General features: G+C 42.3%; 3 protein-coding genes across 20 annotated transcripts; 2 read left to right on the top strand and 1 right to left on the bottom strand.

Annotated features, from left to right (window-relative positions):
- Positions 1-16,253: 16,253 nt before the first annotated feature.
- On the top strand, positions 16,254-46,121 carry CASD1 (CAS1 domain containing 1). 2 transcript variants are annotated; one of them, XM_035128958.2, is made up of 18 exons: positions 16,254-17,024; positions 23,353-23,449; positions 24,698-24,818; positions 26,555-26,599; positions 28,036-28,098; positions 29,464-29,508; positions 30,131-30,254; positions 31,328-31,542; positions 32,812-33,237; positions 34,083-34,172; positions 35,414-35,533; positions 36,639-36,795; positions 38,019-38,098; positions 40,325-40,426; positions 41,511-41,651; positions 42,235-42,312; positions 44,915-45,007; positions 45,843-46,121. In XM_035128958.2, the coding sequence occupies exons 1-18, from the start codon at positions 16,442-16,444 to the stop codon at positions 46,107-46,109; spliced, it is 2,847 nt and encodes a 948-aa protein (XP_034984849.2). In that variant the 5' UTR covers positions 16,254-16,441; the 3' UTR covers positions 46,110-46,121. The 2 variants fall into 2 exon arrangements, with proteins under 2 accessions (XP_034984849.2, XP_060136744.1); XM_060280761.1 differs by lacking the exon at positions 16,254-17,024 and adding an exon at positions 17,273-20,012 and having other exon boundaries at positions 20,399-23,449.
- Positions 46,122-47,597: 1,476 nt separating this feature from the next.
- SGCE (sarcoglycan epsilon) lies at positions 47,598-79,371 on the bottom strand. 7 transcript variants are annotated; one of them, XM_035128964.2, is made up of 12 exons: positions 79,222-79,349; positions 78,212-78,424; positions 67,607-67,729; positions 66,164-66,321; positions 61,545-61,617; positions 60,228-60,426; positions 57,977-58,139; positions 56,295-56,506; positions 55,391-55,417; positions 52,317-52,505; positions 52,002-52,045; positions 47,598-49,714 (listed from the first exon to the last, which is right to left on the bottom strand). In XM_035128964.2, coding segments are annotated over exons 2-12 (1,206 nt in total). In that variant the 5' UTR covers positions 78,213-78,424; positions 79,222-79,349; the 3' UTR covers positions 47,598-49,697. The 7 variants fall into 7 exon arrangements, with proteins under 7 accessions (XP_034984855.1, XP_034984856.1, XP_034984854.1 ...); XM_035128965.2 differs by having other exon boundaries at positions 78,286-78,424; XM_035128963.2 differs by lacking the exons at positions 78,212-78,424; positions 79,222-79,349 and adding exons at positions 73,734-74,923; positions 75,140-75,224.
- Positions 79,372-115,362: 35,991 nt separating this feature from the next.
- Positions 115,363-252,187, top strand: PPP1R9A (protein phosphatase 1 regulatory subunit 9A). 11 transcript variants are annotated; one of them, XM_060280759.1, is made up of 21 exons: positions 115,363-115,511; positions 118,040-119,685; positions 186,495-186,627; positions 188,161-188,281; positions 198,296-198,400; positions 207,610-207,745; positions 211,687-211,755; positions 213,170-213,325; positions 217,546-217,599; positions 220,077-220,306; positions 221,349-221,445; positions 222,832-223,003; positions 230,298-230,455; positions 230,976-231,267; positions 235,624-235,711; positions 235,813-235,890; positions 236,796-236,997; positions 241,989-242,108; positions 244,797-244,820; positions 246,863-247,045; positions 249,618-252,187. In XM_060280759.1, exons 2-21 carry the CDS (start codon positions 118,240-118,242, stop codon positions 249,828-249,830), a joined length of 4,077 nt encoding a protein of 1,358 aa, XP_060136742.1. In that variant the 5' UTR covers positions 115,363-115,511; positions 118,040-118,239; the 3' UTR covers positions 249,831-252,187. The 11 variants fall into 11 exon arrangements, with proteins under 11 accessions (XP_060136742.1, XP_034985788.2, XP_034985785.2 ...); XM_035129897.2 differs by lacking the exon at positions 115,363-115,511 and adding an exon at positions 115,523-115,938 and having other exon boundaries at positions 236,871-236,997; XM_035129894.2 differs by lacking the exon at positions 115,363-115,511 and adding an exon at positions 115,523-115,938.
- Positions 252,188-255,980: the final 3,793 nt, after the last annotated feature.

The following is a 255,980-nucleotide window of genomic DNA, read 5'->3' as shown; positions in this document are numbered from 1 at the left end:
CCGTCCTCATTCTCTTCTCCAACATCAGGTGTCCGTTCTTTTAAATCTCATTTTCATCCTCTACAATGGGCAGAAAAGGAATCATCATTTCTTAAAAACAAATTGTACCTATTTTGTATATGTGAGATGTTTAAATAAATTGTGAAAAAAAATTGAAATAAAGCATGTCCACTGTTCCAAAAGAAACCACTGGATGAGTAAAGTTCCTTGCTTAAATGCCTCAAGAGATATTTTCACATCTAATGTTTACTTGCCAACTCGTGATTCTTCCCTATTAAAGTGTAGAAAGTTAGCAAGGTTCGGATGTGCTTCTGATGTGTTTTGACTACAACCCCCTGTGTTTTGGTTTTTCTGGTTCATCTGATGGTTGAATATGCTAAAGACTACTAACTTCATTGCAATGAATAGGCCACTGCTTGCTATATACTTAACACCAATTAATACCCTTTCCAACAAACTATGCATATAAGCCAGTGTCTGTCTTGTTTTTATATATCTTTGATACACGCCGATTCTGTAAAACAAAGCATTTCCCAATCAAGTCCGTCAATCTATTTTAGAAAGGGACACAAAAACAATTTCCACTCAAGAGTCCAGTCAGGCCTCAAATTCTACTCGCAATTGCATCAGCATTCCCTCTTTTTACAAGGTGTATTATCTACTTTAGTTTTCCTTACAAACAAATCCATAAAGGCCACACAACCCTCAAAGAAGCCACAGTCCTCATCACGCAACGTGACACAAATTAAGTGCACTACAAAGCACATGCCATTGATTTCAAAGGAATTTATTTCCAACAAGAAACATTTAACATTTAACAAAGCTGTTTCAGCTCTGGGCAGGCTGCATAGTACAGAGCCCAGTTTCGCATGCCACATTTTAAGGATGACGTTGTGTCCAAAGGAAAGGTGGCCAGAATGATGATTGACCTGGAAACCAACTTTGAAAAAGCTGGGTATGTTTAGTCTTGAGAAGCGAAGGTTAGCTGTCTTCAAAGATCGAAGAACTGCCATACAGATAGAGCAGGCTTGTTTCCTGTTCCTCCAGTAGGCAGGATGAGAACCAAGGTATGGAAATGGAAGGCAATTAAAAAGGTAAAGGGACCACTGACTGTTAAGTCCAGTCGCGAACGACTCTGGGGTTGCAGCACTCATCTCGCTTTACTGGCCGAGGGAGCCGGCGTACAGCTTCCGAGTCGTGGCCAGCATGACTAAGCCGCTTCTGGTGAACCAGAGCAGCGCACGGAAACGCTGTTGTATACCCATGGATTAGGCTGTCTTGGGAGGTGATTGGCTGCCCTTCACTAGAGGTATTGAAGTAGCTTGCCGCGTCTCAGGGATGCTATAATCGCATCCTCTATTGTAGATGCTCCATCTCATGGGGGTTGACAAAGGACCTTGCAGCTCCATGAGTCTGTGATCTAAGAGCAAATCTACACATTCAGGAAAAGCCAGTGGTACACTCATCTTCTGAAGCACCGTAGGAAATAAACAGGTGTTTGCTCCTAATGTCAAAAGTGCTTTGCCCTTGGAAAGCTAGCAATGAAGGTTTTCTAACTTCCTCAACATGCTAATTTTCTATATGCAGGTAGGGGTTTTTGCTGTTGTTGATTTTAGTTAAGAAGCACTCAGACATGAAACAGTCCAGAAGGGCTGTATCACCTGCTTTTTCTGACCACAGCAATGGGTTCACTTAGCGATGTGAATGGAATTGTTTCAGAGTACGGTGGATTTCTGCTATTGTTTTTTTATCAGCCCCATCTCATGATGAGGTTTAACTGGAAGATCATCTTGTGAATGAGTCCCCCAATATGTTTCGGGGTATTGCATTAATTCTTACTCTGCAAGACAAATTCTAGGATTACCAGATGATGATGAATTCTGCTGGATTTGTTTGTAAGTTCATCCTCCATTTGGCTTTCATGTAAATTTTATTACAGGAATGACAAATCCATTGTAATCTTCATTCTTCTGACTTTGCTTTCCTGGATCTTTATAAAAAGACCATGTGCGGGATGCTGTTAATAGGCCCAGTAAATTCTGCTACAATGGCACAGTCATTGAGGAATTTTTAAAAATTCAGTGGTGTCTGACTTTAAGAAGGTGTCTCTGAACTACCGGAAAAAGAACTTCATTCATTTAGTAAACAATCTGTTCAGCAAGATAATTTTTTTGTCTAGTTCTTTAAAAGCACAAGATCATCACAGTACTGTACTGAGAGGTGCCATCATTTGACTAAAAACAGGCTGTAGTAGTAGTAGTAGTAACAACAATAACAATAATAATAGTTTTTATTATTTATATGCTACCCATCTGACTGGGCTGTCCCCAGCCACTTTGGGCAGCTCCTAACAAAATGTTAAAAACACGATAAAACATCAACCATTAAACACTTCCTTGAACAGGCCTACCTGCAGATGTCTTCTAAAAGTCAAAAAGTTGTTTATCTGTTTGAGATCTGGTGTAAAAGGACTGATACAAAAAGCATCCCACCCCCAGTAAGGTTTTGCATCTGGTCCTTGCTGAATATTAGAAATATTAAATATTACCTTTGTAGCCCACATTTCTTCCAGGAGATCTAGGTGGCATACATGGGTCTTCTTCCCTCCTTGTCCCGTTTTATCCTCACAACACGTCTGAGAAGTAGGTTAGGTGATGTACTGGCCCGAGGTCACTCAATGAGCATCAGGGCCATAGCTGCCAAGTTATCCCTTTTTTTAAGGGATTTTCCATTATGCTGAATAGGCTTCCTCGCGAGAAAAGGGAAAACTTGGCAGCTATGATCAGGGCTGAGTGGAGATTTGAATCCTGGTCTCCCAGAACTTACCTTGACATTCTAACCACTGCACCACATTGGCTCTTGACTATTAACTTTTATTATTAAGAAGAAGAAATGCATAGTAGAATACAGATTATCATAAAATACAGATTCTCAACGGAGACAGCATACAAAATAAGGGAAGAGAAAATCAGCAGCGGGTTCTCTAAAATACAAAGAATAGTGTACAAATGAAGAATCTTCTCTCTAGCCATAGTAACTATTAATCCCAGCCACCCACAGAAAATGACAGGCCCTCCCAGATTTCATCTGGGAGCTTTCCTTTCCCAACCTCTCACCCTAGCGGATCTTCAGTTTCCTGCCTCTCCCGGAGGGTGCTTCTACCATCTATCTGACACTTTCATGAGGGTCCACACCTTGGCCCCCAATAGCATCCTAAAAGAGGGGACACCTCTACCCCCTGAGGTGAGTCACTGCCTGCGGCACACCTGTCCATATCTGAGGATAGCTCTGAGGCAGATAGGGACCCTTGTCCCAATCTGGAGCAGTTTGCTGTACACACAAGCAGACCGATCTAGAGCAAAGTTATCCACAATGGAACATGGTTTTAAAGGCCACTTCATAAAGAAAAATGAGGTGCCTTTCTGGTCACATCCTTTATTAATGGGAAATGCAGCATGAAGGATTGGAAAAGACAAAATGTGCTCAAAATATTTTTGTGTTGATTGAAAGTCTACAGTGCTATTTTAAAGTCACTGCACTTTCTTGGGCAAGTGTCGGTGAATCTCCCATTTTGAAAAAATTAAAAGCCACTTACAGCCATCAAAGGGCTGCAGTTTTGTGTCATTAATCAAAATAGAAGGCATCGTCCAATGAATATCTGCCTGTCACAAAGCTAGTTAAAGGCACAGAAGCACAGACAATGTGGTCTTTGGAGCGAATTCCTACCACCTAGCAATTCTGTACAAATATCAATTCATTTTAACACTTACACCCTATCCTCGTAAAACTATGTTTCATTTCATTTATTATTTTTTGTTTGAACTCAAATTATTACCATAATTACAAAGAAAGAAACCAAAGTTTAAGAGCACTTGTCTAGGCAGAAATAAGGCCAACTTCAGTGGGGCTCTCTCCCAGCTAAGGATGTGGGAGACGTTTTATTCAGTTTGCATTTAAAGTTGAATTGATTAAATTTGCACTTTCTGAAACAAAATGAGAACCAAAGCAGAACCTTTCGAAATTTGCAGTTATCCATACTTTGTGATGATGCTATCCAAGCAATGTTTGCAAAAATGCATATATTAGGGGGAAATGAGCATAAAAATGAATACATTTGTGAAAATGACACACAGAAATTAATTATATTATGAGAAATTGCTTGCAAAAAGTGCATGTGAGTCAAAACATGCACATGAAACTGCTGAAGAATTTTCATGAGATTTTTAAGGAGGGGTTGCAAATTGTTTCAGAAATGTGGAGAACCAAATTTAAAATGGGAAACTGAGAGACCTGAAATTGACAGATTCTCCCATCCCTCCCGCCAGCTAAGTGCTTATAGGATTGCAGCCTAAATCAGTCTTGTTTTCAATGCACGGCTATAGACTGCCACCTGTTGTCTTGCAAAGGAAGTGTTGGAATACATGGGATTTTTTGCACCATCAGCTATTACAGGACTTGAAGCTCCAGGGGGTGGGGCAGGGAGCTCAGAGGGCCACCCTCCTCTCTGTTGTCACAACTAGCCATTCTTAAACTTCTTTAGACCATTTAAAGTTGCAATACTGCAATTTACACCAGGGTGCTGCTAGTTCCACTGAACCCTGTGGGATTGGATCACAAGCTTCTTCCGTCACGTTTTTCTCTCAACAACACAATTTAGGTAATACCATATCCTGGTTTACAGCAACAACAAACATGCAAAGATAAATTCAGCAATAGGTGCCACATTCTCCCTGATTTTTATGAAAATGTTTACCAAATGCAGACCGGGCATTCAAATCTTTGAAAACTTTTCCGTAGCTGTCCTAATGTTGCAGGTTAAAATGTTCCATTTTAAAAATAAAATAAAATAAAAATCCTTCTCTTGTCCAAGGGGTGGCAGCCTTAACACACATGTTGGATTAGAGAGCAGGATTATTTAATTCACGGACATGCTGAGGTATGCACAAATTATTCTATTTATTTATTTATTGTAGATGTAATCAAGTAAATGTTAGTTTTAATAATGTATTTTGGCAGCATCCTAGACATTATTATACATTTAGAAACATATTAGAGAGAGGCATGTCTTCCAGCAAGCAAGGTCTGTGCATATGTAACTTCTGGCTCGGCTCTACCGGAAATAAAACTTGCAAAAATTTGAATTGGAACAAATAATAAATTCTGAAGAGTTACAGTTCTATTGAACAACAACACATAGATCAAAATGCCTAAGTAATATATTTAAAACAAGAACAATGCACCCAATAGCCCCCAAGAAAATATGTAATTCTTGCTTACAAACTTTGTAGCTAGCCAGTCCAAAGCTTCTTGCAGCTCACTGAAGGCACTTCAGAGCTACTTCTATGTAGATAGGATTTATCTCAAAGCTTCTGGGGAAACAGTAGCAGTAGCAGTAGTAGCAGCAGCAGCTGGCAAACATATAATTTGCAGCTTGAAGGATATAATCTTGCAATATGCAACTAAAATATAAACACTGCCTTGAGGCATATGCTGCAGACATGGTATCTTCATAAATTATTACTCATGTTAAGCTTTGTTTTGGAAAAATCCTTGATAGTTTTGGATGTACAGTATGCACACTCTTAAAATTATATTTTTTGGGGGGGGGGCTAACAGATGGACAACAAACATGGATTCTGTGAGCATTTCTACTTGCTTAAGAGACTAGAAGGCTAGAGGGACAGGCACACACACACACACCCCTTGTCCATGGTCTGATTATCTCACTGCCCTTTCCATTTTGAATGAATTGTTTGTAATCGTCATACCTATTCAGACATATGGACTGTATACTGTATATTAATCTATATGTCTACATTAAGTTTCCCTTTCTTTCTATTGGCAAATAAACTTTTTTTTAAAAAAAAAGCCCAAATAAAATAGTACGGTACTGTAGAGAAAATTATTCCACAACCACTTGCTAGTTAAATGTGCCAATACGTTCCATTTAGTTTTCTTTAACAAGGCGATAAGCACTGACTCCTCCCCGCCCTGTGCTCTTTTCTTCATACTGTAGTCTTCACTGAGGGACTCCTGACCCCTTGTCAGGAATAACTCAACCAGGCTGCTTTCAGATTGGCACCTGATACTTACCTCTCACCCCCTTTAAGTGCTTCGTTGATGATGCAATTGGAATGTGCTGTCAACATCAAAGAGGGCATTTCCGCCTATTAAAAATCTGGAACATGCCACAATACGGGAGTTTCCTTGGCACTGAATTTTGACATCTTTTTGGCATCAGGTGTAGATGTTTTCATTCTCCTAGAGATTTCAGGAAACACACCGATTATATTTGCAGCTATTTTAACTAGGAGTTTGGTGATCATCTTGTGTTTTGCAAGGGAGATGGTATTTTAGTGTTCTATTTATGATGATCATGTGCTATTTTTAGTTTGCCAGTATTGATTTTAATTACATATATTTTTTTAATTGTGCTATATAAATTTTTCTACTGAGTCCCTTGGAGACCTTTTTTTAAAAAAGGATAGTAATAATCCATTGACACCAATGGACATTCCTGATGTGCTGATTTAGCTCTAATTTTGACCCTTCTCCTTGTCTCACCCACTCCCAGATTGCTGTTGAACAGATGACTGGCTTTTGTGATGGTGCCAGCAAACACCCCTACCATTTTTTGCTACTTGTGTTCCCCACTGTTGTTCCAAACCACAGCAATGGTGAAAAGAATCTTAAAAATGAGAACACCTAGCAACATGACCCAGGTGTGCCCTGCTGTGGGTCAACAGGTGTGGCATTGAAGATCACTGACCCCAGATAAATGGCTCCTCCAAATGATCTGTTGATTGAGCATTCATCCTAATATACTTGCACAAAACCTACAGAGGTTAGGTGGATTGTGAGTGACCAGACCAATTGGTTACCAGACCAATTACATCATGTTGGGTTTTTTCAAGAATGTTTTAGCTATGGTTTATATATTTTAAAATGTATTGCAGCATTGGTGCTGTTTCATTGGTCTGAAAACCACTTTGGAACTAGGGTTGTGGTAAAAAGTAGTACAGTGGTACCTTGGGTTACAAACACCTCAGATTACAAACACTTTGGGTTACAGACTCCACTAACCCGGAAGTAGTACCTCAGGTTGAGAACTTTACCTCAGCAGCAGAACAAGCGGGTTTTAGACCGGCAGGTCCACGTTACATCACTGCCTAATGCTACAACACCTTATAGAAAAAATATAAGGACACGGAGCAATGGATTCAAACTACAAGAAAGGATATTCCACCTAAACCAGGGGTCAGCAAACTTTTTCAGCCGGGGGCCAGTCCACTGTCCCTCAGACCTTGTGGCGGGCCGGACTATATTTTGACAAAATATGTGAATGAATTCCTATGCCCCACAAATAACCCAGAGATGCATTTTAAATAAAAGGACACATTCTACTCATGTAAAAACACCAGACAGGCCCCACAAATAACCCAGAGATGTATTTTAAATAAAAAGACACATTCTACTCATGTAAAAACATGCTGATTCCTGGACCGTCCGCGGGCCGGACTGAGAAGGCGATTGGGCCGCATCCGGCCCCCGGGCCTTAGTTTGGGGACCCCTGACCTAAACGTTAGGAAGAACTTCCTGACAGTAAGAGCTGTTCGACAGTGGAATTTGATGCCAAGAAGTGTGGTGGAGTCTCCTTCTTTGGAGGTCTTTAAGTGGAGGCTTGACAGCCATCTGTTAGGAATGCTTTGATGGTGTTTCCTGCTTAGCAGGGGGTTGGACTGGATGGCCATAGAATCTGTGATTCTATGATTCTTTAACTCAGGAGGGCAGGCTCACTATATGCAGCCTTTGTTGATCTAAAAGCAGCCGTTGACTCAATCCCCAGAACCAGACTCTGGGACAAGCTTTGGGCCACTACCATCGATAGAAGGCTACTATATGCATGTATATATTTCAATTTTAACTCATGAGCTATTGCTGCAATCTACTCTAATTGTATATTTTATCTTTATGAATGCGGTCACTATTCTGTAATGGGAGCTGGTCTTTGACTGTTATAAATTATTATTAACTTTACCTCAGGATGAGAACAGAAATAGCACACTGGTGGCACGGTGGTACCTCAGGTTAAGAACGGTTTCAGGTTAAGAACGGACCTCCGGAATGAACGAACTTCGTAACCAGAGGTACCACTGTGTATAAATATCACAACTAACTATGCATTGTCTAGAAGCAAGCGTAATTTGTTCATGGCAGTTACTCACAGAAGCAGGCTTTCAATGCACTTGGTCAGGCAGATAGGAAGACACTTATTCACACACGATTTAACTTACAGAATTCAGAACCAGAAGAGAGCAGTGATGGCCACTAGTTAAACAGCTTTCTTAAAATACTTGGGAAAATGAAAGACCTGCTGAAGGCTATTAGCCATGCTAGCTAATAGGTGGAACGTCAGTGTGTTGTAGTGATTAGAGTGTCAGACTAGGCCCTGCAAGATCATGGTTCCACTCCACTATGAAATTCACTGGGTGACCAGTCAGTGTCTCTCTGTCCAATCCACCTCATAGGATTATTATGGGGATTAAATGATGGGGAGAGAACCATGTATGCCACCTTGAGCTCTTTGGAGAAAAAAGGTGGCAAATAAAGGCAATAAGTAAGTACAGTAAGCAAGTAAATGATAATTAAATGAAATTTCTGTGTTCGGGGGGCAATTCAGCTGATGCACATTCAACATGTCTGCCTCCTCAGAAGAAACAAATGGAAATCAATTGAATCTAACTGGAAAAGCAGTGACTTCAGGTGCCCCCATTAGAGAGCTCCCATGCCAGTTATTCCCAAACTGGATCAGATGTGAGTGATTTCATTAGAAAAATGCTTTTCAAACTGTTCACAAAACAGCTTGCGAGAGCCTGTCTACCTCAACTAGAACAGCAAACATTCTCATTATATGGTTTACATCACTTGTTAAAGACACACCTCTTTACCCTGGCTTTTGACATTTGCAGTTCATGTGATTCTGTAGGCAGTATATTCTTTGGTTTGTTTTACATTGTTTTATTGTATGTTAATGTTTAATGTTGCAACTTCCCTGGGACATTATGGTGAAAGGGGGATTAAAAGTCTCTTACAGTATATAAATAAAATAATGTCATCACTAGGGATGTGAAAGAAATTAAAATCAGTTCGCATTTAAAGGCAAACTTACCTAAATTGCACTTTCCAAACCAACATGGGGATCAAAATGCAACAGTTCTTTCAAATTTTCACTTCTCTGAATTTTGCAATGCAGTTCTCCAACCAAGTAATGTGTGCAAAAATGCATTGTATTAAGGAAAATTGCTTTGTAAAAATGTATATACAAAATAACTCTGCCTGATTGCACCAGTTCAATGCAATGGCAACTGGGAGGAAATTACCCTGCCTGTTCTTCTTTCCAGTCTTGCGTGGCTGGAACTCTTTGCCTGAACACCTATGTGGAGCCACCTCTTTCTCTCTTTTTCCAAGCCGCATAGCTGCCAAGTTTTCCCTTTTCTCGCGAGGAAGCCTATTCAGCATAATGGAATTTCCCTTAAAAAAGGGGATAACTTGGCAGCTATGCCAAGCCGCAGCTCAAAATCATTTCTCTAAAGCCTCTATCTTAGGGCCCCTGCTAGACTGGCATTCTGTGCTGGCTGCATTCTGCAACATGTTCTTGCCACAATAATTGTGAATGAGTGGTTGGTTTTTAATGCTTTATTTGCTGTTCAGTAGTGCTTCTTCCCTGATGTTAACATTATTACAGTCTGGGCAGACTATAGTGCAACATAAATAAACCAGAGCATTTGTGGTATTCAAATTTAGAAGAAAGTCACAGGATTAACACTGACTGGAAATGAAGCCATGTGGCTACCCTCCCGGAACTGTTGCGAGGACAAGTATTACTGAAAGCAGGATCGCATATGACCACTCTGAGAGCATCAAGGGCACAAAGGATCGTGAACGCACAATAATCTTACACAGCCTGATCTCATTTTTGTTTGTTGATGTTTAGTCATTTAGTCCTGTCCAACTCTTCATGACCCCATGGACCATAGCACGCCAGGCACTCCTGTCTTCCACTGCCTCCCACAGTTTGGTCAGACTCATGTTGGTGGCTTCGAGAACACTATCCAACCATCTCGTCCTCTGTCGTCCTCTGTTGTCCCCTTCTCCTTGTGCCATCAATCTTCCCCAACATCAGGGTCTTTTCCAAGGCGTCTTCTCTTCTCACGAGGTAGCCAAAGTATTGGAGCCTCAGTTCACGATCTGTCTTCCAGTGAGCACTCAGGGCTTATTTCCTTCAGAATGGATAGGTTTGATCTTCTTGCAGTCCATGGGACTCTCAAGAGTCTCCTCCAGCACCATAATTCAAAAGCATCAATTCTTCAGCGATCAGCCTTCTTTATGGTCTAGCTCTCACTTCCATACATCACTACTGAGAAAAAAACCATAGCTTTAACTATACAGACCTTTGTCGGCAAGGTGATGTATCTGCTTTTTAAGATGCTGTCTAGGTTTGTCATTGCTTTTCTCCCAAGAAGCAGGCGTCTTTTAATTTCGTGACTGCTGTCACCATCTGCAGTGATCATGGAGCCCAAGAAAGTAAAATCTTTCACTGCCTCCATTTCTTCCCCTTCTATTTGCCAGGAGGTGATAGGGCCATTTTTGTTTACTCAGAGGTGAAAGCAGTCAGGCTTCCTCTTGAATAAGAGTGCATTGTTTTACCAACAACTGAAACGAAGTCCAAGACTGCAATCTTACACACTAGGGAAATACACACCCCTCGCCCCAGCATTTTTTCCTCCCAACATATCACCAATTTTATTAGTAACTACAAAAATTAAGAAAAAATAGACATAGTACTGTGTTGAACAAAAAATTGTAAACCTCCTGTGACCAGCTCCCTGATGTGTCCTCCCTGATGAAGACACAAATCATCCCCTACCAAAGGATGTAGCAATAATAACCACAGCATGCTAATGCATGCATATATATGTTCATAGGAATAATTCTACCCCTTCCTTTTAAGGTGTTGCTTTCCTATTGCAACCTGCAATCTAAAAAAGCTACATGCAGACCAGAACTGCCAGGTTCAGATCTCACCTATATGGCTTGTCCAAAGTATCCACATTCACTGAGAGTATAGATAGTCCTCAGCAGAACTATAGTCTAGATATGCCATGCCTGAGTTGTCCATCAGCACATCAAGGCAACCAGTTTTCAGCTTTCTCCAGCTGAAATCAGCCAATCCTTTGTTTTAGCAAAGTTGGAAAATACTAAGAGAACATAAATTCCCATGGTTCTTTGTTTGTGTTGTTAAAAGAATTCAAAGGCCACATCAATAAACATTACATCTACAATCCTTATACTGTAAACATTTTTACATGGGATTCGTTAAGGCAGATGAAGCAATAACAATGGACAAAGGAAGTTCTCATGTCACCAGGGTATTTTTGAGAGCTATGAATTCTGGCTAAAAACAGCCTCCACAACATCTAGGAAATTATTTCCCTGGGAACCTTCCAGCACATATGGGAAATAAATTCAAATAATGTGTTGTGCTAATGTTTACATTTGTTAGTAGAGCATTGTCAATGATTAAAGGATGGCTGATATTCTGCAAACAAATGCAATGAAACCAGCAAGGGTTTTGCAAGGCTGTCCTGTCTCATTAACCTTTTAGTTATTTGTGTGCCATTAAGCAAATAGAGATGATACAGTCAAGTCTGTGCACTTAAATTTCAAAATGACTCCTGAGTAAGCAGTCAGAGATCTCGGAGACTGAGATCAAGTGAGAGCTCCTCTTGTTGATCAGTAATTGGCAAAGGAGCATGAAAGAGAGAGTAGGAATAAATGGACATTTTTTTCTAGTGGAGGGTTGTAGAAAGTAGACCTCTGCTTCTTAATTTGTTCATAAATGATCTAGAGTTAGGGGTTAGCAGTGAGGTAGCCAAGTTTGCTGATGATACCAAATTGTTTAGGTTGGTTTCAAACAAAAGGAGACTGTGAGGAGTTCCAAAAGGATCTCTCCAAACTGATTTCATGTATATGCTAATAGTGTCTGAACTGATGGCAAGTGACCAGGCAAGAGGCTTTTAAGGCACAGTGCATAGCTCAACAAAGATCTCAACCCAGTGGGCAGCAGCCGTGAAGAAGGCAAATCCCAAGTTAAGGATCATTAGCCTAGGGATCGAAGATGAAACTGCCAGTATCATAACGCCATTATGCAAAGGTATGGGGAGTCCACACGAGCTTTCCTGTGTACAGGTTGTCATCACCTCACCTCAAAAAAAGATACTGCAGCAGATCTGGAAAAGGTTCAGAAGACAATCAAGTGTCTCAAGCAGCTCCCCATGACAATAGGATTACAGCATTTGGGGCTTTTTTAGTTTAGAAAAAAAGGCATGGTGTGGAGCAAACGAATACAATGAAGATATGTAGGCAGGTGACAATTTCTGTTCCTAGCCCTAAAACAAAATATAATAAAAAAACTCCAAGTTGTTAGTTTGACCAGTGGTTTAGGAAATGTAACTAAGCACACAGGGTTGTCATTGATTCTTTCAACAGGTGAGTGGGGCTAAAACTGAGGCGGACCTTCGAAAAGATGATGCAGCAATGACTATGGCAGAGAACTGAAGAAATCTTACATGTAGGGCAGGGTCCCCCTTCATGGATCAATGCCTTGTCGTGGCGAAGGGGCTTGAATAACTCAGAGAAGCTATGAGCTATGCCATGCAGGGCCACCCAAGATGGACAGGTCATAGTGGAGAGTTTTGACTAAACGTGATCCACCTGGAGAAGGAACTGGCAAGCCACTCCAGTATCCCTGCCAAGAAAACTCCATGGACAAAGACAACAGGCATATAAAAGTTATGACGCTGGAAGATGAGCCCCTCAGGTCGGAAGGCGTCCAACATGCTACTGAGGAAGAGCGGAGGACAAGTACAAGTAGATTCAGAGCTGATGAAGCGGCTGGGCCAAAGCCGAAAGGACGCTCAGTTGCGGATATGCCTGGAAGCGAAAGGAAAGTCCGATGCTGTAAAGAAAAATATTGCATAGGAACCTGGAATGTAAGAACCATGAATAGAGGTAAGCTGGATGTGGTCAAAAATGAGATGACAAGAATAAATATCGACATCCTGGGCATCAGTGAACTAAAATGGAAGGGAATGGGTGAATTCAGTTCGGGTGACTATCATATCTACTACTGTGGGCAAGAATCCTGTAGAAGAAATGGAGTGGCCCTCATAGTCAACAAAAGAGTGGCAAAAGCTGTAATGGGATGCAATCTCAAAAATGACAGAATGATCTCGATACGAATCCAAGGCAGACCTTTTAACATCACAGTAATCCAAGTTTATGCACCAACTACCGGTGCTGAAGAAATTGAAATTGACCAATTCTATGAAGACCTACAACACCTTCTAGAAATGACACCAAAGAAGGATGTTCTTCTCATTACAGGGGATTGGAATGCTAAAGTAGGGAATCAAGAGATAAAAGGAACAACTGGCAAGTTTGGCCTTGGAGTTCAAAATGAAGCAGGGCAAAGGCTAATAGAGTTCTGTCAGGAGAACAAGCTGGTCATCACAAACACTCTCTTCCAACAACACAAGAGACGACTCTACACATGGATATCACCAAATGGGCAGCATCGAAATCAGATTGATTATATTCTCTGCAGCCAAAGATGGAGAAGCTCTATACAGTCAGCAAAAACAAGACCTGGAGCTGACTGTAACTCAGATCATCAGCTTCTTATAGCAAAATTCCAGCTTAAACTGAAGAAAGTAGGAAAAACCACTGGGCCAGTAAGATACAATCTGAATCAAATCCCTTATGAATACACAGTGGAAGTGAGGAACAGGTTTAAGGATTTAGATTTGGTGGACAGAGTGCCTGAAGAACTATGGATGGAGGCTCGTAACATTATACAGGAGGCAGCAACGAAAACCATCCCAAGGAAAAGGAAATGCAAGAAGGCAAAATGGCTGTCCAACGAGGCCTTACAAATAGCGGAGGAGAGGAGGCAAGCAAAATGCAAGGGAGATAGGGAAAGATACAGGAAACTGAATGCAGATTTCCAAAAAACAGCAAGGAGAGACAAGAGGGTCTTCTTAAATGAGCAATGCAAAGAAATAGAGGAAAACAATAGAATGGGGAAAACCAGAGATCTGTTCAAGAAAATTGGAGATATGAAAGGAACATTTCGTACAAAGATTACCATAATCAAGGACAAAAGTGGTAAGGACCTAACAGAAGCAGAAGACATCAAGAAGAGGTGGCAAGAATACACAGAGGAATTATACCAGAAAGATATGGAGGTCTCGTACACCCCAGGTAGTGTGGTTGCTGACCTTGAGCCAGACATCTTGCAGAGTGAAGTCAAATGGGCCTTAGAAAGCACTGCTAATAACAAGGCCAGTGGAAGTGATGATATTCCAGCTGAACTATTTAAAATTTTAAAAGATGATGCTGTTAAGGTGCTACACCCAATATGCCAGCAAGTTTGGAAAACTCAGCAATGGCCAGAGGATTGGAGAAGATCAGTCTACATCCCAATTCCAAAGAAGGGCAGTGCCAAAGAATGCTCCAACTACCGCACAATTGCGCTCATTTCACACGCTAGCAAGGTTATGCTTAAAATTCTACAAGGCAGGCTTAGACAGTATGTGGACCGAGAACTCCCAGAAGTGCAAGCTGGATTTCGAAAGGGCAGAGGAACCAGAGACCAAATAGCAAACATGCGCTGGATTATGGAGAAAGCTAGAGAGTTCCAGAAAAACGTCTACTTCTGCTTCATTGACTATGCAAAAGCCTTTGACTGTGTTGACCACAGCAAACTATGGCAAGTTCTTAAAGAAATGGGAGTGCCTGATCACCTCATCTGTCTCCTGAGAAATCTCTATGTGGGACAAGAAGCTACAGTTAGAACTGGATATGGAATAACTGATTGGTTCAAAATTGGGAAAGGAGTACGACAAGGTTGTGTATTGTCTCCCTGCTTATTTAACTTATATGCAGAATTCATCATGCGAAAGGCTGGACTAGATGAATCCCAAGCAGGAATTAAGATTGCCGGAAGAAATATCAACAACCTCAGATATGCAGATGACACAACCTTGATGGCAGAAAGTGAGGAGGAATTAAAGAACCTTTTAATGAGGGTGAAAGAGGAGAGCGCAAAATATGGTCTGAAGCTCAACATCAAAAAAACCAAGATCATGGCCACTGGTCCCATCACCTCCTGGCAAATAGAAGGGGAAGAAATGGAGGCAGTGAGAGATTTTACTTTCTTGGGCTCCTTGATCACTGCAGATGGTGACAGCAGTCACGAAATTAAAAGACGCCTGCTTCTTGGGAGAAAAGCAATGACAAACCTAGACAGCATCTTAAAAAGCAGAGACATCACCTTGCCGACAAAGGTCCGTATAGTTAAAGCTATGGTTTTCCCAGTAGTGATGTATGGAAGTGAGAGCTGGACCATAAAGAAGGCTGATCGCCGAAGAATTGATGCTTTTGAATTATGGTGCTGGAGGAGACTCTTGAGAGTCCCATGGACTGCTAGAAGATCAAACCTATCCATTCTTAAGGAAATCAGCCCTGAGTGCTCCCTGGAAGGACAGATCGTGAAGCTGAGGCTCCAATACTTTGGCCACCTCATGAGAAGAGAAGAATCCTTGGAAAAGACCCTGATGTTGGGAAAGATTGAGGGCACTAGGAGAAGGGGACGACAGAGGACAAGATGGTTGGACAGTGTTCTCGAAGCTACGAACATGAGTTTGACCAAACTATGGGAGGCAGTGCAAGACAGGAGTGCCTGGCGTGCTATGGTCCATGGGGTCACGAAGAGTCGGACACGACTAAACGACTAAACAACAACAACAAGGGCAGGGTCACTAAAAGGAAATTCTGTAACCACGCCAGAAGTTGCAATTCAAGTAAAGTCACGGCACTGCCCTCACCCCTCTGCAAACACTCGGGGATTTACAACCCTGAGTAAGATGTGCTGACTGACAGCCTCCCACTTGGGTGACTTTTAAAGTAAGTCCAATTTCTGGAGGGTGGGCCGTGCTACCAAGGCTGGATAGTCAACGGGGCTCCCGTTGCCTCCGGCACTACCTGTCCCGAGGGGGCCCAAGCGGGAAAGGGCTATCCTGCTGCCCTGCCCGTGGACTTCCCATCTCTGCCTGGGCCCGAAGAGACTTTGATCCCCACGCCCACGGGAGCGGCGCCCCCTTGCTTTTGCCAAGCCAGCAGAGCAGGTTAGGCAGGTGGAGGAGGAAACGACTGCCCCAATGTAGAATGCGAACACCCGAGCGCGCCGAGTCGGGTGGGGTGTTGAGGGCAAGAAGTCCGCTTATTTCGCCAAATTTCGCTTCCCCCCTCTCCCCGCCGCCCTTTCGCGCCTTGTTCGCGTGAGAAAGAGAGAGGCGCGAGGGCTCGCCCGCTCCCCTCCATGTCTGCGGCAGAGGAGGGGCCAGCAGGCGCCGGGGCGCCGCCGCGAGGGGCGGTAGCGGACCAGCCGCCGCAGCGCGAGGGGGGCGCGGATGGCCGTTGGGGGCAACGGCAGCAGCTGCAGCCACCGCCGCTTCAGGAACCGGATGGGAAAGCGGGCGCTCCCCTGGCTGCTGAGGTGAAGCGGCGGCGCCCGGACGAGGAGGAAGGGGAGGGGGCCGCGCTTCTGCCGCCGCCGCCGCCGCTCTTGAGCGAAGCGGAGGAAGACGACGCCGACGACCCGCCCACCTCCGCGGGGCTCTCCTCCCCGAGCTTCTCTCCCCTGCGCTGGTGGCGGCGGCAGAAGCGGCGGCTCTTCCTCTCCCCTCCGCCGGCCCCGCTGGGGACCCAGCGCTGCTGCCCGTGTGCCGCCGCCCGCTCCTTCGCGCACTGTTGTCATGGAGGAGCCAAGATGGCGGCCCTGGCCTACACCTTGGGCAAGCGCGAGATCAACCACTACTTCAGCGTGAGGAGCGCCAAGGCGCTGGCGCTGGGCGCCGTCCTGCTGCTCGCCGCCTGCCACGCCGCCTCGCGCCGGTACCGAGGTGAGGAAGGGGCGGCGGGGAGGAGGAGGGCGTGTGTGGAGGGACGAGATGAGATAGGTAGCGGATAGGTTGGCCGTGGTTATTGGGGATCCGCTGGGAGCAGAAATGTGGCCCCTCTCTTCCTCCTCCTCCTCCTCCTCCACCGCCACAGTTCAGGGGGGAGCCGCCTCCTTGGAAGGGCCTTCCTTTGGCATCGGGCGAAAGCCGCCACTACAGGTGTCCCTGGGAGGCAGGTACGTCTCTCCCCCCCCCCAATTTCCTCCAAGCAGTTGCAAAGCAAGCGCTTAGCTGGCAGAGGAAGGGTAACTGACACCTGCCAAACTTTGCCACGGCGTGAGCATCCTGTCTCGCCACGCCTTGGCAGCTCCAGCTTGCGTTTGCAAAGAAACAATAAAACCGCTGCAAGCGCCTTAAGGGCAGACGAGAAGCCGGTTCGTGCAGATTTCTGCAGGAAGCAGCTGTCCAAATTAAACAATCCAGGCTTGTTTGACTTTGGGCACAACATTGTTTACTTTGTTTATTAAATGTGTGTGCTGCCCTTCACCCAAATATCACAGGGTGGTCCACGACATAAAAATGCAAAATGAAGACAGAAAATGCCCTTATAACCAGGGACAGGCTATTGGTCCGTCCAGCTGGGTGTTGCAAACTCTGGCAGTGGCTCTCTTAAGGTCTCAAGCGGATGCCCATTTTCCCATCACCTGCTCTCTGCTTCTGGAGATGCCAGGGCTTGAATCTGGAGCTTTCTGGCAGGCAGAACATATGCTCTCTCACTGAGCTGCGATCCCTCCCTTCAGAAGGGCTAAATAAATTATTACCCAAGCAGGAAGTTGTAGCGGTTTCAGGGTTGCTGTTTAACTAAATTCTTAGCCTGAGGTCTTTGCAGCTAATTAGGGGTGTGCAGTATAAACAAAGAAAATGTGTGGGAGTCAGGAGTGTAAATCATGCAAACTGGCAGCTTTGCAAGAAGCTGCTGACATGCAAGGTAGGAGAAGGTGGTGTGCTTGAGATATGTTGAAAGAGTGTGGCTTTGAGATCTGACCTAAATTAAAAGATACAGACCTCTCCCTGCTAGGACCCCTTCTTTTTTGTACTGCCCTCATTTGACACTAAATAGAAATGTACTATATGCTTGCTTTCAAGAACAGTAGTGGTAGCAGAGGTGAAGACCAGGACAAAGCAGGGCCCCCTACAGAAGTCCTGGGGGAAGCAATGCTCCCCTTGTCCACTCCAGCATCTGAATTGAGTCTCCAATACACCTTTATTTTGTTTGCTACAAAGGAGATAGGTTAGTTGAGTAGTGACTTGACAAAGGCCACCCAGTGAGCTTCGAACATTTGAGTGGGCTATTTGAACCTGGGTTACTAACATCCAGAAACTAAACTGGGGCCAAAATTATACCCACTGCCCTAAAAAGCTTTCAGATGTTTTTATTCAGAGTGACTGGAAGTAAGAGTATTTTGAATTCCTCAAGGCTTTTGTGTGAGTAGGTGGTCATCACTTCATGCAATGTATGGTGTCCTGTGGTTTGTGGGGATCGGTGCACCGTATGTTTATATTATTATTCCTATATAAACCATTTTTTGGCCCAAAGGTCTCCTCAAACAGTAAACATCATACTAAAATAAAATCTACAATAGAGTAAAATGGCATAAATCAATAAGACAGAAAAATCTTAACACATAAGAGCCTTCCAAGCTGGAGGATTAAAAGAGTGCTCTTACAATACCCAAACTTTGAAATAAAGTTCCATATAGAAGCACTTGTGGCTGCATAATTTTAAAAAATTCTTACTTATATGGGGTTCTTGTAGCTTCACACAAGTTGTTTTGTTCGTCAGCATGAAGTTGAGTACTCTATACTAGGAATTCTCCCAGGGTCTGTGAGAGGGAAATACTACTCTCCAGGATTGCTGAAGATCATTGATGTGGGTGTTATAGGTGACAACAAGTGAAATTTGCCACTTGTAAGTCTCACCTGTACAACATTATTTCTGGGTACCAGCTTGGCCTTGTTGGTCTGCTTTTTCACTTCATTCACTTCAGGCATTGAGTAGGTGTTGTATAAGAAATGTCTGACTGCAAATACTTAAATTGTAAGTTTCTGTCTAACAGATCAGAACAGATGCAGTTGCTTTTGTAGTGCTTTCTTGTATACAGTGGATTTTGTGGTGTGGTCTGGGTAGAAGCTAGAAGTGTGTAGACATGTGCAGTGGTCAGTAGGTTTCTGATATAAGGCACTGCTAATGCGTCAATTACATAGTAGTGCCCAGAAAGTGAACCTGTTTTCATGGACTGGTCTAGCTAAGGTTGATGGTGGAGTGAGAGTTGTTGAATCCAAATAGAGCTTCTCAAGCCCTTTATGGTGCACAGGACTAGTCATAAGAGCTATCCACAAATGTACCGTGGGTTTGCTTCACAAAATCATGAGACTGTAAAAAGAATTGCTGATGTTATTTTATCAGTTACCTTTAACACCGGAAACTACATTTTCTGAAAATAAAAATTAATTTCTTGGTAATCTAAAAAATCTATTTAGCCTCACATTTTTTTCCTTGTGAGACAATTACGGTAATTAATTTTCAATTTAAGAAAAAGCTTTTTATCTCCAAAAAGGCACAAGATTCCTGCATTGCAGGGGGTTGGACTATGGTCCCTTCCAGCTGTACAATTCTCTGATTCTATGCTTCTATAAAGTATTCCAAAAGTGCAACATTCTGCAACTTTATCAAAAAGGGATAAGGAAGCTTGTTATTGTTGGCATCCATCTGTCTCAGGAGACAATGGAAGAGTGTGCCATTGGGGTAAAGTTAAACCATTGAGGAGTTAAAAGTGCCTGTTGTAGCTGTAGATGAAGCTGGTGGAGATGAAGGCATTTGGTTTCGCTGGTGTAGATGCACTATGGTGTTTCTTATCTCCATGCTCCTCCCAGCAGTCATTCCTCCTCTGGTCATTGATTTGGATACACAACCTATCTGTCTGTCTCCAGGTTGTTGTTGTTTAGTCGTTTAGTCGTGTCCGACTCTTCGTGACCCCATGGACCATAGCACGCCAGGCACTCCTGTCTTGCACTGCCTCCCGCAGTTTGGTCAAACTCATGTTCGTAGCTTCGAGAACACTGTCCAACCATCTCGTCCTCTGTCGTCCCCTTCTCCTAGTGCCCTCCATCTTTCCCAACATCAGGGTCTTTTCCAAGGATTCTTCTCTTCTCATGAGGTGGCCAAAGTATTGGAGCCTCAGCTTCACGATCTGTCCTTCCAGGGAGCACTCAGGGCTGATTTCCTTAAGAATGGATAGGTTTGATCTTCTAGCAGTCCATGGGACTCTCAAGAGTCTCCTCCAGCACCATAATTCAAAACCAGGTACTGTCTCCAGGTACTGCAGTCATTTGCAAGGCATTCCCAACATGGCAGGGTTAATGTTGTCAGCCTTCATGTCACGTTTGCAGACATCTTTATAACACAGAGTTGGTTTGTCAACAGGCCTGCTGCCTGATGCCAGCTCCCTATAGAGCACATCCTTGGGGACCCTGCCATCTTCCATTCTATGTACATTACCAAGCCAGTGTAGACGTCACTGAGACGGAAGTGCAAACATGTTAGGAATGTGGACTTGGAAGAGCACATATTTGTTTGATACTCTGTCCTGCCATGTGGTAGACCTTCATCTTGGTATTGGTTGTTAGCATCACATCCTCCCATTCACTTTTGGAGAGGTGCACCATTGCTGTGGCTCCCTTACCAGTACACTTGTCCAGCATAAGTGGAAAGCTTGCAGGTTGTGGTGGAGCCCAGATAGACAAAATCGTCTTAACAGCTGAAGTGTGTGATCACCAGTGCTGATGCATGGAGTGCTGGCAATGTCCTGACCCAAGATGTTGGTCTTTGTAAGGCTGAAGGTTAGGCCACACTCCACTTAGGCAAAACAGTTTATGAGTCTCTGTAGAGCTTCCTTGGAGTGCACTGTCAAAGCTGCATCATCTGCAAACAACATCCAAACACAAATTCTTTTTCCAGTAGAATCTTGTATTTTATTGAGGTTCATGTTGTTCCAAGACTGAGAATCAGATTGATAACCAGATAAAAAGTGTCATTTGAAAACTGGCAACAACTGCAGAGATATACTTCTGAGAGTGAGTGATACTTCCTTGTGTGAGTATGCAGAAATTGTTGAATGCAGAATCCCAGATGTTTTTCTGATGACAAGTAGCTCCAGAAGAAGTCCTAGCTTCTTAATTTCTATAAGCTCCCTAAAGGTTTTTTTTTGTATTTTAAAATAAATTTGTAATTTAGAATATAGTTGTTTGCTTTAGGAATACTACGGTAGCATATTAGGCACTTAAATTTAAGGAATGATAACATTATTTAATGGCCATGTTACATGCATCTATTCACCATTCTTTAATCATTATATTTGAATATATTCTTGAATAGATAGTGTTTTAAGCAGGAACCAACTTAATTATTTTTATGTAATCATAGTGTGGGTTATTGGTCACAATATATAATTTTTACATTAGTCAGCACTTGTGCGGTAATTTTTTTTTCATAATGTATTAATCTAAGATGAGAATCATTATTGTAGGACACCAGTTCAAGGAACTGTGCTTCATATCTGGGCAATTTTTAAAAAAATGTTTAGTTTAAATTTCTACTATGGAAAGAATGATAAGACATTCAGCGTTATTGTAGTTCTCCCATAGGCTTCAATTGGCCAGTGATAAGAGGATATTGGACTAGACCAGCCTTTGGTCTAATCCAGCAGTGCTCTTATTACATTATTACTTTTTTACACAAATCTATTTTCTTTCTAAACACTATAAACTGAAACTACGCTATTTAAGAATTTAAGGTAGCATGAACAAGGAGGGAGAGATGGGAGTACTTGGAGGAAGGTGTAAATATCTATAATTCTAAAAAGCAAATGTAGCCTTGTGTAAGCAGAGGCTGTCTTCTTCAGTGTTGGAGGATGTTTCACATAGGTAGATGGAAATGCTCTTCATATGATCCCATATCCTTCTGGACCAGAACCTAGCAGGCCATCTTTTGGTCCTTGCTGTACAAGTCTGGTCATAATCAAGCCTCTTTACTAGATAACAGCTGTTACCCAAGTTAATCCCACACCAGATGTCTTCTCTTACCCACACTATTAATTGTCAGTTTGGTTAGAAGCTGGCCAAGTGCAGGGCAAACAACAAAATTGTTGTGAGTGATTGTGTTTCACACAGTTGCTAGGCAAATGTCCTTTGTTTATTTTGTAGAGAGAGCATTTCTTCAAACCTCATACCACTGGGCAAAGTAGGGGTGATACAGCTTTCTGCTTCTGTTAGGATTTTCTCAACGTTTCCTTATTGGCTTTGTTGCACCTACATTAAAGTGTAATAGTTTCTTGTCATTGCAATTTTGTTGTCAGAGCAGTGCAATCCAGTAATCAAACTGTAAAACAAATGTCTTTTTAGAGTGTAATGATCATGTGTTTAATTTTTGGAAATGCACAGTTTTGATCACACAAGTGACAAAGCTACATGTACTGCACTGGTTTGGAAGTGAGCAGAGAGTTCATTGGCTTCATTCCTCATTTATCTTACATGGATCTTTAATGATGTAATTTTTAATCCTGGCCTTTGGGGGTTAATTATGATGGTTAAATTGAACATTGTTTTTTAAAGCTGCCAGTTGTATGTGTGTGAACTAAGCAGAACAAATGAAACTAGGATCCTTCATTTTAAAGTACATATTGGCAAAAACATTTGATGTCCTTACTACTATATAGTAAAGGTACCCCTGACTGTTAGGTCCAGTCGCGGACGACTCTGGGGTTGCGGCGCTCATCTCGCTGTATAGGCTGAGGGAGCTGGCATTTGTCCGCAGACAGTTTTTGGGTCATGTGGCCAGCATGACTAAGCCACTTCTGGTGAACCAGAGCAGTGCACGAAAACGCCATTTACCTTCCCGCCAGAGTGGTACCTTTTTATCTACTTGCACTTTGACGTACTTTTGAACTGCTTGGTTGGCAGGAGCTGGGACCAAACAACGGGAGCTCACCCCATCACAGGGATTCAAACCGCCAACCTTCTGATCGGCAAGAGCCCTAGGCTCAGTGGTATAGACCACAGCGCCACCCGCGTCCTATATAGTAGTATGTTATTGAAGGAATGATAATGGGGGTGTTGGGCTCATACTCAGTTGAGCATTTTTACATCGAAGCCCAGATGTTTGTAACTTTTCTGACTGGCAATAAAATGCCTGTCTTTACCATGTGGGTTGTGAACACAGCTATTGACCAAAAGATGATGAATGATAATACATTCTGTGTTTTATTTTTTTAAGGTGATGATAGTTGTGAGCACCTTCTCTCTAGTGGAAGATTTCTTGGGGAGAAAGTATGGCAGCCTCACGGCTGCATGATGCACAAATATAAGCAGAGGTAAGGGATTCTACTTTTAAATTTTCCCTTAAAGAATAAAATATCATAAGTGTGCACTTAAATGTAAAGTGTTAGTTTATGGGATTATTACACTTTTAGATCTACACTGTGAATATCATATGGCACATAATGTATTTGTGCTGCTCATGTGAGTTTCCCCTATCCCTGTTAGTGGTTTCACTTTATTAGCAGAAATGAAATAAATAGTAATGATTGTTAGTCTGTATCTTGCTTACTATGAAGAAATTTATCACATAACCGTATCAGTTTGCCTATAAATTGCAAACCGGTGCTTAAAGCAGCCATTTAGGCAAATCCCGGCCACCTCATTCTCTAGTTCACCCTTCCGAGCCCAGTGCCCTCCAAAGATCTTGAACTACATCTCCCATCAGCCGCAGCCAGCATGGCCATGCAAGCTGGAGCTGTTGGAAACTGTAGTCCAAAATACCTGGAAGGCACCAGATTGGGGAAGGGTGCATCTAATAATTTCTCCATCGGCCTTGGTGCATAAAGTAATGCACCATTAAGGTGCCTGTCAGTGAGCAAGTTTGTGTACCTTGATTGCTGTAAGGCTATAAAAGAAAATGTGAAGGAAATAAAGCCCCTATTCCCCCACCTCCACCAGAGTTGATCTCAAACCATTTTAGTACAGTGGTAGCTAAAGAGGAGTTCTCACATTATCTAAAGCCTTTTGCAGTCACCCCAGGGAATAAATTTACCAGAGAGAAAGGTGCATCAGTGGGTCCTGCCCTCTTCAGAGCAACCTTACTTTTTGCATTTGATTTCTTTAAAAATGTGCTTACTTGAGAGCATAAGATGAGTATGTTGGATCGGGTTAATGGCTCATCTAGTCCAGCATCCTATTCTCGCAGTGGCTGACCAGATGTCTGTGGGAAGCCTGCAAGCTGGACATAAGCTCAGCAGCACTCTGCCCACTTGCAATTCCCAGTTACTGGTTGAGTTGGAGGCCCAGCACAGTCTTACAGTGTTGCAATTCTCTTTTCTAAGTTAATAGAATGTAAAAATGGCAAGACAGTATAACATAACAATTTACTGTATAAAATGTATAACAAGATATGTAGTGTTTTATAAGAAAAATGAAAATTTGTTCCCACAAATTTGAATTGTCAAGGATGTGGGATATAAGTTGGTGCTCAGAATATTCTACAGTGCAGCTTTTGGGGGGGGGTGAATTACTTTTGTTCTGTTATACTTGAAGAAAATCAATATTAATGTTTGTTTTTACAGTGAAGCAAAAACCTGCCTCGTAGACAAACATATTGCATTTATAGGTGATTCTAGGATTCGTCAGCTGTTCTATTCATTTGTGAAACTCCTGAACCCTCAAATTAAGGAGGATGGAGTCAAGGTATGGTTTTTATATTTTACTTTTATCACAGTTATTACTAGAAAACTACAGTCATTGTAATACCTTAGTTGTAAAGGTATTTCTGTTGAAAATGTATTGATCCAGTTTAGACCTCACATTCCTGGTCCACCAAATCAGGTTGGGTTGGGTTAGGAAAACACAGTATGCCCATGTGTTCCTCCACCACTTTCTCCCTCCCCTTACATGCCTAGCTTTACAATACTTTTTTATTTATTGCATTTGTACAATGCCTTATTGCCAAGGTAGTTTTTGATTTAAAATGTTAATACAAATAAATATTGCAAAATATTTTTAGGCTGCCTACAGGAGCTGGTGGCATAGCTCCTTGACCTAGGCTTTTCTTGTTTTCTACTCTGCCTTCCCTCAAGGCAGGCCTTCACACACAGGGCTTAAGGAGTCCCAGGGAAAGTGGGGGTTAGGTTGCCCCAGCAGTTCTCTCAGGCCATTGATGGTCTCTTCAGGAGCAGGTGGTTATACATAGGATGTCAATACCAGGAAATTCAGGTTTGAGCACTGGGTACACAACAGGATTGCAAATTACACTTTGTTCCTGGTTTCCAGTTCTGATTTGTGAAGAGTGTTCAAGCCACAGTTTCTCAGTATGGGCATCCTGTCTCATTATGCTGAAGTTGACCACAAAGTATTGTATCAAGCTGGACGAGGGGAGTCTGAATGGGAGGAGGCAGCAGATGGTGGGGGCACCCTAGTTTTTAGATCAGGCATGTGTTGTCTGAACCAGGCTAATGAATGTGGGAACTTCAGAAAGAGAGCTAATTAAGCAGTTTCAGAGAAAAGAACCAAAACTGCAGGTGAACCCAGAAGTAATGAGGGAAAGAAGGAGGGAGGGTTGAGCTTTTGGTCAGTGCTGCACTTCAGATATAGATAAAGATAAAGGAGGAGGACTATTTTAGAAGAATGAAGTCAGGAACTCAAGGAGAGAGAGAGAGAGAGAGAGAGAGAGAGAGAGAGAGAGAGAGAGAGAGAGAGAGAGGAGAGAGAGAGAGAGAGAGAAGGCAGTCTGAGATATCATTTTAGTCTGAACTCCAGGCAAAGAGAAAGTCCTCATGGTGTCCTCCAGGACTGTTAGTAGAGGGCGACTTGGAAAGATTGGTTGGGGGGGGTGGCCTAGTCTCCACTAAGGACTAGCCCTTGAAAATAAGAGCATGTCAGTGTTAGCACCTATTTTACCTAAATGGCACTGTACTTACTGCAGAATAATTGAAGTGTGCCTGAAAAGCCCCCAAATTATACATTTGCTTTTGTGTGTTTATTTCCCCCCCTTTAAATAGCAGTCACAGAGCTTGTACTGTAATCAGGTTTTGGACCATTAGAAATATAGGCCTACGCTGGAGTCCTGGATGAAAATCTGTTGTCTTCTGCTGGTCCTCATAGCTGCTGTTCTTGTCAAGAGGGAAGCTGCCAATGGCACCATCTTTTCTGATGCAGCTTTGAAGCAGGGTGGGGGTGAGGGAGGTTTTTTGGGACTGTGTGGTGAGAGGATAGGATTAAAAACGTCTCTTGCTGCATCATAGTCCCAAACCTGTTTCCTGCTCCCTCTCTCCCTTATCTCCTTCTTCTTTTCAGGCAACTGCTATTTATAGTTAAAAAGCAAAACAAACCAGGCAACATCAAATTAAGAATTTAGCAAAACATGAATACAGTCATGGATTTCTGGAAACTGGTGTAATTTTTTTGCGTGTTTCTTACTTTGACAGCATGGAAACATTCCTTTTGAAGACAAATCTTCTTCACTTAAAGTGGTAAGCATATCCAGTCGCTTCTAAACTAGAATGAAGAAAGGAAGTTGACATATGTATTTATTTTATTTATATTTATTTATAATATTTATATACCACCCTTTCACAAAACACCAGGGTGAAGTATAGCAACATAAAAAACCTTTAGAAATAAATATTTACTCAAGTAGTACTTTCATATTTTGTTTGTTGTTAAATTTATATCCCAACCTTCCTCCTAAAGAAGCCTTTCATATTTTGTTTGTTGTTAAATTTATATCCCAACCTTCCTCCTAAAGAAGCCTTTCATATTTTGTTTGTTGTTAAATTTATATCCCAACCTTCCTCCTAAAGAAGCCTTTCATATTTTGTTAGTTGTTAAATTTATATCCCAACCTTCCTCCTAAAGAAGCCCTAGGCAGCAAACAAGTGATAAAACAAAGCCAAAATCTTTAACAAAATTTCAGTGCAGATGCAGACTTAGAAATATCTCCACTTGAAGGGCTTGTTGAAGGAGTCTTCAGTAGGTGCCGAAATGGCAACAGAGATGACCCCTGTCTGATACTAATTGGGAAATAATTAAGATGGTGGGTACCAAAACACTAAAAGCAATGCCTACATTGTACAGAACAGACTTCCTGACAAGATGGTATTTGCAAGAGGCCTTCCTTTGGTCAGTTGAATCATAGATTTGAAAGGGACCTCAAGGTCCTTGTCCCATGCTGCATTGAACTTTATATTCCAAAACGTGAACTAACCCTGTACCTAACTGGCAGCCAATGCAATTCTTTCAACACTGGGGTAATCTGTAAGTGATACGCTGCCTCAGTAGTTGAGCTGCCACAGTTTGCACCGGCTGCAGCACACACAACCACAGGAAGATTTTGCTTTGGGCTGGTTTTCCTTGGCTGTCTTGCCCTAGGTGTTAGGAGGATTGTGAGGACAAATACTTGAATATCTGAAGGAACTAAGTGCTGCAGAATATAACAAAAATCATTTCAAAGATACTCCTACTGCTGAAAACAATCCAGTTTCCTCTTTGAGCAGTTAGTCAAGTCTCCTTCCCACTACGTCCTCTAAGTAACAGCAGCAGTGTTTTCTACAAAAAGTGCATAAATTATTAAAAGAAGATATGTGTATACATGTGTCCGAAAAACCTGATTGGCCCAGGTTTTCCAAACATGAGCACAGGATCTTAGTGTACATCATAGCTGCCAAGTTATCCCTTTTTTACAGGGATTTTCCCTTATGCTGAATAGGCTTCCTCGCGAGAAAAGCGAAAACTTGGCAGCTATGGTGTACATGCATATTTTTACTTAACAGATGTTATACATTTGTGGTAGAAAATGCAGATGGAAAGCTGCTGATTCTGTCAATAGTTATGACATTTAGTGCTGACCTTAACTGACTGTTTCTGGAGAGTAAACCACTTACTAATAAACTCATCCATTTCCCCTCAGGAATTTCTGTGGTATCCGGAAGTCAATGGCTCTATGAAGCAGCTTATCAAATCTTGGACTGAAGTGAGTTGTATTATTGAACGTCCTTTATGACATGACAGTGGTTTTCAGCTAGTGTGCCGTGGCACCCTGGGGTGCCTTGAACGATGGTCAGGGGTGCTGCGGGCATCCCTGGCCTCTGTCCCTCTTTCCTTCCCTCCCTCTTCTGATGCCTCTGCCTCCCCAAGGCTTGTGAGGCTGTTTGTTGCAGCAGCCCTGGCTACAAGCTCCCCAGGTGAATGGTGCCTCTGGAGCTGGCCAGGGGGTGCTGGTTGCCAGGAGCTGAGGCAGTCTTGGACTAAGCAAGCAAGTGGGTGAGGGAGCCCAGCCAGCCAGCCAGTCCTCTATTCCCTTGCTGCTGGGAATGAACAAGCAAGTCCCAGGCTCCTGTGGGGCAGTGTGAGGAAGCACCTCTCTTTGGGGCAGGAGGGGGGCAGCTGCTGCCCAGAGGACTCCCAAGGAGAGGGGAGAGGAGGCTGAGGGAACACTCCACAAGGGAGGCTGTTCAAAAGGGGGTGAGGGGCTGCCAGCTCTGCAGGCAAGGGGTGACATAACTGGGCTAGCCCCACTGGCGTGCCACAAAAAGAATGTAGTTGGTCAAGGGAGCTGTGGACTCAAAAAGGTTGAAAACCTTTGCTTTATGGCAATATATTTCAACAATCCCAGGGGTGGGGTGGGAGTACGTTAGGCAGTTCTGGTTCTGAAATTAATTTCAATATAGTATAAATTAAGCTGCTAGTTATCCCTCAGCTGTGCATGTTTTTTTTAATATGCACTGGCACTCTGAAGTGTATCTTTATTTATTTAAAATGCCCATTATTCTTTAAAAGAGCCAACTCAGGCAGCGATGACTTCCACGAATAGGGCTAGTGAGAAATAAGGAGATAAAAAAAGGTTTGTTTTTTAACCTGAAAGTGGGGAGGACAGCATGCATGTAGCCTTTCTTTTTATAGGAAAGAACTGATTGGCTCACTTTGCAAAGGGGTTTATAATCTGCTTTCCTTGGTGAAAATTGCAGAGGTTTAGGATGTTGCATTGTTAAAACAAAACAATTACAAAGTAATTTTGTACAGTGTAGTTAACTACACTAACTACAGTGTAGTTAAGTGGATATTTAATTTAAGTGACGTTCTATATTTTGCTAAGTAGAAAACAGTTCCACAATTCCCTTCATCAGCAGTGCTTCTATATTGTCATAACTTAATTGCTTCCAAATCAACTGCAGCATATTTTGTACATTGAATAAAGCTTGTGGAGGTATTTCTTTTTAAAATGAGCTTTAAATGTGGACTAATGTGGTTAAATAATTTTTGCAGTACAGTACATTTGATTATTCATGTCCTTTATGAAGACACTGAAAAGACTAACCTCCCTTTTACTGTTCCATAGGGTTCTTCTCCAAAGCCTCACATAGTTGTAGCAGGAGCTGCTGTGGTAAGCTGTTCATCTAATATGTCACTGTAATGGCCAAATGAAAATTAAAACAGTAATCTTCTAATTCAGAACTTTAAAATCCCATATGATCTTCTTTCTCTGTATTTTTCATTAACTAACCTTTCACACTTCTGTCTTATAACTCACAGCCTAAGCTTCCCTGTGCATCCCCATCTCTATCTCTCTCCCTGTCTTTCTGGTTCTAGAGCAATATTTAATTTTATAGACAGATACTTCTGGCAAAGAACACCTTCTTTGGTCTTACTTTCTTATGGAAGGAAAATTTATAGGGAGACTGATGTGTGCTGTGGGTATCATTTAATATTTGAAACTGCTGAAGGAGCAATAGATAATTTTTGACTGTTTTAATAGTATGTTTTGTCAATTTTAGGTAGTTGTCTTTTTAAATATAAATTTGCATCAAAGTCATTTAGCAACAGCAGTTCGCAATATCCAATGCTTCTTGCCCAAGAGTATAGAGTTCAGAATTTTCTTGTGTTTATCTACTTCAGCTATCCTGTTTTTGAAACATCAGCTAAGATCTGTGAATGATATTGAACCATTTTGATTATATCATCCACAAATACGTATGCTAACTGATTCCCTTTTAATACTCTTTTAGTGGTCTATCAGTATTCACAATGGCAGCAATGAAGCCCTCACACAGTATAAAATCAATATCACATCAGTTGCCCCTCTTCTGGAAAAACTGGCAAAGAGCAGTGATGTCTACTGGGTCTTACAAGGTAAAATAATGACAGCTGTTGTGGCTTGGGGTGAAACAAATTCATTAGCTAAGCATTTTTGTATTTAATATTTGCAATTCCAGCCTGAATATCAGTATCCACACTAGATTTATTCCATGATGTATTCCAAGAACAGTTGCTGCTGTTTGTCCCACATTGTGAATGGCATAACTGGTAAATCCATTTCTCAGTTTGTGGGAAAACACATTCCTTATTATCTGCACAGTATCTGCACAGAGCATTGGCCACTTTTGGGGGGGAAATGGTTGATTAGGCTGTAACAGGTCAACTGACTGGAAAGACTAGAAGCTAAAATTTTGAGTGGCAGCCCGGACTGTCGATTTGCTCATGAGTAGATACCTTTTAATGCCACTGGAATAGATAGGAATAGGATGCTTGTTTCATTATTAGATCAGCAAATTGAGACTAGACAGCTGGTTTGTCCTCCTTGCAAGAAATACTGTGGTACTGTCATGCCCTAACTCAGGGACAGAGAACCTTCATTTCGCTCAGCAGCCCATTTTGGCCAAGCCACATCCACCTGCCCCACACCTGACATAAGGTGTGGGGAAGTAATGGCGGGCCTAGGCCAAGAGGGGCTTTGCAGCAATGCACAGTGCCTCCCAAATGCCTGGCCACCAGGTTGTTGGGTATTTTTAAAGCACGGCACAAACTCTTCTGCAAGACCTGGGCTCAGCATTTCCCAAGCAACAAGCACAAAATTTCTAAAGCTCCTTGTGCAGCATTTCCCAACTGCTCACCAAGGGGCCTCAAATGCCTTTGTTTTTAAAAGGAGCATTTTTTTTCTTTCCAAAGGAAACAGTATTCAAAGTGCTTCGCTTAGTAACTTAAATGCAAACTGCTTTCTTTGCAGAATGAAAAATGTTCCAATTTTAGGAGTGTATTTCCCTCTGCACAGACTTAAAAAGGGCTCCCTCTAAGGGTCTAACTGGAGAGACATGTTAGGCTTTTTTAGTGGATCATTTAGCAGATGAGAATAGTATATCATCTAGAGCTTGAGTATTGATTGATTGATTGATTTTTTTAAAATCCCCATTTTCTTTTGACATCAGATCCAGTTTATGAAGATTTGTTGAGTGAAAGCAGGAAAATGATCACTAATGAGAAAATAGATGCCTACAATGAAGCAGCAATCAGTATCCTGAACAGCAGCTCAAAAAACTCAAAAGCTAAAGTAAAAATTTTCAGTGTATCTAGGCTGATAGCAGAAGAAACTATAAGTCAGTCCTCAGATGGTATACACCTTTCTGAATCGAGCAGAGAAATAGTAAGTAGCAGTAATCTGCATTGCAGGGGGTTGGCCTAGATGACTCTCATGCTCCCTTCCAGCTCTACAATTGTTTGATTCTATTATTCTTTTTTTTAGAAAACAGCCTTTAAGATTTAGAATGCCAAAAGACTGACAATTGTAGGAAATTTTCTTAATTTTTATTAGATTTATTAGACACTACTTTGTTGCTACTGCATTTTTAGCAGTTGTAAGTTTTTAATGGGTTTTTAATATTGTATTGTAAATTGTTGTAGCCCTCCCTGGGACCTTAGGGGGAAGGGTGGGTAATAAATTAAAATAATAATGAGAATTCTCTTCAAGTATTGTTTACAGAATTATTTTCAAACTATTTAATAAAGAATACTTTACACAGTGTAGATAATTGTATACTGCTTTGTATTAAGGATGTGATGCTTAGAGAAATCAGAATTGCTGATTGCCTACAGGGCTGTTGTATACATAACTCCTAACCATAGTTTAGCACTGTTTTCCCCCCTCATATGTGGCTAGGATAAGGATTTGGTTTCATAAAGTCCTGGATACTGCTGTAAAACAAACTTGGGGGAGTTTCAGAACAACCCTACATCAACCACAGATTACAAAGTGGCCAAAATTCTAAGAAACAGAAAATAGCAAAGTTCTCCAACCACACAGGAATATGAGTGTGCATGTAGTGCTAATCCATGGTTTAATGTTGTATGTGAACACAACGGATATATGGAAAGTTTTTTGAATGCTGAAAGGGGAGTACTATATTAATACTAAGTTATATTCTATTAAAAAAACAAAAATAAAGCATCTTTGTGAAAAACAGGAAGTGTAATTTCAGAATCAGCACACTGCATTCCTCTAAAAGGAATTTGGGGGTGGAAGTAGGTCAAACACAGATTAGAAAAATATACAGTCAGCAGTCGTTGCTAGCAGTGTTGTCACCCTGAATACGAAGGGTAAAAAAAAACCTAATGTTTGTGAGGTTGAGGGTGGGATCTTCCACTTTTTTTGGTATTGTTTTAGGTTAAAGTAGTGAGATCCAACCATGGATCTCCCAACATCTCATTTAATTTGGTGATAGAAAAAGTTTGTCTCTTGATGCCCATAGTTTGGACTTGCTCAGTGAAACCAATTAAAAACAGTATTTTGTTTTATGTTTTTTTTAAAAAAAGAAAACAACATCCTGCCATTCATTTACTTAGATCGGTGTGAGTAGTACAATGTGTTCAATTCCATATCCTAATGGCTGGAATTATGTTTTTTTTTCCTGGACAGAATGCAATGATTCTGATAAACATCCACTGCAACAAGGTTATAAAGCCCATTGATGGTTCGTGCTGCCAGCCTCAGCCTCCTGTCACTTTGATACAAAAACTAGCCTTTTGTTTTTTTGCTTCCTCCATAATTGGATATTTAATTCTTGTTCTCATACGTCGTAACAATCACCAGAAGAATAAGCAATGCACAGATATGGAGAGTGGAGAAGAGAAGAAACCTGCCAGCAACACTTCAGCCGTTTCTACTCTAGAGACAGCTTTGCAGTGTTTATGCAGACTTGGTTTGATAATGGGTTACTTCTACCTGTGCGACAGAGCAAATCTGTTCATGAAAGAAAACAAGTTTTACACTCACTCATCCTTCTTCATACCAATCATCTATATCCTAGTGTTGGGGGTGTTTTACACGGAAAATACTAAAGAGGTAAGCCTGTTTTATTTTTGTTTGAATTTCTGAAAGATCACAGGCTCTTTGCCTGACTGGGATGTGTCCTTGAACTCTGGCAATGTTCCTGTCTTTTCTTTTTGTAAAAAGTATTTTTATTGAGTTTACAATTTTAAACAGGTTACAATAACAATGAAGGCAATGCCAAAAAAAAAAAAGGCTAATGCTTCTTGTTTGCCTGGATGACGGACAGTGAGAGGTGCATGTAGAAACTAGTTACGGTACAAAGGTAACATTTTTCTTCAGTTGTCTGCCCTCTTCTGGCCTGTCCAGCGCTGGCATGTGTCTCTTGGAAGATTGCCCACAAAGAAATGTGGTCCTTGGGCAGAAGAAGGATTCCCAACCCTGTTGTAAATAGATTCAAATAAAGCCATCACTTCCAGAAAAATGCCGTGCATAAACAACAGATGAGCAGTTGTGGATGTTTCGATAACATTTATTCAAGAGTCCATGGCCTTGAGCCAGAGTGGCCAAATGTAAATTCAGCGAGGCTTCTCTTTCCCTGCTCCCAATAGGGACCTCTGTCCCTTGAGTTTCAAAACCGTCTTTCAGGCAGTGTACAATGTTAGTGTTAGATGGGGAGCAAAAGCACTCAGCCGTTGTCGTGCTGTTTGCACAGAGTTCTGGATCAGTCATGTGGATTGTAGCCCACTCCTAGTAGTGCAAAATACATAAAACATAATTGGAGAATAATAGTTATTGCACTTCCCTTTACATAGTAGTTTTAGACACACCCACCCCATAATAGTGTTTCAGTTTCCTTGTTTTGTAGTGCTCTACTTGCACTTGTTAGGATAGCAATGCTCTCTTTTTATTTTGCACAGACTAAGGTGTTAAATAGGGAACAAACAGATGAATGGAAAGGCTGGATGCAGCTTGTCATCTTGATCTATCATATCTCTGGAGCAAGCACTGTAAGTTTGTTTTGCAGTTTTAACAATTTTTGCACGAGGAGTAGCCTTGTGTGATTTACTACTGAAGCAAAATTTGAATACTTAAATGAAGTCTTTCTTCTCTGTTTTAATTCCATATTGGGGTGATTAAGGTCTGTTTTGAAAGATGTACTTTTCCAAAAAAAAGTGACAATTTAATTTCCTCGTTTCACCTGTGGTGCAAAGTGCTGTACTGTGCATGAAAGTGTTTTAATTGGTGAGGATGCCACTGACATATGATGCCGTCTTTAGTAGGCTTACTAAATTTTAACCCAGCAGTTCTCAAAATGGACCTTGAGCATGGTACCCATCTTCAGGCAGGTGGATATTTCCTCTCAGAACTATCCACAATGGATTTGAATTATCCTAGCAGAAGAACCTTATTGGTGTGTGTGTATGGAGGGGTAACTTCACCCCCTCCCCATTGTCTGATCATCCCAACCTGATCGGGAAATGGTTGCTGTTTTGTTTTAATGATGCTTCTGGATGATTTTAGGAAAAGTCAGATGTCCTATTCTGTTCTAATTTCACTTTTGGATTATTGCTCCAACCCTAGCTGGGATGGCTAGCCCATGGGCCACATGAAACTCCCCTGAACCCCCCCCCCCACCAAATTATTTCTTACTGCTCCTATGGGTCCCCCCACTGTAATACTATGATGGCAGAAGGCTTTCCATGACTGCCAAGGCCCCACAAAATGTCTACATTAAAAAAATAAATATTTTACTAATTACCATTGTAGGTCATCTGCTGTGATTTGGTTATACCAAAAGATTTTTGTGAGTTCCAGCCCCCCTCCCACCATGTGTCCTTTTCATTTTCACCCACTTTTACTCAGGGCACATCCAGCTTTGACATGTGTTCCTCACCACCACCTAAGGTTGACTATGGATCATTGTGACCCTCAGCTCCCAAAAGGTTAATCACCAAAGCCTTGAATTCAGTTCCAACCTGTACACAAGCATCTTTGTATAGGGAAGCCTGCCTGTTCAGCTGTGGAAAAGACAGTTGGTTAATGCTGGGTTGAGCACTAACCAGAGTGTGGAATAAGTTTAGAAGGCAGTGAGACATAGTGTGCTTTAAAGTTCTGTAAATGAGATAGTATTCAAAAGCAAAAATAAAGTGAGGGGGGAAACTTATCTCATTTTGCACACTTTAATGTGGGATTTAATCTTTGAAAGTTACCTAGCTTTTAAAAATTCAATTTACATTTTTATTAATAGTTTCTGCCAGTGTACATGCACATCCGTGTATTGGTTGCTGCATATCTATTCCAAACGGGCTACGGGCATTTCTCATACTTCTGGATTAAAGGAGATTTTGGCATTTACAGAGTGTGTCAGGTAAGAAGTGAATTAAGTTTTTATGTGTATAAAAATAATTCTGAGTGACCGCTAAAAATGTAACCCAGTACTTTGCCCGCTGCCACTGACACTTACCAATGTTGGCTCATTTCCTATTCAGTAGGAGACAAGACTTCAAAAAAGTCATTGAGGCTGACAAAAGCTCACCCCTTCCTCTCTGGATCCCAATTGCCTTATCTCAGTGTTTCCCAAACATGGGTCTCCAGCTGTTTTTGGACTACAGTTTCCATAATCCCTGACCTAGTCCTTCTAGCTAGGAATGATGGGAGTTATAGTCCAAAAACAGCTGGAGATTCAAGTTTGCGAAACCCTGCCTTTGTTTAAGCCTAAATCTCCCAAAGTCTGCCACCAGAGTATGATTTTGTTTTCTTTCAGCACTAATTGCCTAAGATTTTTCCCTCCTTAGCAACTGGAGACCTCTTTGCACTTAGAGATTGGGTGTGAGGGTTAGCCCAGGAGAGGGCCTTCTCTGTGGTGGCCCCTAAGCTGTAAAACTCCCTCTGCACAGAGGTGCATCTCGCATCCATTATATAGCTTCCAGAGAACGCTGCATATGTACCTTTTTGCCCTGGCTTTTGACATTTGAAGTGTATGTTTTTAGGACCCACCTTTTTGGTATTAAACTGTCTTTAATACTGTGTTTTACTGTTATGACCCACCCTGGGACTTTAGGATGAAGGGCAGGTAATTAAAAATAATAATCTGTAAGAAATGGTTACTTCACAGATTGATACCCAGTAACAATAGTTATATAGGCAAGAATTTGCTTTGTGTTGTGTTAGGTTTTTTAATTTGACGCTGTTCTATGCATACAGAGCAGCTGGATAGAGCAAGTCTGTAGTAGGCTCGCTGGCTTCTCTTAAACAGTTTTCATTTTATGTTTTGAAAAGCCTGATCAGCAAAATTGTTAAGTAAGCTTACTGTAGTAAAAATAATTGAATATATGAAAGCTTTGTGGTACTCTGTCACTTGAGATGCAAATGTTACCTTGTTGAAGTTGTTTACACTAAAATATACATGAAAAAAATCACTTGCCATTCCTTACATTTAATAATAAAATACTTCCCCTTTTCTCCAATAACAGGTTTTATTTCGACTGAACTTTTTGGTTGTGGTGTTGTGCATAGTGATGGATCGGTCTTACCAGTTCTACTACTTTGTTCCTCTAGTCACTGTCTGGTTTATGATCATATATGTTACATTAGCTCTATGGCCTCAAATAGTCCAGAAGAAAGCCAATGGTAAATATGATTCACTTTTGTATTAAAATAACTTAAGCACTTTGTTTTGCATTCAGTTATATTCAACTTTAAATAGCATTGTGATTTTTTAATACATGGCATTCTCAATAGCAAAATCAAACTACACTTTTTTAAAGCAAAAATACTCTATCTGCCTAAATTGCTGGCCCAAATAACATAACAGAAGGTAGTCAAAGGTTATCATTGTTAATGTGGCCATTTGTGGGAAGGGAGGGTTGAAGATGGGGGAATGGTCAGGGAAAGGAGGCAGGCCTAGCCTACTTACTTACATTGAAGGGTGAACCCAGCCTAGGTAATTATTATCATCTTGGGATCCCAATATTGGGTTAACAGAAAACAGTAAAACGATTTAAGAGAAAACACTATAACTACTGTATTTAGAAAATTAACTTGCACTTTTATTAAAACAATTAATCAAAAGATGTATAAAAATATATCTGTTTGGACACACCATTATATAGTTTGTAGTAGGTCCCTGAATACCTCAGATTTTTTTTTTATTGTATGCTTGGTTCACCTCTTGGCTTGAGAGCTTAATGCTGAATGATGGCCTGCAAAGAGCCATAATTCAAGGTAATGTGTGGCCTACTTTCTTATTGAGCAGAGAGAATTCTACACCGGAAGGGTCCATGGAGGGAAATAACACTACCTTTCACATACTTTTCTCAGCCATAGTTTCCCTGATCTGGTGCTTCTCTTTTCTCTTCCTAACTCAAAAGGGCTTGTTTATTACTGGTCAGGTTTCACTTCCTGAAAATGTCCACACCTTGACACCATATAGGCAATCAGAGTTGGCTGTGTAATATCACTGGGGGCAAATGAAACCCTCGCCCTGGATGTGGGGAGGGCTGTGAAGCTGCCCCTACTGCCATGACTGTCTGGTTAGTGCCGCACTGGTTAGTGTTTCATTGCCCCCCCCGGTGCTGCCCAGTCGGACATTTGCTGCAGTCTGCTTTAACAAGACATGACTAGCTGGGGTGGAATGTGGTTTAGGAAGGGCATCCTATTGAAGTAATGTACTGTGGGTGGATATCATGTTTCCATTTTGCAGTACTTTCTGAAGAATTTCTATCTGAATGTTCATTCCCACCTACACACAGCTGTCCCTCTTGTGTATAATGCAAAAGCTGCAACAATAAAAAAAAATGCAATAAAAAAACCTTACTACCTAACATTAGTCTTGTTTTTGCTCTTGTCCACAGGCAATTGCTTCTGGCATTTTGGTTTACTGCTGAAACTAGTTTCCCTGTTCATCTGTATATATTTTCTAGCATATTCTCAGGTTTGTATTACTTGTATATTTTGGTACAAGTTAAATATTTGGCTTCTAAGGCATGTTAGAAAGCAAACATTTAAGCTGTGTTCAAAAGCAAAGCACTTGCAGCTATGGGACAGTCACAGCAACCAGCCTGTTGCTTCCGTAAGGAACAGGTTATGGTATCTGAGAGCAAAGGACACGCTTTTAGCTCTTTTGTAAATCCATTAAGTGTTTCCACAGAAATGGGTGTTGGAATGCTTGGGTTCATTCAGAGGTCTGAGGGTGGAGCATCTGCTTTCACAAAGCACATCAGCCTGTGCTTGCATCCAAAACTGGCTGTTTTGTTTTGAGGAGAGAGTATCCCCCCCCTTTGCTTAAACCTTGGTAGACTTGGCTGCTAAAACCCAGGTCCCAACATTTTTCTAGTGATGTGGAGGAGAGGCATATCAAAAATGTTTGGGCATTAAATGTTTGGGCATTTGTAAGAAAAGGAGCAGTTAAAAGAACAAGATTCTTTCTGCTGCATTTTGTTGATATTAAAATATGAATATATTATAAATGAAAACCAGATCATGTTTGCTTTCTGATATTTGACCATAAAAATAAATAAAAACATCTAGCTGCAGAATGATTGGATTTTATATTCAGGAAAACTGTGTCCCTGTCTCCGTCTAGTGAACCACTCTGAAGCTTTTAGAATAGGAAATTCTGCAGCCCAGATGAGCAGCAGCCTGATAAAAGACTGCTGGTTTGAAGTTTCTGTTATTAATCTCCCAACCCCACTCTCCTGATTGATGGGATTCCAGGTTTGTTTACCAGGCTGTGCTCAGGGTGAGGAACTGCATGAGAAGCATGTGCTTCCATATTCAGCTGTGCATTAAAAAAAACCCTCATAACTGAATATATTTAGCATATATTTTTGGGTACGGAATGCTTTCATTTTCCCAATGCTGCCTGCTCTTCAGGGCTAAAATGCAACTCAGCTGTGACTTCTGCATAAGATTTATGGCGTATGTGGCCTTATTCTGAGCATTTGAATGGCACTTGACTAAGAGAGAGAATACTGTTCACAAAGCACTTGCAACTCTTCAATTCCTAGTTCCTTTGGAAATAATTATTCACACCCTTACAATTAGGCATGTATTTCAAAACATCTCTCTCTTCTCTCTCTCTCTCTCTCTCTCTCTCTCTCTCTCTCTCTCTCTCTCTCTCTCTCTCTCTCTCTCTCTCTCTCTCTCTCTCTCTCTGTCTCTCTCTGTCTCTCTCTCTCTCTCTCTCTCTGTGTGTGTGTGTGTGTGTGTGTGTGAGAGAGAGAGAGAGAGAGAGAGAGAGAGTTTAAATGTATTTTCTTTTCAGAAACTTAAAGGCCATGTTTATTTGTTTTTCCCATTTAGACTTGCAGGGCATCCAGCCATTTTTTTAAAAAAAATAGGGGAGTTGAAAGCTTTCCTTTGACGAAAGCTGATTAAAACAGATTTTTAACTTTAAGAAAAGTTTATTAAACATTGCAAAGTTGTTTACTATTTTTATTCAGGGAACATGGATGCATCCTTTTTGTTTCTTTTTAAAATAAGCATTTTTTTCCAGCAATTTTACTGTCACAAAAAATGAAATGAAAATGCGTGTTTGAAAACCATTCTCTTCAGCAGCAAAATACTAAACTAAATTACACATCAGGCCAACTTTCAGCTCTCCTGGAGGAATTGCTTGATAGGTTTCTGACTGTCCTCTTTTTTGCCTGTTAGTTGTGTTTTCCTCATTTTTGTTGTTTTCTCAGCCTGAACACAGAAAACATCTGATAAGTAATCCACACTAATGTATATCATGGATATATGTCTGATTACAGCCAAGAAACAGAATGTTTCTTTTTCCAAATTGTTGACTGTAGATAGTGTCCGTAATTATACCTTACATCATTGCAATCTGTGGCCCTGATCCATAAATCCTTGTACACAACACCAGAATGCACAAGGCAGTCTCTTTCTTTGCCAGTCTCGAGATGCGGAACATTATAATGTGAAAGAATGGGTATTTTCACATACCTGGATAGGGGGACAAATCCTAATAGGCTGGTTGTGATTTTAGGATGCTGGACTTAAATGTACAGTGAAATGATCAAGTGTTTTATTCTAATCCTATGAAGGTCCCTGAGCATCCCCATTTACCTGCTGTTAGAAATAGAATGTTTGTGTTATATGGCCCATTGATGTGACTGAACAGTTATATTCTTTTCATGTCTGTTTATTACAGGGTGCATTTGAGAAGATTTTTTCTATTTGGCCATTGTCCAAGGGCTTTGAACTAAATGGGAGCATCTATGAATGGTGGTTTAGGTGGAAATTAGATAGATACGTATGTACAGTTTATTTTTATTTTTTAATGTTCATTGTGTGCTTTGCCTTTGTCAATTATGGCTGCCAGTCTTATGTGAGTGAAAGCAAATTATGATCTCACTCTGCAAATCATGGAATTGTAGAGTTGGAAGGGAACCTGAGGGTCATCTAGTCCAACCCCCTGCAATGCAGGACTCTGAACTAAAGGAAATATTAAATTAAAGAAGGAAAAAGTTTAGTAAATTGCTCTGGTTATTTCACTAGCTGCCCCTGTTTGTGAAAATGTATGCACCAAACCTCAAGGAACGCAAATTAGTGGCTGTAAGCCAGTGATAGGGGGACCTGTGGCCTCCAGATGTTGCCAGACTACAACTCCAACAAACCCTGATTGCTGGCTGAGGCTGATAGGAGTTGGAATCAGATAAGCTCAGGAGGCTCTACACAGGTTCCCCAGAGCTGCTGTAAATGCTTGGTCTGTAGTTTTATATATTAGACAGTTGCTCAGTAATACATGATTAGACTGAGCACATTGGGCACTTTTGCCTGACCCAGAGAGACTAACTTCATCCCGTTGCGCCTTAAGAGTCTGGCATTGGTTCTTTAAATTCAGGCATTGTTGGTGAATGTGCCCATTACGTGTGCCCATTACGTGTGGGTACCTGCAGGTGGCGATGTGGGTTAAACCAGAGCCTAGGGCTTGCCGATCAGAAGGTTGGCGGTTCAAATCTCCGTGACGGAGTGAGCTCTCGTTGTTCGGTCCCTGCTCCTGGCCAACCTAGCAGTTCGAAAGCACGTCATAGTGCAAGTAGATAAATAGGTACTGCTCTGGCAGGAAGGTAAACAGCATTTCCGTGCGCTGCTCTGGTTTGCCAGAAGCGGCTTAGTCATGCTGGCCACATGACCCGGAAAAACTGTCTGCGGAGCGGACAAACGCCAGCTCCCTCGGCCTGTAAAGTGAGATGAGCGCCGCAACCCCAGAGTCGTCCGTGACTGGACCCAATGGTCAGGGGTCCCTTTACCTTTACCTTACCTGCACTGTACTGTCTTCTTAACTGCGCCTTTGCTAAATCCTTCAACTGAGCAGTTCTTCCTTTCTCTTGCAGGTCGTTTTTCATGGGATGTTGTTTGCTTTTATTTATCTAACATTTCAAAAACAGCAAGTCCTCTCAGAAGGAAAGGGGGAGCCACTCTTTCCAAGCAAAGTTTCAAATGTTTTATTATTTATTTCAGTTGTTTCTTTTTTGGTAAGTTTCTGAGATACCTTACTCAGCTACTGTCTTTCTTAATTCCTGAATAGTTGCTTGAAGTGCGGTCAGTCTTATTGAAAATTAGTAGCAACCCTTAGGCATGCCATAAGAAGCCAAGGTTATTGGTCTGCTGACATTCTTTTTAAGAGTTTTGCCCAACTATACTGAATAAAGTAGAGAACTTCTGGAAAAAAGGCATCAGGGGTATTTCAACACAGAAGAAAACAATCTCTAAGGCTCCAAATCTGTGCAGGTTTACTCAGGAATAAACACCATTTTATTTGGCTTACTTCCTGGTATACTTACATAGGATTGCAGTCAAAGTGTAATTTGTAGGGCCAATACTGCTGTTCCACTGAATAAACTAATTTCATTTCTAGCACTGCAAAATAATTGTGTTCTTTGATGTATCCTCCATATCTGTAGTTTTAATTCTATCAGTATTTAATTGTTTTTAACTATTCCCCCCTATGTTTTTAGTTATTCTTATTTTTATCTGTAGCCATCTTGAGTCCTAGTCAGGGGGAAAGGTGGGGTATTAATTAATTAATGTATAATAATATATATGTTTATATTTTAGACGTACTCTATATGGGCCAGCAGTTGTAAAAATAAAACTGAGTGCAATGAAATGCATCCTTCGGTTTCAGTTGTGCAGGTAATTGTGTTCCCTTTGTTGCTTGCAATTACAGTCTTTGATTATAAACACTCACACAGGATGTAAAAGTGCTAAGGCTTACAAAACTACTGAGAAATCTGGCCTTCACAAGTAATGGCGGAGCAGAGTCAAACAATGTGCAGCAATCTAAGGTGTTTTGTGCACCTTAGATTGCTGCACATAGTTCAATTGTGTGGGGTAGTTCCCTCTTGCCCACCTGTGTGGTTGATCATAAACATGTTCAAACAAAACAAAGTAAGAGTATTTGAACATAATGGCACTACTGTGATAGCAATAGGTCTGCAATTTACTGTGTTTCTCATATTTTAAGACGTGCCTATAAAATAAGCCATGGCACGATTTTCTGGAGGCAATAAAATATAAGGCATCCCCCCAAAATAAGACATGCTGGGGTACCATAGTGTTAGTGGTGGGAGCAGGCCTGCATGGCGCTTCTGCAGCGCACACCTCGCCGAGCGCTGCTGTCTCTCCCGGGTCCCGCTCAGTCGGGACTCTGCGCAGTGCACGCTGCTGTCTTTGCTGGGTCCCGCTGAGTCGGAGCTCGGCGCAGCGCGCGCTGCTGTCTTTGCCGGGTCCAGCGGGAGGCCCCGCCATCCCCACGCGGCGCAGCGTCCCTGCGGGTGCTGCCTCAGGAGCAGTGAAGCCACAGCGACCCTCCCGCCCTGCAGGCACCCCGACGCTCCCAGCACAGCCATGGCGCGGCGACCCGGAACTGGTCCCGCAAGCGCTTCCGGGTCGCCGCGCCTCGGGTTTCTAAGGAAACGCAACCCGGAAGCGGAGTTTGACCAATCCGTTCTAGGCTCCGATGGGGCAGCAGCCTCTATGCTTGTGCCATAGAGAGAGCGCCGGCTTGAAGCTCTGGTGCTGGTTTGTTGGCTCTGCTTTTGAGTCCGCCCGCACCCAGCACTGCGGAGCTTGGTTTGCGTGCAAAAAGCAACAGCGCCGAAGGAGATGCGAAGGTGGGAGCCTGGGAGGGGGAGAAAGCCACCCCGAAATAGGCACCCCGTTCTGGTTTAGCGCTGCCCTGTGAGTTTTAAAAGTAGTGGCTGGGCAAAGCCCCTCCAGCTGCTGCTGTTTTTAATGTCTTGAGTGGGCCACGTGTATGGAGATCCCGGGCTGCCCAGGTGACAGTACCGCCCTCGCGGCCTTGCCTTGCTGATGTCACAGCGCCGAGTCCCGACCCAGCGGGAGCCGACAAGGGCAGCAAAACTCTCTGAAAGCTTAATACCGGTAAAAAATTAAAAAGCTTAACAAAAAAATAAGACATCCCCTGAAAATAAGCCTCGGGGTGTTTTTTTGGAGAAAAAATAAATATAAGACATGTCTTAAAATGTGAGAAACACGGCATTTATTTTAGAGCATTTTATTCTACTCTTCAACCATACATGCACTTAATTAAAACAAGTCCCTTTTGTGCAGACTGGCAATCTCAAAATACATGATAAAATGATTAGAGTTGGGCCGAGGACTGCAGGTCCCTACGGACAGGGTTCGGGCAACATGGCAGCCAGGTGCGAAAACCCACACATCTAGCAATCTCTCTCTTTCGGGAGGCTGGCATTCCCCTATCAAGTGACCAGACTGTTCCCTCGTTACAGAAGAGCCTCACGGACAGAACTTCATTCTCCCCCCCCCCCAATAGAAGTGTGTTGCATCCAGTTACTTAGACTGAAGAAATCTGGCCTGAAATTCTTTGTCCCAGAGCTTACAATAGGAAACATTGACAAGAGGACTTGTGTCCACTTGAGCTCCAGCTGAGCTCCCTTCATTGGCCTTCTCCCACCTTGTGCTCAGTTTCCTAGCCAAGCTAGAGTGTGATGCCGTAGTGCGGAGATGGGGAGCCTTTGGCCTTCCAGAGATTGTTGACTACATCTCCCATCATCCCTGGCCATTGGCCATGTCATCTGGGGCTGATGGGACACAGTATTTATTAGTTTTCTCATATATATGGCAGAGTGCTCAGTGAGGCCTGGTTCAGATGTAATGCTAAAATATAGGCTAGAATTGCATAAACTGGCAAGACAGGTTTTGCTTACTGGCTTGTGTTGATGAACCATAGTTTGAGCCAATCACAGTTTGACTCCGTTGGGATGCAACAACAAACTGGTTAGTTTAAACCAGGAAGTAGCTGCTTCCCGTTTCCTCACAGCTTTGCTGGATGGAGAGCAGGAAGTGCTTGAGCCCAAGCCTCACACAGGCTCATTATCATATACTCAGCTATGGCGTTAGCTGGGACATTAGTTGTTTGATAGCTAATACATTTCTTTGCAAAGGCCACACTATCTGTTTTCCAGTGGAAGCAACTGTACAAGGCTAGAATCTTTATTCCACCCCCAACCCCCAATCTTCACATTGCAGAATTGATTACTCCTCACAGAACGCAATGTTCTGCACCACACAGTTTGAAAGCCAGTAGGTTTTGCATTTTAGGAAATGTATAAAATACATTCAATAGATGTGCTATTAATCCAATCTTAGGTTGTCTGTTCATAACCATTGAGTTTAGAAGGATTTATTTCCAACTAAGTAAACAGGATTGCATCCTAAGACATCTTTTTACACAGCTTCTTTTGTCTTTCAGATTTTAGCTTTTATCCTTATCAGGAATATACCTGGCTATGCACGTTCTGTATATAGTTCATTTTTCGCTTGGTTTGGCAGAATTTCCCTTGAGGCAAGTAGTATAATTTTATTGTAATTTAAAGGCTCAAACACTTAAGTCTGTTTACAATAAAACTTTATTGATTTGTTATCTGGCATTATGTACAATCGAGAATTGGGTGGCCGTACTATAGTTATTAAGTGGGATAGATATAGAGGCACAAAAAAGTTCCTATAATATACTGCTTCATTTTTTAACAAAGCAGTTTTGAATTTGTCCAACTATGGGCATCTGGAATTTGGTGCTGTCAGTCTTAAATCCATCTCAGCTACCACCTGAAATACCAGCAATGTAACCAACCTAATACCAAGTGATGAAAGACCTGCACAGCAACACAGCTGGCTTACAACTCAGGAAGTTTGAGTTCTGTGCATGGTTTCTGGTTGACACTGAGGCAGAGAAGGACTCTTGAGTTAACAGTTGTGTGTCAAGCAGATATTCAACAGGTTAAACATTTTCTAGTATGGGTGTAGAATTAAAGTGGGGGTGGGGTGAACTTTGCCTGTTGACCTTCTGGGTGGTAGATATTATTACCCGTTTTCGGCCCCTACTTAATTTTGGGGCCATACCTGCAAGAGAGGACACAAATTTGCCTATGACACAAAGTATATGCAAACTTTTGGGACTTTTGTGCCCTCTTTTGCAAGTGGGGCAGAGCGCCACCCAGGAAATCATGTCTGCATAAGACTTTAGCCTGTATTAAAGTCTTTGTTGCTCTTGTGACACAAACATGTCAGATATCATATGATTTATAGCATATTTGCCTAATGTCCCAAATCAACTTTGGGGTTAAAGCTTATTGTCATGATAAATGCAATTCTAACTTCATTTTTTTCTCCCTTTCCAGCTCTTCATCTGTCAGTATCATATCTGGCTGGCAGCAGATACCAAGGGGATCTTGGTTCTAATTCCTGGCAATCCCATGCTCAACATTATTGTCAGCACTTTTATATTTGTGTGTGTGGCGCATGAAATTTCCCTGATCACAAACGATCTTGCACAGATGGTTGTTCCGAAAGATAATGCAATTCTGCTGAAAAGGTTGCTCTGTGTGGGTGGATTTTTTTCTGGACTTCTCTTCCTATCAGCATTTCAAGAACAATCAAGGCATTAGAGTTCAATAAATCTGAAAAGCTTCGCTTCAAGCTTACATTGTGTTTGCCTGAGCCCAAAACTAAAGAAATAAAAATCAACTGGAATTACACAAACCAACCACAACTTCTCTGTGTCTGGGCAACGAAGGAAAGGTATCAAAATGAAGGCAACTGAACATATACATGGAGGAAATGTCACCCCTTTGCACGGGGATATCCACCCACTAAAGGAAAAAGAAACAGAAACACTGTATACTACTGCGTGTGAAAAAAGACATATTTTCTACTTGAGCGTTTTTCCAGTTTACATCTCTCTCGAGAATTAAAAAATGGAGTGTGATTTGCTCCAGAGGCATTTAGAGACTATTGCGTCAATTTTACGTTGAGACATTATCAAATTGTTAATAATTACTAGCATATCGTAACTGATGTATTTGTATGTTTCAAAGAACTCCTTTTATTGCAAGAAGTAAAACACCCTGATCCTGGAGCCTTAAAGGCAGTTAAATTCCTGTCAGTTTACTTAAGGAAGCCAGTTTATTATCTGTGGACAGCACCGTGTTAAATGGGTTAACAGCTGTAGCCTTTTCTTTAAAGAATTCAGCATCAATGTGTGGTTAGGTTTTTCTTACTATTTTTGGAGTTTCTGAAAGTAAGAGGTTAGTAACTTGTTTTTGATTAATGCAGTGGTAGCCAATTTGACACCCACCCCCCACCATTTTGTGAGCAGCTCCCATTATCTGTGACCACTGGCCATGCTGGCTGGGGCTGATGGGGAATTGCAGTCCATAACATTGGCTACCCCTGGATTACTGGTTTTCTATGGCTACTACCGGTACATATCTAGGAAAACCTTCAAGCACTGGAGGAAGGTCATATTAATATATAATCTTATCCATGTTTACAAAGTGTATAGCATAGCATTTCAATGATCCATTTTCATTCATTTTCCTGCCCCTCTCCTATCACATTCTCCTTTTGTCTCCTGTCATAGGATTTTACTCACACCCTGTAAAAAAAAATGAGGCAGCTAGGATATTATTCAACTGTGCCCCTTCTCCAGCTGCAAGTAAACTGCATAGGGATTGGAAGTGTTTAAATCACACACACTTCAGTGAAGAGGTCAGGTACCTAGCTATGAGTATTATGATCCTGGTGTTTGTGTGTGTGTGTTTTCATTTTGGTAGGAAGAGGTTATTATCTTGCATTAGCGTACATGAGAAGAGGGGAGAAAAAATGCCTGCAACCCATATATAGGCTCTCAAATATATTTTACTCGTGACTATTTTAAAAGGGCTGCAGCCAGACAGCGTGTTAAAATCAGCAGTTTTCCTATTCTTAATGGGATTAAACAAGCTTTCCATTCTAAAATGTTAATTTTCTGTTCTGGCCTTTAGGATTACATCATTTCTAATGTTCTCAATTTAGCCTAGTTAAGCGTGCTGTGCAGATGTGGAAACTCCAGCAGTTCAGGTTGAAGGAACAGATTGCAGCATAATGGAGCTGAATTAATTTTATCCATTTGAATTCATGATTCTAGCCATATTTTGGGGAGCCTCAAGCTACATTAAAGTAGTAACAGGACAAGTACAAATCCTAGACACCATCCTAATATCTATATATCATGTAGGGGTTATGATTCAAATTTCGTGCTAAGCTTCCTTTTCAGAAGCTGTCCCTGGAGTATCTCAAATTGCTGTTTGAGCAGTGGCTAATTTCAACAGGCAGTTTGGGGGTTCTTGTAGGGAAATAGTGAGCATCTACCAGTGATATCTTCATCCTTTATAAAGTTATTGTGCCCAGGCCCCATTGATAGGGGTTTTAAATAGCATTTTTGGATTGCTGAGGGAAGGTAACTTTTGCAGAGAGACTTTGGCTAAAAGAAATATAGGTGCACACCTGAGAGTGGGGCACTTGATCCTTTTGAGTCTTGGCCTCAGTGGTTGTCTCTGCTATGCTTGTATGCTGCATATGATTTTAGGGCTTGAAGGAATGAAGACAGTATTGTTTTCGATGCATACACACAATTCTAGGTAATGATGAAACAGTATGGCTTTTTCATTTATGGGCTGTGTTTCTGATGTATACTTTTGACAGGGGCAACTTTGGAATCCCGTTACAGAAAGTCAAAATGAAATATAATTACCGGGGGCGGGGGGGAATTCCACTAAATAAATGATGGATCTCAAATGGATTTCATTTAATGCTCAAGTTGAACTGTCTTCCTTGCACTGTTAACAAACTACAGTGTGCAAGCTCCATACACAGTTGCCAGTTTATTCACAATTGTGTAAAACTGTTCTTCGCCACTGATTGTTGCTTTTGATTTTTCGTTTTTCACTTCAGTTTAGCTAAGCCCTATAGTGAAGGTTGGCAAGCCCATGGGCTGCATGTACAATTGACACTTGTAACATTTAAGGAGTGAGATGACTTTACTTAGGGGTGGGAACTTTGTTATGTTTATAAACCAAGTATTGTAGATATTTTATTTATCTGTTGTACAGATTTGGTTAAAGATTATTTTTTAGGTTTGAAATATTGCACTTGTTTGCTATTACTGTATGTGGATAAAATATATTTTCTTTTAAAGTTATGTGAAAAATATGAAGTAATTTAAGCATTAAATAAGTGTGCTGTGGGTGCCTATTTTTGTACTGGAAGGAGCATCAATTAAGCAGAAGTGTGTATGTGTGGTATTTTTTCCTAAGGATTTGAATTCTGTATTCTAATTTGTGAGAATACTGAAACAATACAAACAGGGTTATGCAGAAAATTGCAGATGAACTGTTAGGGGACGATCTTTAAGGATTGCAGTAACCAAAGGTTTCTGCCAGTAATTCACTTTTTGCCTGCCAAATTCTGAATGGCAGTGTAGCTACAGATTCCAGAATTGCTTACTCAGCAGACTATATTCTGATAGCACTTGGAGTGCTCATTTTTTCCAGTTATTACCATAGGTTGAAATAAGTAAACTAACCACATAAGCATATAAAGGACTATTTTAGCATTATGTCAAGGTCACATTGTCTATTAATTTCAAAGACTATTTAGCATGCTTCTGGCATGATTTAAAATAAATGTAGCTACCTAACCCAGTAGTTCTCAACACAATAATAGTGTGTATTGCACCAAGATTATTCTTTTTCCTAAGAATTATTCAAAAATTACTCATGAGACTAACTAGAGACACGAAGATCCAGAAGAAGAAAAAACGCAGAAAAAAGGTAAGGAAATCTCCCACACACACACACCCCAAAATTTCCCTGTGGCCTTCATATCTCTTAAGTAACATTTCTCTCCTTTGCATGGTATATACCGCTTTAAAATCCATGTAAGAAAGAGCCAATAGTTTAATATTTGTTTATTTTAAATATAACAAATATAAAAGTTACCATTTTATAAATTTGTTGAAAGTGTCCAAAGTACAAAAAAATACAGTAAATTTAGTAATATGGAAATGATTACCATCTGACACTGGAATATTTAACACTGGGCATGCATACGCCATCAGAAAAACTCAAGCATCACTGAAGCAGATAAGGAAATAAAAGATGATATTGGCTGTTTTATTTAATTACAAATTAATCGCCTCTGTAAGTTTTCTTTCCTCAGGTATACCATTTACCTGTGAATGACAATTCACAAAAAGGTGTTAGAAAGATCAATAGTCAACATAGTTTTAATTTTACAGTTAGAGAATTTCAAGTCAGCTTCATTCACATTTAAATAGGAATCCTTACACAAGAACTTCATAGATCACTTTCATCTGTTATGTAAGTTTTAGGGTGCCTAATCTTTTGGGAGACTTACCACCCAAATAAAATCTATAATCAACATGTACAGTTCACAGCAAAATGTGCTCCATTCTTATTTGTTTTTTCAACAATGAGAAAGTAGAATACTATATGTAATACTTGCCTCTAATCTTTGGAACGTTGTCATACGAAATTCTCCTTTAGTCCCCGAAAGCAGTAATAAAAAACAAAACTTTTGAAAACAAGCCCTCTCAAAGTGGATTCCTGTACAGGTCACCCAAACACCTTGAGGAATGTGTTCATATTTTTCCTGTTGCAGCAAAAACTACAAGGGGCCTTGTGGTATCTGAAAGACTAACAAATACTATGCAGCACAAGGCGCTGAGACCAAGAGGCCATCAGATGCATGAATGGTTAGCTCAAGTTGTTAGCTGCAGATTGCCTTTGATGCATTGACTCAAGTCCACAAATACCTATGCTATAATAAATTCATTAGTCTTTGTTTCCCCAAAACTCACTGCCGACTTTGAATGATTCTCTGATTAACCTTGATTTTGCTGTTTTATTTTATGGTTATGCAAACCACCAAGAATTTTCTAGATTTCGGCATAACACAGCTTTATACCAGCGTTTCTCAACCGCTGTTCCGTGGCACACTAGTGTGCCGCGGCGAGAAGGGTGATTTGCTGCCTTGTCACGTGCCTAGTCACGTGCCGCGGCGAGAAGGCGGCCGCCATTAGGGGGCGCTGGGTGCTGACCCGCCGTAAAGGAAGCCGGCCGGGGGACTTCCGGGTTGCTGCGGACCGCTCCAGACGCTTTCTGACGAAGCTCCGGGGAGCACTACTCTTTGCGGGGTGAAAACGGGCGGTTTTGAGGCTTCAAACCCCCGTATGAGGACGCCCTGCCTAAAGAGGGGTTGCAGGGCGTTGGAGGGGTTCCCGCAACGGACTGCGAGGTCCAGAAGAGGATCACAGACGCCGGCTACAGCTCTCTCCCTCCCGCACTGAGAAAGCCTGGCCGCTGAAGCGCACAAGCAGCAAAACCTCCGAAATAAGAAAGAAACGCGACCTGCATAAATGGCTGGTGCAACTCTACCCTACTGCAACTCTTCAGAATTAAAGAGACTATGTGTATCTGTAGAAGTGCAAAGAGATTTTTTAAAAAAGAGAGATACTTGAAAGACATTCAGAAAGATACTTTTTTTAAAGAGGCGCTTAAAAGAAACATTCCAAACAGACAGAGAGGGCAGAAGGGAGCCTTGCTTGCCTTGGAAAGAGATTGCAAACAGCGGAGGAGTTTTAAGAAATAAAAATAAAGAGGGGGTCATCTCTGATGTATTTAGATAACTGCAATATAGGCACAGAGTTAAATTTTTTAACTTTTTTAATGGTGGTGTGCCTCGTGATTTTTTTCATGGAACAAGTGTGCCTTTGCCCAAAAAAGGTTGAAAAACACTGCTTTATACACTAAGAACTAAAACCCTGTTCAGTCATTCAGAGAACCCATGAGGGCGAAAAGGGGTTGGGAATATGTATGCTATCTCAAACTTTAATTGGTTTTATTTTATATGTGACAGAAGAAACACTCACTTTCATCCCAGGCAGCTCACTTGAGTTGAGCAACTTAGGAGCAACTAAGGAATAATTGGGCTGCGCAAGGAATAATTAGACCCATACATAGCACTAAACCTCACCAGTGTGGAGCACATTTCCCAAGGGAAAAAACGAGAAAAGGGGGGATTCAGGCAGGACAGGATTATCCTAACGAACTCTGGTTTGGGGAGAGCCAGGAGAACCCAAAACAGCATGGGGGGGCAAGGCAAGGGGGGGTGTTCTGTCTGGCAAGCTGATACCCATTGATAGGTTTGCCATTCATTTCCATGGAAGTGATATTGATTGAAGATTCCAGTTCACTCTTTTCTGTTTCCACTATTGCATCTCACAGATGCCGTCTAAATTTTGTTAATTCTTACTCTTACAGCCTATGCAATACAAAGCTTTCTCACACCCTGCTCCTCATCCCCCCCCTGCTATTAACTTTGGGAAACCTGGCCCACGCAAAATGCGGAAGGGAACAAGAACGCTGCAATGAATCTGTGAGCACTTGTTGATAACTAGGTCATATTCTGCCTTTTCAAGAAATAATTATAAGAGTCACCTTCCGTTTGCTGCTGCGGAATCTGAGTCTGATGTGGCAGGTTCCTACAAATAAAATAATAGTAATAGTAATAATAATACAACCTCTTTAAAACATATATATGCTCTTTTGAACTCTAAACAGTAAAAGCCTCCAAGACTTCTGCTTTGGGAAAAGGTTGTTACTGGGGTGTGTAACCAGAGCTTTGCTATTTAAACGCAAGAGCCAAATTGTCCTGTAGAATGAGATGGCAACAGCACCACCACCATGGAAGAAATCAGCAGAAGCACCACAAAACTCAAACTCACAGTCTTAGGCACAAAGAGGGATACTTACTGCTGTGTTTGCATCAGTGGCATGCTAGTGTTGTCATAGCTGTCGGGGTGAACGGGTGGCACAATCTCCCCAGTGACTGGGTGAAACACAGGCAGCGTTGAGAGAGGCCAAGCTATCTCTCTGTTTTTGGACATCTCCCGAAGTTCTTTGGTGGATTTCTGAATGGCACTGTGGTGGACCAGCTGGATGCTAGATCAAAAGGAAACAACATTTGCCCCCCATATTTAATAGAATCGCTAGTGTTGTGGAAATAAAGAGTACAAACATAATACAGACATTTAAAGCCACTTGATAGATTACCACAACGTCGGTGTAAAAGACAAGGTTTATAAATAGCATATACTGGATTTTTTTTTAAAAAAAAATGGAAATTATTTTTAGAGGGGTTAGGTGACACAGCACTGGGAGGTTATATCCAGTCTACCCAGGTTTTCCCTCTGTTTCAACTGGAATATCTGGGCACAAGCTAGATACATAACTGCAATTAATGTGCCTAATTTCTTCTTCTGAGTAACAGCTGGGGGAGGGGGGAGACCAGAACCACGCCTGTGATCCAAAGACGTGGTTAACCCATTTTACCACCATCATGGTCCCAATAACACCCCTCTCACACACACACATCTGCTTTAAGAGCCTCCTGCATCAAGCCAGTGGTCCTTTTAGATGCCTGCAAGAAACCCTCAAGAAGAGCAGCCTCCACTCCTGTGGTTTCTAGCAACTGCTTTGACCTCCAGGTGGGAAGCCTCCATTGGTATCTATGCCAGCTTCTCTCCTGGGAAGAACAGCAACTTCAAGGAGGGGGCGCCAATTTTCATTGGGACCATGGAGAAAGCAACTGAATGTTATTTAGTAGCAAATAAGGTACAACAGCAAATTATGGCAAGTTCTTAAAGAAATGGGAGTGCCTGATCATCTCATCTGTCTCCTGAGAAATCTCTATGTGGGACAAGAAGCTACAGTTAGAACTGGATATGGAATAACTGATTGGTTCAAAATTGGGAAAGGAGTATGACAAGGTTGTATATTGTCTCCCTGCTTATTTAACTTATATGCAGAATTCATCATGCGAAAGGCTGGACTGGATGAATCCCAAGACGGAATTAAGATTGCCGGAAGAAATATCAACAACCTCAGATATGCTGATGACACAACCTTGATGGCAGAAAGTGAGGAGAAATTAAAGAACCTTTTAATGAGGTGAAAGAGAGCGCAAAATATGGTCTGAAGCTCAACATCAAAAAAAATAAGATCATGGCCACTGGTCCCATCACCTCCTGGCAAATAGAAGGGGAAGAAATGGAGGCAGTGAGAGCTTTTACTTTTTGGGTTCCATGATCACTGCAGATGGTGACAGCAGTCACGAAATTAAAAGACGCCTGCTTCTTGGGATAAAAGCAATGACAAACCTAGACAGCATCTTAAAAAGCAGAGACATCACCTTGCCAACAAAGGTCCGTATAGTTAAAGCTATGGTTTTCCCAGTAGTGATGTATGGAAGTGAGAGCTGGACCATATAGAAGGCTGATCGCCAAAGAATTGATGCTTTTGAATTTTGGTGCTGGAGGAGACTCTTGAGAGTCCCATGGACTGCAAGAAGATCAAACCTATCCATTCTGAAGGAAATCAGCCCTGAGTGCTCACTGGAAGGACAGATCGTGAAGCTGAGGCTCCAATACTTTGGCCACCTCATGAGAAGAGAAGACACCCTGGAAAAGACCCTGATGTTGGGAAAGATTGAGGCCACATGGAGAAGGGGACGACAGAGGACGAGATGGTTGGACAGTGTTCTCGAAGCCACCAACATGAGTCTGGCCAAACTGCGGGAGGCAGTGGAAGACAGGAGTGCCTGGCGTGCTCTGGTCCATGGGGTCACGAAGAGTCAGACACAACTAAACGACTAAACAACAACAAAGGTACAAGGTGTGTTTGATTCAACAGGCATTCAACATTATGTCTTCTTTGGCCTTGGCTGCATTGGGATAAGCATAGGTTGCCCACTGGCCTTGCATTGACCTATGCCCTCAACCAGAGGGTTCTCAACCCACGAATATTAAGCCCCTTTGACACAAGGTGTCACTGGCTTTGATTATGATCCTGGTGCTAAAGGTTGGGGGGGTTTATGAAGTGATCCACTGAGAGTCCAGCCCACAGGCCTCATTAGGCCCAGCATGGGTCCCACAAATCACGTCCTGACAGCTGATCAGCACCAGGCTTGGTGGGGTGGGTGGAGGGCAGGAGGGCGATTTGGCCTCAAGCTCAGATTCTTGCCCTGTGTATTTTGTTTGTACCTTATTTTGGTTTTGGGTGTTGTCATTTTAATTTTTATTAGAGCTAGGGATCTCAAAAGCGGGAAGTGGCCTGGGACTCTCTGGACCTCTGAGAAGGCCTGTTTAGCTCCGAGAGGGCACCTCCTTAGGATCACGGTTGCAGTAGTGGAGCTCGCCTTCTCTGTCTGCAAGAAGCAGTTTGGCTTCAAGCCACTTCCTGCAAACAGATTTCAAAGAGGTTTCAGGGAGCCGCCAATCAGCTGCTGGTTGGTTACAGCAAGTGCATCTTCAAAGGTTGCTCCAACCTCTGATCAGCTGTTAGGTGATTGACAAGTGGGTGGTCCCGCCCACCTGTCAACACTGGACGACTCCTGTTCTAAAGTATGATGAGCTTTTCAGCGTTCTGTTCCATGTAACCAAGTGCAGATGTTAATGCTTTTCATTTGGTATGTTTTAGAGCTTGGCTTCTTGTGGTTCGCTAACAATTATTAATAGAAACCCAACTTTAAAAAGCAGTTTTATGGAGTATATGTTTTTTGTTACCTTATAGAAGTTGACAGTAATATCACAAACCTCAAAACTTGAATATTAATATTCTGATTCTGGCCTCTTTTATTATGAGCTTTTAAACCCTTTTTATTTTGACCTACTCAGTTTCTCAGGAGTCTACATTTTTCAAAGCAGCCACCACAAAGATGAAGAACAAGTTAAGGAGAATGAGGATGGTATACATGTATGAAGCATGAGAAGCTACCGGGAAATGAAAATTAAGTGATGGGAGAAAATAACAGGAAAGAAGACACTTACTCTGGTGTTTGCATGTTTCTCTTTTCCCTAAAAATAAAACAAAAGTTATGAATTAAATAATAGCATTGATATTTGGAACATTAAATCTAACTGCCGATGGAAATAAGTCATGGTATGGAAATGCTGGTCCTGTTGCAATGGATCATGATCTCAAGGAGATGCAGAGCTAAACATGCAACTGGAGTTGCCTTTGGAGATTTGTTTCTGCAGCTCTTAATAGCCGAAGAGGCAAGCTGCATTTTGGAGGGTTGCGTCTTCAGCAGTGAGAGGAGCAATGGCAAACATTCAAAGAAAGAGTTGGCTGCACATCAAGCTCCTGTTTCTGCACATTCGTTTGGATCATGACCATTTGGGACAACTTGGAAGCATTTGCCACAGGGTTTATGAGAAGGCATGGATGAAGAAAGCACATAAAGAGATGGGATAGATGAAAGACATGTACACAGAGAAGTGAATATGCACGTTAAAAGGACAGGTGCTGAACTAAAATGTTCCCAGAACAGGTGCATGTAAAATGGAAGAAATTGTGTTGCTTGCTGCTTTTATTTTTTTCAAAAAATGCTTTTGGCTTTTATAATCCTAAATTCAGTTCACAATCTTAATAAGGTTTATTTTAATTGTTAGACACTACGTTTACTTTTAATTAGCTGCAAATTACTGTCAGGTTAAATAGATTTGTAAATGGGTTGCTCAGTTTTTGAATTTTTAAAAATAAATAAATTTAAAATTTCTAATTCCAAAGTTAACAAGTAGCTGTAATTTGATTTTATTGCATGTTTTAGAAAAGGCTAAAAACGGACTGTGTTTTTATGAACTGAATCAAGTTCATCTACTATTCTTTTTGTCGTGTACCTTTTAAACTCACACAATTATAAAATACTTATTAATGTTTCAAAGTACTCACACGCCTTCCCTTCGGCAGCACATAATATAAGCAAGTATTAGAAAAAGCACCAGGGCTATTGCGGAGGGCACTGCCAATGTAATGAGGAAGTCTGAATAATAGTCTCGGCTTTTCAGGCTTTCAGAAGGCGGCTTATACTCGCCACCATCTGGTAAGATCCCTTCTCCACGGACCACTTCTTGATAGGTGGAAACGTGCTGTGTTTTGTCAACCTGATACCAAACAGACAAAATATATTTTAGACCTTGGGAGAAAAAATGGGGATCATAAACCAGCAGAGGTTAAGCAACAGCCCTCCAGAATCATAAATTGTTATTTTTTTAAGGAAAATTTCTACCACATATTGTCTGTATAGAAATCTGGTTGTAAAAATCAAGACACTTTTTTTCACTTTCTGTTCAAAGGACATCATGCATTAGCTAGAGAACCCTGCCTGAGAACTGAGATCTTCTACAGAGACCCTTCTTGCTGGACCTTCAGGAATTCATAAGAGGACAAGTCATTAGACGGCCTTCTCTGTAGTTTCTCCCACAGGAGATTTGTATGGTTTTGTTTAAGACACCAGTTTAAAAAAACAATAATCAGGGCATTGAGCCCTTCTTGGCATTTTGGCAGCAACGAGTCATGTGTTGTTTTTTTACTGTACTCCATTCTGGTCTCCTTAGGTAGAAAAGCCAGGATATACCGTATATAGTTTTAAGTAAACAATCAAGCAGTCATTGATCGACAGGAGATGACACAAAACCACTGCTAGAGGTTTACTTAGCATTGAATGGTTGCTTTACTGCTGGGATGGGGAACTCCTAAGAATATCTGGAGGGCCACAACTCTGCTAGTCCTTGACCATTAGCCCTGTAGTTGGGCTGATGGGAGTTGGAGTCCCAACAATATATGAAATACTTGCATATTTACTGGGGAATAAATCCAATTGAAATCAATGGGACTGTGAACACTTAGGATACTGTGCTTTGAGGAAAGTATCTCCTTGAGCAAGGCTTACAGAGGAAGTGATATAGTTTGAAGAGTTACTAACTAGTTATACCTTAACTCTAATTCTTCAGCAATGGCATAGTTCTTTCATAGTATAAGGCAGCTTTCTATCATAGAATCGTAGAGCTGGAAGGAACCCTGAGAATCATCTAGTCCAACCCCCTGCAATGCAAGAATATGCAGCTGTCCCACATGAGGATTGAACTTGCGACCTTGGCATTATCAGCACCAACCATGCTCTAACCAACTCAACCATGTTCCTAAGTCAGACAGTTGATCCATTTAGTTCACTGTTGTCTGTACTGACAGTTCATATCCCCCCAATGGGTACTCTTAAACAGGGATGGCGAAGTTGTGACCCTCTAAATGTTGTTGGACTACAACTTTCATCATCCTGATTCACTGGCCATCCTGGCTGCGGCTGATGGGAGTTGGACTCCCACAACATCTTGAGGGTACCAGGTTCGCTGTCTCTGGTTTAACAACCTAGATTTTCTTCAGGTGCTGGGCACCATTTAGTTGCAGGGGCAAATGGACTTCTCTGGGGGGGGGGCATTCCAGAGCATCAGCTCATGTCCATCCCATGAACCTCAGAAGGTTAAAAAGAAATCTACAGAATCTGCCCTCCAGAAGATTATTTTAAAGACAAATTGGCTGTGTGTGTTCTGCAATACTGCCAACCAGCAACTCACCAAGGAGATTTTACACCAGTCTATTTGAAATTGGGCACGGAACTTTTTATCACAAGTTATTACAGGCTCCATTTCTTGACTGCATCTCAGCTGATTTTGCGGGTTTTCAACTTCCCGTAAGCAGGAGGAGAATGTAGCATCTGCACCAACCATAACATAGACACTGCAAAGAAATGTTGACAGCTTTAGGATGGTCACAGATAAATTTTCAATCAATGGATTGGATCCAAACGTCTGTGAATGGAAAGAGCTCCTCACTGTTTCCACTTAGCTCTCTGTTGCACAGCTCATTTGCAGATTATGCACAGTTCAAAAGCAGACAACATGAAAGCTGGCAGCAAACTACAGCATGTGCTTTATGATTCTCTGAATGCGTCACCAAAGAACTGGACCCAGGACCAAAATTATCCAGGATAACCTGGGGTCCTAAATCACTGCCCTCTCAAATCACCATGTCCACAAATGAAATATGGGAAATAAATCTGTATGTATTTAGATTCAGTGAACCCAAACAGGACTTCAAAATCAGATGTAGCAAGGGCTGCTTCAATACAGAGACATTACACCTTGTAAAAGGGAGCCTTTTGCAAAGGCAATAAGCAATGGGCAAAACCCTTAATAAGCTTAACCAGGCAAGATCAACAAGCAAACCCTTGCTTAGCAAAACGTCCAAGGATCCTGTTTATATCCTCATGGTTGAATAAAATTTGACCACCAGAGGGCACTGAGTCCCCCCCCCCTTTTCTGAGAAACCACAGAACTAGCCGAGTCTCAGTCAGATTGCATGTGAGCAACTTTGCCTGCAGAGCGCACCAAGCAAAGCAAACTGGACAACTGCAGTGCTCCTCAACACAGGGAAGGGGATAAGGCTGAAAAGGTATCTTTGTTACTCAGAAAAGCTCTCTGGATGGCACTGAGAGGATGCAATGGTAGCAAATTCCCCACTGCCATGGCAGAGTCAAAGAAGCACTAAGCTGTGCCTAGTTGGATTCTGTCTGAAGCACTTCTAGTGCACTGACCATTTCCTAGCCACTTTCATCAGCCTCAACTCTACATTAAGCCACAGTGTGGTGTAGCTGCACCCTTCACAAACCATGCACTTGGGAGCAATGGCAGGCTGGGATATTGGACCCAATCACACAGGTTAACATTTAAGTGTGTAGTTCTGTACTGTATTTAGGTACCAAAAAACACACACCAAAAATCCCAAAGCTCCAAGTAAAGGCTAGGACTGGGTGGGTTCAAGCACAACCTGGCTTTGCAGCAGCATGAGTAGAAAGGATCTAATTTTATCACAAGCTGAACATGAGCCAGCTGTGTTATGTGGCTGCTTAAAAATCAAATGGAATCTTCAACTACCTTACCAGAAGCACCGTGTCTAAATTCTGAGACTTAATAATCCCACTTCATTCTGTGCTAACCAGGCCAGTACTGGGTCTGGATGAAGGTGGCACCGTGGTCTAAACCACTGAGCCTCTTGGGCTTGCTGATAGGAAGGTCGGCAGTTCGAATCTCCACGACGGTGTGAGTTCCCATTGCTCTGTCCCAGCTCCTGCCAACCTAGCAGTTCAAAAGCATGCCAGTGCAAGTAGATAAATAGGTACTGCTGTGGTGGGAAGCTCTGGCTTCTGTCATGGTGTTACGTTGCACCAGATGTGGCCACATGACATGGAAAGCTATCTGCAGAAAAACGCCAGCTCCCTCGACCTGAAGTGAGATGAGTGCCACACCTCATAGTCCCCTTGACTGGACTTAACCGTCCAGGGGTCCTTTACCTTTTACCTTTACTGAATCTGAAAACTGAGTCCTATGAGCAATGACTCATAGGACTAGAATCAATGGGTGGAAATGGCAAGAAAGCAGATTTTATTTCGGCTGAATTCAGAAAGGACTTTGCTCAGTTTTCCTAGCATTTTCTTACCTGATAAAAGCCTATTGTGGAAAACCAGCAGAACGTAGCAGAAGTGTAGCGCTCATTTCCATATTATTTGGTGTTTTTTATAAAAAAAAGTGTGCAAGCCCATTACCCAGAGGTGATGCCCCCACAGCCACCATTTTGTATTATGCCACAAACCCACGCAGCAGTCATTTTGTGACTTGCATGAATGGCACTTGCTCAAAATTCCAAATACGTTCACTAGCCCAGAAAGATTGGCAACCCCTGCTTTAAGGCTCTTTACTGCTTTTGTTGCAAGTTGTACATTCTAAAATATCTGGAATGCTAGCAGAAATATAATGAAAACTTGCTTACCCTTCTTTCATGTCATTAATAGGAAGTGGGACTCTGCCTCCCCTATCAAGAGCTGAGGTGATGTTTATGGCATTCAGTTTCTCCGGCTGCCAAACATTTTTCACCGCTCCAAGGAAGTCTCCAAGAACCTCACTTGCCAACATTTCCTCTACATTCATATTCTTAATGAAGAACTCTGCTTGATATTGTAAAGGAAAATCTAATTGCAAAGAGAACATTAATTATGCCTTATTATTTGTCTTCTCACAAAATTACAAAGAAGGGAGAATAATGAATCAGAAATACAGCACTGTCATTTTCTAAATATAACCGACTATGGAGCAATCCAAGATTGCTTAGATTTATAAATCTAAGGCTTGCAAAGCAACTTCCACAAATGCTCAAGAGGCATCCAGTCTCTTAACCACAGTTACAAGACTGGTGGTTGCATGATCTCTGTACTGAACCACTGGCTTGCATTTGGCTGCTTGAAGGATGGGGGAGAAGCTCAACTCGGTCCGCATTTAAAAGAGCACCTACTTAATCACACTTGCTGAAATGACACACACACAAAAAAACACAGCCATCCTTTGAAATTCACACTTCTCCGAAACTTGCAATGCAGTTATCCAGACAAGGGATGTGTACACAACTGCACGTACTAGGGGAAAGTGTGCATAAAAATAGCATACAAAATTGCATTATATGGGGAAAATTGCTTTTCAAAAATGGGTATTATGGGGGGGATGTCCTAATACACTGATGAATTTTCCTAAGGACTTTTACAAATAAATAGATCACAAGCTGATGTGGGAAAGTGAAGAACTGAACTTAGGAATGAAAAAATGAGAAATGGAAATTAGAGGATTTGCCCATCCCAAGGCTGATCATGTCAGCACCTAAGACTCATGTAGCTTCTTGTTCCCCTTCCTTATGCACTCCGATTCTCTCCCTCGTTTCCTGGTTTGCACAAACCACAGTTTGCCTACAAACTGAGATCAGAAATTCGCATCACACTATGGGTTTTTTCTCACTTGAGGCAAACCATGGTGATGATCACTCTAAGAAAAGTGAGGGATTGAACTAGGAATGAGCACTTAAGTCTTGGCATAAATGGCTCACAACGTGTGAACTGAGCTACTATGCCATTCCGATATCTAAAATGGAATGAAGGAGAGTTCTTTAACAGAGGTGGCTTGGAAATAACAAAATACAATACAATTAACTAAATACAGGATAGCTTAGCATACCTCTTTCCTATCCTTTCGCCATTTATTTATTCTAAAAGAATCTCCTAATAGTGTAATATTATGTATCAGTGCAATCTAAAATGCTTACCTTCTGATGCCATTATATTAATAATCAAATTATGTCTGGCCGTTTCAAAGGTGCGCCTGTTATAAGCAGTGATCTAAGAAAGAAGAAACATAAACCAGAAACTTGTTACTATATTTCCAAAAACTATTATCAGTTGAGCACGAAAAACTTGCATCTAGCTTGACAATTATATATACCGGTATATGCTGTGATGAGCCTCATGAGAAGAGAAGACTCCTTGGAAAAGACCCTGATGTTGGGAAAGATTAATGGCACTAGGAGAAGGGGACGACAGAGGACAAGATGGTTGGACAGTGTTCTCGAAGCTACCAACATGAGTTTGACCAAACTGCGGGAGGCAGTGGAAGACAGGAGTGCCTGACGTGCTATGGTCCATGGGGTCACGAAGAGTCGAACATGACTAAACGACTAAACAACAACAACAATATGCTGTGAAAAGCCAGCGTTAGACGCGGAGAAATCTGGGCAGTGGTTGGGCCCTTCAAGCTTTTTGTGGAAGGACAAAAGGGAGAAGGGAAAACACATTATACCTCAAAAAAAAGGAGAGCATACGTTGTGTGAGAGCCAGCCAAATAACAGCAAGTGGACAAAGGAGGTAACCAGCCACATCAAAACCAGTGAAAAGGCTCATAGGCCCACCTGTAAAATCAATCAGATGAGCAGCTATGAAAGACAGGGACTTCCGAGTGAAAGCGCCTTGGTTATGTTATCTCCTCCCAAGTGATTTGCATAAGGCCTCATCAGCACAAGCTTTAAAATGGGCTCCAAAAAAACCCCACTTATTTTTGGCAACTTCTTAATGAGTTTCTATTGTTGATAACTTGAATGTTTCTAATTGCTTTTAGTTACATTTATAACACTGTATTGCTGGCCTGTGGGTTGTTTTAGGATGCTACGTTATGTTATTCCTTTTATTGAAACATGGACACTGTGTTCCTGGGATCATCCCTAGGAATGGGTGACATTTGTACTTTCATTCCCATGGAGCCAATTTTTCATTGGTCTCAGAAATCCATAGAAACGTCACTAAAGATGTAACCCTATCCCCACTTCCCTGGGCGTAAGCCCCACCTAACTCTATAGGACTTAACTTCTGTTGTTGTTGTTTAGTCATTTAGTTGTGTCCGACTCTTTGTAACCCCATGGACCATAGCACGCCAGGCACTCCTGTCTTCCACTGCCTCCCGCAGTTTGGTCAGACTCATGTTGGTGGCTTCGAGAACACTGCCCAACCATCTTGTCCTCTGTCGTCCTTGAGCCTTCCATCTTTCCCAACATCAGGGTCTTTTCCAGGGAGCCTTCTCTTCTCATGAGGTAGCCTCTGAGAAGGGCTGATTTCCTTCAGAATGGATAGGTTTGATCTTCTTGCAGTCCATGGGACACTCAAGAGGCTCTTCCAACACCATAATTCAAAAGCATCAATTCTTCGGTGATCAGCCTTCTTTATGGTACAGCTCTCACTTCCATACATCACTACTTAACTTCTAGAATGGGACATATCTAGGTTCATGCTGTAAATTTCCAGCTACCCTTGTGTTTACAAACTGCTAGCATGAATCAGATGTACGGTACACCTACACGTACTGTAGATCCTCTCCATTGCTTTCAACTTGATATGCACACGGGTACGGATGCTGTTTATTCTTTTCAATGGGTTACACATACAATTACATATCCGAATGCAGCTGCTGTCCCTTGTTCTCAATATGAGAACATATTTTACATACAGGGCCACATTTCTATAGCTCTGTCCAACCTTGTGCAAAAGTTTGCAATTCCAGGTGCCAAGCACACACTCCTGCCAATAAAAGGTGAACTCTGCAGCCTTATTTTGGCATTCTTAGCTCCTTTGGTCAAAAACACAGAAGGTGCAAGGACATGCAAAGGAGCTCCACCCTGGCATCATCATGTGCTCTTCTCCAAAGTCCTTGTGTACAGAGCAAATATTCTACAGGGAGATGGCTTTCATATGCATAGTTGTTCCAAGGGAACCTTCTTGTGTACAATTATATGCAGTGCTTTTTTCTGGGGGGGACGCATACCCCTAAACATTTTGTGAGATTCACAGTTTGGCCTCATTGAGGGGCAGTTCTTCTTCTTCTTCTTCTTCTTCTTCTTCTTCTTCTTCTTCTTCTTCTTCTTCTTCTTCTTCTTCTTCTTCTTCAAAAAGTTTTATTTACATTTATCACTGTAATTACTTCTTTTATGGTACTATTATAACATCGAGTCATCCTTACAAGCAGTATTTCAATATGAGTATGGAAATTAGACATTTTTTGGGGGGGGGAGCACTGATTACCATAATGGCCCGAATATAAGCCGCACCCATAAGTCACACCTTTAAAATTCAAAGGGGGTAAAGGTAAAAGACAATACCTGAATATAAGCTGCTCCCTTAAAGTTCCGTTTTACTGTACAGTACCGTGTTTCTCATATTATAAGACATGTCTTATATTAATTTTTTTCTCAAAAAAACACACCATGTCTTATTTTCAAGGGATGTCTTATTTTTTAATTAAGTATGGTAAAGCAAACTACCGGTAGGCATTGTATGCATGCAGCATCATAGAGTCGTCACTCTGGGGCACAGTGCCATTCTGAAGATTTCAATACCCTGCCACTGTTGTGTACTCTTACTCACTCTCTCTTTGCAAATAACCTCAACTTGTTAAGGAAGTTACTCAAAAGAGCAAAACTCATCTGAAAGCATTTGCATAGCCAGCCTTATAGAAAATGAAGCTTTGCTTTTGAGAATGTGTGTGGTGTTTTTTTAAGAGGTTGCTTTTAAAAAAAGAAAGAAGCAGAATAGCATCAGGATGGATTATGAGATAATCCCTTGTACTGCTGATGTTGCAGAACAATTTATGATTTGCAGCTAAGCTAAAACAAGAAGGGGAGAATCTGTTCCAAAGGCAGCGTAGCTGCAATATTACTGGGTTATGTTCTCTGTTTCTTGCATCTTTAAAAACACCACAGCAATTTAATTTGGCAAACGTCTTCATGAAAGTTCATTCTTAAACCAGAATCACAAACCAACAGTTTTGATCTTAAGGAGAAATGTTGCTTACATTGTCCCCCCCCCCCAAAAAAAAACCCACCTGGTATGCTAGGCTGAGAGTGTGGTGTGATTGTGTTCTGATTTATAGCTATTCTAGAAGCAACAGTTGGACACCCAGATTTTGACAGCAGTCATTAGCTGCTAATGATCTAGAATGTGTAATGTGTGTGTGAGAGAGAGAGTTCATTGTATGTCTAGCATGTCTTAAGCAGAAATATCCATAAGGCAGTTTAGAAAGGAAAAAAACCCACACACACAACCGTGTTAGAGTTAGTAATTAAAGAGAATTGTAGAGCAGATCAAATTGCAAAAACTGCCGGGGCTTATCAGATCGCGCGCTTTGAGCTGCGGCTCCAGCCAGCTCCCGGGCTTCGCGCGCTGCCCGCTAAGGCTCCTGCTGGCTGCCGGGGCTTATCAGATCGCGCGCTTTGAGCTGCGGCTGCAGCCAGCTCCCGGGCTTCGCGCGCTGCCCGCTAAGGCTCCTGCTGGCTGCTGGGGCTTACCGATCGCGCGCTTTGAGCTGCGCCTCCAGCCAGCTCCCGGGCTTCGCGCGCTGCGCACTAAGGCTCCTGCCGGCTGCTTAGCAGGGTCCCGATCCTTTCTTCTTTGCCCGCCGCGGCTCCTGCTGAGCCTTCGCTGAGGCTCTACCTTAGCCGGGCTTCGCACTGAGGCTCCTGCTGCAGCTCTTGCTGTGCGTGCTGCAGCTCTTGCTGGCTCCCACTCGGACGGAGCTCCACGTGGCAGCGGCATCCGGTTCTGAGGAGGCATCTTCCTTTTCTTACGGTACCATATTTTGCACAGACCTGCTCCCACCACAACCTGGTACTGGTACGTCTTATTTTCGGGGTATGCCTTATATTTCGCCAGGTCATGAAAATACTGCCATGCCTTATTTTTTAGGGATGCCTTAAAATATGAGAAACACGGTATGTCTCTTTCAGCAGCGATATCATTAAAGCCAATTTTTGTAAGCCTGCAAATTTATGCTGCACTTTAACTTTTCAAAGTCGGAATTTGGGGGTGGGGGGTGGGGGGTGGGAAGTGAGGCTTATTATATTCAGGCCAATATGGTATATGCATGAAGGTCTCCTTCCAACAACTTCTTGTGCTGTATGTACAGATATCAGAGGAGGAATGCAATGTCAGGGTGTGGCTACTCAGTGGGTCCCACTCCTTGACCCTGTGCTGTTGAACATTAAAAAAAGGGATGGGATTAAGGACTGGTACCAGGTCACGGCCGGGTCATAAAATCCTGGGATCTCTTTCAGGCTGCCCGAAGGCCGAGTGCTGTGACACTTTGAAATCATTGGTTTATTGTGGCATTAGATTTCATAAGCAGCTTAATTCACCAAACATATGAAGCTGGCAGAAGGAAGACATGAAAACAATGAGATTGGATGTTTGAATTTTTTTTATAAAAAAATTATTTGGAGATCAGGGTGTTTTTTTTTAATTATCATCAAGGGATGTTATCATACAGCACATAGTTACCCATGACAACATGTTATGTGTCTAGATGTTTGAGACAGGGTCTAGATAAAATATTTTGCAGCAAACCTACCTCAATGACCGATGGTCTTCCCACATTGTCTATTGTCGGTGACCCATACAACACTCCATCGCTGTAGGGTGTTCTCTGGATGTATCGTAGCCAACCAGGTCTGTCAGGGTAACCCATTAGGTTTGTGTTAAAAGTTATAGGATCATTGTTCATCTCGCCTGGATAAACAGGACATCCAATTTAAAATGCAGTATCACCAAATGAACAGCACAGTATTTTCATGCAATGCAAATGACAAAGCAGGAAAGGGCAAGCTGTCAATAATTCCTGTTCTTGGTAGTGGGCTATGATCATGAAAGAATTATAATTCTGCATTTACACTGTAAATCAAATTGATTTTGCATTTTAGTTCAAAAATGCCCTTAAAGATGCACCAACCCACAACCAGCAATGATGGAAATCCTGGCTCCTGAGACTGCAAACATCTGCATAAATTTCAGTGAGATGTGCAGTGCAGTCCTCTGCCTATTTACTCAGAAGCAAATATCTGCATGTCAACTCTACTATTTGCAGAGGGCTCTAGAGTTAGCCTATTATCTCCCATCCACTTCTCCCAGGTAAGTGCAGATTGCAGCTTAGCTAAAGGGAGTTGTATGGTAAAGTGTTTGTTCTGCTGCTGGCTTGAGAGCTATATGACATGCCAAACGAAAGAAAAACAAGTATAATTATTCACATACTTTCTTCGTTTACAGAACTGCCAAAGTATATTTAAAGTATTTTGTTAAACTGGACTAAAATTGTCCCAATTTTATTTCATGGAAGCCAAATGACTGTCTACAACTGCAGATTGTGCCCTACATTGTTGTTGTTTTTATTTTAAAAATGAAGAAAAACAGCACCGAACTCAAGAAATGGGTTTCTTTCATTGCTAAAGAAACAATAATTTCAGACCAAAATAGAGGCAATGAGAAACACAACAGTTGTTTGTTTAATAAACAAAAAACAACAAAAAACAGTAAGCGTGGAGGATTTCTGCTGGGACTGCAGCACAAATGGGGTAATGATTTAACCCAAGCATCCCCAAACTCGGCCCTCCAGATGTTTTGGGAGTACAATTCCCATCATCCCTGACCACTAGTCCTGTTAGCTAGGGATGATGGGAGTTGTAGTCCCAAAACACCTGGAGGGCCGAGTTTGGGGTGGTGCCTGATTTAACCTTTTACCCTTGTAATACGGTTGATGAAAATTGATACATGCACACCCCAAATGCTCCTACAAGGTCTGGGAGGGAAGTCTTCACTGGTGACAATGGAAGCTGCTTTCTTGGGACTAATAATAGCAGCTCCAGCAGCAAAGGGGCAGTGTTTGTGTGCCAGGACCACAGTGAAAAGGAGAGGCTGTTGCAAGGTGGCATTTGGTCCCAGGCATGGGACTCCCCACCCCTGATGTACAGGATTGCCTTGCAAGGCAATATATATTTATAAAACTGTAAGCATTTCTTACCAGGTTTTGGATAAGGAGGAAACTCCCCTTTAAAATACTCCCTCTCCAAGACGTGGACAAACAGAACTCCAGCAGAAGGGTACACCGTATGATCGGAGTGCACCTTCGAGAGAATTGTGTACACTGGGAAAAGAGGAGCAGAGAGAAGAGACAGGGAATGAAAAAGTAGGACACATTCAAAATACCACCACATTCAAAGCCGCAGCAAGTCATTTCTGGGGAAAGGAAAGCAGAAAAGGATATCCCTATTAATGACAAGTTAAGAAGTGGACAAGGACGACAGAAGACACGCAAAGCATTGCTTCTTCTTTCTTATGTATGCTAACAAATCCTATGCATGTGTAGGCAGCAATCAAAATTCAACCATTTAGCATGTCGCTGACAAAGAAGCAATTGTTCTGCTTTGTCCTTTTGAGTATGGTAAGGAATTATCATTTGTATCAGTTAACTATGCATTGTGGATGCATTGTGGGTTTTGTTTTTATTTTTGCATATTTTGATAAAAAAGAAGTTGAACAACAGGTATCGCCTTATAGTCTTCTTGAAAGCAAATCCTATTGATTCCAATAGGAATTACTTCCATGCTTAGGAAAGCAGCGTTAAGAAGTTAAAATTAAATAACAAACAAAAGCGTGACGGAAGGCGTTTCAGTATTATAATGAATGGCTATAAATAATCTATTTGCTCTGTGTCGGTCTCCATCCATAGAGGATGTATCTTCTCCATCCATAGAGGAATATTTTCTCAATGACCTAGTTCACACATCACATTAAACAATATTTAACGACCAATTGTTTAATATAATTGCACCATGAGATGGTGCATACCGCCCAAAAATTCTTGCTCCATTATCTCCCCTGCTCCTGTTGCACGGCTAGGAAACAAGCTAAAGGTCCAGCGCCGAGGGCCGAGGTTACAGGGAGCCAGGAAGAGGGCCTTCTCAGTAGTGGCACCCACCCTGTGGAACGCCCTCCCATCAGATGTCAAGGAAATAAACAACTATCCAACTTTTAGAAGACATCTGAAGGCAGCCCTGTTTAGGGAAGTTTTTAATGTTTGAAGTTTTATTCTGTTTTTAATGTTTTGTTGAAAGCAGCCCAGAGTGGCTGGGGAAACCCAGTCAGATGGGCGGGGTAGAAATAATAAATTATTATATAAATTATTATAAAGTCTCGTTTGTCATGATGTCCAAACACAGGGTCATGGTTTCTTTCTCTCCAAATGAGCCATGAACAGGTAACAAAGGTTCATTCTTGGCTTACTGCTCATGGTTTGTTTGAGGGTTTGCACATCACAACAAAGTCAGACTTTGGCTTATTTTCTGGCAGCACAGCAGCTGTAGGTACGGAGCAGGAATTTTTCAGCAAGGTGCACCAGCATGCTGTAGTTTAACTATGGTTTAAATGTGAAATGCAGACTTGGCCTGTGTAGGCACAGTTCCTGCCGCTGGCGAATTGGACAGCAGCAGTCATCTGTCGGCACTGGCAGATGGAGTCCATATCTTACTCTCACAATTAAAGCGGTGACTGGCAGGTGGGCAAACACAGTGAATTATATGCACCAAGCTGCCTTGAACGCCTACTTCTGAATCAGGACCAGTATGAATAACCTCCATAGCACACCTTTACATGGGTGTAGCCAGGATTTTTGTTGGGGAGTGCAAAACCTCAGTTTGCTATGTAATTTTATGGATTTTTATTGATTGGGGGGCAGCTGCCCCTGCCCCCCCTTGTCTACGCCCATGCACCTTAATTAGTCCAAATGGGATGGTCTCTTTAGTTTAAAGGTCCAATACTGCTATTTGCATTACATCCTTAACTGTGTCATACCATCGTTTAGCTATATACGTCTAAAATGCTATTAACTAGAATCCTTTTAATAATATTTTAGGCATTTATCAGAAGAGCAGAAGAGGGAGCAAGATATGAGATCTCTTTTCATGTGGGCATCCATCAGACAGCAGAAAACACACATACAGCTGTGTCTGTGTATTTTTACATTAATGAATCTGTAAATGCAAAATGAGATGCTTGATTGTTGTTGTTTTTAAAAGGAACACCCTTCTCTCTAAGCTGGTTAGTGCCAAATTTTGTTTAACTTTTGGCGCCAACTAAAAACATACCCCTTCACTCAGGCCTTCTGCAGGAGTTTGATGTTAACTGTTAAATGATGGGACTGCCTGGAATAGGTTTAAGACACCTTCAAATTTTGCATATGCTGGTTTTAATTGTGATGTTTCATCTGAGTTTACATGTACCTAACGGGGGGGAAATGGGCCCAGGGTGTAAAAACACACACACAATCACAGATGAATAAAAAACTAATTCAGATACAAATATAAATACATTACATTTGAGTGGGTACTTTATTCAAGTCACAGTAATGACTTGGAATGCCTACGATCTGGGCCTATATCAGTCCTCAACACACTTGACTTACCAATGTTTTGTTTGTCTTTGTATAAATAAGGCTGAAAAATCTCATATTTTAGAGCTACTGATTTTCTCATAATAATGGATGGCAAGGGCTTCCAGAAGTTCATCACTGAAAGCTGCTGTCAAGTGGCATAAGTAGCATTCACAACTACTATTACAATTCGGTTATCACTTTCAACAAATCTTTCCTATCTGGAAAATACATATTTCCTAATCTTTGTGTCCTCAGGAGATGCACAACTGAACTTCTCCAGTTATCCTTTCACTGAATAAATGCATACACTGATTGGACTCAAGAGAGAATGTGTGATGTCTAAATTCAGTAATGTTCATTATTCATTGAATATGAAACTCAGATTTTTTTTCCAGGGGGAATGTGGGTTCCTATTTAATATTCCATACCCATTGTAACACAGAATTCCTTGCAGTTTGCTGTATCAACAAAAGTGGCACAAATAGGGAGATTTCTAATCATCTAGGTCATGTTGATCATTCAGGAAACCTTAGGCTACCCTGTCATCCTCATCAAAATGAAAATTCAGTTTTAAATGCAAAAGCGAAAAAGACAGTCGGGCCTTTCTGTGATCATGTCAAGCGATTAAATTGCAGAATGTTTTAAATGAATCATATAATGCAATTTGGGCATGCTGGAGACAGTTCAGCCCTTTGGCATGCTGATAAATTGAATGTGAACATTTTACCAGCATTTGTGCGCACCTATCAAGAAGCATCACTGAATTGTCCCATATCACTTGATAGAATAGATTTGCCCCAATACTCCCTTTGTAAAACTGTAGCAAGGAAACCTTACTAGCACTGGGAAATAAAGGCCTCACTACAACTGTGGCATTTTTCACTTCTAGCAAGCAAACTCTTTGAATCAGCTGTTTCTCCTCCTGCTGGAGCAGAGCTCTGGAATGGCACAAATGGAATGAAGTTCACAATGCCTTCTAGCTTCCAGCTGGAGTAACCCTTCACTTCTGCAACCAGAGCAGCAGAAACCTCTCCAGAACAGGATGGCCACAAGGTCTGAAACAGAACAGCAAACAGACATGGGAAATCTGCAGGCTTATCAGACCGTCTTGCAGTGTAGACCCTCCTCTGATCAAACATCCACTGGTGCATATGCAAGGGAAGTAATAAAAATAAATAAAAATAAAGCCCAAATGTATCCCAAAGAGGGGCTCGTGCCCTACAGTTAACAGATTTTAATTCTAGAACCCAAGGTCATCCAATGAAGCTGAATTTTGGAAGGTTTAGAGCAGATAAAAGGAAGTACTTCTCCACACTGCACAGAGTTATCACAGTGGTACTTTGGTTCTCAAACATAATCCGTTCCGACTCCAGAAGCCATTCGAAAGCCATGGTGCGGCTTCCGATTGGCTGCAGGAGCTTCCTGCACTCAAGCGGAAGCCGTGTCGAATGTTCGGCTTCTGAAAAACATGCGCAAACCGGAACACATACTTCCAGGTTTGCGGCGTTCAGGAGCCAATTTGTTTGGGAGCCAAGTCGTTTGAGAACCAAGGTACCACTGTACTGTGAAAATCACTACCACAGTATGTAGCAAGGGCCACCAACTTATAAGTCTGGTTAGGAGGCGGGAGGATTTGGTGGGCCCATGGCGGCCAAGGCTGTCAATGGCTACTTATCATGTTGGCTATGTACTACCGCGAGGATCAGAGGCAACATGCCTTTGAATACCACTGGATAACAACAGCTGGAAAGAACTATTCTCCTCATGCCCTGCTTGTAGGCCAGGCATCCCCAAACTTCGACCCTCCAGATGTTTTGGACTACAATTCCCAACTTCCCCAACCACTAGTCCTGTTAGCTAGGGATCATGGGAATTGTAGGCTAAAACATCTGGAGGGCCGCAGTTTGGGGATGCCTGTTGTAGGCTATCCATGGTCATTTGGATGACAACTGTGAGAACAGGATGCTGGACTAGATGGACCTTCGTGAGATCTAGCAGGGCTCTTCCTATGGTGACAAACCAATGTTTTTCCCGGCTTCTCCACTTGGGTATCTGTCTGTCTGTCTGTCTGTCTATCTATCTATCTATCTATCTACCAGTGCAAATATACACTCTTCTTTGGGGACACTCACTGTCCTTCACAGTACCTGTTCACAAATACAATATTGCCACGTTTGTCTATGGTGTGATACTCCCCAAGCTGTTATTGGCCAGATGTTGCATCTCCAACTGTGCCATATATTTCAATGCTGCTCCACTTCAACAGCCAGCAGTCTAATATGCTACCAAGTGGGCACAGGTGCAAGAGGAAACCCATGAATGATTCAGTCGCATGCTATATTCAGACGTCCACTAAAAGCCGAGAGTTAAGAGGCCTGCCACCTGTTAAAAGAGTTTTGACTGGGAAAACCACTAGAACAGATTCTCATCCCACTCCTAACAAGATTTAAAAAGGAATACAATGCCAAACTGCTGTGCATCATTTGATATAACTATCATGTACAACCCTTCAAAGATGTCAAAAATCACTAACTCTCATGGTGCTTTTCTTGTAACATTTGTGTAGCAAATGCTTATTTGTTCTTTGCCTTGGCCACAAGTCATATCCTTAACTTGTGAGATTTTGACTTAATGTGGTTGAAATCCGGCTGGTTGAGCTTGGTGTTAAGCTCTTTTTGCACAGGGTTTTTCCAGCCTAGAAAGAGCTTTTAAGTGCTCTGCCTTGTTTACTGGGTTCTGGGACACAGCGGCTTATTGTGTACTGCTGGTGCCTGGGACAGGCGTACATGCACCACCCTGGGGTGGTGTGCGCACCCTGGGGAGAGGAGCCTGGAGGGTGAGCAGAGCCTGCATCCAGCTTTTGCCACTGATGCCCCTGGAGTGACTGCGCGGCACCCCTGCCCACCCATAGCCCTAGGTGGTCGCAACAACTAATTGATGCACCATCACATAACCACCCTAAAACAAAGCAAATGAATGCTAAACCATCAATGGATGTCTTATTATAATCTTGCTGAAAACTTTGTGCAAACACATCAGGATGAATACTCAAACAGGTCTGAATTCCTGCTACTGGTTCTGCAATTCTTGGGGTTTTTTTTAAAAAAAAATTGATTGTTTTCGTACATATATATTTGATATTGTTTTATCTTGGTTTGCTGCTGCCTTGAATATGAAAAAGAAAGCTTGAGTTTTCACATTATTGCATTTAACGTTTTAAATAAATTAAAAATACTCTTAGGCACCTAAAAAAGCAAAAAACAAACAAAAACCTGACGTGAGAATTTTGTATTAAATGGAAATATTTAGCTACCTCTTTTCTCCAAGCCATCCTGACATTTTAAAAACTGTGCACAATAAATTATGCCAATTGCTACAAACAAGAAATAAAAATGACATATTTATTATGATAAAGAGATTATTATTGCACTCAGCAGATTGCAGATGTGTTTTAAGTAGACACCAACAACAAGAAATTCACAATATTTTCTCCAGAAACATTATTTTGGGCAAAGGAATCCACAAAGTATAACTGAAAATTTAGTTGAAAACGAAAGATTAGAAGGGAGGATTCTTAAAGCTTAGAAGATTAGAACATTACATAATTGCCATTTATTTCCACGTCATGTTATTAGTGAAATACACACCACTGACACATCAAATCTAATATACCAAGGGGAGGTTGATTAATCCCAAATATTTTTCAACCTAAACTCACCATTCTTCTCAGCAGCCATTATGCTGCTGCTAACATAACTGATGACGTGTTTGGTCTTCCATTTAACTGTTCCATTTATGCCATCAGCAGAGTGCAAGAAAAAAGCTTTCCAAAATAAAACAGATGCAAGGCAAACTGGATTAATATCATGTCAACAGTTTCTCAGAAATCAAAAGCCACCAGTTAGAATATATTGAATACCCAATGTAAAGAAGAAGAAATTAAATGGACTACAAGTACACATTTAATGGCATTCCAAAATTAAGCTATTCAGCTAGACCAGGCACACAAATATGTATGTTTCAAAGTGTTTCTTCCCACCCATTTCTGCCTTTTTTTCCCTTGGTGAAAGATGTTGGAGATGTGATAGGGATAGTTTTTAAATGATAGTTTTTAAATGTGAGCAGTCAGCCAGACTGCACTGGGATCAGGAAGCAGAAACAAGAAGATGCTATGAAAAGGGGAAAATATTGGACTTAATTGCCTATTCTATATTGTATTGAATGCAGCTATCCTGGCCCGAGGCCCATTTGTTGAACTAGGAATGAACCCTGTGTCCACTTGCTTACTCCATCCTTCTCTCAAGTGTCATCAATTGAATCTGTCTTGGCTTCTTAAACCAGTTTTGCAGTTCAGAATTTATGAGACACTGTGGCTAAATAAACTAGGAAAGACTGGATTAAGATGCATGAGGAAAGAGGGGGAAGCATGTGGAGGCACACGGGGCATCCACACTCTGTTGGACCAGAAATGCTACATTCTCCATTGGAGACAGGGCTGTAAAAGCAATGGTACTGACATATGAGATACTTTGTGACAGTAGCAATGTTCCAGAAAATTTTGAATTGGAAAATTTTCCTGTGCAAACTGGGTTAATTTTTATTTTAAAAATACAGTTTGCATGGGGAAATATCCTGTTGCCATGAGGAATAATCTCAGTTAGCATGTTTGTTTGTGAAGAAAGTGAAAGGCTTTGAAACTGCCATGATATTGTATTTTCAATTAGTACCCAGTCATTGTTACTAACATCTAAAGTGGATAACTTTCCATAGAACAATAAAGCACTGGATTTGTTTCTCACTGTAAGGACTCAGAACTTTTCTTCAAGGGGTACTAATCAGTAAAATATTAGCATGAGTTTTGATTTTGAAGGTATGCTTCAATGGCCATATTTAAATTATTTCCATTACCTAGTAGCATGCAAGTAGATAAATAGGAACCGCTACAGCGGGAAGGTAAACGGCGTTTCCATGTGCTGCTCTGGTTTGCCAGAAGCGGCTTTGTCATGCTGGCCACATGACCTGGAAGCTATACGCCGGCTCCCTCGGCCAATAATGCGAGATGAGCGCGCAACCCCAGAGTCGGTCACGACTGGACCTAATGGTCAGGGGTCCCTTTACCTTTACCTAGTAGCAATACTGCAGATTGTCTGCACTTAAAAAAAGGTAAAGGACCCCTGACAGTTAAGTCCAGTCACAGACGACTCTGGGGTTGCAGCGCTCATGTTGGTTTACAGGCCAAGGGAGCCAACGCTTGTCCGCAGACAGTTTTTTTTCTGGGTCATGTGACCAGCATGACTAAGCCGCTTTTGGCGCAACGGAACACCGAAACCAGAGCAGCGCACAGAAACGCCGTTTACCTTCCCACCAGAGCAGTACCTATTTATCTACTTGCGCTTTTTTGGTGTGCTTTCGAACTGCTAGGTTGGCAGGAGCTGGGACCGAGCAACGGGAGCTCATCCCGTCGCAGGGATTCGAACTGCTGACCTTCTGATCGGCAAGCCCAAGAGGCTCAGTTTAGACCACAGCGCCACCAGGACTCCCAATCAGAGCTCCTCAGGTACAGACTGATCCCTGCCAAAAGCAGTCCTTCCTCTACTGTAATTCTCCAGTTCCTGTTGCCATATCTAGAGAATAGTCACAGACACCAAGATCCAAGTGTCACACAACTTCCATCCAAGCAACCACTATCAATCTTCTTAGAGACAGCACCCTCACCCTGCAAACTGCTTCAGTAGGATCAATCCTGGTTGACATTGGTTATTGCACAGCAGACAGCTGTGCTAACTCACAGGATTAGGGTTCTAGTGACCTAAAACTTTGCAATGCCTTATTTACTGCTGAATGAAAATGGTTGTCTGAAGTTTGCTTTGAAATACTCTGCACGTACTAATCAGGAAGGAATGGACTGAGGGAAGTTGTTTTTTTATGGACAATTCTGCGTTTGTACCCACCCTAATTAGGAATGTACTTCTCCAAAAATACAATCCAAAAATACAATCTGGGTGAAAGCAGCAGATCAAACACAACAAGTTTAATGCATATATTCAGTGCTTTTTTCCATAAAAAATGTTTCATTTCCCTACTCATATTGAAATACTGCCCCTCAATGATGGCATGCGTACCCCTGCATACCCCCAGGAAAAGTACTGTTTATACCTATAACTCAGGTTAACATTTCATGCATCTAATGAAGTGGACTGTATGTAGCCTGTGAAAGCTTATGCCATAATAAATATGTTATTCTTTAAGGGGGCCAGAATACTTTTTCTTGTTCATATCTAAATATATGCATGCATCACATAATATGATAATCTCACATTCAAGTACTGGCAGCATATAGTATCATATACAACCTGCCCCACACAGTTTATGTACTTAAATGACAAGAGTGCTTTCCAAAGCTTGTCTTCCACATGTATTTAACTAACCACATATTTCTCCCTATAATCCTGTTAACCTTACAATTCATTACTTACTGAACATTCCGCTCCAACTATCATTTACCCTTGTCTCCAAGAATCCAGACTTTTCATATGCAGTGTGATTTGAAATTATGCAAGAAGCTCTTGATACTAAACACTACATCAGTTACGTTTCTTTAGAAGTTATTGGATTTTAGTGCAAATGCACTGAATCCTCAATATGGTCCTGTGATTTACAGCAGGCATTTTTACAGTGCTTTATTTTTCTGCAGAAAGAAATTCTATTTCATATGTTTGTTAGTAGTAATGCACAGGTATCAATTGTAAATTCAATATCTGGCAAACTTCATTTTACTAAATATAAGAAAAATAAACATCCTAAATTAGCTCCTGTCTTGGGGATCGGAAAATTATCTGATAAAAATTATCCTAATCCATTAGAAAAAAATTCCAGATCAAAATTTTGCAGAAAAAAAACACATCACTGGAATATGCTATGTTGATACTGAAAAGGGGAAGTCCTATACTAAGCAGATTCCTTGTTCAATAGACATTTCTGTTTATATGAACGCATGGACAGAAGATCACAGCCACTGCCTCCTACCTCAACTTCAAAATATTCAGCCAGTTTTCAGCCTAAGAGCTGAACACAGCCTGATGACATACAATCACAGTGTCCTTGCCAGGGCACTGGACTTTGGAAGCACCAACAATCAGTTGATTATTGGTGCTTGCAAAAGGGCTCTGCCTTTTCCCACAGTGGTTTGATTTCAAATTGTGTGAGCAAAGGAAACTGGGTCACCTGATGTCACTGTTATATCAGGTGATTGTCAGGTGGGCATTTGCATCCAACTGTCAAAGTTGGCCTGCAGTGGGTGGGGAAAACCATACCATCCAGATCCAGTTCCCCCACCCTTGAAATAGGCTCTCACCATACAAAAAGGGATCCAGTACAAATGATCTTCTGTGGTTCCAGAGATGGGGAAGGGGCCATAGTTATATAGTTCTAGTTCCCACCAAGCCTTGCTGCAACCTGACACCTACATGGCACCTAAGCAGCCTACTTTGAATGCTTGTCACCTCCTCTCCCATTCTATCTCAAAGGGCCGTGACCAGATGATGCAGCCATCATGCCTTTAGTATCAGCAAACTTTTCTTCCTCCATCCCACCCACTTTGTTTACTACCTAACCCAATTAAGAGTTCTGGAGAACTTGAGAGTTTGCACGCTATTTTGCGATTGTTTAGTTGGCCCAGCAAAGGTACAACTCTAATATGGAATTTGTATGTGAAGACAATATAATATGTTTAGGTTGCAATTATCTGTGCCTTCTTATTCACCACAGACAACTGGAAACATTAAGTTCAGTGGCAGACACATGTCTTGTATGTAAAAGGACCCAGGTTCTATCCCTGGTATTTCCAGGCATGGCAGGCAAAGGTTTCTATCTGAAATCCTGGAGAGCTGTAATATAGACAATACTGTCTGAGACATGGTGGACCTATGCTCTGACTTCAAATAAGGCAGCCTTCTATGTTTTCCTAATCTGAAGAAATAGAAAATCAGTTGCAAAGTACAGGTTTCCCCACTTTTTTTTCTATCCTTGGAGTATTTGACCCCGTGTGCCCTTAACATTCTCCTCATAATTTTGAAGGCAAGCCCTTTCTTAGCAACAAATATTCACAATGCAACATGAAGCACAAGTACCTGCAAACATCACTAGTCTTAGGGGTTCAAGCAAAAGGGCAAATATTGAAATACGTTTCCAACCTACTGTTAAAACACCAGCTACAGTGAGATACTTTGCTTTATGGTATACTGCATATTTCTTCTTGTGCATTAGTATACCTCATCATGACTTCATTTGCTCTGAAGATTATTTCCTATGCCCTAGTTTGCCCAGGCAAGCATTTAAGAAGGTTTTCCTCTCCTGGTAAATAGGATTCTCACTCTTCAATTTGCCCAAGCTTCCCCAGCTGGTGTAATCCTAAGGGTGAAATAAATGGCTGTGAATCCAAGCCCTGGGCCAACACACAAACAAACAAGCAAGCACACAGTTGGTGGGTGGTCTGCAGTAGAGGAATGTGTCTTACATTAACCATCATCCTTCAGTATGATCTAAATCTAAGCCGGCACACAACTTAGCCTACTAATGTTCTACTACCTTATCTCCTCATTCTAAATACTGTACTTGCCTCTGAAATGGAACAGATGGGTGTTTGGGCGGGGGGATTACTTCTGTCCATATATTTCTAAATGGATCCTTCTAAGCTGGATGCTCAGGTCAAAATATTCTACATGCACCCATCGGAATCACAGAGTCACTTAATTTACATCCCTGCATCCCATCCCACCCAAATTTTCTACTCATTTCATTTATCCATAGAAATTCCGCTTGTGCCTGTGTGGAAATCCAAAAAATTATTCGGGGGGGAGTTGGGTTGGGATGTGTTTTTGGGGGGGGGAGGCACGCGCTGCGGCCAGCCATGGAAGCAATAATGAACCTGCCCTTGTTTATCAGACCCTATGCCTCCAGCCCTCCCTCCAGCCCGGCCCTTTTTTTCCTCTGCAGAAGGTCCAAAAATCCCCCCTATTGCCTCGGGGGCCGGGAGTGGGGAGAGAACCCGTGGCTGAGGCCGCCGGGAGAGGAGCCGGGGAGCCGCCGCTTGGCCCCGCGGGGCGGAGTCGCGGGCTCCGGAGCAGGCCGTAGCCGGGGAATGCGCAGCCCAGGCGGGAAGGGCGCCGCCGCTCGCCGCTCGGGGAAGGGGGCTCGCAGAGACCAACCTGTCAGCAGGAGGGGGGTGAGGGCGGCTCCGCTGCGCCTGCTGTGGGACCACAACCCCGCTCCGTAGCGCGGCATGGCTCGCTCCGTCGGCGCCTGCTGCTGCTGCTGCTATTGCTGCTGCTACTGCCGCCGCCGCCGCCGCCTAACAGGACCATCGCCGCCACCAGCATCCCTCCCTCCTCCTCCTCCTCCCCTTCTTCCATAGAGACGGTCTCTATGGCAGCGCGGAGGGCGGAGCCTATGGCCGGCTCGTGGCGGGCCTGGCTTCGCCTCGCCTCAAGTGAGGCCTTCTGGTTGTTTTTCCCTCCTCTGGAGTTGGGCATAGCCGCCCGCAGAGCAGGAGCCTCTGTAGTTCAACGTAGTCATTAAAGGGATGTGCGTTGGTCGTCTCCACACCCACCCACCTAGTGCTGGATGTATGTAGAAGCTTAACAAGCTATAGCTTAGGGCCCCACTCTCTTGAGGGCCCCCCAAAAAATTAAAGGAAAAACCCCCTGAGATTCAGACCCTCCCTAAAGACAAGTAAAGAGATGCCTTTCACCGGACCAGCAGATTTGGGAACCGGCTTACCTAGGGAGCTGTCTTATATTGAGTTGGACCATTAGTCCATCAAGGTCTGTATATATTGCCTATACAGTACAGTACATTGATTGGCAATGACTCTGGTTTCGTTCAGGCCTTACATGGAGATGATGGTTATTATTAGCCACTTGTAAAAATAACTTGGAGCAACTTACAAACACATTAGGAATACTCAGTGCTTTTTTTCTTTAAAAAAGTGTTTAGGTGTACTCTCGTTTTGACTCAAGAAAATCACCATTTTATAGCTCAAATCGGGAAAAATAAATACAGTAAATGGACAATAGTACAAAGATTCACAAAATGTTTAGGGGTATGTGTACCGCTAGAAAAAAGCTCTGGGAATACTAAAAACCAATTCCTACAAACACCATTAAAAACCTAACAAGTACATCAGTCAAAAATGAAAAGGCAGGTCAAGCAGATCCCGCCCCACCAAAAGAGGCCACAAATACTTAAAAAGCCTTCCAAAAAAGGGCCAAAAGCCTGGGTAAAAAAAGGAAAGGTTTTGCTTGGTGCCTAAAACTAGGCAAAGAGGGTGCCAGGCAAGCCTCCCTGTGGAGAGTCTTCCACAAGCATTGAGCCACCACTGAAAAGGCCTGTTCTCCTATTGCCATCCTCTTGATCTACCACAGAGAAGGGAGATGCCAGGATCGAACTTGTGACCTGCTTGCAAAGCAGAAGCTCTTCCACTGAACCACGTCCCTTTGTTCGGTCTTAATTCTTGCCCTGTTATAATTCATCTACCCTTTCTCCCTGGTCGCAAGCTTACACACAAAGTGTAAAAGGGAGAGGTGGGCAAGGCAAGGAGCCCAGAGGAGGGCATGGTAGCATTGCAGTGTGTGTGTGTAAAATATGCACATACTACTGTATTAATGTTGCTATGATACGCTGTTTTGGGATGAAAAATGGTATGTAAATCAGTAGTAATAGTAATAGGTTGTGTTATTTCGATGTGTATCCTGGAAGACTGAGTGTGCAAGGAAAATATTAGAACCAACAACTGAATTTTCGTCCCAGACAGCCTAGAAGGCATTGGCTTGGTGAATAATATAATATGATATAATAATAGTATGTACATAGAACTTCAAGAAAAGAAGCTTAGTAGTTGTAAGTGTAGGGTAGGTAACAGCAATATTAAAAATAAAAATCATTGCCTTGCAAGCAGCAGGTGATTTAAAATGTGTATAGCACATCAATATACTTAAGAGTGGTAGAATAAATGACAGAGCCTTTTATAGATCAGTAACTGGTGAATGCTGAAGCAGCAACTGGTTCAAAACAAGTCTTGGACTTGGTGCTTGAATTACAGGAGGATGCAGAAAGGTTTTACGACCAGCCCTTTATTGCCTTTTTTTGAAGACCTAGGGGAAATCATTTGGCAGAATTGGGGTGAGAGTTGGGTGGGTTTGTGGATTTTGTTGAGAAGTCTTTTAAGCCCCATAATTCAAGCATTCTTAAGAGTAAACAACTGTTCTCACAATGGAGAGATGTACTGGGACTGGGACTATTTAATTTATTCATAAATTATCTGGAGTCGGGGATAAGCAGGGAGGCAACCGTAGCCATGTTTGCAGATAGCGGCAAATTAAAAACCTAAGCTGATTGCAGAACACTCCAAATGAATTTTCCAAATTGAGTAAATAGGAAATAAAATGACAAAAGACAGCTAGGAAGGATGTGATCATAGAGGTTTATTTAAAACTATGTATGGTTTAGAAATAGCAGGTGGAACATGCTTTGCCTCTCTCACATGCAGTAGTAGAACTTGTGGTCAACTTTTGAAACTGTTTGGCAGTAGATTCATGTCAAAGTACTTCTTCATGAACTTAACAGAATTTGCTGCCACAGGATGCAGTGTTCATTAACCTCAATGGCTAGATTAGACAAAGCCATGCAAAATGGGTCTATAAGCAGCTATTAATTGTAATTGCTAAATGGAGCCTCCAGATTCAGAGGTAGTATATCTTAAATATCAGTTTCTGATTGTTAGTTCTGTAAAGTTGCAAACGAATCAGTCCTGTTTTTGATCTTGACAATGTAGAAAACCAGTTAGGTTTGTAATCCAAACTTGTTTGTATAGGAAGTTTTCCTTTTTACCTATTTTACTGTTATGTGTTTGGAATGTTTGGTAATGATCATGATATTTTTATTCACTTGCTGGAGGCCAACCAAAGGATAGGGCTACAGCATTCATGCCTGACTTGTGGGCTTCTCAGAAGCCTCTTATTGCCACTGTGGGTAATGAGATGCTAAATTAGATGGACCTTTGGTCTGACCCTTCCAGGAAAAAAAGTATGACTTGAACTATGAATAAGAAAGGACATGGTATGCTCTATCACACATTGCACACATTTGTACTTTATTAAAAAAATGAAGCATGGCTTTGAGAGGTCCTAAATCAGGGGTGCCCAAACTTTTTTCAAAGACATCGGATTTGATGAAGTGAACATGCGTGAGGGCTGACTAAAGTTGTTGAGCTTTTTTTAGGATTGAAGTTGTTGAGCATTTGACCCCAGGACATTCCTGCCTGAAAAGTGTTCTGTTTAGATTGAAATCTTGCTACCTTAGCTTACCTTACTACAAAAAAGATGATTGCATGAATAATGTAATGCTCTCTGCCTTTGGGGGGCTGTAAATGGAATTGCATTCCAGAAAACAAAGTGTGTCATAATAAAAACTTAATTATATATTATAAAAACTGTACTATACTTGTATTACACATTTCTGACTCCACATGTTCCACAAAAACATTGGCACCCATGTGTGGCGATGTAGACAGAGGGTGAATGTAACAATTAACCAACAATTAACCCTGGTATTTCAGTCTCCTGCCAAGCAACAATAAGACTTTTTGCTATACTTATTGATTTGGCTGGAAGGTTAAGACAACTAGCCAACCAGTGAAAGGTATCACTGGGTCAATGATTGCTGAATGTAAGGCTTAAATGTGGGAAATCCCATGCTCAGGTCCTTGCTTACTCAAGCAGCTCACTGGATGACCTTTTGCTTTCCAGCAAATATAACTGAATAACAACCACCACCCTCTCATTACACTCTGCTGTTCTGAATAAACAAGTCATATGCACAATGCAGCTTTCATAACATTCTTAAGACTTCTCCTCTTTTGTGCTGTCCAGTGCCAACTACTGACCTTTAAAAACTTCTAGCAGATCAAAATAATGAATCATAAGGGCAGTTCTTTTAACGCTATTTGTGGCCGTAGCTCCACAAGTAACATGTGCTGTTCTTTGATCTGTGCACTTTTAGATTAGCCCGCACAAAATAAAATTCCAAGTTCTGCAGAAATTGCTTTCATCAGCTTATTGCTACCTTACTTGGGAACTGTGACAAAAGGAAGGAGTAGCTTATTGGCTGACAGATTGATCACACTGAAAGGCAGAGACAAGGTTAGCATCTGCCAAAGTTTGATTTTAGGAGAAAAGAAAAAAGAAACAGCCCCGTTATTTTGTTTAGCTGTGCTTTGTGTCACGTATCTTTGCTTTTCTGTAACCCTTTCTTTTGTGCAGCGCAAAGATTTGAATTCTGGGAGGACACATTATTAGCCTTGGCTTGGCATCCGTCTTGGAAAATGAGTCACGTGTTTTAGAGAGGGAGCCCAGTACATATCCAAAAATGGAAGCAAATAAAAACGCTCTTTAAAATTATTGGAAAAAAACCAACTTTGCAGGCAACTTGAAGTTGCTGAGCCAGCAATTTGTAGCCAAACCACCATACATCTTTGTGACACTGGCAACATTACAGTGGTTATATAGCTGGAGCTGGCTCAAATATTTATGAAAAGTTTCTGTTGTGTTTCATAAACAAAAATTTGGCACCAATTATACCAGTAATGGAAAAAGAATCCTGGTTCAAGAAAAGGATGGGAATGGGGAATATTTTTGAGCCTGAGATCTAGATTCCCTTCTGGGCAACCTTATGAGGGCCACATGCCAGCAATTGGCAGGACCAGAGAGAAAAATGGGGAGAGCAATAAATGCAAATATTACCTTTGCATACCCTCCAACATTTCTCTGATGAAAATATTCCATGCTGTATTCCTATATAATTCCTATTCAATAATAATAATAATAATAATAATAATAATAATAATAATAATACTCCACCCATCTGACCGGCTTGTCCCAGCCATTCTGGGGGGGCTTCCAGCATATATAAAAACAAAATAAATATTAAACATTAAAAACATTTCCCTATACAGGGCTGCCTTCAGATGGCTTGGGGATCAGATAACTCCATACCTTCCAACATTCCTCCGATAAAAATAGGGACGTCCTAAGGAAAAGCGGGACATTTTGGAATCAAATTAGAAACTGGGACAGCTTCTGTAAATCTGTAAAACTTGGAGGGTATGCCTTTGTGCAGCAGGAATGTTTCTACACACACTCATACACCCTCCTTGATAGAAGCAAGAGGCCTTATCAGACTTCAAGGACACATTCCAGCCAGGAGAAAACACTCAGGTTATGAAGCAGGGCCAGTGAGAAAGGGCTGCAGCCTGGAGGAGAGTTTTCATGCATGGTGGGTACTAATTACCTGGTGTGTCAAGGGTCCCATAGTTAACGAAGAGAACTGCCTTCTAGTAGGAGGAGTACACAATTATCCTTCAAAAAGAATTGCTAAAGTCTAACAACTTCTCTTGGCTGCTGTGCTTAGATCTCTTGACTCCTAAGGTATGTAACCAGCCCTTAAAAGGCCTCTCCTCAAAAATGGATATTGGAAAGATGGAACAGTTTCAGAAATGATAAGGTGTATATAGAGCAACTCCCCTATGATGAAAAAAGCATCTGGGATTTTTTTAGTTTAGAAAAAAAAAGTTGAGTAAGAGGTGACACGATAAGAGGTTTATAAAATGATGCATGGCATGGAGAAAAGGGATAGAGAAAATATTTTTTTCCCATAGCACTGGAACTTGTAGGCATACAATGTAGCTGGATGCTGGAAGATTCAGAATAAAAGTACGGTCATACCTCAGTTTAAGTACGCTTCGGTTTGAGTACTTTCAGTCTAAGTACTCCGCAGACCCGTCTGGAACGGATTAATCCACTTTCCATTACTTTCAATGGGAAAGTTCACTTCAGGTTAAGTACGCTTCAGGTTAAGTACAGACTTCCAGAACCAATTACACTCATACTTCGGGTTAAGTACGCTTCAGGTTGAGTACTCCACGGACCCGTCTGGAACGGTTTAATCCACTTCCCATCACTTTCAATGGGAAAGTTCGCTTCAGGTTAAGTACGCTTCAGGTTAAGTACAAACTTCCGGAACCAATTGTGTACAGTCGTACCTTGGGTTGCGAACACCTTGGGTTACGAACAACTCGGGTTACGAACTGCGCAAACCCGGAAGTATTTTTGCCGCGTGCGTGTGTGCAGAAGCGCCGCACGCATTTGCGCATGCGCAAAGCGCGGAAATAGCAAAAATAGCGCTTTGCGCATGCGCAAAATGACGTTTTCGGGTTACGAACTTTTCGGGTTATGAACTGCGACCCGGAACGGATCGCGTTCGTAACCCGAGGTACCACTGTACTTAAACTGAGGTACCACTGTACTTCTTCTTGCAGAGCGTAGTTTAGCTATGGAATTCCCTTCCACAGGAGGTGATGATGGCCACCAGTTTGGGTGGTTTTAGAAGAGGACTAGACAAATTCATAGAGGACGAGGCTATCAACAGCTACTTTGCAAACCAACTTCCACTAATAGAATGCATTTTTGCTCAACTGCTTTCACTACTAAGTGCATTTTTAGTGCATTTTTGTGCACATCTCTTGGCTGGAGAGCTCCACAGCAAAATTTAGAGAAGTGCAAATTCCAAATGATAGCTGTTATGGTTCACATATTGTTTTAGAATATGTGTTGAGTTAGGATTGCCTTTAAATGTGAACTGAATCGAATTTCTCCTCCATCTTCCCCGTTGTGGGAAGAAGGTTCTCTCACAACATTCATATTATATATCGCTATCTCTCTCACACAGAACATAACTGATTGTCGCAAAAGCTATTCCTCTATCATTATTTCTATGTTTCTGCTTTTCTCTCTTTTTTACCTCAGTTATGTGCAGTGATTTACCTCAGCAACTGCTGCTCTGGAGCCCTCTGTAGGCCAACTGTAATAACTGAAACTTCAATGGTGGTTTACATCCTGGTACGAAAATCCAGCTGTCAAAATAATGAACAGGAGTACCGGTAATAGATTTAAGACCACAAGGAATCCATAAAACGACATGCACTTTACAAGATAGCCTTCATCCAGAGGAGCTTGCATTTTAATTTGAGAACAAGATGGTGATAAATGTACAGAAAAAAGGTAAGAGAGGAAAATATTAGCTTTATACACCTAAAAGCACTAACAAAAAATGCTCTGCAGTTAATGCTGAGCGCCACTCATCTTCTGCTACGGGCTTGCTACTGTTTCCTCCTCTGCTTTGTTTTGCAACAGCATTGCATTCTATTAAAAATAAATAACTGGCTTTAATTACTATGGGTAGCGATTAGAGTTCTAACCACATTATGTAGAGTTGTGCTGCTGACAGTGTTATCGTAATTGTGCAAATAAAAAGGGAGCCATAGTTAGCAAAAGTGAAAGCCTTGGTGGTGGTAAAGGAGGTATGAAGTCTGAGTGTTAGTATGTTTTTGTGGATGAAATAAATCAAGTCTTGACTCTCCAAGAAAGCAATCCTACGCTCACTAGGAAGGGTAACGGCGAACCTCACTCTCCATGCATGGAGAGCAAGTTCTATGGGCTGAGGTCTCCTCTGTGCAATGACAGAAAACTCCACCATTGTTTCTTTACCTCCAGAATCTTCCTTCTCAATCTTGTGGCCTGGATGGAGCCATAAGGTGTATACTGAAGAGCCGCCTGCCATGTCTCTCATCTTTTTCCATCTTGAGCATCACTGTGTGCCTCTTGACTAAAACCACGTCTATGAGCAAAGACTGATTGAAAAGCAGAAGGCAATAGGTCTGGAAATATGGCACTCCCAGGAGCTTGTTGTGTGGATCACGGGAGTTGCATATCTGCAGGATCCAAAGCCCCCTCATTCTGCTGAACACCCAACTGCAGAAAGCAGGGAGTCGGGGACACCAGCCCTGGAGCTGGCACACTTATTTTCCCTAGTGTAACTAGGAAAGGAACTTTTTAAAAGCAGAACCAGGAAGGGCACAGAATATTTCCCTCCATACATCTGCCGTGGCCAGTATGAACTGTCTTAGCGAAGTGGCAATTTCTCTGCCACAGAATCTCACCATTGCCACCATCTTATGACTGAGCTTCCAGCAGTTTAAAGATTTGTGCCAATGTGAAACATAGAAGGGTGCTAGAAATCTAAATTATTGTACATTCTTCTTGCCACAGGAATCGCCAAAATGTTGGAGAATATAGCTAATGGATATATACCGTTGGATTGTTATTTAGCTTTATTAAGTGTTCTTCTCAAACAGTTCTCTTCCTTGGCGATCACTCGTAGTCAAGTAAGATTGTCTTCCATAAACAAAATTTAAAAAATGAGTCTGTAAGTGACTGTGGAGGCCAATTCTGGATCCACATGTCCTTCCACAATGGGGACGGGAGTTGATCACGTTGTGGATTTGCCAAGTGTGCCTTCCTCTTAGCACGTTTCTCCCTTGCGTCCTGAGTTCAAGTGTCTTCAAGGCCCATGACACCTTTGGTAAAGGCTGTTCTCCAACTGGACTGCTCACAGGCCAGTGTTTCCCAGTTGTCAGTGTTTATACTACATTTTTTTAAGATTTGCCTTGAGACAGTCTTTAAACCTCTTTTGTTGATCACCAGCATTACGCTTTCCATTTTTAAGTTCGGAATAGAGTAGTTGCTTTGGAAGACGAAGTTGATGTTGAAGAATCATTGCTTCAACACTGGTGATCTTTGCTTCTTCCAGTAGACTGATATTAGTTCGCCTGTCTTCCCAAGTGATGTGTAAAAAAATTTGGAGACACCGTTGATGGAATCTTTTGAGGAATTGGAGATGGCGTTTATAATGCGATTTTGAGAAGTAAATGTTGTTAAGTCATCCTTTAATGGCATCAGAACTAACGACTGCCCATTTTTGGAAGAATTTGGAAGGAGCCACAAAAGGATATTGGTATAAAAATGTGTGGGATATAACCTTGTTTATATGCCACCCTCTCAGTATGCTATTTTCTGTAACTCATACCGGTATTTATTTGCTTTTACATTAAAGATAACAGCAACATTTGTTATCTTTCTACTGTACTCTGTAGAGAGCAATTCTTGTGTGACTTTTGATGCACATATTTGTCTTTGGAGCTAAGTTTTATTTACGTTCAAAATGTTACGTATTTATATTTTAAGTTACATTTTTTTTTGTATTGTTTCCTGCACAAAATCTCTCTTGGTCAATACACACACAAGCTGCCTGTTTGCCATGTGATACTTAATTTTAAAAAATAATAATAATCAACTAGCAGCTAGCTTCTGAATTAAATCTGTATGACAGCTATAGCCAAATGAATATTTATAAATACTTGTATACATAGCTCTTACAGTTGTGCAATTCTGAGCCAGAAAAGAAGCAATACTGTATGCTGAGCACTAGAACTGCAACCTTGGGGGTTCCACTCTTATGATTTCCTGTCATCTGCATTCATGAGCTATCATGAGGAATCTCTACCTAAAGTGATGGATGTGAAGGGAGTACTATGGTTTGCTTAAAGGCTTGCTTCCTCCTGACTTGGTGTGCTAAGGCAGCTCTTGTGTTCTATTTGGTACTGCTGATAATTATTAACACTGTCACAGTGCACTGTGGCTTGGGAGAGCCATACAAATGAAAACAGTTGGGTAGGCAAGCTTGAGACTCCCCTTGCCCATAATGAGGCAACGTTCTTGAAGTGACAGGTTTCATTTTATGCGTTTCGGATTTCAAAATCATTCGGATTCATGATGCATTTTCCACTGAGATGCCCCACCTCCTAGCAAAATTCTAACGAATGTTTCTGAAATTCTGAAAATAATTTTTAAAACTAAACCAAACCATTTCTCCTCTCCAAGTATACTGTAAGATGCTTGCTGCACGGCAAAGTACTTCAAAGATCCCCAGTATTTATTATAATTATTAAGACCTTTATTTCTAGAAGGCCACCTAATAATGTTCTCTGTGGTACCGTCATAAGAAGAGTCTGCAGCCCATCTGTTCCAGCATCCTGTTCTCACGGTGGCCAACCAGATGCCTGTAGGAAATCTTAGTACAAGAGCATTTTCTCCAAAGATCATCAGCAATGGGTATTCAGAAGCATACAGGCTCTGACGATGGAGGCAGAGCATAGCCTTTATTGCTAGTATCCCTTGATTGCCTTATCCTCCATAAATTGGTCTAATCCTATTTTAAAACCATCCAAGTTGGTGGCCATCACTGCTTCCTGTGGGAGTGAGTTTCATAGTTTAACAGTGCACGAAGATGTAATTTCTTTTGTCTGTCTTCCAACATTTGGCTTCACTGGATATCCATGAGTTCTAGCATTATCAGATCCATGGATTCACTAATCGTTGTTCAGTCATTCTTTAATCTAGTGGTTGTAACTTGGGGACTTATCGTGCAATCTGATGGATGGCTCCAATACTTTGGCCACCTCATGAGAAGAGAAGACTCCCTGGAAAAGACCCTGATGTTGGGAAAGATGGAGGGCACAAGGAGAAGGGGATGACAGAGGATGAGATGGTTGGACAGTGTTCTCGAAGCTACGAACATGAGTCTGACCAAACTGTGGGAGGCAGTGCAAGACAGGAGTGCCTGGAGTGCTCTGGTCCATGGGGTCACGAAGAGTCGGACACGACTAAACAACTAAACAACAACAACAAGCGCCATTGAATTCAGGGGGATTTACTCCATGTATAGAAGGCTTAGGGGGTGTTTTTGATCTGGCAGGCAAGATCCTAATCGCCCCGCACCACCACAGGCCAGCTCTGACAGCTGGGCAGGGCAACCCACCAATCTACCATCTCATGTCCTAATGAGGTCAGATGATTGACTCCTGCCAAAGCCTTTTGTGCAGTGCTTCAGAAGCCATGGGGGGCGGGGAATGAGGCCAAAATTTGACACACCCTCCAGCCCTCATGGTGCCTTCCCAAAGCCAGATAAGCAAGGCACCAGGCTTTGGGAAACAGGTGCGAGCCTCTGACAGGGTCCTAGAGCCCTCCTATCTCCTTCCCAAAGCTGGGAAAGCTAACTAGGCTTTGGGAAGGCGGAATCTAGGACCATGTCAGAGCCCTCCTGCCTCCTTCCCGAAGCCCAGTGTCTCCTTACCTGACTGTGGGAAGGCATCACAAGGGCTGGGGGGTGTCAAACATTGCTGAGGACCGCAAAAAAGGCATCTCGGGCTGCATGCGTTGGACTTGTTTACACTGTGTAGCATTTCAGGCAGCAGTTTCCCCCAGCTCTACCTGAGGACACCAAGGGTTGAACCTGGGGTCTTTATGTATACTGGGCATGTGCTCTACCGCACAGCCCTTTCACCTTGTTCCGCAAGTGGATTTTCTGTGCCTTCCTAACAGCCAAGAAACAGGTTTGGCAACACTGGAAGGAAAAGCTATCTTGGTGCTACTACATCTGTGGATTGAGAAACTGACTGACTTTGCTGCCTCTAGATGAGCCAGCAGTCTAGAGCACTGTGGGGCATACAACACGATTTGGACTGCTTTCACTCTGACACCAATACTCGCTGAAGGGTTTACTTTCACTGTTCTGTATCCTAATTGCTCCCAAGGCTCTGCCCAGTCCTCCTCCTTCCAAAATCCCCAGCTTATCCCCCTCTGTCAGTATAAGGGGTGAAGTTTATAGGGCCCAAGATACTTATGGCTTGATACTTGCAATGAAATCCTGTACGTGTATACTCAGAAATAAGCCCCAAAGGATTTGTTCCCAGTTTAGGATAGCTGCTTAAATCTAGGGTGATCTAGCAAAAGGATTGGGGAGAAAAGAAGACTTAAAGATAATAAAATGTGTGAGAGGATCAGTTCGTAATTAAATCACAATGTTTTACACCGCAGTAAATTAGTCATTAATCTGCATCTTTAATTTGATTTGCTATGTTTGTAAATAATCAATGTTTAAGCTTTGTTAATAGCACTACAGTGCCTTGAGCAGGTAAAAACCCTGAGAGGTCTCTCCTTCAGCCTCGCAACAACTTCATTCTCACCACGACTGTTGACATTTTAGTTCCACAAATGACATTGGAGATGGTTTCCATGGAAACTAAAGATTCAGCCACACACATTCTTGAAACAGACAAATGAGAATATGTGTTTCCTACTACTGACCAAATATTTAATGTCACCAGTGTTTACTAGAAAGCACCAGGGCATAAGAAGGCTTCAGAAAAAGTACTTAAAGGGAACCATCCCTTCCACATCCAATCTCTCTCTCCACTAACAGCAAGGTCATTCTCAGAGAGCTGATGCTTATATAGCCAAGCCAGCACCAAAACTCAGCAGTAGAAAACAACATGTAGGGGGAACTCTGAGGGAGGGGAAAACAACAATTTCTGAGGATGTTCAGTGACCATAGAACGCTGGGGAGGGGTGTGGAATATTACTGGAAGGGAATGAAATGGAGTATCCAGGAAATGGGCATTGTTAGCTGCCTGGAGTAACAAACAGGAGTACTCCACACTGCAAAACAGGTCTTACTTGTTGTACCTGACGCTGCATAGAAAGAGACAAAGAGCTGCCCTAGCGCAGGAGTTCTATTAGGGCAGGTGTAGAGAACCTGTGTCCCTACAGATATTGCTGAACTACAACTCCCATCATCCTTGGTCTTTTCCCATGATTGCTCGGGTGGAGGGGAGTTGTAGCTCAGCAACATCTGGAGGGCTACAGGCCCTTTGCTCTATGGCACCAGAATACGCCATTCTTGCACACAAAGTATACCCAGCTCACATCAACAAAACAGAAACTCTACATGTGCAAGGGGCATTTGCAGAGCTGTGCCCACTATGGAAAGGAGAAGAGGACCCCGTGTGGACACTGGAGGGCACATGGAGGTCTGGATCACTGCTTACGAATGATAATGGATATATCTATCCCAGGGATAGAGGTAGGTCTGGGTTTGGTCAGAGCTTGGATGACCTGTGAACTTTGAGCAGTCACTTGAATAATGCAGATGGAGTCCAAAAAGAAAAGAAACCAATAATACTTTGCTGGGTAAACTGAGCAGAAACAGTATATGATATGAGCAGGTGGTGCTGTGGGTTTTTTTATATATATATAATCTATTTTTATTAATTTTCCAATTAAAACACAATTATATCACATTCATTATTTCAAATTATACAAATACATATCAATTAAACCGAATATTATGCCAAATCATATAATATTTTCTGGAGTTCCCATGCTTCAAAAATTTGGGGATTCCTCGCAACCGTCTACTGCCGTCTTTTCCTAAAGTCCAAATCTTCACTCAAAGTCCAAAATAATCCCGATCTTTCCCCACCAGTCACTAAAATGTTTTCTTCATTCATCCAATTTTTTCACAGCTGCTGAAATAAGTATCAAACGAGATTTCACATATATTCTTTCTCCTGTGTGAGTTTTAATCGTTCTGGCCCCCCCATATATCTTCTGTCTGGAGTGTCCTGTTGCGTCAGTCTTTCAACACGGAGCAGCGCCATCTTAGAAAGCTTAGATCACTTTCACTTTCTTAAAACTTTTTAAACCAACGATCTTTGTAAAATTTACAGCTTTTCCAGGCAAAAGATACAGCCGTCACATTATGCATATACTCTTGATAAATTTGTGGCTCTCCTTGCCCTGTAGCTGAACTTAGCTTCAGATCGCTGTTCAAATTCAAAGTGCGTCACAGCCATAAATCCACCGAACGCATTCCAGGGACTCCGGCCATCCAGTTAGAGGGGGGCTTCTCTCTTCAGCAGTTTTACAACTTCAAAAAAATATGCTCAATAGAATAGTTTATAGAGTTCATTACTCACTCAGGTATTCTTTATCTCTCATTTGTTCCAAACAAACAAGGACATCACGTCCGGGAAGGTATGAAGTAACTCGTAGAGTATATGAAAAAAATAAAAAAGCTCGCTTCCCTTCTCGTAACGTCCCCATCAATCTTTCTCCAGATAAAATACAGCTTTGACTTCTCACCCTCAATTCTTTGGCAGTAAACAGAGCTTCTGCCCCTCCTTCCGAAGCATGTCCATGAATTTAAGCCTAATTATCTTCTTTAATCATGGAGATCCCGCCATGCAGATTAGCGTCCGGGAGTGCCGACATTTCATGAGTGCTCTCAGCCCAAGCCCCCCACCCCACCCCTTGAACAGTCGGGGTGGGTTTGGGGGCATCGCGGGCCCGCGGGCCCTCTCTGTAACCCCCGGAGAGGTAGGGGGTTGCCGTTAACTCCCCTGGCAACCGCCGAATTCCTCATGAAGGTCGGAGGGATGGAACAAGGGTCAGCCATTCCTGCAGGCGGAAGCGGAACTCTGTGGTGCTGTGGGTTAAACCACAGAGCCTAGGCTTACCGATCAGAAGGTCGGTGGTTCGAATCCCCGCGATGGGCAGAGCTCCCATTGCTTGTTCCCTGCTCCTGCGAACCTAGCAGTTCGAAAGCACACAGTCCAAGTAGATAAATAGGTACCTCTCCGGCGGGAAGGTAAACAGCGTTTCCGTGCGTTGCTCTGGTTCGCCAGAAGTAGCTTAGTCATGCTGGCCACATGACCCAGAGCTGTACACCGGCTCCCTCAGCCAGTAAAGTGAGATGAGTGCCGCAACCCCAGAGTCGTTCGTGACTGGACCTAACGGTCAGGGGTCGCTTTACCTTTACAAGTCTTTATAAGTGTTGTTTAGAGGAGGGAGATATACAACTACACAGGAGAAAAAAGTTACATACACCAATCAAACTTTGAATTACCTCAGCAAGGAACAGGGCATACTGTCTGGTTGTTAGGCAACACCTCCCACCCCACCCCACCCCCGCTGGCTTGACTAACTGTAAGCAGAATTAACCCTTAGGTTATTAAATGAATGATCCCTGCAGCTGTACTTCCAGCAAGCAAGAACCACATATATAGCTTGTTGGGTTGCATGAAGGAAAAAGAGTGGGATTCTTATGGAAACATAAGGAAATAAATACATAAAGAAATAATCTCTCTGGGTGGGTATAAAATAATGTTTTGAAGTGACCGATAATTATGCTAAGTCAAAGTTAAGCAGAAGCACACCATATTCTAAGCCCTGCTACCCTACCATCCCTCTTGGTTTGAGTGACGCTTCCTCAAAGCCATAGAGAAGGGAATGAGGAATGAGTAAGAGGACAGAAACTGTGACAAAGGAAAAAAGTGTCATGTTTGTCAAGGTTGTTGGCAGAGTCGGTGACCCACTGCTTATTAAAGCTTCCCAGCTGAAGAGATTTCAAAGCTTGCCCCATGAACAATGGTAAAGATTGAACTACCGGTATATGCCATACAAAATGTAGTTATACAAGTGAGGCTATATATTTTAACGTTTCATTCAAGTAAGACTAGGATTAGTGTACACCATCTGGCCTATATTTCTCCACATGTGAAAGAGAAAACAATGTAAGATGGGCATCCCCAAACTGCAGCCCTCCAGATGTTTTGGCCTACAACTCCCATGATCCCTAGCTATCGGGACCAGTGGTCAGAGATGATGGGAATTGTAGTCCAAAACATCTGGAGGGCCGGAGTTTGGGGACACCTGATGTAGGAAGTGGAGAACCTCACACATTCTTTCTCATTTCCATTCCGAGGTGTGAAGGAAGAGTAAGACATTCCTACCACAGTGATCCTACAGTATCTCCATGAAAGCCTTCATTCCACTTGCATGAAAAAGAAAACACTGATTTAGTCACAAACATTTCCTTAAAGAATTCTGATTCTGAGGCAGGTGCTGATGTCATAATAAGAGTTCAGAGAGCTTTTCTTCCTCCTTTTTGCTTTTCTCCATAGGAAGCAATGACATCAACTTTCACAGGGGGAGAAAACCCACCTTGACTTTGGATCTTCAGAGGTAAGCATTAAAGAGAACTTGCTTTTAGTTTTGCACTTAGATTGCACTTAGTTAACTCACTTTGAGTGCTGTTCTCATCACCTCTGTCCTTTTCCTTTTCGAGGTGGGGTCTTTTATCTCAGTGACTTTACAACAGCGCATTCCTGACAGTAATGGAAAACTGATATTGGTTATCCTAAGAGAAAGCTGTAGATACCAAAACAACTTCATATATTCAGCCTTTCGGGCATAAATATATAAATTAAATATTTCTTTCATCTGAAGGTCAGGATATACACATTTGTAAATAATAATAATGGTCGAATCTGATCCAAATTAGTTGCACTTGGGTCCTATTGAAACAACTTGTTCACACTGATTCCCACAGAACTGAAGTGACAGCTAAACTGGGTGTATTTACTCAGAAGTGAGTGCCCCTGGGTTCAACAAGAGTAACTCCTGAGACTTAATGCTGCCAGGAATTTTTTTAATAGACCAGATGTTTGCTGGGGATGAACTGTGTCATGGGTGTGGTTGCTGGGCGTGTTTGGGAGTAATGTCTGGATATGAAAGAGTGCTAAGGAAATATGTGCAATGGGTCAGTGCATCTGGCTGTTAACCAGAAGGTTGGTGGTTTCAGCCCACCTAGGGATGTCTGTGGGCAGGATTCCTGCATTCCAGGGCGTTGGACTAGATCAGACATCCCCAACCTTCAGCCCTCCAGATGTTTTGGACTACAATTCCCATCATCCCTGACCACTGGTCATGTTAGTTAGGGATGATGGGAGTTGTAGTCCAAAACATCTGGAGGGCCGAAGTTTGGGGATGCCTGCTCTAAGCCATTACAGCCAAGCTCTATTCTTCTCTAGTTCTGTGAATGTCATACCTTATCTCTAAGCACAGATCAGTACAAGATGACTTCATCAGAAGGAAGCCAGAGGCTGTTACGGAATCACCAAGAATGATAACATTCACACAGTCTCTACTTCTTCTCTTGCTCCCTCACTTGGAGACAATTGCCACGGGGTGGGGGGTGGGGGAGAGAAGCTGACAATTTTGGTTTCTCTGTTTCTCATTTTCCCAGTTTTACATTCACTTCCACTTCTTCACATTTCCACATCAGTCTCCACTTTTTTTTTTTTATAAAAAAAGGGTTCTCATGAAAATTTATCCCAAATACACACATTTTTTTCTAAGCAATTTTCCCCGATGCGCAATTTTGTACACATTGCTTGGCTGGAGACCTGCATTGCCAAATTCAGAGGAGTGTGAATTTCAAAGGACGGCTGTGTTTTGGTTTATGCAGGGCCAGCTCTAGGGGTAGTCTGGGTGGCGCGGGGTGCTAGGGCGCCAGCCCGGTAGGGGGGCGCCACGCGGCAGAGCCACGCAGAAACCATACTGCACGCTGCACCCGCCCACCAGCCATGGCAAGAAACGAGGCTGGGCGGGGGCACCGGAGTGGTCTCCACACCATGGCGCCAGGGTGCCTGACGTGCTTGAGACGGCCCTGGGTTTATGTATTGTTTTGGAAAGTGAAAATTGAGTAAATCCGCATTTAAATGCAAACTGAATGGAACTTCTACACTACAGCCGTTTCAGGTGGGAGATGATTTGGGCCAGGGAACCCAGGCATGGTGTTGAAGGACAGAGCTGTGACTGTCACGTGACCTACCTTGCACTTCCTAAGCCAGTCTACCACCCACGGGTGTCCTGGAGGATACTGTCCCTTCACATCCAACTGCCAGGCTGTGTATGAAAGTCTGTAGCTGCCTTCTGTGTATGAAATCAAGGTGTGTGTGCTATATTGCTCTTTGCCTCAGGCAGCAAAGTGTTTTGGGCTGGCCCTGACCCCTCTGCTATTTGCAGTGAAATTAAACTGTGCCCTCCAGCTTGTGCCTATGGTAAAAGAAGTAGATGAGCCTTCCTTATGAATGCAGTAATCACCAAGAACAAAAACACACAGTATGTTTCCGAGCACAATTCAAAGTATTGGTGCTGACCTTTAAGGCTGTAAACGGCCTCAGTCCAGTATACCTGAAGGAACGTCTCTACCCCCATCGTTCTGCCTGGACACTGAGGGCCTTCTGGCGGTTCCCTCACTGCGAGAAGCCAAGCTACAGGGAACCAGGCAGAGGGCCTTCTCGGTAGTGGGACCCGCCCTGTGGAACACCCTCCCATCAGATGTCAAAGAGAATAACAACTACCAGACTTTTAGAAGATATCTGAAGGCAGCCCTGTTTAGGGAAGCTTTTAATGTTTAATAGATTATTGTATTTTAATATGTTGGAAGCCGCCCAGAGTGGCGGGGTATAAATGTTGTTGTTGTTCTAGTTGTTGTTGTTGTTGTTATTGCAAACCACAACACCAGTATGAATTGAGCCTGAATGATGCATGAAAATATCCTTAAATGTTTCTGGTCAGCAAACACCTGCATGGGGCTAAGGAGGATCTCTTTTACCAAGAATACAAATATTTGTGGGGTGTCGTTGTCGTTTTGTTCCTTTTGCTTTTGCTCTGACCTCAACAGTGCATAATGCAAACAAGCCACTAATTTGGAAGTTGAAATTATTGTTGCCACTCAATCTTTACTAAAAGCATTTTGTGAAATGTGAGGTCTGCAGAAAACAATTATGTGGTGTGCATACATGACTGCAAAAGAGGAAACCAACTGTTTTCCTGGAAACAGAGAAAAGGACACTTGTTGACTGCTTTAACCTTGTTAGATTCAAGGTGAGTTATTGATGTTGTGTAACAATGCACGTTCGGAAGTACCACGTTCTGCATTCAAATATACAACTTGCCCTAAAATGTTTGGCTTCTTTTGGCCTCTGTTTCCATAATAATTTATTCTAAGTATTGGCCTACTGGACACAGGCCAAATGTGTAGGATATGTTTCAGAAATGTACATGGGGAAAGTGCAGTGTCTATTCCTAGAGTTAAGGGTTACATTAAGACATTTCAAATAAGAAGACCCGTAGGTCTTTAATTGTTACAGTTCAGTAGATAACTGCTGTTCCATAACTGCTGGCTTTGACCTCTGTGGGGTATAAGTCCTACACAGAGCAGCTAGACATCATTGAGAGAGAAAAGCAATGTCTTGATAAGACTATGGCTACATGCAGGAGGAGTTGGGGGGTGATAATTGCACTAGTTTTACTGGTTATAATGCTGGCGCTTCTGTTCCAGTTTCTGATGTTCCTTTCATACTTAGTAGTACCTTCTGGTATTGTGGAACTGTGGCTTATCTACGCCCCAAATTTTGTCAATGCAAAGTGCCTTCCATTTTTGAGTTAACAGGGTCAAAACTGGTTTTTTTTAAAATGGAAACAACATGAATTAAACATTTGCTAGATTCCAGTAGATTTTACATCATGTGAAACATCACATCACATGTAAAAATAAACAGGTAAAGAAACATTGTAAAGATTAAATAAAATGCCGTCTGAATGCAGCCCATGGTATTAAACATTTGAGAAATTGTGCAACTCCCTCTTCACAGAGGTGCATCTGGCCCCCTCAATGTGCAATTTTCATTGTATGTTGAAAATGTACGTGTTTACCCTGGCCTATGATTCTTGTGGTGTATACCGTATTTTTTAGAGCCCACTCTATTCTTATTATTCTTATTAAACTGTTCTAGTGTTGTATTTTTAATTGTTGTGTGATCTGTCCTGGGTAATAAATAATCTACTACTTTTACTACTACGTACTAGGCTCAGGTATTAAGTGATACATAAATTGTTCATAAGGTGTTAAGTGATACATAAACAACTTTCTTGAGGATTTGGTTCCTGGGAATCACAATCACGTAAGAAAAGCGACCGTAAATTGTGGGCTTACTGTACGATAAAGAAATCATTATGAAGCTGTCAGGACCAGCCTTAAATATTTTGTTGCCTCAAGTCAAGGACAAGATGGTGCTACCCTGTTGGACGCACAAAAGCTGGCCAGACTGACAGCTGAGACTTACTTCATCACCGGTGATGGAATAACATTATTCAGCACAGGTGAGGGAAGTAGGTTTGCTTAGGAGGCCCAGGGTAGGCCATGTAGTATGCACATTTCTATTTTTTTCCACAGCTTACGGCTGCTCCCTGCCCCACAACCTCTACCTGAGGCACCTGCTTCCCTCTGTGTAATGGTAGGGCCTGATTTCAGCAGCTGTCAAGTCATCAAACTGGATCACATGATAGGAGACTGTTTGCTTTTTGGACCATCATCTGGTAGAAAAATGAAGTCGAATCTCTTAGGCTGTGTACACAGCACACATCTGAAGCACATTAAATGTGCATGACTTTCCCCCAAAGAATCCTGGGAACTGTAGTTCACACCTCACAGAGCTAGTACCCTGAACAAACTATAGTCCCCGCGATTCTTTGGAGGAAGCTTTAAATATACGGCGGGTGTGCAGCCTCAGTTTGCAAGGGGGCGAAAAGAATGTTGTGCCGGAAAGTTCCAGGGCAGTTAGCAGGACAGTTGGGCCACAGACAAGGCGCAAGGAACAGAATGGAGAACTGGTGAGTTTCAGAAACACAAATGTGGCAGTTCTGTAGTACTTTGACAGAAAACAAGGTTTGGCATTAGAATGCTGGTTAATTTGGTGTGTAAATTGATGTAAAGAGGCAACAGTGGCCAGTGGTTGAATATGCTTGTTTATATATTTGAAAGTTTGGGCTATGGCACACTTTCAGTAAGTGTTCTAACACTGATGTGCATATTCATAATTACCACATACAGTTGCTACTTGGGTCATTAGCTTTTCACAGGACAGAGGAGCTAGGATTGTGTAAAATTGCTTGAGTTTTCTGTGCATTTCATGAAATTCACAGGTGGGATCAATTACGTGTCTCAAAACCATGCCAGCTGCCCAGAAGGAATACAGTGGGGAGGAAATGACCCACTTCGGATGGCACTACGAGATGGGCAAGTGACGGGCGGAGGCAGGAATCAGTGTCTGAATGGTGCTTGCCTTACCTACGAGGGGAGGAAAGTTTGATTTCTGCTTGAGGCAGCAAAATGTATTGAGCCAGCACTGAAAAAGCCTGCCTACCAATAAAAAATAATATGGGGTGATATATAATGATTAGAGATAAGAGAAATGCACTCTGCAGATGTTCAGAGGCACTATCAGCCCTTCACAGATTTCATGTATGGAGTACTGGCATCTGTAAACTGGTTCCGGGATTAAAATCTGGTGAAACATATCTTAAATTCCAATAGAATAGAATAGAATAATAATTTATTGGCCAAGTACTAATATACAGGACTTGGAATTTTGTTTCGGCTACATTGCAATGTAAAAAGTACTTTATACAAAGTGTGCAGAACACTATTTCAAGATCACCAGCGGAGTGACTTCAGAACAGGTTGAGGTGGTTGTTGGTGCCTCTGGCGCCAACCGAATGGCACTAGCTGACTTTCGAACCTGCTATAAAACTGATTTCAGGTTGTCTGCCATTTTTTTGACTCTCTGGAGCAGAAGAAGATGTTCTCTTATATTCAGTAATGTTCTGTAAATTCTTCCAAAGAGAAGCCGAGTCCCTGTTGAGAATTGACTCTGAATTATAAGTTCGTTTTGCCACTTTAATCTCCTTTGTCAGTTCATTCCTAGCTTGGCTGTACAAAAATCTGTCTCCTTTCCTGTAAGCCTCCTCTTTAGCATATTGGAGTTTCTTGAGGTTTCTTGATTAATAAGGTGCAGTTCAACCCTGACTATGTCCTATCTTGTACAGCTGTGCAAATTCAAAGCCCTTTTTCTTAGGAAAACATAAGGCAAGCTTCCTTCCTTTGACTCTTCAGAAACAGAAGAACTCAAGAGAGAGAGGGAGAGGGAAAGAAGACATTGTCAGCACTCTGTTGTATTCCATTCTTGGTAGAGTCAGCTGTCAAACAGCTAGCTCATGATTTTTCCTTGAAACGTACACCACTTTGTCAGCCTTCCCTAGACATTTCTCCTTGGGGCTAAATGGTTCCAAAAACCCACCCTACCACAAACATATGCCTTGTCTTTCAATATATAGCGAGTATTGGCAGCTACACTCTACAAAGCTATCTACCAACTTCAGGCTCTGTTCTAAAACTGACAAGCTTTGTCAGGGACCTAAGTGTGAAGGTGTATTAACTTTCCAGGTCCCCCCGCCTTTTCTTCACACAGGGGTCAGCAAACTTTTTCAGCAGGGGGCCGGTCCACTGTCCCTCAGACCTTGTGGGGGGCTGGACTATATTTTGAAGGGGGAGGGGGGAAATGAACGAATTCCTATGCCCCACAAATAACCCAGAGATGCATTTTAAATAAAAGGATACATTCTACTCATGTAAAAACACACTGATTCCCGGACCGTCCGTGGGCCGGATTGAGAAGCTGATTGGGCGGGATCCAGCCCCTGGGCCTTAGTTTGCCTACCCATGAGCTAGGAGATAAGCCCGACACTTTTGCGTGCTCAGGGCAAGATCCCAACAGCTTTGGTTTAAGAGCTCTAATGTGCTGTTTCAGCAAATCCAGTTCTTAATGTTGCGCACTACCCCAGTCTTTGAGCTGTGCAGGATTTTGGGTGCTTACCCAGGGTTCGTGTTTCCTTTAGAAATGAGGCACAGGAGAGACTGTGGTGCCTTTATGCTATATGGTTTATTTACACATATATTCAATCTGTTCACAGCATTTGGCACTCCAAAAGGGTCTTGTTTCTCCCATAGCCACAGCCTTGAATTCAAACATTGTTCTGTCTCTCTGTCTTCTCACAGCTTGCTGGTTTACTTTTGGCTCACATCACTACAACAAATTAACTCAAAACTCTGGCTTTTTCTGTTGAGGAAGGGGGCTCCACCCACCTGCCATCTCGCACCAAACTCCTTAATCCCCCATCACCTCACCAGGAAGCTATCTTGGGTATTCCAAGAATAAGAAGGCTTTTAACACTTGCTAGATCCAGGGATTAGAGAGGTCTGGCATGCAGCTTAACGCCACCAAACTATTAACATTACTGTATAGCTCAGATTCAACCACACAAGTCAGGAAGGTCACCATAGATTTTTCTATGTGCATGTCTGGCTTCTGATAGTGAACACGGAGTGCTAAGCAGAGGAAATTATTACCCAGGAATGCTTTTCCTGCTCTTGTACTATAGTGCGAAATGGACAAAGCTTGTTTAATTGGAAGTAAAGTCCACTGACATCAATGCAGCTTATCTTCCATTTAGCAGTGTATGGGGTCAAAGTGATGGGTTTTTTGCAGTGGTATAATCAAGATTAGTTTAAAGACTGAGTGTAGGGTTGCCAGGCTCAATAGAGGACAGGACTTCTGTGCCTTTAATTGCCCTGCTCTCTTTTGAGTCTGGAAACCTTAAAGAGAAACCAGCAGACCCTTTGTTTAATTTCCAAGAAAAGGGTCTGCTGGTTTCTCTTTAAGGTTTCCAGACTCAAAAGAGAGCAGGCAATTAAAGGCACAGAAGTCCTGTCCTCTGTTGAGTCTGGCAACCCTAACCAAGTGGGCTTTGGGGCTGCAGTCATTTTTGGAATTGCCCAGCTGAATACCCCGATCTCCACATCCTTGTAAAATCCTTCCTCCAATTTAAAAGACTGTGTGGTGTATTGGCCCTTCAGGCTTGCCATATCAGGAAGTTGCTGAGTCAGCTGTCAGGCACTATGTTTTCACTTTCAGTTCTGTATTTCCAAGCAGTGCTTTGCTGTATCTTCTGTCTCCCTAATCTTCTTGCTACTGAAGTCCTTGTTAGTTGCATAGCCTCTGTGTGGCCTCCTCTTCCTGGCACATTTTAGACCATGTACTCATCTCACTCTGCCCAATTTATTTCTTTATTTTTAGGTCATCCCATCCCATCCATGTATTCTTTTTATTCTGCTGTTCCCCTCTTAAATATGAGGGTGTCCACTCTTTGAGCTCTGAAAGAGAAGCCTACTCTGCCAAGTGGTGAATGTGTGAACTTTTTGGATGTGGGAGAGGGGCTTCTCTTAGTGGCTGTGCCTAAATTACAGAATCTCTGATGTAGGGAGGTTTGTGTGGTCACAGTCTCTTCTGGACATCCATTACAGTACTAGTAAAAATGTTTACATTTGCCAGGGCGAATAGCTACACCTCATCCTATCCTGATTACTGTATTATTAAGCTTTTTAATAAATAAATAAATCCTGGCCTTCAACCAAAGAAGACTCCCAAAGTGGCTTACAAATATCGGTGAGAAGAAAAACCTTGCCCTCAGGTTCACAATGCTTAGCTGTGACACAAAAGGAAAAGGACCAGAAGTGGGAGAAGGGAAAAAGCAAGCTCAGGCACGAATTCTTAATTACAGAGATCTGTGGTGATTTACAGCAGGAACACAATAAATTTTGAGAGACACCAAAAGTGGCTGGTCTTTCAACAGAACTAAGAGGGATGCTGTACAATCGCTCTCCTTAAGACTACTGCAAAGGCTGCTGTGAATGACACATGATGGTGGTGGTCCATAAAACAAAATTCACCTCAGAGCATTGACACTGGGGTTGTTGTTGTTGTTGTTTAGTCATTTAGTTGTGTCTGACTCTTCGTGACCCCATGGACCAGAGCACGCCAGGCACTCCTGTCTTCCACTGCCTCCCGCAGTTTGGCCAGACTCATGTTGGTGGCTTCGAGAACACTGTCCAACCATCTTGTCCTCTGTCATCCCCTCGTCCTTGTGCCCTCCATCTTTCCCAACATCAGGGTCTTTTCCAGGGAGTCTTCTCTTCTCCTGAGATGGCCAAAGTATTGGAGCCTCAGCTTCAGAATCTGTCCTTCCAGTGAGCACTCAGGGCTGATTTCCTTAAGAATGGATAGGTTTGATCTTCTTGCAGTCCATGGGACTCTCAAGAGTCTCCTTGGGCACCATAATTCAAAAGCATCAATTCTTCGGCGATCAGCCTTCTTTATGGACCAGCTCTCACTTCCATACATCACTACTGGGAAAACCATAGCTTTAACTATACGGACCTTTGTCGGCAAGGTGATGTCTCTGCTTTTTAAGATGCTGTCTAGGTTTGTCATTGCTTTTCTCCCACTGGGGCAGCTATTTCCAATAATGCTGTGAGGATGTATGTTCCTGATATCCTGTTCCTAAGTGTGCTGTTACTTTACTACTTAGCTGCATAACAGTAACCTATATATATCTAGTTACAGGTAGGTAGCCGTGTTGGTCTGAGTCGAAGCAAAATAAAAAAATTCCTTCAGTAGCACCTTAAAGACCAACTAAGTTTTTAAAAACTTAGTTGGTCTTTAAGGTGCTATATATATATGGCATACGATCAAGTCCAGGTGGCATTCATATTGTGAAAAAGTTTAATTTATGGCTGTAACTATTACCAGCAATGTAATGATGGAGTTTGAGGTCTGATCTGTACAAGGTAACAAAGATCTTATTTCCACTACCCAAAGCGCCAAGAATTCCAGGTCACTATTGTTGAGCAGGGCAAAAAAATTGTGGAAATGGTGGCCATTTTGCCATCCTTCCCACTGTTATAAACATGTCTCAGGCAAGCCTTATAAACCTGTTTTTCTTTCCTTACCTACCTGAAACCCAGCAAGACATCACAGGCCAAAGCTGCTCAACTTGAGTTGCTCTTATGTTTGCATTGTCACCTTTAAATTTAATTGTCTGGTTGAATTTCTGTAAGATTTTTGTACATTTTTTAATATGAAAGTAAAACAGTGGAATGTGTAAATCAGCCCGAGCTGAAAATCGCAATGTCTTATGTGTCATTATGAAAGAAAAATAAAGTGCTTCAGTAAATAAAAAACAACAATGAAACAGTTACCATCAATTAGAACCAAAAAGGCAGGCACAAGTCAGAAGAAAATTAGACCGTCAAAGTCAGCCTTAACAAGGTTAATTAAGCTGCCTGAACAAAAACATGTAATTATGTTTTTTAAACCTGTTGTAAATCTCTTGGAGACCTTTGGTTAATAAGCAACTTAGAAGTCTAATAACTAAATAAGAAGATGATCCGAAATACAATAAAAGAAAGACAAGAATAGCAGCAATACATAAAGAGCAGAACAAAAACCAAACACACAGTTCAAGCTCAGTTTAGATGCCTGGGAGAATAAAAAGAATGTTTTTTGGCTGGCACACCAAAGATAAGCTTCCTTGTGGAGAGAATTTCACAATTGGGGCACCACCACCAAGAAGGCCCTTTCCCTAATTGCAATCCACCATATCTAGACCAAGAACCAGATTTGTTCCTTTCTTTTATTTTATTTTTGCATTTTGAGGCACAACGTTCTCAAATATGCAAGAGCTGGTCTTTTGTTCTATTACATTATTTTTGTGTCCAGTAAACAGAATAGAACAGAGCAATCTCTCTTTAGAGGAGTAGCCATGGTTCCTGGATCTATTACAGATTAATCCTGAAATGTGGATGTACCCAAATGCCACAGTGAAAGCAGCTCTAAGACTAAAATAATATTTGTAACTTTGCAATTATTTTTCCCTTGGCCGCTTCCTCCCCATTTTCCAGTGTATTCAGGATTAATGTTATCTTCAGTTCTGCAGCTGCTTGTGAAATGAAACCCTACAGGTGCACTATCAGAATTATTACAATAAACCAACTCCATTTATTAGCTTCACAAGCACTGTTACGTTGCATGTGTGGATAAGCCGTACCAAATTCCATGATGGCATTTGACAAGAAGAGCTTCGGACAGTAACCTGTACCTGTACAGAATTTGTAGGGTGCTGTGTGAGAAAACCAAGAAGACATAACATTTATGGAATATTTTACTGATGCGCCTTGTCACACCCTACATGGAAAGCAAGCAATAAAGCAAGCCTGGCTAGTATTATACAGTAAAGACTTTCAGGCTCCAACTGTCTATCCACTTCCCTGGGAGTAAGTCCCCATTAAACTTCATATAATTTATTTCTGAGTAGATGTGTGCAAGATTGTACATTGTCTTACATGTACTTTCCTTCTAAAAGTGGCTTCCCACATTTCTATTGATGTTCGGGGGGGGGGACACATTGTTAGGTAACTCTTCCCATGGGGCTCTTTTAGACTTGGAAGGCCTCTGAGTGCTGGAGAAATGTTTAACGGAAAGAAAAATGCACTCACCACCCAAGGCTAGCTCACAGGAATAAAGTAAACTCAACCTTGCACCTAGCAAAATTCTGAAGAAATCTGAATGTGTCCTGAGAACGAAGAAGAAAAGGAGCGCTCTCTCTCTCTCTCTCTCTCTCTCTCTCTCTCTCTTTTGCAAACGAAGAAGTCATTTGAGAAACCGAATAGCAGGTTTTGGCACAGCATTGCTTAAAAGCTTAAGACAGCATTTCCTGTGGGAAATAGACAGAAATGGAAATGACGACCCTCTGTGCTGGGCAGGGCTGATGAGAGTTGCAGTCCAAAACATCTGGAGAGGACCATTGTGGGGATGCCAATCTTAGACTAACAGAACTGAGTTTGGTAAAATATATCTATTTCCAGTGCTTTTTTCTTTTTAAAAAAATGTTTGTGGGTACTCTCACTTTCCTACTCATATTGAAAAACTGCCCGTCAATGAGGCCAAACTTAGATTCACAAAATGTTTAGGGGTATGCGTCCTCCTGTGTCCCCCCCCCAGAAAATAGCACTGTCCATTTCTAGCTTTTCAATATGCTGAAGACGTAAGTGGCTGGAGGGCTGTTCATAGAAGGCTGCTGCAATGTGACAGTGGAGGCTGGTCCATTAGGGACTCTGACTGTCGTTGGCTCTGGCCTCACCTGCACTGGATCGCTCTGTCTTCTAACCTACCAGTCCCAAAGGACACCAGTCACCACCGCTGGTCAATGGGCAGTGCACTTTCCGGCTGAGAGCTATGCTACCTTGTATGTTGTTCCCAGGTTGATTGCTGGTGAGGCCTGCAGCTGTTGTGGAAGCTTTGAAAGGCTTTAAAGAACAAAAGAGCAAGCAAGCAAGGATAAAAAAAAAGGAAAAAGTGGAGATGCATAACTCTTCCTCCAGCATTGTACAAATCTCTCTGGGGGCATGTGGCTGAGACCTGACAGCTCTGCAGATGTGTAGAGCTACATGAAAAATGATGCTAATTAAAAACAGAAGGCATAGCAAAGGGTCAGTGGCACCGTGAAGGCATTAGTAATCAAGAAGGGAGTGTGTTTGCCTTCAGTGGTGTTCAAAGCCCCTTACAGGTGGTGTTGCAGAAGAGTGGTTCACTGTTTTAGCCGTAAAAGTTCCTATCTCTTGATTTTTGGGAGGCCATTTTAAAAGCATCATGCCCTATCTTCCGCACCATCGCTTGCTGCCTTCATAGGTGCAGCATAAAGTTTACAGCATGTGGCCAGATGTTATAATTTCCCTGTGCAGAAAAGCACTTTCCCCAGCACCTGGGAACATCATGAATAAATTGTCAGATGTAACAGTCATAGATGCAGTGTGCGTCTTTTATCAGTGTGCATACATGCAGGTTTTATGTGGTAGATGGGGTTGGAGGGAGCCCATTGTTTTCATGCATCATGAAGGTGCTAGCAGTTTTCCATGTAGGAAAATAGCAGTGTCCATGACTAATACTGTAGTGAGGTAGCATACCAGCAAACAGTCAAAAAGACCAACATAACTTCTTGCCAGACTGTAAAGACTCTGCTTATTATACAATGATGCACAAGCTTTATAAAGTATAAGTAGTGTTACTTGTCACCCATGACATGGACTACTGGATAGCATTTTAAAACTTGTATTGTCACATCTGATGCAATGGGAAGTGCTCTGATTGAATAGATTGGCTGTGCAGGTCTTCAATGGGTGTGGCGTGGGAAATTGGGTGGTACTTTGACCCTGCTTGCTTTTTTTGGTGGGGGGGGGGCAAGAAGCAGAAGGGAATGGCACTGGCTCAAGTAATTTTGCTGCCTGAGGCAAAGGGCAATATGGCACCAGCTGTTGCACCAAACTAATCAGACCAGCAGATGATAATTTCAGGTATTTATATTACCACACACTATTCAGAATTTCTAAGTGGCGTACATAAAATGTTAAAAACAATGCAAAGAATAAGAACAACTAAAATTTATCATGGACACAGAGAACTACCTTAAAATGCCTGCTAGAATAAGAAAATATTTGTTAATACTTTGGCAATGGGACTGCATCCGAGTGCAACAGGCTAGCTAACTGATTGCAGGGGAGGTTTCATGGAACACACAACTTTGTCCTCTGATGGATGGTAACATTCACTGCCCATTGCCATGCACAGCGGCATCTGCCACCTAACTACCAAATGATAGGGCCAGCCCTGGGGAAACATGCACAGAAAATTGATATATTTTTGAAATTTACCCAGCATGTTTTGAGTGTATTGCTCTTCATCAAGCTTATTTTTCTTTTGTTACTCTTTTGATGAAAAAGAGAGGATGTCTTTTTTCTGTCATAAAAGGTAAAGGTAAAGGGATCCCTGACCATTAGGCCCAGTCGTGACCGACTCTGGCGTTGCGGCGCTCATCTCGCGTTATTGGCCGAGGGAGCCGGCATACAGCTTCCAGGTCATGTGTAGCAGTACCTATTTATCTACTTGCACTTTGATGTGCTTTCGAACCCGTCGCACCGACCTTCTGATCAGCAAGCCCTAGGCTCTGTGGTTTAACCCACAGCGCCACCTGGGTTATCTGTTATAGTAAGGGTCAATTTATTGACACTTGTGACTGTTTTATTTTGACTACTTCCTTGAATTTGTGCACATTTCTTCCTTCTGGGTGCAGTGAGAGAGAGAGAGGGAGGGAGGGAGGGAGGGAGGATGAACCCAGCAACCTTTTTCAATAGTAGTAGTAGTAGTAGTAGTAGTAGTAGTAATTTTATTATTTATACCCTGCTCACATGGCTGGGTTTCCCCAGCCACTCTGCGCAGCTCCCAGCAAAATATAAAAAATAATAATAAAATGTCAAACATTAGAAACATTAAGAAGTCCATATTGCCCTGCATACCTCTGAATTCCCCCTGGTGTGCAGCAACTCATTATGTGCCAGCCATGTTTAAGCACCCAGAGCATTCATATGCGAGACACCCACTTCATGAGTTAGAGAAGAGATATAAAAGTTTGCATCTGCACAGGGGTCACAATTAAGAGCTGAAATGTTCTCTCCCAGGTCATAGCTGCCAAGTTATCCCTTTTTTTAAGGGATTTTCCATTATGCTGAATAGGCTTTCTCGCGAGAAAAGGGAAAACTTGGCAGCTATGTCCCAGGTGCATGATGGGAGTCTGGTTTCGGAAAGGATTAAAAGAGCAGCAGTGTGATGCGCTGAGACCCAGTGTAGGCAAGCAGGAAGCAGTGAAGATAGCAAAGAGGGATAAATGGAGGCAATGAAGTTATGGGGAACTGTTATGAAAAAATGGTTGGGAAGTCTATGTGACTAGGAATGGGGGATAAATTCAACTTTATTTGCATTTCAATGAGCAACTACCTAATTTGCACTTCTTGAACTAATATGTGAATCGAAACACAGCCGTCCTTTGAAAGTCGCAGTTCTGTGAAGTTTGTAATGGAGTTCTACTGCAAAGCAATATTTACAAAAATGCATATACTTGGGGGAATGTGTGCCCAAAACAGCATATACTGGTGAAAATAACATAAGTATGGCATATTATTAGTGGATATTCAGTGCAATTTTTTTTTGTATATTAGTAAAAACAGCATGCCAAAAAAAAAAGTATTAGGAGAAATTAGAACTAGAATGCTGACAAATTTTCTTGAAGGTTCTTTCTTTTTCTTGACCAGAAATTGCTGCAGCCATGTAGAGAACTAAATTTAAGATGGGAAAATTAGAAACTGGGAGAACGTGAAACTGGCAGATTCGACCCCCTGTATGTGTGACTTGGGTTTTCAGTTATGTCAGTGATGAAGAATCCAATTTTCGCACAAAATTGGCCAGGCTGATGGGAGTTGGAGTCCGGCAGTATCTGGTGGACCACAGGTTCCCCCATCCCTGTGCTATGTGAAGAATGAATGAGCTCAGGCACTCTTGCTATCACAATTCACATACATATTTTCTGATTTGTTCTGGAAATTCCCTTTACCAACTCCCAACACTGCTATTCCATTATTAATGAAACGAAATGCTTATGAATGAATGTAACGAGAACTCCATTGTTCAATTACTGCCCTCAGTAACCAGCCAAGTATGTGACCCTCCCTTTTTTGCTAAATTGTTAATTATATAGTTTTGTTAGCATTATTGGTGGTTCTTTTCTGGGCAAAGAGCTCTCTGAAGCAGTCTCCAAGCTGTCAAGCTGGTTACTATTTCTTAAGTAAATCCAAGACCAATTCTGAAATACTAATATGCCTTTTTAATGAAGTCTCGATGTTCAGAATATGTGGATTATATAACAGGCTCACCAAATTGGCTGGGGAGCAAAATGGGTAATTCATTTAGTGTTCTTATTGGGTCCAGTCCATTGAACTAAGTAGGACTTCTGCAGACGTCTGATGTGGATTGTGCTTTATTTTCTATAAGAAAACAAGAGCATAATCCACCAGATTAAAATAATAATAATTAAACACATCCTTATTTACAGTAATGTGTCAAATTGTTTTATATTCATTTATTTTATTAGATTTAATGCCCATCTTCTATTATAAGGTCCCAGGTTGGGTTGCAACAGTAAAATACACAATCATAAAACAAATAAAACAGTTACGACCATAAAACAATACATTACATAGTGCATTAACAGTGCAATCCTATTCATGTTTACTCAAAGATAGTAAATAACTATGTTGCCAACTAACTATCATTTCAGAAAAGGGGCAATCGAGACTGGTTTGTTATGTTGCAACATATTTTTAACTTGGGAAAAACATGAAGGTAGGCTATACTGTCATGTTGCAAGCTATATTTCTCAACCAATATTTTTAGATTAATGTGTTTGCTCCGTTTCTTTAAGAAACAGATGTGGGTCATAGTTACACCACACATGTAAATCTGTGTGGTGCCACTTTAAACAGCTGTGGCTTGCCCCAAAGAATTCTGGGAGCTGTAGTTTGTTAAGGGTGCTGAGAGTTGTTAGGAGAACCCTGTTGCCTTCCAGAGCTATAGTTCTCAGAATGCTTTAACAGGAAATTCTGGAAACCCAGGTGGCACTGTGGTTGAACCACTGAGCCTAGGGCTTGCTGATCAGAAGGTCAGCGGTTCGAATCCCTGTGACGGGGTGAGCTCCCGTTGTTCGGTCCCAGCTCCTGCCAACCTAGCAGTTTGAAAGCACGTCAAAATGCAAGTAGATAAATAGGAACCGCTACAGCGGGAAGGTAAACGGCGTTTCCATGTGCTGCTCTGGTTTGCCAGAAGCGGCTTTGTCATGCTGGCCACATGACCTGGGAGCTATACGTCGGCTCCCTCGGCCAATAATGCGAGATGAGCGCGCAACCCCAGAGTCGGTCACGACTGGACCTAATGGTCAGGGGTCCCTTTACCTTTTAAGGGGAACAGGGGTCTCTTAACCACTGTCAAACCCCTGAATAAACTACAGCTCCCAGAATTCTTTGTGGGAAGTGGTGGCTGTTTAAAATGGTATCATGATGCTTTAAATGCATGGTGTAAATTTGGCCTTGCTCTCTGTTACTTCAGGGAGCAGGATTATAACCAACGGGCATAAAGTGCAGGGAAGCAGGTTTTGGCTAAAGGATAAAAGAAACTTATCAATGGCAAGAGCAGTTCAGCCATTGAACAAGCTGCCTTGGGAAGTCGTCATGGTCTCTTGTTCACGGGAGATTTTAAAGCAGAGACTGGGTGGCCTTTCAGGGGTCACTTTAGTTGCAAGACTCCTACATTGAGTAGGGTATTGGGCTAGATTGCATCTGTGGATCCCTTCCACATCTAAATTTCTGTGAGCCTTAATGCCGCCGTGTGTGTGTGATCGCATCAAAAATGAAACAAAGGGACTTGTGGATAAATCTGGAAATAAAAAAAATGAACAAGATAGAATTCCTGACGCATTGGCCTTGCAATGGGCCCCGGATCCAGAAATAAAGTCAGATTAAAAGAATTCAGATGAAAGACCTTTCTCAGGGAACATCTCCCTGCAGAAGAGCTTGCATGCTCTCTCCCCATGCTCTTCTGGAAAAGCAAGGCTGCGCGGATTCCGCTATGAATACATTAAACTTCGCAGGAACACTTGGAGCAATGTCAACTGTTAGTAATAATGAATGAACAATGAGATTGGAGGGAGAATAAATTGAAATCAACCCACTGGAATGTTTTGTTTAGCCATGCACAAAAATGATACTGAAACTGCACACAGACTAGCTTTTCACACTCCATGCAGAACGCTAAGGGGAGAGGCGGCCTCAGCAAGCTCAGGACCAGGTGACCTGGGAGGCTGTCCCTGTAGGTCATTGTGATGTGTGGGAGAGTTTCTCCTAAAGGTCCCCAAGACAGCAGAAGCCCGCTCCACAGTAACTCAGATCAGGGCTTTTAGTGTGGCTGTCCCTGTTCTGTGGATCAGCGTTGCTGTCAGAATACAACAGGCGCCCACTATCTGAACTTTATGGAAACAATCGAAGACAATTGTGTTGCGACAAGCTTTCCCAGCTGAATGAATAGGTCACTGTTGTGGGTGTTTCCTTAAAAAAAAAAATCAATTGCTTTTACTTGCTATTTTCTGCACCACATTAAACTAGGTTCCTTTAGCTGTTTTTATTATATTATGTACTTCACCTTGAGATGAGGATGGTGAGAGCTCCTGAGATAGCTCAGTTGGTACTCTTAATCTCAGGGTTGTGGGTTCAAGCCCCACATCGGGCAAAAGATTCCTGCATTGCAGGGGGCTGGACTAGATGAGCTTCGTGGTTCTTTCCTAATCTGCAGTTCTGTGATTATATAACCAAAAATGGTTGCTTAATAAGAGCAGCCCTGCTGGATTAGACCAAGGACGCATCTAGTCCAAGAATCTGCTCCCCACAGAGGCCAACCATATGCCCCATGGGAAACTAACAAACAGGGCTTGAAGGCAAGTTAGTAATTTTCCTGCTGTTGTTCCTCATACAGGCTGGGGCTGATGGGAGCTGCAGTCCAAATCATTTGGAGGGCACCAGGTTGGAAAAGGCTTTTTAGAGCATCTCACATCTATTCTCAGAGGTTCCATGTAGCCATCATAGCTATTGATGGGCATATCCTTTGTGAATTAGTCTAGTCTCCCTTCAATGCCATCTAAACTAGTGGCCCTCAGCACTGCAACTTTTAGCAGCGGATTGTGCATCTTGCAAAGTTCTTTTAAACATTTTGTATCACCTGAATCTACTACTAGCCAATTTTGAGTATTATGCATAGTTTTATAAACCTCTTACTACAGTGTTACCTTGGTTTACAACCATAATCCGTTCCGGAGGCCCGTTTGTAAACCAAAACAGGTTGTAACACAAGGCGCGCCTTCGCCAATGGGGCCTCCAAAAATTTTTTGTTCGTAATAATAAAAAACGGTTGTAATCCAAAAAAAGGTTGCAAACTGGGACAGGGACACACACTTCCAGGTTTGATGTGTTTGTAATCCAAAACGTATGCAAACCAAGGTACCACTGTATATATCCCTCTATCCTGCTCCCAGTTGTCATTTTTTTTCTTTTTCTTTTGTAAACTAAAATGTTCCAAATGTTTCAGCCATTATTGGTTTGGAACAGTGTCCCAACCTGAACTGATTATTCATTTCCATAGCTTTTTTCCTGCACCTTTCATAAGCAGAAATGTACACAGCACTTACAAATGTTGATGCACCATGTATTTATATAAGCACATTGTAATATAAGAATTGCTATTTTCTGTCCCTTTCGTAATAGTCCCCAGCATTCCTTTTGTATATCACATTAGAAGTTGTATTTTTGATGGATTCATATGCTGTGGGTAGTAATGTGTATTTGTAATTGAAGTTACAGAACAAGGCCCCCAGTGATTTTTCTGCTGTATTTCAAGGGCATAGCAGCTAGACATTCATACAAGACACCTGATTTGCTGTGTTCTTTGGATGAGCCCAGGTAGTTAGTTTTCCAAGCCCCCAAAGCCACTGTTTCCCTTTGGTCATTGTCAGATACCCATCCAACCCCCAAATGCCAGTCCTTCCAATTGGCTGTAATTTACCATGAAGGTAGTTACAAAAAAGGTGACAAGTTAGCTTGGGTCCCTGTCCTGTAGATGCTCTTCCTTGGATCCACCATTCTGTTCTTCCTCTTGACTGACCACTTTCATTGTAGTCCCTTGGCATGGCCATTTTGTGTGTAGTGCCTGATGGAAAAGTGAGGTATAAATGCTGCTCCCCCTTGCACCTTGGCTGTTTTATTTGATGCTGTTTCCACTTTATAGTGCATATTCTATGTTCATGTATATTTTATTAAAATCAGCCCTGATGATTTCTACTGAAGAACAGAACTTTGTTAGTTCTGGATCCAACTTCTTTAAATATAGACTGCACAATTCTCAAGGAAATGGTGCATTTGTAGATTCATTTGCAAATAGAGTTCTTTGTGTCTGAAATTTAGTTTCAGGGGCAGTGTGTCACTGAATGCTAGTAGTTGTGTGCTAAGAGCAAGGTAGGACATCTCCAGAAAGGCTGGGGATGTTTGAAACCTGGAGAGCCTCTGCCAGTCAGTGTAGACAATATTGAACTAGGTGGAGCAGTGTTTTACCACTGCCAGCCAGTGCAGACAATACTGAGCTGCACACAAAAGCTCATACCAATGACAAACTTAGTTGGTCTTTAAGGTGCTACTTGAAGGAATTTTTTTTTATTTTGTTTCGACTACGGCAGACCAACACAGCTACCTACCTATACTGAGCTAGATGAGTCAACTTCGTTAAAAGGCAGCTTCTTATGAGAAGCATTGCATTTAGCTGGGAACTGTGGTTTTGATCACTACGCTTACTACATGACCCAGTAGGTTTCTTTTGTTGTTTGGGGCGAGGAACCTACAGCCCTCCAGATATTGTTGGGACTCCAACTCCCATCAGCCCGAGCAGCGCAGCCAATGGTCAGGGATGCTGGAAGCTGTAGTCCAACAGGTTCCCCGCCCTTACAGCGCAAGGCAAAGCCGCTGCTCTCTGTGGCGACCACCACAGACGTGCAACCCAGTAACGGGGAAGGCGCGTGGCCATTACTCCGTCAATTTCCACGCGGCCGGGCAGGTCAACTGAGCTCGGTCGCGAGCTCATAGCTGCCAAGTTTTCCCTTTTCTCGCGAGGAAGCCTATTCAGCATAAGGGAAAATCCCTTAAAAAAAGGGGTAACTTGGCAGCTATGCTCGAGCTTCGAGGGGCAAATCTGTCTTCCCACTCCTCCTGCGCCAGTTCCAAACGCAGCTTCTGTTCAAAAACCGAAGTACCCCCGACGGTTGCGTGAACGTGGGGTCTTGGGAAAAAAACAACCCACGCGCAACCCAGGGCAGTGGAGAATTTCACTCCTGAGGCGCAGACGGAGTCAGAGGCGTGTAAGAGTCTCTCGCCAGGGGGCTCAATCCACTTCCCCCTTGGGAAGCGCTGCGAAAGGAAGCGGGAGCCTCAAGCACGCCCGGCGAGAGGCGGGCTGCACGCGGGCCAGTGGGGAGCGCCTGAGAGGCTAAGCAGCGGCGGCGGCGCGGATCGCCTCTTGTCCTTTCCCGCTCCGGCCGGGCGCATTGTCGCCGAGCTGCTGCTGCTGCTTCGTGGCTTTAGCGCCTTCTTCCTACCCACCTCCCCAGCCTCCCTCTCCCAGCGGGGCAAACCATTGCAGCGCGCCGAGGAGGTGAGGCACCTGTCAGGCGCTCTTGGCTCGGAGAGGCCAAGGGCCGCCCGAGCTGGCCAGCGTGCTCCCTCACTAGGGCCGCCCGGGACCCACCCGCCTGCCTGCCTGCCTGCCTGGGCGTCCCCTGGAGGCCGAGCGGGCGGCGGGAAGCCCGGCTGGTGGTGGAGCCGAGCGCGGGAACCTTCCTCCCCCGCCCACCCCGCGCAGCAGCGTCTCAGGCGCCACCGCCGCCGCCTGCAATGGCGTGCAAGAGCCGAGTCGGAGGAGGTTGCTGCTGCCGGGCAGGTTGCGGGCGGCGGCAGCAGCAGCAGTGCTGGGAGGTGGTGGTCCGGTGGACAGCACGGCGGCAGTAGTAGCCAGAGCAGCAGGAAGAGAATCGGAGGGGGATCGAGAGGCGGCGGGGCTTTTGGAACTCCGACTCTCCCGGGTAAGGTGCCGCGGTGAGCGCCCCCCTGCCCCTGCCCCCGCTCTTTGCAAAACAAAACCTGCCTGTGTGGGGCTCGCTGTGGCTTGACTCCTGCGGCCGGGAGCAGCTTTTGTTTCGGGAGCACCGAAAGTGGGCAGGTTCGCTTGCAAGGCTCGTGAGCGCCGTCTTGCTCCCTGCATTCTTATACAGCCGCCGCTCCTGTTGCAAGGTGCTTCCCGGCTCCCGCGTTCCCTGCCTGGGCAGTTTACGTAGCAGCGGATTGGGGGTTTTGTTTTGTTTTTCCTTCCCTGGCGGGGACAGAGTTGTGCCTTTTGCGCCACTTTCCTATAGGGAGCGTGAAGGACGTCGCGCTAGGCTGGAGAGAGAAAGGAAACGAAGGAAGGAAAGAAGGGGATTTATCGCCACACTTACTAGCTGGCAGTATACCACCCCTCCACGGGTGGGTTTCTTGCACGAGCGACGCCGAAACAGCGAAGCGTGGAGGTTGGGGGAAGGTTCTGCGCCTTGAGATTGATTACTCTCACCTTCGCTATTATTTGCAAATGACCCTTCCACGCCCCCCCTTAATTAATTGCATGCTTGGGGACCAGGGAGAGAGAGGCGATTTAGAGGCAGGGATGTGGTTCTCTTCCAAGGAAGGGATTGGGGGGTATTAACGGCCACATCACAACGTTGCTTAGGAGCAAATAACCGCTTAGTTGTCAAGGCTGGAGAACAGACGCAATATGGGCGCGAGTCTTGTAATCTGTCTCGCAGCCCCGGCAGCGCGTTGACTCGGGCAGGCGGGAGGAGGCGGGAGGTGGAGGCCAGTCGGGGCCGGAGCGAGCCGAGCCAGGTCCACATGTGTGCGTTGCTCGGGTCGGTCGCTTCGGGAGGCTTGCAGCTGCGGTGAAGTTGTAGCGGCGGAGGAGGCGGAAACAGAAGGGCGCTAATGAGAGATTTTGCTCTATTATTAGTCATGTGCTGCTCTTCTGTATTTCTTTAGGGCTGCTTGCTCAGGCTGGATTCGGAAGCAAAACCCGTTTCCTCCTCCTCTTCTATTAAACGACGCCAAGGGACTCTGCCAGCCCCCGTATTCCTCCTTGCGGGAGGGCAGGACGCTCGGGATCCATATAAAATGCCACTTGCCGTACAGATTTTACCGAGATCCAGACTGGGAAATGGACAGATTTAGCCTGCATTGAGGTTTCCTCTTCCCCCTTTCACTGCACCTTTCATGGTTCTTTGTCATGCCGAATATACCCCCAAGGGGAACAGGCAAGTTTTTACCATACCAAATTATTTGCTTCCTGCAAGTTCTAAATTTCTGTGCATGTGATTTCTCTCTCTCATCTCTCTCTCTCCCCCCCACCCCTACAGTCTCAGAGTGAGTTTATTAATTTGTTCATTTGGTGGTGGTGGTGTTTTGAAAATGAAGGCAGCAAAGTGTTGCTGTTGCTGCATGACACCATTTCACAGTGGTAGAGATATGTGTACCTGACTCTACATCATCATTTGAAGGACACTTTAATGATAAAATACATTGGTATAATACAGAACTGTTGTACATTTGAATAGCGTATATATGCATGTGCATACACTGACTGTCGGGAAAGAGAGGGATTAGGTCTTGGTCCTACACAGAAGTAATGTCTCCATTCTCAGTCATGTGATGGCAGTATAATTATTTGTTTATTATAGGAATTTACTTCACTTACTGTCTTCTGCTGTTACTCCATATAATGATCCAGAGGTTCGTGTAATGAAATCCAAAATGGGTTCGAAGAGATGGAGTCCTGATTAGCCCTCACTTAAATGAAGTTCTGAAGATACTATAACATGTTGTTATTAAAGTGTGAAATAGTTTATTCCAGTTATGTTCTGGTCTTCATTTAAGGAGCTTAGGGTATGTATCAGTGGGGCTTCCCAGGCATGTCTTCCATCCATATAACTTCCAAATTCAAATGTGATTCCTTTGGGAGATGGAATTGCATCTGGTGGCTTCATATTACAACCTTCCCCTTTTATAGCCAGCCATATTCTAAAACCGATGTAAATGTTGAATAGGTATGAAGATCTACAAACCCACTGATATGAATCAAAATCCTCCTTTGTGTTGCAGGTTACATCAACATTCTTTTGAAAGACATCCAGTTTCCCACTTGTTTTTGTTTTTGCTGGTACCCATATCTGGAGGATTGTCATCTGCCTATAAGTATGGCCTTGGCAGAATCTAATGTCCTTTAAGCCCCTCATCCACAATCTCAACTGGGAGGATACAGCGGCCACTATGTATGTTGGTTTAACATCCCAAAAATAAACATGATGAAGACAGAGTGTTCAGGGGAAAGATCCAACCTCCGAAGTGCCTCTCCTCACAGGAACGCTTATAGGACTGAGTTCCAAGCATTGAAAAGCACCTTTGACAAGCCTAAGTCAGATGGAGAACAAAAGACTAAAGAAGAAGGAGAGGCTTCTCAGCAAACCAGGGGGAGGAAATATGGATCTAACGTCAACAGGATTAAAAATTTATTCATGCAAATGGGCATGGAGCCCAATGAGAGTGCTGGAGGCATGGCAAAGACCAGAAGTAAAGGTGGACCCCTATCCCCCCAAAGAAGAATTAGGCCAAAAGAGCTTGTGGAGAAGGGAGATGGTTCAGTTGTGAAGTTAGAATCTTCCGTTTCAGAAAGGATTAGTAGGTTTGATTCTATGCACGATGGTCCTTCTTACTCCAAGTTTACTGAAACACGGAAGTTGTTTGAAAGAAATACTCATGAAACAGGGCATTCAAATCGCTACTCCCCAAAGAAAGAGAGATCCGTTTCTAACAGTGATCTTCAAGATGACTGGTGCAGCTCTAAGTCTAACAGAGGAAGTACAGATTCGCTGGATAGTCTTAGTTCAAGGACAGAGGCTGTTTCTCCAACAGTGAGCCAACTTAGTGCAGTGTTTGAAAATACTGACTCACAACAAAATGTTCTAGAAAAGACAGGAGACAATGAAGAGTATTCTGTAACTGGCCACTATCCACTAAACCTGTCTTCTGTGGACACAAATCTGTCTTCCAGTGTTGCAAACCTCGACGATTTCAGCCCCATAAAAGACGCCAATGCTTGGCCTCCGTCAGCTAAACAAAATACCAGCTCAGCACCTGTTGAAAACTCTGAGCAGAACAGTAGTAGATCACCATCAGACAATGAAACCCCCCAAAGCATTTTGCCTTTGTCAAAAACAGGTGGAATACAAAACAAGGATGTGTGCTACGATTCTGTGGATGCCTGTGAAACGACTAAACAAAAGTCCGTGGGTGGACTTGATAAACAAAGTTTGGGTGAGAACTGTACGAGCAGTAAGGCAAAAATAGAGCCTGAAGTACCACCTTTGCAGCAAAAAAAGATCTCTGCTGGAGCTGAGACTGCAGAAATATCAGGAAACTTAATAGCTAGTGATGACATCACAGTCACTGAAGCTTCGTATTCTGTTGGCTCCCACTGTGAAGATACAAATGGAAAGGAAGAACAGGAAGACTTGAATAACTTTCAGAGTTCTCATGTGTATATGCACTCTGATTACAATGTCTACAGGGTACGATCAAGATATAATTCTGACTGGGGGGAGACGGGAACAGAACAGGATGATCAAGAAGACAGCGATGACAACTGTGATTACGAACCTGACATGGAATGTTCTGAAATTATTGGATTGCCAGAAGAAGATGAAATCCCAGCAAGCCGAAAAATTAAGTTTAGTAGTGCTCCAATTAAGGTAAGTTTCACTGGTCTGTTATTCTTTACACTGTTTTTGAGTGGTTGTTTCTGTTCTTTTGTTTTAACTCTTGACATTGTCTCTGGCGAATTTTTTGCTGGTTGCTTCCAGTATTGAATTTGTTTCGTGGCCTTAGGATTCATATTTGGTCCTGACTGGAAAACAAGGATGAATTCAAATTGTTAAGAATCATCCCGAGCCCTAATAACTCTTGCTTGCCCCTTGTATAGTTGTGGCTAACCGGTGTATCAGACATATTTATTGTCACAATATTTAGGCATACTTTCACTCAGAAGGGTTTTATGTGGCTAGAGTAGGTTTGAAATGGTCCTAATCAGCCTGTGTCTGTGATAACTTGTTTTCCCCCCAGTACGATTTTGTCTCCTATGGTGGGAAGTGGGTAGCTAGATCTCTTTTGTCACTTAGCTGTGATTCTTAGGAGATGAAAAAAAAATTGTGGTCGATTGAAGGTGGGGCAAAGAATCCTCTGACAGGACTAGCTTGAAAAAAGCCCTCCTACAGAGCTGTGAAGTGCTAGATATTACGAATGCCCTGTTCGTCTTAGACCTTAGGTAGCTTCTAATTCCATGCGAGGTCCATTTTGGGAAGATATGGGAAGGCGATTGACTAGGTCTCAGGCCTACTTCCCAAGATGACAGCGGTTGCTATGGCCACAGCTATTGCTCCTTCTGCGCACTCGTCATGCCTCTGGGATGGGCAGCCTAAGATTTGGTCTTTGGGATTCCAGTTGCTTATTCCCATATAGTGCTTTTGCAAACATTGTATAATGGCAGCCGCCTTCCAACAAGTGTGTTTGTGTGTAATCCTTGACTGCAGAATTGATGGTGAGAACATGTGATAGGGGATTAGATGAACTGCCTATAAAGTCCTAAGTTTTAGAGAACAGCTATGGGGTGGGGAGGGGGAGCTCTTTATAACATCATATCTCAGATACCCATTGAGATGATAAGGTACTGTATACAAGGGCTGAGGTTTTTCAACCTTAATCATCACCCTTTTGTCTATTAACATGTCTCAAATCACATCCCCCCCCCATGGCACTTCCATCCTGCAGTGTAGGATAACTGGGACTCACAACACCATATTCCCTAAGCCTAGCTAAGGTACAAATTGTTACTTTCCTTATGGAGGCTTACAATCAGTTTCAGAAATGCCTTCTATAAGAGGGCTGTTGAGATGGTTGTATAAGGCTGCAAAGATTCCAACATCTGATTCACATTCATTGGGCATGTTTAAGGCCCAGTTGATGGTAATCAGGGGCTTGTGTCTTTTCTGGGAATAACTAACATTGTGAACATATCCAGAGCATAGCTGCCAAGTTACCCCTTTTTTAAGGGATTTTCCCTTATGCTGAATAGGCTTCCTCGCGAGAAAAGGGAAAACTTGGCAGCTATGATCCAGAGTTATATAGCAGCTGACCCCAGGCAGCAGTGTGAAGCCAGCTTTCTTGCTAACTCTAAATCAGTATTGGCTAGTAAGAGGCTAATAAGAGGCACTCTGCTTTCTATATTCCACCATTTGGATAATTGCAAACTGAGTTAGTCTAGCCTAGTGTTGTTGGTGTTGGTGTGGGGCAGGAAGACTCAGTTCCCCTCGAAACAGCTTTCTTTCTTTCTTTCTTTCTTTCTTTCTTTCTTTCTTTCTTTCTTTCTTTCTTTCTTTCTTTCTTTCTTTCTTTCTTCTCGCCATCCTTTGGATAACCACAAACTGAGCTAGTGAAGTGGATCAGAAAGACTGAACTGTGAACTAAGAAGACCTCCCATTCAGACTTTTGTCTCTGCTATGAACTCAGTGGGTATCTTTGGAAGCCACTCTCTCTGGGTGCTACAGACATGGTGGTTTTCTTTCTCTCCCACAGCTTGGTCTTACCCTCCCTTTGCCAACCCATTTGTCAGACATGCTGATTAGGGAACTGGATGTTGTTACAGTAGGCTCACCCCCACCCCCTGGCTGTCTCATTTCTTAATTTTAAGGATTTTATGTATTTAATAAATTTAGTCTCCTCAAGGGGTAGTTGCCCAGCACCTCCTAACAAAGTGCTGGAATGGTATTCATTATGTCCTGAAATACAGTATTTTTTTGCAAGTCCTGTTTCTGAGAGCCCTGTTACTGAGAAAAACCCCCCCACTTTCCTTCCTTCCTTTTGCAACGTCTTTCCTTGCAAGTCGAAGTTGGTGGTAAACATTGCATTAGAGGACCTTGATATATAAATGTGATTGTGTTGCATTTTCTTATGGGGGAAATCTCATTGGGTTCTCTGTACTAGCTTGACAATTCCACAAGCAATGTTTTAAACCCAGGTAATTGATCCTGTTTCACACATCACACGTGTTTAGATATGTGCCTCCTGCTTGAATAATCAAACAGGAATAGCAACTATCTGTGATGTAAGGATGACATTTATGTTACATTAGTTGAATCATTGAAAATCAGTAAATATTACTTTTTAAAAATGGAAACATTAAGCAGAGAAAAGCCTAATTTGAAATTGAGGTAGTGTCAGTCTTTGTGCTAGATTGGAATTTATACAGGTATCTCTGATCATGAACTACTTTTTTTAGTGAAAATTGACTGACTGCTACTGTTTAGCAACCGTTGACAAAGGCACACATGAGCGTTGTCACTGGCAAATGTGTGTGTTTTAAAAAACCTGGTACTGAGGCTGAGAAGGCAAGGCATCCCACTGCTTTACAAGAGTCTCTGAAGCTCATAACAACAGGGGTGAGCCCCTGCCCCCCTTTCCTGTACTGGAGCTGGGGAGGAAAAGTGGCACTTTCCTCCCACGGTTGTGCTGGGGTTCAGAGAAATGGTTTGATGTCACAAATAAGACTTTTCCCACTTGATGAATTCAGTTACCAAGGCTTGCTCAAATGCATGGCATGTAGTGAAAGTTACTTTGGAACCCATTTGAGATGGCATAGCTGACTTTTGTTAATGCTGTGCAGAATCTGAGAATTAAATTTTAGATTTGTACAGAACTATACAGAACAAAATGTGTAAATAGGTTCACTTGTTTAGATTTTAATTTAAAAATCAGTTCCCCCCCCCAATTTTCTTGACATTTAAAGAAATGCTGTGTAAGTGCTATAACAGTTTTTCATTTGCTCCCACAACAAACATTTATGGATACACCACTAAAATATTTAAAAGTTGGGGGCAGGTGTGGTGGTAGTATCTGGTTGATGCTGTGACCAGGGAATAGAGGGGGTGGGGGGGTGGCAGTGACAATGTCAGATTGCCTTGCATAAGTAAATTGGCCTGGAAACCAGAAGTTCTCAAGCAAAGTTGAAAATTATAGAGTAAGAGGTAACCCATATGCCAGGTTGTTTTTTTTCAGATGTTAGAGACTGTTCTGCATGCCATATTGGGCTGAGAGATAACGTGGTCATTGTAATGGCTGCTGGCCATGATAACTATGTTCTGCCTCCACTATCAGAAACATCGTATCTCTGAATACCAGTTGCTGGGAATCACTGGTGAGCAGAGTGCTCATGTCCTGGTTGCAGGCTTCCCATAGGCATCCGGGCGGCCACTATGATAAAAGGATGCTAGACTAGATGTGCCATTGGCCTGGTCCAGTAGGCTTAGCTCATGTTCCTATGTATTAAAATGAGGGCTATGAGACAGAGTACTGTACGTTGCTTTGAGCCTCTTGGACAAAAGGTGTGGGATATGCATGTAATAAATAAACATAGAGAAGAAAAGGTCCTCGAGAGGGTCTCTTACTCAGCTCCTAGTATTCATGGTCTGTTTCTCAGCTTTTGTAAATCAGAAAAGCTAACAAAGAAATAAGATCCAAAGTAGTCTGGCAACCCATGTGGGATTCTTGTAGGTTTAAACTGGTGAATGCTGCACGGATGAATTTATAACCAGGTCTGCTATAACTTAGTCCATCTTTTCCTGACACACGTTTTATTGGTATAACCATTACTTCAGTTAGGAAAACCACAATTCCTAAGTACGGAAAACCGTATCTGGTAATATCAGTTACAGATGCAGAAATCATTTATCCAGCTGCAGTAATCATTTATCCACTAAGTAATTGAGGAACAATTGACAAACTGTAATCTAAAGAGTCAGATGACAGAGTTGATGAAGCGAGTCACTGGAAAGAAATTAAGCTAGACAAACAAACCCTCTCAAATTGCTGTTTTATTCAACAATACCAATTTGCATATTACTGAAAATAATTTCTCACCTGCTGATCAAGTTATCATTTGTATGTTAAATTGTGTGCATCTGTCACAGACTTAATGTGTTGGTAGCGATTATCACATAAAATCCACAAAAGGCATATATGAAGTACAACAGCTTCAGGAATGACCAACACTTGTGGGGTAAGATAAAAAGAAAAACAAAACACTTGGCCATCAAGCATTTGAATGTGGAGAAGCTAGTATTGCTTGATTTTCACCAATCCTTGACTGCAAAAATACATACATGTTGTGAGGGTGCATTTCTTTAATCCATGATGTACTGTAATGGTAAATTTTGCACTGTTATACACAATGAGTCTCTAACTGCAGTTTGCAAGAACCAGGAGGGAAAGAACCCCACACCCTCCTTCGCCTTTCATGGGAAATGAGTCAGTCTATTGTCCTTTTAAACTTTTGTTCCATCGTTTTAAACTCTTGCAGCTAATGCAGCAGTCACCAGTGGAAAATTCTGTGCTAAGCTGCTTTTACTTGAGAGAGAGAGAGAGAGTTGTTGCCTTAACTATTTTGGTCTTGCAGCTTCCTCAACTACTGTGCAGTTCTGTGGAGATACAAAGGGGCAAGAGTTGTACTGGGGAAGGGGACCAAATAACTTGCAACTCCTCTCTAGCCCAACTGTCATGTCTTGTTTTGTTTTGTTATTGTTTTAACAATATAAAAGAAGATACAAGAAGAAAGGGAGGAACCACGGGAAGGAAAAAGATGAGGAATAACAATGCTGGTTGTTATTTTTTCCTGGCTTTCCTAGTACCTGCAGCACATCCTGTGATTAGCCCTGGCCCCGGGAGTACAATTTCCCAGCTCGTTTTGGAATGGCCAGTGTGTACTTTGATTAAAACAAATAAATAAATGCAAATCTTAGCACTCGAGCAATCCCCAAGAAAAGCAGAATTGCAAGTGCCGTATCAAGTTATGCAAATTTGCACAGGTTCTCTTAATTTGTCTGGCTATTTTGTATAATTTAATCTAGCTTTACCAGCCATGGGGAAAAGGTAAGAAACTATGCGTGACACTTAAGTTTTTGCTCTCCATCTCTGGAATCCTTATTCAAGCACTGCTGACTCTGAATTTGGGATCTGTAAGCCTCTCAGAATGTTGACTTTTGCTCTGTAGATGTGATGTGGGGCTTTGCCAGTCTCTTCACCTGTTTAAGATATGCCTCCACATCTGCTCAACCTGAATATTTGTCATTGCACATACTAAAAAAAAAAAAAGGCTGCCCCGTCAGTACAATATGGATGATGGATGTTGGAGGTACTGTAGTGTGTGTCTATGTGCATAAACCCCCAACTTTTATGTGAATGGGCTGTAGGCTACTGTTCTAAGGCAAGAGTCACATCTGCTGCTGTACCTACTTTTGCCTCTGACCCCACTTACCACTAGTATATGGGCCCCAGAAGGTTCTCCACATGAGAATGCAGCCCTCAGATTGCTATAGCCCCACTCCACACACAGCCAGTGTGGTGTAGTGGTTAAGACTCATAATCTGGTGAACCGGGTTCGCTTCCCTGCTCCTCCACATGCAGCTGCTGGGTGACCTTGGGTTAGTCACACTTCTCTGAAGTCACTCAGCCTCACTCGCCTCACAGAGTGTTTGTTGTGGGGGAGGAAGGGAAAAGGAGATTGTTAGCCACTTTGAGACTCCATAGGGTAGTGATAAAGCGGGATATCAAATCCAAACTCTCCTCCTCCTCCTCCTCGATACCTTTCCCTGGAAGTAAGTCCCATTGACCTTAATGAGACATACTTTGAGTAGGCATATGCAGGATTCCACTACCGATCATTTGTTCTCTTGATGGTCTTTTACAAAGAACATAAAAACTGTCATTTCCACACATGTATGTTTCCCTGTGAAATAAAACAGACCAAGCAACCTTGATAAGAGTTCCTGGAATGTCAGCTGTGCCAAGTTGCTTTTTCCTATTGTTATTTTAAACAAACACCTATTTTTAAATAGAACAACAACAAAAAATAAATAGCATTTCAGTGTAAATTTTACGTAAGATCACATCATGTTTTTATACAGTATATCCCCCCTTTTAATCTAGTATAAATATATCACAAGAAGTTAACAATAGGCCAACAGCTCAAGTATCTGTGGTGTTGATGAACTACAGCAATCATCCCTGACCATCGGGTTCCTTGTTCCTGGATTTTATGCAGTTTATTTAACTACACACATGATGGTTGGAGTTCAATAACACCTGGATGGCCAGGTGTGTGTGTAGCTGAATAAACTGCATAAAATCCACCAGAGCAAGTGACGACCGAATTCAATATAATGGGAAATATGTGAATATATCTCCCAATGTCTCCTCATTGCAGTTTTGCTAATTGCAGGATTTGGTTTGGGTTTGAGGAGGTTTGTAGTTGTGAGGTTCTAACCCTCTTCCCATTGCAACCTCTATCGAAATTGCCCTCACTAGAGGTACTATTGGCTGTAGAGGGGAGAACATACAAGCACAATAACTTGTATATTGCCTCCCCTGCAGCTAATATTGTGGGTATGTAGGCATGGATTGGAGTGGTGACATAAAAAAGAAAAAAAACCTGGGGCAGGAGCATATGTTTTTAAAGTATGATTTAACATGTGATATGTTTTTTTTTGTCCACATCTACATGGACGTGGAACGCGGGTGGCGCTGTTGGTTAAACCACTGAGACTAAGTCTTGCCGATCAGAAGGTCGGTGGTTCGAATCCCCCATTGCTCGGTCCCAGCTCCTCCTGCCAACCTAGCAGTTCGAAAGCACGTCAAAGTGCAAGTAGATAAATAGGTACTGCTACAGCGGGAAGGTAAACGGTGTTTCCGTGTGCTGCTCTGGTTCTCCAGAAGTGGCTTAGTCATGCTGCCCACATGACCTGGAAGCTGTATGCCGGCTCCCTCGGCCAATAACATGAGATGAGTGCCGCAACCCCAGAGTTGGTAATGAGTGGACCTAATGGTCAGGGGTCCCTTTACCTTTTACATTAACCTTTTCCTTACTGTTGGAAAAAATGTGGACAGGCACACATCTTTATCCTGTGCTACTACTAAGTTATAAATGTTGGAAGTATTCTTTCAATATCCCCCCCCCCTCCCCGGGGCCAGCATTTTCATTCCCCACTCCTATAATGATAGAGAACATTAATGCAGTTAATTGCACACAACTTAAAGAACAGCTGAAGGCAGAGCCAATTTAAATTTCTAAAAATGTCTAATAGCAATTCATGATTTGCTTGAGATTATATGAAGAAGTTACAAGTTGGGTTTTTTTTTACTAGCTCTGTGCTTAAAAGGATTAAGATGGATGATTAGGGATGTAAACCGAGGGGGAGAGAAGATGCTCTTCAAAGGCTTATAAGCTTGAAACATGCTGAGGTAGAAAATAGACCTATTGCGCCTATTCTTAAAACAGTAGGTTCAGGAGTAGATTGTTCTTCTGCAACCCCTTGTTATTAAGTGCCACATTAGACTGCCACTTACCATGTGAATACTTCCAAGTGAGGTACGTAAACCTAGGGGTTCTTCACTGTACTCAACTATCTCATTACATGATCATACGGGTCCTTGCATTTTGTCATCTAGCACCAAGAGTCTGTTCATATAGTAACCAGAATGCCAGTGTAGAATCTATCAATGCCATACCAAATGTGGCACCTAAAACTAATTTCCAGCTCTGCTATCATGCCCCCTTCCCAAATACAGCAAAGCTCTTTGCTTTACTGGGGACCCATGAGTTCTAATTACTGCTAGAGTTACAAATAATGTCTGGCTTTGAGTGATGGAATGTTTCAGTAGCACCACTTATTGGGTTTGTCTTCCTTTTGGTGGAAAGATCACTGATTATTTATGGAGGTTTTGAGATACATCTATGGGATGTTCTTCTCAGCAAGGCCTGCCTGGTGTTGATGCTAACATCCTTTCGGCACCAGATTAAGATGTACCTCTTATCCCAGTCATTTGATTACTATGCTTATAATTGTTCATGGGTTGTCTAGAGGGGGGGGGGGTTTGTAGTTTTATTGTTAACCTTGATGGCCGTTTTTGTGTATGTAAAGTGTTTTAGGTGGCGCTGTGGGTTAAACCACAGAGCCTAGGGCTTGCCAATCAGAAGGTCGGTGGTTCGAATCCCTGTGATGGGGTGAGCTCCCGTTGCTCGGTCCCAGCTCCTGCCAACCTAGCAGTTCGAAAGCACGTCAAAGTGCAAGTAGATAAATAGGTACCGCTACAGCGGGAAGGTAAACGGTGTTTCCGTGCGCTGCTCTGGATCGCCAGAAGCGGCTTTGTCATGCTGGCCACATGACCTGGAAGCTGTACGCCGGCTCCCTCGGCCAGTAATGCAAGATGAGCGCCGCAACCTCAGAGTCGGTCACGACTGGACGGACGTAATGGTCAGGGGTCCCTTTACCTTTTAAATTGAAACTATATTTTTACTAGTAGTAATAGTGGGGTATGCATATCCAGAGTTCTAAAATACACCTCTCAGAGTTCCAAACTATACACATGATCACTGTACCTTTTAAAGAATTTCTCTTTGCTCCTAAGTAGCTCTCATGTTTTCAAATCAGGGTATGATAAAGCACAAGCGTAAATCTATATGGAGAGTAAACGACATCAGAGCAGCCTTACATATTTCATCCAAATGCTCTGCAGATCCTTGTTGTGTGGGTTTTTTGAAACAGCAGAGCAGAGAATTAGTCCTGTTGTGATGGTGTTAGCACCGTTCTACCAAATTGTTTTTAATTATGTGAGAAATTGGTACTGAGGAGATTAGTACTGCAGTGGCTATTGCTCTGCTTTCCACAGCTGGCGGCAGCAATCATTCTGAATACCAGTTGCTGGAAACTGTAGGAGGGGAGACTGTTCTTGTGCTCAGGTCTTGTCTGAGGGTTTCCCATAGGCATCTATCTGGTTGGCTACTGTGAGAACAGGATGCTGGACTAAATGTTAGGAAGGGTGGGGCAAAGTTGCTCACCGAACCTGTTCTTACAGAGAATAGAAGGTTAGGCCACTGTTTTAAGAGACAACCCTTGAAGGATTTTGTAGCAAAAACAAGAAGTCGTCTTGTTGCATCTTAAAAGATGAAAACATTTATATGGCATAAGGTTCCATGGACTAGAGTCTATTTAACTCTCACTTAAAGCATTTGAAGAAGTGGATGCTGTTGTCTTTAAGGTGTCCAAAGGGTCTTTGCTCTTTCAAGAGAGCTGAAGTTCTTCAGCCAATGATTAACCATCTTTCCTCTCAACATGGTTGCAGCTGTATTGAACTCAGTGGGAGAGACTCATCTTCCAAAGTTAATCAGTCTTAAGATGTTTGCAATTTACAGACTCAAATACAATTAATTTGTCCTGTGACATACAGGAGGGTCAGTCAACAGGTCGAAGATGTCAGTTAGTGTAAAGCACTCCTAAAATCTCATATTTCATAATAATCAAACTTAATAAATTGCCTTTCCTTAATCTGATGGCATTATTTGTATTTCAGGGCTAAACAGCATGCAGTTGTGTGAGACTGAAATTGGGAAGGGTGTGGTGGGAGGGGGGGTGGAGAGCTTATTGACTCAAACTTGCCTCCCTTAGCAGCTCTCCTGGGGGGAAGGGGGCGGGAAATTATTACCCTCAAAAAGCTGCTAGAGCAAAATTTGAATTAACAAATTGCAGAAAGGGAAAGGGTTAAGTAGCTCCACTGGTCCACTATCCTGAACTTCATATGTTTTCATTTTTTAAAAAAGTCAGGGCAATAAATAATACAGCTGCCTATCATTTGTTGCTTGAACCAGAGACAAAATATATTGGAAAGTGAACGCAATGACAAGAGCTTTGAGTATAGGAAATGATTGGATGTTTAATTGTGCAATGAATAATAATAATAATAATAATAATAATTTGGATTTGATATCCCGCTTTAATCATGGTGGATAAAAATCAATTATTTTTTTTTAAAAATAAAAAAATCGGATTTTTAAAATTTAAATCGGATTTTTTTAAAATAAAATGCTTTTTGAGGAAAATATATTACCATCCAAAGGTTATTCCATCATGAAATAAAGATTAGTTTTTTAATTATGTAGAATTTTATGTTTAAATTTTTTGGTAAATAAATTCCATTAATCCATTCACAATGTCATGCTCTTAAATTGTTATGTTTTATGAAACCTAATAAAGATGCTTTTTACAATAAAAAAAAACAAAAAAACAATGTCATGCTCTTCCAGAGGTTTTTGTAAGATTATTGGGCAGTTTATTATCACAGATGCTTGGTTTACTTTTGCAGTTCTCAAAACTGAATTTAACTCAGCAGAGATCACATGCCTCTTCTTCACAGCAAAAATGTTATAACATGAACAGAGTTGAGAAAAAGACCTTAATCCTATTGTTCTACAAACCTATGAATACAGAATCAACCCCTTCAGTGCTAAGTTTCAAGAAGTTCAGTGAATAGAATAGAAACAATATTTTTCTGATTGTTTGGAGTCGACAGTATTTAAGTTTTTCATGTGTAGGCTGGGCTGACAGTCTAAGTTATATATATATATATATATATATATATATATATATATATATATATATATTTGTTTAGCCAAATTACTTAACAAACATGGATGTTTGTTTAAGCAAATAACATATGCTGTAATGTTATTGTTTCAGTTGAATAAATCTATTTAAATTGTTATTATTAAGGTAATGATTATTTTTCTCCTTCCTAAGTACAACAGAAAAGTTGTCCAAATACAGTATGAATGATTAACCTATTAAACTGGGGATGAAAAAACTAATATGAAAAGTTGCTATTCTAAAAATCTTCATCTACTAGCATATTAAAGTTATACCAGCAAGAATTAGTCTTTATGTAGAAAACTATGATTTAAATCAAGCCTTACTGACTAGTGATTTAAATCGTGATTTAAATCAGTTTGATTTAAATCAAATCCACCCTGCGCTTTATCACTACCCTATGTAGTCTCAAAGCGGCTAACATTCTCCTTTCTCTTCCTTCCCTACAACAAACAATATGTGAGGTGAGTGGGGCTGAGAGACTTCAAGGAAGTGTGACTAGCCCAAGGTCACCCAGTAGCTGCATGTGGAGGAGCGGGGAAGCGAACCCGGTTCACCAGATTACGAGTCTACCGCTCTTAACCACTACACCACACTGGTCCATATACTGACTTCAAATAGTTAGTAGCAATGTAATGCAGCCTTTGCTTTTCACTTTTGCTGTTTTCTCCCTATCCTTCCTCTGTAAGTCTTGTGGGGGAAGCAACTAGGCAGAGATCCCCTGTTGTATTATTGCTGAAATGTTGTCTAATAGTGATTATGCACAGGTGCAAATGAACAATACATAAGAATTTAGGAAAACAAGGAAATCTGTTGAGCATTGGGTACTTTTCAAAGGACAGTGATGAAAATGCGTGTGTGCGTGTAGGTTCAAATTAGGAACATCACTTAAAATCAAGATCACTTGATATAATGATAATTTGCAAAGTAAACTTATTTCTGAGTTAAATAGTTTTTCATTGCCGATGAAATCTAAGTGGGTTTTTTGGTCATACAATTCAGAGCTTTCAAAAGAGTAATATTGGACAGTTGGTTTCTATTCAAAGAAGATCAGAGAGATGTTCTTTATGTGTTAAGGCCTCTCTCTGGTAGCTAGTAAGTTGATTGGTTTTACAACTCTTTAGGTTGCTATGGGCCACAACATCTGCTTGGCCTTGCAAGTCTGTTCATGTCCTACTTAGGTTAATCTTCAGTCATTTCTTGCCAGGAGCTGCAACAGACCTAAGACTTTTTGTTGCTGCTATTATTTATTAAATTTGTTTACTGGACCGCCCTTCGTCTGAAGGTCACATGGCAGCTTACAACATAAAAACACAAAAGGCATAAGATATTAGCAATACCTCCTCCCACTATTTTGTACAATTTGACTGTTATGCACCTGTTGCAAGTTTAAAAATATTTACATCACTGACAACTTTAAAAATCTCAAACATGCAATCAGTTTAGGTGACCACCAGGCCAACTCTGACTGAAATGATATGGGATTCCTTGTCTCCCCAAACACAGTGCTGATCCTCTTGCTTTTGGGGACAACCCCAATAGCAACTGACCTTAGAAAGCCAGGCATCAGGATTTGGCTGAAACAGAGTGCAGAGAGTCAGGCCCTTTCGGGCTTGTAGACATTATTAAGGTCTTTACTTACTCCCTTGCCCTAATATTATTGATTGGCCTATAGAAATGCTTTAAATAAATAAGGACTCATCTGCAACCTTGCAATCTTAAAATATTTGACGCACTAACTAAAAGGATGAGGAGGAAGTAAGTGTTGAGTGCTGCCCTCTGACCGTACTGTTCACATCGCTGCTCAGCTCACATTTCCTGAGGTCAGGGCCTTGACCTTGTGATAAGCCATCCAAATTGCAATGCTTTTGTCTAGAACTACCAGGATGTGGGTGGCGCTGTGGGTTAAACCACAGAGCCTAGGGCTTGCCGATCAGAAGGTCGGTGGGGTGAGCTCCCGTTGTTCGGTCCCAGCTCCTGCCAACCTAGCAGTTCGAAAGCACGTCAAAGTGAAAGTAGATAAAAGGTACCGCTCCGGCGGGAAGGTAAACGGTGTTTCCGTTTGCTGCTCTGGATCGCCAGAAGCGGCTTTGTCATGCTGGCCACATGACCTGGAAGCTGTACGCCGGCTGCCTTGGCCAATAATGCGAGATGAGCGCCGCAACCCCAGAGTCGGTCACGACTGGATCTAATGGTCAGGGGTCCCTTTACCTTTACCTTTATGGATCATGGAGCTATTGCAGAGCCTCGAGTCCATGCAAGGCTTTTACAGTTATATAGTTCTCAACACAAAGTTATTTTCTGTAAGCCATCAGTTTTCATTTGCAGGTGTACGCCGGCTCCCTCGGCCAATAACGCGAGATGAGCGCCGCAACCCCAGAGTCGGTCACAACTGGACCTAATGGTCAGGGGTCCCTTTACCTTATCAGCAGCAAGCCAACTTATGCTGCTCAAGGGGAGGGGGGGGGACCGACCAGTGTGTGGATTTAGAAAATCTCCAGTCTGGTGGAAATAGTTTCACTGCACAGTGCAAAGTGTGATTAAATAAAGAGTGAATATAATTGTAAATAACATTTATTAGGAAATGAATCTTGCTCACCTGTTTAAAATATTGTTCAAGTTATTTTAGTGGTAGTTGAAAATGTTTCAAAGTCACTGTGTTTGTGTGCCTTTTCTGAAAGCATGGGGGCATCTGCTTCTCTTTCTCAGGGACACACTGAGGCTGTTGAAAATGTTGCCTCGGGTCGTCCAGAGCTTTCAGATAGTGTTAGAACTATGTATTCTACATCCTTGGCAGAGAAGTGTCAGGATCAGAAGATTATCTGGAGGCAGAATATTCCCCTCACTCTGTTTATTAGCAAAATGGGGAAAGGCTTTGAATCAAATAAAGCGGTAGGGAAATGTTTATTCTAGACTAGAGCAACGTTTTATTTTGGGCAGGGTAGGAAATAATTGTAGTTGCCTCTGCCCACATTTCCGTCTCCTTTCCCTGCTGTTTCTTGCATTATCCATTTCAGATTCAAAGATGCTTTAGTTTAGAGGCCTGCCACAGCCTTTCCCATTCAATGTGGGCAATTGGGGGGTGGGGGTTGACATGAAAGTGGACTTTTAAGCACATTTGACAACACTCTTAAAAGCTTCCCTGTGATCAGAAAACCTAAGGAGCAGGGTTGCTGGTTATGGAGAGGCTTCTAAATGCATTCCATGAAACCTATCTAAAAGTCTCCTTTGACCTTCCTCCTCTTTATGGGAAGGTCAAGGATGAAGTTGTTGGCCAGCTTGTGTGGTGTTGTACCTCCTACCGGTATGTGCCTTCAGGCATAGAAAAGCTGTTTCCACCACTCCCAGCCATGTCCACCTGTCACATACCTGATGTCATATTGCATCAGGGTAAGATAGTGGCTGCAAAGTCCTCTTTATACCTCCTTGCTCAGGGTGCTCCCAGTTGCTCATTGCAAGTGTTCTTTGGTGCTCTTTAAATTTGTTGACTGCATTGCTGGAATTGGATCCACTTGGGAGCTCTTGGTTGATTTCCACTTATCTGAGCCGGACATTAGAGAACTTGGATTTAATGATTATTATTTTTGTACAGTGGGAAAAGTGCAACACTCCTGTGTTTCTTAATAGTTCCTCCATTTGCTTTTCAATGAAGCTAACTTGAAAATGATTCATGCGGTTCCATATGTGCTTTCATGTGCTTTAAAAATGTTTCAGAAGTGGCACACATATTGCTAGCCTATTATCTATTTCTGAAAGATAGTAAGGTATAGAAAATGGTTTTTAAATGTTTACACGATTTACATTCTAAGATAAAAATAAACAATGCATGCTCTGAATCTTTCAATTGAATATAACAATAGATACCTAGAGTCGGCTTCATGTTTGAAGTGACCCATGGCATGCCCTAAGGTGGGCCCCCAAATGTGGGCTTGCAGCACTGGTGGTTTGCTGTGAGCTTCCATTTTAAATTTCTCATGGTACCTCTGGGTATTGTCGGGAATTCAAAATGGTGGCTTGTCAACCAAGCTGCCCAGCACAAGTGCCCCAGGGAAAGCATTGGTAGGGTCTGCCAGGGCACTGGAGTCCTGGCAGCTGTCCAAGGGTGCCAGGTGCTGACTTGAGGCCTATGGAGCCCCCAAGTTAGTCTCTGCCTCCCTATACTGGGGATTAGATACTGATTTCAACAATGAACAGACCTTTCTAAGAGGAAGAATGTAACAGTTATAGGCTGATATTCTTCCATCTCAGTTTGACAAGTGCGCTATTATTATTTTTTTAGCGTATGTTGAAAACAGGAGTGACAAATATGTGTACCAGCTGTGACATGTCACAAGTTAAATGTAAAGCAATCTGATGCAGAGTCTAGGCTGTCATTGGTACAGCAAACCGGTAAGCCTGTGTGAAAGTTAATAGTTTAAATTCCTGTTCTGTCACACGTGTTTATCTAAGCAGAGTGCATCACAGAAAGAAGCACTGCGTGGGAGAACTTCCCAAGTGCACAGAATAGATCACTTCACACAAAAACGGGAAAAAATTCCTGCATGGTTGTAATTTTGTAGGCTAATGCTACTTAAAAATTGAGTGTCTCAGAACAGTTTGTTTACAACTCTGCTAAGGTTTTGGCTAAGGCTGGGTAGATAGCTAAACAGCACAGGTAAGCCACATAACAAAGGGCACACATAGCAAAGAAAAATGCTTTGCACATTTTTTAAAAAAGGGAGGGTGGTGTGTTGTCTGCAGGCACAGTGAATCAATTGCCCACTGTTCCCTTCAATGTAACTCAGCCTACATGCACACCATACATTTAAAGTAGATTTAAGGCCCATGAAAACTAGCTGGCACTTCTTACAGCTACAATCCCCAGCACCCACAACAAACTACGGTTCCCAGGGTTCTTTGGCATAAGTAATGTGCTTTAAAGATATGGTATTTATGCAACTTCAAGCTACAATACACAGCCTTCAGACTGTTTTCCATTGAACCAGTGAAAAACCTTGCTACTAGCCTGTGTTAAAAGCTCAGCTATTAATAAATCAGTTAAGTTACCAGCAGCTGCGTAGAGCATGAATTCAGCAGCCCACAGTTGAACCGACAGCAGACAGCATTGCTTACTTGTGCACCCATGGTAGAAGATGTTGAATCTGTAAGAATGGACTGCTTCCTCATAGCAGGAAATACCTGTATAATAAATCCCAGTAATGTTTTGGATCTTGGTCATAAATGCAAGTAAAAAATTATAATGAAGATGTTTGTAACTTGCTTGAGGTTACCCTCAAGGGGTGGAGCAGCTGCATTATGAGGAAAGGTTACAACGCTTAGGGCTTTTTAGAATTGTAGAGTTGGAAGGGACCATAAACATCATCTAGTCCAGCCCCCTGCAATGCAGGAATGTCAACTAAAGCATCCATGACATAATGACCATCCAACCTCTGCATAGAAACCTCCAATGAAGGAGAGAGTCCATCACCTTCCCAGGGAGTCTGTTCCACTGTTGAACAGCTTTCGTTTAGAGAAAAGACAAATAGGAGGCAAGAATGTGGTGTATAAAATAAATGTAGTTTATTCTTACAGCAAATACTGAGGTGGGAAAGAGTCATTAAAAAATGATGTTTCTCCAGGATTTCCACACAACTGAATGCATGTCCCCTCTCTACTTCTGTGTGGCGAAACGTCAAGTCACGATTTCCAATTAAACAGATTTTAGGTATTGCTTTACATAACATGGCAACTTGTTCCTATCTGAGATAACTTCCCCAGTATTACTTTACCATTGGATGTTAAACAGGAGGCTGCAGTGGGGGAAAGGACTGCATAGAGATTAATAGTTTGCCACACCCGGTCACCCTGCATATTGATAACAACATGTTCATGTGCCTCTCCAGAAATGTTGAGCTTGAGGTGCACTGTTTGCATTGTTCAATTAGCAAGCTTTGCCAGAGGGCCACCTAATTTGGCCTCTTCTCTCTTTCTCCCCACTTTTTGTTTGAATTCTGCATCTGGAAAATGTAAGAGGGATATTCAAAAGACATGTTCGTGACCGAGAAGCCTTTCTGATTCATGGTGTGGGCTGCCATGAAAAAGCTGCTGAGGAAATGAATTCACATTCAGCGAGAGGTTTGGATAGGATGCAGTTATTAAGGCATGTGGCCACACACTGCACGGTGAAGATAAAGAGGAAAATTTAACAGATGTCTCATTTTCCAATCCCCATCAACCATGTGCGCTGGTTGGCTGTTATGATTAAGAGTCTTTTTGTTTTTTTCAAACAAAAAGCAGGCATTTTTGTCTAGTTAGTGAGGTTTTTGTAACATGTTTCACTAATTCTACTACAGCAAGAGACTTGTTTTTAAATATTGCCTTAGTTTTTGTTAATGACGTTTACAATTGCCGTAGCAAGAGAAGCTCTCTTGAAGAATTACCTTTTTCCAATTTTATTACTGCAGCATCGATTTGCATTTGGATGACCCCTGCTTGTAATTTCTCTCCCCCTCCCCCCTCTTATTTTTTAATGGAAATGCTCTGAGTACTGAATTATGGATAGTTCAGAGAGAAATGCATAGGGTTTTCATTAAAAACATTTAGTACTTGAAGGCAAAGAGAATTATTAGCATGCATAAGGAAATATAGTGAGGATTTTTTTTTTTGCAGGCCTGCTTTTCTGAGATTTAAGAGGTTTGAAATTCTGACTGTTTAAGGGTAAATCAAAGCACAGAACTATCCTAAAGGAAGGATAGATTTTGTGGTTCTTGTTGTCGTCCCCCCACGACCAGTGTATTGATGTGATAGTTCTTGAGGCAATTTGGAAACCGCTGCTAAAAATTTGTGAATTTTGTTAACAGCTGGATCGTATTGCTGTGTCTTAAGTTTGCCATCGAGACCAGCATCCTTCTTGCACTATTGGAATGAAATGGTTCACATGGCACAGTAAGCTAAAACTTGGCTTCCTGAGACCATGGAACTGTTTGGTTCCTAGAGAGGAGCTCACAGCTTTGCTTCTCCTTGGTACTTTTTGCTGCCACACTGGGCAATCCGTGGATTGGCATTTGTTCTGATTCAGCAGGAAACAGTGGGTTTTTCTTGGGTGGAAGTGGCAGAATGCAGGATCACCCCTAACTCCTGGGACATTAAACTGTCCTTTAAAGAGGGATTAATGTTTAGGGCCAGGAAAGATTCATCATTTTCATAGCTGCCAAGTCTCCCACTGAAAAATGCAGGATCAGCAGGGGCGTGGCACCGGAAGTCGCTTCTACGCATGTCTGGACATGTGTAGAAGCAACTTCCGGTGCTGGCGCCGCCCGATTTCCGGTGCCCAGACATGGGTAGCATGCCACTGGAAGTCGCTACTATGCATGTCCAAACATGCGTAGAAGCGACTTCTGGTGCTGCACTACCCATGTCTGGGCACCAGAAATCGGGCAGTGCCAGCACCCAAAATGGAGCCTCTGGCAGGTAAGAAATCCGGGGGATTTACAGGATTTTTTTTTCATTCAGGAGAACAGCGGGAAACGGTTTAAAATCCAGGGTTTCCCCGCGAAAAACGGGAGACTTGGCAGCTATGATAATTTTGAATAAAGGCAAGTTTTCCTGCTTTGGTTGTTGTACATTAGGAACGTAGGAACCTGTCTTTATACTCGGACATGGATTCATATAGCTTAGTATTTTTTCCCATCACTGACTGCAGTGACTTTACAGAGTTTCAAGCAGCCCTGCATGGAGTTGGCAGGGAACGTTTGCTTCTCACTGCAGTGAAATAACTGTTCAAGCTTGATATCTATTCCTGAGGAACAATGATGAGGGGAGAGGGATAATATCTGAGGAGCGTCTCCCCCCCCCCTCGATGAACAGTTATATCCATTGCTCAGATCACTTGGCAGAGGCACTGAATTTGTCCAAGTAATTTGGTTTTTCTGTGACACCCTGCTGTTTAATAATACTCTTCAGTTCCATTTTTCGCTTTCTGATGGAAAGATGTTCTTTCATTGTTCTCTACTGTGTGTGATCTTTTGCATCTTGACACTTGGTAGTTTTCTATGATATCTGATTTGCTTCATGCAAGTACAAGCGAGTGCATTTCTTTCTTTCAGCTCCCCTTGGCTTCATTCAGGAAGGCAAGAGTGTTGGTAGATTCTAATGGGATTGCCAGTTTACCATTGTATTCTCAAAATGGAGCACAGCATTAATGAAAGCAATAGTTTTCGAATGCAGATTTGTCCCCTATGCAGTTCTCTGAAAAAAGCACTTGCATTTTCAGAGTATAACTATCCAAACCTCAATTCCCAATTTTGAAGATTTAAGCCTTTGTTTTTAGTAATGGATTTTTAAGTGAGCAGCTGCTCTTTGTTCATAGTAACTGGGCTGTTCCATTCAGCTTTAGATCCACACAGGGGACCTTTAGTATCAGGTTAAGTGGCTGGGATTACTCTGTGTGGGACTTGCTGTTGGTTAGTATAGGACGGGGTTGGGATCCTGTGGGACTCATGACTCTTGTTGACTCCAGGCAGCATGGTCAGAGATGACATAGTCCAGCAACCTCTGGAGGGCCACAGATTCTGCAGCCCTAGTACAGTGGTACCTCGGTTTAAGTACACAATTGGTTCCGGAAGTCTGTACATAACCTGAAGCAAACTTTCCCATTGAAAGTAATGGTAAGTGGATTAATCCGTTCCAGACGGTCTGCGGAGTACTTAAACTGAAGCGTACTTAACCTGAAGCGAACTTTCCCATTGAACGTAATGGAAAGACCTGCTTGGTCTGCAGCATTAAACCTTTGCTGCACCTGTTGATCTGATGTACTAAACTCTGTGCAAATCAGTTGCAATTGAATGGAAACAATTGGCTGCCATATAAAACTGAGCTAGCAATGTTGGGTAATCTGGTGGCTGAAAGAGCTTTTGTGGGTTACTGAAGTGGGTTTTACTCATACTATCAGTAAATTCCATTTTTAAGAATTGCTTGATTTTGTGTACTTCTGATTTGTGCTCAAGGTCCAATTAAAAGTTCTCCAGCCACCCTTCTGCTGAAGAGCATCGGCAAGGTGTGACAGATGCAATCAAATAAAAATATATGAAGTTGTTTATAATGTGATGTTTGTTGCATTTCCTGCCTCTCGCTAGTAGTGCATGACGTAAATCACAGTTGCTTTACAGATTATCTCACAAACATTACAAATTGCTTTAAAGATTACCTTGGAAAACATTACTGTAATTAGATAGTAGATTAAACTTTATTGCTTTCCTTATATTTGGAAATCTATGCTTTTGGGAACAGAAGTGCTGACCAATGAACAAAGAAAAGCACAGTTAAAAAAACGTAGATTTTTCAGGTCTTAAATGCATATGTTAAAAAGAGAGAGTTTATATTGCACTTCTTCCTGTGTTTTCCTTAGAGAATTGCAATTATACACTTCAAGTGGTATAAGGAAATCCCTGCTTGCTTTATAAGGAGCACACAGCATCAGGCAGCTGTCTCAAACTCTTTAATTATGTTTCTTTCAGGACACAACAATTCTGTCCTAGCACTTCTTTTGATGACACAGTAATGAATTTTACTCCTTTTTTGGAGCTTAGGAAGGGCTTGTGCTTCTGCCAGCATGGTTTTCTGATTCTCTAGCCCTTTCTGCCTTGATCCTGGTGGGGTTCCCACTCATGACCCTTTTTGTTCTGCACTTCTTTCTCAGCACTCTTCCTCTAAGTGCATTTTTATACTAGCCCATGGGATTCCTCTATTTGGGGAGTCAGCGGTGGAGCACACTTTTTGCGTGCAGAAGGTTCCAGGTTCTGTCCCCGGCATCTCCAGTTAAAATGGATGGGCAGCAGATGAGGAGAACGAGTTCTGCTGAGAGCCCTAGAGACGGTTGCTGCCCATCAAGAGTAATAGACAATGCCACTAGCCTTGTCTAAAACTTCCCTTTTTTCATCTAGGCATCCATGTGCTCTGGATAGCACACAGTGTCCTTTTGCCCCGGCAGGAAAATGTAAGAATTTATGAGATCTAGCAATAAATTATTATTATTATTATTATTATTATTAATAATAATAATAATAATAAATTATTTATACCCTACGCTTCCTGGTTCAGAAACCCGGGCTCAGGGTGGCTAACAACAAATTTAAAACACTTAATTGTAACACAACATAAAAGCAGCATAAAATACAATATAAAAGCATGAATAACAATAAAATTCAAAAATCAATTTGCGGGCAATCCATCCAATAAACATTAGATGGTCACCAGGGCTAGCTGGCTAGATTAGTCCTACTTGGGCCAGCGAGGAGGCCAGGGGAGATTTAGCTATGGGGTCCCAGAGCGGGTAATCTTCGTAAAAAGGGGAGGGGGGAAGAGAAGGGAAATAAAAGATAAGGCTGAGTTCAGGTTAAAGGCCAGGTGGAATAGCTCTGTCTTACAGGCCCAGCGGAAGGAGGTTAAATCCTGTAGGGCCCTAGTCTCATGGGACAGAGCATTCCACCAGGTCGGAGCCATCACTGAAAAGGCCCTGGCCCTGGTGGAGGATAGTCTGACTTCCTTAGGGGCCAGGACCTCTAAACCATGGTTATTCATGGGGGGCATACCAGGAGGGGCATACCAGGAGAGGCGGTCCCGTAAATACGAGGGCCCTAAGCCCTAAGCCACAAAGGAAAAATGGCATTGTGTAAGCAAATGCAGGGTTCCAAAACTTGGGTCTTCAGCTTTTTTTTGGACTACAACTCCCATCACCCCTAGCTGGCAGGACCAGTGGTCAGGGATGATGGTAATTGTAATCCCAAAACAGCTGGAGACCCAAGTTTGGGAAACCCTGATTTATCATTTAAACATCTCTTCTGTAAAATAGTTGGCCAATACTCTCAAGTTTCTAGAATATTATATTGACAGAAAACATTTTTAAGACTAAGAAATGCAGTAGTATTATGATGATGAGGGCCTTCCGAGCTTGAAGTATGGGGAGTCCCCCCAGTCCGCCCCAAAATTATAATTTGGTAGAATATTTTGAATATTTGATATGTATATGTATAATTTGGAATATTTAATGTGATTTGATTGGATTGTTAAAGTGGAAATTTCAATAAAAAGATTTTTTTAAAAAGACAGAAAACATTTTTAATTCCTCACTTGAGCAAGTGACAGGATGTGTGTGTGTAGAGTATTTAGATTTGTGTGTTTTGGAAACAGCAGCTCGGTTAAGCCAAACACAAATGAAAATGGGCTCTTACATGGTGAGTCTGACAGCCTGGATATGAGTACTCTGAACGCTGCTCCTGACCTTGATTTAGATGCCAGTTCAAGTCACATCAAGTCAACATTTATTGACTTGCCCCAAACTTACTGGCTGAAAACATTACCCTGGGCAGCTTACATAGCTCTATATACAGAAATAGGAGCCAACACTTCACTGCACTAATGTAACTGACAAAAAATATCCAGTTTCAATTTATCACTGACTAAATTTGGAAACGTATTAGATGTAAGCTATAAATTAAAAATGAAGCAAATATTTGTGCATTGCCAAAGCTAAAGTAATTGACTGAAATCCTAGCAGATGGAACCTGTCTCCCTTCTTTCTTTCTTTCTTTCTTTCTTTCTTTCTTTCTTTCTTTCTTTCTTTCTTTCTAGAAAGCATTATGGAGTTTATGCCATAAACTGGGTTTAATACTTGTCTTTTCTTGTAAAAAAAAAAAAAGTGGAAAGATTAGGTATTCTACTATTTTCTGTAATTATGCTTAGCTTAAATAGAATGAAGATCTCAAAAATGTAAGAGTGCTGATATGATAAAGTTAATGGAGGGAGGATGAAAAATATGGAAGATATAAATTGTGGAAAATAAGAGCATTTTGGTATGTGGCAAGAGTATAATTAATGTGATGTATAATTTAGTTGTCAGGGAGAAGTCTGTGAACAAGAAGTCTCTCAAGTTTCCAACACTGTGGATTCATCTGTTCTAAAAATGTCTATTAATGCATTGGTTTTATTCCATTTAAACTGTCATACGTTCCCCAGTGAATCCTGGGAATTGAAATTTGGTGACAAGCTGAGAATTCTCTGTGTAAGATTGACTCCCTGCCCCAACCTGCAAAAAAGCCTGCAATTCTACCTGGAAAGAGGGTTTGTCTATTAAAACAGTGTAAATCCATAGTGCAGTAGTGCCCCTGTACCAGAGTCTGTTCCCAATCTCTAGCTCAGGGGTAGGCAACCTAAGGCCCGTGGGCCAGATGCGGCCCAATCACCTTCTCAATCCGGCCCGCAGATGGTCCGGGAATCAGAATGTGTCCTTTTATTTAAAATGCATCTCTGGGTTATTTGTGGGGCCTGCCTGGTGTTTTTACATGAGTAGACTTGTGTGCTTTTATTTAAAATGCATCTCTGGTTATTTGTGAGGCATAGGAATTTGTTCATATCTCCCCCCCCCCCCCAAAAAAAAATAGTCCGGCCCAGCAATGCTCTGAGGGATGGTGGACTGGCCCACACGGCTGAAAAAGGTTGCTGACCCCTGCTCTACTTCTTGCCAAGGAAAGGAATCGCAAAGCGAAGGATATTAATACCTCTCAGCTGACATGGAGTGGCCATGTCATTTTACTAGCTGGTGTTTTCACCAAGATCCTTCTGAGCACTCCTAGCTTGCGCTGCCCTGCTTGAATGTCCCCACCTCTCAATATATTATGTACTACTACTGCTACTAATACATTTAGACCCATTTGTATTGTGCTTTGCCTGCAGGCGCAGCATACATGGCCCCCTCCCTTTCATTTTAACCTCACAACAGCCCTGTGACATCAGTTTTTGGCTCAAGATCAGCCAGCAAACGTCATGACCAAGTGGAGATTTGTACAGTACCTGGGTCTCATAGTGCATTGCATCCTCCCTGGTCTGGAAGGATTTGACAGGCTGTGTGGCCTCCCTTTGGCTATGCTTAATATTTAGGAACATAGGAAGCTGCCTTAAGGCAAGTGAAACCTTGACCCACCCACCTCAGCAGCTCCGTCCCCCCTGTGGAAATATGCCCTGATGGAAATGGATTAAGCAGTCCTTCCCCACCCAGTTGGCTCCGGAAACTGCTATTGGTTTTAAACACACCCACAAACACCCACCCGGGGAAGCATAAGCAAAACTGCACCCGGCTGTAATTTAGGGTTCCCCAAAAGATGAAATGAATACCCTCCAAACGAGGGCACAAATTTGCATAAAATGTGCATATGCTAATTTTTATGAATAGATGCAAACGTAGAAATAATCACTATCATTTAGACACAAATGCAGTATAGCATAGTGGGGAAGATTGAGACCAGGTGACCTGTGCGCCTCCTTAGTCTGCTACCCAGGCGCTTGTTGATGGGCAAGTTCAAGGCCCGTGCTGCTCCCACAATCTGTAAAACTCTGTTAACAAAGGAACAACTAAAATAATAATAATCTACACGTAACAATCAAAGCAAAAGTCACATTATATGTTTAACAAATCCATACAACATTTATAATCTTTAAAAGAATTTTAACATTAACATAGTAAACGAAAAATAAGCTTGGCACTGAGGAGATGCCTTTATTTAAAAAGCTTCTTGTATAGCTCATTCTAAATGTTTAAATTTGAAGAAAAAAAGAATGGTTTTTCCCCCAAAAAGCAATAGCACTATGTTCAATAATGTAAAATATTACTTCTCTTAACAAAAAATAGTATTGCATTGCCCGATTGCATATTCACAATGTAAACTGACCACCCCATGATCACTTATGCATATCACTTAAATCATTACAGGAACAACCTGTCTGAGATATATTTGTGACACAGGAAATCATTTGCCCCTCTGGAAACATAAGGAAATGACAAAATCGCTTGTGGGTGGCAATGTGCAATTACTGTTGCCTCAAATTTACCAAGAACCTGGTCTTTCAAATGTTAAAACTGATCTAAGTAACCCATGTACTGGATTGATTTTGTGATGTAAAAATGTATGCTTTTGTTCTGTATACACTTTAAATTCAGAGTGCCGTTAAAAGCAAGGTAATATTGCCTTGAATGTAGAAGACTAGGAGTGATACACAAAGCCCATTGAGCAGAGCACAAAAGGAGTAACTGTATTTCTGTGGATTCAAGCTGATGTATTAACATAGCTCTCTTTGACTTCTCAGTGTCAGTGGGGTTCAATGTGGGTGGAATACTTCCCACAAAGTGATAATAGGATTGTACTCAGTATTTCTAAAATATGTCCCCCACCCCATAGCAGATTTGCAGCCTACGCAGTGAATTTATGTGCTTGCATATATCAAAATGGCACCGTCAAATAATATTTCAGCGTGTTTCTTGAAATGAAAGAATTGATTTTTTATTATGCATTGTTCCTTTTTTTGACATGGACATGCTCTGTTGAACATTTCTGAATGCATACAGCAGGGGGCAGTATTCCGAGGCGCCAGCTTGCGAGGGCGATAAGCCGATGGCTCCTCCTCGGTCTCCTCCTGGCACCGCCACTAGTGGGGGGCTGCTTCAGCCCCCCTTTCCTTCTGCAGCAGGAGTAGGAGGGGGAGAAGGAGCCGGCCACTGAAGCCATGCTGTGCTTTTGGGACATGGATGGCCTGAGCCCGACCCCCCAAATATTGAGGGGCCCCAAAAAGGCTCAACCCCCAGGAGCTGACGCCCCTGCAGTATTATAACTTGCTGTGTAGCACCCCAAGTACAATGATGACCAAGATTATGCATGGCAAGAAAGTGTATGAGTGATGTTTAAAAACAACATCCTGTAGAGATTTCTAAAGAGGGTATAAGGGGCAAAGAAGAGAATGAGCAGAAAGAAGAAAAAGCAGAGTGGAATAAATTAAAGGCTAATTATTAACTTGAGGCCATTTTCAATGGTGGGAGAATCTCATTTAGTTTAGAGACGAGAGAAGAAGCGATGCAGCAGAACATTGCTCTCTTAATTAAGTATAATAAACCTAATCACTGCATATATTGTATTCTACCAAGGCAAATGTTGGTTTGCTGGAGAAACTGATCCTTTTTAGACCTCTTCTTTATGAAGCATGACTCCAGAAGGTTGGAAAACATATACTGTATCTTCCCCCTTACACACACAGTCTCTCCCCCCCCCCCACATAAGCTCTTGAATCCAATACAGTATTGCAATGAAAAAACTGGCTAGTTGCAAACAGGAAACAGAAGTTGGAATTGCTGTATGTGACAAGGAAGGAGGAACCTGAGAGTTCTCGTGGCTTCATCGTGCAAATGTTCGGCATTCTCCTCCTTTGGCGATCACTTGTAGCCAAGTAAGATTGCCTTCCATGAATATGGTCTTAATGGTGTGACCATAAGTGACTGTGGAGGCCAGTTCTGGATCCAGACATCCTTCTGCAGTAGGGACATAGGTTTCTAGACGGTGAGGATTTTCCAAACGCGCCTTTCTCTTAGCTCATTTCCCTCTTTTGTCCTAAGTTCTTGCTTCTTCAAAGTCCATGACGACTTTGGTAGAGGCTATTCTCCAATTGGAGCACTCGTAGGCCAGTGTTTCCCAATTATCTGTGTTTATATTGCATTTTTAATAAATATTTGCCTTGAGAGCGTCTTCAAACCTCTTTTGTTCTCCACTGGCATTACACTTTCCATTCTTAAGTTGGGAATAGAGTAGTTGCTTTGGAAGACGATAATCAGGCATCCAAACAACATGACTGATCATGTAAATGTTTGACATTGCAGCAGCCTTAATGGGTAGTGTGCAGAGTGATATGTATATATATCATAACTTGTGTTCACTGGAGACATTTCATGTTTGCTCACATATTTACAATCACTTAAAAAACACAACCTTGTTCCTATGTTTTTGGAAAATAATGTTATGTATAATACAATGTAACAAAATAAAATAGAATGAAATAAAGTAAAAGTGATACGAAGTACAAGAGTTTGACCTGATTACCTTGTCAATTCAGGATTGAACAGAATTATTTATTTATTTATTTGTTTGTTTGTACCCCACCCATCTGACTGACTTTACCATTCATTTTAATAGTTTCCCCATTTCCACAACAACTTAATTTCTTTCCAAGTATTGAGAAATTCTGGTTTATTAACAATGTTGAAAAGAAGTAAAAGTAGGTGTTTTGAAATGTAGACAATTTTTATCCTCTGTACCTTTGGTTTTCTATGAAAATGTGTGCATGCTTTTCCGTTCACAATATTCAGTGCATGCCTGCAAATGGGTCAGACGTTTATTGCTCTAGACACCCTGAGGATAGAGTCACAAAACATTCTATAGAGGTGTTTAAAGATTTGCAGACACTCAAGGGTTGAAAGTTGAATGCAGTGATGATTTTTTTTTTTTGAGATAGTGCTTGAGGTACTGCTAAAACACTGTTTGTGATCCAATAAAATTCTGCCATTTGCATACTCACATCTTTGGTTTCACCTTAAAAATCCTTTTGCAAACATTGTTTGCCTTCAGGGACTGTGAAAAAACAATAACTTCAGATTAGAAGGGGGCTGAGGAAGAGTGCAAGTAAAAGCATGCCTAAAAATGCAGGTGTAATATGTTTTACATATCTCTATCCCAAGGGGAGCAAGTGCATCTGTTTCTGTAGCCAAGTAATATTATTATTATTATTGCTTGCTCTTTGCTAAAGGCTGAAGAGGTACTTCAGTTGGTTATTATCTCTGCTTCAGATTCCAGTAAATGTGAAACATATGTGAATATAAATACAGATAGCTAGGCTGTGAAACAATAGTGTTAGGTCCAGCCAGACGTGGGCAGGAATAGGTTGCTATAGCTTCCCTCAGTTTTCTTTCTTCATGAAACATAATAGGGAGAACAAAGTGATCAGGCAGAAAGTGTGGTGGATCTGATTTAATGTATTTGTCCATTCATTCAGACATTATTTGCTGTCTTCTGATCAAGAGCACAGGATAGCGAATAGTGAGATTTAAGCACAACATAATATATAATAAAAAGCATACTAAAAAACATACTCCTTTCTCCCAAGTTGGCATTCAAGGTGGCTTACAATATTTAAAAACAGCATACATAATAAATACAAAGTAATAAAAACGAACTAGTTATAAAAACGAACTAGTTATAAACAATATCTTGAAACACATTTAAAACCAGTTTGCCCTGACAGCAGCCAAGAAACAGCATTGTCTACACCTTAATTATCAAACTCTTATCTGAATAAGGCGGTGTTATCCTGCGGGCAGCCAGCCTAACCTCCTTTGGTCAGGGTATTCCACAATATGGGGGCAGCCACAAAAAGGCTCTGTCGAGTCACCACCAATTCTGCCTCTGATATTTATGGCACCAATAGAAGGTGCTCACCTGAGAATCTTGTCACCTGGGCAGGTTCGTATAGGGAGATACCATCTTTCTTTTGTTGCAAAGTCAGAACATCACTCATTGATTGCCCTCATGGACTTCCCAGAGGCTCTTGGTTGGCCACCATGGGAAACTACTGGACTAGGAGTAAGTCTTTGATCAGATCTAATAGAACTCTTAACGTTCTTAAGTGCCATGTCCTAGTTCTAAACTGCCTCACAGATTCGTTGTGGAGCTAGATTTGGGGTGGGGTAGGGTTTTGTCATCCGCAGATCCTTGGAGGTAGTGTGACATCTAAAAGTTCAACTAATGTGCAAGTATGCATGATGTTCTTCAGCCCCTTCCATTCTGGGCATGTGGCGAGGGCAACCTGAAAAACCGATGTCGTGCTTTCTTTAACATATAAAATAATTTAACAAACCATTATTAAATGTATGTATCCATTTTCACTTTTACAATGAAGTGCAGCTCCAAAATCAAGAATCTCAGCTGAGTATTGCCAATAAATCAAAACTGTACTTTCCAGAAGATTATTACATTATTTGCAAGCCTCTGAAGGCCTCTGTTTCCTTTCTACAAAAGGCTACTGTAAATTGTCACATGGTAATCGGATCTGTTGTTCACGGGAACGAGCTTCTTTTCAAAATATTATGCTGCTTACAAAGCTCCTTATTCATTAGGCAGATTAGCAACTGTTCTTTGAATATTCTCGCCTCTCTCTATACAATGTACACAGATCCATAGTTATCCATAAAATGAAAGCAGAAAGAATACAGAATTATTGTCCTGTTCCTGTTTACATATGAATAAATATTTCTTTTTTAAAAAAATATTTAGAGAGCCTTAAGGAAAAAGTGCCATACAAGATTTCCTTCAGTGTAAATACAACTGTGCACATGACATCAAAGCACAACAAGACTTAAAAATTCTAATGGAGATTACATTTTTCAAAGTGACACAGGAGAAATTTGAATCCATTCTGTCTGTCCACTGCTTTATTCACTATACAGGTCAAAGATCTTATTTATAGAATGTAAGCTGCTGTTATTGTTAAGATTATTAAACATTACTGGCTCTCTTTACTCAGACAAGGGGAAGAGAAATAGAGAATCGCGTTTACCATCTGCCTACTGCAACATAATTTGTCACCAAAATAGTGAAAATATAACATGGGTAGACCCGTTTAGAAGTCGATTAGAAGCAATTCCATAACAGGGTTGTTTTCCAAAAGGGAGATTTGGTCTTATTTTTTTAGGTGCCAGGCAAAATCTTTTCCCCATAACCAAGTCTTTGACCTGGCAGTATCTGTGGCCTTTTAGAAGTGGGTGGGATGTTTTAAATACTGGTATTGTATATTTCTTTACCTCCTTGGTTTTAATGTATCTGTGTAGGTTTTAATTATCTGGTTGGTTGGTTGAAATTGACGTAGGGTTGCCCTGGGCAATATAAAGCCACTAATGAATTTAATTAATTAATTATTATAATAGTTTTGAAATCCTTAAACTTAAAAAGGCAGAAAATTATTCTTATTCATTGTCTTGACTGTTTTGTCTCCAGCTTACATTGCATGGCCACAGACAAATCAAGCATTTCATGATATTTTTCAGGAAGTACCGCTTGCATCTTAAAAGTTAAATTGCTACTTCTGAGTTAACTGATTCTTAACTAGGTAAATGACTTCACCTGTCTTTCACCAATGAGCACCTAGCTACCCTAAATTTAAACCAGTCATATATTTGCTGCATACTTGGGTGAAATTAAAGACCATTATTGCTCTGGGGAATGAACCATTTTTGTAAGGCATTCAACCATGTTCAAATCAAGCAGCTTGTTACTATTGCCGCGAACATTTGCAACATTTTCCTGTATATTTATGTACTTAATATGAAACTAAGAACACGTAACATTGGCAATTCCAGAAGAGTAGCAATGATGATTGCAACTTAAACCACAGAAAATCTTGTGGAATCTTAAAAGTAGCAGAGCAATATATTGTGGGTGGGTGGGTTGAAGGTTCCTACTGGCATATTTCAGGGTGGGTGGGTCACCTGCTGACAGTATCCCTGATATTGGGGATATGTAGAAAGCCTTTGTTTCCTCCAAGATAGGGGCAGGGCTGAGTTGGCCCCTGTTAAAAATACAAAACAAAAAAACTTGTACACAAATTAAAAGTTGGTGTTTTCTATGCAAAGTTTGGAATCTTTTAAAATTCTGTTTCCAATAACAAAATGTCATTCTTGCTAGGGTAATGAAGAAGAGTAAACTAAAGGGTCAGAATAATGTGACATCAGCTTATCCGAATAGCTGAAAGAAAGAGGAAAGGCTAAATGGCTTTTACCCCATCTGAAGAGCCAATTACTAGTTAGTTCAGAAATGGCTACTTCACAGTTATGTAGAAAATAGGCTCAGAACAAACTGCTGTAGTGTGGAGTGCTGCTGTTCAGGTTTCAAGCCAACATTTCATTTTTATAGGATGGCCCATTCTATTTATCGCCCCATCTCTGGTGTTCTGTTCTCCCCCCCCAACCCCCCCCCAGATATGCAACATTTTTTGGCTCCCAATCGTACTCTACAATTTTATGATTCTATGATCATGTTCAATCCTCACTGAGGTATTTGGTGGGGGAAGGCTTTTGGTCCTGTAGATTTTTTTCCAAGCACATTTATATACTTCTGCAAACTTTGGGGTTCCACCAAGCGAGCTAGTACTTCCTTCTTATTTCTCAGTGACCCCATTTTTGCTACTGTCGTGCTGGCACTCACCAGCTGAGTTTGCTATTAGAGGAAGTGATTGCTCCTGTGTCTTTTGTCTGTCTTTTAAGACTATAAGCCCACAGAGCTGTATTGTAGCGAATAGTTGTTAATGATAAAAAGTGCTTTGTACGTGTTACACATTATAGAAATAAATTATGATTAGAATAATAGAAAGATGAGGGGGAGCAGGGTAGGTACTCTCCACAATGTTCCAGGGCTTGTGGGTGGGCGGTAGTCCTGAGAGCAGATATCTTATTGATTTACTTACAATGCATATCCAAGGGGATCCTCCTCCCTGCTCTCTCACTTTAAAGTTTCACCCAGAACCACAGAGGTGTCCTGTTCGTGTTACACCTATCATCATATCTCATAATTGCATCTGTAACAAAGTTGCTTTGTTTCTATGAAGAGTTTAGGCACCTTAGAGGGTTTTGTAGAGAACCAATATGCCAACTTCGCAATATGATTGGAGTGTACCGGAAGAAGCAAAGATCACCAGTGTTGAAGCAATGATTCTTCAACATCAACTTCGTTGGACTGTTCATGTTGTGCGGATGCCTGATGATCGTCTTCCAAAGCAACTACTCTATTCCGAACTTAAAAATGGAAAGCATAATGCTGGTGGTCAACAAAAGAGGTTTAAAGACTGTCTCAAGGCAAATCTTAAAAAATGTAGTAGGAACACTGACAACTGGGAAACACTGGCCTGCGAGTGCTCCAGTTGGAGAACAGCCTTTACCAAAGGTGTCATGGGCTTTGAAGAAACTCTATCTAAGGACGCAAGGGAGAAACGTGCTAAGAGGAAGGCATGCTTGGCAAATTCACACCGTGATCAACTCCCGCCCAGAAACCAATGTCCGCACTGTGGAAGGACGCGTGGATCCAGAATTGGCCTCCACAGTCACTTATGGACCCATTGTTAAAATCGTGTTTATGGAAGACAATATTACTTGGCTACGAGTGATTGCCAAAGACTGAAGATTGAAGAAAAGATGATTGGAGCAGTGCCAGATTTACGTATAAGCTAAACAAGTTATAGCTTAGGGCCCCACTCTCTTGGGCCCCCCAAAAGAATTTAAAGGGGGGGGGAAACTGGATGTACATTTCAAACAATTACTTTGATAAAATACATATTTTGTTATGTGCAAATGGCTTTAGATACCTATTAAGTTCATAAATTACCATATAGCATATATTCAACACAAAAAACAGTGACTACAGTATTTGTTGTTGACAAAGGACAGCTGGACATATAAAGGGACCCATTACCTTCAGTAGCTTAGCACCTCATCAAACCTAAATCCGGCCCTGGATTGCAGGCTAAGGGCAATTCCTATACCAGATCTCACTACCTCCAAACACTGCCTCCATGTATCGACTGGGAAATGTGCAGTCTTGGGCTGTATATGTACAGTACAGCATGTAGATGGGAAATGAACATGCTTTGCACCTATATGCTGAGACCTTGGTGGGAAACCTCCAGCCCATGGGCCTAATTAGGCTTGGCAAATCCTAGAAGTTGGGCTGGCAGGCTGCTTTGGGCAAACCATGCCCATATTTCCCAGGCCCAATGTCAAATACAATATTATGTGTGTGTGTGTGTGGTAAAGTTCAAGCCATGGCTTGAAACCTCAAACTTTGGCTAAAGGAAGACAAGGGGGGGCATACTAAGTTCTTCTTTTGCAGGGAAAATGCAGCATTTTTGAATTGGGCACCTTTTCTTGCCGCCCTGCAATGGCAACAGAAAAAAGGCACCAAATTTGGAAAGCATCAAATTCCGGCTTCAAAGGAATAACCAGGAGGGCACAAGTCCACTCCTGATTTTTCCTTTGCAGCTGAGGCTTGAGATTAAGCTGCAGATGCAAAGGAAGACCTGGGGCTTCCGAGGAACACCTTGCACAGCTGCAATACCCACCCAGTACCCTTAACACACTACAGTTCCCAGGATTCTTCTTGGGGGGGGGGATAATCAGCTTTAAATATGCATAGGGTGTGCTTTAAATGCATGGTTTGGATCTAACCTTTTTTGTACAGCAAACCCAGTACGTACTTGAAATACTATGAGGTACTAATGCAAATGCTCCTGGCAACCAGTGGGCAATTAATTTTGAATGCCAGCTGGAGAGAGAGAGAGAGAGAGAGAGAGAGAGAGAGAGAGAGAGAGAGAGAGAGAGAGAGAGAGAGAGAGAGAGAGAACCCCCCCCCAGCAGTTGTGTCTTTAAAAGCCACTGTATCAACAGCAGTGAGCAAGTGGAAATGTTTTATCTCTGTGTAGCATCTCAGTCTGTTGTCTGCGGAGTGATCTGCAGTTAAAGGCAGAAACAGGCAAGGACAGTTTTCTTTTTCTTATAATTTAAAAAATCTTACACCCCAAGCATGAAAAGATGCAATCTACCATTTAGCTGGTACATTCTGTAACAGAACACCAATTCTGATACATTACAGCTGAACACAATCATATGGCAAGGCTGCACAGAAACAAATGCGGGTCGTGCCACCTCATCGGTACAGCTGGTAGTTTTAAACCGACGGCACAATTACACCTTGATAGTTCAATAGTTCATTAGCAGCTACATTGTGCACCTGTATATTTTCTTTAAACGATGCCAGATAGAGTTGGGTCAGTCAGGCTGTCTCTTAAAAGCAGCACAGAAAATGCCATGTAGATGCTTCCTTTATTGAGCTTTTAGTCTTTCGTGCTCTTGCAGTCCAGCCATCTGTTAACCTTCCTCAGAGTACCTCACAAAGAGATTATCCACTTCCTCTTTATTTGTATTTTGTGGCTGGATTAGCAAATGTTTCTGTGTTTTCGATGTTCTGTAGATTGCGACACTCTGTAATTACGATATGTAACGAAGAGTGGCTATAGATAGCAGAGATGCACTTATCTGCGATATTACACTTACCAACTTTACTAAACTGTGCAGCTAAACCAGTTAAAAGCTTTATAGCTTGGGGGAGGGGAGGTTAATCTTTTCATGAGAAATTGTATTTTCTGGCTAGTAGTCAGGAAGAGCACGTTGTTTCATGGTGCATCATGAAATAACTACAGGAAGTCCATAAACCCTGTAGTAGCAAACCTTCCATATTAGCTATGCTGGTAACACTGCAATGCAATGTGCTTAATGTGGCCTTGTCATTTATTCTGTGAACGATTTTAACAACTTGTGGTAAACGTTAGAAGTTGGTAGCTAGATAAGTGTAATTATGGTAATGACTTTTGGATGTTTTTCTTTTGCAATACAGAGTATTTAACACCAAAAGCAGAGTGCATTGCTTATGTGTTGAATGGATTTTACTACCGTTTAAGTGTACATAGGATTGCATTGTTTATAGATGGCTATATTATTATTAATAACTAGCTGGCCCTGCACGCGTTGCTGTGCGTTAGTCTGTCAAATGGAGGGTAATAGACCCCTTTCAGATCCCCCTGAGCCTCAGAGTCCCCGTTTTACAGGATCTCGTGGCGGAGGCGGGGTTTGTGGGTGTGGCGCGTTGTTGTGGCTAATCCCTGTGACTGCTCCCACGTGTCCCGATCCATGATCTATTCTGTTTGCCCCCCCCCTGATCAGCGTATCTCATCTCATGACGTTTTGCAGGATGGTATTTATTTTTGTCTTGTGGTTATTTGGTAGGAGATTGGGGGGGGGGGGTAGTGGTGCTAAATTTTAAAGTAAAAACCCCTTGCCATGCCCCCAAGTGTGTTGCTGGGTGCCTGGCAGGGGCCTAGGGGTCTGATAATGGCCGCCTTGGTGGTTTCAGTTGCTTGGTTGATGATGTCATTATTTGGTTTGTGGGTGTGGTGTAGATTTCACAGGAAGGGAGGGGGTGTAGGAGGAGGAGCTGAGGGAATAACGCCACTTGAGGGCGCTATTTGACTTGGTGGAAAACCAGGTATATATCTGCCCAGGTGCAAGATTTGAGGGATTTTCTTTCCCAACAACGCTCGGGGAGTGGCCTGGATCGTTGTGTCAAAATTTCAGGACGATCGGTCAAGCAGTTACGGAGAAAAGTGAAACACGCACTTTCACGATTTTTACATTTATATATATATATATAAAGCAATATCACTGTTTCTGGAAAGTATGCTTGTTTTTAATGGAAGTTGTCTGTGTTCTCACTTGTTTTATTATTTTCCCATCAGTGCAGCTGGCTATATTTGTCTATACCAGTCCTCCACTAGAGTGTTGACCATTAGTTTCCCATCGTCTAGTAGTGATGGTTATTCTGGCTGATTCAAAAAAGGTTAGGAAATCCTTGTGCAAATCATCAGTCTCTTCCCTATCATGAATGGATAACAATGCCATGAGCAGGTCAGGTGCAAGCCCTAGACTTGTGATCAGGCCTCTCTCATGTCCAAAATCTCCCAAGCACTGCACGGATCCTACTCGTATGAAATTTCCACCCGTTTTGCACTCCACTTATGTTCTTTGTTGAAAGGAATAGGTTTACTAATCACAACTGGTTGGCTGAAGCTCGTAATTCCCTTGCTTAGATTATGAACCTCAGAGACTTTTTAATACTACCTCAAAACTATAAAGGTTTGCAGTTCAGGCTGAGACTTTGCCTTGGCATCAGCATTATTGTTGGTTGCTGTCACTGGGTGCAGTAGTCAAAATGACTTCCTCTAACCCTCATTTCTTCTGTCACTTCTACTGTCTAGCTGACTGGATCCTAATCTGGAAAAACTTGTAGTCAAGCAAAAATGATTGATTTATATTTAGTGTGCTTCTTACGCTTCAAATTACAATACGTAAAAAAGAGAATGAGAGCACTATGCGAAGTTGATGTCAGGTAGAATAGTTTAAATGAAATAATAGTCATTCGTAGTCTAGACACTGGCAGCAATCGTGAAGCAGGAGATCTCTTGAGACTAGAAGTGTTATTCTTTCTTTTGCAAATAGAGACTTGGTGGCATTTTTAACATACCAAGTGAATTAATCAGTACACTAGAGGATAATAAGATAAACCAATATAGATGCCCTAGATATTCACACACGTTATCGTTTCATGTTGGTGCCATGTTTTAATCTTTCAGGAAGCTTTTAACTTTTCCATTTCATGCTCCAGTTTAGCAAAGTATGTCATAAGGAGGAAGAAACCCCTCTGCTTCTTTTTCGGTTTTTGTTGATCTAGAAAAGACGTCTGTCCTTAACAGAAAAACCGGAATGCACTTTCTCCTTACAATACCAATGGTGTTTATTTTTAAGTAGACCTCTCTTTGAAACCATATTTTCTAGACAAATGGATGAGTTCATAGGAACTTTGCCATGGAGCTGATATATTTCAATTAAATTGAATTCTTTAGTCACAATTGAACACAGTGTCAGGTGTGTTCTGAAGTCTCTGTTGCAGTCTTGGCCACTTCTTACCTATTTAAAAGCAAGGCTCTTTGTGAGAAGTTCTGGACCCAGGGAAAGTCAACACTTAGGACCCTTCTCAATGAAAAGTATACAAAAGTTTACTTTTCACCTGATATGGTAGTAGCTAGTTCCAAAAGTCAGCTCTTACAAAGCAGCTAAGGAAACTAAGTGGGTCATGTTTTTAGCACAAGCTTTTATATATTTTTATGAAACTACTTTGAATATTATGGTTTTAAAGTAGTTTAAAGACAATTTATTGAGCAGTTATCTTTGAAGACATAATAATGATGGCTCTTATTCAACTGCTTTTTTCCAGCATTCATATGAATATATTGTCTGTAATTGGTGTTCTTACAAAAACTTGAAGGAGCAGTGTATTAGTGATATGAAGCTGTCTGCAAAAAACAAAATAAAAAAATTGTTTTGATAATTTAAAAGAAACATTTGGCTAACCAAATATGACCATACAGTCATACCTTGGAAGTTGAACGGAATCTGTTCCAGAAGCCCACTCGACTTCCAAAATGTTCAAAAACCAAATTGCAGCTTCTGATTGGACGTTCGGGTTCCAAAAGAACGTTCGCAAACCAGAACAATCACTTATGGATTTGCGCATTTGGGAGACAAAACTTCCGAGTTCCAGGGCGTTTGAGATCCAAGGTACAACTGTACTTTTGTTTTTTGCAAATGCGAAAACTATATATTGATTTACACTACTTATTGCTTGAACCTTTGCATTTTTACTTGGAAGTAAGTCCCAATTTGTTCCATGGCACTTACTTGCAAGTAAGTAAGCCTGAGAATTTTAACAGCTTGTGACTTGGAGGGTCAAAAGGACTTCACATCTTCTTGCAGTAGAGTTACCGGTAGGTACATGGTTGGTTTTTGTCTTCTTTGCACATGAATCGAAACAAAAGAATGGCATAGCAATGTTGGCTGAACATTTTGCTTGCCCACTTAGATGCTGCCACTTGCCAGTTATCACAGCTTGTGAAATCAACCAGAAATATCCTTCCAGCTAATGCCAGATTTGATGGTGCATTAGATTTGATTGCAAGCTTGAAAAACACCACTGACAACAAATACTTTTCTGGTTACAAGGTTTTGAAAATTGAGGTGTGCATTAGATTCAGTGGCACATCAAATTCGCGTAAATACGGTATATGTATTATATTCTACAGATAATATAGTCACATGGTATTCCCCACTTCTCTGCATTGGTTCTCTCTGAGCCTTCCGGTTCAGATGAGAAGTCGAAGGCACTTGAGGATGAGGACTTGGAATGGGAGGAGTGGGAATTAGATAATCTATCAGAGCCCGCTTGATGAAGCTCTGGAAACTCTGGAGACCCAGAGTTTGCCCCTTCCCAGCCTGTGGTGGGTGAGGGGAGGTTCATAGGCAGAGGCACACCTGGCAGTGTCTCCCAGGGAGAGGTGGCACATCAAGAGTGGTGAGGAGACATTTCCCCCTAGGAAAGCACTTACCGTACCTTTAGGCCAGGCCTGGTATTCTCACAAGTAGCTGAGCCTTCTCTGCTTAAAAACTTGGCAGGCAGACAGGGAAACTTGTTGGAACAACTTTGCAACTCTTGTGTACTCTTGCTACATCTTCAGCTCCTGAACCTTGCCCTTGCTCTCGGACTGGATAACTTGGGGTAGATTTAACTCTTTCTTTGCCACCGAGTTTGTACCATTAGACTGGTATTATAGAAGTTGTCTGGTCTTGGGCGGAAGCCAGGGCATTCTTATCGAAATATTTTGCTTTTCATTCCAGAGAAAATGTTTGGAAACTGTGTATGCATCTTTTGCAGACAGGCTAGTCTCATCTTCCCTTGCATGGTAGAACCGTGGAAATATGCCCTTTGTATTTAATACCTTAGTTTGAACATGTGGAGAAATCAAACTTGTGATGTGATAAAGGGGGAAAAGATGGACCTAAACCAGGTCTCCTTCTAGGAATCAATTCAATAGTGTTAGAGAGAACAGCAGTGTGGATACGATCCCCCAAGTAAAGCTTCAATGCTCAGCTTCAGATTTCTAATTTATTAAAGTTATGGGAGTTAGGGAAGACAGAAGCAGACTTGAAGAGGGTGTGGGACATGCTCAGAAAGAGGAGGGAGAAGTTCTGTTGTGCAAAGGGAAATCCTTGCACTAACAAAGCAATCCATGCTGATCCATGTTGATGGTATATTGGACACATTGAATGGAGAGTGTATCTGATTTGTTCCTACCACTCCCCCCCCTCCCGCATTGGGAAAGAGGAATAATCCATACTTGAGGAACCTAAGAGACATCCCATATCCCATTAGCCACTATCAGATGACCCATAAAGGCGAGCCAAAAGATGTCTATTGGAGTGCTGTTTCCTGGGTTTCCTGCTAGATAGGCAGAAACATCCCTTTGTATATACCTAAGAGAGCAAGGGAGAAACACAAGACTGTGGTTAGTATTGGCTTGCATAGGGGATTATGGCTCAGGAGGTTGTTGGAGCAGAGTTAAGGCTCCTTCGTGACTTTTATGGTATAAAAGTATGTAAAAAAGATCCCTCCCATTTTGCCACTTCATTCTCTATTACAATAAAGGGGTTGATAATTCTTTGGTTTTATAATATATGGGTACAGCAATTCAAATATTTATAATATATGGAATGCTATTTCTGTGGGAAGTGGGATATGTCTATGGGATATACACTAATCCCTTCTCATGCACTGTTCTCTTCTCTGTTCAAGGCCTCCTTGGTTTAAAAGAAAAACACTGCACAGCTGCCACCTTATCTTAACTGCAACATCAACACAAAATACTATTGCTTGCTTTAGACTAATGACTATAGTCTCATGTTTTCGTTCTGCTTCGTTACATGCATGCTTTAAATTTGCAAAGCAATAGTGCATATTTAGGTTTCCTTAATGTTGTTTGTTGTTCGTTGTTTAGTCGTTTCCGACTCTTCATGACCCCATGAACCAGAGCACGCCAAGCACTCTTGTCTTCCACTGCCCCTGGCAGTTTGGTCAAACTCATGTTCGTAACTTCAAGAACACTGTCCAACCATCTTGTCCTCTGTCATCCCCTCCCCCTTGTGCTTTCCATCTTTCCCAACATCAGGGTCTTTTCCAGGGAGTCATCTCTTCTCATAAGGTGGCCAAAGTATTGGAGCCTCAGCTTCAGGATCTGTCCTTCCAGTGAGCACTCAGGGCTGATTTCCTTAAGAATGGATAGGTTTGATCTTCTTGCAGTCCATGGGACTCTCAAGAGTCTCCTCCAGCACCATTAATAGTCCTTAATAGTGAAGGCATAGTAATTAATCTGTACTAGTGATTTGAATGCCACTTTTCTGCAGAAACCCTGCTGGATCAGTCTAAGCTCCACCTAGATACCAATATATTTTTGTGAAAATAGCATCAACCAGCGGGTGCTACTTGGACAGTAGTACTCACCCTGGATTTAGATCTTCCAAAGCCTTTTAGTATTTCTTTTTCTCCCCTATGCACTGTGGCTAGAGTCCAAAAGATCCCAGTTCCATTTTAATATAATAAAAGATGCCTGGGAGGGAATATTGAATGTTGCAGTTAAGATTGGGAGGGGACAACAGTTGAGTTGTTTCTTAAAAATCAGGAGGACTTGGAATAGAGAATGGAACAGTGGATTAGATTACCCCATGGAAACGGGGGGAGGGGAGGTCGGTGTCACTCCAGATACACTTGGTAGCTTTGTACCCTTTACAAAGGTACCTTGGTACTCAAACGGCTTGTCTCCCGAACAAATCGGCTCCCAAACACCGCAAACCCGTAAGTAAGTATTCTGGCTTGCAGACGTTTTTCGGGAGCCGAACGTCTGACGCGGCTTCCAATTGAGTGCAGGAAGCAGGAAGTGGTTTCCGAACAGTTTCGGGAGTTGAACTCCCGGAACGGATTAAGTTTGATAACCAAGGTACCACTGTATTAGAAAACAACAAAGTTGACTTGTAGCATCCTTAAAGACTAACAAATGTATAGTAGCACACACTTTTGTGGATTTATTAGTCTTTAAGGTCCTATAAAACTGGTTGCTGCCTTTATATCAGCAGACTATCGCAGCAACCTGGAGGTTGGTATTATAAAGACTCATTATTAATACATTTTTGTATTTTTACATTAAATTGAAGCCACTGACAAATACATTTCATTTTTTAAAAAAAAAATGTCACTCAATTCCATATGTGTCTACTCAGAAGTAAGCACTATTGAGTTTAACTCATGGGGAAGTGTGTTTAGGGTCACATCCTTAAAAACTAATACAATCTGGCTATATTTGACCCTGGTATCTGATGAGTAAAGTGCTTTTTACAAGTGTGGGAGGGTTAGGAGCAATTGAGTTTTCACTCTTGATTACAGCCAAGAGTTATAATCATGCTGTACCTGTTTTTATGGTGCATGTAATAATCGTGCTGTTTCATATAATAAAGCAAGAGGCAGCTTGCTATTCTGAGAAGTGTATGCTCCAAAGCCAGCAAGGGGGGGGGGAGTAGGTTAGTCTGCTTACTTTTTCAGAAACATGTTGGTTTCAGTATGTTGTTGTTTTTTGCTGACAAAATCAGATCATTGTTTATTTATTTAAGGGTTTTAGTTTAAAAAACAACCCAGCACTTTGGCCAAAAAAGGGCTCCCAGATCAGTTCACAGATCAAAAAGGACGGTCCTTGCCTTGAGACTTGTAGCTGAAAATTATCTAACATGAAAGGAAAATAGACTGGGAGGTAGGAAGAAATAAGCAAACTCTGGCACAAGTTTTTAGTTAGAAGTTCAAGGAGGCACGAAAAGTTGCTAGTCTCTCTTTGTTGTGCTGATAAATGCAGTCTCTTCTCTTCCCTCTTCTGCTTTTAGCCTGATGGAATGGCTGCTTCCAGGTGACAGTTTATGGAGAGAAGAGTTTGGCTTTTCAGCAAAACTGGAAGGAGCCCTGCATCTCTGTTCATATTAGATGGTGTCCATGTCGATCATTTTGGATTTAACTCCTCATTCAAGGAGTGCAAATTAACACGACACTAAAACCCTGCTCCATTTTCCTAGAACAAGCCCCCACCAGCACACAGCACAATACTTACCCCACCAACCTGCTGTTTTAAATCCTTAATCACTCTGCATATTTTAAATCTTAAATGTCAACAGGGAAGTTACTGCCCAAAGTCTCGGGATGCATTCAAATGTGGACATTATTGCATGCGTTTTTCTGATTATAATGCTAGCGCTTGTATAGATTCTAATGTTCCTTTTACACTGCAGTATGCTTTGCGTTACGGAATTGTGGCTTTTTGTCAATATACTGCCACATTGAGCTAAATTTAAAATTTTATTCTGGAATACCAACCCAGATTTTGTCATGTGAAATTACAGTGCTAAACACCTGTGATTTCCTGGGTCAAGGGTGTTGCAAATAGTGTTTTTTTGTGTTTTTTTTTTGGCTGGAAGCAAATAATATGGAACTGAGTGCTAATCTTCCTTAAGATTCCACTAGTTTTCCAGAAATAGCTTTTATGTTGTGTTGAAAAATCACCTAAAATGTGGAAACTATCAGGTCAGTAAAATATCAGGAAAATGCTATCTGAAAGTAGTCTAGATCAAAAGGGATAGGAACACATTTTCCTCCTCCTGGAAGCATGCTCTTTATTTATCCTCTACCACCAAGGTCAAAAGAATGAAAGGGAACTTATAAAACATTAATCCCCAGATGTGATTTAAGGGCAAGTGTATATCCCTTGACTTGAAGTACAGGGTGTCACTCCTGTATCCATTAGGATGAAATTTTTGATCGTCAACACTAAAGCAACTCCATAGTGGCCTGTAAGTTGAAGGTGAAGAAATGCAGAGAAATGCCCAATTATTTTATTTTTCCAAATTATGTTGTGACTTCAGCCGCAGATTTGTAAATCTGCCATATGATTAAAGGTAAAGGGGACCCCTGACAGTTAAGTCCAGTCGCAAACGACTCTGGGGTATAAAGTGTCAGATTCTAATGTTGGCCCACTCTTAAGGACCTTTGTAGATATACCTGAATATTGGCCTGAATATAAGCCTCACTTTTCCCCCAAATTCCAACCATGAAAAGTTAAAGTGCGGCTTAAATTTGCAACCTTACAAAAAATGGCTTTTACGATATTGCTGCTGAAACAGACACACAGTAAAACGGAACGGGTGTGAGTGCCTGCGGAATCTTAAAGGTGCAGCTTATATTTGGGTGTGGCTTATATTTGGGCCAATATGGTAAGTATTAACCATATTTTTGAGATTGAGCACTCCCCTCTCTTGAAACTTCTCTGCCTTCATTCACCACATCCCCATGTTTTGGGGTTGCATCTGCCAACTCTGTCTGATGGCACAGTAACTAATGGTTAAGTGCTTACAGAACACAACTCAGAACCAAATCTGGGGAGGTGTGAGGAAGTCATATGCAAAACCAGGCAGGGCCACAGTCCCATGGTCCATTCCCTAACAATGGTTAGCCATTATATATGCAGTGGCTATATTCCTTCAGTAATATATTTGGAAATTACTTTCACCCCAGAGAGTGACTGATCATCTGGCTATTGCATCCAACATGTGGTTATTGAACAGCAAGTGTAAATATTATTAATTTAAGTAAATGAACTGTTTAATAAAAAGCTACACACTGCTGAGTCATTTATAACTGCTCTCCATAGGAACGGTGTTCTGCTTGCTCAGACATTCATGTTTCCTGGATTTCTCTGATGCACCTATTATTTATTATATACTGTATTGAATTTACATCTTGCCTTTCGCTTAGCAAACACATCCACAGTTTTGTTTTTAAAAAAATCTAAAATAGTTTAAACATTCTAAAAATAGTTTCAGTTAAAAAGCATTACTCCATCCAGTGATCTCTGTGTTGCAAGTAACAGTATGTTTCAGCCATCAAATGCCTGGGCAAGCAGGAATGTTTTCAAATACCTCCTAAAAGTTTTTAATAATGGAGACAGGTGGCATTCCACAAACAGGTAATTGTCACGGGAAGGGCCCTGGCACAGGGCAATGCTAACCAGGTGGCAGTATCACCACCAAGTCCTCACCTGCAGATCATAGGGTCTGAGGTGACTGATATTGTGGAAGGTGTTATTTTAAGTACTTAGGTCCTAAGCCATTTAGAGCTCTATATGCTTGTACTAACACCTTGCATTGGGTCTGGCAATCAGCATAGCACTTTCAGGACTGGTGACACACGGTCTCACTGGGCTGCCCCACTTACAAACTCAACAGCTGCACTCACTCTGCACCAGCTGCAGCCCCCAGACTCTCTTCAAGGGCAGCCCCATGTAGAGTGCAGGTCCCAAGAGTGCATCTTAACCCTAATTAAAAAGATAGGCTGCTTTTTCCTTGGCTTTGTGACTTTGCTTCTAGAAGAGGGAGTTTTGCTCAGCAATGCCATCATTGCTGTAACCAAGGAACTTCTACAGCCAAAATTAACTTCTGCAGCTGTTCTTGCCATTGGTTCCGCAAGCTGTGCAGTCATTGCAGGTTTTATATAGTTCTGGAGGAAGAATTACAATGCCGCTTATGTGTTAGTTATGCTGGCACAGGTACAGAACCCTATGAGGTTATAAGCTATCACAACGCTATGAAACGGATACTGGCAGTTTCACAGATCGCAGGTTAACGCTGCAAACAGGGGTTGTCACCATCTTCTGCTGTATCTGTCCATTACTGGTAGCAGATACTTGAATCAGATAGTGGTTATTGATTTAAAGTGGGACCCGTGACAAAAAGTTGCCTAGTATCCTAACACCAAAAAGGAGTGCTCTTGTTCAGTGCTCCAGCTAGCCTTGAACAGAGGAGATTTCTTGCACCATTCAGGCCTCTTGGGGAAGGGAGTTTCAGGAAAAGCGGAGGGGGAAAGGACACTTCCCTTACCTTTCCTTTTCCACACCCCCCCCCCAAGTCTTTCCTGTGCTATATAGAACCACTGAAATCTTGCTCAGGTGCCTACTGGTGGTAAGATCTATCAGGTGGGCAGTCACGAGGGTCAGGGTGGTCCCATCCTTGTAGTACGTCCTTTTGAGTGAAATATTCCTTAGAATCCCAGTGATGAAAACCCCTTGGGCAAGAGACCAAAAGATTCGGGTTTTAAAGCAGCATTATTTTAACAGAATTTACATGCCATGTTTATGTTACACCAGTGCAGGTACATAACTTCACCAGCATGGAACTCGTTGAAAGGAAGACACCCAACACGAAGCTACTGTGTTGGAATTCATTGGTAAATTTCATTCTTTAGAATTTGATCCTATCTCACCGCAGAAAGTAACTGCCCTCCTTTAGGTGTTAGTTTCCACTATTGATCTTGCTGTGCTGTTCAGTTCTAGTTGCTGCTAGTCTCGGGAGTGGGTCCTGCTGATTGGATCTTATTCATTTGATGGGTTTCTGTATTGATTTGTGCACCACATGCTAGTACTGCGATGTACTTGCTTTCTGTTATATGGCTTGGTGGTTGGTCTCACAACCAAACCTTTCCCTTTCTGTACTAAAGGGGTTGAATCTAGCTAAATTCCAGAGTACCGTACACCCGTTGAAATTAATGGACCTATGTAAATCATGTTCATTAATTCTAACAGATCTACTCTGATTATGACTTAGTTGAATTCATTCCTGAGTGCACAGTCTGCCAATTTTGGGTTAAACTATATGTTATGCTAAAGATGTGCAATTATATGTGTCTGGTTTTCTTTGTGTTAATTATCTATATAGCACTGGTTCCCAATTAGTTTAGTACCAAGGACCCTCTGTGTTTCAAAAGCCAAGGCATGGACCCCCTACTTTTGAAATTTTTTGATATCTCTATGTTAGTTTTTGTTATGTTAATGGTGACACAGACCCTCAGGGTGGGTTTTGCAGACCCCCTAGGGTCCGCAGACCACCAGTTCGGAACCACTGATCTATAGGGCTCCTCAGCCCTATAGGGACTTGCTGCTTACCTTTTGCTCCTCCTCAAGGAGGCAACTTTTGTCTGGATTATAGAATCATAGAATTGTAGAGTTGGAAGGGACCCGAGGGCCATCTAGTTCAACCCCCTGCAATGCCGGAATCTCAACTAAAGCATAAATGACAGGTGGCCATCCAACCTCCACTTTAAAATCTCCAATGAAGGAGAGTCCACCACTTCTCATGGGAGTCTGTTGCACTGTCAAACAGGTCTTACCACCAGTCTGGTGTTTAGTCGGAATCTCATTTCTTGTAACTTGAATCCTACCCTCTGGAGCAGGAGAAAACAAGCTTGCTCCATCTTCCATGTGACAGCCCCTTAGATTTTTGAAGATGGCTACCATATCTCCTCTCAGTCTCCTCTTTCCCTGGCTAAACATACTCATACTAAACATACTCCCTCAACCCTTCCCCATAAGGCTTGGTTTCCAGACCCTTGATCACCATCGTCATAATTTTATTATTTATACCCCACCCATCTGGCTTGGTCTCCCTCCTCTGCACACGTTCAAGTTTGCCAGTGTTCTTCTTAAATTATGTTGTGGTGAGAAGTAATAGCTCCCCTTCCACCAACCACAGTTTCAATCCCAATAGTGCCCGCTATTTAAGGAACTGCAACAACTCCAGATACGTTCAGTGCAGTTACACATCTTAATGCAGTGTGTAGCTTGGCCATGCATCAGCTCATGCATTTTATGAAGTGGCCCACAAAAGCTTATGCCATCATAAAGTTGTTAATCTAAAAAGCTTCACAAGGGCCTTGGTTTCTGTTACAGCAAAAGCAAAGTTGTTTGCCGCTCTGGGATTTATCAAAGAAGAAGAAAAATGGTGTCTTCAGACCCATTCGTAGGATGATGTGCATCAGTTCCTCTTTTTAAAAGTGCATGGGGTTGTATCCCACTAAGTTCTTTTCAGAGTAGACTCACTGAAATTAATGAATCCAAGTGAATTATCCCCATTAATTTCAGCGGGTCTTCTATGACTAATGACTAATGTCGGATACAATCAAAAATGTGCAAACGTTCCGATTACCTCGCTTCATTTGGTGCAGGTTTGTGCATAGTTTGCAGGTGCTTATTTTATTACAGCTCTTTTGTGAGGTGAAACAAAAATACAGAAATCCCATGAACTTCCACCCAGTTTTAAAAAAACCACACACATTTTTTGCAAGGCTGGTCATAAAGTGAAGGGGTTTTTTGGTCTGTTTTTTAGTGCAACACGTCACGAGTGTAACTCCAGCTCCTTAATATTTTATTTTGCCTTTTGTCCTGACTCCCGAGTTATTTTTAGAGCACTTAGCGGGTGGGTGGGTGTGGGAAATAAATTAAAAGAAGATAAATAGCAATGTATCTATCTCCTTTTGGAAGCCAGAATGTGAAACACATTTTGACAGCTCTTTCTTTTGGAGAGATGGTCAACCATGCAAATTATCATGAAGCAAATGACGGTACTCCAATGCACGGCCTGTATAATTTATGATTCCCACACAGTCTAATAATATGGTAGGGCAGAATTATGACTTGAGAGTATCTTTGGGTGAGGAAAAAGCAGTGAAATAAAAAACATACATGGGGTTTCAGAACAATAACAACAATGAATGATTAATAATTAGTTAATCATCAAGCACTGATACATTCTTAATGCGTTCTTCCAAAATGAAGCTCCATCTTTGGATATCGCTTTTCTACATGCTTGTTTTGCCAAGCAGGTGGGAGAATTCAATGGTGTATGGAGCCGCTATGATGTCTGAAATAAAATACTGTTTTTATAAAATTGGGGCCATGAGATCATGGCTGACATAATGTCTATTTCTCTGAGTTCTCTATAATTATACGTGTCTCTCTCCTTCTCCCTTTGCTCTGCCTTTATTCATCCTTACTTTTTTTTTAATGAAGTTGTTGAGAGCTGTTTTTCTCACAGCACAATCCTATGCATGTTTACTCAGAAGTAAGTCCCATTGCATTCAGTGGGACTTAATCCCAGATAAGTCTGCATAAGAGTGCTGCTTTAATGGCCATGTTCTAACAAGTTGCTGTATATGCAGCAACGTACTCATTCCCATTCTCTCTCTCTCTCTCTCTCTCTCTCTCTCTCTCTCTCTCTCTCTCTCTCTCTCTCTCTGTTTCACAGTGGGCATGTGGATCTGGGAGGAGCAAGTGTTGCTAAATCGATTCCCTGGGTTCGAACCACTGCCTTCATTTAGTTATGTGCAGTGGTGCCTTTGGTTATCTGGATCAAGGTCATATTAATAATTATAATGATAATTATAATAAACCTTTATTGTCACTGTACCACCTGTGTGCAGTGAAATTAAATGACCCCCCCATACACTCAGTCTTGTTCGCACTCCGAAGTCAGTTGTGCTTGTCAGAAGTCAATTGCACCACTATCCCCCCCCCCATTCAGCAGCCCAATAGCCCACGGATAAAAACTGTTCTTTAACCTGTTGGTGCGGCTGACTATACTTCTGTATCTCCTGCCTGAAGGTAGGAGATTAAAGAGGTGCTGGCCGGGGTGTGAGTCGTCCCTGATAATTTTCCTCGCTCTCCTGAGGCAATGGTCTCCTGCGATGTCATCTAGCAAACTCAGGGGACAGCCCATGATATCATGAGCTGTATTCACCACCCTCTGTAGAGACTTCCTTTCTGTGGCTGTCAAACCAGCGTACCACACTGTAATACAGTATGAAAGGACACTTTCTATTGTTGACCGGTAGAAAGAAATCATCAATCTTTGTTTGACATTGTTCTTACGCAAGACCCTGAGGAAATGGAGTCTCTGTTGGGCCTTCCTAACCACCTGGGTTGTATTGATTTTCCAAGTGAGGTCTTCAATAAGGTGAACTCCCAGGACTTTAAAGGAATAGACTCTCTCCACACAGCGCCCCCCCCCCCGATATAAAACAGGGCTAGTTCCCCTCTCTTCCTCTGAAAGTCCAACACCATCTCCTTTGTCTTATTGATATTTAGGTGCTGGCCGGGGTGTGAGTCCCTGTTTTCTAGGCACCATGTCGAGACTTTTTGAACCTCCTCCCCTTACGCTGATTCATCTCCACCTGTAATTAGACCCGTTATGGTGGTACCGTATCATCTGCAAATTTAATAATTACAGTAGATTGATTGGATGAAATATAATCATATGTATACAATGAGTACATGTAGGGACTCAGCACACATCCCTGTGGGGTGCCAGTGCTGAGCTTCAGAGAGGTAGATGTAACAGGCCCAATCCTCACTATTTGTGTACAATCCCTCAGAAAGTCTTTAATCCAGTCACAGATGATAGAAGAAGGGTCCAGGTCCATCCAGGTCCATCAGCTTTTTAATAAGAATGTCCGGAAGGATGGTATTAAAAGCCGAGCTATAATCAATCAACAGCATTCTGACATAATTCCCCGGTCTCTCCAGATGACTCGCTGCAAGGTGATAAGCTATGGCTATGGCATCATTTGTTGACCTATTTCTCCTATAAGCGAACTGGTGTTCATCAAAATCCGGTGAAAAACATGTCCTAAGGTGTTGAAGAACCAGTCTCTCAAAGCATTTCATCACTACAGTGGAACCTTGGTTTACGAACGCAATGCGTTCCACGGAGGCGTTCATAAACGGAGGCATTCGCTCCCCGAAGGCACGCTTCTGCGCGTGCGCAGCGCCAATAGAGCGCTTCTGCGCACGCGCCGTGCAGATCGCGTCTGTGCATGCGCGAGCTGCACAGAAGCAATCTGCACATCCGATGCCGCGGAACCTGGATGTAAACACTTCCGGGTCCGTGGCGTTCGTAAACGGACCATCCATGGTTTGCTGTTCCCATACACTCTAATGCAGGGGTCCCCAGACTTACCGCGCGGCGGGCCGGTGCCCGCCGCGCCGACCGCGCGGTGGGCCGGAGGGCAGGGGAGTGCACACGCAGCGGGCCGGAGGGCGGGAGAGTGCGCGCCCGTGCGCATGCGCACACGCACACGGGCGGGGAAAAATCGCCGAAAATCGCTTGTGCGCATGCGTATGGGCCTCCCCCGACCCGGAAGTGCACCAGAAATGACCTCTTCCGGGTCGGGAGAGGCCCATACGCATGCGCACAAAGGATTTTCGGCGATTTTTTTGCCGATTTTTTAGATCGTTGCTGCGCCGCGCGCCGTGAGAGCGGGCGGCGGCAGCGGGCGGCGGGGGTCGTCGCGGGCCGGATTGGAAGGCCGATTGGGCCGCATCCGGCCCGGGGGCTGTAGTTTGGGGACCCCTGCTCTAATGCAATGGTCCTCAACCTTGGGCCTCCAGATGTTTTTGGCCTACAACTCCCATGATCCCTAGCTAGCAGGATCAGTGGTCAGGGATGATGGGAATTGTAGTCTCAAAACATCTGGAGGCCCAAGGTTGAGGACCACTGCCTAATGCACCTCTCCGTTGTTACATTATTGGTGCACACTTTGATATTAGGAAAGTACAGCGTCTGTGTGTCTGTGCAGATCTTGTTGTTTGAACACACTCCAATTAGTGCTTTCAAAACAGTCCTGGAGCTCCTCACTGGGGTGTTTTATTTTCTTGTAGGGGATCCATAATCATCATCATCATCATTATTATTATTATTATTATTATTATTATTATTATTATTATATAGAAAGAAATTATTCTCGATCTGCATGACCTATAACTGACACATGATAAACTTTCAAAACCTAGTGGGATTTGGCAAAAGGAGGATTAGCGTTCAAAGAAAAAAGTCAACAATTCCACTGGGTAGATATAAACTCTTGGGCATCTCCCCGTAAAATTCTCATGAGCTTTAAATTTGAATGTTAAAATTGCATTTTAGCATTTAACATGCCAACCTAGCAGTTCGAAAGCACGTCAAAGTGCAAGTAGATAAATAGGTACCGCTCCGGCGGGAAGGTAAACCGCGTTTCTGTGCGCTGCTCTGGTTTCACCAGAAGCGGCTTAGTCATGCTGGCCGCATGACCTGGAAAAACTGTCTGCGGACAAACATCGGCTCCCTCAGCCAGTAAAGCGAGATGAGCGCCGTAACCCCAGAGTCTTTCGTAACTGGACTTAAGTGTCAAGGGTCCTTTACCTTTACCTTTTTATGTCAACACCTAGTTGGTTTAATTGTGAAGCCTACCATTGTAAACATGGTGAGTTCTGCAGACATCTCCTTTCATGTGTTTTTGTTGAGATGCAAAATAAACTAAATAAATGGAAAATTTTGAGATGCAAAATAAACTAAATAAATGGAAAATAAATAAATAAATGGAAATATTAATTGTAATCCCCCATCTCCAGTTCATCCTCCATTGTGTGATAAACCAAAGCATACAAATGGCATTTCTTTTAAAACAAAAGCTTTTGATCCCGATGTTGTTGGCTGCATTCCACTGAGATCTCTTCACAGAGAAATAGTAACATATTAAATTTGAATGCTAATTTGTGAAAGCCTGGTCTTCTTTTATATAAACAGCCCTTATCCACTTCTCATGCTGCTGCCAGTATCTAACCTCCATTACCTGCCAACAATGTGCTTACGAACTTCCATTCCTCCGTGCAAGGAGCTTGTAGGACTGGATTATACTCTGATCCTTTGAAGCCCTACGGTTCACAAAGCCCTATTTCCTATTTCAGGCCATAAATTTTTAACAGATCCAAGTTCTAGGTTAATGTTTATCCATTTGCTGTAGGCTTGGCTTCCCACCGAGTTTAATTTTCCCATACCAAGTTTCCTCATTGTATCAGAGCCACTTCACAGATTAGGGAGGAAGAGAATTTAGGGAGTACTTTTGGTGCGTGCTGTCATGTTTGAAGTAGGTACACAAAACTTCTGCAGCAAGGACACAGGGCAGGCGTTGTGTATTACCGATTTGTATATATACCTGTCGAAAGAGACGCACGTAACTGCTTCAGTTTTGACAGTGTGTGTTCATTTGTACACACAGCGATGCTCTTAATCTGTCATGTGAGAAATGACCCTCAGATTTGTGTGATGCATTTATTCAGAGCAACCTACACAGTTTCCAAGAGCAGAGCTATAATTACTGGTGTCCTTGTTGTCTCCGGGACTGGAACATGGTGGCGTATTGCAGTTTCTCTGTAGCTGCCTTGCCGATCAATCTGATGCAAATCTCCTGAGAACTCAGTCCCGCTAAAGTCTGGTCTCCTGGAATAATAGAAAGGGCTCCACTACTTCAACTCTGTGGTTATCTCTTTGAAAATTCATTGAAAGCATGAAAACTCCTGGCCAGTTCTTCTTTCTCTGCTGTGTTTAGTTTTCTATTTACTGTATATTGGGGTTTTTTCCTTTCCATAAGGGAAGATTTAGAAATGCAATTTCCTCCCCTGTGGTTGTATAGGCCATTCTAACACTTTAAAACAGTGTTTCCCAAACTTGGGTCTGTGGCTTTTGTTGGGCTGCAACTCCCATCACACCTAGCTAGCAGGACCAGTGGTCATGGGTGATGGGAAGTATAGTCCAACAACAAATAGAGACCCAAGTTTGGGAAACCCTGTTTTAGAACTCAACAGTGCAGGACAGCGCAGGACATTGTTGATCCGGGTCTTGGGAGGACCAGGTTTGAACTCCTTACAAAGGTCCTAGGCTGTGTGTGGGCTTGAGAAGGTATGAAAACTCACATTGGTTGGTTCTCAAACAATGCCCCTTCCCTGCAACATAGTCTTCCAGGCAGTAGCCTGAGTCCTAGGCTTGAGACGTGGGGTTTAAAAGCATGGTCCCTCTGACTTGCAGTAAAAAAAAGGGGTTCCAGTGCCCTTTTAGTTGCTTCAGTGTTGCAACAGTACCAGGAGATGGAAACTCATTGCAAATGGAACTGACTTTCCCCCGGTGCAAGCTATGCTTTTCATGACCAGTTTGGGTTGTTGAAGCTAAGCCAGAAGCACAGACTCATAGAAATTTAGGGTCTTGCCTGAGCCCTCCATGCCAGTTTTATTCCAGAGAGTCTCCCAACCCTCAGTAGCAGTTTTTCATGGAGGAGCGAGGGGGCTAAAGTGGGTTGGGGGAAACGGACAGAAAATGGATGATGGGATTTTGCAAGCCCTTTCCACTAAGGCAAACCTTCCCACTGGATGTGACCCGTTGTTTTCTCCCTAATCCATTGTTCACAAAAGGCTTTTTATCTGTGCCTGCACACCCCTCCCTGCCCTGACAAAGAACAGGTGGATGCCCAGCATAAGCAAGAGGTGTAAGCCATTTACGGTATTTCATTTTTTAATGTTTATAATAGATGATTTACCTTTATTTGGGTGGAGACCAGTTCTCTGCTAAACATGTATATACTGAAAGTTATGAAGTATATCAATATATTTGGACCTTTATTCTTAATTTTAAGATCATTTATTTTGAATACATGGAAAACATGGATGGACGGGGTATAAATAATTAAATTATTATTATTATTAACATGAAAGGATAAGTTCTGAAATGAATGGACCATCGTTCTATGTGGGAATGTACACAGGAAACACTCTGTGGGAAAATACACAGGAAACACTCTGTGGGAATGTACAAATGGAGTTCGCTGTGTAAGGCACAGGTTTATTGGGGGTAATCAATCAAGTGACCACTGGCGCCAGCCTGTCTGTTTACACATCTTCCTTGTTTGCATGAGTCATGTATAGGTTAAAAGGTTAATGTTTTTTACGAGGACAGAATCCTTAATAAAGGAGCTGAGGCTGAGAGGCAGTCAGCGCACTTCGCTCAGCACTCTGCTCATGCTCTCTATCTGAAACTCTCGACTCTCGTCTCATGATTTCCTCGCACCTAAGAGTCGGCTGGTTCTCCGACAAGTGGTGCCCCGTGTGAGGCTAAAAAGTTCTACGCCATTGTTGAAAGGACGCACGTCGTGGTCCTGCATCAGCTACTCACCCGCCCGGCAAGGGTTCAGACGTCTACCTCATCTCAGGATCCCCGGTGAGTTAGCTCCCAGCTGTTGCTTATCTTTCTCTTCCTGCATTTACAATGGGCTCTTCGCTTTCCGTGCCACAGAAACGTTTTCTTCAAGACTTAAAATACCTGCTGACTTCTAACAATCAGCATGCCTCAGAAGACGATCTCATTGCTTTTATTCATACTGCTTATGAGCATTGTCCATGGTTTCCGGAGGATGGAACTTGGGAATTAGATTTTTGGGACAAACTAGGTGAACATTTTCATGCTCATCCCAGCATTGGAATACGTGTCTTAAATACGTGGGGGAAAATAAGAGCATGCTTGGCACTAGTCGTGCCAAAGAATATCTTTCTGGCAGCTGCTTCAAGCCTCCCCTCTGCACCGCCCGCATGCACGCCCCCCCCACTGAAGCCTTCTGTTTATCCAGCATTGCCTCCCCCCATGCCCCCTGGTCCGGACCCACCTAATTTAGCTCCGCCAGGAAAACAGCAACTCTCTTTGTCTGCCACCCCACCCCCTCCAGCCTATGTCTCTCAGGTTTTGCCTGCATTTCAAAGTACCATGCCCACTGTGAAGCAGGAGGGGGGGAATACTACAAAGCTCCAGGAATCTCTTAAAGCAGCAGCTCCTTTGCTGGCTTTTGAGTCTACTGTGATTGTGCCTGCGGGACATGGGGGTGGGGCACCACGGCACGAGCAATTTGAACTCCGATACATCAAAGAATTGTATCAGTCAGTAAGAGACAATGGATTGCATTCCCCGTATACTCTTGGTCTCTTTGGCTCTATTTTTCAACAGCAATTATTGCCAGAGGATATTAAATTACTGGCTAGAACAGTGCTCAAACCAAATCAAATGATAATTTTTATGCAAAGTTGGACCTGGGCTTGTCAACGCCGGGTCCATGATATCCAAACAAATTTGAATAATGCTGCACAGGCAGCACATGCCAATGCCGTTGCAGCCTTGGCAGCAGGGGCACCCCCCCTCCCTCCCCCTGTTATGTTAACACCTGCAGACGTCCTGGATGGTCTCACAGGAGCTGGGAATTTTTTAACAACTGCGCAGCAATTGGCTCTGGATCCTCAGTACTGGGACGCCACAATTTCAGCTGCCCAGGAGGCTTTGATGTCTGTTCCTCCTGTGAAGTTAGGAAAAGGGGGGCGATGGGGGAGCGTGCAGCAAGGACCCACTGAACCTTATGGCGCTTTCATAGATAGACTGTACAATACCCTCAGACGCCAGGTTCAAGATACAGCAGCAGAAGTAATCATCAGACAATTAGCCTTTGATAATGCCAATGAAGACTGTAAACAATCTTTGCGCCCGCTGGTAGCTACACCTAATGTGGCAATAGCCGACATGTTAAAAGCCTGTCAATCAATCGGCTCTGAATCCCACACAGCAAAATTGCTTGCCGCTAAAGACATTCCTGAAACATGGGTGCACCAGCTGACAGAGGATCTCACCTCTGCAGGGCTTAAAATCGCCCCGGAAAAAATTCAACGCACCCTGCCTATCACATACCTGGAACACAAAGTTATGCAACAAGCAGCACCCCCCCTGATACTGCAGCTGCATTTTCCAGCTGTACTCTGGCTGGTGGATCTACAACTGCTGTTAGGACATTCGAATTGGGCAAAATCATACATAGACTTGCCAACGTGTGTACTATCACCTTTGTACAATGCCCTGAAAGGACATAAGCAACCGGCAGACATCATACTGGATATGGAATCAGCCCTGGCAACGATTAATCACCATTTGCAAAAATCTATGGTGGATCGCCTGGATTCCACAGGACTATTGTCATTGGCTGTTTTTGCCACAAAATTGCTGCCCACAGCTGTTTTCTACCGGCCTGCAGAATTTTCTGAGTCTCGCGTTTGTCTTGTTGAATGGCTACACCTGCCCCATGCACCACTGCAAAATGTCTATACTTCTCCAGCAGTTGTTATGGACGTTGTTATCAAGGGAAGACAATGTGCTGTGGCATTGATCTTTCTTTCCTCTGTCTCCTATTCCCTCCGTTCACTGTGCTCCCCCTCCCCTATCCCCTTTGCTCTCACCCTCTTCACAGATGGGACAAAGACGAGGGGGGTGGTTGTGTGGAGGGAGGAGGGGGCCTGGAAGACAAGATTTACAACGGAGCAGGAATCCGCTCAGCGTTCTGAATTGGCTGTGGTGATCTTGGCATTTGATCCATTTCAGAATGTGAAGTTTAACCTGACTGTTGATATTCAGTATGTCTCCAGATTTTTAACATTCTTGTCAGTGGCATACATTTCCCTGCTCTGGATGATGATTTTGTTGCAATTGTTTCTCTCTTTGCAGCGTCTGCTACAGGCTCGTAGCCACTCCTTTTTCGTGGCCCACCTGCGTTCTCATTCTAATCTGCCAGGATTTCTGGCACATGGCAATGCTGTAGCAGATGCTGCTTTGAAGCAAGAGCAGGTCTTTTCTTTGTTTTTTGACCCTCTGCTGAGCCATGCCACCTTTCACCAATCTGCCAAGGTTCTAGCCAAGTCTTTTCAAACATCAATTTCTCAGGCACGAGACATTATCTCGCAATGTTTTTCTTGTTCTAAAACCCCTACCATGTTTCCTTTTGATGCTGCCAATCCCAGAGGGATTGCCCCTCTCTCAATTTGGCAAATGGATGTCACTCTCACCCCGTTGTTAGCCTCTTCTTTCAAGACTGCACCTCACGGTGGACACGTCTTTGGGCTTCATCTGGGCAACGCCCTTAAAAGGGGAGACAGCCAGGCACGTAATACAGCACACTCTGCGCTGTTTTTCGGTCATGGGAAAGCCTAGCAGCATCAAAACGGATAATGGCCCAGCGTACATTTCTAAGCGATTTTCTGATTTCTGTACATTGTGGAATGTGAAATTAACTCATGGTGTTCCTTTTAATTCTACAGGACAAGCAATTGCTGAGCATTCATCTTTTCAATCTCTGCTTTTTCCACAACTAAGTGGAAAGAACGCTCCTATTGCTGAAATATCTAATATTGTGCATCAAGTGCTTTTTAATCTTTTATGTCCACATAATAAGCAGCTTCCTCCAGCAGAATTACATTTTAGAAAAGAGGAGGAGCTGCCTCGCTCCCTTGTGTCTTTCAGGAAACATCCGGATCCAGCATGGCGTGGCCTTGTACTGCTGATTACCTGGGGACGTGGATATGCCATCGATGGGGACCCTCTGTGGGTGCCAGCACGCTGTGTACGACCCTGGCAATCATCTACAGCTTCTTCTTCAGCCCATTCAGTCGCAGATGCCGCTGAGGGAGGAGGCAGACCTTTCTACACTCTTTCTGGAGGACAGCACCTGTCACCCGGTCTGAAACACCATGGCACCTGGCGGCATCGTGCTCTAAATATGGCTGCACTCCGTCAAGATCAACTTCCATCTATTCGATCTGCAAGCCATTATCGCTCTAGGCGTGCTGCCATTTTACAGAAGTATCAAAGACATGACTCTTATCATTCCATATGGAATAATAATACCTATGTACAGGATATTTCTCAGTTTGCGATATTGCTTAACTGTTCTGATTGTTGGATTTGCTTACATATTCCCTCACAGTCAAGTCATTCAGGGGATATTACTGCATGGTATTCCTATTAATGATTCTTTTAGAATTAGTAATAATATGAGAGATAATCGTATTAGTTCACCCCCTGTTATATTATCATTATTAGAAGTAGCTCCACGATGTTTTCGTTTTAATCACGATAGTAGCAGATTTTTAGGTCATTATCCTTATTGTAATTGGACTTATATATTAATGGTAGCTCTTGTTTTCTTAACGTCACTACCCAAAGAGGCAGGCCCAAGGTAACAATTAATAATGTTACCAGATACATGACATTTTACCAACAGGCTACATGCCGTGATTTTCATTCATGGTTTGATTGGATGAAGAAGAGTTGGAGATCCACATGCGTGTTACAATCAAATATGTGGCTTTTGTGTGGTAAGAAAGCATACAAAGAGATTCCCTCTGCTTTTTCAGGGACTTGCACTCTAGGGGTAGTGATACAACTGGTGTATAAGTTAGATGCTCTTCCTCACACCCGCTTGCGCAATAAACACGAAGTCAATCCCCCTTTTACACAATATACTGATACTCAGATAGCTCGTAGTATTTTGCCATTATTAGGAGTAGCAATGAATTATAGAGATTTGCATCACTTAGCTAACTGGACAGAGGCTTTGTTCAATGACACAGTTAAAGGCATGAAATTGATCAATACAGAATTACAGGATGTTATTTTAGCCTCGGAAAGAGGCGTATGTGCCTTAATACATAGTCATTGTTGCATGTATGTGCAAGATAATGGTCCTAACATTACTCATACTATACAAGAAATGGAGAACTTGGTGGCTGCACAGCCCTTGCAACCTGCCGTGGGTTTTGATCCATGGGAATGGCTGCTGTCTTGGTTGCCTAACGGTGCCTGGATCAGGAAAACACTTTTGACGCTTATAGGATTAGCCTGTGGCTTGGTTATGTTATGTTGCTGCATTCAATGTTTACCCTCCCTCTTTGGTCAATGTATGACCTGGTTTCAGGCTGCACACCTCTCCACTGGAATTTCACGTGGAGCCTTCATTGCGAGGTATCAGCGACTCCCTATCTGGCTTCCCACGTGTTAATTTACCCTGTTGCTTAAAAATAAAAAGAAAGAGGTGATGTGGGAATGTACACAGGAAACACTCTGTGGGAAAATACACAGGAAACACTCTGTGGGAATGTACAAATGGAGTTCGCTGTGTAAGGCACAGGTTTATTGGGGGTAATCAATCAAGTGACCACTGGCGCCAGCCTGTCTGTTTACACATCTTCCTTGTTTGCATGAGTCATGTATAGGTTAAAAGGTTAATGTTTTTTACGAGGACAGAATCCTTAATAAAGGAGCTGAGGCTGAGAGGCAGTCAGCGCACTTCGCTCAGCACTCTGCTCATGCTCTCTATCTGAAACTCTCGACTCTCGTCTCATGATTTCCTCGCACCTAAGAGTCGGCTGGTTCTCCGACAGTTCTAGGCTGCAAATCCTGGACTGGCTTATACAGATAGGTAGAACTGAGTGCTGTGGTCCATGGGGTCATGAAGAGTCAGACACGACTAAACGACTAAACAACAAGAACTGAGTTTTAGTGGCAGAGATTTTAAAAACATGTTGAAATCAATGGGATTTAAACGTGTTTGCTTAGAACGTGACCATAATTTTTAGTTTCATTGTGTTGTTACCCCTTCAGAACCTGGAGGCGAACTTAGACATTGATTTAACCTTATCATATGAACACAACAGTTGTTTGGCATTTTGTTGTTTACTTTGGTTGTAGGCAGAAGCATGACAAATATACATATATTTCCCGTGAAAATAATGGGATTGTACAATATGCTTAACAACAAGAAACAACAAATATAAACCCATTCAGTGATTTACAACTATGGGTGCTTATTTTCCTCACACTGCCGCGTAATCTCTTTGAAGCATGATTTTTAAAACAGCGTTCTGAGCCCGATAAAAATATTTTGCTTATACAGCTGATGTTCCCATGTGCATCTGTGGCCTTCTGTTTGCTGCCTAATCATCATTATTTCCCCCCCTGAATTATATTTACAGCTGGTGCTGCCATACCAGTTAGGCAGATATCCCAGATAAACCCCCTACTTTTGGCTTGTATCACATCCTCTTTTGCCTTGACTACCATATTTGGAGGCATTAGGAGGCTAAACTACTAGGAGTAGAAAGCTGTCTGATTTTTGAGGCACTGATGTGATTAAATGTAATGCAATACACTCGGTATGAGCTTTTAAAGGATAAACATTCCTTTGCTTACTGTAGGTAGCTTTACGTCTTGTCTGGACGCAGTTCATTGTGCTCCCAGGAAAGAGAGCAAGAATACGGAACTGTCATTGGGGGGGGGGGGAGGAAGTGGGGGTGGAAACCCAAGTCAGTGGGGGTGGAAACCCAAGTCAGCACCTGCAGGTGCTGTTGAGTTAAATCTACACTATAAAAATAAGAAAGCACGACTCTAGCACTTGGGGATATGTAGCATATATTCTATTGAAATATTTCTTTAAAAAAACAACAACTCGGCAGCTTTCAGTACAGTACAAAAGCTTTTTCAATAACCCTCTTTGCTGCTTTCTAATTGTTTGTTTATGTGCAAGTGATGCGATACCAATATGCTGAAGATAGACTTCGGTTCCATTACCAGCACTGCCAGTAGACACGATTTCTTCAGAGCTAGGGAGAATACATCTGCGTTTTTTGCAAAGGTCCTGTTCATTTCAGCAGGGCTTGCTTTGGAGGATTACTGGGGGGGGGGGCTACACCAGTGTTAGAAACTGAGGTATTAAAGTTTGGAGCTAAATGGCACCTTAAACCTAGGTTATGGGCACAAAAGGTAAAGGTACAGGACCCCTGATGGTTAAGTCCAGTTGTGGACGACTACGGGGTTGCAGCGCTTATCTTGCTTTCAGGCCGAGGGAGCCGGCGTTTGTCCGCAGACAGCTTTCTGGATCATGTGGCCAGCATGACTATGGCCAGCTTCTGGCATAATGGGACAGCGCAGAGCGCACGGAAATGCTGTTTACCTTCCTGCCACAGTGGTACCTATTTCTGTACTGGCACTGGCATGCTTTCGAACTGCTAGGAGCTGGGACAGAGCAATGGGAGCTACACTCAATCACAGGGATTTGAGCAGCCAACCTTCTGATCAGCAAGCCCCAGAGGCTCAGTGGTATGGACACAACAACAGAATGTCTAGGTTTTTTATATATATAACAAGAATACAAAGCTGAAAATGAATGAACTTCAGCTAAAATCTTATATTCATTTTTCACATGATCTGAAAAAAAAACCCAAAGCCATGCTTCCCCCCCCCCCGGTTTGTCCAAAACAGTGGGAGTTGTTTTGGACTACAACTTCCATTAGCCCTGGCTAGCAAGGTGTTGGATTAAAAAAGCACATGAGTCCAGATCACAAAGTAAATGTCATTTCTAAAAATCAGAATAACTTAGGAGAAAAGGATTTGTGGTAAGATGTTTATGATCCATATTTCCCATAACTTGTTTCTTCTGTTCTTTGCAGTATTCAGACAAACCAGTTTTATTACTGCAAACTCAGACTGGGGAAAAAATAATGCTTCAGGGTAACCAGAATTGAAACCGTGAGTCTGTGAATGCCAAGCTTCTAACAATGCAGCAATCTAAACTGACACCACCTGCAATTTTTATTAAAAGTCTGCTTCAATTAGGGTTGCCAGACTCAATAGAGGACAGGACTTCTGTGCCTTTAATTGCCCTGCTATCTTTTGAGTCTGGAAACCTTAAAGAGAAACCAGCAGACCCTTTGCTTGGAAATTAAACAAAGGCTCTGCTGGTTTCTCTTTAAGGTTTCCAGACTCAAAAGAGAGCAGGACAATTAAAGGCACAGAAGTCCTATCCTCTATTGAGTCTGGCAACCCTAGCTTCAATTCAGATCTCCATATGCTTCTCATTGTTGTTGTTTTTTGCACTCTAAATCAGTAGTCTTTAATATTTTCATTTTAGTCTTCAACTTGACACCCAGCCTTTAACCTGCAGCATGAGGTCTATGTTCAGTTTTTGTCTCTGTGTGTCTGTGTTCTCACTTGCATCTCTGTCTCTCTTTGTTTCTAGTTTTCCTGATTTTCCTCGCTTTTGTTTCCCTCGCTTCAGTGGTAACAAAAACAAAACGGTGGCAGTATCTCTGAAGTGAATCCTGACCCACTAGTTGAAGATAATCAGCATACTCAATAACCTGTTTGCATATTCTGTATAGTTGATGTTTTTTGTTTTGTTTTTACATTGAAATGGACACAGACAGCATTGAGGAAAAAGTGTTTCATTGGAAGAGTATCAATTCAGCATGAGCAAAAGCAACAGTTGGATCAGCTTTTGATGCGGGTCTGTCTTACTCATTTGGAGTTTTTACAAGTGGTACCTCGGGTTACAGACGCTTCGGGTTACAGACGCTTCAGGTTACAGACTCTGCTAACCCAGAAATAGTACCTCGGGTTAAGAACTTTGCTTCAGGATGAGAACAGAAATCGCGTGGCGGCGGCATCAGGAGGCCCCATTAGCTAAAGTGGTATCTCAGCTTAAGAACAGTTTCAGGTTAAGAATGGACCTCCAGAATGAATTAAGTTCTTAACCCGAGGTACCACTGTATTTGACTACTGGAATTCCAGATGATGAATGGAGACCAAGGTGCATTCCTGCCTTCCAGTTTAAATGGTTTTAACTTTACGTGGGAAAAGATTGGTGGACAACTACCCCAGAGTTTTTTGATCTACTGCCATTAAGTGAATCCCTTTTGTAAGGCGAATATGGCATATATGATCTGTTTTGTTGGATTATTAAGAGATTTGTTGGATTTTTGAGAACCGATTATGCATCTGGGAAATTATATACATTTTTTCTCCTGTGGTATCACTAGGGCAAAATGGGGTTAAAAATAGGTGTGGATAATATATACTACATATCCCAGGTTAGGTGCTACCGTAGCCTGCTGAAGAAGCATGCACATTTTCTGCTTGTGTATGTATATGTCTATACATATATGCTGTTCTAGTGACTTAAGGCTTCAAAATGTGTTGTGTGAAAGTATCCATGGGAGGCAACCCAGCAAAAACATTGCTTCTGTGCAATCACCATTTACTTATTTCAAATAAATGCAGCTCCTGTGAGGGTAGTACTTTGAGGGCTGATCCCCTAGTCAATTTAATTAGAACAGTTCTCCTTTAATACAAGATTCCCTTTCCTTATCCTGATGACTTTGATGCTCTTTTAGGTTGGAGATAACCATAAAATGGAACAGCATACTCATCTGTTACCTTGACAACAGCAAGGCTTGCTGCAGGCAGTGATGGAGAGGCTTCAATTGCACATGCACATCGTGTTAATTTTTCCTTGTGGCATTATTGCTGGTTATCTCTGTCCATAGTTACTTATTTCATATTTTTTTTAATTATTGTTTTGAGCTCTGAATGAATCACGATATTTCTAGAACAAGTCCTTTCCCCCAGTCAAATATATAAACTTAAGGAACCAGGAAGTGTGTAAAAAGCAGCATGGAACAATCCTGAAATCTCCCTTTTTTTAATGTATTGAAACATGGCACACACCATATATAAGGTGTTATCTGGGATACAACAACTGCCTTGTACTGTAATTCCTAGCATTGCTTAATAAGACCTTAAACTGAGTTCAGGGGGCTTTTCTGTCTGTCATTCATAAGCTTTGCAAACTGAAGCTGCTTAATTTCAGTATTTATTTTAAATAACTCGTTTGTGTGCAATGCCAATTGTAAAATTAATTATTAATTCATAATTGTAGTCTTTGTTTATACAGCATAATTTTCATATATATCTGTTATGTGTGAAATATTGCCAGGATTTAGGCATTTTTAAATGCTGGAATGCAATCTGGACACCAGTTGTGTAGCTACAAAGACTAAAAATCTGAAGTCTTAAAAAATTGGGAGAGTTTTTTTTTTTTTAAGGTAATCATTGGGTTGGATCCAGGCTAAAGACCTAGCTGATCTTAGGTACTATTGAAATCAATGGGATAAGTTAGTCATGGCTTAATTTAAGTCTCATTTATTTCAGTGTGAACTACCGTAAGTTCAACTCTCAATAGTCCAACTCTCAATAGTACAGTTTTCATTTATATGTAGTATAGTGTAGTATTTTTGTATCAGTTGTATAGGTATTTCAGTCAATTGGGTATTTGAAATACCCGAACCATTCAGTAAAAGAATATTACAGTTTTTTCTTGCTGTTTTACATGAGCAAATAAAAGCATCTTCTTTACTTAGAACGTTCTTTAATTTCCCCTCAGAGAAATATGGACTGGACAATGCTAACTTCTGGTGTGAAATCTTCTGGTGTGAAATCATTGCCGGAAGAAGCAGCCCAACAAATACCAATTAACAGCCGTCCTGTTAGAGTAAAATTAGCAATGATCTTAATATACAAGTAGTTTGCTAAAAGAAAATACACTTTCTGTTTTGAGGCCATTGCTAGCTACTTAACAGCAGCACCCTATTTTATTAACTTGGGTTGCCTCCTGAGTGACAGCTGCTTTCTTTATTCTCCCAGCAATATTGTAAGGTTTCCTTGACAGTCTTGTCAGTATGAAGGGGATGGTGGAGTCTGCCAAGAAATACAGGATAGCTTTAGCACCTCATGGAAGGCATGTGGATTCCAGGCTCAAATCCAAAAGTGGTTGTTTGCTTTGCCAACCTGAAGCTCATATTTGATGCAATGAGAAGAGCTTTGTTCCTTAAATAAAGCATTTTAACCCACACAGTATATTATGATAGTTCAGTTTTGTTGTCAATTTTTCCATTCCATTTCGGGTTTTTGCAGGTTAGTAAGGAAATCATTTCTTTAAGGTGTTAGGAGAGAAATGTATGAAGGGGAAATAGGATTCTGCTCTCCACCATGTCCAGCAGCCTGGATTTTTTGGCGTGGGGGTGGGGGCTTAGTTTTGCACAAAGCATGTGAAAAGCCAGCTTAATGTTTTACCAAAATAAAAATAACGTGATCCTCATTATAGATACCATTGCAAATACTCACGTTTGAAGAAGCTGTAATTTCTTCTTTAAAAAAATCAATTAACCCATTATTTTTTTTGACAGAACTGGTGATTTTGAAAGGGAAGTGGCAAGTGGAGTATGTTGGATGGCAACACCACATTCTAACACCAATCCAGTGGAGTAGCCTACCAGCAATGGGTTTACGGCTGTGTTTCTTTCTCTTTGCCACCATCCACATATTTGTCCTCTAGGTCACTTTGGGATTCCTGCTGTCTTACAGTGGTCTACTTGGGAATAAAAGGACTTCCAGCTTAGCTCAAGTCTTCTGCTTCGTAGCCTCAGCCCATCACCCCTCCTGGTCTCCCATGCCCTTTAACCCAGAGGTGTAGCCCACAATGTCTTGAGTAATGCAAAAACATTTAACAGCCCTTGAGCTTGACCCAGAGGCCAGTACTGCCCAGGAATCCAATTGAGAAGTTTATTTAAGAGGGGGTGGGGTGGAGAAACAGTGAGCATGCACAGAGTATTCATCTATCCAACCATATGCTGCCATGTCTTGTGCTGACCATGATTAATAGCTAAAGGGGCAATTGACCATTGAGGAGGACCCACATAGCTGGGGGGAAGCTGGAGAAGATGCAGCTAGGCCTTTCCTGCCAGACAGAAATGTGAATACATGGGATGCCAATTTAGGACATGGCTGGCAGGGCAACATGATACAGAGTTTGCTATTCCATGGAAGATTTTAAATGCCAGTCTATACAGGTTCAGGAATTTGTGATTTGCACTCTTCGCATAGTGTTGGTCTCTCCCCACCCCCCTTTTAAGTTATGCTTATTAGTGCTTGAATCTCAGACTTTATTATTTGTTACATTGGGGTGGATCTATACTTAGTTGTACTTAAATCACTATGGGTTTTATCCAATGTTAGTCGGAGTCAGAGTAGACCCATTGAGTTGTATCCAGTGCTAATCATCTCAGAGCAGACCCATTGAAATGAATGGAGATGACTTAAAGGTAAAGGTAAAGGGACCCCTGACAGTTAAGTCCAGTTGTGAACGACTCTGGGGTTGCGGCACTCATCTCGCTTTACAGGCCGAGGCAGTTTGTCCGCTCTGCAGACAGTTTTTCCGGGTCATGTGCCCAGCATGACCTAGCCGCTTCTGCCGCAATGGAACACTGACACCAGAGCAGCACACGGAAGCACCGTTTACCTTTCTGGCAGAGTGTGGGGTATTAATCTACTTGCACTTTTTTGGGCATGCTTTCAAACTGCTAGGTTGGCAGGAACTGGGACCGAGCAACGGGAGCTTACCCCGTCACGGGGATTCGAACCGCCGACCGTTTGATCGGCAAGCCCAAGGCTCAGTGGTTTAGACCACAGCACCACCCGTGTCCCATTGCCCATTGAAATTAATGGAGATGACTTACCGGTACTTAGGTCCATTAATTTCAGTGGGTCAGCTCTGAGTATAATTCATTTGGGTGCAACCCTTTGATTTTAATGGAAACTGATTCTTCACTACGCATTACATGGATTTCAGTGAAAGAAAAGGTTTAACCAACATAGTCTAGATCTAATCCCTTCATGACTTTGGAAGTCTTTTAAGGAAGAATGTGGTATCTGGCTGGTGCCAAGCCCATCTATCGTGCTAAAGAGGTAGCAGAGGTAGCAATGCCCATTGTGTTTTTCATCTCAGCTGAGTGAGTCAATAGGCCTCCCCTTTTGCTACATTATTGTATATGGAGTCACCCCAGTGGCTTTAGGGGGAGAAATGGTGATGGCCAACTAGTTGTTCCAGAGACTCTAAGTTTTGGCTACCCCAATTTTTGTTGTTGTGCTTTGGCTTTTGAATGTCACTGTGAGTTATCCCTTTTTTTTAAGGGATTTTCCCTTATGCTGAATAGGCTTCCTCGCGAGAAAAGGGAAAACTTGGCAGCTATGCTGTGAGTTTTATAGAACTGAGTGTCTGATAACATTTAACCAATATTTAACATCTTACTCAAAATGCCTTATGTAGAAGAAGTTTTAATTTATGTGGTTTCAATTTACTGTAGTATATAAAACTATTCATTTATCCACAGCTTTTATTTAATATGAGTAAATCACAGTTTGTTATTTGTTAAAAGATGAAACTAGTGATAGTTCAGATCCAACCATCATATTGTGTCATGCACTTTTTTTAAATTGAAAAGTAAAGATAGTGCTTTCTTAAAAAAAAGGTTTGAACTGCACTTTGTTTTACATTATTAAAAAGAACAGAGTGGTGCTCTTTCTGGAACACGTATTGGATTTATTGCTATGTGGGTTAGAAAGAAAATCTGCTTAATGCAGAACTAAGATCCTGAAACCTGAAGAGGTGCTGCGGACAAAAGGTAGATTGAGGTGTACTGGTAGATCTCTCAGTATGTTAAAGTAGATCAGGCATCCCCAAACTTCGGCCCTCCAGATGTTTTGGTCTACAATTACCATCTTCCCCAACCGCTGGTCCTGTTAGCTAGGGATCATGGGAGTTGTAGGCCAAAACATATGGAGGGCCGCAGTTTAGGGATGCCTGCAGTAGATCAATGAAGTTTCAGATTCTAAAATTATGAAATAATTATTAAATTGTATGGGCAACAGAAAGGCTTCCCTTCCACCCTGCCAAAACTAAACAAAAAAGCTGTAGGATTTTGTGGATTTTTGTGTTACAGGATTGTGACCTCAGTTCTGGAACTGGAAACAAATTCTTGAGATGAGAATGTGTTCAGAGGCACAGTGACCCTGTTCCTTAATTCTAAGAATATGGCCACCCTCCTGACCCACCATTTTGCATCTGGCTCCAAAGAAAAGCAACCTCATTATTACTGATGTCCACAATTATATGTGCACAACAGTTATTTTCTTTGAGAGAGGGGTGGCTAACATCTGACCCTCTAGATGTTGGACCACAGCTCCCATTATCCCTAAGCACTGGCCATAGTGGTAGCTTGGGCTGATGGGAACTGAAGTCACACAACATTGGGAAGGTCACAGGTTCTCCATCCTTTAAGAACGTATGAACCCCCCTTCTCAATTAAATCAATGTTCTATCTAGCCAGCCAGATACTCCAGGAAGCTCGGAAGCAGGGTATGAAAGCAATAGCTCACCTCTAGAGTACTAGTAGGTTTTAGAAGTGAGCTTTTGGGTGGTTTGGTTGACTTATTACCGTTATCTCTCTCTCTCCAGGTTTTCCACACATATTCTAATGAAGATTATGACAGGAGAAATGATGAAGTAGACCCGGTGGCTGCATCAGCAGAATACGAACTAGAAAAACGTGTGGAGAAGCTGGAGCTTTTCCCAGCAGAGCTCGAAAAAGGTATGCATTCTACAAATGCTATGCTGCAGAGCATTTTAAAAAATGTATAAAGTGCCATAGTAGATATGTAGAATTGCATGACTTTTCCAGAAAGGGGTCATGAAAAACCTGCCATAGCTTAATACCTGGAGATTTCATAAATAATCAGCAGTGTACAATTTGTATAAATAATTCCTGAACATTAAAATTTGCATCACATCAATGGCACCTGGTGTCTGCAGTAGGACATTGGCTTCAAACCTTGTCAACCTCAAGTAATCTGAGGGGTTGACCCCCCTCCTATTCGCAGTCACAAAACTGTTTTCAGAAACCCCTTTTAGGGCTCATTCAAACTTCCTTTTGTGCTACATTTCCAGGCACAAGTCTGGGCTTTAAAGCTCCATATCTGAGCAGTTTTTGTTTTTTGTTTTTATCCCGGTGCTTTTCTGGATTGCCATTAGCTCCAATTCAGTGGTAAAAAAACAGGTTTTCCCTGGAATAGCAACAGGACAAAAAACAAAAAACACTTGGACACAGAGCTTTAAAACCCAGAACTGTGCCTGAGGGAAGCCTGGACAAGCCCTCAGTTTCAAAATAGATTTGCCAAGTTTCCCTTTGAGATAAGTGTAAGTAGGGTTTTTGGTATCCAGATCTTAATGTTAAATGCACTGGTCCATCCCCCCATCCCCCATTTCTGTTATGGAAAGCTGCTTTTTAGTTGTATCCTGAACAACTATATTAGGAAAAGTTAAAAGTAATGGTCAGGGGTACCTTTTCCTTTTCCTAATATATACTGACCATTAGGTCCATTCGCGGACGACTCTGGGGTTGTGGTGCTCATCACGCTCTATAGGCAAAGGGAGCCGTCGTTTGTCCACAGACAGGTCATGTGGCCAGCATGACTAAGCCGCTTCTGGCAAACCAGAGCAGTGCATGAAAATGCCATTTACCTTCCCGCCGGAGCGGTACCTATTTATCTACTTGCACTTGATGTGTTTTCGAACTGCTACCGGTAGGTGGGCAGCATAGCTGCCAAGTTATCCCTTTTTTAAAGGGATTTTCCCTTATGCTGAATAGGCTTCCTCGCGAGAAAAGGGAAAACTTGGCAGCTATGGTGGGCAGGAGCTGGGATCGAACAACAGGAGCTCACCCCGTTGTGGGGATTCGAACCACCAACCTTTTGATTGGCAAGCCCTAGGCTCTGTGGGTTAGAGTAATTCCTTTGAATACAGGATCTCTTGACTGGCAGCTATGGCAGAAGGCGCAAGATAGGCTTCTTTCTCCTTCCATTGCAAAAAACGATGGGGGGTACTTGACTTCCATGGTAGGAAATAAATACTGTAATTCCATTGAAATGTTATAGCTTTTAGGGAGGATGACCTCCAGAATGACAATGTGTGTTTTACTCTTAGCACATGCAGTTATAAAGTCATAAAAATTTCATGGAAGGTTTTACTTAGGTGGGGAGAGATAACAGGATTCAAAATGTACTGATCCAAGTGTGGAAAATGCTTAACAAATGTATGGACCTGCTTTGATTTATCTGATTCTCAGATGAAGATGGACTTGGCATCAGCATTATTGGAATGGGAGTTGGAGCAGATGCAGGCCTTGAGAAACTGGGCATTTTCGTCAAAACAGTAACAGAAGGTGGAGCAGCAGAAAGAGATGGCAGGTGAATAATAATACAGTATGCTATTGTGAATATAGATTGGGATTGCTTCAAAATACAGCTCCTGTCTGATTTTGTTCACAGGCTCCATCCAAAATCTTGTAGCTAAAGGTTTTCTTGAGGCGCCTATTCCTAGTATGGCCTTCTAAAAGGCTGAAAGCCTACTTGAGCCTATGAACGTTTACCACCACTTCTCACAAACATTTCTGTTCATTGAAAAGTTGTTTTGTTCTGCAAATAGCATTGTCAGGTGGGCTGTTTCATGGGTGAGAAGGGAATTAAAGCACCCTCTCGTTTGGGATGATCCTTCTAACCTCACAGCAGGTCTGGATTTCAGTGCAGACCGAAATCTGTACTGAATCTGCTCCATCCCAGAACTAATACCGGTATTGTTTTGTTTTGTTTCATATTTCTAGCCACAACTTTTATCTTTTCACAGTACGTAACATTCCCCCCCCCCCGAGCTTTACTTGCTGTGTACATTCATTGATCTATTGCAGGCACCCCCAAACTGCGGCCCTCCAGATGTTTTGGCCTACAACTCCCATGATCCCTAGCTAACAGGACCAGTGGTCAGGGAAGATGGGAATTGTAGTCCAAAACATCTGGAGGGCCGAAGTTTGGGGATGCCTGATCTATTGGTTTGTAAAATCAAGTTTTGTATGTCTCCATAGCAAGCTGCTACATATTTGTTGAATGTATCAGGACCCCTTTTCCGATGGGAAAACTTGCTATCTGTTCTCCCCCTACTTGCTGAGCAGTCTGTAGCTTCAGTGCACAAGCAGTATTTTGCTTGTTTTGGAGGCTCATGTTGCGCAGATGCTCTACTTTTGAGACAAAATAATGTCGTATCCTTTCAAAATAACTGTTATTATCTATGTATGGTTAGCCTTGCACCATTGCCTTATCTTCAGAATGCGGAGTGCTTGGGGGGGGGGGAATGGTTTACTTTTCCAGGTCACTCCCCGCAAAGTATCCTTTCATGGGTCAAAAGTGAAATTTAAAGTAAAATACAGCATGATTTATATAGGTCATCTCCTTGCTCTGTAAAAGTGGAGTGATGTTATATTGCAAAAGGAAACTGAAGCTCTTATAGAATGAAATATAAAAGTAAAGTCAAATAAATAATTTTAAAAAGTCCCAGGCTGTGTTGCAAAGGAAAACCTCTGCTTTTGCCAATATTCTAGAATAGAAAAGCAGAAATCAGTATATAATTCTATGGATCTTGATGGTTCCTTCAAAAATGTGCCAATGTGCCTAAATATGAGCAATCATGTACACCAAGGACTGCCAGCATGGGACCCTGCAAATACTGTTGAACTGCAACTCCCATCAACCTTGATTTTTGGCCAAGCTGGCTGGGGTTGATGAGAGCTGATGAGTCTTAATAACATACTGTATGGAGAGCACCACATTGACTACCTCGGTTGATATGCTGTGATATAATATGATATATTGTAGTGCAGTACACTATATAGTATTATATACTAACTGACTCCACTACAATGATAGTAAAATTGTTGGGCTAGCTGGCTTCTGGGCCTGCCTGCCTTAATGGAGGCAGCCCCCACAACAGCGGGGGTTCGTTGGCAAATGAAAAACAAGGATGACTGAGGGTAAATCATCCTTGCAAATTCCCCCCAGGGACGGGGGGGGGGGGAATAGGCTTCACTCGCAGTTCATCTTGGTACCTGGCTCTCGCTCTAGCATGGAATGTCAGAGGCAGGGAGGCGCTGGGTGCAAAAGCACTTCACCTGGCGAAACCCCTCCTACGCCGCCATTAAGAAGCAGAGATTCTCCATTTAATTGGATCTTCAATTGGCTTTAAAGTACTGGCGTATGATGGAAAAGGGTTGCAACAACATACTGCCGAATATACCAGCTACATGAGGCATAGACAAACTCCAGCCCTCCAGATGTTTGGGACTACACTTCCCACCATCCCTAGCTAACAGGACCAGTGGTCAGGGCTGATGGCAATTGTAGTCCCAAACATCTGGAGGGCCGGAGTTTGCATATGCCTGAGCTACATGGATCAAAGGTTTGAATTGAGATAAATTTTTCTTTGGTATGAGAGTTGGTTGGGTAGAGGGAAACCTACGTTTTGTTTATTCTAAGCTTCTTTTATATATTTATGATTCGGCACCCCTCTCTGGAATATAAGATAAAAAGATATTTACAAGTGAGGAAGGGACGTTGGAGTAATATTGATATTAACGAGCAAAATGGAAATGCACCCAAACCACCATGCGGGGAGCCACTTTAACTAAAATGTATTAATTGGAAGTTGATTGACATTTTGATACATGTAATTGCATAATTTGGGAATTAATTGTTATAGTTATAAGTTGGCTATTATTGGGGGTATATTTGAAAACTAATGATTTTTTTATAGAAAAAAATTGTTAGGCTGTTTTGACTAAATGTGCAACAAACAGATTTCATCAGTGAGACAGTTACTGGGTTCCAAGCATTTATATCTAGATCAAGATAAGCCAGATTGTATGGCTGCTCATCATATGTATCCAGAGTTGATGGAGGACCTTTTTGGCTCCACAGGCCAGATCCTTACCAGGATCAGCCTCGCGGACCAAATTTGACAGGTGAGCAAGGTTGCCCACCTATCAATCACATGATGCCATGATGACATCATGTGCAAAGTGCTTTGAAGACCCGAATTAATCTTGCAACTGGAGGTTTCCCCACCCTGTCCACTGTTTTTAGCATGAGATCTCATGCAGGTGGATGCAGTGGACTGGATCATGCCCAGAGTATGATTTTATACAGGGTAGGGTAGATGTTATGAGCAAGATTTGCTTTTCAACATTGTTTTCTATAATAACAGAAATTAGCTACACCCACATGCTGACTAATGTACTTCAACTGGAAATTAAATTTCTTATGTTAAGGACCTGATTCTGTAACTTATATCTCAAGAACAGCCATTGAATACATTTTGTCCACTCCTGAATAAATGGTACTCTGATTCTGTAAGGGTTGCAAAAAATTATGGTAAGTGCCAGCTATTCAGCTGAAGATAAAATGCCATTTCTTTTCTTTTCTTAAGCTCTGCCTCTCTTGAAACCCCCCCTCCCCATTTAACAGTCGCAATATATAATTAGATTTTAGCTGCTTAGGCATACTTGGGTATGAAAATACCTCCCTTATTTGGAGCCTATGAAAAAGAATGTGTTATGCAGAGATTATGCCAAACCACCTGACGTATTTCCAAAAATGAGTCAGAAACAAGAAGGAGGCATAAGCAAGTAGGGAAGCAGGGTCGAAAATAACTCCATGAAGTTTAATTCTGAATTAATAGTTTTTCAGCGATGGTTCGCCGCCGTTGTTTCTTTGTTTAAAAAGCCCTTATATCTCGCCATATTTTCAGAAGAAACTTGTGGCAGATAACAAATCAAAATGCCACCCAATATTTAAGACATATTTCAGTTCCCATTCCTAGCCAAACACTGGGAAACCAAATTATTAGCCCAATATATTTCTTCTTCTGGTTCCTCTTTTAAGAATTCTGCTACTTTATGGGACTGTTTAGAAATAAGTTTGATGAATAAGTGGGACTTTCAGGGGAGACCTTCCTGGTGGATTGTGCCTAATTACCTTTACCCGTTCGCCACAAAGAAGCATAACACTGTCTTATTTTTAATACACAGTAGTTCAGAACAAAATGTAGTAGAAAAAAGAAATTAATCAAGTCTGGAGTATTCACAGTGCAGGCCGTACTCACACCATACAACTCCTAGCGCCCATAACAAACTACAGTTCCCAGGATTCTTTGGGGGAAGCCATGTGTTTTAAATATATGGTGTGGGTGTGACCTTAAGAGGGGCTAGGGAGCTGTGGAGCAGCAGGTCTTCCTTTGCACCTGCAGCCCTGCTTGCTGCTCCTGACTGGAGTGAAAGGAGCAGCACAACTCCCCATTCTGGGCTATCTGCAGCTTGGGGTAGCAGTGTCTCTCTGCAGGGAATGGACTGTCCTATGGGCTGCAGATCCATGCCCAGTCCTGCTCTTTCACTGCAACACCCCATTTTGGAGCCCAACACCAGTTACTGCTAATGGAGTCCCAGCAGCAGCAGCAGCAGAGGCCAGCAGACGGAGACATCTGCTAAATCTTAACCCCACCCCACCCCCTCCAGCAGCATGGAGTGGGGGTAGGAGTGCCACCTTGGGTGCTTTTTTCAAGCCACAATATTATCTCATTTTAGAATTTTTATATATTTACTTTAAAATAAATTTATTTATTTATTTTAAAAAACCTATCTGCATTTATTTATTTTAAAAAAAACCTGTCTGGATTTCAAAATATTGAATGAAAATGAACCATAAATGATCATTTTAAGTTTGCTCGTTAATCTACATATGCTGTAAACTGTAAGCTAGTAATGTATTGCCACTTGTTAAGTAGCTGCACTTCCAACAAACTAACTAGCTAGCTAATCAGCCAGTTGTTGCCTCTTTTTATGAGCAAGCAATGTATTTGAAATTGTAGAATGAAAATGTACTATGATTAGGAGTGCATAAGAGGGCAGCAGTTTTTGTAAATTACTGTAATATCTAAATCTGTAAATCAACATAAAAAATAAAAAAACTATTGTTCCCGAAAAGACAAAAAAAAAATTTGGACAGCACAACACCCTATAGAGCATGTGGCCTCAGAATATGAAGATAAAACAGGAATTCTGAACTGCGAAGTGAGGAGTTAAAAATATTTTAAAAGGATGCTGATTAAAGTTACTTCATTGTCCTCTGATTTCTACTGCACAAAATTATAGAGCTCAAAGGCACATGAAAGTCATGGAGCCCAGCTCTGTGTCCTAAGGCATGACTGTGTACAAATTAACCCCCTTTGAGATGAACCCACACTATCCAGTTATAAAGTACCAGACGCAACAATGGGAGTGGATAAGGCTTTGCCATAAGCAAGTAATAGTTTAATAAATAGAGAGCGCAAGCTATGTAAAGGCTGGATCTATTTTTATTTATTTTTGCTGCTAAACAGTTCCCCAATGAAGGATGGTAATATGGCTATTGCAGTTATGTTATATGTCCCAGAAAGTAAGTTATGGAGCAAAATGTGCAAGTACCTTCTAATCAATTTCTGGGAAGCAAGAGTGGCCTGTGTGTGTGTGTGTGTATTTCTGGGGTGGCTGTCTCTTTGATTTTGTGTTATATCACACCCCCATGGCAGTCATTTTGCGATGCTCTCCCAGCCTTTCCCAAAATCCAAAATGTGCCTACTGTTCCAAAACGTTTGGTGTCCCCTTCAACAAATAGTGCCTTGGATCCTAATATAGCTTAAGATAGCCCAGGGAAGGAAAGTTTCCTTACTCCATTTCCTGCACCCCTGCAATCTGAGACCTCTGAAAAGCCTCTGTGGGAGGATTAGGCAACCTGAACAGTGGAGGATGGGGCCAGGAGAGCTCATGGTGGGGAAGAGGACAAGATGGGAAACTTACTTTCTGTGAATCTCCTTAAGCTAACATATCTTAGGTTCTGAGGATTTGGGGTGATTCTCCCCTGCACAAGCACCATCCCCTCACCTGACTCCACATTGTTCAGAAGAGCCTCCTGGCACACCAGAGAGCTCCTTTCATGGGAGTGCAGGTAGCTTCACTGGGGAGGAGGGGATGGGGAAACTTTTCTTTTTGTCAACTTCCCTAACTTAACAATGGTCGCACGGTTTTCCTGTTTAACAAAACTCATGGCACATGAAGTATGTTGGCTCATTTGTTGGTGCTGTTAAACATAACCTTTCAGGCTGCCAAAACAGTCCTCGGAAACCTTTTCATACATGCCAGGGGACATTATTAAGGGTTGGAAGATTATTTCCCCAAAAAATACAATTAGTAACGTGAGCTGATATGCTAGGTTGCTGAGTAAAGACAATTATATCATAGAAAATTCAGCTTGCATTGCATATATTTGCTGAATGTATTATTTTGTAGCCCTGGCGGCATACTTGAGCTAGATGCTAAGGTTAAGGGAAGACTGCCCATTTTAAATACCTTGGCTTGAAAGGAAAGGTAGCTGATGTAGTATAGTGACTGAAAGACCGAGCTATCCATCAGATGTGACCCTCATCTCTTCTGTGAGCTCATTAGGTGGCCTTTGGCAAGCTACAGTGTGCAGTTTCCTTCCCTCTAATAGGAAACTCAGATGGTTTAATGCCCATCAGTTTTGAAGCAAAGCAGAGCCACTCAACAATAAGGTAGCAGTTTCTATTATACTTGGAGGGCTCCCAAGGTATGCAGAAGTATGTTTTAAAGTGATCTGACAAGCACCTGTGAGCTTTCAAGTTGAGATGGAAGCTGTCCGAAGGGGAGAGAACTGGCCTGCTCAAGCCTCTTACGGTAATAGTTTATATTTGCTTACTTTGCCAAACCTTTATTAGGTATTACAAGTATAGGACATCATAAATCATTCATATATAAAAATTTAAAATATATACAAATAAACAGCCGTGACAAAGATTTTCATTGGGATTTCTTCCCACTAAATAATGCCATTCACCACTCTAAGAGATACTATTGACAAAAACACAGCCACCCTTTCAGTTAATGTCAGACTGGTTGTTCAATGGACAGTAGAAAATGATATGTTCTACAGTGTCGGCACATTCACAGAACATCCACCATGTCTACCATTTCTGGGGATGTTTAAATATCTGCCCTTGGCAAAAACTGAGGGGACAACATTCAGTTGGGCTAACATAAAGGCTCTGCATTGGGCTGGAATTGTTAATATTGAGTGACCCTGTTAGCTGTTGATTTAAACCAAGGAACTTGGGGGAGCAAATTTTATTTACCAATGACTCGATGTTTTGTTTTTCAGTGTCCCTTAACCTGGTTTGGATATTGCAGTAAAGATATTGCTCACTTGAATTATACAAGGGTTCCAAGTCCATACTAATAGATCTGATTTTTCTATGTAAGAGTTGGAACCATCTGGATTTATAAGAGTCCTAAAGTAAGTCAGAGAACAGATTTGAAGGCTGGCAACGAATATGGCAACGCAGCCAGTATTTTATAGTGCTAGCTCACACCTAATATTCTATTGTGTGTATACCTAGTTCTGCACACTTGATTGAACTTGGGAGCCTCAGGATACATCTCAAGAAACTTGAATGTATCTTATCTAAATCACTATTATATGCTTGTATCCATACTGGGATCCCAAAAAGTAGCTAGGACAACAATTTAGCTTCAAAAATCTGAATAGCAGCTGGTATAAATTGGTTACCTTTCTGAAAATAAAAGCGAGCTACTGCTGAGGAGGTACACTTTGCCTGTTTTATAGCACTTGTACGATGGTTTGACCAACCTGAGTTGCTCTGGAATAAAATTATGAGATACATGTGCATCTGTATTTGCTTAATTTCCTGTCCTCTTATTTTCCATTTCTCTAATTTCCGGGAGGTTTTTAGCAAGTATCCTGAATGATAATGTGTGCTGTAAGGTTAAATCCCCCTTGCATTATACAAGGCTGTTTCAAGAAGAAAGAAAGGAAAAGTGACCCCTTTCCAACCCAACAGAACCACCTACACACTATATGGCTATAGAATAGACCAAATAGCTATGAAATGCTCACATTAGCCTTGTACCGCTATGGAACATGCGAAGCTAATGTCAAACTATTTGTCAATCTAGTCCAGCATTGTGTAGTCAAGTTGGCAGGAGCTCCCCAGGTCCCAGAGGTGGTATTTCATATCAGCTGCTACCTGATCTCTTTAACACAGCAGGGGAATGCTTGGCAGAGAGCGATATACTTTCTCCCTTCCCTCCTGCAACTCTCCCATCCTTCATAGGCCTAGGCTCATCTTCCATGCTGGTGGGAACCTTAGACAGAATAACTCTTTGTGGGATACCCAGCAAGGCTTACGAAGATGCTTGCTTCTTGTCGCTTCATATTAGCTGCTTTATTGAATACATGTTTACGTGCCTGGAATGTCTCCCCCTTAGTTACTGTAATATCACTTTAATTTGGGGCACTGCACTTTTGCTGGAAGGCTGCACTCTTGGTCCAGTGGCTTGAATCGGCTGGCTACCTTTTCACATTGTCAGAGCTGTTACGCAGGGAAATGTTCAAAGGCGGGGCTGACTCCTATGCACTTTCTCGTATTTGTAAAGAGCTCGTTTTTAAAAAAAATTGTGGCCACCATCCGTAATGGTAGATGCTCAGATCTGCTTTGATTATGTTCCCTTGGGCTACGTCACTTCTGCCGGCGCATTACTGGTATGTCTATGACATAATTGGTACTTATTAGTACTTATTAGTACTACCAAGTGCCATGCTTAATCATAAGCCAATAAGCTAAGGAAGAGCTCATTTTTATGCATGCATTACTCATGCCCACAGGATTGCTTCACAAATGGAAAGCTTGGTACTAAGGACTAAGTACAGACTCTAACTTCCAGAGAGTTCCACCTTTAATTTAAAACACAAGCAAGTTCGTCACTATGCAGCTCGTTCTACCTTCCGTGCTCATCAGTATCGTAGTTCTCTTTAATTTTCTTTGCGCTGGCTTACCTTCCTTTCATCATGTTCATTTTAAAACCTCACTTCTTATTTTTGAACACTTTCATTGCATTGCTCCTGGCTATTTTTCCTCTTTAATTTCTCTTAACGCTCTTCCTAAAGACATCCAACGTCTCACACCTCTGCCTGTTTTCTTCGACTGGAGCAACCCGGCCTATTATTATTAGGCTGCATCTTATCTTTGGCACCGTATTTTTCGCTCCATAGGACATACCTGACCATAGGACGCACCTAGTTTTTTAGAGGAGGAAAACAAGGAAAAAATATTTTTCTTTCTTTAATTGTCCTAGGCGCAGATCTGGCGTGGGCTCTGGCTTTTGCGTGGGCTCTGGCTCTGCACGGGCTCTGGCTCTCACACTCACTCCATAGGACGCACATACTTTCCCCCCTTCCTTTTTGGGAGGGAAAAAGTGTGTTATGGAGCAAAAAATATGGTACTCATTGCCACAAGCTATTTGTATAATGCAGGCCCACCAGCTCTTTAAAGTACCTCCAGATATATTTAGTTTCCATCCATTTTCCAATTAACTGAGTTTATAAATAAGCAAGCAAGCAAACATTTTGATAATACAGTCATGATATAACAAGATAGGTAAGTCTCAAGACAATAAAATGAAGGAAACCAGAGAGAGGGGGGGGGGGGAGAGAGAGAGAGAGGAAGAGAGAGGAAGGAAGGAAGAAAGAAAGAAAGAAAGGAAGGAAGACACAGTTCAGTTTCACAGTTGACAGATAATCTAAATTGGGGTTGCAGAAAAACGAGGGAAGGGAGATTAGAAGTAGGCTAATGCAACAGTTCAAGTTTATCACTGAGTACAGTCTTTCCAGACACTCACCTAGTGTATTTATTTATTTATACTGAGCATGCCCCAAAACTCCTGTTTGGAAATTGTTTTGCCATGTGACATGGAGTGTGACATGAACTAGTGTGACATGAACTAGTTGCCTTGTTCATTGAATCCTGGCCATGGGCAGTTCCTGGCAAAACCTTAGAAACCAGTGGGAAACTGAGCAGGGTTTGCATTGCGGGTTTGCATTGCTGGGTCTTCAGTGTCCTGCCCTGTTCTGTGCACCTTTTGATATGTGGCAACAGTACAGCATTTGTGAGTAATAGTAATTTAAAACAGATTGCAGTCACAGGAAATAGGGTGTGTCTTGCACAACGCAAAATATGGGGTTTTCATACAGCCATGTGTACATTTCTTGCCACTGTATCTGATGCTGGATAATTGTAATTTGTCCTGTTTGTTCATTTACCTCCATGGAAGTGGAGATCTGGTTCAAAAAAAATATGTATCTTGATTTCACATGGTATTTTCTTCTAAAACAACATTGTCAATAGGAATTGACAATATTATGTATAATGCAAGATGTCATGTATGTGTTGTTGACTTATTTATTGCTTCCAAATGCAATTTAAAAAGACATTATATTTTATTTCGTTTCATTTTTTTTTATTTCCTCTGAAAGGATCCAAGTAAATGACCAAATTGTAGAAGTGGATGGGATCAGTCTGGTTGGTGTCACACAAAATTTTGCTGCAACAGTCCTCAGAAACACCAAAGGGAAAGTCAGGTAACTATGAGAAATCCTTACAAAGTACGTTTTAAATTGGCGGCACCTGTGATATTTTCTGGTCATGCAACTACTCGATCATAAGTAAGCATATATATGTTAAGAAACCCTTTGCTACAATGGATCATTTGTATCAGCCTTGGACAACCTGGTACCATCAGCCCCAGCCAGCAATGGCCTCCACATTTAGCCTTTAAGGCAGGCACCCCCAAACTTCGGCCACTGGTCCTCTTGGCTAGGGATCATGGGAGTTGTAGGCCAAAACATCTGGAGGGCCGCAGTTTGGGGATGCCTGCTTTAAGGCCTTGCCATTTTGTCAGATTTGGCTCACAGAGGGTGGGGCAGATAAAACCCAGTCCCCCGTCCTGACTGAAGAGAAGGAAGATCGATAGGAGATCTTTTGTCTCACCATTCGTGGCATAATTACATGTTGTATTAAATGCAGAGTGTGTGGTGCCATTTCTTTTTTAATTTAATGTCATGTTCAGGATTCCAGTTTTCATTAGGACCATAGCACACAGAGGAGGGAAGGATTGAAAGTAAAGCCAGGGGGATCAAACCGTTTTATTAACCTGGCATTGTTGGCACTGTTTGAGAGAAGTACTCCACACGCAGGATGCCACCATGGAGAAGGTGCCATCATCATCTACCTAATCTTATAATCTGGAGCCGACATTAGGAGACTCCTCAGAGAAGGAGCTGGTTCATATTGGAGCAGGCAATTCTTCAAGTACTCTGGTCCATAGCCCTTCAAGCATTATAGGTCAAAACCAACACTTAATTGGTATTTTAAAATTGAAATGTAAATGATGGGAACAAACTGAGTGCACAGCCAGCCCAGCCACTAGGCAGAGTGAGAGGAGTGCCTCCTCAGGCAGTAAATGCCAAGTGATTAGGGAACAACAGTGAGGTGCTGAGGACAGAGTTGTGTGTGTCATGTGGCCTGCTCTGCACATCCTAAGATAGCCGGCCACCTGCAGATTGGGCTGCCTGTCCCAGGAATACCGTAGGAGAGGTGCCACTATTTTGTCCTTTGCCTTAGGCAGCAGAATATCTCAGGCCAGACCTGACTGGACGCTGGTGAAGATCTGCTGAACACTGGCAAAATGTGTTCCGTTTGGCAAGTTAGTAGCCTGGCTGCTGTTTTCAAGGCCAGACTTAAGTTTCTAAATAGTCTTCAAATGCAATACATTTGCAGTAGTCTAGCCTGGATGCTATCAAAGCATGGATAACTGAGGCAAGGTTATCTCTGTTCAGGAGGGTCTACAGCTCTATTCAAAGTATCGCCCAATAAAGGGCTCAAACTTGAAATTTAGTGTTTTTCTCTTCAGCTGTTACACTTCGTTAGATGTTTGTAAAAAGTAAAAGCCTTCTGTGAGTGCATTTCAATTTGGGAGGTCAATTTTCTCCCTTGGTAATATTTTTATTCCCAGAGTTTGTAGTTCTTAAATAAATCTAAATGTTTAGGGCTCTTTCAGATGTCTCTGTATGCAGGGCTTGAAATGCAGGAATTGATGGTTGTCAGTAAAACAATTAAAATAAAACGGAAAGGAAAGAAGTATTAGAAATAAAACATCAAGTATAATAATGTTGCTATATAAATCAATGGTGTGCCCACATTTTGCATGCTGTGTGCAGGTCTAGTTACCAAGCACATAGCAGGAGAAGATGAAGGAAAGGGTAGGATAGTTGAGGCTGCAATCATATACCCATTTACCTGGGAGTAAAACGAGATGAGCGCCGCAACCCCAGAGTCGTCCATGACTGGACTTAATGGTCAGGGGTCCCTTTACCTTTACCTTTAAGCCTCATTAAACACAGTGGGACTGACTTCTGAGTAAGCATATATAGAATTGTGCTGTAAAATTGTGTTGGGGAGGAACGTTTTCGCTGGGCGCCTAGGGACATGTAATGAAGGTTCTAGGCAAGTCTCCCTGGGGAGAGTGGGTGCTACCTGACTGCCACTTGGTGCAGCGCCGGAAAGGTAAACAGCGTTTCCGTGTGCTCTGGTTTCCGTCACTGTGTTCTGTTGCGCCACAATCAGTTTAGTCATGCTGGCCACATGACCCAGAAAGCTACCTGCAGACAAACACCCGCTCTGTTGGCCTGAAAGCGAGATGAGTGCCACAACCCCATAGTCACCTTCGACTGGACTTCACTGTCCAGGGGCCCTTTGCCTTTTACCTTTACCTCTCTACTTGTAAGCTCCCATGGTGCATAAGAACATTCTTTCAGAGGAAGTGCCACACTTACCTCTACAATTGGCAGCTGCAGGTAATGAAGATTAGTAGGCAACAATCCTCCCTATTTAATTTGAAAGGCAGAATTGGCAAAGTATTGCTATAGTTGCATTTCCATTTTCACATTACTATGCAAGCTGCAACATCAAATGAATTTTAAGTAGTTTGTTTAAGTAAATTGTTCCATAATTAGCATTGTTTGCGATTGTTATTTTAAATGTGTGTGTGTGTGTCATTACCGGGCATACATATTTTCTAGTGTCACTGGTATTTGTCCCCTAAAGCATTCCTTCTTATCCCCCACCCCCAGCATAACCGATCAAAGACATATTAGCTTAAATATGAGAAATTGTATTTGATAAATTGTGCAGAAGAAGGTTTAGAAAGAAGTTAAACTACAGCTTTGTATTTCATTTTTCTTCTTTAATTCGGTCAATGCTACTCTAGAAAGCTTACAGGGTATTACTGTTTAGTGACTTTGCTTCCTGCCAAGCTTCATGAACATTTTCTGAATGGTCATGACAATGGAAGTCACTGACCTAGAATAGATTGTGCATTGTAGCTTCCGGATATAATGTAGCTCAACTGTCTTTAGCTGACACAGTGAAGAAACCGTTAACACAGAAATGTGCTTTTTACCTTCTGAACTTTTCTAGCTTTGGCACAGCAACATTAGGTAAATTTATCCGCACGAAATCTTTCATCCGTTTTTATATTAGCTGGAGTTAGTAGGTTCTAAAATGTTTTTACTGTCTAATGGAAATGTTTCTTTTACATTGGCATTTGATACATTTGAGAAAGATAAAAATAATTGCAAACTTCCTAGGTTTAAAGTAAACTATTATAGTAACAAATGAAAGTTCTGCTTGTGTAAACAATGACATCCTGCTGAAATGTTCTGAGACTATGTTTCAGAATATGTAATTTGTTTCCATTTATTGTAATAGGTTTTGGAAGTTGTCTCCCAGTTCAGCCTTCTTAAAAGCGCGCTGAGGACACAATTATTATAATAATAATTTTATTATTTGTACCTTGCCCATCTGACTAGGTTGCTCCAGCCACTCTGGGCTGTTTCCAACATATATAAAAATATAATAAAACATTGCACATGATGCAGTAGTCTTGTTGGCAAGTATTGCTAAGCCATAGTTAATCACTTATTGGACTTCAGCAGTGCTCCGGTTATGCTTTTCCCTTAGTGCAACCAGGAACAACAAATATTTCACCAAATGTTTGGGAGAAAATGGTTCCTCCCAAACAAACCATAATCATGAAGCTAAGATGTGCTTGCTAGTCATGGTTTGCTAGGAGAAACCGTCCCTGTTTTGACATACTGATACGGCTTATTGTATCTACTTGCGTCAGGTGAGGAACAAAGTCAAGCGATTGGACAGTGTGCTGATTCCTGAAGCCTGTGTCCCAATAAGCAGATTCTTCTCTGCCCCATCTTCCCACACTGCCAGCATACTTCTGTGGTTCACCTCTGCCTATTGGCATAAACTAGAATCCTGATCTTTGCCTTCATCCAGACTTGGATCTTGCCTGGGATGAGTTATTAGTTGCTGTAAATAGAGGTTACAGAGACCTGTAAAAGGGTTGGGAGATTGTTGTAAGGTTCCTATTTTATTACAGGTGGAAGGAGACCATAACCAGTAGTTAAGGCAATGTGGTTACTCTGAGATTTAGGACTGTAAGGCTATAATATGAAGAATGCTAGTGCTTGTTACCTAGCTTGGATGTATACATGTATTTGTATAAGCATAATGGAATTCACTCTTAATCGAAGTCACTCTTGAAAGTGCAAAATGTAGCCAGGTTTTATGTTTTCCATCCTGTATCTTTAATGGCTTCAGGTTTTATCAGCTGGCAGTATTTAGATGGTTATAAGTCATTAGCAGACACTCTTTCAAAGCCCTTCATATAAAATAAGCCAGTATTTCACATTGATATTATTTTAAGATAATCCAACTTGTCATCGTTTATCCTGAGGTTGTTGTTTAATTATATTTCCCTGGAGTGGCTTAAATCTCCTTCCCCTTCTAACTAACTTCTGCTGCTTGCTTATAATTGTGGAATTCTGCCTCTATCTCATATCAGAGAGTTTACTGCTGCTTTCTGAAGCAGCCCTATTTTCTTTTACAGAGGAATGCTCATTTAATCTGTTTCTTGCTGCTTGGCCAGCTATTGAGTTTATTTGTGTGTTAGATTCCTTATCTCTCCTTTACCATAAGGCCCCAGGGTAGATTATAACAATCAAATCACAACCCTAAAGCAAGAGAAGTGTAAAAGCAATTAAAAGCAGTTCCATATGTAAAAAAAAAATTCAATGCATCTAAAAACAATTTCATATATAAAATCAGCTAAAATAGTTCCAAGACAAATGCAGATTGGAACAAAGCTCCAGTTAAAAAACATCTTCACTGAGTGCTGGAAAGACAGTAGAGATTGTGTTTGTCTGATATGTAACAGGAGGAGGTTGCAAAAGGTAGGGGCCACATTAAAGGGCTGATTCCTATGTTATAAGAAATGGATGTCCTGCTAAGATGGACCTCCAGTGATAGATTAGGTATTTAAGCAATGAGATGAGTTGTTGGATTACCGGGTCCCAAAGCTGTACAGTATAGGGCTTTGTACACCAGTCCCAGCATCAGTAACTTAGCATGGTAGCTGATCGGCAGCCAATGCTAGTCTTCAGCAGTAACTGGGCAGCAATAGTCTTTCGCAGAGAGCAGTCTAGCTGCTGTATCTTGCAGTAGCGGCAGCTTCCAGGCCAGCCTCAAGGTCAACTCCACATAGAGTGGATTTCAATGATCCAAACCGAAGCTCACCTGCCAAAGTTGGTAAAAGGCACTCCTTGCCACTGAGGTCATTTGGGCCTCTAGCAATGGAGATGGACCCAGGAGCACCCCTAGACTGCAAACCTGCACCTTCAGGGAAAGTGCAAAAGTCCAAACAAGGCAATTGAGCAATAACTACCCAACCACAAGGCCTCGGTTTTGCCATCAGCTAGACCTCTTTCTCACCCTATTATACAGAGCAGTGTGCCCTTTAGAGTTGAAAATACATTCCATTTAAATTTGACATTTTGTCCATTATTCTGTAAGTCATTAAGGAAGCACACCTTCCATCAAGCAGAGATAAAGGACCAAAAATAGGACTGTGAAGTGTTTCCCAATGGTCTCCACTGTGGAATTTGTTTTATCCATTGTGCTGAATTCTTTGGTTTGCTTTTTAACTGCTTCTGGGGTTTGGGAGAGAGTTTTTTGTTTGTGTCTGTGTTCAGTTATTTAGTTCGTTTGCATCCCACCTTTATTTCCTTGTGGAACTCAAGGTGGCATATTTCTGGGTTCCCATGGTTTCTTCCACCCAGGCTCTGACCATGTCTAGACCTGCTTTGCTTCAACAAGGTGCCCCATAGTAGCCTCAGAATAATTGAGCAGTGACTTCCTGAGCAGAGTGTTTTCCTGTGAGACGTTATCTTGGATTTTAGGCATCATTGGTGTCAAAGGGCAACACCCCCCCCCCCAGCACTCTTACACAGCTCACCTTCGTTTCAGTAGGGGTTGCACCAGAGAATTGGACTTTGGTGGACTTTGCCTATAATCTGTTGGTTCCTGCTGTGTGACTTCACAAAGTTTATTATACTTCCTGTTGTCTCTAATCATATCGTATGCCTCTCAATACAGTCTTGCCAGTACTAAAGTACATGTCTCCTTCTAGTGAACCAGTAATAGGAAGTATATAATTAGCAGGGTTATTGAAGTCCTTTTGCTTTGGTGGCTAATCTTTGAGGCAGTGATTCAGAACATTATGGCTCTTTTATGCTGGTTTCTGGCTGCATAATCAGAAATGGAATACATTTCAATATTTAATTAAACATCTTGCACTTTAGAAAATCCACATCTGTAAACTGCTTTAAAGTACCGTATGTACTATTTATGGAATGCTGGGAAACGGGGTCTTTATACGCCCCCCCCACAAAGTAGCCCACCCCAAAATATTCATGAGACAGAGACTGCTGCAAGGGCAGAAGTCTCTAGCAATTCACTTTGTGCATTCAGATTGGGCCTGGTGCAGAGGTCCTTGGCCTTGATGGGGTCCATAAGATCCAATTCATGTGAGCAAACTTACAAAAATGGCAGATTCACCTACATTGTTCTCCGGCAAGAATATTAAATGCTGTGTAGGGTTGCCAGACTCAATAGAGCAGTGTTTCCCAACCAGTGTGCCTCCAGATGTGTTGGGACTACAACTCCCATCATCCCTAGCTAGCAAGACCAGTGGTCAGGAATGATGGGAGTTGTAGTCCCAAAACATCTGGAGGCACACTGGTTGGGAAACACTGCAATAGAGGACAGGACTTCTGTGCCTTTAATTGCCCTGCTCTCTTTTGAGTCTGGAAACCTTAAAGAGAAACCAGCAGACCCTTTGCTTGGAAATTTCCAGACTCAAAAGAGAGCAGGGCAATTAAAGGCACAGAAGTCCTGTCCTCTATTGACTCTGGCAACCCTAATGCTGTGTCCATCAATATTCACAAGCTTATGGCACGACAAGCTTGCCGTTTGATTAACCAATTTTCAGCTGACTTGGTGAAATGGGCCTTGGCTGTCCTGGCTTCAGATATTCTCAAGCCTATTCTTGATTCCTTCCCAGCCCCTGGCTTTTATCATGGCCTTCTCCAGATCCTTTTGAGACTGTTTTGCTGCCTGAGATGAAGGACAAGATGCCCCCCCCCCCCATTCCACATACAGAAGCCAATCAGGCTGACAGCTGAATTTTAGCTCCACCCTCATGAAGGATTAGCAGCATCCCTCACCAGCACCCAAGGGCAGCAAACTAGACTAGAGGGCATAGGGCAGGCTACCGTTTCTGGTCCCCAGTCTCTCACCTGATGGGGACACCTCAAAGTAAGACCAGCCATGTCTTGAGGGACGTGTAATATAGGTTAATATGCGTTTTAGGCATGCTGTCTCTTCCTAGCTGTTTGGTATCGCAACGTGCCCCTGACTGCATCACTTTAGATAAGCTCATTTTAGATGCCATTCTTCCTCCATTGTTGGCAACTTTGTACATGCCAAATTGCATTCCTGTCTGCTTCTCCCTATGACTTCATGTCTGACCAGTGACTCAGCAGAAGTGATGCTCTTGAGAACTTGTGTTACAGATTGACACAGAATCTTAAATTCCACTGGAGAATTTGTAGCCTCTGCGCCTCAGATCAAACAATGTACTGTATATCACATGGCGCAGGAACCTTTCTGCAATCAAGATGGCCTGGGTCTTCCTCCTTGAGTTCTATGGAAGAAAGTCAGGACATAAATGGAATATATAACTCGGATAATCTTTCAGCAAAATGAGAAACAACCCCCCCCCCAAAAAAAACCCATGCATCCTATATAACACACTGTGGTATGGAAGTGAATTAATTGGCTATGGAGTACAGCTGTAGAAAATGCTTTTGTCTGTAAATCTCTGCAGCCTTTTTATAGCCTCTAACTAAAGTACACTTTCCTGCTTTTGAGTTGTTTTTAAATCCTCCTTTGCTTTTGCGATTCAGCAGGCCATTGATTGAATTACATGATGTGCCAGTGTCCACAAGGCTTGCAGCCTGAATAAATTTAAAAGCAATAAAAATAGCGATTAGCATGAAGGCATAGGGAAATGAAAGGAACAGTAGGAACTATTCCCTCTATAATCAGGGAACAATGGAACATTTCTCAAGAAAATGTGGAGATGAAGGAGAAATGGCTGTGCCTATAACGTATGGCCCAAGACTGTTAATTTATGCAGTTAAATAAAGAACCAAACATCTGCGTATGCACTACATGCCAAGGAAAGGAGTGCATAATATGCCAGGAATCATTTATATATGCACAGTGTGATTAGGCTGCCACAGGTTTGCAGTGGCATGCTGATTTTGAGGAGAATGCATGGAATGCAGGCAGCAGGACTTAAATTCTTTGTTGGGATCCACAGGCCCTTGAGGTGTGTGTTGTTGTCTCCAGACATGTGCCAGGGTTTGTCGTTCCCACCCCTCCATGCTTCCATCCACTGCATTGGAGGCTTTTCAGGGTCTGGGTCAGGCAGCAGAGGAGACCCTGTTTGGAAGGGGGTCTTCAGCAGCTCTGCTGTGTGTGTGGAGCTGTTTGGAGGGCCCATTGGATCTAAACCATAGTCAGCATTTTACCATTTACTCTGTCTTTTCGTTTGTCTTTCCCCCCATTGATTTGTTGCATCCAGCCACAGCTTTCTCCGCTCAGGGGCTTTATGGACACCAATCATGCACACAATCTTCTTTCATAATACATATTGAAGTAGCTGCAAACCATTGAGGGTAGACATGCATTTATTAATGCAACCCAGTGTACAGAAATTCACCTGCCCGTTGTCAGACAGGATCTGGCTGGTGACTGACATCTGAGCTGCAGAAGGGGGGCGGGCACACACTCCCCTCTTCTATGTATACTTTGCTGTTGGTAAAACATGGCTGTTGCTTTCTCTTATCATGAAATTCTTTATTAGGAAACCAGAATATACCACAAGGACAGAATCTCCCCTCTCATTGATACACTCAGGTCACCATCTCTCCTCTATTCATAGAAAGTGTTTTGTAACGCTGCAGTATAAACATTTGTAATTCTAGGTCATGGAGGAACTCCCATAATTACAACGGCATGCTTTTATTATTATTGTGACTTCCAATTTAAACTTTTGTCTAGCACAATACAGTTCTAAAACAATTGTGCATTGGTAATAGATGAACATGTACTTAATTGTTTTCAAACAAGGCATTTGGGCATGTATTACGCCGCTTTCATGTAGTGGACCCCAGTCCACGAAACCTTATGCTATAATCGAGTTGTTAGCCTTTAGCATGCAACAATACTCTTTTTGCTGCATTTGGTCATCGTTTCATATATCATACGGAGAAGACAGCAAATGATTCATGTTCCCTGATGTTCTCCTCAGGTTTATAATTGGCAGAGAAAGGCCAGGACAAGTAAGTGAAGTGGCTCAGCTGATTAGCCAGACCCTAGAGCAGGAACGTCGCCAAAGAGAGCTTTTGGAACAGCATTATGCACAATACGACGCAGATGACGATGAGGTAATATGTTTGTTCTTTCTCTTATAACTTCGTGAAGCTCCCTTTCCTGCATTTCATTCTCTCTCAAATGCTTTGTCTAATCATAGTAGGAAAACAACTCCTTTTGCAAATGAACATTCCCCACCCCCCACTCTGTTTCACAAGACCACAATCATAGATAGTCATGTTAGGCATAATAAGTTTCTCTGTAAATATGTAAGTGTTGTTGCTGAAAGTACTCTCTGGGTTGGGGCAGAAAAATGGCACTTCTGAATGCTAAGTAGGGCTCCATATTGTCCCTGGTGTTTCTGGTCAACAACAACAACAACAACTTATTAACAACAACAACAATTTATTATTTATACCCCGCCCATCTGGCTGGTCTTCCCCAGCCACTCTGGGCGGCTTCCAACAAAATATTAAAATACAGTAATCCATCAAACATTAAAAGCTTCCCTAAACAGGGCTGCCTTCAGATGTCTTCTAAAAGTCTGGTGGTAGTTGTTCTCTTTGACATCTGGTGGGAGGGTGTTCCACAGGGCGGGTGCCACTACTGAGAAGGCTCTCTGCCTGGTTCCCTGTCCAGACACGCACACAGGACCTTCAGTCATACCTCGGGCTGTGCTTTGCACCGAACCTGGAAGTATCGGAACAGGTTACTTTCAGGTTTCGGCACTTGCGCATGTGCAGAAACACAAAATGACATCATGCGCAGAAGCGCCGAATCACATCACGTGCATGCACAGACGCAGCGCTGCGGGTTGCGAACGCGCCTCCCGCACGGATCACGTTCACAACCCGAGGTATGACTGTACATATCATGTCACTTTCAGATTCTTCTTTTTTAAAAACAAAAAACTTGACTACCCTACTTTGATATTTTTTTTAAAAAAACAAGTTTCCAGTCCTCACCTCTGACCCAAAATGGTAAAAAAAAAAAAAAAAAAACCAAAGGAGGAAAGAGACATATTTTTATGCCTTCTGAGGGCCAATTCATATCCACTCATGTGGTGAAATAATCGCAAAATGATTTTACTGTGTCAGTTTTGCATGGTGAATATTCCTTATGAATGCACATCAGTGTGGTGACAGTTGGTATTTACCATGTCAGTGAGTTTCTTAGTTCTCAAGCTTCAGTAAATACCAGCTGTCACCACGCATGGCACATCCACATCTTTTCCCCTTGTCAATTAAATTACTTGCCACGTTAATCAAGAAATGGCTTTCCTGTATCAATAATAATAATAATAGTTCTGTATTTATTTTAGGTATGTCTATATGCCTTTCAAAAATCTTTGGTCTTCAAAGTGGCTTACCAAGTTAATGTTAAATGATATGAAAACAACGCACCTAAAAACAAAGTAACCAAATATCCAAAATAAACTAGACAACAGTGAAGCAGTTCTAGATTATTAGCTTTTAATAGATGAAGAGAACAGGATACTTCTAGTCTGGTGGTATAAAGGGAACATTGCTGCTGCCAAGCACATATGTCTATGGAAGGAGAATTTACGGGGAGTTCTTTTCGATAGTAGTCCTTTCGACTACTTGCTTCCAAACTGATTAACTCTTTATAGGTTAAAGCAAGCACTGCGAATTGAGTCTGGAAACAAACTGGGAGCCTGCACATATACTGTAGTACTGGTCAAATAAGTTCACCACATTGAATGCCAGTTAGCAATCTAGTCGTCATATTCTAGACCAGCTGAAGTTTCTAAACACTTCAGCTGGTCTATATATACAGGAGCATCCCCATGTATATAACACATTGTGTTAATCAAGCCTAGACACAACCAAAGGAAGAACTATTGCGAGATCACCTGTTGCTAGAGGGGATGCAGTTTTACCTGGCAGTATGTCACTTGGTCTTGAGTTCATATACCAAGATTTCTCAAGGCCTGACCAAGCTTTTCATATTGGAGAGTAAGAACTGTGCAATTCAGGCAGTACTTCACCCCTGAGTGTTCTGCCCAGGGTGATATATGCATAGCAGGCCTTGCTTGCTTTCTCCTGCGATGCCTTCATCACAAGTAGAATGTATAGAGAAACTCAGAACAACTTGCAGTTCATTCATTACCTTCCCATTGTGGTGAAGGAGTAGTGAGAGAAGGAGCGCAGAAAATTTATGTGCAAAATTTACATTCCATTTTTCTACTGTAGTTATAGTGCCCAGAGCAGCTAACAGCAATGTAAAACTTACTACATCAGCTAATAATAATAATAATAATAATAAATCATTGATTATACATACAGCTGGCAGAAACATCTTTAAAAACAAGTGGTGAGTTCTAAAAATTCTCAACCAAGAGACACCAGTATAATTCTATTGATGAAATATTCTCTCAGAATATTCTCTCAGAACAGTAAAAAAATTTTTAGAATAAATGCCAACATTTTCAAGAATTGTAGTTTCTCGTTTTCCATGTTTATGGAAATGTTTTGCAAATTATTTTGTGTCTGTGCAACTTAAATAGGAACATTTTCTGCAGCCTTCCAACTTTAAAAAGACTTCACATTTAGACATCTGTGCTAAAGAAATCATTCTGCTGTTATGTAGAGAAGAAAGCAGTATATCACTTTCTTGGATGGGAAAAAAAACCATGGCTACTAACTTTTATAGGATGGAGATATAGATTTAGATGGAGATATAGATATAGATATAAAATTTAAGCCTGAGTTTAAAGTAATTATTTGAGTTTTAAAAAGACTAGCTCTGATGCCCAATACTTGTCTGAATTTTGTTTTTCTCGTGGAAGATTTGGATGGCTCTTTATTAAGAGCAAGGTTTGTTAATACACAGAAGCACTGTTATCTGTCCAGGCAGAGGATTATTTTTATCTCACTGTGATTAGTTTTGAAGGTGGTGTTGTGTAAGGAGATGCTTCAAGTATAACCCTCCCCACCCCCCTCCCCAAGGCCTGCTATATATACATGTTACTTTACAAGTTTTTCTCCCAATTTTATTTTTTCCTTGTTATTGGAGATGGGGAGAACAATTACATTTTGCAGATAGCTGAAAGTCATATAGCATGCAATCATGCAGCCCTTAACTCAAAGTATGAGGCGAAATCGCATAGCCAGAAAGGACGTGGTGTTGTTCCACATTTGATATACCAACAACAAACTCAGATCTTCAAGTGGCAGCCTTTATGAAGCCAAAATGCCACCATCCATGGCAGAAGCAACTCACTGAGTGGGCCAGTACTACCTTCCTGGCAGGTGGGTTGCTGTGGCGTACTGGGATGGCTGAGGCAATGGGGAGGCCAGCACAGTACAAACACACCAGTGGAGCCAATCAGGTCTACCTGCCAGTATGTTTGCACCAAGCCAACTTCTTCACCCCTCTCCTTACCAGTAAGCAACAGGAACCCCACCCACTGGGTCGCACCCCATTTGGTGAGCAACTTCTGATTCATGCCTAATACAGAGGTGTACCAGCAGGCTTGGAGGAGCACAAAACTTTGCAGAAGTGCAAAACATTTGCAGGTGGGTGAACTCAACGGGGAGGATACCTAAAACAGTTCAACAAAAACTAAACATGCTCAATGGGCACAGAAGAGAGGGGAAACTGGGTGGAGTACCCTGAACAGAAAATTTTGCTGCAGGTACCATTTGTTCCCAATGCCCTCTGATTCAGCATAGTCTTAACTTGTCATCTGAACTCCATTAGTGAGAAACCAAGGCAAATGCTTGCTTTCAAAGTTCCTTGCTTCTGCTTCGTGGATGGTTGTAGAGACTATTCCAGGCTTCCTCAACCCTGGCCCTCCAGATGTTTTGAGACTACAGTTCCCATCATCCTTGACCATCGGTCCTGCTAGCTAGGGATCATGGGAGTTGTAGGCAAAAAGCATATGGAGGGCTGAGGTTGAGGAATCCTGGTCTATACAGACAAAAAAGTTTGTTGACCATCGTATTAATGTGTAGAAGAGTTCTTTTTTAATGTTTGTTATCAACTGTTTTAGAATACTGACAGAGAATGTCATGGAACCTCAGGCAACTACAATAAAAATAACAACTGTTACCTTAAAAAGGTTTGTGAAGAAAGTAACTTGCCTCTGATTTGTTGCTTCATGTGGCATACTAATCATATTTTGAGATGTGGCTTATTAATTCAACTTAAATTCTAAACAGCTAATGTTGCTACAGTCCCTCCTTCATTTATTCAGTTGCAGGCCAAAATATGACTACCCCCAGGTATAGCAGATGGGACTTTGACTAGGGAATCCCGTTTTGATCCGAACACAGCTATGGAGTTTAGTAGGTGCCACTGGAATGATCCTTGGTCAGTTCCTACACAGCCTTCTTAAAAAAGAGAGAACGTGTACAAAAGCCTCCCTGTAGTAGCTGCAGGTTTTTAGATGCAACTCTGGCTGGAAAGCATCTGTCTAGTCTTCACTTGGATGTGCTTCTGGCAAGAAGAAATCCTTCACTGCTTATTTGGTTCCTTTGTTTTATTTTTTTGAGACAGGAACCTGGTTTCCGGAGCTGCCTTCCTTCCTTGTTCTTTCTGGCAATAACTGTTGTTGGGTTTTTTTTAATGATTCCCTCTCCTAACTTCTGCCTAGAGCAGTCAGTGCCTGAGAGAACAAGGAAAGCAGACAAAGTTGTAATTTCTTTCTTCCCTTTGGCAAGAAAAGGTGAGGTAGATGCTTCTGGCAAGAAGAAGAGTGATCTTTCTTAGCAGGAGTCTGGAGCAAAACGAAGGTGGACAGAAGGCTTTCCAGACATGGCCACTTCCCATGGTCACCCCTCAAGAATCTGTTCAAGTTGTGTGCCACTACAGGTACAGGGGAGCTTTCTGTACACGTGACCAATCTGTCATTGAGAGGGAATTGTGCATCTTCTGGTGGTCTGTTTAACAGGGTGCTTGTGAGGCAGAATCAGTTAACTCTGCATATTCCCCTGCACTCCTAATAAAGGAAGGATGGGACCTGTGCAAAAAGAAAGAAAGATATGCAATTCCTGTGATCTTAGCCATTAGAATTCTGCTGTACTTTTAGAATTTAGAACTTTCCAAAAGATTCTACCCTGTGCCTTTTGTTTCTAGTGCCTTTTCACGCTTGCTCGCCTTATTTCCCAATTTTTTTTTTAAAAAGGTTGTTTATTATTATTTATTTAACAACATGTATATACCGCTTACTGGAAGAAAATACCTCTAAGCGGTTTACAATGAACAGTAAAAAAAAAAGTTGAAAATGCCAATAAAAGCAAACATTAAACAAACAAGTTACATAAACAATTACCGTAAGATATAAACTAAAACTAGCAATTGTAAAACACATATTAAAATCGCATATCAAGTTTACACGTTAAAGTGCAATGCCTCGGTAGGCTTTCTTGATCAAGCAAGCCTACCCAGTTTTTGTTTTCAAAACTGTTCGGTGAGGTCCTCTATTTCATTAAGGGGAGAGAATTTCAGAAATGCTTTAATTCTGTGCTTCTAAGACAGGAGAATATGCCACAGATGAAGATGAGGACGACATGGGGCCTGTCCTTCCAGGAGGTGATATGGCCATTGAAGTGTTTGAGCTTCCCGAAAACGATGACATGTTTTCCCCGACAGAAGTGGACACCAGCAAACTGGCTCACAAATTCAAAGAGGTAAGGTGGAGAGCACAGAGTTTGGTTTTCAGACAGTATTGATTCATACAATTGCATTCTTTGTGGATGGGGATTCCTCTCGGTAAATGATTTAATTGATTTCCCACTGACATTCAAAATCAATATATGTAAATGGCTGGAGCTAGACTGCTCTTGTTAAATGAGACAAATTTTGTCAGTTCTTTTTAACATGTGTTGCTGTAATGGTCATGCTGTTGTTTTTGTCAGAGGTCTGTAAACAAGCTGGGACAAATGATCAGAATGAAAGCTACATTCCTAAAAAAAATATCACTGAATAGGTCATACTGATTCAGGACCAAGTTGCCTGGGGATTGCAGCCAGATAATTAGTTATAAATCTGATGCTCTCACTTTTCACTTAAACAAATCATTACTGGTCATTTGATTATCCTGGTCTAATGTGCCTACTACAATCCACCAGACTTCAATACTGTATTGCATTTAAAATACTTGCTTGTACAACCTCCAGTTTAAAATTCAATTTATGGCTGCAGACCTATGAACACCTACCTGGCAATAAGTCCATCTAAATGCAGCAAGATGTTCCCAACTAAACATGTCTTCCCTGCCAGAGCGAAGGTGTTGAAAGCTGTTGGGCTCTAAGTGAGTCCCTTCCTTTTGCCGTGGAAGAACAAAGCAAGTTCATTCTAAACTATTTTAATCCTAGTGATAACTAGGGTTGGAGTGATAGGAGTATGACCAGGGTGGAAAGGTGGATATCCAAAGGACTTTTGTAGCCTTACAGTGTGATGCTGTGCATGGTGTACTAGGGATGTTTGAAGATTTGGTTTGGCCCACATTTTTAAGTAAACTGATCTGATTCATGCTTTCCTGGACTAATACACAGATTGGAGCACAGTTACCCTTTTGATTTCTGTGCTGCTTTGAATCTTGCAGTGCAGCTCTAAAAACATACAAAAATATGTGTTAAATGTGTATGATGGGGGTAAAATGCATGCTGAGATAATGCAAATGCTTGTGCTGTTTTTTTTTAAAAAAAGCAATGATTGTCGATTCACATTGAAACAGGGCAGAATAGGTTTAGGAACGAGCATACTGCAAAGCTGTCAAGGACCAGAAATAGAACTGACCTGTCCATTGCTAATGCTTACCACCCAGTTTGGTGGGGCTTACCCCCAGTAGATGCATTTAGAATTGTAGCCTGGAGATGGTTTTCTTTATTCTTTGGGTGCTGTGTTTTGACTTCAGTTAGAAGTACACTCACGTGCTTTATGTTGCACAACTATCTCTTGCTGAAACATACCCTTCCTAAATACCGCAGGATGCTCTTTGGTTTGTCATTAAGGCAGGCTTGCTGGCTTCAGCTGCAAGCTCCATGGGACCTACTGCGCTATGTTCCAACAGTTATCTGACTATGCAGTCAGCGTTCGTTATTTATTTATTTGTAAGAGGGAGGTTCTGTTTTGGTAGCGCAGGAAAGAGAAAACTGATAAAGCCATCTGCACCTGAGCAGATTGTATTTTACAAAACTGTTTGAGGGTCTGTTTGTTTTGCATTATTTACTGAACAGCCTAAATATAGTTCACTTGCTTGTGTAAGTGTTTTCAAAAAAGCAAGTAAGAGGGTGCTAGAAGCTACGTGATGAATTGTAATTTTCAATTAAGCTGTGAAAGTGCTGGATTCATGCGCTGAACACATGAGCGGATCACTGGACTGTACAGTCTCAGGATTTGGTGACAGGTCTTTCTCAGTTTAAAATGATGGATTAAACAGTAAGAGTTGCAGGATAAATAATTTAAGACTTTTGATTGGCTTTAAGGCTAGGTGTTCTGTGCTTCTCTGTTGCCAAATTTATTCAAGGAATTGCTTTTTACGTGGAATTTTTTTAAAAAAGAGGGTGTCTTAGCATATTGGAATCAGATTACCGGAAGAACCACATTTTTAAAGATGAATCTGCCTGGGGCCTGAATCTGCAGGAGAGGCCCTCTTTTGCTTCCTGCCAATATCAGAGCAAGGGCGAGTGTGGCGGATGCACAAAGCCACCCTTCTGATAGTGGTGTCTCTGCCGCCTAATGGAGTGGAGGTTGGGCAAGGTGGTGGCAAGAGTGGAACAGTGCAAGCACACTGGCAGAGCCAATCTGGTGTTCCTGCCGGTGCGCACCCACACAGCCCCAGCCTCACTGCTTCCCTTTCCCACACCGTCTGGTAAGAGTAAGCTCTGCATGCCCCACCATGATGGTCACACCTGTGTCAGTGGGAACAAGGCCTCTTTGGTTGCTGCTCCCAGACTCTGAAATTCCCTTCCTTCCCAGGGAAGCCCATCTTGCCACCTCTCCAATGGTATTCTGCCAGCAGACCTTGTTCTAACTGACCTTTGGCTGATTGTGGTTGCCTGGTGCTGAATGCTGTTTTTACTTTAGCTGGCTGTTGCTTTTACTTGTTCCTGTTTTCATTTTGCTCCTTTCTGTATCTGGATAGTCGTTTTCATTGGCTTTTTAAAATTGAAATGGTACCTTTTGTTGGGTGTTAGCTGCCTTGGGCTTACTGGGGTGGAAAGGAAAGGTGGAGGCATGATAAATATAAATAGTCACAAGTTGTTGTGCTTCACCTGTGACATTTACAAAAGAAAGTGTGGTTGAGGTCACTTTGATCATGCAAAAAGGCCACAAGTGAGCATAGCTTGTCATAGCTGCCAAGTCTCCCGTTTTCCCCGGGAAATCCCCGTTTTTCTAGCTGTTCCTAGCTGAAAAAACAGATTTTTTTGTTTCCCCCCGGTTTATTCTGGTGCAGTGGCCATTTTGGAACTGGGCGGAGCATGCTCAGAAGCGACTTTTGATGCTGCTCTGCCCAGTTCCAAAATGGCTGCAGTGCGACTTCTGGTGCGGCGGCCATTTTGGAACTGGGCAAAGCAGCATCAAAAGTCACTTCTGAGCATGCTCCGCCCAGTTCCAAAATGGTGGCAGCGCTACTTCCGGTCTGCTATTTCTGGCCCAGTCCCTTATTTCTCTGACAGCAACTTGGCAGGTATGTAGCTTGTAGCACCTTTCTCCTTGACCAAAGGGAGCCTAACCACAATGTCCTGTCTGTGTGTAACAGGTGAAATGCAGTGCTTTACATGCCACATACAGTTATTGTGTTCCTTAGCAGAAAAAAGGACAAAGATGCATTCTTTTGCATGCATTTCCCCACAGCCCTTTGCAGCAGGGAAAGGAGAAAAACATGAGCTCGAGTAAATGCTGTGGGTAAATGGTGACCAGTTTGTTATGGAGGGAAGGACTGTGCTCTGCATATATACATAATGCAAGTCTGTGTCTCTCTGTGTGTAAAAACAAATGTGGCCATGGGTGAGAATGTATATGCCTAGTGGATGGGCTGTGACCATTGCGATACAAGGAGTGAGTCCATGCACAGTACATCGGTGTGCATGTGTGCAAGTGTGTGTGCACATGTTTATGGGAAAGTGGGTCTACTGGAGAAATATGTGCATTCTACTCTGATGAAATCCAGTTTTGTTTTTTGCTCTGGCATATTACACACACACACACACACACACACACACACACACACACACACACACACAATTTCTTGGGGAAAATGTCCAACACCCACCCTGAATAGTACCTTGTCCAAGTCTGGAGCTTCTTCTCCTGCAGTTCATGTGATGGGTGAGGTGTGGGTCACCAGGGTAGACCAGCCATAAATACCTTCGGTGATTCATCCTGCTGAGATTGAGTTCGACACAACGGTAGGTTGAAGGTCACAACAGCTTTCTTCTTTGGTTGCAGCCTATATGTGTTGTGTCCTCCACAATGCTTGAGCCTTTTAATAGCCTGTTAGCTGCCCTCTATGACATGCTTGCTTAATCCGTGTTAGTGAGGCTTTCTAAGATATATTCATGTGCACGGGGATATTAAAATCTGGGCTGGCTAACAAGCTGAATACAACAATCGGTATTTTCTTCTCTTTCAAGACATTTGACTTGTCCTGACAGATTTGATGTCCTAATCTGATATTCCAAGAGGCTAGCCAGCAACACTTTTTCTTTAATTAACTTGCATAGACTGAGTCATTTTCCAAGCTAGATATTTTAATTTACAGTCTACTGCACTGCAGCAGTCTTGTGGGCCTTCTGCTGTGTGTACTACAGTATTCAGGTGGCAGCATAGAAGTCTTTTTTTAAAAAATTGGAGCTCTGGCATTTGCAGCTCATTTGTTCGCTTTGTGGTTTTCCATTTTCAGTTGCAAATCAAACATGCAGTTACAGAAGCGGAGATTCAGAAGCTGAAGACAAAGGTAAGAATGATTAGGGTAAGAATGATTACTGGCTACTAGAAAAAGGCGATGTTCTTATTTTCAGCTGCTGTAAGTTTGTGTCCAAAGGGAAGCAAAGAAAAGTAAGTTCTCATTGAGAAAACGCAGCAAAAAGAAAGAAAGAAAGAAAGAAAGAAAGAAAGAAAGAAAGAAAGAAAGAAAGAAGAAAGAAAGGGGGGTCCTGTATGCAGTGGTTCCAGATAGCTTGTTTTGGTAGAAATATTTCATTCAAGTCTCAGGAGGATCATGATGACTGTAATTGCAAGGAAAATAGTTGCAATCGCATATTAATTTTTTTCTCCTTTCCCTACCTCATTAGAGCACTAACAGGCTTGAAAGGGAAATGGTAAAGAATTTGCTTTTAATGTCTGTAGCAGAAACTGCTTCTGAAAAGGCGAAGTATTGTTTTTTTCTTGTATAGACAAAAGTATGAGGAAGTTAACTCAGATACCACTTCCTTCTTTAATAAAACTGGATTTATGTTATATTTATTAGCCTGCCTTGTTCATAAGCCTGCATGAGACATTCATTTGAATGTTTTATTTCAAAATAAAATCCTTTCAGTTTATGTACCTTGCTGAATTCGGAGAATATCCCCCCCCCCCGCTAATTAAGTTAAAGTACAAGTTTCTTTTAAACTCAGAGTGGACACATAAATGTTTATTTCATCACTGATGTTAGTGAGTCTGTCTGCAAGGAGAAAACATAAAAGAGAAATTCCTAATCTTCCTATTTTAATTTTTTTCCCCTCTGCTTCGTTGGAAAAAAATCAGATTCTTGCCAGATTACGGTCTTATCACTAGAAATCCTTGTGAGGCTAATTTGTTGCCTGCTGAAAATCTTACTGCCTTCAGAGGCTGTTGCACTTGGGTAACATCTATTCATTTGCGATTTGTAAAAACAGAAGTCTTTGCTGTATTTTTTGCATGTTCCAAGTTTTATTTAGACCAATTTAAATTTATTAAGACCAATTTAAATGGAAGTTAAATCCACAACTATAGGCTTAGGTGACAACCCTTTGATTTTAATGAGCCAAAGGTATACCCACTTTTCCTGGATTTTCCTAGTGATTTCTCAAGGCCAGGAGTTGTGAACCTTTAAAGCCAGAACCATATTTGGCATGGATGCATTTAAACTGATGAGTTTAAATACATAACCTACTATAAAGGGGTGTATGGCATGTTAGGGAAGGGGTGGGGGACGCGTTGGGCTCCTTCTTTCTTTGTCCACCTTGGTACCCCACCTGCATTCAGCTTTTTCATATGGCTCCTAGAAGCTGACAGCACCCCAGGAACGGCTTCAATTCCCCGACTAAACCAGGTGAGGGTAGCCAGTGGGTCTCAAACCCTCGGCGAGTTAGGGACTTCCCCTGCATGCAACGGCAGACTCTGGCAGATTGAGTGGATGAGACCAAGAGTGGGTCTATTGGTCAAGAAGGCAATTTCTGCATGTGCTGTAGAGGGAAGTAAGGGGCAGCTGGGGCTCTTCAACTTGGGAACATAGCCCATGTAGGAGAAGGAAAACTTTGATCCTAAACCTCCACTGCTTTGCGGGATACCTTTGGAAGAAGAAAGGGCTAAGGACTAATTTCTACACAAATCCGGAGTGGGGTCCCTAAGGTGGTTGGATGGTACACTGCCTTCTGGCAACTCCAAACATCTTGCTCTGCTTTCCTTGGGACCACATCAGCGAGGCCAAGAGGTGGGGTCCTGTCATCTGGGCAGCCCAGGACCTCCATACTCACTGCCCAGGGTGGCATCTCACTTTGGTGCTGCTAATGTAGCAGTTTGGCTTACGCCCCCCCAGGCACCCCCCCCCAATTGTCTCTCGACACAGACAGATGCCAACAACAACTATAAAAGGCAGATGATTAGTTATTACACACCACTTTATAGCTATGTTAATAGAGAAGCTTCTTCCAACAACAATAAATACCCTTCAGGTAGGAAGCTAGTGTTCTGCCTTTGGTAATGTTGCACAATAAATTTGTCAAAGTATGCTTAATTTTATCTCTGTATGACTAATTTCCAGTTTGCCTCGTTTAGACACATGGCAAACTTTTGGAAAAAATAATAATAATACAAGCAGTGGTGTGTTCATTTTAAAATTGCAGAAGCCTAGGTTGATGCTAGGTGGGAAATGATGCATTTGGGATTATTCATTTAGCCTTAACGTGGTCTAGAAAGTTCTTTAGTGCTCTAAAATTATTTCTGTTCTGAACATTACTTATTGTATGCAAGGATAGGCAACATGGTGGGCTCCAGATATTGTTGGACCCCGACCCCCACCAGCCCCACTTGCCAGTGATAATGGAAGCGGGAGTTTGGTAACATCTGGAGGGGGCACCTCATTGGTTATACCAGCCATATAACAATAGCACTAGGCTGCTGTTCCTCATGCATGTTACTTTGAACCAACTGTACCTGAATGTAAAAAGCATCTGCCTTACCCTTTCAAAGCTGCAGGCAGCTGAGAATGAGAAAGTAAGGTGGGAGCTGGAGAAGAATCAGCTTCAGCAGAACATTGAGGAGAACAAGGACAGGATGATGAAGCTTGAGAGCTACTGGATTGAGGCACAAACCCTATGTCACACCGTCAATGAACATCTGAAGGAAACTCAGAGCCAGTATCAGGCACTGGAGAAGAAATACAATAAAGCCAAGAAACTGATCAAGGACTTTCAGCAAAAGTAAGCATGAACTGAGATGCAGGTTCGAGCAAAATGTCTCAATCTGTGTAGCATAGGCATGCAGAGAGCCAGAGAAATCAACTGCAGTCCTGACTTACAACATTTGGCTACAGACCATGGTTTTCTCGGGCTGAAACAAGCCACCATCTCCCATATGATCACAGGAAACTGCCTTAGACTGAGTCAGACCATTGCTGCGCCTTGCTCAGTGTGGTCTGACCCTGGCTTGTACTGGCTCTCCAGTGTTTCAGACATAATTCTCATCTAGTCCTGCCTGGAGAAGCCAGGAATTCAACCTAAGGCATTCTGCATGCAAAGCAGATGCTCTGCCACTGAGCTAGAGTCCTTCCCCTACTGGCCTACAGTCTTTAATTCTGAGCCAGGAATTGTGACTTATTTCTCCATTGTGTTAGCAGGAAGTAGCAAAGAAGGCAAGATCAGCCCTCTTTGGACGTGCAAACTGGGCCAGAGGTTAGACCTTCTAAACATATATTACCACTCTGGGTTAAATCTGTAAATGTGTAAAAAATAATAATGTATACTTCCTAATAAGTTTACTCATAACTTTCCAGATCTTTGTATCTGTACCTTTTAAGAGATAAAACAAGAGTGGTAAAATGAAAGAGGATTTAATGCCAAGGACACACACACACACACACACACACACACACACACACACACACATGCCAATCCACCACTATATTATCTGTGCACCTACATAATAAATTTATAAGCCTAATTTTAATAACGTGTATTTATTTGGTTTTGTCACTTCCACTGTGGTGATTAACAACTTTTCATAAAGCAAACAAGAGATAATTCAGGTTAATCTCCTACGGTGTAGCTTCAGCTTATTCATTTTAATAGAAAAGTATTTGCTCCACACATCCTCCCTCTTGCTGCTGCATTCTCATTATTATGAGGTTGCTATAGAATCTCTTTATGAAGACAATACATACTGAAGTGTAGCAGTCCATCAAGTTTTTTCAATACCTATCGCAACTGACGCTTGTTCTAACCAGCAAATATATTTTTCCCTAAGAGAACTTGAGTTCATCAAGCGACAAGAGGCTGAAAGGAAAAAAATAGAAGATCTGGAGAAAGCCCACTTTGCAGAAGTCCAAGGTTTACAAGCTCGTGTAAGTAATTTTCAGCAGTTTAGTTTATTTCATGACTTTATTTTGGAAGCGTTGTTGCCGTTTAGGAGTAGGTGTGGCTGTAGGGATCTTCACACGCTGCATTCAATGAGTGCACAATCTGTGCATCTCTGTACACAAATAGTTGACAGCTGTACACTTGTATAGTTATTAACATGTAAGGTTCAAGTAGTGTACAATCTGTCTGCCTATGTGAACGGTAGCTGAGCTGTTCAGCTCAACAAGTGTCCACCAGATCAACAAGCCTGTTACAGTTATTTTAAATAAGCAGACAACAGTACTATACTGCATGGGGATTGTCATTGCATTGCAACAGGGCAGCACAAAGCAACCTTTGATACATACAGTAGTTTACCAATACATGGCTCTCGTACAGGCATAGGCAAACTCGGCCCTCCAGATGTTTTGGGACTACAACTCCCATCATCCCTGACCATTGGTCCTGTTAGCTAGGGATGATGGGAGTTGTAGTCCCAAAACATCTGGAGGGCCGAGTTTGTCTGTGCCTGGTATATTAACAGTACTAAATGTCTGTGTGGTACTAAATACATGCATGGTAGTGCTTCTGTTCATCTGATGAATGGGAAAGGTTTATTTTACCGTATTTTTCCATGCATAAGACGGCCCCTATTTTTTTAAACCCAAAATTTAGAAAACGAAACCGTAAAATTAAAGTGAAAATCTGGCTGATTGGCGGTGGCAAGTTGTTGATCTTTTTGGGGGTGATTGCCCTCAAAGTTTCCAGCATGAGGTGCATGCAATGCCCCCGTGGTTCAGAAGCAAAGATAGCGATATGGGGGCGGGGGGGGCGCACAACACGCTCCTCCTCGGTGGCAGCTGCTGCTGCTGCAGGGAAGCGAGGGGAAGGAGGCTCCCAAGCAGGATGCCAAGGAAGAGCCAGGGGAAGGCAATGGCCACTCTGTGTTGGGCCATGCCATCGAGCAAACTGAGCTGAGGAAGGTGGTAAGCGGGCTGGGGGCAAGGTGGGAGTTTGAGAGGGGAAGGAGAAAAATAGGAAAGAAGGGCAAGGAGAGGCAGCTCTCAGCGGTGGTGGTGGCAGCTGCTCTCAATCCGGTGGTCGAGCCAGTGGGGGCTTCAGGAGGCGAGCCAGCCGCCAGCATGCAGCCTAGGGGGTGGGGTGGAGAAAGGGGGGGGTGGCAGCAGGAGGGACCGCCTCAGCCCGCCCAAGCCAAAATCCTGGACATAGGCTTAAATATTTTAAAAAATTCCCCCAGGTGTCATGTTCCATGTACAAGACGACCCCCAATTTTTTACTAATTTCTTTTTTTTAGCAAAAAACCTCATCTTATACATGGAAAAATACTGTATTTTATTTATTTTGCTAATAGTTAACTTCATTTGTCCTAGATCAGAGAACTGGAAACAGAGGTTTTCAGGTTACTGAAGCAAAATGGGAGCCAAGTTAACAATAACAACAACATTTTTGAAAGGCAAACATCCCTTGCAGAAGTCCCAAGAGGCGATGCCATGGAAAACCTTGATGCAAAGCAAGTGTCTTGCCTGGATGCCTTAAGTCAAGGTTTGTTGGAACCAGATGATAAGCTTGACGATTGCATTGTTTCTGTGTGACGTAGTTGTACCGACTTGAATGTTTTCGGAGAGGTTGCATTTGCACGACGTGGTAAGCCGTATACCATGCTTTACTGTGTACAAGTCGGCCCTGCACCCTTTGCTCCTTCTCAGTTGTACTTGGGAGAAATAGGTCATGATCCCTTACTTAGTGTTAGTTCCGAACCAGGGACCGTGGTTTGTTTCACTCAAACCACAACCATGGCCGGTAAGCCAAGAACAAACCTTTGCTTATCGTCATCCACTGGAGCCAACTCGAAGGGGGCTGTGGGTTCTTTGGCACCCACAATAATGTATTTGTGAGGGTGGGCCCCCACAAAGTCAGTGGGCAAAGCTGAAGCCCTTCATTGCAGGCACCCGCAATCTTTGGCGTGAGATGGCACCTATGCCATCACCATTTGCTTGGAGTGAAACAAGGCACAATCCCTGCTTCAGACATAATGCATTCAGACATGACACTAAGCCAGGGATTGTGGTTGGTATGACTGGGGCGAAGCGAAGCAGTCACCGGTCACTTGAGTATGGTGATGGTTTATGGCTCGCTGTGACATGAAAATGTGGCTAGCGTAATGCACGATGTGGCGACCCATCTGAAATACCGTACCTATCGTATATAATTTAATAATGCCTGTAAAAGCACATGTATTCCGTTCAGTTATGTTTTTATCCCCGTTCATTGTTGACATTGTGCTAATAAAAAGGTTAAGAATATAAATCTATATTTCCTCTTCTATCTCCTATATCTGTTTTTTTTTATGTTGTGTACTTGAGAACAAGACATCACAGTTTTCAAAAGGGGTCCAAAATAAACGAATCGTTTGTGTAAACGTATGGACGTCTCTCTCTCTCTGTGTGTGTGTGTGTGTGTGTTGATAGTTAAATATGTAGTTTACATGTACAAAGGGATGTATTTGGGCCAAAATAGATCGGAGGCAGATCTGTGTGCAGTCATCTAAGTACCAAAAGTACATGAAGACCGATATTCTCTCCCCTAACATGTCACCACTAGCTTTCCTTTAGTCCCTTTCTCATACTACTTTTCTCTGATCTGTGCTCAGTCCTGGATATGGAACATGACTGAGGAAATATCTCCTGCAGGAAGTAAGGCTCAGTGTGTTATTTTGGCAGATCCACACTTCAACACACATCTGCCATCTTCACATGTGGACACGAACCCCCATAGGCATATGAGAACCTCCATTCATCATAGGAGCAGCGTATCTGCTTGCACGGCCCTTTGCTGGTTATGCATAGGCTTTCGACTGTGGCTGTACCTTAATAGATTCTTTATAATTTTCTTTCAGCAAATGTCCTTAGCATATAGATTTTTAAAGAGAGGAAATAAGAACAGAATGCTGTGATGTTGAGGGCGTACACGATTCTCTAGAACTGAGTGCTCTGATGTTCAGTGCATATATAAGTCCATCATGACAACTGGAGTAGTGAATCTTGCTGCTCTGCTAACAGAATTGCAAGGGTGTAATGGGACTCTAAGGGATGTGGGTGGTGCTGTGGGTTAAACCACAGAGCCTAGGGCTTGCCAATCAGAAGGTTAGCGGTTCGAATCCCCGCGACAGGGTAAGCTCCCGTTGTTCGGTCCCTGCTCCTGCCAACCTAGCAGTTCGAAAGCATGTCAAAGTGCAAGTAGATAATTAGGTACTGCTCCAGCGGGAAGGTAAATGGCGTTTCCGTGTGCTGCTCTGGTTCGCCAGAATCGGCTCAGTCATGCTGGCCACATGACCCGGAAGCTGTACGCCGGCTCCCTCTGCCAGTAAAGCGAGATGAGCACCGCAACCCCAGAGTCGTTGTGACGGATTGGCCTGGTGGGCAAAAGAACTCCAGGGTGCAGAGAGTTAAACCCCAACCTCCTGGATAAATGACGCATTCCATTCCTGAGGGGCGGGACTGCCAGGAGTTTAAAAGGAATGGGAGGCAGTTAATTCGAGGAGAGGGTTGTGGGAGCGAGGGAGAGTGTGGGTAGGCGTAGGAGATAAAGTGTTCTGAGGAGTTTAATTGAATTATAGTATCTAGCCATTGTTAATTGAAACTAAGAATATGATCTAAGAGCCTGTACACATGAAACCATTACGCGTTTAAAAGACCTCTAGTAATAAAGCTTTCTTAAATGTTAGTGGATGTGCTTAGTTATTCCAGCTGGGTATCTAAACTCACAGAAGTGGGGGGTGGTGGTTTCACCCCTGGATTCCTGTGTCAGTTTTAGTAACAGAGAGGGAGGACATTTCGTCTCATATTAAGAAGGATCCCCGAAAGTTTAGTGACAACGCCGGGACTGGGTTTGTCGCATATTAATTGGTGGCAAAGTCCTTGGGTTCGTCGCAGTCGTCCACGATTGGACCTAATGGTCAGGGGTCCCTCTACCTTTAATGGGACTCTTCATTAAAGGCACTGGTTTTGAGGCCACTTCATGCATTGCACATAAGCACTTTCTACAAAGGAAACAATGTGAAACCTGTGTGCAGTGGTAGGCCCATCACATTTCATTGTCCGTATACACTCTGGGAAAGCTTAATTTGCTATAGCACGCTACAACATTCCCCATGTACATAAGGGTGAAATATATGTGTGTAGACATAGTGTCTATGTGCTGGTTCCTACACAAAAAAGTGTTTTCCATGTCAAGAATGCATATTTTGTGAAGTGAAGGTATTGCCCACAACCCTCAGTTATAATTCCATCGTATCTGTGTGATTGAACTGTCCTATGGATATCTATGAGCAAATGCAGTATAGCTAGGGCCAAGCTTTTACTTAAACTTTTGATAGATGAACAATAGGAATAGGGAGCCACAGGCCTTCCAAAGGTTGGTGGACTCCAAGTCCCATCAGCCCCAACCAACGTGGCCAATGGTTAGGTGTGACAGCAATTGTAGTCCAAGAATATCCAGATGGCCACAGGTTCCCCTTCCCCGTATGATGCAAAATGCTCAAAAAATAGCTTTTGGAGACCATCTATCAGGCTGAAATGCTTTTTTGAGAGATAGTGGCATATAATAAGGGAGTGTTTTCTTAGCCTATGGCAACTCTGTGGGGCATTCTGAGTCATGAGACCATTGTGCAATTCAGGCAAGAAGCAGCTGTTGCAAGAAATGTTAAGCATTTGACTAGGAGCAGGAAGTATCTAATTCCTCCTCTGCTCCTTAAGAAATATACACTTTTTTAGATGTGTGTTAGAAACTGCTAGTTTGTCTCTCCCCCCCCCCTTTCCGATGAAATGATAATAGATACCCTCCTCTGATATTTCAGAGCATGGTAATGTGAGATGGTGGGAATCCTCATGGACAGTATTATGCTCTAAATGCATAATTTATTCCTATTTCAAAGACGGAATGAATTGCTTGATGGTGAAGTCTTACAGCCTGTGTGTGTGTGTGTGTGTGTGTGTGTGTGTGTGTGTGTGTGTGTGTAGTGAAGAGAGAATCCTAGATGCCTGCAAAATTGCAAAAGCTCGCAACAATACCAATAACTGAATGTGGCCTCTGCCCAATGTGGTGACAAGTTATGCAATGGAGGCAGATCTTGATTCTAGTCTGAATAGCTCAGTTTGGAACCTGGGTCTTGTTGCTGCCCCATGCCGCTTCCCTTGGACCCCTCTTAACAGTGCCACTGCCATTTTCTGTTCTATAACACCATTTTAGAAGAGGCGGCATACATGCTATGATTAAAATAATCTTCTGTCCATAACTTGCTGGCTTGAAAGCCCTGCCGTGTTTGTTTTCTTAAAGCAACTTTTTTAAAAAAGAAAGCACCATGTACAGAAATGTGGTGCTTTTAAAATGTCAGTAGCAATGCAGTTAATTCTGTAGTTTCAAATTTCTTAGGAAAGCTTTTGAGTGAATGCCACCGTGTATCATGTTACTATTTACTTTGCTGGTTAGTTATAAAACTTCCTCCTTTGTCACCCTTCTGTTTGGCACATTACTTTGAGCGTGTTGCGTGGAAAATAGACTTCATAGATGCGTAACCCTGAAGAAAGAAGGTCGGAGCAAAGAATTAGTTTAGGTTGCAATCCAACATTTTTAGGAAAAAACAACAGCAGCAGCAACAACAACCCTGAATTACTGTTTGTTTTGATGCAGCTTCTTAGAGCAGCCAGACTTCTGTCTTAACTCTTGTACATTCACAAAGCATTTTTTGGAGTTTTAAAGGGAAACTGGGGTGGCAGCAGGCAGAAGGATAAACACTATGTGTGCAGTGTTTGAGAAGAGACTGCAGCTCAGTGGCAGAGCACCTGCTTTGATTGCATGTCCAGGCGAAAGGCCCCTGGACACACAATGCACCCCATCTGGAATCCTGGAGAACCATTAACAGTTAAGTGTAGACATTCATGAGCTGGATGACCAACCATGTGACTCCATTTGTAAGGTAGCTTCCTGTGACTGCCCTACATGCAAAGCCCCCAAACTGCTCTTTGAACCTGAGATGGTTTAAAGTGCAATTGGAGTGGCAAGAGGAACAATTTTTGTAGAGGAGAATCGAGTGTGTTGAACACACCCCAAGGTGTATTGCCAATTTTCGCCTGACTTCTTCCCCTCAGCCCCATTGGGTTGTTGCTGTTCTCTTTATATTAATCACGCTGAAATATTCACTTGGCAAAATAAGTTAATTCCTGTTAACCTATTGTGCTTGTTCCTGAATCCTCTCTTGACTATAAATAATTGCTTCAGCATAATTGCCTTCAGGAGTTAATTCTCTCCTGCCCCTCCTTTTAAATTGAAATCCTCTCTAAGTACTCTTTGTGAGGCATTAAGGCTATTATTGTTTCAAACACCTTATGAAGATCTTTTGGACTTAGGTAACCATAGTGACACAAAAGGGTACATGCTGATTCCATTTGCGCAATCAGCGGCAAAAGTCTCAGCTGACTCCGTCAAAACCATGTTTATGCCATTTGGGTCCCATTTTGCCTGTGTACTTACTTACATATTTTTTAAAAAAATATGGGGGGTGGGTATTGGTTATATAAGCCTATTTGCACCTGCTTCTCATAGGATATAATTACATGTGTACTTCTATTACAAACTGAGGAGCAAGCTAGACATGATATTAATTGCAAGATCACAATTAACATGCTTGATTTTTAACATTTAAATAGCAACCACAGGGTGCATGTGATCAGGACTTCAATGTGTGAGGAGGCTAGCCCTCTCCCTGCACACACACATGTGATCTGTGATCTGTATGAAAACCACACCCTCCTCCCAAAGCAGCTATTTGCACTTAGAGGGGAAGCTTCCATTGGCAGGACTACAGAGTAAGGTAAAGGATTAACAGACATCCCTACACACTGTTGTACAAATCTTGATCTCTTCCCCACTATTTTTTTAACATCTAGGTACAAAGTTATAATAATAATAATAATAATAATAATAATAATAATAATAATAATAATAATAATTTCTTATTTATACCCCGCCCAGCTGGCTGGGTTTTATTGCGAGAAGTGAGGTTGCAGGGAACCAGACAGAGGGCCTTCTCGGTAGTGGCACCTGCCCTGTGGAACTCGCTCCCAGCAGATGTCAAGGCAATACGTAACTATTTTACTTTTAAGAGACAACAGAAGGCGGCCCTGTTTAGGGAAGCTTTTAATGTTTGATGCTGTACCGTTTTTAATATTCGGTTGGAAGCCGCCCAGAGTGTCTGGGGAAACCCAGCCAGATGGGCAGGGTATAAATAATAAATTATTATTATTATAAGATTTAAAATACATTAACATGTCACACATTAAAAACTTCCCTGAACAGGGCTGCCTTCAGATGTCTTCCAAATGTCAGGTAGTTATTTATCTCTTTGACATCAGGACCGGTGTTAAATGGTTGTGACTTCTCTCATGGAATGCTGGGAAGTGTGTTTTGGTGATGATTCTGAGAATTCTGTGAAAATATCCTAATGCAGCAGCAGCTGTATTTCCTAATACAGCAGCAGCTGCATTTTAAAAACCTGTCTGGTTCCATGTCCGAATGTAGGTCGGTGTAGGGGTGCAGTTTGTGTGTCATATCCTCACCTCTTTAGCTATTACATCATATGCAGGTGTGTGAGCATTAGGGTGATGACTTTTTCCATTTTTCCTCTCAAAAATTATGTCCTGTAGCACAAATGGATGAACTTTTGCCTATTAATGACTAAAATGAGGTATATTCCATTGACATATTTAAAAAGGTCACGCACAAACCATCTTAAAAATTTTTTGTATGTCGTTTTACCATTTCATAAAATTGTATTAACAATTCTATATATATTTCATATCAAATTTGGACACAACGCCACATTCCACAATGGGGAGTGTTCTTAGCAACATAGGGTATACAAATGTCACACCTGTGCAAGGTAAAAGCCCCTTTTTGGGACCTCAAAACTCAGCCAGCAGACCCTGCCGGGCATGCTGGGAAAAGAACCTACAGGAGAGGTAGCAAAACATTGTCCTCTAGCGGCTTCTATACTGTTACTGCAGCTGAAAAAAGCTTCCTTGTGTGTTTGATGGCCCTATATAATGTTGTACATATGTGACTCTAAAGCTTGGGTTCAATTTTATATCTGCTTACAGTGACTTCAAAAATGGTCAAAAAACTGATAAATAAATTTTTTAAAATAATTTTGTGCGTGAGGTTTTTTTTAAAATCAAATCTCTTTGAAAGTAAGATTTTATCTAATCTTTAATTAAAGCTCATACAGGGAAATGAGGTTGTAAAAAAAGTCATCACCCTAGTGAGCATAGATGGTATTGTACCGTGACTCTGGAGTGTTTATATTTTTAAGATCCAAGGGTTGCTTACAGTTCTTCTTTAAGCCTGATTCTTCTTAGCTCTGACTTCTGTTTTCATATGTACTATCTTAAGTAGAGTCATACCGGCAAGGTAGCTATATTAAACCACCACACCTCAGTGGCTGAACTAAACTGTCCGTCAACTGTGTGTACTTTATAATACAATGGTTTGCCCTTTCGCTTCCCACGGGTCCTCCTGAGGCTTCAGCATCTTCTGATGCTCTCATTTCCATGCAGCGGCACCAAGGTTGTACACAATCTGATGACAGCAAAGGGACAATGGTTTCCACTGAAATAAGGGCATGACATTTTGATCAACATGTATGAGAATACGGTTTGATTTGTATAGAATTGCAGGCTGTATCTCCAGATAGTGGCATGTTTAAATGCAGGTCGTGATTTTCTTCTCTCTCTCTCTCTCTCTCTCTCTCTCTCTCTCTCTCTCTCTCTCTCTCTCTCTCAAGATTTTAATGAAGCAGTTCCTGAGACAGAAAGGCTGGACTCAAAAGCACTGAAGACTCGAGTTCAGCTTTCAGTGAAGAACAAAAGGTCAAGACCAACTAGAACAAGACTGTATGACAGTATCAGCTCCACAGATGGAGAGGACAGCCTTGAAAGAAAGGTAATTCTTCTCTCTCCTCCCCAACCTTCTCATCAGTTGTTTCCTTTCACCATGCTCCCTCCCTGGCGGTGTTTACTAATTTGTGATGAAAATGTACAATGAAAGAAGGTATTTCTTCTCCCAGTTTGAAGGTAAAACACCTGTGTTCTTTCAGCAGTTTCAAGACTTCTGATTTAATTTTACACGCATTCTGATGTGCTCCCTTTCATTATTTCCTCCCCACCCCCCCAATATGTTATTAATTCTTTTTATTCAAACCCAACCGAGTCAATGCTTAGCAGGGTCATTTTATTTAGATTCAGAGAGCTTGAAATGCTAATCCTTGAAAAGGAAATGGTTACAAATGGAAAGCAGATAAGGTAAAAGCTTAACGGTGCAAAATTATCGGAATATCGCTCCGATAGGAGACACGGGTTGGAAAGCAGGTGCCGAAGAGGTGAACTTGCGCTTTCAAAGTAACTCACTGTGTGGTTGGTTCCTGAAATGCCATAACCTGCTTCACAATCTCTTATATCAACAGCCTTCGCGCAGTTACGGTATTCCCATGCACATTACCAAATCACCTCTGCCTATGTGTGTGAGAGCCTCCTCACCAGCATCAGATTCTGGTGCTTCCTCCCTTTCCCCCGTGGCTAGCAGTGCATCGCTTGCATTTGACAACGTAACTGGAAACCAGGACGAAGTGCGGCCGTACACGAGTGTTGTATGTTCCCATGGAGATACTCCACTCTCCTCACCTTCAAAATCCTGTCTGAGCTACGAAGCTTCACCTGTGCGTCATCCAACCAGCAGGAGTATCTTCCATGATGAAGGTATAGCTGTGACTTTGCATGCTGCTGCGTTAGTTTTCTCGCTATATGTAATGAGTTCAGTTGTCGGTGGTTGTGTCCTTCTATCGCCTCCCAGAGAAGAGTCACCTGGCTCCCCACACTTAGGTACCAGGTGAATACATTTTTGTTCTCACGGGCCTTTTAAATTCAATGATACATGTCGGTGTTCATAGATATTTGCTAGCTGTTTTATGTTGCTTTTAAGTTGCCTTGTTTGTGTTGGTTTTACTTGTCTTTTATTTATTTGTAATAGGTTTAAGGGGTCAAATATTGAACTGTGGTTTGCATTTTTAGTTATCTATAAACCACCCCCAAAGAACTCAGTTATATGGGTGGTAGATAAATGTAATTTAAAAAAAACCAAATGGTCATAAATTAAGGGTCCAACAAAACATTTTATGCACTTCCCTAATTAGAAAGTCTGGTCTTCTCCTCTTTGTCATTCTGAGCTTTTAAACCATTTAGTTAAAACCATTGCTTTTTTCTAAGGCTGATTTTGGAATGAGTGATTCGGGAGATACAATTGGAATATGTCTCAATTATTTTAAACATTTGCAGAATTCTGTGAAATACAGTCTTTGCCTTATATTAAGGACACACAATTTAGATTGGGGAGAACTTAGTTTAGATTTGTTCTGAAACCTAGCAGTGCTTTAAGTACAATATCAGGAATTCACATTCTGTGAGAGAAGGTCCAGTGCTTTTGTATCTACTTGTGATTGACGTTTCAGAGATGGATTGAATCGATGTATTGCACTTCAGAAGTGAAGGTGGTAGAAAAGCTCGTGTTTTAGTTTGCCTGCCATCTTCATGGAAAAATACATAGCTCAAGAAAATTCTTGCACATATACAGCTCTCAAAGTATGATCAAGAACATAGGGAATTGCCTTATGCCAGGCTGACAAAAACTAGTGGATTGTGACACTCTCTGAATTGTGTGAATTGGTGCCTCAGTGTGCGTGTGTGTGGGGGGGTTGTAGTATAAATAAATATAGAGTCTTGAACTCAATTACTGTTCTTCCTTTGTATTCATCATCTCCTTTGTTCCTAATAACTCACACACGCAATCAGAATTGCTCTCAATGACCCCACTCAAGCAAGAATTACTTAATAATGATTATTCCTCAATAATGTTTAATCACTGGAGAATCCCATGTTTTTCCCACCAGGAGTGTTATACAACCAGTATTAAGTGTAAAAGCATATTTTGATGAATATGTTAGAATCAAAGTGAAAACATTTGCTTCAGCGTAGAAATATTTGAATGTAATAAGACCTCTCTTGCAAGCATTTCTAATTGGGGCACAACAATTCTGTGCTCCAGTAGGAAGCATTTGATAATTAGAAAGTTTCCTCCTCCTTTTCTTTTACAATACAATGCAAGAGATTGGGGGGGTCATTTTCAGCCTGGGGGCCTCATTTCCCCTTAGGCCATGGGTCAGCAAACATTTTCAGAAGGGGGCTGGTCCACTGTCCCTCAGACCTTGTGGGGGGCCAGACTATGTTTTGAAAAAATGTATGAATGAATTCCTATGCCCCACAAATAACCCAGAGATGCATTTTAAATAAAAGCACACATTCTACTCATGTAAAAACACCAGGCAGGCACCACAAATAACCCAGAGGTGCATTTTAAATAAAAGAACACATTCTACTCATGTAAAAACATGCTGATTCCCGGACCATCCATGGGCCGGATTTAGAAGGCGATTGGGCCGCATCCGGCCCCCGGGTCTTAGTTTGGGAACCCTGCCTTAGGCAGTCTTCCAGGGACCATGGGCAACAGGTATGACTTGTCTTCATGCAGAAGGCTGCAGGGCAGCCACGCATAAGCCCACGGTTTCTGTACAGACAATTCCCCATTTACGTGGCAACGTGTGTTTAAATGAAATCACATATATTTGGAACACCATCGAAAAAGCCTCTGGAAACCCTTTAAAAACCTTTGAAAAAAACAAAAAATCCATCGAACCCCACCACTCCGAACCTCCTTGCTCAAACTCCCAACTCTCTGTAGGCCTCAAAGGTTGGTGCAAAGGCTCCTACAATTGCACTTTCAAAGGCTTGTGGGATTGCTAGGTGCTGCTTTGTGCCATTTTTGTGCTCTTTTAGGGGTGTTTTTGCCCCTTTTCCGTGCCATGTCCATGTTCGCGGTGATGCACAGCCGTTTATACCTTGAATGCACATAAGTGGGGACTTGCCTGTACTTACATCTCTCCTACCAGGCAAGCGAGAGGACTGTTCTTGGTCACATTCCACTGTTCAAGGACACATTCAGCCAGGCAGAGGACGGAAGGGGTGTGGCCTAGGGACAGGGGGGCACAACTGGGGAGAGTCCCGTGGGCCAGCTAGGGAGGCCTGGAGGGCTCCTTTTGGCACCCGGGCCTGCTAGCAAAGGAATACGTTACACTTTTGATGTCAATCTCCTACTAAGTAAATTCAGCACAAAGCACAAGACTGTTTCAACTCCAACCCCTTTCCTAGCGGTCTAATGTAACCCCAAGGCCCCCTAACAGTCACAGATCCGTCAGACTTTTTAACCCCATTAGGCGTGTGGCATCTTGCCAGAAGGGGACATTTGCAGTCCGTCTTCCTTCTCTCTCAAACACACAGGCGCATGTGTACACCTAGCAGCTTCTCTGCATCCCCTCTGTTGTTTTAAAATACCTTTTTGCTATGTTCCCCTAGATTTATATAGTTTGCTTGCGCTTGTTAACACGGGAAGTTTGCCCTTCGTGATTGAAAAGCCTTTCTGCATTTCTCACCCCAGGGGAGGTTTCAAAGTGCACTATAAAAATAGTACATTTGTAACAGCGCAAATACACGTTCTGACCAGGATCCAAGGAGCCCTTTTAGGCATATGCAAAGTCTTGCTTGCACAGCAAGCTTTTTGCTTCTTTGTTTCTGAAAAGCATCTGCTCGCTGTGCATCAAAGGGTGTTTTTGAGGCTTCCACAGCATTCAGGGCTGGTTTGTTGAATAGCAGGTTTGCTGTCAGGGAAGAAGGGACTTTGAAGCCCGTGCGTTGCTGTGGAGCATTGCACCTCTTTGGGTCCTGGCTTGCATGTCTGTATGCAAACATGCTCATTTCCTCGCATCTTTTCCTGAAAAGAATTACCAGTACCATCTATTGCAACTGGATTATTTGCTTAGAGCTGCAAAGTGATGGTATACAGAAACAGAGCTTCTCGCTACATGAAAGAAAGAAAGAAAGAAAGAAAGAAAGAAAGAAAGAAAGAAAGAAAGAAAGAAAGAAAGAAAGAAAGAAAGAAAGAAACATGGGCCCTGGGCCCTGAATTTTACATTAGCAGCATCAGTACTAATTAGCCATTGCAGTAGATATCACTGAAATGTGTCTTAATCTTTCTGTCTTTTCTTGTATTTTTCAATGTTATGCAGGCACACATTATCACTGCACATAGTATTTCCTTTTACTCCAGTTTTCTTTGGACTTTTAATTTCTTACGAAGTGTAAGCTTCTGTATGTATATAAGTACATGGTAAATTATCAAGTCATCCACAGCCCTTTGGTTGGGATTGAATGGTGGCAAATAGGCAAGTAAGCGACATGAAGAATTTGAGACATAGTTGAGATTTTTCTAGTGATTGCACGAAAACAAGAACTGATTGTTGCCCAGGCTTATGATCTAAAGCAGGCATGTCAAACCTGCGGCCCTCCAGATGTTTTGGACTACAATTCCCATCTTCCCCAACCACTGGTCCTGCTAGCTAGGGATCATGGGAGTTGTAGGCCAAAACATCTGGAGGGCCGCAGGTTTGACATGCCTGATCTAAAGAGTCTAGCTCTTGTACAGAGGGAAGATTCTCATGCATGGGTTGACCCTCTTAAAAATGTTTTTACTACAGCAGTTCCCACTGCCAAAGAAGCAAGCCACAGTTCAGTTTAACAAGCTGCTTGTCTCTTCAGCTGTTAAACTTCAACAAAGGTTTTGACTGAACCTGCTGACCCCCTCTGTATGCAAATACAGAATTTTAGATTACAGCAAAGGTCTTTCCTAGCAGGCATATTGTCCATACATTTACGGTCAACGTTTTGCCCTCCTTGAATAATAAAATAATAAATAAAAAAATTCCTTCAGTAGCACCTTAAAGACCAACTAAGTTTTTATTTTGGTATGAGCTTTCGTGTGCATGCACACTTCATCACGGCTACCTACCTGTAACTAAAATAATACATGTTTGACCTGTCATGATGTGTGTGTGTGTGTGTGTGTGTGAATTCTTCTGGATGCAAAAACAAAGTGCTATTTTAATGGTAAAACACAAATGGCTATAATGAACTGTGGTGTTTTTTTTTTAATGTACAAATATGTCCTAGATGGTGCCACAGGTATACAACCCCCAAGAACATCCAGCCCTTCTACAGGGCATATAAGGACAATAAAACAAAAGTTTGTGAACTTGGGGTAAGCATTGATTTCTCATTAACGAAGATTAAAACCTTTTTTTAAAATGAATAAATCAATGGTGTACTACCTTTTGGACACTGACTCTTTTAACATTGTAGGGCTCCCTTGAGTAGGAGTTCTAACAAAGGCAAGAAGAGGAGAGAGAAGGAAGCAATTAGGGTCTCTACTGGCTGCAGGTATGAGTGAATAGCATGGATATAACCAATTTCAGGCCCACATAAGTCCTACTGTGTTGAGTGGAGCTTACTTGCTCATAAGTGTGCATTGGATTGCAGTCCTACTGTCTTCCAGCCTTCAAGCTGTGCAATTTACACGAGCCCCATATAGAGAGCACTGCAAAAGTCCAGACTAGTTGTAACCAAGGCATCAACAACAAAGGCCAGAGCTGCTTTTCCCCCCAGGTATAGTTGCAGCCACTAAACTATCTGCTGCTGGTTAAAAAAAAGAAAGTGCTACATCTCTAGCAACATCTTACTTCACAGTAAAGGTAAAGGGACCCCTGACCATTAGGTCCAGTCATGTCCGGCTCTGGGGTTGTGGCGCTCATCTCGCGTTATTGGCCAAGGTAGCCGGCGTACAGCTTCCGGGTCATGTGGTCAGCATGACAAAGCCGCTTCTGGCGAACCAGAGCAGCGCACGGAAACGCCATTTACCTTCCCGCTTGGAGCGGTACCTATTTATCTACTTGCACTTTGACGTGCTTTCGAACTGCTAGGTGGGCAGGAGCTGGGGCCAAGCAACGGGAGCTCACCCTGTTGCAGGGATTCAAACCGCCGACCTTCTGATCGGCAAGCCCTAGCCTCTGTGGTTTAACCCACAGTGCCACCTGGGTCCCTTACTTCATAGTAGCTTTTGTTAATTTGTTTAGGACTACCCAAATAGCCTGTACAATGAAGAACAGTTAATGTTTCAGGCGATACCTGAATAGCATGAAATTACTATTCTTTGCTGTATGGTTGATGGTAGGTTTTTAATACTTTGTGCTGCCTCATAAAATGTATCTTTACCCTTTTCTTGTCTGTGGCGACTTTATAGTTTTTAAAAGTCTAATCTATGTGCATTGCTACCTTGTGTTAAACAGGACAACTAAGGAGCTGTTGGAGTGCTCAGCAAGTAGAGTGTCTTTAATCAAGCGATCCTCCTCTCTCCCACATAGTCCTATTCCATTTGCATGGTATGGAGAGAGCAGCAGGAGATCCAATTCTTCCAGCAATCTGCCTTCACCTACCAGCTCAACTGATCCTTCCTCTGAAAATCTAAGTCCAGCTAAAAAGGGGTCCAAGGTAGAAAATGCAAAGTACCTTCTCCCCAGTGCATGGAGTGGCTTAAGCGAGGTTGCTATTACTGGCTTAACGCAAAGGATCTACGTTATAGTAACTGCAAGCAACATGTTCATTGTTCAGCAAAAATGTGATATGAGCATTCCAGGTTGTCTTCTGTGTCTCTTCAATGAATGTTATCAGAGTAATTTATATGCTAGTGTCAAACTGCCAAGTTCAGTGTGGACTTGATGCCAGCATATATAGCTGGACAATCTTTGTTCGGGCTTTTTAATGAACTTGCTTAATTTGTAGACGTGTAGGGGGGAAAACCATGGCAGGTAACAGGTACAGCTCTTTGGCTTTCTTGGATAAAAAAGAACCCATGGGAACCAAGCATGAAAGAAAGGAAAGAGGGAATGTGCAACATGTAATGTTCAAAGTTGCCAAGGGGGGAGAGGGAACAGGACCCACTTCCCTGTTAAAAGCCTATCACTGTATTTGCAAACCCAAATTGTAGGGCAAACCCTCTTCTTTCCCAAAGCTATTGTCCCATAAAATTATATTGAAGCTTTTTCATAATACAATAATAAAAAACCCTATTCTAAATGAAAACAAAAAGGAAAGAGAAATCCATGTTCCAGATCATGGTTTGAAGGCACATGATGCTGCAATCTTGCAGAAATTATGCACAAATTAAGCTTCTGCAAAGAACCCTCTCCTTCTGCAGTATCCAGAAACTGTTGATCGGCATGGCCTCATTGCTCCAACATCCATTTTGCTTTTTTTAAAAAAAATCCTGCGATTTTTATTTTGTTTTATTTTTGCAAGTTCTCACCTAAAGTGCAAGTAAGTATTTTGAGCCACACTGAAATATGTTGCTTTGACTACCGCATTGATTGTAGGGTCAGCTTTAACACATCCCACTGAAATATTGGCACATTTTAAACAAAATGTCACTGTTCCATCTCTTCATTTCTTTGTCATTCCCGCTCCTTTCACCAGACAAGATGTTCCTGTCAAGCATCTTGGGTATTACGTTTAATTCCATTTTGAAGTTCTTCTGAACTAAGAAAAATTGAATTGTTTAAAATGAATGTTGGTCCTTTTTTTCTTTTTAACGTGCTTGCATGATGCTCTTAGCATGGTAGCTTGCAAATAATATTTTGTACAGCTTCATCTCTGCAGCATTCCTTGAGAATCCCTTTGACCAATATGAGGGTGAAAATGAAATTCAAATAGTTTGTGTGATTGTTGTGCTCTGAAAACACGCCTTGGTTGATGTGTAGCCAAGCTGAGACTGTCTCCAGGGCAAGATGCTGTCTGCCAGTCAGTGTGAGCAATACTGAGCTGGGTGCAGCAGTGGTTCTGCTCAATATAAGACAGCTTCCTATGTTCTCCATTGAAACCATATTACACGTCTTCCATTCATATTAATGAGGTCTGCATAGGCCAGGTTTCGCGGGTCTTTTACTGTTCTTTCCTGCACACTGCTTCTGTCCTTTGTGGAATGTGTGGACTGGACTTTTGTGTGTACGAATTGAACTTTTATGGGAGCAGCCAGCCAGAACCGCCAAGTTGTAATTTCAACCAAGGAGTTCAGAACCACGGCGAAACCACTGCATATTTGGTCATCTGTGTCCAGTAGGGGATGAATGCAAAAAGAACCTCATTTGAATAAAGCCGCATTTAAATGCCTTTTTAAAAGGCAAGTAAGTATAAATAGCAGGTAAATGAAGTCACCGTCTTTTACGAAGCAAAAGGGGGAAAGCTTAGTGCTGTAACTTGGCTTTTTTCATCTCTTTGTGAAATGCATTTTCAGATCTTGGTTTCACCGATTCAGGGCATCACTTTTTACACGGTGACACACTTCTCTGTTATACACCATACAGCCCTTTTCAATTGAAACTGGTTAAATTACATGTTTGCTACAGCTCAGTGCTTAAATCAAAAGCATGGTCAGCACCACTGCTTCTGCTGTGTGGCTTTAAAGAAGGGGAAGCCCTGCAGCAAAGATAAAATCCTAATCAGACACTATATTTACTGTACATTGCCTTGTGCTTTCTGTCTGCAGTCTGCTCTTGCCTTATCCTAGCTTCCTGTGTCAGTGTTTCTCGACAAAAGTTAGGCTTGAAAACCGAGAAGAGCTCCTCCTTGAACTATCAAGGTGGCAACATTTGCTTTTAACTCACTGGTTGTTAAGTAGGTGGTTACATAGCAAGTGCTCATGTTTCTGAAGCTACAGCTGTGTTCACCTGACCTGCGTAAAGCAGCCCTGTTAGACAAGCCCCCGCAACTGATCGTGGTCTGTGCAGCGGGTCATAGCCACCCTTCTGACTAGGGGCACCGACTTGTCCCCCACATTGAGGGTGCGCGGCCAAGTGACAGCATCCGGCATGTGCCGGGAGGGAGCAGGACTCGCAGAGGGCAATCTTTGCGCTTGCTCATCCCAGCTGCCGTCTGGCTCCTGGGCTGCCAGGCGGGAGCTGGGGCACACAGAGGATGCCTGGCAGGGGGTGGCGGCCCCCTCAAAATATGGGGGGAGCTGGTGCCCCCTCTGCCCCCTATACCCGGCGCACCTGCTCCTGACACCAGCATAGTCGTTGCTTACCTAGATGGGACTGGGGCGGGGATAAGGCTGGGGCTATGCCAATGAAAGTGAGACCATCCATCTGACACTACCACCAGTGCATCCACATGAACCCACCTCCTCAGCCCCATCCATGTAAGCAGCAGTCATGCCAATGTCGAGAGGACAGCTCCTTCCCAGCACAAAACCTCTCCATTCTTAAAAGTCTCCATGGAAAAGGACAAATGTTGGACAAATGGCTCAAGAGCAGTGACAGTGACAGAGATATTTAGGAAAGGAAATTCTGTTAAGGTCCAGATTAGGCTTGATCCTATCCTCTACCTCCCCCATTCCGCCACCACCCACACTTTTACTCAAATTCAGCAGCAGGCAATGTCGCCAGTTTTCATGGGAAAGAATAGAGTCAGAGTGCTTAGTCACCCAAGCCATATTTCATGTAAATCTCTCCCTAGGAGCTGTTGCTAAGCCAACAAGTCCACCAGATGTGGCTGTCATGCTCAGAAAACACACCTGGGGTGATGTAAGGCAGTGGCGAGAACAGGCACAGCACCTGAACCTTCCACCATCCCACTCCTTTGTAGGTCTGAAAACTGTGCATGCAATAGAAAGGGGGCAGGGAGAGAGATTTTGGATCAGGAAAGCTGTTCAGGGAAAATCAGTTGAGCACCACAGCCACAATTGTGTGAGCAAATAGGCCACCACCCTTCCCATTCTGCACGCCTGCATTATTTGACTAAATGAAAAAGTGTTGGGAGATCTGCATAATCTCTAGCTCGGCCCAAAGCCGAGGCTTCCAGGACTACGAAATGAACAACTAAATTTCAGGGCATGCGCAGGAGGTTGTCTTCAAAGGAGCCTCCTGGAAAAACGAAAGTGTTGTGCCTCGATGTTCTTTGTGTTTTACAAACATCACAAAATAAAGAAACTTGCCATAGCATGCAGAACTTACTGGTGAAAACTAATGCTTAAAATTCTCCTTTGCATTTTAGCCAGAAATATTATTCATTATGTTTTTGGAGTATGCTACAGCCAAAAGCTAAAATTTAATATATGAATGCTTTTCTGTTTCAGTTCTCCTTTTAAGTTTCACCTCCAAAACAGATATGGGTTTATGTATGGTTGACATAGCCCATTGCTGGTTTTTAAGAGTATGTGGCCTGTTTGTTTTCAATTAACCTCAAAAGCTTCATAAGTATCTTGATTTTGGGGGTTTGTTTGTTTGTTTGTTTGTCTGTCTGTCTGTTTGCTCATTTTAACTGCATTGTTGCTGTTGTTTTTAGCCTGGCGTATGCCATTGCAGGATTCCTCTAATGGCAATTTGGATGGATTTTACCAAATGTACATATCATAAAGTGCTTTGTTGGGAATCGCTCCTCGTTACTTGTCTTTGCTATAAAATGTGATGTGTTTCTCATTGCATTGATAAGGGGCAAAATGTCTGTTTTGTGTTCATTTTGATTGTTGAGCTATGCCTATCTTTCAGATAATCAGTGTGGTTGTCGCACAAAACATGGGGAACAGAATAAATTGTTTGATAATATACAAAGTTACCATCAGAAGGAAAGGAGCAATGACTCCATGAATCTTTTTGATCCTGATCGCAGGGGGGGGACGGGACTTCCTTTCTGGCTAGGGACACACACACCCCTTAAAAAAAGTTACTTGGATGTTGTGGTCAAATAACAGCCTATCCTAATGAGAACATTCTGTATATCATGGAGATCAGGAATTTCTGAGGATTAGCATTTCCAGGCCTAGAAATACGTCAGTGGATCCTTCGTTTCTGCTGGGTCAGATTATTCCAAACCCATCTTCTGCCTCATTCCATTTCATTTATTCTCAGGGAGTCCCCACTGGTGGACATCATTTTTCAGTTGCAGCTGTTTTATTTCCCAGGAATGCCCTGGAATGCCACAGCTAAGGTGTTGGGGGTGGAGATGGCAGGCACCAATGGGACTCCTTTGCTATCATTTACATTAAAAAGAGAGAATTCTCCCTGCCACTCCTGGTGCCCAGCCTGCTTCCAGCAACCCATTTAAAAATAATAATCACCCACTCCCCCCCCCCATGCTAAAAAATCAATCTTTTGGCAGCCCATTTTCATGCACACACAAACCCAAATTCTTGCCAACAACTGTTCTCCGTCAAGAGCTTTCAGCTCCGCACTATCTACAACTGCAAGCCAGGTGTGCAGAAAGCTCTGTCTTCATCACTTGCAGATAATGACATTGCATTTCGTTTTTCAAGACATTGTAAAGAGGAACACTTTGAGTTTCCTTTCATACTCCACGGTATGTGAATTATCACAGCCATTCCTGAGCTGTGTGTGCCTAATCAGCAGGGTGAAGCCAGTTCATTTGGACATTTAGGCCTATTCTCCGCCATTTGACTGACGGGTTTGGTTTTCTTCTTTGTCTCCTTACAGAATTTCACTTTCAATGACGACTTCAGTCCCAGCAGCACCAGTTCAGCTGATCTGAGCGGCTTAGGGACAGAACCGAAAACACCAGGGTTCTCACACTCCATAGCACTGTCATCTGATGAGGTATCCGTAGCAGGAAATAACTCCCTGTGCTCCCTGTGGATTACTTAATAGGCTAACAACTCTTGGCAGAATTTAACTTTGCAGGGGAAATACTTTTTATGACTGCAGCTCACAATCAGAAACACCACAGGATGTGTCTGTTGGTGGACTTGAACAAAAAGTTCAGTGCACTCCTCAGAAATGTACAGGAAACAATGCCATTTGTTGCGGCCTAATGCATTTTGAGTCAAAGACTATATGTGAAAACTGTTTAGGACATCATATATCCTATAAAATCATAGCCCTGTACATAAATTCAAGGCACAATACAAAGTGTTGGTGATGCCCTTTAAAGCCCCAAACAGCCTTGACCCTGTATACCTGAATGAGCATCTACACCCTCATCGTTCAGCCTGGACACTGAGGTCCAGCTCCGAGGGCCTTCTGGTGGTTCCCTCACTGCAAGAACAAGGCAGAGGGCCTTCTCAGCAGTGTGCCCACCCTATGGAACGCCCTCCCATCAGATGTCATAACTATACAACTGAAGGCAGCCCTGTATAGGGAAGTTTTTAAAGACTGATGTTTTGTTACATTTTTATATCTGTTGGAAGCCACCCAGAGTAGCTGAGGCAACCCAGTCACATGGGCGAGGTACAAATATAATAATAATAATAATAATAATAATAATAATAATAATAATAATAGGCAGAAAACCAGCAAACTGTATGAAATTGCAACTACATAAATGCAATCACATAGGATTATATGAAATGCAAGATCCATTGGAAATAATAAAAAAACATGGCTAATTTGGGTCCATTAATTTCAGTGGATCTACTGTAAAGAAAATTTGGTTGGATCATTTATACAATCGTACCTTGGATCCCAAACACCTTGCGAGTCGACCGTCTTGGCTCCCTAACGCCACAAACCCGGAAGTGAGTGTTCCGGTTTGCAAACTATTTTTTGAAGCCGAATGTCCGACGGGGCTTCCGATTGGCTGCAGGAGCTTGGAAGCTGTGCCTTGGTTTCCGAACATTTTGGAAGTCGAATGGACTTCTGGAACAGATTCCGTTCGACTTCCAAGGTACGACTGTAAATGCAAATCAACAGCACCAATATGTAAAACAACATTACTGCTTGTATACACACTGGAACAGTAATAATAAAAACTTTAGACTGCACACACAGCCTACATTTAAAGCACATGACTTCCCCAAAAGAATCCTGGGAACTACCGTAGTTTGTTAAGGCTGCTGAGAATTGTAGCTCATTGAAAGGTCAACTGCAGCCCCCAGGGTTCTTTGGGTGAAACCATGTGCTGTAACTATGGTGTGTTTTTGTCTCAATGGGTGATAGAAATGAGTTCAAAAGCAGAACACCACCTACTGCTGGACTGTACCACTTCAGACTGCAGGTGGGGCAACTTTGTATGTGACTACACCACTGCATTTAGGCAAGCCTGTCCAGGCATGTGGAAAGTTCACATGTGTTTAAATCCCTTTTTAACTTTACTGTTGATTTTAGTTATCTTTTGAATGTTTTTAAATGCCTGTTTATTGTTAACGTTTAATGTTTTATTCTTTTTGTAAACCACTTAGTTGTTGTTTTTTAAGACTCAAGCAACATAGAAATTTTGCAGCCTAAGTGAATAAACTATTTTCAGTACATATACGACAAGCATCACCTCTTCTCTAACTTCTCTAGTTTTGAAGATACGGGGAGTTTTCATCTTTGAGTGGATCACTCAAATATAAATTCTCCCGGAAATTGATACAGCACATGAGATGCTGGCCGTGCATTCCACTGGTTGGCTTGCTTTCCAGGGCAGTGAACATCATAACTAGCAATGCATCAGATGTTGCAGGCCAACCTTTGCTTATTTGAATTGGGCTACTGTTGAGTAAATGGCTCGTTGATTATGACCCTAATTAGTTACATGACTCTTTGTGCCTTCCCTTTTTACACACAATTCTTGTCCCTCAATACCCCCAGTCCTAAAACACACTGTAGAGAGGAAAGGCCACACAAACTAACTTCCCATGATGAAACTGTGTTTAATACTGTGTTGTTTCCCAAAAGAAACTATATTCAGGATTAACCCTTTGTGGATTTAAGTATGTTAGAGAGCATCAGCTGCTGCAAGCCAAGTACAATTGAGACTTGAGTGGGAAGCATGTTCAACTGGGTGTTAAAAGGCAATCACTTTTCCTGCCTCTTCCATGCCCCATACATACTCGTCTAAATCATATGGATATTGGTGTAACCTATGGGTGGCTTCCTACTCCCAAGGATGGTTCAGGTTAGGAGTTATAGCCATGTGCAATCAAGACCTCCAAGGTTAACTAGCACTGACCCCAGATGGTAACTTGTAACTTCTTGCCCTATTAACTCATGGGTTGGGGGAAATTCCCGATCTGTTGATCTCAGCAAAGGTACATAACTATAAGTCAGTTGAAGATTTCATCCACTAGAACCATCATGGCATCTCCCTCCTATGCTAAACAAATGTTCAGGCAAATCCTGCTTATTTGAATGCATGGGTAACTAATACTAGCTCGATTATATCTTAGAAAAAGACACATTTCTGTTAAATTGTTGTCCTCAGCAGGTTCCCAGTGATCCCCTAGTTATTTAAACAGGTTATTTAAACTTTCTGTATTTGTATCCATAATATGTTCTTTCCCATTTTCTTTATTGCTGACTCAGAGCTTGGATATGATTGATGACGAGGTGAGAATAATAATGAGATATCTTGCAGAGGGTTGTACTAAGAGGTATATAGCCATTTCTTTCCCATTGGCACATTTGCTTTTGGGTAGCAGATTACGGGATTGAAGTGCATGCCTGCTTCTCTTCCCTCACCCTCAAACCCTCCCACCACAACGCGAATACTTCTTCTCCTTTGAAAACTCTTTCTATTGTGTCGGGGATTTTTAAAAGGCCTAGTTAGATCCTGGGACATAAAGGCCGGATTTTCATGTCCGGATTGGCAGTATGGACCAGACAACAGAAAATTGCTTTTTCATGCAACCTAAAATTAATGCGTGGGATTGGCTGCCATGAGATGTGATGCAGCATCTAAAAAAGCCAATGCAATTCTGGGCTGCATCAATAGGAGTATAGCGTCTAGATCAAGAGAAGTAATAGTACCACTGTATTCCGCTCTGGTCAGACCTCACCTGGAGTACTGTGTCCAGTTCTGGGCACCACAGTTCAAGAAGGATACTGACAAGCTGGAACGTTTCCAGAGGAGGGTAACCAAAATGGTCAAAGGCCTGGAAACAATGCCTTATGAAGAACGGCTTAGGGAGCTGGGTATGTTTAGCCTGGAGAAGAGAAGGTTAGGAGGTGATATGATAGCCAAGTTCAACTATATAAAAGGATGTCATATAGAGGAGGGAGAAAGGTTGTTTTCTGCTGCTCCAGAGAAGCGGACACGGAGCAATGGATTCAAGCTACAAGAAAGAAGATTCCACCTAAACATTAGGAAGAACTTCCTGACAGCAAGAGCTGTTTGGCAGTGGAATTTGCTGCCAAGGAGTGTGGTGGAGTCTCCTTCTTTGGAGGTCTTTAAGCGGAGGCTTGACAGCCATCTGTCAGGAATGCTTTGATGGTGTTTCCTGCTTGGCAGGGGGTTGGACTGGATGGCCCTTGTGGTCTCTTCCAACTCTATGATTCTATGAGTGATGGCCACTAGAGGGAGGAAGAGGATTTTACCTTTATATTCCACCTTTCCTTCAGGAAACTCAAGGTGGCACACAGGGTTCTCTCCCTCCCCATTTTATACTCACAGCAACCCTCTGAGGTCCCCCAGTGAGCGCCATGACTGAGTCGGGATTTGAACCCTGGTCTCCCAGGTCGCAGTCCAACACTCTAACCTCTACAGCATGTTGGTTTGTGTGCAAGGTTGTGGAGGGTAGAGTTTTATCAATGGCTACAATAACAGCTGTACACTATGCCACCTTCAGTTCAGAGGCAGTGTGCTATGGAATACATCGGGTGATGGATATTACCTTCATGCCCTGCTTTTGGACTTCCGAGTGGCACCATGTTGGCCACTGGATGCTAAACTAAATGGGTGTTTGGTTTAACCCAGCATAATTTTTTTCTTGTTTTGTGATTCATGTTTGCATGGTTCCCTGGTCACTGTCTCATCTGAAGGGATGCTGCCATTCTCAGATGTATGCAGTCCAAGAGAGGAACTCTCACCTGTGCAATGTGCAATGTGGTGCTTTATTGAAATGTGCCCTCTCGTGGCAATAGTTGGTACGTGCCACTTCTGGATGAGCTCCCTGATACGGTAAATACCATCTCCCACCATGAGAAGGCCACATTCAAACGAAATCTTTGCCGTGCCAAATTTACTTGTCTTAAATCGGCACGTATCAACTTTGAGATGAAAGTAAAACAATAGTTAGTCCTTCAGTTCTCAGTACCAGAGGGAGATTTTCCAGATGCGTGGGCTGCTCTCCAGGCAGTGCGAAGCCATTGAAACTTGGGCCAGGAGAACCTACTCACTTTGTCAGACAACAGTTTTCTCATCCCCACGTATTTCCACAGCCCCACTTCATTTTTTAGTACTTTGTATCTGTCGCACTAGATGGGCTTTTTGAAATTTGTGGACTCCCAGCAATCCAGTTTTTGTGGTCTTGCACATGGATAGGCACATCGGGTATTTGAGTGCCACCAGAAAGTGTGCTGCTGTGATGCCTCTCTCGTGAAGCGATGATGCCACCTCCGCACACCTGATCTTTGAAATATGCTTGTTACAGATCCTTGATGATGGACAGTCTCCCAAGCACAGCCAGTCCTTCAATCGCGCCTTTCAGGAATGGAGCGTGCAACAGGTTTCCAACTGGCTAATGAGCCTGAATCTAGAACAGTATGTCCCTGAATTCACTGCCCAAAATATAAACGGAGAGCGTCTCGTTCAGCTGGATGGCAGTAAGCTTAAGGTAATTGCCTCTCACTGTGGCAAACAAGATTCGGAATTCTGTTTGCGCCCAAGGGATCTGTTAACGGGATATAGTTGTCTTGAATGCCAAAAAAATAAAATAAAAATATTCTTACCACTAACAAAAGCCCACACTAGCAAGTAACAAATAATGGAAGTGGTGCAAGTAGCTGGAGATTTTGATTATGCTGCTGATATAATAACAGTTGGAATCCTGAATACATCATTATCTCTGAAAATAAAGCCCTGGGTGCACTGTACTCGGTGTTAAAAGTTAATGGGCAGTTTTCAATATACCAAGCTTAATTTATTCTATATACGAAAAGTGTTCTCTTTTTTTCAACTTGAAAAAGGACAGTGCTAGAGCACAAACAAAATGGCCTACGTGGCCAGGGGTATTGCATCTTTGGCCAAATTATTAGACTTTGGTTGTATCACATTTCACTTTGTGCCATGCTGAATAGGTAACTAACTGCCTCTGCTTGCAGTGTTAATTTTGTACCATTAATGTAGGGAAATGACCAAGGAAATAGTCACGGGTCACTTTGAATGTAGAAGATGCAGTTGTAATAATACGTATTAATGTTACTGTGTATTACGCACGCGCACACACGCGCACACACACACACACACACACACACACACACACACACACGAAGGTGAGTTCTATCCTCCATAAAAATAGGCAGACCCAGAAGACAGCTTCCAGGGGCCCAGCAGGGCTCACCAGTGCCAACACTTGCCCTGGGCTCTTCACATTGGGCAGTTGGATCTGTGAGCCTCAACTTTAGTTTCGCACAATGCCCTGTAGTCAGGCACCCCCAAGGCACTCTGGGAAATTAGAAACGATGGCTCCCAGCTAACTCTTGAAATGCTGCCATCAACGCCACTCTCAGGCAAGCTCAGGCAGGCTCAGGGTGGGACGCATCAACGTAAAAGAGGGCCATAACCCATTTTGGCTAGGGCTCTCTTAAGTCTGGGGCCACCCCTGTAGATATAGATATGTGTACACACACACACACACACATTCATTCGCCCCCTTATGCACACATACCCTTTGGATCTTTAAACTGCTCCCCATACAGCACCATCAAAAGGCGCTTGTAGATGTCAGCTTACCCACTACAACTGGCACCATACCTGGAAGCAAATCAAGAAGTAGCTCATTAAACACGTTCTTGCTGGGCTTTGCAGCAGCTATTTGCTAGGGAGATGTCGTCGTTGTTATTCCCCCTCATGCTGATCCTGCTTGTATTTTTAGGAAAGCAGGGATCAGCCTAAGGGATCGCTTCTGGCAACATCTGGCTTTTAGGCAACTGGAACCCCCCACTTGGCAGGCTGTCACTCTAGAGCAGCACAGGCCCAGTGGTGAAAGCAAGCGTTCAAAATGCACCTTTCATGGCCCGTACTCATTAGGTGAGAGCAGCTCACACATGCAGGACTAATTTAAACCAGTCCTTGCATATCTGGGAGGTTTTGTATAGGGACTGATGCTCAGTTCAGGATATGCAAGGTGTGACGGATTGGGCTGGCTTGAGTAGAACTCCAGGGTGTTAAGTGTTAAACCCAGCCTCTTAGTTGATTGACGGCATTCCATTCCATAAGGGGTGGGACAGCCACAGGTTTAAAGAGGATGGGTAGCCTTTAATTCTGGAGGAGAGAGGGTTTTGGGAGCGGGAGCGTGTGGGAGGTCGTGGAGTAGGTAACTAGAGTAGGTGTAGATGAAGAATTGGTTAGGTTTGTAATAATATGCTTAACAAGAACAGTTCTATTGAAACCACATGCTTGTACACATGAAACTTGAATGCAACCGTTACGATTTTAAGACATTAAATGTTAAGTTAAAGTGCCATTTAAACTACCGTCGGTGTGATCTTTCCAGCAGAGGTGTCTATTGCTCATCTGGTGGGGATACTCATTAAAAGGACAAAACCCCTATCTAAGGCAGAAGGGATAGTTTGTTGTCCCTTGAGTGCACCGAGAGGGGGAGAAGAGGGAGACTGGTTCAAGGGTGACACAAAGTTTCCTCGGGAGGGAGGAAAGCTTCTCAGTGGGGAAAGCTCAAGTGAGGAGAACCCCTTACTGGTGTGTACACTAAGAATAGTGTCATATTCACCCCAGAGCTTAAAAAGATACCGGGCCACGTTTGGGCTGGAAAAGTACTCTCATTTTATTTGTAAAACCCACAAGGGATAGTGGGATTACAATAAGGTTATAGAGAAGAGTAGAGAGGTTTAGTGTTACCTCAGAAATCCCTAATAGTGCTTTTTATAATTTGAGAGGTTTGAAAACAAAAGGCGTAAGGTGGGGACCACTTACGTCGCACAAGGCTGTAAGCAAAGGCAACAGGGGCTGCCTTTATGGATACCATAGCATTAATACTGTGGACTGAGGAAGTTTGCATGCAGTCAAATATTGCACTATTCCTTTTTTGTACAGAAGGCAGAGGACACTCTTTTTGCCGAATGAGGGTGTCAAGCTGTGAAAGTACATTGCATTATTCTCCACCCAACTTAAATGTTTAGAAGGCGCTACGAATTAAACCATTTCTCTCTTTCCTTCCTTGGTTTTAGGCCCTTGGCATGACATCTTCCCAAGACAGAGCTGTCATTAAAAAGAAAATTAAAGAAATGAGAGTGTCTATAGAGAAAGCTCGCAAAGCTCAAGAGAAGATGGAAAAGCAAAGGGAAAAACTTAGGAAGAAAGAAAAAGAGCAGCTTCAGAGGAAGCCCCGGAAGCCGGAGAAGCGCTCACCAGATCCAACAGAGGGAGCTAATGAGCAGTGATGAATAAGAGTTGATGATTATTCTATTAGGAACCGGGGAAGAGGCTTTTCAGGGAAGAAACTCAAAAAGCGAATCTTGTTTTCCTTCCCTACCTCCTTGTCTTCATTACACAGAGCTCTGTACTCATATCTGAGGCTTTAACTAGAATAAATAGGGGAAATGAACACTGTGTAGCTACACTTTCCTGCAGTTGGTGGACATGCTGGTACTTTTGACCTACTCGGCCGGCTGCAAGCCATGACTGCACTTTGAATATTTCTCATAACTGGGCTGGCAAACCAAGTCTAGGCCAGCATTCAGAGCCTTTCCCTTTCCCCACCCCCACTCCATCCTCTCAATTGCCCTCCTTTGCATTGTGCTGGTTATGTCTGGCCCCTTCCGTGAAATCGCCATAGGACGCGGTAGGACGCAGCTTGCTGTGTACTGTAAACTTGAAGATCGCCCCCAGAAATGGGCAACGCTTGAGAAGCTTTCACTGGACCCGTGAAAGTGCGCAAACTGGAGTCGACTGCGTATCAGTGATCGTTTGTTTTCGCGGGAACAGCCGCCCCGCTTTGACACCTCAACCCCCCCCCCCCAATTCTCTGAAGCGGAGCTCGGTTCACAGCCAAGCTCAGAGAGGTGATGCTGGCTTCATCTCTACATCCATGGTTTCAAGACTTGAAACAATACAGTGGAGATGACAGGCAGCAGGGTCAGAGAGGGAGGCAATCCTTTATATATATTTTTCCATTGTGAACTACCCAGCAGTTTAGCTCAAGAAGGAAGCAGGGCCTTAACTTGCTAATATGAGAGCAGAGAGTAACATTTACCCTCTTAGCATGCGGGTGAGGCTAGGTTTCTAATACTAGGTTGGGCTTGTGCTAGAACTTTGGAATACAGTTTTCCCTTTCTTTTCCTCGGGGTTGGGGGGGGGGCGTCCCTAGCTACTCTTTCCTGTAGCATGCTATATGAGATTCCTTTTTTCAACTGATAACCCTTGTTTCTTTTCTAAGGAATATGCCCCACCCATTTTCAGCACAGAGCATGGGGGGTGGGGTGGGGGGCTGATGAGGGGCAAGGGGTGGATGGGAGCAAATATGAGACTGGCTGGTTGCAGACCTGGGATTTAGCCTGCTGAAATTGACTTGCAGAATGAACCCTAGAGTTAAGACTAAAATGTTTACTTAAAGGGGGGGGGGAGAGAGAGATGCCAATTAAGACAATGTGAGTTTCAAAATTAAACACTGTCCCGTTAGTAGAATGATGCAGTGGAGAAGAAAGCGAAAAGGAATCCCAGTATTGCAATCGAGACTTTTCAGTAAATGATGGGCAATAGCCTCAGTTCCCTTTGGGGGTGTTGCACAAATGCAGAGGATCTGATTCCAGCCACCTGTTCTGTGGTTAATTCATTTCTGGTTAGCTCTTGGTGCTGCCTTTCACAGAACTAGGGACTTAAGATTCAACAGGCAGAAAATTGGGCTCAAATGATGAATGCAATTAAAGGGATTCTGTTAATCATTTGTACATTTTAGCAGCCAGATTTACTTTAAAGCCTACATTGGAGTGCTGCTAGCAAGTCCCATACAGTGCAGGAGGTCACATTGTCATTTCAGCCAATGATAGTCTCTCCCCCCCCTTTTTTTTCTTTTGTACATGTGTTGCTACATGTGGCTCATCTCTCTGATGACTTTTTGCATCCCCCAAAGCCCAGTGCAGGTTCTCTTCCCCCCCCCCATGTTTCCGATACATCATTTGAACTGAAAATCTGCAGCTAGAATAACAAAGATCTGCAGTCAAGGACACTTGTTTTAGATATATTGATGCTTTGGGGAGGTCATCACACCCCGTATGACTGGAGAGAGGGCACTTTTTAGGCAATGAAAAAAAGGCTTCTCAAGAGGCAAATTCAATAGAAAACTCTGATGGAAATCTGGTCAGAGTAGTGTTCTTTGGTTTATTTTAAGAGGTTAAAAGGTTTTGTTTAGATAGAAAAAATTATCTGGGAGAAACGAGATGTACTATTTATAGCTATGAATGCATTAAGGTTAAATGCATTAGATGCTCATTTTCTCTTTTAAGTTATGTTTACATGCTTGTAATTTAAACTGGATGTATATACTAGTAACATCTATGAGCACATTCCTCTGCTTTACATTATTTATATCCTCTCTTTTGTTTTTCTAAGATCCCTGGGGGGGGCTATATTGCGTTGTATATTGATTTTTTGCATCCCTGCTGTTTAGGACCATGTAAATTGGGTTTTATCACCGCAGATAACTACTTTTGATTTATATCCCGTAATTGTTCTCTTTCTTCGTTTATTGCTTGGTGGCAATTTGGGAGTCGAGCACTGAATTTTAATCTGATTTTTTAATTTTTTTAAAAAAAGTGAAAGTGGTCAAAATGTAAAAGAAAAAAGACACTCCTAAAGAACTACAGTTAAGAAAGAAATGCATAAAATGCAAATGGTGGAGCATATTTGAAGCAGAACAGACTAGGCAAGGGGACAGAGTTCTCCTCCTCATGGACACAAGCCAGCTTTTGCTTGTTCCTCTTTCTGCTCCTCCTGCTCCTCCCCTAAACATTTCTGAAATGTTCCTAAAAGTGTTTCCAATCTTTCATTTAAAACAAGATCAGAAGGGTATTTTCGATGTCATAGGAGTAGCGGTCCTGGCATGAGCATTGCTGGAGCTTGTTTCTCAACAGTTTTCAGCCCGGCAACCACAGCTTCTTCCCCTGCTTGCCTTTCAAATGGTAGGAGAAGATGCGCTGCGCAGACCTTGCCCTTTGACACACACCTACGGAAGACACAGCCAGCCAGCATGGACCAGGCGTCGGCAAATAAATGCTCAGCTGTCTGGGCTTCCCTTGTTTGCAGCCAAAGTGAGATGTGCTCCTAGGAACTGTAAGCCGCCTTTAGTGTTCAGGTGACAGTCAAGAGCATTTGGTCCATACAGTATACTGGAACTGGAGAGTGGAGCACTTCCTCCTCCTCCTCCCCTCATTATTAGCTCAGATTTTGCCAATCCTGAGCATTCCCCAGACCTGTAATAAAAGTACACTGATCTCCGGAGCATACCCCAGAGCTGCTGGGGTGGTGGGGGTGTTGCACCGACATTTAGCCATGTTTGCCCCCAAAGTGTGGGCTCCACCTGATTTCCTTCTCTTGCTCGTTCCATTAGACTGTTTAACACCGAATGTCAGACCACCAAGTCAGACACATAAACTGAGAGCCGTTTCCAGAGCGTCGTCAGATAGAATTTGGAATTAGTGCCATTTATTTAACATTCAGACCAATATGTTTTCTGATATAGGAATAAATCCTCTCGGTTTCTCTTATTTATAACCATTGAAACAGTGCTTAAACTGCGCCTCAGCAGGAGAAAGTGTGGATCTTAAGTATAGGAGGGGGAAACCCCGTCAGCAAACTTGTTTCTTTGCAAAGAATGCTGGGAAGAAGAAAAAGAGATGTTTTCTCAAGACTGTGTTCATTTGCGTAGTTTGGAAGTGTCTAATAATTTAAGAAAAACTGTACGTGTACAGAGGGTATAGAGTTGATTTTGGACTTATTTTTCATTGAATCAAAATAATGAGATGCTCAGCAATACTGGAAGGTTTTCAGAGGTGAACTGTTTTGAAAACAGACTTGTGTGTGCCCATTTTTGCACACAAAAGTGGCTTCAGAAGTCGGGCATGGAGCCTTGAAACATATAGGCAGAGCCCACAAGAGGGTGCTAGTCAAGCAGACCCCAAGGAATATGACTCTTCACCACAAGGCAGGAAAGAATTTGACTCTGGGCCTAACCTCCTGCATGTTAAGCAAGTGGAATGGTTGTCCGTTAAAACATTTTATAGTTGAGGGACCACAAGATTTTAAACACGGCGTTTTCTTAAAACTTCTATTTCCCAGAGTTTTCTCTGGATGTCTTTATGCATGTTGTTCTTTTGGCAGAATCAATTTAGTAGAGATTTGCTATTAAGAAGAAATCACTTCTTTTGGATATTTTGTAAACTGTATGCTTGAATTCTATTGGAAAGGTATGAGTAGTTTTTCGCCGAGCCGGATTGTGACTTGGCCAATCAACACTTGCAATTGTTGAGTCATTTGCATTCACAGTCCCTTTGGGTTGATGGTTTCTCCTCCTTCCCCTTTATTTTCATTGCGTTCCTCTGACACTGGAAAGATGGCGATTTGAGTCATTCCCATAACTGGAAAAAGAAAGTAGACCTTTTGAGTATAAGGTGCATGCATCTTATTTGGAACGTGAAGTTCGTTTTCTGCAAATAGTGGTTGCTTCTTTAATCTGGATGTTTGTGATGCACCACACCTCTCCACTTACTTTAGTGCACTTCAAATAGCCATTTTTCTTAGTATTCTCATAACGCTGTGAAGGCAACATCAGAGGATACAGAGTACGTGGGGGGACACCGATGCTGGATCTCCCCCTTCTGGAAACTGGAACACTTTTCTCATTGAGTTACAGTATGGTCTCCAGCTATTGACCTAGGCCAAGGATGGGGAAGCCTTCCAGTTACTGAACGACAACTCCCATCATCCCTGACCACTGGACACACTGACTGAGGTTGATGGAAGCTGCATCTGGACGGCCATAGGTTCTCCACTGCTGACTCCCGACTTCTGATTTTATCTTCACAGTGCAGGAAGGAGCTCCCACACCCTATAGGGAAAGGTTCACACACTCTTTCTTGCACAACTACCAGTGAAACAAATGGCTTGAAGCAGCGGTGCTTGGTGAATGAGCCTTTGGCGATCAAAAATAAGTCATCTTTTATTTCCGAAGGCTGGGGGCAGCCCTGGGGTTAGCGTTGAATGGACATTGATGGAGCCTTGAGCTTATTGTAAACACTCCTAGCTGCACAGGGCCCCAGCTAGATAGGAAAAGGATAACTCAGAACTACTGAAGTAGACCCCAGAAGAAGAGCAAAAAAAAAAGCCAATTTAAAATGCCAGCGGAACTGCCAAATGACCCCAGGAAAAACTTGCCCAGCCAGAAATATTTTCCTCGTCTGTCACTTTAGCTCTTGCTTTTGTAAGGAGTTTTGCATTCATAACTGCAATACAAACCATCGGTAGCTTAGCTAGTGTTGCGTCTGGCTAAAGCAAGACAGCCCAAAGCCACCCTTGAGAAGTGCACTGTGTGACCCCATTGCTTTGAAACGGAGTGTTGGCTTGTCAGTCAAAGGGGAGGGGGAGGGGGAACTGCGTGTTGGGGAGGTGTTAATGTATGAATTGCATGTTATCCTGGTATTTTAGTTTTATTTTTTTAGTTTTGTACATCTAGGTGTCAAATCATCTGCATGGAAGATGCTGCTGCAATGCCCTGTCTGAGTTCGTACGCTTGTGCTTTCTTAATTTGTCCTTCTTTTTCAAAAGATTTAACTTCCCAGGAAAAACAACATCTCTCTACGTTTAGTTACTTGGAGGCATTAAGATAAAAACAAGAACACACACATACACAAAAATCCAGTTGCCCTTCGTATTCTTACAGATTCTTTTTTTAAAAGAAAAAACTGTGATTAATTTGTTAGTGTATATAAACTTATTGCCAATGAGTATTGTTGTTAGACAACGAATGCAATAAATGAAATACTGACTGAAACTCCTCAGTGGAATTGTGCTTTGTCCTCACCAGCTCACTGCAGCTCTGGGGAAGGCTAGGCCCACAAGCATGGTGAAATTTGCATGCAGCAAAGGGGGAAAGGAAATGCGAGTTCTGTCTTGGAAAGCACCCTGGGCCTCCCAGCATTAACCCTTAGCTGGCAGAAGAAGAAGAAGAAGAGTTTGGATTTGATATCCCGCTTTATCACTACTCTATGGAGTCTCAAAGCGGCTAACATTCTCCTTTCCCTTCCTCCCCCACAACAAACACTCTCTGAGGTGAGTGGGGCTGAGAGACTTCAGAGAAGTGTGACTAGCCCAAGGTCACCCAGCAGCTGCATGTGGAGGATTACGAGTTTATCGCTCTTAACCACTACACCATACTGGCTCTCTACTATATTAGTAGAGCATGATATACTTAATCTCAGGGTTGTGGGTTCAACCTCCACATTGGGCAAAAGAATTTCTGCATTACAGGGGGCTGGACCAGTTGACCCTCATGGTCAACCTTCCAAACTACAATTCTATGAAATGAGTTCTACGTCCGA

The sequence above is a fragment of the Zootoca vivipara genome, chromosome 12 (assembly GCF_963506605.1).
Source record: "Zootoca vivipara chromosome 12, rZooViv1.1, whole genome shotgun sequence".
NCBI classification, from domain to species: domain Eukaryota; kingdom Metazoa; phylum Chordata; class Lepidosauria; order Squamata; family Lacertidae; genus Zootoca; species Zootoca vivipara.
This window is presented reverse-complemented; position numbering and strand designations above follow the sequence as displayed.

Coding starts and splice junctions, on each gene's coding strand:
- CASD1 (XM_035128958.2), top strand. CDS start 16,442: ATGTCTGCGGCAGAGGAGGGGCCAGCAGGCGCCGGGGCGCCGCCGCGA. Junction 26,600..28,035: donor AATCTTCTTCACTTAAAGTG/GTAAGCATATCC, acceptor ATTTCCCCTCAG/GAATTTCTGTGGTATCCGGA. Junction 34,173..35,413: donor ATATCTCTGGAGCAAGCACT/GTAAGTTTGTTT, acceptor TTTTATTAATAG/TTTCTGCCAGTGTACATGCA.
- SGCE (XM_035128960.2), bottom strand. CDS start 71,166: ATGCACCAGTGGATGTTTGATCAGAGGAGGGTCTACACTGCAAGACGG. Junction 66,322..67,606: donor TCCTCCTTATCCAAAACCTG/GTAAGAAATGCT, acceptor CTGTTTATCCAG/GCGAGATGAACAATGATCCT. Junction 58,140..60,227: donor ATTAATGACATGAAAGAAGG/GTAAGCAAGTTT, acceptor ATTTCTTTGCAG/TGTCTATGTTATGGTTGGTG.
- PPP1R9A (XM_060280759.1), top strand. CDS start 118,240: ATGATGAAGACAGAGTGTTCAGGGGAAAGATCCAACCTCCGAAGTGCC. Junction 119,686..186,494: donor TTAGTAGTGCTCCAATTAAG/GTAAGTTTCACT, acceptor CTCTCTCTCCAG/GTTTTCCACACATATTCTAA. Junction 235,712..235,812: donor CAAAAGTTTGTGAACTTGGG/GTAAGCATTGAT, acceptor TTAACATTGTAG/GGCTCCCTTGAGTAGGAGTT.